This window comes from Sarcophilus harrisii, chromosome 4 (genome assembly GCF_902635505.1).
Source record: "Sarcophilus harrisii chromosome 4, mSarHar1.11, whole genome shotgun sequence".
Classification (NCBI taxonomy): domain Eukaryota; kingdom Metazoa; phylum Chordata; class Mammalia; order Dasyuromorphia; family Dasyuridae; genus Sarcophilus; species Sarcophilus harrisii.
This window is the reverse complement of record NC_045429.1, coordinates 438,957,504-439,242,946: the sequence shown is the minus strand read 5'-3', so window position 1 is coordinate 439,242,946 and position 285,443 is coordinate 438,957,504. Positions and strand designations below refer to the sequence as shown.

The window sequence follows — 285,443 nt, the reverse complement described above, 5'->3', positions numbered from 1 at the left end:
GTCTTTTTTTTTTTGAATGTAAATTTTTACCCTACTTATCATTTTGCTTCTATGTTGAGTTACTTCTGAATGTTGTGTGCCCAATTTATTTTACTGATGTTTTTATATTTTAAAAACTATAAAGAATTTTGATGATTACTGCTTTGCAGTAATATAGTTTTGCTCTCTGTTACTGCTGGACTGCTTTCTTCCTCACTTTTTTTTTTCATTATTTCTCTATTATATTCTTGACTTTTGTTTCCTCCAATTCAATTTTATTATTTTTTTCTATTTCTATAATGTAACTTTTTGGTATGCTAATTAGTATAGCACAGACTATGTAAATTAATTTAGGTAATATTGCCATGTTTGTTAGGTTAGCAAAACCCAAACCCAAAACAATTGATGTCTCTTCAATTTTTAAGTCTGTTGATTTCTATAGCATTTTGTAGCTGTATTCTTATAATTTTTATATGTCTTGGTAACTGGATTCCCAGATATTTTAGACAGTACATAGTTATTTTAAATATATATTTTTAAAAATCATCTTGTTGGATTTTCTTCATAATGTAAGCAAAGGTTGATGATTTTTGTGAATTTGTTTCATACCTTGCTATTCCTACTGGTTATTAATTTTTTTAGTTGACTCTGACACTCTTAAGTGTACAACTATCATGTTATCTGTTATTGATTATGTTTCTTCTTGACCTATGCTTATTCTTTCAGTTTTTTTTTTCTTTCTTTATTGCATAGGTAGGATATCTAAAACCATGTAAAAACAATAATATCAGTGAACATCCTTGCTTTACCCCCTTATCATTTTGGAAATATCTCTTTAATATTTCTCCATTACAGATAATCTTAGTTTTTGGTTGTAGGGAAATAAAAACTTAACATTAAAATTTTGCATGTTAAGAAAAGGTTTTTAATCTTTTAAACACAAAGTTGTTGCTTTTTTTTTTGCCTCTAATATGTTAACAGTTGGTTTAATGTTGATTCAAGTCTGTATTTCTGCTTTAAGTCCAACCAAGTCATCATTCATAATTTTTTTACATGTTGCTGGGACAACTTTATTAATATTTTGTTCAATTTTTTGTGTGTTGATATGCCTTAGGAATATTATTGAGCACTTTTGTTTCTCTGATTTCTCTCTCCTGATTTAGGAGAGGGGTTTTGTTTGTTTGTTTGTTTTACTATTGCTGTCTAATCTGAAAGTTGCCTCTTTTTTATCTTTCACATATGAGATCTGCAAATAGGCCATCAGTGTGATGGTGCAACTGATCAAGCAATGAGAGTCATAAGTTTGGGGGCAATATGGATTAAAGGAAAAGTATTTTTAAGTGTCAGCCAACTCCTACCAAAGGCACTATATCACTCCATCTTCCTTTCCAGATACCATGATGTTTTACAGCTCTCACTTTTCTACACCAGAATTGATTTAGATAGAGAAGGGGTAAAGTGATCACTCAAATTTCGTGTTGGCATTGATTTCATCTGTGAAATAGTTAAGAACTGCTTTAGGCTAAGTTGCTGGAAGAGCTTCAAAACAATACTTTGATTAAACAGATCTAGATATTTGACATAAACTCAATTTTTACATCAGCATGATTTTTCATTTTTAATCAGACTTGTTCTCTAGCACCAGTCATTTCCTTTGTGTTCTGGAAGCTTTGTGAGCATAGGTCCTTATAAGAGGTCTCTGCCTCTCCTTTATTCTCAGCTTCTTGGAATTTGTTTTATTCTTTGCATTTAGTTTGCAAAACCTTGGTAGACCTGCTTTGTGATTTTTAAGAAGCCATTAAAAAAGAGAGAGAGAAAATTACTCTGAATTGGAAGCCAGTGTTTCTTTGCTCTGCAGTATCTGCCATATCAAAGAATCTTTCTCTGATTCTGTCTGGCTCTAGCTATTGTCTCAGGTCATTTGCTTTTACTGTAGGACAGAGGTTCTCCTGAATTTTTGCACTGGAAGGCACTGGCTGCCCAACCTTTGCCTGCCTCTATCAGAAGGGACAGGAATATGTTTTATTTATCTGTATTATAACAGTAAAAACTTAATGGTGGCTTCTGGCTTTATATTACTTCTCCCACTATAAAGAACATCTAACCTGGTTTTGAAATCTAGCTTCAGCATGGAATTTGACTAGGAACTTGCCCTGTTTGCTGTGACTGAGGATCTGACAGTCTGTAAGTGGTCTCCCGATAGCCACCCTCTCCTACATTCCAGTTTTGTGAGGAAGCCAAGTTTCTCAAGAACTCTAATAAGTAGCTTTGGAGCTAAGTCCCATAGCTTGGCAGCATAATGTGCAGGTCAAATCCAGTCCCACAAACCCGAGGTGTTCATTTTAGTCCTTCCAGAATGAGATCGAGAGAGAGAGATCTCTGTGTCCTAGACCCTCTTCTGTAGGTTGTGACAGCTCCAGCCCTGCCTAACAGTCCTCTGCCCAGGATGGGGGGATGTGTCAGCAGGGGAATCAGGCGAGAGGCGCTGGGACGAGAACATCAAGCAGAGGGAATCCAGAGAAAGTCAAGGTGGAAGTGGCTGGCGTCTGTGTTTTGACTGATGCGTGTTTTCAGGAAATTTATGGGAATAACATTTTCCAAATATTGCCATTCCCTCTACAGATATTTCCTGAAAGAAAACTAAGCGATCAGTTAGAAATGTTATTGCTTTTCCCACTAAATGTGGAAAAGAGCTTGTCCTTCAGGTTGTGGGTGCCATCTGCCCTGCCCAAGTGGAACTGGTAATCCCCTACCTCCTCCTCCACCCTGGAAGCATGCCACACTTCTCCCTGCTGTACTAGGTGATAAACCTAGCCCGAGTAGAGAGAGAGACACCTGGGCTCATCTCACCACCTTTGGACCAGCTTCCAAGTTACAACTCTGTGTTATTCCTGCCCCATAGAAGGCGTCACAGTGACAAAGAGGTGCTGAGCTTGGGCTCCTGCCCCACAAGCTCTCCAGTCCGGCGTAGGGTGAGGGCCCGAGGCATGAAGTTGAGATAAACAGCGTGTTCTGGGAGGTAGCAGTGGAGGAAGGAGCTCAGGCAAGTATGTGGGGTGGCGGTCTGTCTTCCCACAGCCCTTGGCCCAGATTTGCTTTATGCAGGTGGGCTTTGTCAGCGGGCATCTCATCCTTGAAGGCCAAGACGTACTTTATCGTGACTTCCTCTGCCCTTCAGCGCTTAGCACGTGTTCTGTTCATATGTGGACACTCCCCACTCTTGCTAAGGGTTCCGGATGTGAGGGGTGCGACTTAGTTTCTGGCCCTCCAAAGCTTTCTTATTGAAGAGGGAGGACATGACCTGGTTAGTTACTTTTTATTATGTAGAAGTTAGCTAAGTGTCAGTTGAACAGAAATGGCAGGGAGTAGATGCAAGGACTCTATCTTCTTTGGTCATGACTTCCCTTATGGAGTGAGTCTATGATGAGATGGCTCCTGGATGTTTTGGGGGGTTAGGAGGGGTCTGTGCAGGTTTAGAGGGAGGGAATCATTTGGGAATATGTAATTAATTTTTATACTTTCCCCAGTAAACCATCGACCCTTTTTATGATGTCATGAGGGATTCCTTAATTTTGCAGCTGCTTCCTGATTACGTCAGAGAAGAGCCTCTCGCCCTGCAGCCCGGAGCTGCACTCACACAAGGATTGGAAACAAATGAAGTGTTGAATATCTAATGGCTTCCACAGGGAGAGCCACTTCAGACTTCCCAGGCCTCCTCAGGCAAGGTCTTCCTCAAGCGTTTCTGACCTCCGGGAGTGCCTTTGTTCAGGAAAGACAGGGCCCCATCCCAGAGCTTCAGTCAGAAGGGGTCTGTAGATCCTCTTGGTGTGTACCTCCCTCCAGGTGCACCCTTTCCCTGTTTTCTTGCCCCTTTCCTGGCCCTCACTTCATTGTGCTTTTGGTTCCCCTCCACATCTCAATGTCTCCCGGAGCCCTCAGGGAGTACCAGTCAGTGCCAGAAGTATTTTCCCCTTCCCCATATTGCAATCATTTGCCAAAATCTGTCATTTCTACCTTCACAATGGCTCTCACATCCGTCCTCTCTTTTCTTTTTCCATTGCCGTGATCGTAGCCCAGGCCTCCTTTACCCTTTAACTGGAATGTCCCATAGCCTTCTAACTTGCCTTCCTACCTTCCTGCCTCACTTGGCCACAAAAATCTGGCATTTTATTTCCAGCAAGCATTAAATGGCTCCTTAAGAAGGGGGCTTAGGCTGGCTCCTCAGGAGGCAGCCTGTTCTGACCTGGCTCCCCAGCTTTGTTCATTTCCCACCAACCTCCGTACCTTTCCACCCCCTCTCCTCAGCCTGTGCTGCCCCTTCACCTTTGACAACTTTCCTTTCCCCAATCCCTTCCTGTTCAGTCTTGGTCATAGAATAGTGCAGTACCGGAGTTCAAATCCTCTGTGCTCTCTTTGTGACCTTGCACCTCTGGACATCATTCCTCTTCTCTGTAAAACGAGAGAGTTGGAGTAGAGACTTTCCCAGTCTCCTAAGCTCTGTCTTTTATCCTGTGTGCCTTAGGATCCCTGGTTTCCTTTTAAAAAGTCCATTTTGCACTCTAGACATGAGTGTAGAATCCTCCAGGCAGATTCAAAGGCTTCTGCTTTCCCAAAACCTTGACGAGCCCCCCCCCCCCCCAAGCTAGAAAGCATTTCTCCTTTTTATGAACTCCCATAGCACCGTGTAATTTTTTATATCGCTTGTCACAGCCCACCATATTTTAGAATTGTCTGTGTATTACCTACTAGCTTAATTGCTTGTGGTGTTCCACACATAATCAGGTACCCAGGATATATTTGTAGCAGGGAGGGAGGCCAGATTCTTCACTGTGTCTTCCCATGTCTGTGTCTTGTTAAGAGAAGCCTAGACTGGAGGTCAAAGTTATCTAATTCTGGAGACTCTGAAAGAATTAGTAGGCATACCAAGAGGAATCTTTGGGAGGAAATGCCATTTCCCACGTGTCTCCTTTCTCCCTGGATACTGCATTGCCCTTACAGGGACGTAATCCAGAAGTTCCCTCATGGCCTCTCACATAGAAAGATGCCCCTGGGGCATTCTGCACTGATGCTCTGCCTGGTTATACTCATGACTGATTGAATAGTGGGGGGGGGGGGGGGGGGGGGAAGGGGGAGGGAGCTGGAGGGGGGCTGCAAAAGGGGGGGGAGGGAGGGGAGACACGCATGCGCACATGCATATTCTGTAAGCAGCAAAATGATGCCCTAGGGTCGGGAGTGACTGCTTTCCCCAGAATTTCTAGCTCTTTTCTGGTTTGTGTGCAGCCACTGCTTCTGCTGTTGCCTCCTCCTCCTCCTCCATGTCCTTCAGCCAGCTGCTGCCTGAGGGAGCCCTGGGGATTGGGCAGCATCTGGATGAGGCTCTCGTTGCCCACTTCCTGTAGCCAGGGAAGTTTGGGTGGGTTGCTCGGCAGCTCTGCCAGCCCTTTGTCTGACTGGTGGCTGACTCATAAGGAAAGCACTCTTGTGTCTGAGAGATAAGAGCTAGTAAATCACCTCCAGGTGGTGTTAGTTGGAGGGTAACTGACCACTATCCCCTCCCTTTGGGAGGTAAGGGCTGGGGAGGGACTCAGTGACTAAGTTTTGTTGTCTGCATTTTTCTCCAGTTGTTAATAGAGTAGCCGAGCCATCCCTGCCTTCCCTTCATCAGATGCTCAGGTCATTCCCAGTGTTCTCCGAGCCCCCTTTCATCCTTTCAACATGAGATCTGTGCTAGCCTTTCCTTTACCTGTATCTCATTCTCCATTGAGGAAGCCACTGCTGCAGGATAGGAAGGTGGAGGGAGGACTGTTTAATTGGTTATTGGTGTTGGAATTTTTAAAAAGCAAACAGCCCACTATTGCTTGGAGCTGTAATTTTTTCATTGGTAGAGGGAACTTCTGGTAAGAAACTCCCTCTGTTTTCAGATGAGCAGCTGTTGTACAACTTGCAGCCTTTGAGGAGCGGGGAGGGAGGAGCACTGGGACATTGAAGGACGTACCCAGAGTTGCTGAGTGTCAGAAGTGAGCCCAGAGCTCAGGCCTTCCTGACTTTGAAGGCTCTCTGTTCATTGTGCCCCTGATCGAGGGCTGCCCTTCCCTAGAATCATCTTGGCCAAGTCCCCTGACCCTTCCATTCCTCCCTCAAGCTCTTACCCTGCTATAGAGCAACATACCTGCCCCAGGAGAGCTGGAGAGGCCCCTCTGCTATGGGGCACTCGGGGCACGTTTCTTATTGGCCCTGCTGAATTTCCCTCTTCCTGTTTCCTGCAGGGAGGTCTTGCCAGCCTGGAGCTGTCAGGCCCAGCTTTGCTTTGGCAGCACCGTTGTGCACACACTGGTGGGAGAGGGGATGTGTTTATCACTTTTCCTGGAGATTATCTGTTTAAGCACTTCTCTGACAGTTACAATAACAAGGGCAGTGTGCTGTGTTTCCCAGCAGAAGGACACTCACTGTTGAAAGATGTATAGCACTAATTAGAAATACATAACATCCGGCCACATGGCAGCCTTCTCCCGGCCCCTCCATTTCCTGATTTCATACAACTTTGACGACAGTTGGTTTATGTTTTCCATGAATATAATGTTCTCAGAAAAATGAGTCTCCTTGTTCCACAAGAGTGAGAGACTCATCCCCTTTGCAGGTAACATGTTAGCTACAGGGAGCCATGGAGTGATAATCACCTGCCCTTCTCAAAGTATGTGGGAAGAAACAGAACTGAGTTGATATCTCAGGTGACTTCCTTCTAGGAAGGGAGTGTTTCCGTCTCTTCTCTATAGCCAAGTCCATCCCCTCAGACTCTGGAAAAGACTAGTTTTGGAAATAAGGGGAAAGGCCACTTAGCAGTGTTAATGAGTTGCTCAGCTCTAGGACAAACTGCTACTACCTGAAATAACACCAAAGGAACTCTGGCAAATACCAAGGCAAACAGTGCCTCCTCCTCCATCCCCTGCAGGAGGCTCCCTTTCCCTGGAGGCCAGTCCAGTTCTCATTCAGTCAGAAGGCTAGACTAGGTCCTTAGTATGATGTTAGCTTTCAATGCCTTCTATGGGCCTGGGAATAAGGTACTACTTGCATAGGTGGCTGTTCAGATGACTTCCTGTGGGGGGCTTCCTGTAGCCCCTGCCCCTTGCCTGCCACAGAGTGATTCATAGTAGAATAATATTGTTGTCTTTTCAGTTGAATTCTCATACCTTCTGTAAGGTTAGATAGGACCAAACCCTACACAGTTCTGTCTGTCCAGCATCGTAGGACACACGAGCCCTTTGCACTTTGCGATGCTCCCCCGTTAGCCTTCTTTCTGTTTCTCACACATGACACCCTGTCCCCTCTCCGCTCTGTTTTTGCACTGCTCCTCCACCATGCCTGAAATGCACTCTGCTAAACCACCTCCTCCTCTTTCTTTTCCTCCTCATGGAAGACAGCTCCTCTTTTTCTTCAGGATGAAGTTTTAACACCTGATGTCTTTCCTCATCTCCTCAATTGTCAGTGTCATCTCATTCTTTGTTTTTGTCTTTCTTTGGGTTTATTTTCTTTGCATTTATCAGAGATGTGCTTAGCTCTCACTCTCTTATCCTCTTTCTTTATAATGTAGAAATGACAGCCAGGATTATTTCATTTTTTGTATCTTCAGCACTTTATCACAGTATATACGCATACACACATATGATATGTAACATGCACTTAATAAATACTACCTGATTGATTAGGCAACTGAAGCTTCCTGTATGTTTGCTTAGGAGAATGCTAGATCTTTGAAAACAGGGATTGTCTTTTCGCTTTGTTTCCCCAATACTTCATATAGTGCTTTGCTCATTGTAAGTGCTTATTAAATGTCTTTTTCATTCATTCATTCATCCATTCATACTTGCATTCATTTTGAAACAAAGGCACTCTAAGTCACATATCCAATTAAGGGAAAAGCTAGAACTAGAAATTGTATTCTTAGTGAATGAAGTCACCTGACTTTGATCAAAACAGTTTTCTGATGGGTACTAGGCTCAAAGCAGAGAGGTGTGAGGGGCTTTAGCTCCCTTCTCTATGCACGTGGAAAGACCCAGACATAAGAAGGAGGGAGTGAGTTGCTGTTAAGGGTACAGTAAACATAAAGCACCTTAAGCTATCTTTGGCCCAAGACAGAATTGCTCTCTTACTCCTGCTCTGCATTTCTTGTTGGGAAAGACAAATAAGGAAGGTCTACTGAAATGGCCGCCACATTGGGAAACTGTGAGTCCCATCGTTGCCCCTTTGCTATCAAGTGGTGACAACCCCTGTTCATTCTCCTGCTTTGAGCCACAGCATCAGCTTAAAGTAGGAATTTGTTGGGTCTGGCTTCCAGGCCCAGAGCTGCCATTTGTCATGAAACAGAAGTGGGCCTGGTGACAAGTAAACTCCCATTGCCACCACATTTCTTCACCCCAGCAGATCAAAGGGTCCGCTCAAGGAACTGCACTGTGGTCCTCTGAGCTTTAGCCACTCCCTGCAGCCCAGGCACCTTCCTCCTTTTTACATCCCCTCACACTGGGTATCACCTGCCCAGCCAGTCCAAACATCACCTGCCTTACTGGGGAGAGCTGGTTCTGGTCAGTCTCTATTTGTCCTTCAGGCCTCGGGGCCTGCCTGAGGAAGGCCAGCTGCCCGGCTGGCAGTCCTCGGCCAAATGTGGCAACCCACAGGAAGGGGCGGAGGACTGAAGCGGGCCCCGCACCCCAGCTCCTCCCCAGTTGTCTTTGGATGTCAGTAGTGTGTGTCTGTTGGAGCAGCTGGGGGCGCCATAGTGCACAGAGCGCCGAGTCTGCTGAGTTCAAATCCCACCTCAGACACTTAGCTGGGTAACCCTGGGAGGGCACTTCACCTTGTTTCAACCTCAGTTCTTTCATTTGTAAAGTGAAATGGAGAAGGAAGTGGCCAACCACGCCTGTATCTTTGTCAAGAATAATAAGTGGGGTCGCAGAGAGTCAGAACCAAAATGACTGGATGCAGCAGCCTTCTGTCTCTGTGCACAGTGGCTCAGTGGGATAACCCCCGCCAATAGGGCATTGGGGTTCTGCTGGGGACAAGTGGAGCACACGCTGAGAACTTTCTTGCTGCCTACCTCATTGAGTCCTTCCACCTCCCATTTGAATTGGGCAGACCCTGGGAGCGTCAGGAAACCAGGGGGGTGTCTCCAGGGGCAGATTTTTAGGTGCTAAGGTATAACAGAAGAATGCTGCCATTCCTTCTCCATAGATAGCTATTCAAACCAGCAGAAATATCAGGAAGGCTGGGTCTATCGGAGGAGGAAAAGACTTTTCTGCTGCAAGAGATATCCAGTGCAGCCAAATGAATGTGATCTTATTATGAAGCTATAAAGAGTTTACAAAGGACCACAGTGTAAGACCCAGCACTTTCTGGCTTTCCAAAATTTGGGAGAAATGGAAACTAGGGATTCCCAGATGAACCTCTGCATTTTCCTTTCTTTGGGAATTTTTACCAGAATTCCTGATCCTCAAAAGCAAGAAAAGGGGTCTAGGATGTCCCCAATACTTCAGATAGCTGTCATTTTGGATTTGCTTACTTAGGATACCTATAAGCATGCCCATCATGAGGTTCGGTTGTAGTTATTCTTAGAGGTCTTAGGCAATAGGTTTTGTAAAGAGAGAAATGGGAGAAAAAGAATGAAGTATTAGGAATTCCTTTCATTTCCTCACAGCCTCAGGATTCAATCCTTTTATTAGTCAGCTCCCAGTTGCTGCACCTATGTGGCCAAAAGGGCTGTATTCTCTGGCTTGGAATATTTGGGTAGCTGCAATGAATGGTTATATCCTAGTTGTGACCTCAGGAGAGCTATGCCCACATTAAAAACCTTACTGTTGGGAGGATTCTGGGAAGATGGCAGAATAGGTTGGTAAATTTAAAGCTCTCCAGATTTCCCCCACAAATAGAACAAATTTGTGCCTTAGGGTGAACAGAGACTGGTGAAAAATCAAGAACAAGGGTCCTCCTGATAAAAAAGAGATCTAAAAGACTCGGGGTCTGGTACTAACCTGTGTGAATTGCAAACCCCTCTGAGCTAACTCAGCAGAAAAAACAAGTGGGGACCCCTTGGGCTAGCTGGGTATGGCTGGAGCCTCAGCAGGAACCACAGAGACCTTCACCTCATGAAGTAAGGAGTCTTAGCCCCAGAGACTAAGTTAGCTTTGGCTGATAAGGAATGCCAGGCCCAACTGTGCTGCAGGACACAGGCCCTGGGCAAGAAGGAACCAGCACACTGGGAGCACAGAGCAGGAACGCTACTGGCTGGATAGGGGAGTTCTTGATTTGGCATTCCTGGTCTGAGGGGAGAGCCAAAGGCACTATTCCCCCCCCCCCCCCCCCCCCAGGATTAGAGGTGCTTACACTAATTCTTTTTATTTAAAAAAAAAAGAAGAAGAAGAACTGGCAAAGAAGAAAGAACTCCACTATAGAAGCTTTCTATGAGAACAAGGTAGACACTTCAGAGGAGGACTCTGAAGTAAAAAAAAAAAAAAAAAAAAAAAGTCTCTTCTACACCAAAGAGTAAAGTGAAATGATTCCCTGCCCAGAGAGAATTCTTAGAGGAACTCCAAAAAGAATTTAAAAATCAAATGAAAAACACTGAGGAAATACTAAAAACTGAAACAAACAAGCTTATCCAAGAAAAACAAGATTATTATTAAAAAAAATAACCAACTAGAAAAGGAGATACATAGTCTCAAAGATGGAAAATAACATTATGAAAATTAGAATTGGGCAAGGGGAAGCCAGAGAAGCTATGAGAGATCAAGAAGTAACAAGACAGATTCTAAAGATTGAAAAAATAGAACAGAATGTGAAACATAAGACAAATGACAGATCTGGAGAACAGATCAAGAAGAGAAAATATAAGAATAATTGGACTACCTGAAAATTATGACCAAAAAAAAAAAAAAAAACCTTGACAAAATAAGGCAAGAAATAATCCAAGAAAATTGTCCTGAAGTGATAGAACATGAGAGAAGTAGAAATTAAAAAAAAAAAAAAAAAAATCCACTGATCACCACCTCAACAAAATCCTTTGTAGAAAACACATAGGAATATCATTGCCAAATTTCAAAACCCCCAGACCAAAGAGAAAATTTTGCAAGAAACAAGAAAAAAAAATTTAGATACACTGGAACTACAATTAGATTGTACAGGACTTATCAGCAGCTGATTAAAAGACCACAGGTCCTAGAATCATATCTACTGACAATCAAAAGAACTGGGCCTGTGGCCTAAAATATCTTGTTCGTCAAAATTATCTTATGATATTGAATGAGAAAAAATGGACATTCAACAAACTTGCAGATTTTCAGGACTATCTATCAACCAAGCCCGAACTTGATAGAAAATTTAACATATAAGAACCAATATCAAAGATCAATTTCAAGGAACATGGACAAATTGTTTATGTTTTTTTAATATGGGAAATGTATAGCATATGTTTAAGGTTGACATCAACAGTAGGGCAGCTCAAAAGAAAGATTGGAGCAGAGTTAAGGTAAAAAATAGTAATTGTGTCATACAAATAGGTGCAGAAGAATAGTATAGAGGCATTAAAGGGGAAAGAAGGGCTCATAGTTCTGAAAACCTACTCACATTGGGAATGGGTTAAATAGGCAATACTACATATATACTGAGAAAGGTATAACACCCTCCAAAATCTATAAAGAAATAAGGGGGGGAGGGATGGGCAGATCACGAAGCAAAGGGTGAGGGAAGGGAGGGATCCATGGATGGGGGGAGGTTAAGTAATAGCAAGACAAGTTAGGAGCAGAATTAAAACAAAGAGTGATCAGGGATAGGAAAGGTGTGTGTGTGTGTCTACAAATGTCTACATAAATACATTCTTTTTAATTATACCCTGCTTGGGAATAGTGGAAATGGGGAATGAAAAGGGAGAAAAGAATAAAGTAAAAGAGATGCACAGCAGAGAACAAAAGAACAAATTTTTAAATTATAAAATACTTTCTTGTAGAAAGTAAAGATGGATACTCATGAATATCATTTCTTCTACATATACATAGAATATATATATATAGAGAGAGAGAGAGAGAGAGAGAGAATACATGTATTTTTCATATATATACATATACTTCCTTGATCTGCTAATTTGTTCTAATTTTGAATCCTCTGATATTCTGCTGGGCACATCACAATGTTCTTTTTTTGTTTTGTTTTGCATTCTTTTACTGATTTCCTTTTTTCTTCTGTTTTTTTTTTTAAATAAAATAAATTAAAAAGAAAAAAAAAACTGTTGGGCATTAGCTAAGCAGAGCTCTATGCTTCCTTCTTTGCTAAAATGAAGACCACTACCCTCAGCAGGGGCTCTATCATCATCACCTTGCTTTCTTGCCTAGGCTATCTTTGTATCTCTTCCTGTTTCCCAAGTCTGGAATCCAGATGGTCACTGTCTTCTAAGCTAGGTTAATGATGGAGATGGAAGCCCAAATTGGGTGGAGGAAATTGTTGATGTCTACTCAGACTTAGCGGTGTGCAGCTGAGCTCCCAAAGCTTATTCTATTGAGGTCTAGCAGGAGTTACACCTTTCCCAGGAATCCTAGTTAACAGAACCTTTCCCTTTTTCCAGAGAGTGTCACCCAACTCCTCAGAAAGAGCACTAGAAAACTCCACCAGTGAGTCTCGGGAAGCTCCTTCCCTTTACCTCTCCTACAGCCTGCTGCCTGACACTACCAAAGCCCTCAGAAGTGGTTTGGGATTGGCTGGGGATGCTCTGATCAAATCTGTTTCCATAGGGAGGAGAGAGGAGGGCTTTCAGAAGGATTGCCTTGGCTGTATGCTCTCTCTCTTTGAATAACTGCTTCAATTAAGCTCCATCTATGAGCTGTTGGGTGACTGATGAGCAGAGAAAAATGTCTCCCCTTGGCCATTTAGGTTGAAATGCCAGCAGGAATGGAGTTTGAATCTGCAGCTAATTTTCCTTTGAATACTTGGGAGATTTTAGAGATTTGCTCCCATAGCAGATAAGAGTTGGGTCAGCTGCTGCCAGGTTACAGGTCTGGCCACCAGGCTCATTCTCTAAGTGTTGTGTGGCCCCTTCCCGATTAAGAAAATTGAGAACTCTTTTCATTAATCCCTTTTCCCTAGGGACACAGAGGGATTTAGTTGAGTTGGAATAGGAGCTAAATATTGTAAAGTGTTTGGGGGTCAAATTTATCGTTAACTTCCTCATCCCCAACAAAATGAGTGGTCAGACAGGCCTGCCTCCTTTCACTGACCTGTTGTTAGAATTGAGGTTTGGAAAAGAGAAGAGGGACTCTAATCAGAAACCAGCTTTGTATGTTTGGTGTTAGAAGAAATTAAAAAAACCCAAGTTACTGTGAGAATCTGTCATCTGTGCCTTGAGGAGCAGCACTCTGTAATGAAAGTACAGTGAGAGAAGGAAGGGATGACCTAGGAAGGAGATCTCTCTCCCCTACCCCACGTCTCAGGCTTTGAACACCTTTACAATAGAGAAATTGAGTCCTCCATGCTCCTTGATTACTTGTTGCTTTGGCCTCTCAGTGGAGGAGCCAGCCTGTGGATCTTGCAGGCCCAGGCCCAGCCTGAGCTGCTGAGTGAGGGGATTCACAGTCCCCAGATCTCTATTCTTTCATCTCCTTCCTGAGCCAGGGAGGTGGGCACAGCCTGATTGGCCCTTGTCAGGGGAGGGGGGTACCTAGAGTGGCAGGACCCAAGACACTGATGGCGAGCCATTTGTCTTTCCTTAGATTGCTTCTCGGAGGAATGTCGCTCCGTGATCCAGGAACAAGCCACAGCTCTGGGGCTGGCTATGTTCTCCCTGCTGGTGCGGCGCTGCACCTACTTGCTAAAGGAATCTGCTAAAGGTATGCAGATGGGGGCCCCCTAACTGGTGGGATTTCTGGTTGGCCAAGCCCTTGTCTCAACAAGCCCAAGGAGCCTCCTTCCCTTTAGTCTTAGTATTAACTTCCTCCTTACAGATTCCTCCAACTATCTCATATCTTCACCCTGTCATTTTCACTTTTTTTTTAACCACCTTTACATATCCCCTTTCCTAAAGGTACTGTCTCTTTCCTTTCTCAGCCCTTTAGGAATTATGATTTGGGCTTTACCTATGGGATATTAAGCAGGTAACCTAGAATTCTTTGAATGCTGAAATGTGTTCCCTTTTTGCCCACAGCTGATATTGATTTCCATATGTTCATTTATTCACTTTAGGTATTGAAAGTAACCTCTCAGGCTTTCACTTCTTGTTCAGCACCTTGTGAGTGCTCTAAGTGCCTTTGGCCCAGGAGTCTTGGGATTGACTGGGCAAGGCTACAGTAGGTAGATCTGTCTCTGGGGAGAGGGAAAGTGCCACTTCCTTTTAAGTTAAACCTAGGACCATGCTAGACCGTACTGGTCTGCTGCAGGAGTATTTAAAGGATGAATGGAGGTAACTGATTTACTTCCATTCTGGATCAGGTTGGTAAGTAGGATCCCTCCAGGTCAGCTTCCCAAATGCCACCAGTTTGTACCTCGGCCCTCAAGAGAGGAGCAGACATTTGGGGTCAGAAACTATCCTCAGTCACAAGGAGGCAGGGAGAGCTTTCAGCAACAGGGGGCGGGGGGGGGCGCCTGGTGCACTGGTTTCTCTCTCTGTCCTGCTTTTCAGAATCCTCTTAGGTGCTGGTGGTTTTCCATCGCCTGCGGGCCCAGCTGCCCTGTGGACTTGGTCTACCTCCCCTAAGAACTTGCTGCCGTCCCATCGCCCCAAGCCCCACCTGGGGCCACAGCAACATAGGCCAAGCTCTCACCCTTTGCCTCTGCAGCTCACCCGTCCTCCCATGAGGATGAGGCAGACCAGGACGATATCAAGGTGTCAGCCTTCCTCCCAGACCTGAAGGAGCTACTGCCCAGCGTGAAAGTTTGGTCAGACTGGATGCTTGGTTATCCGGATACCTGGAACCCTCCACCCACATCCCTTGATCTGCCCACACAGTGAGTACATCTGCCCCCTCCCCTAGCAGTGCTGCCCCTTGTCCCATTTCTCTACGCTCTCACCTTGGATCCAGTCTTGCCTTTCCCTTCATGCCCTCTTTGTTTTTCTGTGTTAATGGTTGTGTTTCTGCCTCAGTGTAGCTCCCACTCTGCTTTCCTTTATTCCCCAGAAGCCTGACTCACTTTCCCTTCTGAGCTGTGCTCTGTTGGTAATGTCCCTTGACCTTTTGGCCACGCTTCTGGAGCCCACTGGCCAGATGCCTGGGCCCCTATCTGGGGTGACACAGATTATCTGCCGTCTCCTTGGCGGGCCACACAGGGACTTCAGGCTGCTGCTGGGGGCCATTCTGCTGGCCTCTTGGTTTCTGGCTGGAGCTCTGGGGCTGGCCACTTTCTCACAGGCTTGTGAAGGGACCCACATCAAGAGAGTCTCCAGTAGACATTCCTGCCCAGTAGAACTTGATCTGTCTGCATGGAATTCCTGGCCTGAAAAGTCCCCGTGAACCTTGCCCCTCACGAGCTGTGCCCCCTCTTACCCCTGCATAGCTGCAAGAGTGGGCTTCTCCCCTCCCCCTCCCAGTTCCGTGTCTGTGTGGGTGGTGGCCACAGCCATGAGCAGCTCTCACATCCCTCCTGCAAGTTCCCCGCAGGCTGCCAGAATACGTTCCAGGCTCAGACTCAGTGAGCCAAGGCTCAGTCTTGAGCAGGGCAGCTGGGCCTGCAACAAAGAGACTGACAGGTCTCCTGGCTGGGGAGCAGCTCGTGTCCCAGCGGCGCTCCCCAAAGGGTTAATGGTTTTTGTCTCAGTCTCTTCAGGCCGTTAATCTATAATGTGGACTAGGCAATTTGCTCAGTTTTGGAAAGAAAAGGACAAGGAAGGGCCAAGATCTCCAAGTGTCTGAAGCGGATGCAGAGCATGCGCTGTTCTCTGTCCCTCCCCTCTGGGGCCTGTAGCCTCTCCTGGGCTGCCAGGAGGTCAGGCCTATAAGTACTGTTCCCCCAGGCACAGTCCGCACATCCACATCCCCGTCTCCCAGGCCTGGGGGCTGTCAGGCCGTTTCCCTCCTTTTACTGCCTTCCTCGTCCCTCCCTCCAGTTGGCTTTTGTTTGGCTGAGGAAATGGAAAGCTCACACAGGAAGTGCTGGGCCTCATTGGCTTGGGGTGCAGAGTCTGTTTTCTGTTTGGATGCTGCAGTCCGTGGCCCACTGCCGGCTTGTGTGAGCTGCTGCCCATCTTTGGGCAATGGCTCAAACTGCAGCCAGGCACGTGGTCCTGGCCATAGCCATCCCCAGCCCTGCTGGCTTCCTGGGCCGCCGAGAAGTGAGGTGGGGCGGGGCTCGGCGCTCTGGCTGAGTCTGCCCAGCCCTCTTTCCCCCACTGGGAGAGCAGATCCGATCAGGCAGCTGCTTGGACCTCTGTGGCCCAAGAGACGAGCCCCTGTAACCCTGGGCATCCTATCTCTCTCCTGTGGGCAGACCAGGCTCGGGAGAGGTCATTGGGTTATGGGAAACTCAAGTCCCTCTTTGCACTTAAAACATCTTTTTGCCTCTTTCCTGTTAGTAAGTCCAGCTGGCAGAGGCTCAGGGGTGCCAGAGCAGGGTGAAGGGATAGCTCTGCTGTCCCAGCGCCTCTTCAGAAGGCCACTAAGCTGCCTTATCTGAGTTAGTCTGAGCCAGGCAAGAGTAGCCCACAGAATGGCCCCAGGTTGGATGTTCTAGTCATCACACTTGGCTTGTCCCCACTCCAAGTTCTGGCCCATCCCTACCCAAGCAAGGACTGAGCAGCTCAAAAACAGGAAAGGATGGTAAAGGTTTCACAGTTACCCCTTCTACCCAGCAAACCTAGCTGCTGTGTATACCCTTTTCTCCTGAGTTACAGGAGTCCTATCATCAAACATCTCTTTAGGCAGCTAAACTGAAGTCTTGACTCCCTAATTTTCAACTACATTGGCATTATGGGAACAGGAAATGACTCTCTGTCATCTTTCTTTTACATAAATTTAATTATTTTCTTTTGGGACATACCGCCTTCCTCCCATCCTTGAGATGTTCTGCATTATGGCTTCTTTTACCTCCTGATTGTATATTTCCTAAAGCATCCCTCAACGATATGCTGTCCTTCACCAAATCCCATTTTTTCCCTTTTTTTCTGTATTTAGGTCTTGCTGTCTCATCTTCAACAGGCATCAAAACGACAAAAACACAACCTCGATTTTTGTTTTATTTTTACTTTCAGAGAAATTACATACGTGATTCCATTTATCTCTGGATTCCTCTTCAACCACTTTATATTCCCATCAGGTTGCGCTTGCTAGTCCTGGGTAGGAGAACTCTAGCTGGATCATGCCTTTGGACCTACTGAGAGGCACGAGTGAAATCTGGCTACTTTTTCCTAAGACCACTTGGGGGTCAGTAGGTAGAATCTTGGGAGGTTTTTGTTTTTGTTGTTGTTTTTAAACAACTCCCATTCAGCTGCCATGCCTCCTTCTCACTTGCCCTCCTAGAGGTACTGACTCCTAAGTACTGAGTCCTTTTAGTTGTTTGCAGCATGATCTTACATAGAGTTGGAGATGTGGGTCTCTCGGTACTTCTTTGTACAGAATGATTGCTGCCCATGGGAAACTCTGTTCTTCAGTATGAAGGCCGTCAGCTATTTCAGAGCAGCGCCCCCACATGCTCCTTCCTCTGGCCCTCCCTGCCAGGTCTTCTGGTAGGAAGAAAAGGCTGGCACCCCCCCTCTGCCAAGTGAGCAAATGGAAAGTTGTGAGAGGCAGCCCTGAGTAATGGCAGAGCAGAGTTAAAGGCTTCCAAGATCCCAGGCAGGGGGACCCGTTCCATCCCAGAACCTCTGAAGAAGTTAGAGCAGGGGGACAGCTCACCTCCCCCTGTGGCCTTGAGGGCGGCCAGACCCTCTTCATCTTGATCTCTGGTTCTCAGTAAGTGAAAGAGTCAGGGGACTTTGAGAACGTCCAAACTCGGCCCAGCTGTGGCAGTTGGTTTATTGCTTTCAGCTGGTACTTGAACCCAGGTCCTGGTCTTGGAGTCTTTCCCAGGTTTAATCCCCAGAGCTTTCTCTGCAGCTGTATGACACTGCGCTGACCCCGAATGAGGATAGGAAAATAGAACCGGTGCCAAGCCAGAGTCTCTTTTTCATTTGGAGTCTGGCTGTCTGCCCATGACCAGGGTTACATAATGGGAAACATAGCTGGGGCTCTGGAGAGCCCGCGTTTCACCAGGCTGCCCAGACCTTCGCGTTCTGATGCTATATATCTTCCTAATTGTAACTCAGATACATTTATCACACTGTTGGATTCGAGTCCCCTTAAATTTAAAAAAAAAAAAAAAAAAAAAATTCCTGGCCTTGCTGCTTTTCCATGGCTTGCAGATAAAGTTGCAAAGCATTCTGGGAGAAGGTATATGAGGAGGCCAGTAGCTGGGAGACTGTCATGCTGGGCCAGGGTAGAGAGAGGAGGGAAAGGAGGGAGATTTCAGGGGGAGCCCTTGCTCTAGGAAATGCCTTGGAACATTGACTTCCTGGGACCTAGTGGATGACAAGGAAACTAAGTCACATGGGGTATGCCTGCTTACAAGCTGAGGTACACATTGTACACCCCCATGTCAGAGTGCACGCAGACACACATGTGCACACATCCAGGGAAGTCCTTACCTAAGAGAGCACCCAGTGAGGATGTGATGACCTGAGAAGGCATTTGGGGAGGTCATCAAGTAACCACCCATCAGCACTTCCTCAAGGAAGTCTTGGTGACTGTGGGAAGCCCCTGGGCTGCCCTGGCTCCCCACCCAGTCTCCGTGGCTCCACATTGGGGCGTCAGTAGAGCAGCCTGGCACCGGGGGTTCCTCTTCCTCAGTATATTAAGTAAGGAGTCATGGGAGGAAACCCCCCCATTCCCCCAATTCTCCCCAAGAACTTCTTGGGAGGGGAGGGGGGCATTGGCCTCTGTCTTGAATCTGACCTCAGGGGAAGGAGTTCTCAGCTCTAAGATCAGGTTATTTGGGTCTAACATGTTCTTAATCACAAAGATGTGTCAGTGATTCCAATCACTGAGAGCTGGGAGAGGTAAGAATCAGGAGAAGAGCCCCTGGGGTGGGGATGGCCACAGGCTTGGTTCCTGTATTTGAGAAGTTGGGGTCCCAGGAGGGACGGCTTTTTTCCAAAATGTTCAGCACTGATGGGTTTAACACACTAGAGGGATGTGACAGATACTGAAGAGATTGTGTTTCAAGGAAGCCAGAGCCCAGGACTCCCTCACCTGTAGATTTAGGGTCTCAGAAACAAGGGGATCTGAGGACTTGTGATCGGGCCTAGTGCCCTGGGAGCTCCTCAGTCCCTACTCTGCCGAGAGCTGGTAGAAGCTCTATTTTTAGAGCAGCACCGTTTGGCTGGTGAACACTTGGGGTGGGGGTGGCAATTTGACAGGGTCCTTATCAAGTTCAAAATGGATATGTTTTTGTAAATTGAAATAGACCACTCGTTTCTTGCCATTAAAAAAAAAAATAAAGAAAAATACTCTTGGCCCAGATGGACGTTAGTCTGTCTTCCCCCTCTCTTTAACTTAAGTCAGGGTGTTTCCTTTTCACATCCTTGTGGCACCTAGGTGACATGCTTAAAAGAGATGCCAGCCCAGGCAAGTGCAGGGAGGTTCTGCCCACTTGGACCAGGAGCCGGCAAGGTGTCTCCATTCTGAAGTTGTTCTTTTGGCCTCTCTGCTTCACTCTGCCCTTGCCGTCCCTGCTCCCCTCCTGGGGCTCCTTCTGCAGCCGGGGGTTTAGGGGCCTGGGGAGGGTTCAGGCACAGGGATCTCAGCCTTTCCCATGCCTCGGGCCTGGTGCCTCTCTTCCAGGTCTTTAGCCTAGGAGGGTTCCCCCCCCCCTCCAGGCTTCTGTCTGCCTGGGTCCTGTGCTGGCTCAGCCATATTTCCAGCTCTCCTCACCCCAGGAACCAAAAGACCCAACTCGTTTCCCATCTGTATTACTTCTCTGATCTTCTATGGCTCTGAACACAATGCAGGGCTTCTTCTCACTCAGCTCTTTCCGGGTTTGTTCTGCAGCTGTGGAGTTTGAATGTTAGTGTTTAAACAAGCTGGTATTACACAGGAAATGGCCACCTCCACAGGCCCCTGCAGGCTTGTAACATGGGGTCATTGTGCTTGATATTAATCACCAGTCAAAATGGTGGCGTGTGAGAGTGCTCAGAGCCCGCTACCTTGGGCTTTCCAGAGAGGTGACCGCGTCCCGGCAGGGCCACGATTCCTTGGGGTACTCCCTTCCCCCGCGGAATGCCCTGTCCATCGTGGAGGTTTGAGTTAGGTCCTGCCTGACCTCTCACCTACAAAACTGCAGAACTTTCTCCCTCTGTTCCAGGTAAGAAGGGACTGTTATTAGCTAACACCTCCTACCTTGTTCTTACAAAGAATTGTGTACAAGATAACTTAGTTTAGAACGCTACCCCCCCCCCCCAACATAAAAGTCCCCCAGAGTCCACGGCCTCTCAGTGCCTCCGACTAAAGCTGCTTTTCTGATTACTGTTTGCAGAGCTCACCTCAGCCCAAAGGGTTAATCTGGTCCCTGAGTCAATATCCCCCAAACAAGCCAAGACTATATGTTGGTCCATTTGTGTGAAATGTGTTTCCCCAATCACCTGGGCTGGGCTGGGCTGCATTGTATCGGCCGGCAGCTGCTCTGCACTCAAACTGACAGCTACATTAAACCCTGGAATTCTGAGGCAATAAAAAGTAAATTAACTCTTATTTTTTTCCTGTCCTGGTGGAGTAAATGAATGTGTGTCTGTGGGGAGGTGATCAAGCCCTGGTTCTACGTGTATGCTTACAGCTCCCAGCCCTCGGCCTCTTCCTCCCGAGCTGGGGCCTAGTGTTCTGGCTCCATGGAGGAGCCCACTTTCTTGCTCCGTCCTGTGTGCCCCACAGGTGGGCTGCTGGACTGCTCTTGGAATCCTGGACCAGAGTGAATAGCCATGTCAAGGACTGGGGTGGAAATGAGGGGTGGGCTGCCTGCTATGAAGCCCCTGATCTGCACAGCATCCTGGGAGTTCTCCTCCCATTTAGAAGGTGCTGGAGGAGGAGGTCATTCTTTGTGACAGCCCCAAGGGTTCAGCTGAAATCTGCCCCTGAAACTTATGCCTACCATGACACTGCTTCCTGGTGTGAAGCAGCACATCAGGTCCTGCTTCCACCTGAAGGCAGTTGTCCTGTTGCCCCTAAAGCCTTTTTCTTCTCTGAGCCAAATGTCACTGTTTCCTTCTGATGGCATGGTTTGACTATTCCACCATCTTGACCTCCCTCCTCCAAATGCCCTCAAGTTGGTCATCTTTTCTAGTCTTAATGCCCAGAAGTGAGCTCTTTATTTCAGTGTGGTCCGGCCAGAGCATGGGACAAGTTTCTCTTCACAGTGATGCAATGCAACCTACTTTCACATTCACTCTTTTTGGCTACATGTGATTTATATTGAGCTTGTATTTGGACCCCTAAGACTTTCAGGGTTTTTTGACACAAAATGTTCCTGAGTCCAAGCACAGTTTGTTTTTTTCCCTTTTGTTCCTGTTCAATTCTATTTTCTCAGATTCAACCCATCTTTTCAGTGTTAGGTTCTTTTTTGGATCTTGATTCTCTCACCTGCAAATTTCCGAAGGATTTCATCTATCTCTTCATCTAACTAAAAGTTAAACACAGCAAGGCAAAGGGCAGAACCCTGGGACACTCCACCAAAAACCTCCTTCCAGATTCGTCTGCCTAGTCCAGTAATCCTTTTAAAATAAGATGATCCTGCCAGAAATGAATTTCATGAACTCATCTGGTTCTTAGATATCTCCATTTTCCTGCCTCAGTGCCTAGTTTAATTTACTGGACATTACTGGAGTATACCTGCTCTCTGCAAGGCCCTATGCTGATGTTCACAGACTGTCAGTGGAATAATGTAGTCTAGAATTTGGCCAGGAAGGGAAGTTAGGAATCCCAGTCTATAGGAGGACAAATCCCCTTTAGAGAAATAGTCCAGAGGGCGGCCCTTCTTCCCATGTCTGTTACTTCATCTCTTTCTCGGTACTGAAGCCCCTCATTCTTTTGTGTAGTTTCTCAGTCTTAAGACTGTTGGTCAAAAATATGGAAGAGGTATGGAAATGGGTAGTTAGTTTGGTGGGAATTCTCTGCTTGTTGAGATAGCTGAGCTGCCCATGGGTTACCCTGGCTACCTGAATAATTTGTATGGAGTGGTTTCTTTTTGTGTATTAGCTACTAGCCTTCAACTGTAGATGTCAAGAGAGATCTCGATCTAGGATCTCCTTAGGGATTTCCCTTGGGACCAGAGCAAAAACAGAGGGACTTCTTGCAGCCCATTGCTATCCTAAAGGAGTCCATTGGAACTGGAGTTAGTTGAGAAAATCAAGAGGGCCTCTGGGAGAATAAGTGATTTCCAGGGTCCAGAAGGTGTCACCCAGAACTTTTCAGATACTATTTTCAAGCCCTGGAGACTTAGGAGCTACTTTGGAAATGTCATGTAGGGAAAAGCTGCTTTATAAAGAAATGAGTGCCCCATTCCCAAAACAGAACCAAGGAGAGATGAGGTGGTAGGATCTGGGTCCCAGGGTTCATCTTAAACTTGAATCTTCCTGGAGGTTATCTCACCTTTCTCTTCAAAATACATCTTTCCCCATTTTCACATCCACTTCCTACCAACTAATCAAGTGCTACTGGCCAGCAGATTGGCCCCAGTGGCCCCAGTGATACTAGGGTGAGGATCAGAGCTGGGGAATTCATTTGGGGAATACACAAGTATTCCCTCAGCACCCACCCATCGTTGGCTTGTTGCTCTGGGGAGGCAAACAGCAGTAGGACTTTGGGTGTGGGGGGTGATGTTGGAGAAGCAACATGCAGAGAGAAAATGGCAGCCGTGAAGTGGGCACTGAATCATCTCTGGAGGCTCAGGAGAGGGCCTCAGGGCAGAATTCTGGGGGAAGGTGGAGGGTCTGACAGTTGGTAAGAAGGGAATGGATGCCCAACCCGGAGCGAGGGGGCCTTATGTCAGAGTGGCCCAGATCAGACAGGACAAAAGATATAAGAAAAGGAGCCCGGGACAAGAGGCTGGCACTAGGCCCTGAAGGACGTAGTCGCTCCGCTTCCATCCTGTGGCAAGGGGGACATGGCGAGCCCCTGGTGTGGGAGCCCTGTGGACAGTGGGGAGAACAGAGAAGCAGGGAGATCACCAGGTCGTCTCATTAGTGTTGGCTGAGAGAAAGGGGTGCCAGAAGCAAGTGCCCTTGGAGGGCCCAGCCCCTGCCCTCCGTGTAGGGAAAGGCCCTCTTGCCTCGGTGGGCCTTGGGCTCCAGGTTGGGCTCGTCTCACCAGGACATTGGTGAGCAAGCTCTACCCACTCCATCTCAGGAGGGAGCTTGAAGGTTCTGGCACGGGGTGGGCGGTAATGGGTGAAAGGCATGGGCACGGGTCCCAGGCGGGGGCCAGTAATCCCTGGGAGGAGTCCGTTTTGGTTTATCTGAGCCCCGGGCAGGAGAACATGGTAATGAGAAGCAGATGGTACCGCAGATTTCTGCGTCTTGGGTCTAAGATGGTGGGGCTTAGAGCATAAGAGGGGAATGTGGGCCTCCCACCAGGCCAGCTCCCGGCGCTGGTTCTCGGTTGCCTCCTCCTGGCTGGGGCTGACGCCTCATGCCCCGCGTCCATCTCCCTGTGGGCCCGTACACACCCAGCACAGCCCCAGGCCTGGAGTTCAGCGAGGAGACTTTTCACCTCCTTTCTTCCCTCTTGTCTTTCCTGTTTCTTCCCCCAGTGCTGCTCTGACTGCGGCCCCTGGGGTTGTGTTGCTGGTCTGGGGCAGGGGGCTCAAGTGCTCGGTGGGGTACTGGGGGGTAGGGAGTGGGGGGCTCCCCTGGGCAACACTGAGCTCCAAGGCGGCCCCGATCAGCCCTATCACATCCGGTGCTTGTCTCTGCAGCCAGGACCAGAGGATAAACTATCAGAGCTGTGGGCAGTGCATCATTCCTCTTATTATTTTCTTCTCTGCAGATAGGGGTCGTGGAAAGTTCAGTTCCTTTTAACCCTCACAGCTCTGTTTATTCTACAGCTGGTAGCCCAAACGCCGTGTTTCCCATTACATCACAAAGGAGCTCGGACAGATCTCTGCACAGAAACGTGTTGCAACTGTTTATTTTTTTCCATATTTAAACATTTCTGACAGCCCAACCCAGCTGAGCCAAAAGATGGAGCTTTGTGAATGAGTCTGGTGCTCGGTGTCTACAGAGAGAAACCTTTGCGAGCCCGGGGCTTCTCCCCGAGCCTCTTCCCCCATGTGCGCTTCTGCCCCGGCACAGTCTGGCGGCCGCTTACCTCTGCGGGACGGGAGGGGAGAGCGGGGGCCGTTGGGTGATGGATGGGGCTGTGTCCGCCCTGGCTCCCAGGGCGCTCTTGAAAACAAGATGTTTCATTTCACTGCATTTTCCTAGGACAGCGATTCCAGTAAATAAACTAGCATTGGTCCTGTCCACCTGGAGCCACTCGGGATATTCCACGCCCACCCTCTGTGGTCTCCCCCTTCTCGGGTCCTGCCCGCTGTGGTGGAGGCTCGCAGCTTGTCCTCTGCACGCCCTTTCTCTTGCCCTCTCTGAGGCTCCAGACTTGGGGTGTTGCTCAGGGTGGAGGCCCCCACACCGAGCAGAGCCGGGGTTGGGGGGCAGGGCCGGTGGGAGCATGGCTTCCTGGGGAAAACCGGCGTTGGCAGCTTGTGCGGTCCCTCTCTCTGCACTCTGCCACGCACCTCTTGGGCCGGCCACATTGTCCTTTGTTGGAGAGACATTCGGGCTCACTGCTCTGCTCCTCAGTGTCCCTCTGGGCGGTCCTGGCCGTCCCGAGGAGGTCCGAGTCTCTCCCATAGCTGGGCCTCTGGCAGGCGAGGCAGTGAACTCTGGTCTAGGCCATTGTTGTTGGTTGTCCTTCGTTCTGGAAGACCAGGATGTAGAAGGAGAAGTCATTGGACTGAAGCGAGGTGGGGGCTGGGCAAAATGGTCGGTCAGCCTCACTCTCTCCTCCGGGCCATCTGATTCCAGGGGCCTGCTAGAGATCAGGATGCCCGGGCTGCAATACAGGCCACAATTGCCAGGGGATTGGATGGGTGAGAGAGAAGAGAGTCCCTCCCCTCATCACGGTTACCCCGGAGCTAGACCTGGGAACCTGAAGCCTATTGCCAGAACTCTTTGGGTCTAGCTGGTGTCCATCATGAGAACAATCCGGGGGGGATGAGATTTAACACTGCATAAGGTTTCATGAGGTTCTAAGTGCCATGTACATCATCAGTTTAATCCTTACAGACCTTATTTAATTATGGAGTTAAGTAGGCCAGCCGTATTTCATAATTATCCCCCAAGAAAGGATGGATCAGAGTGACAAAGTGATAGGGAGGGAGGAAGAGAAGGAAAGAAGGAACATTGGTGCAGCACCTGTAGTGTGCCAGGCACACTGTTAAGTACTTTTTATAAGTATTATCTCTTGTGATCCTCACCAAAAAAAAAAAAAAAATGGGAGGGAGGTGCTGTTACTATCCCCATTTTATAGTTGAAAAAACTGAGGCAAACAGGTTCAATGACATGGCCAGGGTCACAAGGCTGCACTGGCTCTTCCTGATGCCGGGCTCGCTGCCCCCCAACCCCTCAGACAGCCTCACGTTGATTGGAAAAGAGATGAGACCCAGACGTCTTTTCTAGGGGTGATCTGGTGGGACGATTCTGTGGCCTGGAAAGAGGGAAGAAACTGCAGAACTATAAAGGACTCCCGTGACTCTTTACATTCTCTGCCTGAGCCCTCCATGTTCAGGGAGGGGGGGGCTAAGCCAGGCGCCACGGTGACGTGTCCATGTGGCATGTACTCGGCTGGGCCCGGGCGGGGGAATTGTGGGAGCTGCCTCAGGCACTGGGTCTCAAGTGTCTGAGTGAGTGTCCCAGGCGCACTGTCTGCAGAGGCGACGGGGCCTGCAGGAGACAGCTGATCTGCATTCCTTCTCCTCTCTGGTGGGGATTTAAGATACCCCTCACCGATTTTATCCTGGGAACACCCCTCGATGGCAGCCGGGGGCTCAGCTTGGGATCCTGGCTTGCCTCGCAAGGTTTCCTGGCAAATGCCCGTGCTCACAGAAGTCCCCTCCCTAGCCGTGGGTGCGAAGAATGCTCCAGCTCATCCCACCTCCAAGCCCCTCATTCCTCTTTCCTCCTCTTTCACAGGGTCGCCATGGACGTGTGGGCGACGCTCGCTGATTTTTGTAACATACTGACAGCGGTGAATCAGTCGGAGGTACCGTTGTACAAGGACCCGGACGATGACCTCACCCTTCTCATCCTGGAAGAGGATCGACTGCTCTCGGGCTTCGTCCCCCTGCTGGCTGCCCCCCAAGACCCCTGCTACGTGGAGAAAACCTCGGACAAGGTCAGCTTGAGGCCAAACATCCCCCCCACTCCCACCCTCTCCTTAATTCTCCAGACTTTTTTATTCTTGGGAAGTTTTCTGTGCAAACGGAACATGATTAAGTCATTGAGAAGGGTGTTAAGGGAAAATATCGACCTTTTAGCCGCTGACATCCAACTCTGTGTCATGAAAAAAAACCCTCTCGACTTCCTTTGGTGTGTGTGTGTGCTCGCTGGCATGTTGTATATACGATCATTTCCTCACTTGTTTAAATAGTGCAGCTTGTGTTGGCAGTGCTCTCACTCAGCTCCAAATGGTTTGCATCATGCTTAAAGCACCCTCCTCCCTCCTCCTCCTCCCTCCTCCCAGCCACAAAACTCGGCCCTAGGAAAGGAGCCAGGGCTTTCTTCCCTGCTCTAAAGAGGGGAGTGATAAATAGGTGACTAGAGAGAAGCAGACACCATGTGTTAACTTACAAAAGGCTTTTAGGAATATGAAGCGTTCCCCACTGCCTGGTTTCTATTTTCCTTCCTTTAAGAATTACATTTTAACCTGAATTTTTTTTCTTGTCTGTCTGTTTATAGAAAAACAAACCCCATTCCCTGTTGACACGGTGGGGACTATGGGACTCATGGCCTTGGTTCATCAGGGGAGTCCTTGGCCAGGTGGATAGTGGGGCAGTGCTTCTAGCTTCCTGTTCCCCACATAACTTAATAGTCTAAAAAAGAGGCATCCTGATTTCCTGCCCCCCGGGAATAAAGAATTCTCTTTGGTGGGGGTTGGGTGAATCGCCAATTTTCCTAATTTGTCAACATTGTGTCCCCCAGGGGAGAGACCTTTTAGCAGGAGCCTGTAAGTGGCTTCTTAGGAGAATGCTTTCTATACTTTAGAAATTCCTGATGTGGTGAGACGGAACCATGGATGTGTTGTGGCTACAGGAAAATGTAGAGTGAAGGCAAAGGAATTTAAAAAAAAATTAGGAGACAAAAATTTAAACTCCAAACTCTTAAACTGCATACAGGGGAGCCTTTAATTCACTGTTCAATGATGAGAACTCCAAACTAAAGAAACTTAGAGTTGAAGGATATTGGTGTAATGGAAAATGGGACGTGGAAAGTTAATGGATGGCCATTTGGCCATCCAAAATCATGTTTAGTGTCAAGTTTAAAGGCCCCAGATGTGAACGTATTGGCCTCCATCCAATTAAAGATGAGACAGGCAAAATGCATTCTACTGGTGGGAGATTGAAAGTGGGAAAACTTACCTTGTGTCTTACAAGAGAAAGAAACTTAGATTGCGATTCCTTTTAAAGACAATATAATCTGACTTCTGCTTTCCTGAACCAGCTTGTTGTATCAGGGGATAGTGGGAAAGGTTTTAGTGTGAGAGAGTAAGAGTATTTGACTAACCGTGGACGTACAACATTTAGAGAAGAGGTTAAATCAGAACAAAAATAGCATAATCACCGTCTGGATTAGTGAAAGCCTACATCGCTTTTTCTTGATCAGGAAGTGACCTTAACTGTGGAAGATGCTTTTGAGGCATTGTTCATTGTGGTCATTGTTGTTTCTGAATTGGGAGGTGGAGAAACTGACCAACCATAGCCTTCCCCTTTGAACAAACTGAACTAGGGTTTCTTCAGCAGCCTTCCCGGCTTCAGCACCAATCGAGGGTCATAGCTGAGGTTCATATCCATGGCCTTGTTTCTGAAGACCTCTGGAATTCAAAGGCTGCACAGAAAGGAGATCCAGCAAAAGACCAAGAAAGTACCTAGAATTCCCCCTTTGAAGCCAAAATGGCAGAAAAGAAAACTATCTGAGACAGAAGAGGGGAAGAGGACTTTTATACCAGGAAATAGACAGACTTTTGAAAAAACGAAGTGTGTGTATGCTGTGTGTACACATGCATGCATATACACAAGAACCTAAATATGGAGACCTGAAGCAAATCTGTGAAAAATAGGGAGGGAAAAAAAAAAATTTCTGCAGAACCAACATCTTAATCACAGGATCACAATTGTAGAGCTGGAAGAGAACCCCTCATTTTCCAAGGTGGGAAACGGAGATCCCAGGGGATTAAGTGACTTAACCAAGCTTATACAGGAAGCATTGGAGGCAGAATTTGAACCCAGGTCCTGTGATCATGTTCTGATAGTATGTACAAACTTCCCATTATTTCTAATCTTTCACCTTCCTCCCTGAAAAGAGGGTAAGGAAGTGCCTTTTTTCTACTCTTCTGTAGGGCCAAGCTTGGTCATTAAAATTACACTGTTCAGTTTTGTTTTGTTCTTTCCATAAACATTATCATATGTGTGTATATACATACTCACATGGTAGGTGGATGGGGTGGATGGGTGGATGGATGGACGGACGGACAGATACACAGACAAGATTAGATTGTTTTCCTGATTTGTTTGCTTTGTTTTGTATCAGTTCTTCCAGACAATTTGTGTAGTCATTTCTCAATATGTGTACATCAATTTGCTTCCATTTCTTTTGTTACTGTAGTTTTTAACCAAGAATTTCCTTTGCTTGTAATTTATTTTTTAGATCCTCAGAAATCCACTTTTTCTTCCTTCTACCTCAATTTAGAGTTAAAGAAAATCAAAAGTGTTACAAACATGTATTTAAGCACAACAGATTTCCATGTTTTTCGTGTCCAAAACCAAAATATGCATGTTTTATCATGGGTCCTCTGGAATTGTGGTTGATTGTGCTGATAAGAGTTCCTAGTTCTTTATATTGTCATTATATAGATTTTTCCACACGTCACTTTGTATCTGTTCATAGAAGTCTTCCAAGTTCTTTTGAAACTATCCCCTTCATCAGCATAATAGTAATAGTATTCTATCAACATTCATATACTGAACTTGTCCAACTGGTCTCTGATTGATGGACATCCTTACAGATTCCTCTTCCTTTCCACTTCAAAAAAATCAAAAATATTTTTATACTTTGATAATTAAAATTTGTTTTGCTTAGGATTAATTCTTCCCTTAGTTTGCCCTTTGCCCTTCTTCTAATTATCCCCTAGTGAGTAAAATGTATTTCTGTACTCAGATAGCTGGGAGTGTGTGTGATATGGGAGATAGAAACAGAAAATGAATTCTTCCATCCTCTGTTTCAGATGAGAATAAGACTCGTGTCAGTCATTCCCACTTTCTTGTATAAATATCAACATAGCCTGATTGTAAGACAAATTTCCCTAAGCTTCCTTTTCCTGCCTTCCCAGTATATGTTCCTTTCCCCTTCTCTTTTTATTCTTTTCCTAAGATCATTAGAATATAACCACTACATTTGGGGTTATACCCCAATGATGATAGTGTTGTGAGAGAGGACATATGTATCATCTCCCTACAGAAAAAGGCTAACAGATTATCCTTGTTTAGTTCCATATTTTTCTTTGATCTGGAAGCTTTGGATTTTGGCTGTAATTTTCCTTAGAATTTTTATTTTGGAATTTCTTTCAGGTGGATTTTTGCTAGTGGATTTTTTTTTTTTACTTTGCCCTCTTGTCCAAGATGTCGGGGCAGATTTCTTGAAATAGATTATCTAAACTCTTTTTGTCCTAGTATTCACAAAATCTGATGATTTAAAAAATTTTTTTCTGTTATTTTTATTATAAGATATCATTCATTTCTCCTATTTTTTCAGTCTTTTAACTTTGTTTTTATATTATTGTCTCATGAAGCCAAAGACATTGGTCCATTCTAATTTTCAATAAATTTGTTGCTTGGGCAAGGTTGATTCCATTTCTAATTCTTTTTTCCATAGCTCTTGTTTCTTTTCCAAATTTTTTTTTTCCTCTAGCCCTCCCATTTAATTTATAAAGATATTTAAAACTTATTTTTTGGCTTCTTTTAGCTCTTCCAGGAATTCTAGTTGAATGCAAGGTATGTTATACTTTGAGTTTGCCTGTAGATGTTCTATAGATTTTGTTTTCTCCGGGGTTAATGTTTTGAGCATCCTTGTCACCCTAAGAACTTTTTATGGTAGAATTCTACTTTTGATTGCTCATCCTCCCAGCCTTCTTCCTGTCTTTGGACTTGATATTAGGGCTGAGCTCTGTGCACTTCTAGAGGGAAGATTTGGCCTAGTATTACTGCTTTCTTGGGATATTAAGTGATATGTTACTCTAGACCATGAAGAACAGCTCAGGCTGGGAACATGTAAGTTTTCAGTGCTCCCAGAATGGTTTGGTCCTGGGCAGAGTATTAATTCAAACCTCTGGTCTGAATTCTGCAGGATTCTAATCTGAGTCTGGGTCTGATCAATAATGATGCTGTTAAACTCATCATTCTCAACTAGCTGCAAAGTTGTGCTGAATCAGCACATCCCAGATGCTGATTCAGAGTAACAGAACCACAAGCTCCCTTTTGGCCTGAGAACCCTGCCCTGATTGTTCCTTGAAAGGATTTATATAGGGCTAGAAGCTCAAACTTTGACCCCAGTCCATTCCTGGGTTCAAGCTACACCACTGCTGTTTTTTCCTATACTTACTCCTCTCTTGGTATATTGCCTAGGGGCCTGCTCCTTACTCCTTCTCCCCAGTCTCCTCCTTAGTGTGTCGTGGATCTAGGACCTGGAACCAAATCATGAGCAACAGAGATGCCAGTTGGCAGATGTTCCCCTTGTGGGTCTGGGATCATCTCCTGCCCCAATGCACAACCTTTCCTACCCTGTGGTGCTTTTCCATGTGCTCCTGGGCAGGCCTTATCTCTGTGGTCCACAGACCCTTTTTCCTTGTGCTAACCTGGTGCTGGAAGAACCCTTCACTGGAATTTTGTCTGGGGTAGCCCTGTCGGATTTTTCTTCATGTGTTTTCTAGGTTTGTTTGGAGGGGAGAGCTGGGTTATACCTCCTCCTTCTGCTCTGCTGTCCTACCTCTACTTCCTTCAGGTCCTTTTTACCACAAAGTATAGGCTTGGCGTAAGATTTCTGAGTTAAAGGATATAGGCATTTTGGCTCCATTGTAAGCACCACTCCAAATTGCTTGTTAGAATTGTTAGACCAATTCAGTTTCCCCAAATAATATATTGTTGTGCCCATCTTTTGGAAACTCCAGAGACATTAAATGTTTCCATCTTTTGTCATCTCTGCCAGCTTGCTCTATGTGAGGTGAAAACTCAAGAGTTGGTTTGAATGCTTTCTATTTTCAAAACATATGCATAGATAGCTTTCAACATTCACCCTGCAAAACTTTGTGTTCCAAATTTTTTTCTTCCTCCTTTCCCCTCTACCCTTCCCCTAGATGGCAAGTAATACAATAGAGGTTAAACATGCACAGTTCTTCTATACATATTTCCACATTTAACATGCTTCACAAGAAAAATCAGATCAAAAATGGGAAAAAATGAGAAAGAAAACAAAAAGCAAGCAAACAGCAACAAAAAAGGTAAAATGCTTGTAAAACACAATCCTCATACTGCTCTCTCTTGATGCACATGCCTCTCTCCATCACAAGTTTATTGGAATTGGCCTGAATCACCTCATCGCTGAAAAGAGCCATGTCCGAAAGAGAAACATAATCTTGTTGCTGTGTACAGTGTTCTCTTAGTTCTACTCACCTCACTCAGCATCAGTTCATGTCAATTTCTCCAGGGCTCTTTGAAATCATCCTGCTGGTCATTTTCTATAGAACAATAATATTCCATAACATTCATATACCGTAATTTATTCAGTCATTCCCCAATTGATGGGCATCCACTCAATTTCCAGTGAAGTGAGCAGAACCAAGAGATCATTATACAGGGTAACAGCAAGAGTATACAATGATCAATTCTGATGGATGTGACTCTTCTCAACAGTGAGATTATTTAAGCCAGTTCCAATGATCTTATGCTGAAGAGAGCCATCTATACTCAGGGGTCTGTGGGAACCAAATGTGGATCACAACATAGCATTTTCACTTTTTTGTGGTTGGTTGAATTTTATTTTCTTTCTCATTTTTCTTCCTTTTTGATCAGATTTTTCTTGTGCAGCAAGATAATTATATAAATATCTATGACTATATTTGATTTACATATATTTTTTACCATGTTTAACATATATTGAATTATTAGGGGAAGGGGTGAGGGGAATGGAGAGAAAACACAAGGTTTTGCAAGGCCCAATATTGAAAAATTATCCTTGCACATGTTTTGAAAATAAAAAGCTTCAATTGAGAAAAAAAAAAAAAAGACTCTCTTCTCCCAACCGGGGGTGGGGGGGTGGGGGGAGAATAATGAGACAGGGGCTCCCCAGTCATCTTGACTCCCTGACTAGAAATATTGGTGTGAGCATTTTATTGAGAAAATTGGCATGTGCATTTAGCCTTCAACAATTTATGCTCTTTGAATTTGGAATTTTAAGAAGACACGAAGAGAAGGAGAAGGGTCCATGATCATTACCATGGAGTAATGGGATTGCTGTGCAACCTTTCTCCTCAGGTGCCTAGGATTTGGCCCTGGGATGGCTTGCTTTGCTTCTAACATTATTCCTAATATTAGCCTTTACTGGATTTAGAGCACTAGGAGAGTAATAAAGATATAGGAAATATGATCCCTGCCCTCAAAGAAGATGCTAGGAAGACAGATAGAAAACCCATGGAAACCTAAAGTGCATGAAACAATCTATGATTATGTTTATGAATAGGAGATGTTCAAAATAGGTAAAAATCTCTCTCAGTTAAAGAATAGACAGAAGACTTCATGGGAATGATCTGGGCCTCAATGATGGATAAGTTTTGGACAGGCAAAGAGAAAGGGCATCCCATGTTCAGGCTATCATATGAACAAAAGTATGGAGGGAAGGAATTCTCAAGATGTGTTTGTGAAGTGAGTAAATAAGGCTGCAGAGAGCAAAGGGGAATGTTAAGGTCATATTGGAAATGTAATTTTAGGCCATTCTTCGAAGCGCCTTTAAGGACAGTCTTGAAGAACTTTTATTCTTAGGCAGGAAGGTGTCAGCAAGGTTTTGAGCAAATAAGTGATAGAGGAAAAGGTGTGTTTAGTGAAAAGAATACAGCTGGGAGTCAGGAGGTTGGATTGAATTCAAGCCAGAACTCTGGCATACTGTGACTCACTATACGATCTTAAATCAGTCACTTCCCTTATTTCTCATCTGCAAAAGGAAGGGATTGAATGAGATGGTCTCTAAAAGCCTTTGCACTTCAAGTGTTCTGCGATTTGTAGTTCTTGAATGAAGGCAGTCTTCTAGAAAAGTAAATTTGACTTTGAGATGAAAGGTGAGTAAAAGATAGGAGGTTATTGTCCTTATCTTAGAATAATGATTCAGTTTTAGAGAAATGGAGAAGAGGAGCCTTCTGTCCATATATAGTTCACATAGGTCTCAGATGATTTTGGAATACCGTTTTATCTTTACTTACTCTCCCATTTCTGGAATTCAGTGTGTTTGAGATCTAGAGTAACATGGAGCTTGATTATAGACCAATAGAGAAATTTATAAATATATCCCTACTTAGGATGATCGAGAGACAAGAAGATAAAGACCCAGGCCTTAACAGTCCAAGTACCCAGGCTCTGCGGGCTTCCCAAGCTTATTTCTACTCTGTTTGGCTGGTCTGATCCATGATGTTCCAGCCCCCTACACATTACCTGTCTCCATTAAATAATGTGGAAGAACAAAGTCAGTCAACATGTGATATGTTAACTTCGGCTCCTGTGTGCTGCTCTCTTTTCTGCTTCTGGGCCTCGGAATATCTCATTCTCTTCTATTGACAAGACTGTGAAACACTGGAAAGAAACATTGGCTGAGGACATGGTTATTTGTTATGGTAAGGGAAAGAGGAAGTCAGCGATTACTGAGGCTACTGGCTTTTCAGTTCTTGATATCAGTGGATATAAGACTACTTCTAACTGATGATACTAGAATGAATGGAAAGTTGTTTTTTTCTAAAGCAGGAAGAAGTAGGGTTTTTGCTTTCTTTAGAAGCCAGTGAGAGCATATTTCCTACTGTACTGCCTTGCTATCAATGAACTTCTTCCCCTGATTCTTCTTTAGGTCTATTCCTTCCTTGAAATCAATCAGTCTTTTTCTGGGTTGTTTGTTCTTAGTCCATGTGGGTACAACCTGAACCACGTGTTCAGAATCTCCTTTTCCTTTTTTTGTTTTTCCTGGTGAATTTTCGAACTAATGACATGATTATGAGGCATTGGGTAACTATCCACTTAAAGAGGCAAAGAACAATATAACTCTCTATTGTAAAAGATGACAAGAAAACTTCTTTTGGCCTGGCAACACACTTCTCTTGTTCCTGCACCTGCTATCCTCCACAACTCCTGTTCCTCAGAAATTACAATCTCTAAACATTTTTATGTATATACTTTTTTTTTTAAGTGATGAAAGCTCATCTTTTTACTCCTTCTAGATGTTCAGCTAATTAAAAATTGTTGTCTCTTTGCTTAGGACAGAGCAATCAGTGACCAAAGAGGCCATCTAGTACAATCCCCTCATTTTACAGCTGAGTCAAATGCACTACCCATGGATGTTAAGTGATGTGTTTAAGATAGGAAGAAAGCGGCAGAGGTGGGATTTAAACTCTGGTCCTGTGACTTCAAAGCCTGTGTTCTTTCTCCTATACTTGAGATTCTATGAGAAATATTGCTATAACACATCTTAGCTGATAGGTTAAATTTTATTCAAACTAAAGATGTAAAATCAGGTAGTACCTAGTTTTTCTCATTCTGTCTCTTTTAATTTACCTGCTCAAAGTCTCTATCTCCCACTTGTCAAGGACTCTATACATCATACATATATTTAATTGTGCTACCTATTGAGCAGAGACCCCCAGCTCCTCTACAATCTCTTTGAAGTTTTCTTGGGACCTTTGATCTTGTTTTAGAAGGAAGATCTTTGAGAATGCTGATCTCAGAATGAAAGGAGAATTTGAGAGTCTACCTGCTAAGGCCCATATAGGAACTCTTATCATTATATCTATACAACTCTTGATATAAAAATTATTAATTGCTTGTGCTTGGGTTATGCCACATTAATAAAAGTGACAATACTATCTAAGGTTATTCATCTGGAATTACCTTATTACCACATGAATCTAACAATTTATCTGGAAGAATCAAAGATCAAAAATCTCAAGGAAAATTATGAAAAAAAAAAGAGAGGAAGTTGGTCTAGTAATTCCAGATCACAAACTAAACTACAAAGCAGTAATCATCAAAACTATTTGGTAGTAGTTAAACGTAGAAAATTTCATCAGTGAAACAAACTAAATCCATAATATACAGAAGCAAACAAACATAAGAGCCACATAAAACCCAACAACCCCAACATTTGGGGCAGGGTCTTAACTTTTTTTCTTTTTCAATAGTATTTTATTTTTCTAAATAGATATCAGGAATAGTTTTCAACATTTATTTTTGTCAAACTTTTTGTTCTAAAATTTTCCTCCCTCCCTCCCTTACCGTTCCATCCTTTCTCAAGATAGCAAGCACTTTTGTCAATATGTGCAATTGTTTTAAACCTATTTCCATATTTGTCATATTGTTCAAGGAAAATCAGACCAAAGTGGAACAAAAACCACAAGGAAGAAAAAAACAAAAAGGTGAAAATACTATGCTTTGATTCACATTCAGTATCTATAGTTCTCTCTCTGGATGTCATTGGCATTTTCCAAGTCTATTAGAATTGCCTTGAATCACTTTATTTTGTTGAGAAGAGCCAAGTCCATCACAGTTGATTATCACACAATCTTGTTGTTACTGTGATAAAATTTTCCTGGTTCTGCTCACTCTACTCAGCATCAGTTCATGTAAGTCTTTATAGACTTTTCTGAAATCACTCTGATCATCATTTCTTATAGAACAATAATATTCCATTGCCTTCATATACCACAAGTTGTTCAGCCATTTCCCAACTGATGGACATCCAAACAAAAAGAGCTGCTGCAAAAATTTTACACATGCAGTTCCTTTTCCCTTCTTTATGATTTCCTTGGGATACAAACCCAGTAATGGTACTGTTAGGTCAAAGAATATGTACAGTTTTATAGCTCCTTTGGGGATAGTTCCAAATTACTCTCCAGAATGGTTAGATCATTTCACAACGTCACCAACAATGAATTAGCATCCCAGTTTTCCCACATCCTCTCCAACATTTATCATCCTATTTTCCTGTCATTTTAGCCAATCTGAGAGGTATGAGATGGTATCTCAGAGTTGTTTTAATTTGCATTTCTCTAATCCTAGTGATTTAGAGCATTTTTTATATGATTAGAAATGGCTTTAATTTCTTTATCTGAAAATTGACCTTATATGCTTTGACCATTTTTCAATTGAAGAATGACTTGTTATAAATTGGAATCAGTTCTATATATGTATTTTAGAAATGAGATCTTTATCAGAAACACTTACTGTAAAAATTTTTTTTTGCAGCTTTCTCTTTTCCTTCTAATCTTGGCTGCATTGAATTTGTAATCAAATTTAATGTAATCAAAATTATCCATTTTGCATTTCATAATGTTCTCTAGTTCTTCTTTGGCCGTGAATTCCTTCCTTCTCCACATATCTGAGAGGTAGACTATCCCTTGCTTTACTAATTTGCTTAATATCATCCTTTATGTCTAAATCATGAACCCATTTCAACTTTATCTTGTTATAGAGGGTTAGATGTTAGTCAGTGCCTAGCATACTATTTTCTAATTTTCCTAGCTATTTTTGTCAAATACTGAGTTCTTAATCCAGAAGCTGGAATCTTTGGATTTATCAAACCCTAGGGTATTGTAATTATTGACTATTTTGTCTTGTGTATCTAATCTATTGCACTGATCCTGTCTTGTGTATTTAACCTATTCCACTGATCCCCTACTCTATTTCTTAGCCATTTCCAAATGGTTTTGATTGCTGCCATTTTATAATCTGGTACTGCTAGTCTGTCTTCTTTGCATTTTTTCCCCAATAATTCCCTTGAAATTCTTGGCCTTTTGTTCTTCCAGATGAATTTTGTTATTATTTTTTTCTGGCTCTGTAAAGTAACTTTTTGGCAGTTTGATATGTATGGCACTGAATAAGCAGATTAATTTAGGTAGAATTATCATTTTTATTATTTTAGCTCAGCCTTCCCATGAGCAATTGATATTTTTCTAGTTGTTTAGACTTAACTTTATTTGTGTGAAAAATGTTTTGTAATTGTGTTCGTATAGTTCCTGGTTTTGTCTTGGCAGGTAAACTCCCAAATATTTTATAGTGTCTACAATTATTTTAAATGGGATTTCTGTCTGTTGCTATGTGGCTTTCTTGGTAATACATAGAAATGCTGATGATTTGTGTGGATTTATTTTATATCCTGCCGCTTTGCTAAAGTTTGTTAATTTTTTTCTAGTAGTTTTTTAGTTAATTCTTTAGTATTTTTCTAAATATAGCGTCATATCTGCAGAGGGTGATAATTTTGTTTCTATGTTACCTACACTAACTCCTTCAATTTCTTTTTTTCTTTTCTTATTGCTAAAGCTAACATTTCTAATATAATGTTGACTAATAGTGGTGAAAATGGACAACCTTGTTTCATCCTGATTTTACTGGAAATGTTTCTAGCTTACTCCCATTACATTTAATGCTTGTTGATGATCAACTATGAAAGACTTGGTTCTTCTCAGTAATTCATGATTCAAGTGGAACTGGTTTGAATCATCTCATTGTTGAAGAGAACCACATCATCAGAATTGATCATTGTATAATCTTGTTGTCATGTATAATGATCTCCTGGTTCTGCTCATTTCACTTAGAATCAGGTTCATGTAGATCTCTCCAGGCCTCTCTGAAATCATCCTACTGGTCATTTCTTACAAAACAATAGTATTCCACAACATTCATACACCATAATTCATTCAGCCATTCTCCAACTGATGGGCATCCACTCAGTTTCCAGTCTCTTGCCACTATAAAGAGGGCTGCCACAAACATTTTTGTACATGTGGGTCCCTTTCCCTCCTTTAAGATCACTTTGAGATATAAGCTCAGTAGTAACACTGCTGGATCAAAGGGTATGCACAGTTTGATACCTTTTTGAGCATAGTTCCAAATTGCTCTCTGGAAAGGCTGGATCCGTTCACAGGTCCACCAACAATGTATCAGTGTCCCAGTTTTCCCACATCCCCTCCAACATTGGTCATTATCATTTCTTGTCATCTCAGCCAATCTCATAGGTGTGTCTCAGTATTGTCCTAATTTGCATATTCTCTGATCTGTAGTGATTTGGAGCACCTTTTCATGTGACTACTAGTTTCAATTTCTTCATCTGAAAATTGTCTATTCTTATCCTTTGACTCTTTATCAATTGGAGAATGGCTTGAACTGAACTATTATAAATTTGAATCAGTTCTCTATATATTTTAGATACAAGGCCTTTATCAGATCTTTTGGATATAAAGATGTTTTCCCAGTTTATTGTTTCCCTTCTAATCTTGTCTGCATTAGTTTTGTTTGTACAAAAACTTTTTAATTTAATATAATCAAAATTATCTATTTTGTGATCAGTAATGATCTCTAGTTCTTCTTTGGTCACAAATTCCTTCCTTCTCCACAAATCTGAGAGGTAAACTATCCTACATTCTTCTAATTTGTTTATAATATCATTCCTTATGTCTAGATCATGAACCCATTTCGACCTGATCTTGGTGTATGGTGTTAGGTATGGGTCTATGCCTACTTTCTGCCATACTAGTTTCCAATTTTCCCAGCAGTTTTTGTCAGATAGTGAATTCTTATCTCAAAAACTAGGGTCTTTGGGTTTGTCAAACACTAGATTACTATAGTCATTGACTGTTTTGTTCTGTGAACCTAACCTATTCCACTGATCAACTTAGCCAGTACCAAATGGTTTTGATGACTGCTGCTTTATAATATAGTTTTAGATCTGGTATAGCTAGATCACCTTCATTTGCTTTTCTCTTCATTAATTCCTTTGAAATTCTTGACCTTTTGTTCTTCCAGATTTTTTGTTATTTTTTTCTAAGTACTAAAATAGTTTCCTGGGAGTTTGGTATAACACTAAATAAATAGATTAGTTTAGGTAGTATTGTCATCTTTATTATATTCGCTCAACCTATTCAAAAATACTTGATATTTTTCCAATTGCTTAGATCTGACTTTATGTGGAAAGTGTTTTTTTAGTTTTGCTTATATAGTTCCTAACTTTCCCTTGACAGAGAGATTCCCAAATATTTTATAGTATTGACAGTTATTTTAAATGGAATTTCTCTTTGTATTTCTTGCTGTTTCTTTTTAGTGATGTATAAGAATATTGATGATTTATGTGGATTTATTTTGTAACCTGCAACTTTGCTAAAGTTGTGGATTACTTCTAATAGTTTTTTAGTTGATTCTCTAGGGTTCTCTAAGTAAACCATCATATCATCTGCAAAGAGTGATAATTTGGTTTCCTCATTACTTACTCAAATTCCTTTAATCTCTTTTTCTTCTCTTATTTATTGATTATTTCTATGATTTGTTGTTTGACCCACTCATTTTTTAGGATTAGATTATTTGGTTCCAATTAATTTTTTATCTATTTATCCCTGGCTCTTTATTACACATAATTTTTATTTCATCATGATCTAAAAAGGAGGCTTTTAATATTTCTAGGATCTCACTTTTTGAGAGAAACTTCTGGAAAAGCTGGAAAAGAGTGGCAGAAATTAGGGTTAGAACAATGCTGTACACCAACCAGATAAATTCAAAATAAATGCATGACTTCGATACATACACAAATTAGAGGAGCAAAAAGGGAATTATTTATCATAGGTATGGATAATAAAAGAGTTCATGAACAAAAAAAGGAATAGATGGGATACAGAAGATAAAATAGACAATTTTCATTAAATAAAATTGAAATATTTTTGCACAACAAAATTAGTTAAAATTAGATCCCAGTGGACTGACAAAGGATGCTTTCTACCTCCTGACAGAGAAGTGATGGACTCAGAGAAAATTATTTACAGAGAAAGACAGAGACACATGGCAAATATATGTATTTGTTTTGTTTGAGTAATCTTAAATTTTGCAAGAATTATATTTCCTTATTGGGGTCAGAGAAGAGGAGCACTTGTGAGGGAAGATGAGAACTTGTGATAAGAAAGAAGGGAAAGTAAAGGAAAAAGGAAAGGAAGTCATTGAAACATTGTTTAAAATGCACACGAGACCTAAAGGAAGTTCAAAGGGAAACACAGACCATCAGGAAAGCTTTGAAAGTAACATGTTGAACTTACTACTTTTCTAACAAGCAAGCTATTTGTGATAGAGATTTAAATCTATAAGGAATCATTTTTTCTATTCTAAAAATATTGAGATATTCTTTTTTATATGAATTAAATTATAAGAATAAAACTACAAATTAAAGAGGAAACACATATGGGGGAGGGGAGGAGAAGCCATTGTAGCAAATTTTACTGATAAAGATCTGACATTCAGTATATCTAGGAACACATTCAGATATATGTGAATGAAAACCCATCCCCATTGATAAATAGGCAAAGAGTATTGTATTTTCTCAAGGGAAGAAGTCCAAGCTATCAATAGTCATATGAAAAATGTTCCAAATCACTAATAATTAGAGAGAAGCAAACTAAAATTCTGAGACTAGTTTTTGCTCATCAGATATGACAAAAAAGAAAAATTATAAATTGTTGGAGGGGCTGAGGAAAAACAGGCATAAGTAATGCAGTGTTGGTGGAGTTGCAAATTGGTCTAGCCATTAAGAAAAACATTTTGGAATTTTACTCAAAAATTACAAAATTCTTCACAGTCTTTGACCCGTCAGTTCCACCAGTAGGCCTAGGCCCCCCCCCAAAATAAAGATAGATGTAAAAGTTCTACATGTACAAAAATATAGCAGCTCTTTTCGTAATGACAAAATAACTGGAAATTAAGGTATTCAGTCAGGGAATGAACAAATTATGGTGTATGTCTGTAATGAAATATATTAACATTCCTTAAGAAATAATGAGATGTATTGTTTCAGCAAACCTGCAGGACTTAAATAAGCTGATGCAGAATGAAATTAGTAGAATTTTGAGAATAACTTATACATTGTTATCATCATAAAGAAAAACTTAAAAAAAAATTTTTCCTCAATACAATAACATACCACTCTTCCGGAGGACTAATTAAAAAAAAAAAAAAAAAAAAGGCACTTTACTTCATCTTTACCTCAAAGTGCAGAATGAGATGTATTTTCAGCTATGGTCTTGACAGAGCTAGTTTTGCTTTTGCTTTGCATATTTGAAAGTGCTTTTTTCGGTGAGGAAAGGATTGATAGGGTTACCAAAATGGGGATTGCAGACGTTTTCAAAATTCACAGAAGGAGACCAAAGTAAAGTCAGTAGGAAAGAGAAGCAGAATAGCTTTGAAAATAACGTTGCATATGTTGTATACTTAGAGAAGCAATTTAGAGGTGGTACAGATTTGCAGCTGCATATGTAACCAGTCCTTTTTTTCTGTTCTGTTTTGTATGTGGATGTGCTTGTCTTATTTGTTATTTAAGTTAAGAATCTTTAAAAAATGAGAAAGAATGGGAGAACAAATCAAGATATGAGAGACTGTACATAAGAGAAATATATCTGGGTTTCATTATCTGCTCCTCCTTTCTCTCTAGATTCCAGAATATTCTAGATTCAAAGAATGATGAATACTTCATTTAAAAGTTCTCTACTATCCTTTCTGCAGTAATGTTTCTAGGGAATATTCTTATGAAACTTAATGAGCACTTGAGGACCTTGTCTCTGTGTGCCCAGAATGAATATATTCATGATAAAGTTACCTCTAAGGTAAAATGAGTAAAATCACTTGTCCTGGACTTAAGGGATGTGTTTTGACAGTAACTCAGGGATGAGGTCCTTGGGGAAGAAGAGGTAGCTATATGAAAACTCAAACCTCAAAAGGGTCACCCCCAAGACACCATATTAACTGCTCTTATCACGTATGCCCTAGAGTTTGCATGATGCTTATTTTAACCTTGTTTCAACCAATTATTAAAAAGGGGAAGAGGGGTCACAGAATCTTATTTGCCCTGGGTCATGATCCCTTCTTCCCCAACCCTCCCCCACCATGTCCCAAACCATGCGGCTCTCAAATTTGTTCCCAAATGCAATGTTAGAAATGAAAATCGTATGGACTAGATGGTAGTGCAAAGCTGAATTGTCATGGAGAGTTTGGACAGTGTCCTATGTCATTACAATTGGTGTAAGGGAATATATGCTCCTGGGAATCAATTAGCCTCTGTACCACTGATTCAGGGGTGTCCAGACACAGGCCTTCAGACTTCACTAATAGTAAATGCTGACCAAGCAGAACATCCTGGTAAGTGTTTTGGTGTTTTTCCCCCCAACACATACAAAACAACCTCTTAATTCCAGAGTGGTAACACAGTGAAAAACGTGGTTTGCATATGTGCAGCAGAAACTCCACGACAGGCTGAAGTTGTGCAATTAGTGAGGGTTGAGCAACTCAATGGCTCAGCCTAAGCCTTCCATGTTAGGCTCATCGGGGTACTCAGAGTTGCACAACGCGGGAGCCCCAGAGTGGCCAATACAGGGACTTTCCTTTTTTTCAGGAGCTCACTTTTCTTCTGGACTAGACTCTCTTTCTTTTTTCCTTTTGCATTTGTGTTCTCAAATAGAGAAAGACAGTGTCCAGACCTAGTCATTCATGGCCTGGCAGCTCTCTGAGGGGGCAGGTTCCTCCCCTAAAGTGGGGGAGGGAGCTTAGGGGATTTTCATCCAGTGATTTGCTTTGTTTCCTTTTGTTTTTGCAGAGAAACTGCACCCCTATGTATATAGACTGGGCACATTTGACCAGACTCTATTCCCTGAGCTCCAGGTCCTAGTTGGCAAACTTATTAATGTGTGGAGTTTGTTTCCATGTGTTTGGGTTGGATTTTTGCTTGATTAGGGTGGGTTTTTTTTAAATGTGTTTTTCTTTTTTTTCGGTTAATGGTAACTAAAATGGTTATGGGAATCAGTTTTTGTGAACCTAACAAGCTGGCCCAGAGGACAGACAACAGGCTGCTGATAATTGTCCTCTTCTCAGAAAGTCACTTAATTGATAAGTGGGCTTCTGAGCCTTTGTCCTCCTGGTATCTGTCCATCCCCTTCCTTGCTCTGCCCGTTGGGACCAGGCACCCGAAGAGCAAAAGTGAAGTGTGTGCATTTCGTGGCTCTGTGTGTGTTTGTGGAGCAGGGAAGCTTCTAATGGAAAACACTTGTGTCTTACTGAGAGCAGTGCGAGGCCTGGTGAGAGTCTGTCTGCTCTGTCTGTCAGTCTGTTCCCCCCGCACCAGTCATTGTTCTCCTGGGAGTCTCAAGCACATTGTGGTTTCTTCTGCTCTTGCCAGTTTTTGTGTCATGGGTGGCCCCATGCTCAGTATGGAATCAAGTTGTGAGGGTGGTGACTGGTAGCTATGAAGGCTCCCAAGTCAACAGAATGGCAGAGAGAGGGAGGAGGGAGAAGGTTTCTGGGATAGACTTGGGGAGCGACATGTTTCGACACATAAGGACGCTTCAGTCTCTCCTTTTCTTGCTAACACAGCACAAATAAGAAGCTCAGAGGCTAGAAACAAGGATTTAGTGCTCCATTCAGCCAGTCGTTTCATTTCTTACTATTCTGGGAGAGTTCTACCCGGGTTCCCCAGCTTGTAGCTGATGGGCTCGTGTCTGTCAGCTCCTGCTTATTGGGGCTCCAGAGGCTCATCTCCCTCAGGACGCTGTCACGTCATCTCTGAGGCTCCTGGAACTTGAGCCTCTTTCATTCTCTCCAACTCTCTGAAATTCACATTTGTTCCGTCTTTTTTAGAAACAACCAACAGCCAACGTCAAGGTAATAGCCGAGAGTTCTCTGGGTCCCTGAGAAGGCACTGCACCAATGTGGTTTTCACATTTTCAGGGTTTTGGCTGGTGAATAAGATGGAGGAGAAACGCTCCTTCCCCTGATAACCATCCATTCAGATGCAGGGTCAGGATCACATGGATTGAAACCAGACGGTGGATGATTAATACTTTTGCTTATAGGGCTGGACACCACAGCTTCCTCCATTTAAATGAAAAGGCCCTTTCTCTATACAAGTATGTGTGCATGCATCTGTCCCGTTGGAAGGTGCAGGTTTTCATAAGGCTGCTTCGGTGCTAGCCTTTTTCTTTGCTTTTTAAAAACTCTTTGGGAGCTGCTTCATGAGGAGGCATTGGTGCACCCCAGGAGAATCATACTGTGGAGTTGCGATATTTGCAGGTAAACCTGAAGTAGAAGAGGGAATTTGTTAATTCTGCTAAGCTGGTTGCTAGCACATTGCCTGAAACATAGTAAGCACTTAATAAATGTTTGTTGCCTTGACAACTCACCAAGTTCTAGCTCTAACATATGTCAGGCCACCTCTCCTCAGCCTGCCCCCAGGCCATCTCCTGCACTGGCTCCCTGGTCTGTACTCTAGACCCTCGAGCAAAGGGGAAACTTCACTTGGCCTAATTGTAAAAGGTGTCACTTTTTCCTTTAAAGAACGAGGTTTTCTTGAAGGTTATTGAATCATTGTCGTAAGGAACAGTGCTCAAAAGTTCCCATTATTAGAATCAGTTCAGAAGCTTGGTCCATGTACCTTGAGTTCACTTAGTAATTCTCAGACAATGATTGTGCTAGGGCCAAAGTCTGTTATGATCCTACCTTTTGCAAATGGCCTTTCCCATCCCTCAGCTTCCACTGCCTCCCATTTCTTCTGTATCTCCCTTGTGTGGACCTCATCACTACCTTGTGAGTACCCCCTTTTCAGATGGGAAATTCAGATGCCCTCCTTGAGGGCAGGGACCGTGTTTTTTGCCATTCTTTGTTTCTCTGGTGCTTAGCACAAGCCCTGACATACAGTAAGTGTGAAATAAATGCTTCTTGATTAGACTTGTGACCTACCTGGGTTTTCACAGACAAATTGTAGAAAGTGGCCAATCTTGACTCCTCAAAGTGAAATCAGAGCAAGCAGGAACTCCATCTTCATTTCAGCATAATTTGTGTTTCCATGACAAAGTTTCCTTTTTCCTCAGCTCAGACCCTAGTCTTGGTTTGATCTCTGGGATGGCAAGTTAAAGCTAGGACAGATCTGGGATCTATTCCTGGCCTTTGTTTCAGTAAAGCTATGTTATCTGTGACTGCTCTGAGCTCCTTTCTCCCTGATGCTCGAGCTATTCCAGGGCTACCATACTGCAGACGCTCACCCCTAAGGAATGCAGGCTTAGAGAACGAGGAACAGCATGGAGAAGTGCTGAGAACTGGTGGGTTGTGCAGTCTTAGTGGACCCCAAGCAGGAGGTTTCAAACTCAGTCAGCAGAAAGATTGGAGAGGCTTACTCTGGTCAAAGTTAAACGTTTTTTTTTTTTTCCTTCTCTTATTAAAAAAAGATTATTTTCTTTTGGAGGGGGCAAATGGAAAAAAATAATGCACATAGCACTATTTCAGCTGTTTCCCTCCTCGATCTACTACATGTATTCTGCTCCCCCTCTTGTGGGCATTCTGACTTTTGCCCTCCCTGAGAACTCCCAGATCCTGGTTCTCCAGTGGGTTACCTAGGAAGACAAAAAAGGCTTCCCACCTTAATTTTGATCCATGTACAAGAAGGATTTGAAAAGTAATCAGTCCCTCAAAGTAGTAGAGGCCAAGAAGTTACCCTCTTTGAAGAACTCTTTTCATCTCTGGCTGGGTTGCTCTCCAAACAAGCATTGGCAGAGCCCAGCAAGAGCCCTGTCACACAGTGCCCCTGGCATGAGAAGCAGCTTGGCAGCCAGAGGCCTACCCCCACCCCCCAGCAATGGAATTCAAAAATGTTTGGCTCTCAGGACATGAATTAAAATGTGTGTGTAATATTTATTTATTAAATGGTCCCTTTCATGTCATATGGAATTCCTTCCTCAAGGTGGCCTGGTTAAGGCATGGAGAGGAAAATGCATCCTGCCTCACTGGGAAATTATTTTATAAAAGGTAATATGTGGAGTCTTGTCGTTTTTGAATTTATTTTTCTTGAGCACCTTCTGCATTGCTTTTCTAAATACAGCAAAGTTTCTCTGGCATCACTGGCCCTGTTTGCTTATGATATAAGAAAAGATCACTTGGGATCTGGAATTCTCTGTTGCTCTTGATTTGTGAAGGAAGATCAAGGATTCTGACTTTTGATCTTAGTAAGCTTGATGTGATATAGGAGACTTTTTGATCTTCCACTTAATACAATTTTCAATGGCCTTAATGAAATAAAACCATATCTTGGGCATTAAAATTTCTTTCTTTCATTGTTAATAAAGGCACAGCCAGTTCAGCCCAACGATTTCCCTTTACTAAGAGTAAGTAAATCCAGTGGAAGATAAAGCTGTAACATGGAATAATAGTTCAGTCCTTAAAACAGAAGGAGGGGGGTTAAAGAAAAGTTCTGCAATAAATCTGCAAGTGTGGAATCTGGGGGAAATGATCCCATCTGGAAAACTCTAGCAACGATGCCATGGCCGGTTTGAGGAGCAACACAGATCTCAGTGAAGAGAAAACCCTGCAGTCTTGGAAGATGACAAGCTCCGTAATTGATGTCCATTTCAGCTGGTGCGGTGCCAGCTTTCGTTGGCCCTCATCCAGCGTTCCTGTAATTTGGGAGCCAGGTGTGAAGCATTTCTGTTCTGTCTTGTTCCCCAGCACTTACAGAAGCCTCACGGATCTCACTGGAGGCAGCAGCGGGAGCCCTGTAGGAAACAGATGTACAGGTAGAGGTGGAAGGAAGTGTCACACACAGCTGGGTTGAGGATATTAAAAAAAAATCCTCTCCCTATTCTCAAGTGAGATCTGGGTTTGGGGGTGATGGTAAAGGCATTTCCCAACATGAGGTGTGACTACAAAGTGCTCTAATGAGACTGGTTTTCCTATGTGACTTGTGCAATCAGCCTCATTGCTTTATGGTTAAACCTCATGTTGTCAAGGGGCCCCTCTCATTGTTTCCCTTGTCTGCCACTGGGCAGAGCCAGAGTTGCTGGCGAGTGTTTGCATGGGGCAGAGCATGATGAAAAGCGGATTTGTGAAGAGAGAAACTGGGTTCGAATCTCGGCTCTGCTTGTTATGGCCTCTGGGACCCGAGACCAGCCACTTAACTTTTCTAGCTCTTAGTTTACTCATTGTGAAAATAAATAATTCTAAGGGTCCCTTCCAGTGTTGAGTGCTGTGCTCTTAGATGGCTCAGGGCATTTTTAATTGCTGCCCAAGATATCTCTGACACATCTGGGGCCATGCATCTGAGATGTCGGGTCAGACCAGTCACTACTGGGATATTTCTTTCTCCCCAGGTTATAGAATTGCAGCTCTTGGCTTCTTGTTTCCTTTGTGACTTTGTCTAAAGACCCTTCCTGCTCTAAGTCTATAGAACCCTAGTGATTGGAGATTAGCTGCCACCAGCAGGAGGGAAACCTTAGAGTCCCTTTTCTGGATAAACCTAACTTTATGCTTCCTGACACAGAGAAGAATATAAATGCTAACTTGTCTGTCCCTCTTTGCCAAACACTAAATGATAGGATATTGAATTGTGTTATATTATAATCTTACATTCTAAGTTTCCCATAGATAGGTTTTCTCACAGGGAAGTTCCATAGGTAGAACTAAATGAACTATTCTGTAGTCTTCTGAATTTTACTCTTTGGAACGCAGGGCTATTGTCAGTGCTTTGCCACAGACTCACTCAGTATGTGACCAAGGGCACAAACTTCAGCTACTCAGGACTAGGAATCCTTTCCTGTCAACTCTGTATCCTGGAGGGCACATCCTGTCATCTGACAAATACAGGAACCTCTTGTTATCTTGACAGTCAAAGTCTGAACCCCTGAAGACAAAACTGGGGGAAATCCCCTTACCCTATGAACCAGGCCACAGTACCAAGGGCTACTGGCCCTCAGCATCACAGTCCCGTTGACTTTGCTAACTTAGTGTCGTCTGGGATGATAGTGCAGCTATCCAGGAGGTGACATTTTAGTGACTGCTTAGATTCCTTGCTTGGTGAGCAAGTGCAAGTGATAGCCCTTTTTTAATATCCTCCTCTTAATGTCATCAGACTCGGCTGACCGGGGAAGTCCCTGTGCCAAATAGTTTGAGAAATCAGGGAAAGGGAAAGGGTGGGTATTATTTTCTGCAGTTCTCAAAAATGAGACTGTCCAACGCTTGCTTAATGATTTGCACAAATCAAATTCATGTGAAAGTGTTCTCTCACAGACTGGCAGGGGTGGGTGCTGTGCTGGTTCGGCTCTTGCCTCATTCCTAGCATTCCCTGGGTGCTATCTGCCTCCTACCTGGAGACTTGCTGTGGTCCACATCTAGCAGTTGATTGTGTCTGAAGGTTTAGTTTGTAGTCACTACGATTTTCTTGGAATGCTCATTTTGGAGCATCTTTGACCCTCATTCTAGCTCTCCTCTTACTTGACCGTGAGCCTCCTGACAAGTCTCATTGCCTCCCTCAGGCTCAGTTCGCCCACGTGTTGTGGGTGATAGCGTCCTGCAGTGGGAAGTATGCCAAGCAAGGGCCAGGTTTTGGATTAATTGCGATTTTGAGAAAATGACTAGGTCTTAATTTCTTCTTTCATATGAAGAGCCTGGCCTGGGTGGTCTCTCCAGTCCCTTGCAGCTCTGGAAGTCTGGGAAGCTGTGGTTTCCCCAGTTGGAGATACCTAGATCATAAACTACTCCATGTGAAATGTAGGTGATCGAGCTTTGACGAGTCTAAGAGCTGTGTATATAATATAAGATGGTGTTTTTCTAGGATGGACCCTGGGTGCAGCTGTTCCTGAAATTTATAGGGAACATCAGAAGTTGCCGACAGATTACCCCTTCGTCTGAAGGGAAGGTCATTCCCTTTGGGTGATAGTAAGGGGACTGAGAATGGCAATGAAAGGGACTAACTCCCATCTCGGCCATCTCAGTGTTCCTACCATCTCCCTTGAGCTCAGACTAGCCTTGTCAGTGTCCAGTGTCCAGATTGAGGAGGAGGCTATTGATAACCTGTATGAAAAGGCAGGGAGACTGGCCACACGGTGGGATTTTCCCTGTCCCCCCACAACTGTGTCCACTACAGTAACTTGTCTTGTGTGATAGTGTTCCCAGGTGTCAGCCGTGGGTCAGTCCAGAGCCACAGGCAGACGGCTCTTCAGAAGGGTTTGAGGTGGGGCGCCGTTCTCTGAAGCAGCACATTGATCTGAGCTGTTCCTCAGCTTTCCATCCAGTCCCTTTTCTAGAGCAAAGGAAAAAAAACTTGAGGATAAGGGCATGTAGTTCATGTAGACCTGCACAGTTCATTGGAAGAGGATTTAGGCATCATCCATGTCCTCAAGAGAAGGAAGAACTAGATGATTGCCGGGGCAGGAAGAGAGCACGTCGGCCCAGTATCGGGGGCCTTTCCTTGGATTGTGCCCCTGGAACTCTCCAGTTACTTTGCGTGTCCCATGACTGAGCTCCAAATGGGCCAGCGGGGATGGCTTTTCCTTCCCGTGGCTGCTGCTCCTGACCTGTGGGCCGTGCATTTCCTGTGTAACCAGGGGGAGGTTTGGCAGCCGTCATTTGCTCTGAAACAGGCTTTGGCTTTTGTTTGTGGGGCTGCAGCAGAAGCCTGTCTCTGGATGTCCCCCGAGGACTCAGCAGCCTCGGTACCCCTAGCACATATGTCAGACTATAAGCATAGAAAGAGCCAGGCCCAAGAAGCTTGAACTGGAAACTCAGAGACCCTCTGACTAAAGGGATCACCCAACTTTCTCTTTGCTTTCTGAGTTCTGTGGCTTTGGTAAGATAAGGGAGTTAATCTCTAGAGTCCTGTAAAGATCCTCCTGCCCTGCTTGTCTCCTTCCTGTGCTCTGTTCTCACCAGCTTCACCTCTGCTTGGAGTGGGATTCAAGAGTCTTGGATGCAGATAAGGCCCTTCTGATTCTTTAGAATACAGGCAGCCTCGCAAGCAGGGCTCCTTATCTCAAGGAGGATAAGTTAAAGAGACAAAAGTTTGAGAGCTAGAAAAAGAGAGCACAGGCATTTATTTTATCCCCTCTCTTTTGATCCAGGCCAGAGGACTTAGATGACTTCTCCAGAATTCACAGAGCTAACTGGGAGCAAGATTCGATCCCAGCCCAGGTCCCCTCCCTTGTCATCCCACCACGCCCCACGTTCCCTCATGAGGGCTTTCCCAGGTGCCAGTGTGAGCCTGACTTGGCTGTTGCCCAGAGGGGAGGATTGGCACTACCTTCCTCGCCTGCCCCTCATGCCCTGGTGCTCCTGGGCTGGTGGCCCTCCATGGTCTCACTCCACACCTAGGAAACCTTGCCTTTTAGGGCTTACCAGCTTCACCTTTGTTTCCCCTTTTTGAAAATGCGAATACGCGTTTGGCCTTTTCTACTTGAAACAAGGAGAGGAGCTGGCTTGTTTCTGTCGCTGGCTCTGGGCCAGATGTCATAACTTCAGGCAGTGCCACGCTACACATCTCCAGCAGTTTGAAATGGAGAGACAGAGGGAGAGATAAGATCAGCAGCTTTAGGTGATGGCATTGTTTCAAATAAACCATGCATGACCCAAAGCTTCCACTTCAAATGGGGAATGAAATTGCTTCATCCTTTGACAGCTTGCTCCATGAAAGAAATTTATCTTCACTTAATTGCTTTAGATCCCAAGAGGCTACATACAGTAATTTCTAGGAGATAATTATATCAAATTAAAAAAATATGTGACTCTGTGAATGTGAATATTTGACTGAAAATGGCCAGGGAGAGAGAGAGGAGAGGGCCGGACACCCTCACAGACGTGCTCATCAGTTTCGGATCGGGTCCTTCAGATTCCCGCCAAGGCTGTTGATCCAAATCTGACACTTCCAGAGCTCTGTTCAGACCGTGGCTTCTCGGGTAGAGGGTGTGAATCATCTCACCTCTTTGGGAAACGAACACATCCGTGCCTGAGACTGGATGGGGAGAGATGGCGTGCTGGGCTCCTCTCCACATGCTTCCATTCGGTCAGTGTGGGCACAGTCACCAGATTTAGAGGTCACAGCCCCTGGAGGTAGTTGCATTTCAAGGGCTGCTCAGAACCTGCAAACCCGCAAACTGGTGATTTTTTTAAAAAGGGCTTAAAGAGTTGTTGAATGTGAACTTCCTGTAGATTCTGGGGCATGAGCAAGTTTGATTTCTACTTTTCATTTCCCTTGACTCCATATTGAACTAACCCTAGTCCTTACTTGCCTTAATCCACATTTTCCTTTCATTTCTTGAATTTCTATCCTGGAATCTTTGCCTTAGTGATTCAGAAACTCCTGGAAAGAACTTGGCCATTTTAGGACCTACTTCTTCTGTGTCCTATTCTTTTTAATAATGTTAAAAGGGCAGTTAGGTGGCACAATGGATAGACCATCAGCTCTAGAGTTAGGAGGGCCTGAATTCAAATCTCACCTCAGACACTCGCTAGCTGTGTGATCTTGGGCAAATCACTTAAGAAACCTATATCCTGAAAATTTTCTTTTAGCATCCTTAAGGGTTTTTTCTCTAATTAGCACTCCCAGGTACCTGGTACGTGGCGCTCAATAAATGCTTTCTTACTCTTAAGGAAGAGCCTATCTAGCTTATCCAAACAGCATTACTTAGATGTAGGCCTGTCCAGAAACAGCTAGAAATGGGAAAAGTTCTTGGATTTGTTCTAGCTTAAGTAAGTGGCTTAAAGTGTCACAGGAAAGTGAAACCACAGCAATAATTATATCCCAGAATTCCCCTTATAATAATTATATAATTAATAATATCCCCCCTTCTGCCTCTCTTCTCCCCTAAAAAAGCCTGGTAGTTTTAACCAAAAAGTAGATTTGTATTTGAGAAAAATCTAGGTGGTGTGCCTTCGGTATCGCAAATACGATGATACTCTCCTCTTTTAAAAGAATCGCATCAAATCTTGGCTGCTAGCACCTAAGTGGGCTCAAAGGGGATAATGAGGGTTAGAATAGAAGGTTAGAAGGCCAGGTAAGGAGCATGGGGGGGCACAGAGTTCATTTTGGCTACAAATTTAGATCTTTGGTCTGAAACAAACAAAAAACCCAATTTTGAGTATTTTTTTAAAAATACTCAAAAAAAATTTAAAAATCATTATTTTTAATAACTCTGTCTCTAGGGACTATTCCGTGTAACCAGAACTCTGAAGGAATGACCCAGGCAGACCCAGGAAGGACCCACTGACAGACCCTTGCAATAGGCTGGTGGACTAAAAAGTGCCTCTCCATCCTCCATGGAAGTGGCCTGAGCGTGGGGACCTCTGACCTTTTCACGAGAATTCAGAGTTCCTGCTCTGTCCTCTGAACACTTCACCTGAGGACTTCTCAGTGACTGCCCCATGACCTCCTTGGTCAGAGATGACTCCTCAGTGGCCTCCTAAATGAGCTCTGCCTCTCCTGCCGAGATGGGTGGTTACTGCTCACCTGCACCAGCCTGCTAGCCCTTGTCTTCTCTGTAGACTTAGCAGGGAAGGGGCTGCCCTGATTGCTACATTGGATGTCATCTCTGATTGCGGGACTCGGATTTGCCCGAGGCAACGAGGCTGCACGGGGGGGGGGGGGGGGGGGGGGGGGGGGGGGGGGGGGGGGGGGGGGGGGGGGGGGTTGCCTGGAAGCCTGTGGTTGGATCGGAGCTTTGAGGAGTAGGAGAGAAGTTGTGGAGGGAGGGCCATCTTTTGTCCAGAGAAGCTGTGAGCTGTTTCTGTCTCTGTCTTTTCCTCTGGCTGGAAGGCAGATGCTGTAGTTGGCATATAAAGACCAACTGGCATGGCAGGAGAGGTTAGGCAAGGAGCTGAAGTAGCTGGGCAGAGGTGTTGAGCAGACCTGAGGAAGCTTACGGGGTGTGAGGAAATGAGAACAGAAACTTCCCTTGTGATTTCTTGTGATGACAAGAAATTTGATGAGAATTTTAGGGAGTAGGGTGGTGAGCATGAATTAGAACTGAAGGGGGTGTATTAGCCTACGTGGCAGATGCCAAGCTGGGGATATTCTGAGACTAAAAGCAGGGAAATGCAGAGTAGACTGCACCAGGTCTGCCAAACAAGAATTAAATTAATAATGTGTTTAGCAGAGAATTGTATTCTTGTGGTAATATGCACATTTTAATTCCTTTCACTTAGAAATTTTCTATCTTCAAAATAAATTTTATCTTACATCCTCTTTTTTTTATCCTTTTATTAGTCTTCATCTCTTTCACACCTCCATTTTCTCAGGACTTTTTTTCGAATTAAGTCAGCATTTTTGAGTATATATTACTAGACTACAATAGGCTCAAAAAGGATATACAGTACCTGAATGTTAAAGGTCATTCCATAGCAAAATTAGAAGAGGTCCAAATCAGGTACCTGTCACAACTTTGACTAGTAGGAGAATTGTATCCAGTCAAGGCAGAGATGCCCTATTAAAAGATAAAATAGATGAAATTGAAAAGCTTTTGCATAAGCACAGATGCAGTAATGTCCCAATTAGTGCAAATAATGAATCCTCTAAACTGGGTACTTGTATTTGAATTCACATTATTTGAAGTTATAATTATAGAATTTATGTAACTGGTTGCAGCCCAATGGAAATAATGTAGTACAAATCCCATTAATGCAAATGGATTACTTATTCGCACTAATGGGAATCTGGCTATAGAGGGAGAAAAAGAGAACAGTTAATTGGGGGTAGGGGAATCTTTATTATAAAATATCTCTAATGAGAGTTTTATAATCTGAGATAATATGGGAAACTAATAAATATATAAGACCAAAACCCATCCCTATTGGATAAATAGCCAGTGGTTTTGAACAAAGTATCCCCCCAAAAAAAGAATTATAAAGAACTATCAAAGGAAAGTTTTCCAGTTCACCAGTAATTAGAGAAATATAAATCAAAGTAACTCTGGAGTTTCACATTACACCCTAGCAATTTGTCTGAAATAACAAAAGCAGGGAATAGTCAAGAATATAAAGGTGATAAAAAGAAAGGCAAACATACACTAATGAAACTGTGGCTTCACTCATTTTGGAGAAAAAAACAGAATTATGCTAAGGAAGTCAATAAAATGCATATACATGCCCTCTGACCTAGAGATGCCCCTGGCTTCTTGTAGCCCATAGACCTCAAGGCAGATCAGTCTCAAATTCATCAAAATACTGATGGTGTACTGATGGAATACTTTTTGAAGTAGTGAAGAACTGACATCAAAATAAATGTTTGCCAGTTGAAGAATGTCTAAACAAGTCGGTTGGGGCACATGGATGCCACAAAGTATTACTGTGCTTTAAGAAATGATGCCCATCAATTCCAATAGACTTGTGATGGAAAGAACCATTCACATCCAGAGTAGAGACTGAATGTGGATCGAAGTAGAGCATATTCACCTTTTTGTTGTTGTTATTGTTTGCTTAAATCGTTCGTCCGTCCCCCAACCCCAACCCCCCCACACCCCACCCCACCCCGCTTTGGATCTGATTTTTCTTGTGCATCAAGGAGACTTGCATATGTTTTAACCTGTGTTGGATTTCTTGCTATTTAGGGGAAGGGGGAGGAAAAGAAGGAGAGAGAAAAATTTGAAACACAAGGTTTTGCGAAGGTGAATGTTGAAAACTATCTTTGCATATGTTTGGAAAAAATTAAAAAGCTGTTGTAAAAAAAAAAAAAAAAAGAAAGAAAGAAAGAAATGATGCCTGTGATGAATGAGCAAATCCTGGGATAGCTTGTATAAAGTGAAATAAGTAGGACCAGTCAATACAGAATATAAAAATAAAGACAAGAATACAATAAAACCATAACCTCAACCTATGTAGGTGGAAAGAACAAGAACCAGCACTTGAAGCTGAATTCTCTGAAATGATAATAACCAAATTTGGTCCCAAAGAAGAGAGAAGGAAATCCACCTCCTTTCCTTCTTTGTAGAGATGAGGGATACTAGAACATTTTATAAAAGGTTGGACTTGGTTGATGATATTGGCTTTGCTGAATGTTTCTCCCCTGTTTTAATGATTTGTTATAAGGGGTGATTCTTTACGACATGGAGATGAGGGTGGGGATAATTATTTTGGGAAGTGCATGTGATGTAAAGACAAAAGATGTCCTCCCTCCCCAATTTTTTTTTTTTAAAGAAATAGTTATCTTTGTGACCTAAAAGATCATTCCCCAGGAATGACAGTGCTACAAACTGGGTAGAGCTGGCCAGAAGCATGTGAAAGAAACCCACCAAAAAAGAGTCAGGGTCGTTCACAAGTCTGAATACTTGTTTCTTTGTCTTTCCCCTTCCTAATTTGTCTCCTACATTAGAGGCTGTGGAAAGAAATTCAGGAAAGTTTAAGATTTTGGAAAATTAATCTTCTGAAATTGTGCTGTAACTTGTATGAATAGATTTTGCCTAATAATAATTAGTTGTCCCACACAGAGCCCAAAGATTCAGTAATTTTATTTTTTTCTTATTATAGGAAAAAAGATTCTTTAAATAATATTTATGTTCTCTCTGTCCTCCTTTGGTGTCTCACTGTAATCAGGGTCAATAAGAGCAAACCTCATCATTGTGCAGTTCAGCCCCTCTACTCATGGTCACCTTGGGCAAGTCATTTAACATCTTTGGGCCTCAGTTTCTTCATCTGTAAAATGAGATTGGACTATTTAGGTTCTTTCCAGTTTTGAATCCTGTGATCCTATAACCTCATCAAGGCTGGAGTTTGAACCCACCTGACCTCAATTCCTGGAACTGTCTAAATCTCTCCCTGCCAGATTCTGGCATCATGGGCTCCTGCTGTGTGACCAGCTGCTCTTACTTAGGGAACACCCACTACCAGGGGAGTAGTTCCTGCCTTTCTCCCTCCCCAAAGATTCTGGTTCTACCCCCAGCTGGGGGACTAAAGGTCAAAAGGTGAGCCTCAGGCAGGGCCCGCTGGTAGAGGGTTCCAGCAAGCCTCATGGGCTACCCCTGCTCACTGAGCGTGGACAGGAAGACAGTGGGAATTCCTTGCCCTGTAACTCATGCCTAGAACCCACAGCAATGTGTCCTGGTTTCTACCGTCTATAAAGCAGAAAGGCAGTAACCATGATGATAAATGTTTTGCTCTCATCCTGACAAACTGTCCAGTTGGAAGTAGATGAACTGTGGATGCCTTTGCAGACTTGGAAAGCTGTTGTGGTGGTGCTTGTTATGCTTGCTCTTGTTTTAGAAAAGGAGAGGGGCTATAACTTTCTCACTTGTTATATTAGGAAGCTACACTAGGTGAGCTCTGGCTCCCTTTAGCTCTCAAATTCTGTGATCCTTGATGGGAAACTCCTCCGACAATCCTCCCTCTCTTAGTCTCTACCTGATCCTACTGCCACACATGGCCTCCACCCCCATGCCACTTGCCCAGGACCAGAGGTTGATGGTTGTGCTTTATTATTCATTCATGTCTTGACTTAATGATTGCTGCTTCTGCCTCTAAAGGCCAATCAAAAAGTGTTGTTGAATGTATGTTATTTGCAAAGTCCCAAGCTGGGGTACTCAAGAGATTTGGCCTCCATTCAGGACCTTAAAAGTCTGGTTGAGAAGACAAAATATAAAACTTGAAGCCAGTGGTACAAGACAAGACAAGATGTATTAAGTGTTATACTGAGCCACCCCGTTAAACATGATGGTGGTTATGAGAAAAAGTGATCACTAAGTTGGTAGTAGAAGGGCTCTGAAGTAAATGAGATTTAAGTTGGATCCTCAAGAATAAAGGTAGGTTTGATTAGGCACAAAAAACTTGGAAAAGATAGTGAATGTATGGATAGGTTTGAAAGAGCCAAAATGCCTCTGATCAGTCATTAATGGCTTGAGGACAAGTCAAGTCTCCAGCACAGTGCTAGGGATCTGTTCTTGGCCTTATGCTAGTTTGCATTTTCACAGTGACTTGGATTAAGGCATAAATGGCAACTTCATCATATTTACACAACATTAGACAATCTGTATGATGAAAGTTAAGGGTGGGGGGTAATGTCAAATATTTTTTGTGTTAAAAAAAAATAAATTTCACAAGAAAAAGATGGTGTGACAGGATTAGACAAAAGTGGTCTGAAAATAATTTGAAGATACTTTATTTAGCAAGCTCAATATAAGGCACCTGAACAATAATCTAAGCTGAGCTTATACTTTATTAAGCCAGGTTTCTGCCCTGGTCAGACCACATACAGGTTTAGGGAGTACTTTCTGGCTCTACATTGGAAATCCAGGAAATGACAAAAAGAAAATGGACAGCCAGGAGAGCAAAAGACTTTGATCTCTGTCATGGGAGCATCTGTTGAAGGAATCAGGCAAACAGCTCATTTGTTGGTGGGCAAAAGAGGCAAATTGACGCTTAATGTCAGGAAAACTTTACTACCTGTCTGTCCCAAATCTAAGGAGTGGCCAGTTTCCCCTCAGTAGAGGTCTTCAGACAGAGGCTTGATGGGGAGCATGGCATAGGTTGGATGAGGTGGATACTAAGGTCTCTTCTAATTAAAGTTTGCTGTTTCAGTGAAAATAATGTCATTCCAAGTATATTGAAGGGGGAAGAGAAAGGAACAAATATTTATTAAGTGCTTACCATGTACACATTATACTCAGTGCTTTTACAAGTAGTATCTCAAGTGTTCCTGAAGGCAACTCTATAAGGTAGATGCTCTTGTTATCCCCATTTTATAGTTGAGGAAACTGAGGCAGGCAGAAGTGAAGTGACTTGTCCAGGTGAGACTGGATTTGAACTCAGGTCTTCCTGATGCCAGGCCCAGTACTCTACAAACAGGTTACCCCTCTCTGTTCCAGGGAATGGAGGTAATAAGAATGAGGCGGGGGGGGGGGGGGGGGGGGGGAATGCATCACAAAGGAACTTGGTGACTACCTGAGATACAGAAGCTATGAATGCGAAGGTTAAAACATGACTTCAAAATTTCAAGACTGGCTGACTAAAAAAAATGGTGGTGCCCCTAACAAACAAAGCTGGGTGAAAGTGGGGACCTCGTCTGGCTGAGTTATAAGGACCAAGCAGCTGAGGTTTCAGTTGCTAAGAAACCTTATCAAAATTATTGGGATGTCGAGGCAATAATTTAACAATCAGGGCCAGGAAGGTAGGGAACATTTCAGAGGGAGACCAGGAAGATTGAGTATCTACTCGGGGATGGGAGGAGAGAAATAGCTTCAGTGACAGCAGCAGTATTGTCCTGCCCATCCATGTGTCAGGCAGATAACAAAACCCACTTGTGAGGGGCTTCTTGTCTTCCTCTTACGTGTTAACTGGCATGCCAACTGTGGCACTCTTTCTAGTGGACAAAAGAGTGATATGCTTGCCGTCAGTCCTGAAGCCGAGTTCTCCTCTCCCATTAGAAGTGAATTTGCTGAGAGCAGGCTGCTTCATTTTCCCATTTTTGCTCCCAGTCCCTAGTAAAAGAGCTTAATAAATGTTTTTCCATTCATTGTTCATTTGGTCAGTCTGGAGCCCTCCCATAAATGGAGGCTTGTTTCATTGTGTATTTGGTAGATCATAAACTTCACACAGATGAGTAGCAGTGAGAAATGGCCTCCATCTGCGAGGGCCTGGCTCCGAGGAGGAGGACCAGGGCTCAGAGATCTTGACTTGGCTACTGATGGCATTAGCCACGCCACTGACTCTCTTTGGGTCCATTTCATCATCTGTTCTTAAGAACCCTTCCTGCTCCAAAAACTCTGGTCTCATTAGAAGAGGGGTCGCTCTCTCTTGTAGCAACCTCAGGCTCTTAAAGTGCGAACACTCAGTCCTCTCTCCCCCCCACTTGGAAATGTTTGGTTTTTCCCAGAGCCAAAGAGAACCTATTATTGCCTTCACTGAAATCAGCAAGAGTCCAACTCTGCTTCTGGCCACTGCTTCTATTCCTGTTTCCATGGAAACAGAGGTCATGGTGCCCAAAATGGGGTAAGTGCTTTAAAAAAAAATCCCCTCTCTATCTGAAGATGATGCTTATTTTAAAGCATTTAGACTGTGCTCGTCAATCTAAAGCTTGTTCCCATGGGAACAAAAACTCTTCTAGGTTTCAGTGATTGCTGAACTCCCTTGATTCTATTTTCTAAACAATCCAGAGGGTCTGGGGTCCAAGAGAGCTTCCAGTATCAGAGGCAACAAGTTTAATGGAAGAAAGAAAAACCTAAGATCACAGAGAAATCTCTGTGTTCTCACATGCTGTCCCCTTTTCAACCTCCCTAATGAACAGGGATGTTAAGATATCTGAAAGAGGACAGACTTGTCATCTTAGCCCTGTGTGCCATCCCTAAACAGTCTTCCCAACTCTTGCCTTAGGGCTCCCTAAGGAGATCAGTTAGAATAACCTGGAAATTGTAGAGATCCTTGGTGCGTTGTGTGTTAATGCCCTTCACTGGGCAGGAGAAAGGGTCTTATGAGCTTGGAAGAATAAGAACCACACGGTCTTGTGTATAAAATGTTACCACTCCCTGTCCAGTGGTGCCCTCCAGACTTCTTCCATACAAGAAATAATTGAAGAAGTCCCTGCCTGCCCCATTTCCACTATGAAGATGGCAACATTCCTCATAAATTGGAGGACAGCTGGCATTTCCCTCATAATCAGAGTTTGACTGGCAGTGAAAGACCAGTTCACCAAGAGGCCTTTCCTTAACATGGCTCTGTGAGCACTCCTCACCCCCCAGGTGCAGAGGATACTGGGGGTACCCCTTTCGGCAGTGACCTGAGGATTGGGATTTTCCGACCCTGGAGCCGCTCCAGCACCACTCTGCCAAAAGGGTCATTCACCATCTGTGTTGGCAGGATACCTCCCCACACCACCACTTGGGTGTTCCATTGTCAAGAATCAAAAGTATGTCCACTGGCCCATCCAGCCTGTCTCCTGGGCCCATTATGCCGGAGTGATGCTCCTCTTGGGTTTCAGTCTGTGCAGCCTTGTTTGGGTGGAGCCCTGCTCTGTTCACAGCAGTGCTGGTAATGTCTGGCCCTCAGAGCTGCCAAAGGCAAGGAGCTGGCTGCTTCTCAGTTTAAAGCACATAGTTAGATTGCTGGGACACTGTTCCATGGAGGGTGGGGTGTGAGTGAATACCACTCTCTTCCTACTGTGTTTTCAGGAAATGTCTATAGAACAGCTGTAAGTGTGAATGAAGTCAAAAGAATGGCTCAATACCCTCCCTGCCCCACCCCCTTTCTCTCTGGGACCCCGTCTGACATTCACACCCCTATTGTTCTCTTTGGACTTCACTTAGGTACCACTTCATAGTGGAGACCCTGCTGCTGGACTCCTGGAAGGAGGCCATAGCCAAAAAGTGGGCCTCAGGTCCCAATCTTGTGCCTTCTCTCCCTGCCTAACTCCTAACCCTTAAAGAGAGCTGGGGAGTATCTGGGGGGAAGATATCGATGGGTGTGGAAGTGGGTGTGGGAGGGATGTTACGAGTCTCTGCACATGTGCGGGGATGGGGAGGTACAAGGAGAATGAACCAGTACCAGGATGGCTGCTTTCCTTTCCCAGCCAGAGGGATGGGACAGTTGGTGGAAGGAGTGTCAAAGGTGTTTTCTGGTGGAATCAATCAGGGCTGAGATGGTCATACAGAAGCGTACCCCCCTCATTCTTCCCTCCCCCCTCAACCTCCATGGCTTTTTGAGCCCCTGCTAAACCCTTATTTCTTGGAAACCACAGGTTTTAAGCTGTGAGGGCTTCAGAAATCACAGCCAGCCTCCCCCAAGTGGCAACATTTAGACGTGACGCATCATCGAGCCCAAAGTCTGTCCCTCTCCACACTCCCCACTGACCAAGGTGACAGCTGAGCCTTTGTGTGTGGCCTAAGCCAGGGAGGAACCTCCCACCCGAGCCCTGGGGAAACCCTCAGAGTGTGGTTCCTGTGGCAGCCAAATTTGCCAGCCCTGCTCATACCTTCAGAGCTATGGCCTAACAGCCTGCCCTAGTGGGATGGCATTGTTTAGTGAGAGTCAGATTGCCTTCTCTGTCCCCACCCTCTCTGTTTAAGTGAACTTGGCGGCCCCCCAGGAGTCAAAGAACTGGCACTTGGAGAAAGTATGGCTTCCTGCCGACTCAGCCGTGCTAAGAGCCAAGCCCACCTCCCATCTCTGCCCACCTCCCTGCATGGCTGAGGCACTTAAGCCCCTCTGCCCTCTGCCTCCTGTTGTGAGGTTTCGGATTGCATCAGCCTGGGACGCAGCTATCCTCCAGGTTATCTGCCCAGATAAACATTTATTGTTTATAGGGAAGTGTTTCAGCTGCTCTGACTGATCCCAGTGGTAAGAGCTACTAATTTCTTGAGGTTTTAAGCCAGTTTGTGGGGCTAATGTCCAGGCCCAAAGCTGCTGTATTTAGGGGGCTGTCAGGGATGGGCAGGGCGTGTCTGAGCACAGCCTGAAGGATTGATTTTGCTGATACTCCTTCCAGCCCGCGTCTGAGAAGGTCCCTGTCAGCAAGGCTCAGGCCTCCAGCATGGAGGCGGTAAAGCCACATAAATATTTCTTATTTCCTAAATGGAGTCTCAATACGAGACACTCCTGTATAACAGCCATGTGTCACAAGCACTGGGTTACCTCAGAGCAGAAGTTCAGGGGTACCTCTGCTTTCCCGTAGGGGATTCTGCTTTCTTGCCATGGTCCCTAAAAATGAGCTCTAAAGTCATTATGACTGGTCCTTTCAAAAAGAAATTTATAAAGCTCAATGAGGATTGTTCTCTACAAAATAGTCACCTTGGGAAGCCATAAGCTTACTCCAGAAATGCAACTGTCGTTCCAGACATTTTCAGAAATTCTCTTTTAGAATGGCTTTTAGCTCTGAAGCCCAGTTTGTTGAGCCTTCTGTCTGCACCCTCAGTCAGGAGCAAGGGAGAGAATGTATGTCAGTTGGCTTGCGAACCTTCGAAAAGTTGTGGGGTAGATGCTGCTGGCAGGCTCTCCCTCTTCACCTCTGCCCAGCTCCCAGCTTCCCTGGTTTCCTTCAAGACCCTTCCAGAGGAATTCAGCCCTCTTCATTCCAGTGCCTTCCCTCTATTATTTCCCTTTTCTCGTGTACACAGCTTGTTAGGTACATGTTTGTTTGCATGTTGTCTCCTCCATCAGATTGGGGGCTTAGTACAGTGCCTGGTTCTTAGTGGTGCTTAATAAGTGCTTGTTGACTGTTTTGAGGGGAAAGACCTTTCTCCTAAGATGGAACAAAGGACCCCAAGGAGGCAGGTCATGCCTCCTGATGGTGCCCTGCTCTGCCCGTGAAGGAGGAGGGCCATGCCTGCTCTGGGACCATCCTTGATTTCTCAGCTCCCCACAACTCAGCTTGCTGGGAGGGATCTTGTTATTTACAGTCTCATGAGTTATATTTTGGTTTTGGTCCCGCTTCCTTCCTCTTGTGCTGGGTTTATGCAGCTTTTCCTCTGTTTCTCAGCTCCCTCGTAGTGGCTCTTTTTTATTGCATGGTCATATTTCACCGTCTTCCCACCCACTGTATTCACAGGGAGGCAGCTGGAAGGTTCAGGGTTGGCCTAAGCCAATTCCGCCGGGTGTACTTCCTCACCCTGGTGACCCTGGACAAGTCATTGAAACTCATTGTGCTTCATTTTTCTTGTCTGATTGTAAAATGAGCGGATTATAATACCACTTATTTCATAGGCTCAAATGAGGTCATCTATGAAAAACTTTGCAAACTTTAGAAGTTATTCATGTATACTATAATGGCATTTTTTTTTTCCTCAGCTATTTCTCCTTCTGAAATAGAAACTCCTTTGTTTTCAGTTCTTTGTTATCACAAAGATTACTGCTATGAATATTGTGTGTGTATGTGTGTGTGACCAACCCTTTTTTCTATCTTTGATTTTCTCAGTCTACCTGTCTTTGGAGTAGCATCAGTGGTTTCTGTTTTTCATTCATTGAGGTTGGATCTGATTTTTGACAGAAGCCAAAAGTCAATTCATGAATACTCATGATTAAGGAGAATGTTGATGCTGAGTAGTACAGTTTGAGATAATTTTTAAAGTGTGGTTTGATAAAGAATGAAGTTGATTTTCTTGTGTAGTTAAATTCCTCTAGCAGCTTTAAAAGACAGGCTCTAAGACTAAGGTCCACATCACTAGGGGAATAATAAAGCTTTCTTATGGGACTAATATGTTGGGGGGGGGGGGGGGGAACCTGTTGCTTTTTTTTTTTTTTTTTGTTAGCCTTGATACTGTCCTAAGAAGCTCCCATCTCTACAGCTCTCGGTTCACCTTTGTAGCCCCAGGGCCCTCGTTAGACTTGACTGGCTCACTGGCTCGGCACCCCCGTCAGGCCTTCCCAAACTGAAGGCAGTTCTGGAAGCTGCTAGTATCTGTCATTGTTTTGTAGTGGTAATGCATATCCCCATTTCATGGTTGAGTTTATCCACTTGATGTAATTAGTCAGCAGATTTATGACTGGAGTCTGGTTGGACCCAAGAAGAATGTCATTGGTATTTTCAGTTCAGGGTTCACAGAGAGCTTGGGCAGTGGTGGGGTGGAGGGGGAGAGGCACAGGGGGGAAGGGTCCGTAGGAACTTTTAAGACAAAAAGAGCAGCTGTGCTAGAATTGGTGGCACCTTAAATGTGTTGGAGCTTCCTAACCTTAGATTTGTTTCAAGGAGCTAAAATCAATCCAGTGTGTTGATAGGACTTTTAAATTTCTTATCCTTTTTTTTTTCCCTAAAACTTTTTATTTTCAAAATATATGCACGGATAATTTGACAACATTGACCCTTGCATAGCCTTGTGTTTCAGATTTCCTCCTCCTTCCCCCCACCCCCTCCTCTAGATGGTAAGCAATTCCATATATGTTAAACATGTTAAAATATATGTTAAATCCAATATGTATAAATACTTATACAATTCTCCTGCTGCACAAGAGAAATCAGATAAAAAAAAAAGGAAGTAAAATGAGTAAGAAAACAAAATGCAAGCAAATAACAACAAAAAGAGTGAGAGTAGTATGTTGTGATACACATTCAGTTCCTAGAGTCCTCTCTCTGAATGTAGATGTTTCTTATCCTTCTTGACAAAAGGGGATGGGAAGTTATCGGGCCTCTGATTAGGATCCTAATGTTATCCTAGTGTTATTTAGGAAACAAATCTGTAGAGCTTGGAGCAGACTCTACAATGCATTTGGGAGACAAGGAAACTCAATAAGGAATAGAACTTGAGGCAGTGAGATGGCATTGTGGATCGAGCACCAGCTAGAGTCAGGAGGACCTGAGTTCAAACCTGGCCTCAGACACTTAATGCTTTCTAGCTGTGAGACCTTGGGCAAATCACTTAACCACAATTGCATCTTACCCACCCAGAAAAAGACTAGGACTATGAAGAACCTAAATTTGCCTCATAAGACTATCCCAACCCCCATGAGTCTGCCCCATATCTAGGCCTCGGGGCCATCCACACGAATATTGAGGTGAGGGAGGGAATCCCAGCTCCATAGTAGGGCTCAGTGTGCTTTGAAGGCTTTGGCACCCCTGGAAGAGATTTAAATGACAGGCATGATGTATAGAGATTTGTAAATATGTGCTCAGTGCCAACTAAGCCACAGAGAAGATGCTGCATTTGTGGTCCAGGGAAGTTTAAATATTTGTGGTCAAACTTAAAATTCAACATAAAACTCTCATCTGTGATGGAAACTTTCCAGAAACTGCATGGAAGGACGCACAAGCTGTGTAAACTCTTAAAGGCCTCTCCTTCCACAGCAGTTCTACCAAGTGGAGCCAGAATGGTGTCAGTCTTGTCCTTTTTTCTCCTTCACCTTGTTTAAACGACCGGTCCATCTGTAAAGGAAAAGGCTCCCCAGGTCTTTGTTTATCCCTCCAAAATCCTACCTTGGGAAGAACACAGTTTAGGGTTATTAATCCTTTGGAGCACCACCCCTCTGAGACTTAGAAAGCTGCTCTGGGGAAAGTTCCAGAGAAAATGAGGTAGGTAGGAATCTATTGTAGCTCATTCCTTGGAAGATAAATGAGATAGAACTTCAGACTTTGAGATCAGCCCAACACATCTTAAATATCTCATTTTCTGTTCTAGCTTGTTAGCTGGTTGTGTCCCCGATTAAGGAGATGGTAACTTAGAGAAAGTAAAAAAGCTTCAGCGCTATAAAATAGTTTAGGCCGCAGCATCTGGGACCACATAGAAATGGAACTTTCTCTTAATTAACACAATAAAAATATTCTAATTTAAAGATTACTGTATCCCTTTTATCTCCTATAGCTGTCCTCCCATTTATGGTTAAACTCCTCAGAAGACCATTGACAACATGTGCCTCCACTTCCTCTCCTCTCTTTTAAAATCTTTTCAGTCTAGTCTGGCTTCCAAATTTATCATTAAAATAAATTTACTCTCTCCAAATTCCTCTTCTCCATCTAGAGATTGTTGGGGTGTGCTGAGCACGTTCACTCCCATGGTCTCTGCAGAGGCTCCGATCTCTTTGTCAGCCCTCCCCGCCTCCAGGCTCACGTCTCCCACTTTGTCCCTCCCTCAGACTGAAGGTCTTGTGTGCACCTTCGGCTCATCTCTCTTTCATTCTCCCTAGTTCCCCCATTGCTCTCAAGACCATCAGACTCCTCCCAGTCACCCAGATTCCCAACAGGGCCCCTTATCCAACCAGTGGTTAAGTCTTATCATTTCTACCCTTGTTGCATCTCTCATGGAGGCCCCCTCCTGTCCTCTTGACACCATGGCCATCCCCAGGGCAGGCCCTCAGCAGCTCCCTCTCGACTTCTGCAATACCCTGCTTGGGGGGAAGGGAGGGAAGGGTCTCTGCCTCAAGTTTCTTCCCAGTCCAGTCCTTCCTCTGCTCAGTGATCAAAATAGTTCCACAAAAGCCCAGGTCTGTCTGTCTCTGTCTCTCTCTTTCTTTGTCTCTGTGTCTCTCTTTCTTTCTCACTGACACACACTCTCTCACACACACTCACACATACACACACACACACACTCACACTCACACACACACACACACACACACACACACACTCTCTCACATACTCACACACCCCCACCCCGCCCTGGCGCTCAGTTGCCTCCAGGATCAAATCCCAAATCTTTTGGCTTTCCGATCCCTTCATTCTTCATTACCTGGCTCCTGTCTACCTTTCTGCTGAGTCTTTTTTCCCTCCCTCCCCTCCCCATCCTCTGTGACCCAGTCACTCTGGCCCCCTTAGTGTCCCTTACATACCACACCCCATCTCCCTCCTCTGAGCACTTTCCCTGGCTGCCCCTTCATGCCCTGGATACTCATCCTCCCTCCTCATCTCCCCCTACTTGCTTACCTGACTTCTTTCAAGTCCCAGTTAAAACCCCACCTTGTACAAAAAGCGTCTCCCTGCCCTCCTCAGTCTTAGTGCCTTCCCTCTGAGATGACCCCCAATTTATCCTGTGTAGATCTCGTTTGTAGCTGGTTATTTCCGTGTTGCCTTTTCCATTACACTGGGAGATCCTTAAGAGCAGGGTTTCTTTTTTGGGTTAGGGAGAGGTCTTTGTATTCCCACAGTTTAGCATAGAGCCTGGTATATAGTAGGTGCTTATTAAAGATTATTTGATTAAATGACTTCTGATAATAGGTATTAGCTTTCTGAGTAGCTCTCTTTGGCAGATGCTCCAATTCTTTCTACAGCCACACACACTGTGTACGTCCTCTTTGTGTAACCTGTTGCAGTCTGAATCTTGACTTTGCTCCTGCTGGTGATGGTATACCGGGCACTCGTGCCAGCCCTCCTCACCCAGGGCAGCAGCCTGCTTGCTGGTGGGCTGTAGTGCCGTCCCACTTGAGCTCGCTGTCCCACTGGCCTCTGGAACTCTCCCCAGCACCTGTCCCTTTTCCTGCCCAGCCATGCCGTGGCCCTCAAGGAGCGCTTTGCTGACTTCTCTCTTGGCACACCCTTTTTCTTCAGTCTGTCATGTACCGACACTAATTTTTTCTCCAGGTCATTGATTCCCTTACCCTATGACACTCCTTAAAGGCAGAGAAGCCGTTTTTTTTTTTTTTTTTTTTTGTTGTTGTTTTTGTTTTTTTGTTTTTTTGTCTTTTATTACTCAGTTTTCCTTACCTGTTCTGCTTTGTCTGATGGGAATGAGAGAAAAGGGACATTGAGAGATCACTGGTGTAAAAAACAACAACCCCCAACCAGAAAGCACTCGTTCAGTTTTACAAAGAAATGGAATTCACCCAGATGTGAAGGTTTAGGAACTAGCCCTACTTGGTGGACCTTCAGCTTGGTACCAAATCCTGTGGGTGTACTTCCTGAGTGCAGAAATCAAGGTACCTTCTAGAACTTTATCCTCAGCAGTGAGAAATCCTTAATCCTGGGCAGGCATTCCTGGTACAGACTGGCATATGGCTTGGAGCACAGTATATTTGCACTGCAAAGTGGTTCGTGATCATTTGTGTGCAAAAGCCCTGCTTATGTCATCAGTATACAATATACAAGCTTCTTGGATTACTGTCTTCAAATATAGCCTGTCAACATTGAATTAGATAATCCCAGATGACCAGCAATATTCTTAGAGCAACTTTCCCATCTCTTTCCTAATCCTATCATGAGGCTATGCACAAAGTATCATGGTTAGACACAGAATCTTACATCGCTCTGTGGGTGATAGGAAATGAATCAAACAGGAGGGCATTATCAGCTCTGATACAGCCATGCCAGAATTGCCATCTCTCCTCTCCCCCCCCCCCCCCCCCCCCCCCCCCGCAATATCATGCCCTTGAGGTATCGTGAATGGTCTTCTTTATCTAGATTGAGCACTTGTCAGTGAAGCTAGGCTGCAGACATCCAGTGAGACATTTTCTTTGGTAGGTTTCTGATGGCCGGACCAATGGATATAATTGGGAAGTTTCCTTGTTTTCTCTTTCTACGAGTGTTCTTTCATGTCCTTCATCAGACCTGTCTATGACTTCCAGCTCTCTTCCTTATTCTGAGAAAAGGGAAATTTTTCTTCAAATTTTTATTTTTTACTTGGTTTCAAGCTTAGCGAGAAAATAGGTCAGGTAGCTGTTTAAAGGCCCCTTGTCCTTACAGATGTGTCATCCCCTATTCTCCTTCAAATGGGATGGTTGGCCCCTTTACGGGCACAGAAGGGCAATTCTCTGTTAAGAAACGTTGCTCCTTAAACTTGGCAAAAATAAAAAACTATTAAGTGGAGAAAAGAAAGGAAGGAAGGGAGGGAGGAAAAAAGAAAGAAAGAAACCAACCAATGCTGTCTTTGTGGTCATCCCTGCCTTCCCTGACACAAGACTTGCATTTTTGGGGTACAGTGCCGCTCTGGGGTCCCACGCCACCTGACTCTTTCTCTGTGGGCCCTACCTTGTCCGTTTGGTTTATTTTCTCCATTTCCTTGCACACCTCCTTTTCCCTCTGTTTCCACATTTAGTAACTTTCATAGTTGGCTTGTTCTCTACAAGTTAAGACCCACCCACAAAGGACAGGTCTCCAAAGCCGCCTGAGGCCCCAGAAAACCTTTGTTGGCAGCTCCCCCAGAGGCTGTAGCCTTTAGGCAGAAAGTCTGGCGGTTGGGAGTTAGCCTGTGCCCTTCTCAGCACACCTGAGCCCTCCTCAACAAGCCGGAACCTGGAGTCTGCTCCCTGGCCCTCTCCACCAAAGGGAGCCCTCCACGGTTGGCATGCCTCCCCCTTCTTTCCAGCCAGAGATCTGGCAGAAAAGGGCAGGCCCCTGTGCTCTGGATGCTGGTTCGAGTTCTTACCAAACCTCTTTTTGAACTCCTGCAAAGGCCGAGGCCTCAACCCTACCTGACCTGAAGGACAGCATTCCCAGCTGTCAGCACATCCTGGGAAGGGGGTGAACTTCAGGTCCCTGTTATAAATCCTGCAGATGAGAGAGAACCCAGAGACTCCCTCTTTCTTTCCTGTCAGCAGGGACGTGTCAAGTTTCCTGTCTCCCCTGTCATCAGCCTCGGGACACTGTTGTCTGTACCTCCCAACCTTGTTCAACAGGTCTATGAGCGCCTACCCCTCTCATTATCCCGCCTGGGCCCTGTGGGCTCCTTTTCCTTTTCCTAATTAAGTAACTGTGGAAAAGACCAAGCAGCTCCCTCCTTGGTTTGGGGAGCTGTGTCTTTGCAGCTTGAAACAAACAGCAAGCTCGTGCATCTTCCATCTCAGTGATCCATCTCCTGGCTGTTTTACTCCCTCTCGGATCATAGCAGCAGGGAAGGAAATCTGGCCTGACTGCTACTGGAGCAATGAGTCCCCTTCCCTTAGTAAACAGAGCTCCTTTGGGGGAGACTCCCTTCCTCCACCAGAGCACTCTGACCACTGGCTTATTTGTTGGAACTTCAGTACCTGCCGTGTGCAAAGAGCCAAGCCAGACGCCGGGGGGCCTCTCTCAGCCAGGCAAGGACGGGAGCTAACAAAAGAGGGACGGGGCATTGTCCTCAGGTGAGGAAGGACCTCCAAAAATGCCCTGGACTTTAGGTCACTTCTTACCTCCTTTACAGTGCAGCCCTTTCTAGATAGCTGCACTGTCGCAAATAAGGGACAAAATGAAAAGACTGGCCAGGGCTTTTGTAGACAGAGGGAAATGCTACACATCTGAAATGCTACCATCTTAACGTGAGTTTTCTGGCGTTTTCAGGAGATTGTGTTTTCCGGCCTGGAATAATTCCTTTGTTCTCTGGGGATGTTTTTCATGCTGGAGAGTCAGCTGCCTTGGGGAGAGGATAGCAGTGCTCTCTTTGTAAAGGGGGGGAAACAAGGACCTGTGTGTGAATTCTCTTCCCTTCTAAGCCGGTCCTTCACCTCTGTGAGCTTCAGGATCCTCGTCCCAGGGGGTTTTTTTGCTACCCCAAAAGGTGCTGCGGATAACATTTTGTGGCAGCAGAAGCCTGGGAATGAAGTGAATGTCCAGTGATTGGGGTATGTTAAACACATGGTTATGTTTGAATTGCCACCAATAGAGGAGACAACTGGGGGGAGGTGCACACATGGCCCATGCAAACTTGAAGTGTAACTGGAAGACTGGCAACCTCACTGGTCCACCTTGGCTGCTCAAAATCACATGGAATATATTACCCAGAAGTTATCCTTCCCTACTTATTTTGCAGTTACTGTCATCTAGGGCTATCAGCCAGAAATAAGATTACAGGAATTTATGATTTCAGCAGTCAAAAGTGTGTACACGGTATCTTGTCACTGTCGTCCAACAGTCTTCAATATCTGATAGTATCCATTTTGGCTTCAGATCTCTGGGACCTGAGTGATAGGCAAGGCTTATAACCATGCAGTGGCCTGGAGGCAGAGAAAGATGAACTGGAATTGATGACCTGGCAACAAAAAAAGAAACAAATCTATCCTAGCAACAAGGTAGGAACCAGAGCCAGCAACTCTGTTCCTCAATCCCCTCTCCTTGTTGGAAACAAGCTGGGCAGGGAAGCCGACAAGATTCTTCAGAACACTAAACAGGTGATTAAAACATCAGTACAAGTCTTTCCAAGCCGCTCAGAAAGCCAAAAACTCAGTTTGGACACCATCAAAAATTTTCCTCTCTGGAGCTGTATAACCTGGTCCACTGCTTCTGTCTCCTGCTTCTGTGGCCAGATGGGGAGCTCTGTGCTAATGATTCCATAAAACCCTCCAAGTTATCCTGAGTGTATTATCATATGAAGGGGACCTATACTGTATTTTTCCATCAGGGTTTGTCTCCCAGTCCCTCACTAGATCAAATGCTGAGTCTTCAACCAACAAAAAAATGACAGGGCTGACTAACTCCTGGCCAGCCCTGTTTCTCCTGGAGGGACTTTGTTGCGGCATCTAGCCAAGTGTCGATGCTTTTTGTTCATTCTCTCATTTCCAAAATGGCTTCCCAGAGTCTGTTATGAAACACAGAAGATCTGGTAGGCAGTTGGTCAGTAATGGTGAGGTACTTAGCAGGCTTTGAAAGCATGATCAGACAGGGTTAGCAATTTTCCCTAGTAATATTTGCTGATCCTGTGGGTAAAGCTTTATGAGAGAGTGAATCAAGTTGAAACCACCCTTTCTGAGGCTCCAAACTTTCAAAAACAACCAAAACCGTATCTACTGTAGTTGGTATTTTATAAGGGGTTACCTTTTTGTTAATCTTGAGGCATGGGTGATAGAATGTATGATTTAAGGATCTTAAGCCTTTACAATTCAGCATTTACTTTGAGCTCCAGGACATTTCTGCACGTCTCCTGTGGAGACACAATTTTGCTTTCTCTCCTAAATATTTTTCTCATCTTTGATGCTTCAAAGTACAGCACACCATCTTTTTCCATTTTCCACCAGCAATTCCTGGGAAGTCCTTAAATATTTCATCTGGACAACTACACAGAGGAATTTTTTCCCAAGGAGAATTATCAGATATGTCCAGAGATAGGCTCCCATACACACTTGTTCCTAAGCCATAAACATTGCAGCTCTCCAATGAACCAAAGAAGGGGACACACTCACCTCACACCTCTCTTGTTGATTAAGATGGCAGGAAAAGAATGATAAATGTTGGAGGGGATGTGGGAAAACAGGTTGCATTGTTGGTGGAGTTGTGAAATGATCCATCCATTCTGGAGAGCAGTTTGGAACTATTCCCAAAAGGGCTGTAAAACTGTGCCTACCTTTTAATTCAGCAGTGATACTACTGGGTCTGTATCTCCAGGAAATCATAAAGGAGGGAAAAGGACCCACACGTACAAAAATGTTTGTAGCAGCTTTTTTTGTGTGGTAGCAAATAATTGGAAATATGAGTAGATGCCCATCAGTTGGGGAATGGCTGAACAAGTTGTGGTATACAAAGGTAATGGAATATTATTGTTCTATAAACATGATGAGCAAACTGATTAGAGAAAGACCTGGAAAGATTTATATGAACTGATGCTGAGAGAAACAAGCAGAACCAGGAATACAATGTACAATAACAGCAAGAATGTGCAATGATCAGCTATGGATAATTGGTTCTTCTCAGTGGTTCAGTGATCTAAAGCAATCCCAGTAGACTTTGAATAGAAAATGCCATCTGCATCCAGAAAAAAGAACTAAGGAGACTGAATGTAAATCAATACATGCTATGATGTATTTTTCTTTTTTCTTTTTTTTTTTTTTTAATCTCTCCCATGGTTTTTCCCTTTTGCTCTGATTTTTCTCTCCCAGTATGATTCATAAAGCAATGTGTATTAAAAATAAACTTGCTACAATTAAAAAAGGGGGGGTGGGTACTCACTGTTAACCGGTACTGCAGTGCTGGGCATTTTGGCAGAGCAAAGCACAAAACTGAGAGCAACATCTTTCAAATAGGATGTTAGATGTTTTTAATTAGTTTTTATTGATACCTTTGGTTTTGATATCAATGTATTCTTCCTCTTCCCTCTCCAAGAAAGCCATGTGCTATCCTTTATAACAAAGAACTTGGAAGAGGATAAAAATATTTTAAAAGGACTAACCAATACAGGAACCTAGTTCAGTTTTATAATGGCAGTGTTCCACAGCCACAGTGCCTGCCTCTTTAAAGAAAGCAAGCTAGCAGCTTTCCTATACCTTAGTTTGGGATCAAGCTAGGTCATTGTTATTTCATATCATCCAGTTTCAGTTGTTTTGTTGTCATTGTTATTTGGTTGTGATTATTTTATATGTTGTTTTCCAGGTTCTGATTGCTTTAATTCATATACATCTTCCCATACTGTTTATCATTTATCATATTTATCATTTTCACTACTTCTTGTGGGGAAGTAATATTTCATCATACTCATGGTACTACAATTTATTCAGTTATTCCCTAATTGATGGGCATCTTACCGCTGTAAGTGTTTTGATATATATATATATATGAGATATTTTAAATCATTGGCCTTTTTAGGAAAGCCCAGCAATGAAATCCCTTAGTCAAAGGATGTGGATGTTTAATAAGTCACTTCCTCAGCATAATTCCAAATTCTTTCCATAAAAGTTGAATCAGTTTGCAATTCCACTAAAAGTGTATTAATAGGACTGTTTTTCTGCCACTTTTACATCGACTATCTTTTCTTTATCCTTATGACAGCTTGCCAGATTGGAAGCAAACCAAGTTGTTTTAATTTTCATTTCTCTGATTTTGAATATTTTTGAGTACTATTTCATATAGTACTTGCCATTTCACATGAGAAGAATTTGCTATTTTTTTTATAACTGTCCACTCAAACCCTTGACCACTTAATCATTCGGCAGTGGATTTCGGCCCCATTTGTTAGTTCCTTATTCGTCTCACATATCGTCCTTTGTCAGAAATATTTGAGACAGTGAATTTTTCTCTAGTTCACAGTCTCTTCCTCTTAATCCATTTGTATTGTATTCATGGAAGTGCTTTTTAGTTTAATGTAATCAAAGTGAAAGGTGCTTTTCTAATTCTTTTAATTTTGTTATGGTATCACCTTTAACATTTACACTCCATAACTAAATACTAATAAATACTAAATACTTAATTCTGTGATCAGTCAGCCACATTTTTAAGAACCCACTCTTTGTAAGACAAAGCAAAAGTAATTTTAAAATTAAGCTCCCTGCCCTTGAGAAACTGGAGGTAACAAAGGAAGAGCTCATTAAAGTGCTATTTTTAAGTACAAATGAATAAATAAATGCAAATTAGTTATCAAAAATTAATAAAGAATAATAAAAGTAAGAAGAAAAATTTCTTAACACTTACACATATGTGTGAGTATTGATGTGGGGTGTATATACACATACACATCTATATACATACAAAAATATATTGTCTACCATCATGCAGTATTTTATGCCCTTCATTCCCCATCCCCACCCCCCATCTTTGCCAAGAAGTAATGGAACATTATCATTCTGCCACATCCATTTTATCACTACGGATTATAGTTGAGATGATTGTATGTATTGTTTTCCTCTTCTCCCTCAGCCCAACTTTATCTAATACTCGTCACACTTGCCATAATCCGTAACATTCATGTAACACGTTTGTTGAGCCCCTTTCCCCAACTGAGTTTTTGAAAACTTTGTCTCCAATTCTTTGCTGTCCCAGAAAGTATTGCTATACATGGGCCTCTTTTGTTTTTGTCGTTCTTCAGGTATTCAGTAGAATATCCAGCTTAAGGAATAAGGGCATCTAAGCTACTTACTCTCTTTGTAAAATTACAGGTCCAGGTACCCTCTTTCATTAATATTAATTTAGCCAGTATTTATTAAGTGCCTGCTCTGTACAGAACACTATTAAGGATTGGAGAAGATATCAAATTTAGATAAGACCTATCCATATTATCTTATTTGATCCATTTGTATAACAATATAGGCCACATGAATTCAGAAGAGGTTAATATAGAGCCAGTAGTGTAGTAAAAATGAAAGGGAGGTGCAGAATAATTAAAGGAGGTCAAGATAAATTAAGGACGAGTTCTTGACCGTAGTGTATTTGATTTTTTTTTTTTAATTTTGCTTTCTTCAATTAATGAGAATCCACTTTCTTGGACCTCCTTCAACAAATTGCTAGGGATGGTAGTACACACTTGAAATTCCTACTGACCTAAAGTCTGACTCCCACCGTGGTAAACATGGTCTGACACCAGACCCTCAGGTTATTGCCCATGTTTCTCTTTAACTGTTCTTTACTGTTTTGTGGCCATTTGGGAGGAGAGCCTCCTCCCAACCCCACCCTCGTGCTGTGGACCACAAACGTGGTGATTGTCGCCATTCTGCCTGATCCAGCCAGATCAGCCCTACTCGTGGCCACTGCATTTCAGCCTGGAGGAGATAACCCAGTCTTAACAAAAATTCAAGCAAAACAAATTCCTGAATCTGCCATGTCCAGAAAAATCAGTCTCCCCATCCTGAGCCCATCACCTTGAGCAGAGTTGGTGTGCGTGGATTAGCTGATCGGGGTGGTCACTCTCAGCCAAGCTGCTTCACCTCGGGATCACGGCCCCATATGGGGTCATGTAACTGAAAGGGTTTCTGAGTCAAAAATTGACTCAGAATCCAACTTGTGATGAGTCTGAGAGGTTCCTGGCAATGCTCGCCTGCTTGTGTTAGGGACTTCCCTGCAGCCGCAGTTCTGAGCACACGACCTGTGCCCTTGGCGCTGTGGGTGCACGATGCTGCACCTGGGTCAGATGTGAGGTGGCCTTGGGCAAAGCTTTCTCGGGGTGGGGGAAAGGGTCACCAGTGAAGAAAGATCAGGCAGCCGCGGTCCAGACTGGGCAGCCGTCTCCTCGTGGGTGTCGTAGCCCTCTCTGGGCAGCAGTTGTGATGACCAGCCTGAGGGTGCACCGACTCAGAATAAGGTTTTTTAATCTATAGAATAAAACAGGATTAGAAAGGAGGTCATTATGTTGAAATTGTTATTTGAAAAAATAATATTGTAAGTTCACAGCCTGCAAGTTATGAGCCCCTCCTCTAGGTGGCACAGCAGTAGAAGTGAACAAGGGGGTGCCGAGGAGGCTGTGCCAGGCTGGCTGCCCCCCCTACTGGGGAAGAGCAGGAAGGGAGGGGACTCTTCAGGAGGAAGCTCTGGCCACAGGCTCCTCAACGCCCTGAGAGTTTTACCTACTGACCAGCAGAAACCTGCGCTGGAGACTTGGTCCCCATGGGATTTGTGGCAGAGGTCTTTGCATTAGTCTGTCTGCCAGGTCACTCTCTGATGTGTCCCTCTCAGCACCAGGCGCCCCGAGCCCAGGGAGGCTCTTCCCTTCTCTCCCTGAGGCTTTGAGCCTGCTGTGCAGAGAAGTGTCTGAGGTCTGAGGTCTGCCCCTAGAAAGGTGGCCCCTTGGTAAGGCCCTGTAGCACACCCCAGTGTACTCCATCCCTGTGATTTTCATCATGGTTGTGGCCCAGCACAGGAAGGAACGTGCCAGGGAGAAAGCTCTCCCACCACACGGCCACAACCAGGAGAGTTTTCATTTAAAAAGAAACCTGGACCATAGCCTAAGGGTCTCTGGAGAACAGAAGCCATGTGACTTGTGATTGTTAGAGCCCCCGGGATTCTCAGTACCTGCTAGTAGTGTAGTAGTACACAGCCTCTGTGTGGGAATCTGCAGATTAAGGCAGATTCAGGGTGTTTCATCCCCAGGGGCTGAGCTTGTAGCCTCCCCTGCTGGTTTAGTTAGTGAGAGACCTAGCTGCTATGTCCCAAGTCTCAGTCAAGCTAGACCTGAATGTTTTGTGGTGGCAGTGCCATCTGGATGCCCCTCCCAGAGCGCCAGAGCAAGCATTCCTGCCAGTGTGGGTAGCAACGTTTACAGCTCTGTAGGGGCAGCACTGCTGGCCTGTAGCCCGAGCTGTGTATAGCCTATCGTCCGTGGCACGCTGGCTGCTGGGAGGGCATCTTGGTGGCAGAGGCTGACAGAGCTCACAGCTTTCCAGGAGGCCTGGTTTCCATTTGTGGGCAAATGAGAGGAGCCAGTTAAAACCCACAACCACTGCCCTGGGAGGCACCAGTCTCCTGTCTGGCTTTATTTAGAATTTTCAAGACCAGGAATTTCAGGTGGGTGGAAAATTCAGTGTTAGAGATTTGCTCATCCTTAGTGAAAGTATATTACAGATTCTTTTTTGAGGATACATGTGGTACAGCTCCCCCATTTTTAGGGAACCAGAGAGGTGGGGATATTTAGGCACAAGATTTCATCTCTGTCTTGGTTTTTAATAGCAGTTCTGTTCTGCAGTTAATATCCTACAAAACTTGTACAAAACTCACCAGGATGTGTACCCATCACTTGGCCAGAGAGTTAGTGGAGCTCAGAATGGTAACTTTTTAGTGAGTGAGGTGAAGGAAGAGCTGGCAAGTGGCCTCCAGCTCACTGTCTGATGCCCACTTAGCACGACGCCTCGAGTGCCAGAGGCTGAACCGAATGCTGCGGCAGCTGTGGCAGCCAGATGAGCTGCTTGGCTCCCCCGCTCTGCCTCTCTGACTGGCTGTGCCGCAGCAGTCCGAGGAGCCCCAGAGCGGAACGGTGAGAGTAGAGGCGGACGGTGGCCTCCCGGGCACTCCTAGCTCCACTGGAGCCCTGGCGGCCATGCATTCCACTGTAGCTCCCTTCCCTGTAACCCCTCGCAGGTGCCTCTCCTCAGTAGCCTTCAGTGAATCTCCGAATCAAGCCTTGGGCCACCCAACCACTTTCCTTTTCTCCTGTCTTCTGAGAGACCTGGAGGCACATGAAAGGGTTTAGGAGGCAAAGGGCCTGCAGTGGTCACTCCAGAAATGTGGCTCCAGAAACGTTGGGGCCTTGATCGAGCCCGAGAGCTGCCCCATTCAGAGTCGGCTGCGCCACCAGCGTGGGAGTGCTGAGGGCAAGAGCCAACCCAAGGGCTGGTGGCTGGGAGCAGGCTCAGCCTCCAGTGCCAGAGGCCAGCACCAGTTGGGATGTGGTGCATCTCCCTCAGCTTGCCTGCTGGACCCTGGGCCTGAAACGTCACCTCTTACTCATGCTGCTGTTCTTAGTGGGCCTGGCCTGTGTTTGGGGTACTGGGCTTTTCCTCCAAACTCTCCCCCTGGTTGGTCTTGTACAGTTTCCAAGGAGGCCCCGCAGCCAGCCCTGCGCTAGGTTCCGTCTCCAATCTCTAGCCAGGGCTTCTACCGGTTCCGTGGCCTTGCGTCCCCTGCATCTCCTCCTCCTGCCCCCAGATGTCTACTCCTTGTTGGGAAGCCTCTTCCCCAGGAATGTGAATCCACACGGAGGAGTAGCCCATTTCCTTCATCCTCCCAACCCCAGAGGATTCCCTGCCTTTTGGAGGCTAACATTTCATCTGCAGACTCTTGTTCCAGCCGACCCACCCATGACCAGCAAGGGCGGTGCCTTCTGCTCTCATCTGCAGAGCGTGAGGCTTACAAACCTAGTGGCTCCCAGTTTAAGAAAACACATTAATCTGAGTCGGATTCTTGTAGCCAGTCCTGTGGGCTTGGCTTGTTAAAGATGATAATTAACCCATTGCTAATTGGTGTTTTAGAAGTCGGGCCAAGTGGCCCTCTATTTTACCAGCCTTGGCGCGGTGGGTTTGTGAGCTGTTCTGAGGTTGCTTAATAGCTACAACAAGACTTCACTTTCCTGTGTGCCTCTTATTTGCTCTGAGGATATTCTGTAAAATTAACAAGCAGTAAATTTTGATTGAAGGTTTCAACAAATGTGAGGGTAATTGGCTCTCCTGGTAACAAGAAACAAGAATGGCAACCTGGAACTTTTTTGTTTGTGGGGGAAACCGTACTGGGACTGTGCCCTCAGCCAGAGGAGCAAAAGAAGGCAGGCCTCGAAGGGGTGGAGGGGACGATGCTGGTCAGCCCTCTGGCTTTGTTGCTTCCACAAGAACAGGTTGTGGAGCGGAGCCGCGTGGCCCCGAGAGGCAAATGGGGCCCAGCTGCCGGGGTGCCCCTTCCCCCAGAAGTCAGCCAGTTAAATGTGAAGAGGCCGCTCAAGGCCTGTGGCCACTTCTTCACAGAGGGACCAAGTCCCAGGGCTTGTGGGATGCTATGGGATTCCTGCATGGACAGGGGAGGTACCAGCAGAGTGTGGTCCTCTGCTTTGTCCGGAATTGAGCCCTTTCTAGTGCTTGAGTGTTTCCATTCACACCAGGAAGGGGAAGGCACATATATAGTACCTTCTGTGTGCTAAGTGCTCTCCACAAACATGTTCCCATTTTGTCCCCACAGCCACCATAGAGCATAGGGCTACTATTATCCCCATTTTACAGTTGAGGGAACTGAGACAAACAGAAGTGACATGACTTGCTTATTAGGGTTACACAGCCAGAGTGTGAGACTGGATTTGAACTCAGGTTGTTCTGATTCCAGGCTCGGCGCTGCCTCTACTGTACCTCCTACATTCTAAGGACATTCTAAGGATTTCTAAGGACAGTGTTATTCCTCCTTTCCCAGCTGTCCCCCTTCCCTGCCTGCCCAGCTCTCGCTTCTCCCTGGGAAGGTGCCCTGGCTCAGTGCCGGCTGCTCCACTCACCACTTCTCACTTTCAGTTTTTCTTTCTGATTGGCTGCTTGCGTGTGTACCTGGTCTGGTTGATTAAAGAGCCCCAGAGACCAGAGTTTCACTTCCATTGATGGATGAACTCTGCCCCCGACATGTGCAGGGAAAAGATTGCTCTTTCTCTGACCTCCTCTGGGTAATCCCTCACCCCCAGCCTGCTTTTCCTCTCAGCAAAGACTGCATGATGGGTTGGGGGGGGGGGTTAATATGGGGCCACTCTTGGCGCAGAGAGGAGGGGCAGCCATGGAGCAGCTTTCCTCTTGTCGAGCTGGCCTGGTCCCTGGTGCCACCAGGCCCAGACACCCACCAGGCCCACTCCTCCCTTCTGCAGAGCCCGCTTGGGATCTGAGCATCCCAGGGCGAATGGGTGCCACAAAGCACTAAAAAGCTTGCTGAGTTTTTCCCTTGGGGTCCCCAGCAGACATTTCAGAAGGTCCTGGGGCATTTCCTCTTGTCTAGAAAGGCTTGGGCTGGATGATGGCTGAGTTTTGTCAGCCAGACCAGGCCCACCTCTCTGATGAGCATGCTCTCGCCTCTTCCGCGCTCTCCTGTTGGGCCTTCGGAGCCCTTCACCCCCCTCGAGCCCACATTCGGCTCACCCGACCGAGCCCCTTACTGTTCCCCCACCTCTCTCCGTCTGCCCAGACTGCGGCTCCTGCCTCAGCCTCCTTCCTTCGCTGTCCTCGTTGTTGGAATTGTTTTGAAAATACCTGTTTTCTCCCCAAGTCCAAAACGTATTCCCTGAGGGTGACTCGAAGGCAGGTTTGCCCAGAGCCTGATAACCCAGTGGTGACTCTATGGAGCCCGTGAAAGGGCTGCTCCCCCACCTACACAGGACGGGACCTTGTCCAGTCTGGCTTGTTCCAAGGGAATGCCCATACTTATGCAAAAGGCTGTTTCCCAGCAAATAGAACCTTCCAGGACACAGCTGAACCCAAAAGTAAACGGAGATAGCTCCTTGGTGGCTGAATTAGTTGGCACAGAAGTCATGTACTTTGTGGGGAAAGCACCCCAGCAACATGATATGAAGGATGGAACAGGCCAGGAGTTGGCAATATCTGTGAATACATTCTGCCTGATACTAGTTGTACAACCATGTGACACCAGTCACTTGCTTTCTGGAAGCCTCACTTTACCCAACTGTAAAATGGGTCTGGCTCCAAGGGCAGCTGTGAAGCTAAAATGACTCAGTTTGTGTAACATACTTCTCAGGCTGTATGGTGCTCCATAAGTGTCACCCTGGGAGAAGGACGGCCAGGGAGCGTCTGGATTTTCTCTTTGGATTCCTGATATTTAGCCCTCGGCTTAGGACACAGGAAGTGCTTAATCAATGCTTTTTTGTCCCTTCTGTTCATTTCTCCACTCCGTCCACCTTTGTCAGCTCCCCTAGCTATACAGTTCTCTGCTCTGAGTCCCTCCTTCACAGCTCCCTTGTCCTGGAGTTTAAAGCTGCCTGGGGCTTCGCTGTGCACACCACTTGCCGATCTCTCTGTTTTTCATTGATAGAGGATGGAAAAAATGTGCTCATGAACAGAGTGATTGTGGGGATTATGTCATAGGCTTCATCTGGACTCCTTCCTCCCCAGCAGGCAGGCTGGCTTTAACCCCTCCGTTGCTGGGAGGTCTTTCCCGAAAGGGAACCTCCAGGAATCTGCTTTTTTGTTCGTCTGGCTTAGAGAGTCCTCGCCGTCCTGCTGCTGAGTGTTCTCTCTGAGGTGGCTGACAGAGCTTTTTTGCTGACCTGGAAGTTCTGTCCATGGATAGACAATCTCTACATGTCCCAGCCCCCATGGGCTCCCTGTAACAAGGAACTCAAGGCTCTGCCCGGCTTGGGCCATATCAGGATAGTACAAGTAGGGCAGAAGGCCCCAGAGGCCCGAGGGTCCCTGAGAGGGCTTAAGTCATCTTCCGCCAGAGAGAGACAGACACAGTGACAGACGGACAGAAAGTGAGGGGCGCGGAGAGCGGGAAAAAGGGAGTGAGACAGAAACAGAGATACACACTAGAGGGACAGCGGGAGAGGGACAGAGACAGAGAGGAGAGATGACAGCCCGGACGCTGACAGCCCATAAATGCCTCCAGACTGACCAAAGCACTTTCTGAGCAGCAACTCCTGGGAGGTGGGGGATGTCCCCGAGAGTGAGTGAGGACCAGTTTAGGGGTGTGGCTTGTTCACAGTCACTATAACTCCTAGGAGTCGATCCCGGGGCTCCTCACCCTCCCAGATGCTCCTTTCTGTCCCTTTCTCAGGGTGCTCCAGGAGGGCAGAGCCACCCGGGGTCATTAAATCCAGACCAGTCTCACAGAGTTGCCTGCCGGTAACTAAGAACTGATGTCACTTTTCCCCAGGATCACATGGCCAGGAGAGGTTGGGGCTGGGCTCGAACCCAGCTCCTCTGGTCCCAAAGCCAGCTCTCGCTCTCTGTCGCGAGCGTCTCTGTTGGCTTTCTGGGCCAGGCAGGCAGCTTCTCCTTCCAGCTTGCCTTGGTCCTTCCCTCCTGGAGCTGGGTGTCCCAGGGTGTCTGTGCCCTTCACACCAGCTGCCCCTGAAGGAGCCACGGCTGCTGCTCTTGATGTTTACCTGCTAGTGATGGGGAGTACCTGTGGGCCTCGCCCCAAGGGCGGTGCCCAACTTTGGCCTGGCTGTGATGCAGAGTAGAGTCAGGTATCCATGCCGAGGACCCCCCTCCCCCTGCCGCTGCCCAGGCTGCCCCCGCCTGCCCATTACATAATCCTCCTCTGTAGTGGGAGCGGGGGCAGAAGGTCAGAGGTCACGGTGGGGTCAGGAGGCTGACACACACTGTAACGACAAGGTGGTTAAAATTAGACCACAGAGAGGAAACTGGCAATCTTGGGGAAACGCAGAAGTTTCCTCTGCGAGTGAGCGGCCGGGGGTGCAGGGAGGCCGCTGTGCGTGCTGCTGCCAGGCGATTACTCATTTCAGCTCTGGTCTGGAGTGCTGTGAGCCCCTGCTTCTGTATTTCTGGCCTCCCTTGTCACACGCCTGGGTACACGCAGCAGGACCTGCCGCGGCCCGGCCTGGCTCTGGGAGAACTTCCCTCCCCACCAGGGTGAGCCCGAGGGCAGCCGGGCAGCCCCCAGGCCCATCCGAGGCAGGGACCCACATGGGAGGAGGGAGGAAAATGAGCCTGGCTAACAGGGCCCAGGGTCCCAGCCTCCTCCCCGCCCGCCATCAATCACCGGGGGTATTATCCTCCCACTGAGGACCAGACCACCATCCCCTGATTCAGCATCGGAAACTAACGTGATTGATAGTGGGAACGGCACGAAAAAAGTGTGTGCTCTGTCACCTTCCCAGTGCGAGCTCTCAGAGGGCACCAGCTGCCTCTTCGGTTCGCGTCCCCAGCTCTCTGGCCTGGCCTGGCTTCTCCTGGCCCAGACTTCTCTGCCAGCTGGTTCTAGCTGACCCCAGGGGGACAGAGACTAAAACCACTGAGTCCCTGCCCTCAGAGAGCTCCCCTTCTGTTCATCATAACCACATGGGCACTCGGCTCAAGTCAGAGGTGATTGGTTCCTTTTTGACATGGGATTTTATTTAATTTATGCCTCAGTCTGTGCGGCATCAATCAGATTGGAAACTCCTAGAGAGCACAGGCCCTGACTGTCTTCTGTGTCCCCCTTGATAACACTGGGGACCCCCAGGCTCTGTCCTGCTCCTCTTCTCCATTTAGAGACTGTTGGGGTGTGCTTAGCACGTTCGCTCCCATGGTCTCTGCAGAGGCTCCGATCTCTTTGTCAGCCCTCCCCTCCCTCCCCGCCTCCAGGCTCACGTCTCCCACTTTGTCCCTCCCTCAGACTAAAGGTCTTGTTCACATCTTCGGCTCATCTCTCCTTCCCTCTCCCTAGTTCCCCCATTGCTGTCAAGACCATCAGACTACTCCCAGTCACCCAGATTCCCAACAGGGACCCTTATCCAACCAGTGGTTAAGTCCTATCGTTTCTACCCTTGTTGCATCTCTCATGGAAGCCCCGTCCTGTCCTCGTGACACCATGGCCATCCCCAGGGCAGGCCCTCAGCATCTGGATTTCTGAGAAAACCTGTTGGAGGGGGAGGGGTCTCTGCTTCAGTTCTGTCTCTGTCCGTCACACACACTCACAATCACACTCTCACACTCACACATACTCTCATTCACACACACACTCACATACTCTCACTCATACTCTCTCACACTCACACACACACACATACACACACATACTCTTACTCTCACACACACACACTCACACACACACACACTCACATACTCACACACCTCCACCCCCATTGGCGCTCAGTTGGCTTCAGGATCAAATCCCAAATCTTTTGGCTTTCCAATCCCTTCATCACCTGGTTCCTGTCTACCTTTCTGCTGAGTCTTTTTTCCCTCCCTCCCCACCCCATCCTCTGTGACCCAGTCACTCTGGCCCCCTTAGTGTCCCTTACACACCACACCCCATTTCCCTCTCTGAGCACTTTCCCTGGCTGCCCCTTCATACCCTGGATACTCATCCTCCCTCCTCATCTCCCCCTCCTTGCTTGTCTGACTTCCTTCAAGTCCCAGCTAAAACCCTATCTTGTGCAAGAAGCCTCTCCCTGCCCTCCTCAGTCTTAGTGCCTTCCCTCTGAGATGACCCCCAATCTATCCTGTGTAGATCTCGTTTGTAGGTGGTTATTTACTGTGTTGCCTTTCTCATTACACTGGGAGATCTTTAAGATCAGGGTTTCTTTTCTTCCTTCCTTTTTTTTTTAAATAGTATTTTTCCAAATACATGTAGATAATTTTCTTTATTTTTTAGTGGTTAAATTAAATTATTTTTATAGATTTTTTCATTTAAATAGTTTTTTTAATTTTCCAAATACATGCAAAGATAGTTTTCAATATTCACTTTTGTAAAGCTTTGTATTCCACATTTTTCTTTCTCCTTCCCTTATATCTCCCCTCCCCAAGACAGTAAGCGATCTGATATACTTCCTTCCTTCCTTCCTTCTTCCATTCTTGCCTCCCTCCCTCTCTTCTTTCTTCCTACCTTCTTTCCCCTTTCTTGCTCGCTTGCTGCTTACTTTCTTGCTTTCTCTTTCCCTCTCCTCTCCTTCTAGCATGGTGTCTCACACATGGCGAGTTCTTAATAAATGTGAGTTGACCAGCCACTTGACGGGGTCTCCAGCCCAGGTCCCTGTCCAAATGGGCCCGGCGCCTGCTTTTTGGAGCTCAGTGTTAAGCACATTATGAGAAAGATAAGAAAGAGTCTTCCTTATTGAGGATTCATCTCATGTCCTCTTATGTAGCCTTGGCTCTGTGACCTAGTGTTGGATTGTGCGAGACGGTCTTGTCGGTGCTGTAAGCATTCAGAAAAGGGAGGGCGAGATTAGTGAGGAGGGCCGGAAATGACTATTCCAAGGGGAAGGAGTCTGTTTACTTGGGGACGTCACATTTAACCTCCTCACTGATGAGCTTAGGATTCTCTGTGTGAGACAGCAGGATGATGAGGTCACCAAAGGCCAGAGAAGAGATAGATACTCCAGCCCCCTCCCCCCCCAAAAAAAAAAAAAAAAAAGATGGACTTGGAAGTTGAGGTGTGTTTGTATGTGTTTATGTGTAGGCATAATGGGAAAGGATTCCAGATTCTGCCTATGGAAATTCCATCTGAAAGTCTCATAAATGTGATGATTACTGGAGATATTGAATTTCATTTAAACTAAATCAGCCCCAGCTTCCCTAAAGCACTCACTTGTGTTCAGATATAGTCATGTGGGAGAGGAATAGTGTGAGCTCGTGAGGGGCAGAACTTTGGAGAAACCCCACGGCCTCCTTCAGTCACCACCTGGCTTGCCTTCCCTTTCCTGGTGTCTGCCCACCTGAGCCTGGGGGGCCCCTTGGGTCCCCTGAAAGCTTGTCCAGAGAAGTTCACTGTGATTTACAGCCAAGAAGGGGAACGTAAAGGTCATGGTGGGGGGAGGAGGGGTGCAGGAAGAGGTGCTCCATTGAGATTGATGATATTGTTGCCCTTCCCCCTAACAAGGGGTTATAGCTGCTTGGGCTCCCCCCAGTATAGTTCTCCAATATACTCCCTTATCCTCAGATGAGATTTTTAAAAGTTGGAAGACTCAAGGACACACAAAATACGGTCTGCCGAAGGTCCTTTTCACTAAAGAGAAAGCCTGTGGCCATTTCTCAGAGCATCTCCTCCGCACTTCTGAGAACTCTTGTCCAGCCTGGTCTCCAAGACTCCCATACCCAGCAGCCTCCCTAACTCAGTCACTTGGATATGTTTTTCATGAGCCCCTCGGTCAACGGCCGGTCCCTCCCACCATCTTCTCTTTCGGCAAATGTTTTTTTCTTTCTTTCCCTTCACTGTAGGTTATTGCAGCCGACTGCAAGAGGGTCACAGTGCTGAAGTATTTCCTGGAAGCCCTTTGTGGACAAGAAGAGCCTCTGCTGGCATTCAAGGGTGGAAAATATGTGTCAGTGGCGCCCGTCCCAGACACCATGGGAAAGGAAATGGGAAGCCAACAGGGAAAACAACTGCAAGATCAGGTAGTGTGCGGGAAGCGCGGGCCACGGCCACGGGAAAGCTCCCCGGGGACCAGCCTCTGCCCGGGGCTCCAGCTCCCTCTTGAAGCTATTTATAGCCACTCCAAGCTGGGCCTGGGGAGAAGCCTCAGCCGCCCCACAGCGGCTTCTCACGAGTGCACTCTGCTGGTGCCCCTGCCTCGGTCTCTCCTACGAGTTCCAGATGCTGCTTTTTAATACTGCAGGGGGGGGGGGGGGGGGGGGGGGAAGATTTAATAATGTACAGCTCTGGAGGCTTAGGAAAGGGGCTGGGGTGAGGGGGGTGTCAGGGTTCAGGGTGAGGATCAAGTTTATAGACATGGAGCTGAGGGCTGCACAAGGCTGAACTCCAGCCTCCAACACACGTCCAGGAAGAGCTGACACTGCTGGCCCCCTCCCCCCACCTCGGCCGCCCTCCCTCCCTCCCTCCCTCCCTGAACATCCTGATGTGATTAAGGAATTCTCCTCTTGTTTGTTTGCCCTTGCTTGTTCCTGTAACCCTTATTTTACTCCAGGTCCTGAGAGAGAGAGACAGAGACAGAGAGACAGAGGGAGACAGACACTGTATGCCTGTGTACATGCAAAACATGACTGCTGCCAGCTTCCCTGCCTTGGGCGCGCGCGTGCGTGTGTGTGTATGTGTGCGTGTGTATGACAGACAGAGAGACAGAGACAGAGTGTCTGCCTGTGTATGATAGTGATACTGGCTCCCATGTATCTCTGTAAGTACGTGTATGTGAGAGACAGACAGATAGAGAGGAGACGGACAGAAAAGAGACAGAGACAAAGAATAGAGACAGAGAGAGACTGACACAGACAAATAGAGACAGAGAAAAGAGACAGAGACAAAGAATGGAGACAGGGAGAGAGACAGACAGAGAAACAGAGAAAAGAGACAGAGACAGACAGAGAGGAGACAGAGACAGAAAGAAAAGAGACAGAGACAAAGAACAGAGACAGAGAGAGAGACAGAGAAAAGAGACAGAGACAGAGAGAGATGAGAAATAGACACAGAGAGAAGAGGCAGTATCTGCCTGTGTATGATAGTAATGCTGGCTCCCATATATCTGTGTATAAGTACGTGTGTGTGAGAGACAGACAGACAGAAAAGAGACAGAGACAGAGAAGAGAGACAGAGAGAAAAGAGATAGAGACAGAATATTTGCCTGTGTATGATAGTGATACTGGCTCCCACATATCTGTGTGTGCATGTGCATGCATATGCATATGTGCTTGTCAGTGTGTGAACATGAAAGCCTCCTGTCTCCAGGCTTCCTGCTTGTTGTGTGTGTGTGCCCATCATGTGCCTGAGTGTGTCTGGGTTCTCAGGGCTTTTGTTTTCCTTCTTGCCCCTACAGGTTGAGTCTCATTCTCCAAAGTTAAAGACATAAAAGAGGGCTTGTAAGGGAAGTGGTGGATAATTATGGAAATTGCCCAAAGAGCTTAAAGTCAGGGCAGCTCGTCCTCAGGCCAGCCACTGTTGGGTCTGTGACGGTGCCCAGTACTCAGTGGGGCAGGGGGTGAAACCAGGATCAGCTGAGAGAGCAAGGGCCCAGTAACTGGCCTTTGGCCCATCTCCAAGTGAATGGGAGTCTTAGGGAAGCCAGCTCCATGTGGTTGGGCCCAGTGCAGGTGGGAAGACTGATTCCAGGCAGAGTAAAAGGCGTCATGGTAATCACTTGTATCCATAACATCCTTTTAGTGGTACAGAGCACTTACCCCAGATGACATCTCACAGGAACAGGGAGGTGAGGCCTGAGCTCAAAGCCCATGTGCCCTGATCCCTTTTTCTGTCTGTCAGACAGAGGGGTTGTACCTTAGACCCTTCCAAGGGCCCTTCCAGCTCCAGCTTGGTGAGCTCTCTTAGAGATGAAACTGAGGCTGTGATTTATCCTAGATCACCACTCAGCTCCAAGGCTTCCCATGCTTAAGCTCAGTATTGGGGCCTACAGAACAAGTCTCTTGTTGTAGTACCCACATTCTCCTCTTCCCGTCTCAGCCCACTGACCAAAACAGAGGTCATGACCCACATGAGGCTGCCTACTTCTTCCCTTTCCCACGAGTCTCCTGGGTTCCCTTCTGTGAATGGTTCCTGGGAAACCCTCCGTCGCCCAGCCTGTGTCATTTCATAACCTAGCACTTCCTCATCTCTGGGAGAGCTCAGCCAGTGAGCCTTACTAACTACCTCTTGACCATGGGCCAGCTCTCCCTAAACTCAGCCACGGCCTTGGTGATGGCTGAACATGTGGGCTCTGTTCCCCAGAGACTAGCCAGGTGTCCTGCCTCACTTCATCTAAGTGTCAGCAAGTGAGGAAATGATTTGGGGGACGAATCTTCCTCCTTCCTGGGCACAATCTGAACCTCTAGGGAGAAGGCCCTTAGACCAGGGTGACAAGAACCGCTGACAGTTCGGGTCAGTCGCTGTGTGACGCTACACAGAACTAGCTCCCCGCAGACCCATGTCCCTGGCGAATGGGCCAAAGGCCACGGTCGCTCTCTCTCTTGTGGTCTGGAATCTCCCCTCTCCTCCAGATAACGACCTGAGATCTCCATATCTCGTCCGTACTGTCGGCATGAGGCAGGGCAGGGCAATTAGTGCTCCATGTCGGTGGCTCACACGCAGACCCTCAGAAATGCTCCTAGAGCACCCATCCCCACCTCTCCCTAGCTCAGGTGTTTCAAGGCCCTGCTTTTAAGTCATGACTTTCCCTTCTTTGCAGCCAAGCCCACAAACCTCATCAGAATCTGATCTTCTGATGAGCAGTTGAAGTGCAGAGCAGAGTCTGGACATTGCCTGGGAAGGGTTATCAAAACTTACTCAGCCAGGACTGGTAGGACTGCCCGGGTCCAGCCTTAGACGTGCAGCTGGGTCACGGGAGCAGAGAGCAGGCACCCTCAGCGCCTGGGTTTCTCTTTCACCGGGCGCCTGCCCCTAGACAAAGGAGTGTGGCCTGGGCTTCTCCTGTTGGAGCCGCCAGCAGGAAGCCTAGGAGGCAGTGTCTTGGAGCCCAGTGTGAGGCCCACACCCTCCCCGGCCCTCTCCATCTCCCCCTGCTAACCCTGTCCCTCCAAGGAAGCTTTCCCGAGCTCTGTCGGGCAGCTGCATTTTCTCTGCTGACCAGGGCCAGAAAGAGAGAGGAGCAGGATCTGGGACCACCCGGAGAGCGGCCTCTGAGAGCAGAGGCTGCGGTAGGGGAGGTGACGACCCTCGGGTGGAGTTCTATCAGGCTGGCAGCAAGTTTTCCTGAGCTGGATCCCCTTGGCCCTGGCTGCAAGGAAAACAGCTCGGAGGCCTTCGGTCGAGCACTGCTGGAAGTGGGGGAAACGGGACGTTTCCACCCCCACGCTCTGGTCCTGAGACGGGCCGTCACAGACTCTTCTGGGCCGCAGCCTCTGAACAGTGCTCCCTGGCTCAAGGGAAGTGGAGTGCCCGACCTCCAGCTGTGGGCCGGCCTGGATTCCTGTCTCATATACCAAGCGTGCATTAGGTTTTGCTTTGAGCAGTGCCATTTTCTTCCTTGTTTTTTCATGTAATTGTTTCAGAAGGATACTAGTCAGTCCACCATAGAGGATATTTGGGGGAATGATTGACTGTGAACATGCAAGAACCTTTAGGTTATACAGGAGGATCTGGCTGGGAAGGATGTGTGTCAGTGACTGCAAGGGAACAACTCGGGGCCTGCTGGAGGGCACACTCTGGGCCCAGCGACCCAGCCCAGGGACCGTTCTTCAGGGCACATTTTGAGCATCCAGGGTCGGGTTGAGCTTGGGGAGGGGGAGGAGTGGAAGGCAGAGCCTCAAGTAAGGTCTCTGGGTTTACTGTCTCTTCTCCTGCCTTTCTCTTCTTGGCCTGCTCCTGCTGCTCAAAGGAGGACGATGTGGTCATTGAAGATTTTGAGGAAGATTCCGAGGCTGAAGGCAGTGGGGGCGAATATGACATCAAGGAGCTGCGCGCCAGGAAGCTCGCCCTGGCCAGAAAGATAGCAGAGCAGCAGCGGCGCCAAGAAAAGATCCAGGTGTGTCTGGGAGGGCGGGGGGAGGCTGGGGGGGACAGAGAGCACCCTGCACGTGGCTTGTGGGGAGACACCCTGGCTTTGCCAAGATGCGTCTGCGAGTGGCCCTGCCACTTGCCAGGGGCTTCCCTGGCTGGGACCGTCCTTCCTGTTAGGTCTGTGGGGTTAAGGATCAAGAGATGAGCCCTCATGGAGTTAGGGTGTTCTGTCTAAACCAGGGGTTTTCACCTCTGTGGCGCCCCTGTGGGCTCTGCTGAAGCCTTGCATGCCTCTTCTCGGGATCATGTTTTTAATTGCATCAGAATCCATAGGATCACCACCCTCCCCCACCCCCCCCCAAGAAAAAAAACCCTCCAAAACTAATGACATTAAAATGCAGCTACAGAAATATATATTTTTAAAAGTCAAAAACTAGTTTTGGATCCCAGGCCCAGAAGCGCTATTCTAAACCTTCCCAGAAACTCCTTCAGATAAGGTGCTTTTCCTCCCTCCCATCCCCAGCTCCACATTAAGCCTCCTCGCTCCCTCACTTCACATGTCTGAAGGGCCAGCAGAGCCCCCTTACAAGTCTTAGAGAACCTATTTCCCATTCCTTTACCCTTTTTTTCATCATTTTTGTGATTCCCCATCTCTGTGCATGATAGAAAAATGCTTTTAGTTGCCTGGCACAGAAGTTCCATCCTCTCAACCCCAGTAGACTCTCCAGAGTTTTAATGGTGGAGCTTGGATCACCGGGGAAGCCCCTCTAGCCATACCGACTGGCCCCTTTAAGAGAAGGCCCCACATTCACCATTACTGGCTGCCCTGCCTCCTGTCAGCCTCCTTCCTCCGGCCTCACAGCCACAGGAGGATTTCTCAGCAGAGGAAAAATTCCCCCCCAACACCCCCCTCTTCCCCCTTTAATGCCCAGGGCCCTTCACTTCCATAATTCTTCATTTTCCAGCCTTGAACGTAAGCCAGACACATCTGTCTGGCCATATGCGTGAACCCTGCAGTCTGTGCCGAGGTGGCTGTAAAACAGGACCGGTGAAGGCCCTTCTGGGAGAATGCACACATGTGTGTACCCTCGGGCCTTTGGCTCCCTGCCCAGAACCACTGGGCTTCGTCTCTCCAAACCCACGTTAACCTTTTCTTATTTTTCCTCTTTTTGTTTAATTTAGGGTAAAAAAATCCCAAGGAAAAGGTATAAATTGTCCTGGGAGTGGGGGAGAGGCTCCCAGTTACAGGGGCCATTATTGTTGGCAGGTACCTGGGTTGCACTAATACAATAAGGAAGAATGGAGCATCAAGTGAATTAAGATTGGGGAGATGGGCCGTAAATTAAACTGCTCTGAACTCCACCAGCCTCCGAGGGGTGTTAACTGAGAGGTGTAAGTCAAGTCCCTGGCTCTCAGGGCCTTTTACAGATGCAGCAAAACAGGAACCACACATGTTTGGGGAAAGGGATGTGAAGATGGGGTTCAAAAGCCTCCCCCTCCCCCCTTCCTTACTCGCAGACCGGACCCCCGGGCCTAAGCTCATCATCCATTGCCGGGGGTGGAAGGAGGGGAAGCTCTGGGCTCTCTCCACGGTGTACTCCTCCCTCCTTCCGGAGCTGCCGAGGGGCTGTGGAGTGGGGCCGAATGGAGGTCAGAGCAGGGGTGTGGGCAGTTCCTTGGGTCTGTGCAGCTGGAGCTGAAGTATAATCAAGACCCTCCAAGTTCAGGGCAGCCAAATACTGCTTTTCCCCTCCACCCCTGCCTTTTTTGTGGTTAGTCTGGCCCCCGTTTCCTCGGTCATCCCTAATGCCCCAAGCCTGCGTGCCCGCTTTGCCCCTCTGCCTGAGGACTCTCCACCAGCCACATCTAGCGTCGGGTGGTGGGAGCTCTGGGATGGACATCCTCCCCGAGGCGAGGCTTCTTGGCACCTTGCCCCCTCGCTGGCACTGCTGCCCTGACCCCAGGAGGTTCCTCTGGGCTTCAGGCTGCCACCAGCTGGGAGCGGCCAGGCTTCCTGAGCAGTCGCAAACATCCCACCTGAAGCACAACAGTCTCTTCCTCTGACCATGGCTATTGTTCTGCTCTGCATTACAGCAGCAGCCCCGCTCGCCAGCCAGCTATGACATGTGCTCTGAAAATAGCTCTCCTCCCCTGTCCCCTGCCCGCCCGCCTCCTGGACAGGCAGTCGCTCCTTTGTGGCAGCCTGAGGAGTCAGGATCTAAATATAGCTGGGGAGTGTGGGGGGCTGAACAATGACCCCCCTACACCTGTATGAGAGCGGCTCAGCTTGCCCGCAGCGGAAGGCAGACACCCAGGCCCGGCTCCCGCCTGGCGGGAGGGCCAGTGCACTACCAGCTGAGGAACACGTTCACACCAGGGCAGGAAGGGGTAGCCATAGGAGCCGCCCTCCCAGGTTGTACCCTCCCCAAAACCCCTCTTTTCACAGAGTGGGAAACAGGCCCAGAAAGAGCCTTGCTTGAAGGTTGTGCCATCCTCGGCCTTCCCTTGTACCATTTCCCTTTCTCATTCAAGCCAGAGGCTTTTCTGCAGCATTTATCATGTGCCCGCCCTGGACTAGAAACTGTGAGGGAAACCAGATAAGAAGAAAATGCGTCCCTGGCCTCAGGAGGCTGCCGTTCCGTCCGGGGAGACAAGCTGAACCCCCAAGCAACTGGTTATCAGTGTTTGGTCCCCAGGGATTGAGAGACAAGAGGGCTGGGGGCAGCTTCCTCTCCCAGGGTCCCCATGAGCATTAGGTACCCCTTGAGTTCAGGGGAGTTGGGAGGGCTCTACAGGACCAGGGTGCAATGTAGGAGCCTGCTGGCCTCCCACCTGGGCACTTCCATACCTTCCTAGAGGCTCAGCACAGGCAGAAGGTGGGGATAACAACGTGCTGGGCTGTGCCCGGGCTCTTTCTGGAGGGTGGGTGGCTTTGGAAGCCCTGTAGGCCTGACGACGAGCCAGCTTGGGCAGGAGGGAGGAGAGCAGCTCTGCGAGCCCTGGCCTTCTTAGGAAGCCGTGTCTTCTGGCCCAGGGAGGCCCGGGCTCAGTTCAGAGAACTCGGGTGCCTGAAGCCGTGGGAGAGGGAGCAGGCTGGCCTCTGGCTGGCGTGCTGCTGCCCAGTCTCTGCTTGGCTCCCCAACACCTCCACGGGCAAGCTGAGCCGGGGTTTTCTCTCTCGCCCACTTAGTCATGTCAGCCTTCAGAGTGCCCCCTCTTTAGAGGAGGAGGAGATGGAAGAGGGTTTTTTCAGGGTACCCAACCCATTTGCCACCTCCTAGCAAAGACAGAGGGTCCTTAAGAAACCGGCTTTGTGGCAGAGTGAAGCTCATTGCCATTGTCAGATCTGCTCTCTGGGAAGGGCCAGGGATACCCGGTGCCCTCTCCTGCTCTGGGCCCTCCCTGCCCAGCTCCCCTTTACACCTGGTCTGAGACCACATGAGCCTCAGCAGGGCGACATCCCCTTCCGGGGCAGCGCGCTTGGCTGAGGGCCAGGCAGAATTTGTATGAATCACCAAGCCCTCACCCCTCACGAGCCCTCGGCAGAGACTTCTGCAGCTTTTTATTCATACAAACAAAAATAAATCCTGCTACCGGCCTCTGAACTCCACTGCAGAGCCCCCTCCCCCCCACTCCCCAAGCATCCCCGGGCTGGGAGCGGGGACTTGGCTCTCTCCCCGCCGACCTCACTTTTTTACACTCCCCGCGCATCCTGTGTCCTTCTCTCACCGTGCGGCCGAGGGATCAGAATGGGACGTGACGGCCGGCACAGGCGCCATGCTCAGCTGCCAGGAATCTGACGGGTAAAATCTGGAAAAGTTGGGAGGGCAAATGCACCACACGCGTGCTCGAGCACACACACACACACACACACACACACACACACACACACTCTGAGTGCGCTGCAGAGACATCCGCAGAGGGAGCAGGCCTTGAGAGGGGCACCCAGAGGCTTCGCCTTTTCTTCTCTGCCCCGTCAGGGAGGCCGTGCCGGGCCGAGGGCCTAGAGCAGACCATCTCTGGAGGCCCAGCTGGCACCTGGGGAAAGGGGAGCAGCTCCTCTGAACCCTGATGACACTCGGTGAGGGCATGGGGGGGACAGGAAACAGTTTTTTGGTGACTCACTGGGCAGAGCTGGGGCAGGGGAAGTTCGCTACAGGAGGCACCAGATGAAGGGGCCACGGCTTGACGTCTCACTACCTCTGGAAACCAGGAGGATTGTTGCTATCACAGGCCCCACTGACTGTAAAACTTTGATCCTCCAGATTCTTCCCTGGCTCTGAGCCAAAACGCAGAGAGCGTAGACCTTTTTAACTTGCTTCTTCCCATCCCACCCTCAGAGCTAACCCTGGGGAAAGGCCTGCTTGCCTCTTCCCTTTTGCCTCGGCTTCCATGGGGGCCTGGCATCTCTAAGTCCGGCCTGCCATCAGCTCAGGTCCAGAAGGTGGAAGAGGACCTTAGGGCTGGACAGCCTGAGCAAGGTAAAGATGGCGTCCGTACTCAGTCCCAGAAGGCCAGTAGTATTGGCGTCCTTGATAGAGGGGACGGACGTGCCCTGGCGGATCTCGGCCCGGTGGATGACAAGGCTGGAGCAGAGGCTCCGGGCAGGGAAAGGGCGAGAAGGCCAGCGCCCCAGGAGGGAAGGTGGTGAACAGGGCAGATGCCGCCTTTGGGTGGAGCAGACAGGACAGGAAGAGGTTCTCGAGCTGTGGGGTTGTGGTACTTGGGAAGGGGCGTGACCTGACTGGTGCGTTCTCACGCCCCGAGCTCCCTGTGGGCACGCCTCAGCAGAGGTGTGAGGCGGGCTTGTCGGCAGCCCCCGGGATCACGGGGGCAGCATTCCCTTAGTCAGAAAGAGAGGTCCCCGAAGGTCACGGGGAGGCCACCTTCTCCTGCCTCTAGAAACCCTGGGCTTTCAGTTTTACTGTCATCACCAGGGAAACTGGAGCAGCACTTCTCTTTTCTGTGGGTGGCGGAGGCTGGGCTCCCCAGAACCTGGCCCTTGTCAGTGCCCTTGCCCCAGCCATGACCTGAGCAGTCACGCCACGGTAGACCCGAGGCTGGGAGTACGGGTGCTGCACTGTGCCCCTCAGTGGGAAAAGCGGGCTGGGCCTGTGCTGTCACCCCTCACCCAACAGGGATGAGAGGACCCAAAGCCCTGGAAATATTAACACTCAGCCTGATTAAAAAGCCAAACAGGATCTCCCACTGGCTTCTATAGCAACTGAGTGGAAGCTCATGCCATAGAAGAGTGGGCTGCTCTTGAGACCTGGGCCCTGCACTTCTGGGGCCCCTCAGAGGCGCACCAAGGCAGGAGGGCTGGGTCTTCGTAGTCTTGATTTAGATTTGTTATCACAGTCTGGGCTCCCTGTAAGTGGTAGGACAGACCAGGGACCTAGAGTGATTTCATGAAGCCCATAAAACCTTGACCAGTGACCAGGAGAACTCAGCTTCCCAGGTAACCCGCCTGGACCTTAACAGGATTCTGGCTTTCTGCTGGTGGTGTCATTGTTGTTCCTCTGCCTTGAGCCTGGGGGAAGGGGGGGGGGGGGGCTCCCTTCTCCTCCACTCCCACAGGGCGGGATATGGACCCAACTTCCAGGTAACCCATCAGCCTGCCTGTGTCTTGTAGGCCGTCCTGGAGGACCAGTCTCAGATGAGGCAGATGGAGCTAGAGATCAGACCCCTGTTTCTTGTCCCAGACACCAATGGCTTCATCGACCACCTGGCCAGCCTGGCACGGCTGCTGGAGAGCAGGAAGTACATCCTCGTGGTGCCCCTCATCGGTGAGTCACGCCAGAGAGGCGGCAGGGTCATGACCTTCCCTCCACAGCCCCGGCCACTTGTATAAGGCAGGATTCATTGGGAACCTGGGAAGGAGCGGGGCAAGGGACAGTTTTTGGACAAAGCAGGACAGATGATTGGGGCCGATGCATGGCTTCGACTGCTGAGCAAATGGACTCCTACATCCCAGCAACTAGGGCCTGCCCCAGCCCAGCCCTTGTTTTTATCCTTATAAAGCTTGCAGTAAAACAGCAGAGCTGGTTCCCGTTATTGGTAAACACTCAGCCCTGGCAGATAACGGCAGTACTGCTGGGTGGTCTGGCACAAAGTCTGGGAGGATTTGAGTGGTTAGATGCCTTTGGTCTGATTGTCTTAGAGCTTTTCACTCTGATTCTGTTGGTTGGAGGTAGCATTCCTCTGGCCAGTGTCACCCCAGACTGGATCGGGCTGGCAAGACATGTCTAAACCAGCCCAGGTTTGAGTGGTCGCCACTGTCCGGCTGCTGGCACTGGTTGGCCATCAGCATCTCGGAAGCTCAGCCCAGTCCTAGGAAGACAGAGACTCCTTGGGCTTCTGTTTTGAGAGATCGATCTGCCCTGTGTCCTGGCACCTTAGCACTCTTCCATCAGACAGGGTCTTGACAATGTGTCAGGTTGGCTGGGGGACTGTTGCTAAGGAGTCCCATTCCCTGGGAGCGTGGGGGAAATCTGCCCAGAACTCCACTTCTGCCACTGCTTCCCTGCCCTGAGCTGGGGAGAGGTACGAGGTCACTGCCCCAGAGAGATGATTAGCCCCCAGATTGTCACAGAAACTTCTGTTGGCCCCTCCCTGATGGGCCACAGACCCTGGCAGGGGGCGTAACAGCCGTATGCTAGGAAATTTTTAATAATCAGCTTTTGTGAGGAAAAAAAGATATACATACAGTACAGTTTGACATTTTGTCTGGATCATTCAGATTTTCTCATCACTTTCTAAAGTCTAGATGATCAACAAAACGAAAAATCAAACCTTGATTTTTTATCAGTTTGCTGATTTCTAAGGCATAAATGTTTTTTACTGAAAATTTAACAATTGGCTCTCAGGAGCTGGTAAGAGCTGGCTCCAGCATGCCCCTGCCATCCAGCCAGGAAAGGCAGAAGGCAGAAAGAGATAACAGAATCCTGAGTGAGATTCTGGAGGGAAGGCAGATAGTTTTTGAGCTGGCTCCAGCGTACCGTGGGCAAAAGCTTCCCTGAGACACAGCTACTCGTGTCCCCAAGGCATATCACCTGAGAGAGGCTGGTCTCCACTTCCTTCTCAGAACCACCCACCCTTTCCTGAGCCCTGGGGTGTGGAGCAGCCCCAGGGCCATATTCTGCCATGTCTGGCCTGGTCTGGGCACCCCAGGAAGCCAGAGAGATGGTGAGTGGAGGCAGACCAATTGTTAGCCCAGCAAGGGATGGGCTTGGGGGGCCCTTTGGGCCAGGTTGCATCCTCCAGGCTCCCCAAAGGCAGCTGGACCAGATGATGCAGGCACCTCAAAGGTGCTTCCATGTTTTACAGAATTGCCCTTCTCGGGGACAAGCTTGCAGTCTTAATTGGGGAAGCAAAGAGCATGTAGATGAGCAAGTTTGGATTATAAGTATGAGAAAACAATCTGAATTTATAGAGAAGACTCTGGTCCAGAGGACGCTGCAGCCCTAGCCACCCTCTCTCTGACCCGCTTCAGGCTCTCAGGGCCTGCAGGCCCAGGGACTCCAGGGACCAGCTCCTCTTCCATCCGGGCAGCAAGGGGTGAAGTCCACAGCTTTCCACTGGGCCTCTTTCTCTTGCCCTTTAACCCGCTCCTTCTCCTCAAGCCTGACCCCAGCATTGAGAAGTCCTGCCTGGTGCAGAAGCACAAACAAGCCTCCCTTTGAAGCCTGTTTGGTTTGGAGCAGGAAAGCGGATTTGGGGATGGGATACCAGCTTTTCCTGTTTGATGTTCCTCTGGCTGCTGTACCGCTCCCCTCCCCCTTCCTCCCCCCCCCCCAGAATCCCAGCTGAGCCTCAGCTTATGTGTGTGTGTGTGTGTGTATGTGTGTGTGTGTGTGTGTGCAAATGCTTACACATATGTGTGTGCGCACACACACACACACACACACACACACACACAGAGGCTGTGTGGGGCAGCTCCTCTAAATACCCAGACAGTGAGTGCCAGGCTTACCATGGAACAGCCTGCTCATGCCGACTCCCCAGGCTCTGAATCACTGTGCTTAGGAGAGGCCTCAGACCCCAAACTCTCCCCGAGCCCCCAAGGAGTGCATATTTCCCACTTGATCTCAGGCTTTTGGCTGGAATCTTGGAAAGAATCTTCACCAGAAATGGAGCTGTGTCTCAGACACACACACACACACACACACACACACACACACACACACACACACACATGTTCTTGCTGTGTCAGAGGTGACAGGGGCTTACTGAGGCAATGGATCCTGCTAATCTTTTAAAGCATTGGAGGTGCTGTCCCCCCCCTCCACTTGGCTTGTGGCCTCGCCCATTGTGCTAACGGGCATATCCAAAGCCTTGGTCTTGACAGCTCCTACACCCCCTTCTACTCCAAGTGTCCCCAAGATAGAGGAAGAGGAATTTCCCCTTGCTCTTATTACCTCCCTCATCCCTCCCTAGGCCACATGCACTCCCTGCCCTCCGCCTTCCCCTCCCCCTCTGGGGAAAGGCACACCATTTGGCAAGTAGGAACCTCGTGGTTCCAACACCAACCCCAGGAAATCCTTTTGAGATTCTGCAGGGAGGGAGAGAGGGAATGCCAAGGGGCAAGCTGGTCCAGCAGAGTCAGAAAGGAAAGGCAGCAAACCTGGAGCCGCTCATTGCAAAGAACCAGGGGACTGCACTGGATCTGGGGCACCGTGGCCCCCAGAAAGAAGGCAGAGCCAACCCTTGCCTTGCCTGCCTTTCCCTCCTCAGTGTGTGCCGTGAAGCTCAGCACCAGGTGGATGGTCCCTGTGGCCTTGGGAGGGAATTGACACACAAGTTTGAGTCTTGTAAATGAGCCGTGACAGAGATAGAGGGCCCAGAAATTGAAATGGCCCTTGGGCAAGTGACCCTCCCCTGAGTGGGCTGTGACCAGTCTGCACTGGCAGAAATTCTGTGAATACTGATCTGTGTGCTCTGGATCTCTTATCAGTGATTAACGAACTGGATGGTCTGGCCAAGGGGCAGGAGACAGACCATCGGGCCGGGGGCTATGCTCGAGTGGTACAAGAGAAGGCCCGAAAGTCCATTGAGTTCCTCGAGAGGCGTTTTGAGAGCCGGGATTCCTGTCTACGGGCCCTGACCAGCCGTGGCAACGAACTTGAATCCATTGCCTTTCGTAGTGAGGATATCACTGGCCAACAGGTGAGAAGACTGCTTACCTGGGGAGGTGAGAAGTGGGCACATATCCCAGAAGGCCAAGGAATTAGGAGAGAAACATAAAACCAGAGGAAAATGTTGGGGCTGGTTAGTCTGAGGCACAGTTGGCATGCAGGTAGCTCACCTTGGGCACCATCCGTTTGATGCCAGCCTTGTGTAGGGAGTGTGAGGGACTGAGCCAGCCAAAGGAGCAGCGGCACTCTTGGCATGGATGTGTAGCCAGAAGAGGGTTTGCCGACTCGCGTTTGCAGCAGGGCCACGTTCTGACATTTCCTCCTCCTCCTCCTCCAGGGAAATAACGATGACCTGATCCTCTCTTGCTGCCTTCATTACTGCAAAGACAAGGCCAAGGACTTCATGCCTCCCAACAAAGGTACCACTGCTTTGGGCCTGCCTTCCCCTCCCCCAGGGCCAATTCTCTGCTGGGTGGGGGTTCTCTGGAGAATGCCAGCCGGAGTGTGGGGGACTTAGGCATGGGCCCCTCTGAAAAGCAGCCCGTGTGTCCACCTTTGCCTTGATCTATATATCCCCCAAAAGATTGGAGCCTGCCTAGAGAGATCTAAAAGATCGACCGTGGACCAGTTCGCTACTAAGCCTGGACACAGGCTATACATGAAAATCTCCTACGTGGCTGATGTTGTGACCCAGGCATAGCCAGGACTGTTTTCCTCCACTATAGCCCAGTCCCACTGGTCTCTGCTTCTACTTTGGTTAATAGAAGATGGCACCGTGGACCATGAAGTCCTAAGGACAGAATCAGAGAGGGTGCTGCTCTCCATAGCAGCCCTTCTCCCTTCTCTGACCATGGTCCTCCACAGAATTCTCCCTGATTTCTAATAGGTCACATACATTGCTTTTTTGATAATTTCATTCCCCACAATCCTGGTTATCTAAGCCAAAGCCCCACCAGCCCCTGGGAATGAGGCAGGTCATGTTCAGATCACCTTTCTTAGCCAAGACATTTTCAGATTCTCACTTCCCGGCGCTCTCTCTCCACTTGTGTTAGCTCATGTCTGAATCCTTGCCATGTATCGGGCCGTGGGGGTAGCGGTCAAGATTGACACAGGGTCTGTGGTCTGGAAGACAACCTGCATTTTTACCACTTTTCATTTAGGGAAGGAGGAAAGCACCTGAAAATGTGGCCATTGTCAAAGGAATCGGCCAGCCATATTTGGCCGCAGGCTTCCCATCCTGGTCTATACTCATTCTCTGCTCTTTGCTAGAATAAGACTGGCCTTTTGTGCTTCCATCCCCCCATGCTTGGGCTCTCCCCAGAGGCCGTGCAAGCCTTCAGTACTTTCCCCACTTGTCCCAACCCACTGAATCACTGAGGTTCCAGAGAATTCTCTCCTCCTGAGATGACTTTCATCTTAGTGTTTTCTGCCCACGTTTTTGGCCTCCCCTGGTCCCTCTGTGTCATTTCTTCTATTTAATGGGAGTTCCCAGTACTTCCTAGCTTAGCATCATCTGCAGAATTCATTAGTGCTCTAAAAACTCCAGAGTTGTTCATTCTCACCAAGTTCCCATCTCCTTATATGTCAAGTCTCTGTCTTTTTGTCTCTCATTCTCTCTTGTTTATTTTCATAGCACTAATTTTGGGAATGATCTGGATTGGCCCTTCTCTCCCTCTCCTGCCCACCTGTCCTGGAGGCTTCACTCCGAACAGGCTGTCTCCCACCCCCATCTGTCACTTCTTCCCACTGGCTCCAGCTCCTCAGAGGTTTCCCAGCCTCTGTTAATGGGCAGACCCTCTGGGCCCTGTCCTTTCATGCCACTAGTGCAGGATGGGGAAAGAGAGCTGTTAGCCGAATAGGGCTGAAGGCCACCACCTCCATAGAACCTCGCACAGGTGGGCTCCCGGGGATGTTGGGAGAGGAAGCCAAGGAACCCTCTTTCTTCGGCCTTGGTCACTCCCCCACTTCCACTCCCCACTACCACCCTTTGGCTCCCCTTCTCAGAAGGCGGCCTCCGGACTTGGGCTGCCACCCTTGGGACCGCCCCTATTGCAATTACATCAGCAGCTGCTGGAGTAATCAAACCCCATTTGTCAGTGTGAATTCTTAGCAGATTAACTTGTCAGATTCACAGAGAAACCGTCACCAAATGTTTATGTGTAAACGATGTTGAATTTTAAAATCATGTGGATTATGGCGGATGGGGCCTGACAAGATGACAGTCTCTGGTTTCTAACAAAGTGCAGTTACCAGTGTCAAAACAGAGGATGTTTATTGTTAAAAATGTCTCAAAGTATCCGCAGAAACCCCTTCGGACCCCTGCCAGCAACACCGGGCCGGGCTGGCCGACCTGGGGCTTGGGCCGGGCTCCCAGCCACCGGCCCCACACTCCCGAGAGCTCCAGATCCGGACCATGAATTTGGTCTCTTTAAGAGCATCCTTCGTCCCTTTCCCTTTTGTACCCACTCTGGCCTCTCCCTCATTACATCCGTGGGCCATCCTCCCTTTCCCCACTCCTTTTTCTAGTCCATTACACCATCCAGCCACCATCCTCATCCTTTCCAAGGATGTGCAGTTGGCAGATCAGACGTGGAGTTTGCAGGACCCCCCCCCCCTTCCCTTCCTGCCTGTGCTGTAGACCCAGAACAGAGCATGCTGAGAAACAGGCATTTGGCCATGGAGATGGGGCTTCGGGGGGCTAGAGAAGCTGGAGCATGGCAGGGAGAAAGAGGTGGCACTGAGGAGGCACCGTCTGCCAGGGGTGGTCCGCCCAGCCTCCTCAGGGTGCAGAAGAGGCCCCATCCCTGGCTTGGAGATAGGTCTCCCCCAATACTGAGCCTTATGCCAGAAAGTGCCGAGGAATTCTCCCCCCACACATACTCCCCAATGACTTCTGCCCTCTAGATTCTGGAACAGGATCTCTCAGCCTTTTTCATGTCCAGGCTCCTTTGTCAGGCTAGTGAAGTTCTCTTTTCAGAACCAAGCTTTTAAGTCATAAAATACATTGGATTACAAAGGAAACCAATCCTATTGAAATAGTTTATACTTTTTAAAACTAAGTTCACAGACTTGTTGATCCAAAGCAAATAGAAAAGCCTACAGAGACCTTGCAGTCCCTCGATCTCCCAAGGTTTGACTTCAGATACCTGGGGAGACCTTGGGACAAGGTCCCAACCCTCCCTAATTGTTGCTCCTCCCCCCCTTTTTGGTCACAGATGAGCCGATCCGGCTTCTCCGAGAGGTGGTGCTGCTGACAGATGACAGAAACCTTCGGGTGAAGGCACTGACAAGAAACGTGCCAGTTCGAGACATCTCAGCCTTCCTCAAGTGGGCGCAGGTGGGGTGAGAAGGCCACACCGGGCACTGCCCCGATGGAACCGTTCTCTTGAGGCCGACAGGCGCCACGCGTGGCGTGGGAGGAGCCCAAGCGCCCTCGCCACCCACCCCACCCAGACAATAAACCATCCTCTTCCAACCCACCACCGTGGCCGTGCTGTGGGGAGCCACTCCCAAGGGTCATGCCCAAGCCAGGACCCTCCTCAGGCAGCAGAGATTTAGCAGGGAGGCTGGCCGGTGTCACCGAGCTAGGGCCCGCCCCTGGCCTTAGGCCTTCTCCCTTCTCTCCTCTCCCCTCCTCTCCCCCATCCATTGAAGAAGACAGGGGAAGGGCCTCACCCCCTACAGGAACTTGGGTGCTAATGTGTGCCAGGTTAAGATTTGAGTTGGATGCAGGTGAATGGGCACGAGGGCCATTGGGTCTGGTTTCTTGGCATTTCCCCATCCTTCCTTTGTGCCATGACGATGGAGCGGGCGCCTCCCCCTCCTCTGGGCCTTGGCTTCTGACCCGGGCTGTATTTGGGACGCCTGGTCCTAGCGGCAGCCTGGTGGTCGACCTTCCCCTGAGCTGGACAGACAGACTCAGCTCTTTGCTTCCCCTCCTCTGGGGAGGAGAGGATGGGGTCTAGACTGGAAGGAAGGTCGGTCGTCCCTGGCTCCTGGATGCCGGGTGCCCCTGGAAAGATGTCATCCAAAGCCTGCCCCAGCCCCTTTCTCTGTGCCCTCCCTGCCTTCTGCCTTTCAGCCTCCTCTGCCCTTCATTCCAGCCCTCTCCCCATGGACATTAGATCCTCCTACCCTAGTTGTTCCAGGTCAGGATCCCACTCCCTTTGTTCTTTCTCATCTCTGCCTTTGTTTTCCCTCTCCTGCTTCCCTTTTCCTCTTCTCTCACTACTGCAAACCTCCCTCCTTGGCAGTGAGATGTGAAACTAGTTTGTCCTCCGCTCCCGTGTTTCTGTGCTTTGAGGAAACCTGCTTGCCAGGGTATCAGGAGAGGGTGCCTGCCCGTTCCTGGAGGTGTCACCCAAGCAGAAGCTTTGTCTCCTGGCAGGGATGGAGTTACTGAGGGGGGTTGGGGGAAAGTGCAGCCATGTTTAAAGTAGGACTGGTCCCTGTGGGGGGAGGTGGGGTCTCAGCCTTCTGCAACTCTACAGCCACAGCCAGGACCACAGGGTTGGGGGGACAGAAGCCATCATGGTGGCCCAGCCTGCTCACCGGGAGACCACCTCAGTGGTAGTTTGGGGGAGAACCCAGAGCAAAGTACCGGTGCTGCTCCGAGCAGCAGAAGTGTTCCCGGTTACCACTGGTAGGGGAGGGGGGTGTGTTTTGGATATGTGGAACCCCCTGCCCCCACTCCCTGGGGCTGAAGCAGAGGCCTGGAAGGAGGGGAACTAGCCCTCTCCTTTCCAGCCTGGTTTGCAAGGCCGGTTTTGTTGTTTTCTTAATAAATTTTTAGTTATGAAACATACCTGAGTCCTAGTCTGGTCTGTTTGCAGCCGGGCTGGGGAGGGAAGGGTTGGGGGGGACCGTGCTGGTTTTTTGCTGCTTTAGGCTACCTCTGACCAAACTCCCCCCAGCCCCCGGTGCCGCGCCCCCCTCCCCCGCCCCAGGAGAAAATGGCCAGACGTCGGTTACTGCTTTATTGCTGTTGGTTCGAGTATAGAAAATGGAAGCGGCTCCAGGAGAGCCTGTGTACACGGTAAGAAATATACAAACTCGAGAGATGGGGAGAGGGGCGGAGGAGGTGGCCGCTCGGCCCGGGGCCGCCCGGGACGCATGCAATAAATATCGTCCCTGGCCCCGGGGGCAAAGGGGAGCTGAAAGGACTTGGGGGACGGGGGCTGGGGGCTCCTCCCTCCCATCTCGCCTCACAGGGGCTGCGGTCGGAAGGCAAAGTGGGCCCCGGGGGCTGGTGCCACTTGTGCAAAATGAGGAACTTCACATTATCGGTCCCAGGGCGGGGGCGGGGGCACCCCCGGGCCGGCTCAGTCCTCCCCCCGTCCCCCGATTTGCCCTGGCCCTGGCGCCGATTGATTCACAGTGAGAACGGGTGCAGACGCAGTGGCCGGAGGTAGGGCGGGGAGCGCCCCCACAGTGAACCCCAGCGCGGCGGCTGTAGCAGCTCAGGGGCCAGTCGGCTCCCGGGATCGGGAGCGGGGAGACGGGGCAGAGGAACCACAGGAAGAGGCGCGGCTGAGACCGCGGCGTGGGGGAGGGGCGGGGTCGGGGTCTCCTTTGGTCGAAGCTATTATCAAAAATAGAAATCTCCCTTTCCCACCCCCACCCCCACCCCCACTCCACTCCCGGGCCTCTCCCGACCGGGCCCTGGCGTTCCGCCCTGTGTGGCCTCGGGGCCGGCGGGGGGAGGGGAAGGGAATCAAGGAGGGAGGGCTGCCTCAGTGGCATTCCGTTGCTGTCCCTCCAGGGGGCCTTCTTCCCCCCCCATTTCACCCCACCCCTCCCCGGGAGGGAGGGGGGGGCGTGCCGTCCCGCTCCGGGGTGGGGAGGACTTCTAAAGTAGGGAGAAGCGGTCAATGGTCCGGCCCGGGGTCCCGGCTAGGTTCGCTCTGGCCCACACCTGGCCGCCTTTCGGGCTCACCCCAGCTCCCCCGTGAACGCCCAGGGGTGGGGCTCTCGGCCGGCTTTGGGGTCGTGCAGGAAGTGCGTGGTCTGGGCCAGCAGCTCGGCCGCCGCCGCCGCCTTGTCTTGCTGTTTGAGGCCCAGCTGCTCGGCCGTCCGCCAGCAAGCTCCGAAGCGGGCTTGGCCTTCCGTGGGGCCCCCGGGCGGCCCGCTTCCCGCCCAGCGCCCGGCCCCGCCCCCGCCCCAGGCTGCCTTTTGGGCTGATGAGGTTCGCTGCTGCAAAACACCCCCAGACCTACTGTAGGGCTTCTCCCAGTAAATCGCATTCTCCGTGAGCCCGGTACTGGCGGGTAAGCGCATCCCAGGCGTCGCAAGCAACGGCCCAGGTGGCTGCGCTTGGGATCATGGTCCCGCGCTCGTGAACTTCTTACCCCAGATGGTGCAGGGAGTAGTCGCGTCAGCCAGTCGTCTTCTCGTGCTGCGGGGTGGCGGGTCCCTTTGGCTCTTTCGCAGGGGGCGGTCGCCTCACAGCTCGCCCAGGCCCCAGGGGCCCAGCCCCTGTCCCCCCGCCCGCCCCCGCCCCCCCCCCGAAGGGGCCCCAAGCCCGCGGCCCGCCCCCGGCCGCCTCTGCCCTCCCGTACAGCGCCTCCTCCTCCTCCACGTGCGCCTCGACGTGCGCGTTGAGCTGCTCCGAGCTGGGGAAGCCCTTGTCGCACGGGATGCAGACGTAGCGGTTGTCGCCGAAGCTCTCGGGCTCTCGGTAGGTCAGGTGAGGGCAGTGGTAGCTGCCAAGGTGGCCCCCGCCCGGGCTCGGCTCCTCGCTGCTGCCCGTCTCCTCGCTGCTGCTCTTGTAGTCGTCCGCGTCGGGTCCGGGCCCGTCCAGACCCGGGTACCGGGGCGGCGGCGGCAGGGGCAGCGGAGGCCCCCCCGGCGAGTCCCCCTCGTCCGCAGGCTCTTCTCCCGCGCCGCGCTCCACGGGAGAGCCGCGGTCCCGCCCGAGCTCGTCCCCGTAGCTGCCCAAGCCCGGCTCGGCCTTCATCCAGCGGTAGATCAGCGCGGGCCCATCCGGTCGTCCCGGGGGCCCAGGCCCGGGGCTGGCTCCCGGCCGGAACGGGTCGAGGGGCGGCCCGGCCTCTTCCATCTTCTGGAAGGGCAGGGGCAGCGGCAGAGGCAAAGGCAGGGGCAACGAGAGCGGCGGCTCCTTGTAGGCGGCCCCGGGCGGGCTGCTATCGTGCCTCGAAGGCGCCTCGCGCTCGCGCTCCCCGGGATGCGGCCTCTCGGGCGCGGCCGCGGGGCCCGGGGGGCTCTTCTTGGACAGGTCCAGGCCGCAGAGCGGGGAGCAGCGGCGCTCGGGGGCGCAGAGCGACGGCGGCGGCGGCGGCGGCGGCTGAGGGGGCGCCGGGCCCGAGGCGTACAGCTCAGCACAGTGGGTATTGACCGGCGCCTCGGCCCCCGGGGGCAGCTCTGCGGCCGAGGCCGGCGGCGGCGGAGGCCCCGAGGGCGCGCCCCCCGGGTAGCAGGCCTGGATGACCGGCGTGGTGGCCCGCAGGCCCCGGCCGGGCCTGCCGTAAGGCGCGTAGCCGCCGCCGCCGCCGCCGCCGCGCAGGTGACAGTACTTGCCGTGGCGCTTGAGCCGCTTTTTGCAGAGGGACACGAGGTCCGGGATCTGCAGGTAGCTGGCGGCCGCCAGCACTGCGCCCAGGCTGGGCTCGGCCCCCGGCGCCGCCGCCGCCGCTCCCTCCGAGCCGTCGGCCAGGCGGCCGGTGTAGATGAAGTCCAAGACCAGGCGGAAGACGGCGGGGCTGACCATGTCATGGTCCAGGTTGAGCAGGTTGTCGTGGACCACCAGGGACTTGAGGTAGGCGCTGCTGGCCGCCAGCACGTTCTTGTGAGCCCGGAAGAGTGCGTTCTGCACCACGATGATCACGTCGCAAAGGAACCCTTTGGTGCGTTGGCTGTTGAGCTGCAGCAGCAGCTGTCTGGAGTGTCCCGGCGCCTCCATCGCGTCCAGCATCATCTGCCCTGTGCTCCCACCTGTGGGGACACACGCGACACGACAGGACACGACACGACATACGTACACACACACACACAGGCACACACAAGCACAGACAAGGTCAGAGCCGATGCTCAGGGGCCACTCTCTCCACCCCAGCCCGCTCGGGCAGCCCGAGGGAGTAGCCTCCCGCCACGCCGCCTGCCTCGGACGGGGGATGCGGGAGTTGCTTGCCCCTGCCCGGCTCCCCGCCTGATTGACCTCGGTCACCTGGGCCCGGGAGGCAGCATGTCCTGGAGCCCGGGAGGAGGAAGGGGGCCAGCGGGGCAGGGAAGGAGCTCGGCCCCTCTCTTCTCGGCTGCAGCCTTCTTGGTAAGAGAGCCCCAGTGGAGAAAGGGACGGAGTGCCCCAGGCCGAGGCCGGCGTACGCAAGTCGGGGACCGGGCGGGGATGGCAAAGCGGGGGGAACTTTCCAAAAATAAATCCGCTTAAGGGGGGGAAATTTCCGCCTCGGAAGAAGTTACCCGATTTCAGGGAAATATCCGCTTCAGAAAAAAGTCATTCGGCCAGAGGGGAGTGTCCCAGTGGGGAGAAAAATTATCCCGATCGAGAGAAAATTCGTTCTTTCGCAAAAGTCCCGGTTCGGGGGAAGAAAAAAAGTTATCGGGTTAGTGGGGAAATGTTGTGCGGATCGGCGTCGGCATCGGCATCGGGGCCGGCTGCAGCCCGTGGGTCGGGGGCCGGGCTCGGGCCGAGGCGGTAGAGGCTCCTCCGCGCCGAGCCGAGCCGGGCCGGGCCGGGGATGGGGGCCGAGGGGGGAGCGGCTGCCGCTGCCGCCGCCGCCGGGGCCGGGGCCGAAGAGGAGCCGCTGCCGCGGGCCACGGGCAGAGCGCGAAGGGCCCGGGCCGCCAGCAGGGAGGGCGTTATATCGGGGCAGGAGGCTGCAGCAGGAAGCAGGTGGGGGGGAGGGGGGAGCCACGCAGCTCCCGGGGGAGGGAGGGGGCAGCGCCCCGGGCACGGCGCGGACCCAGCGGCCCTGACCCCGCGCCGATCGCTTCGGCGCCCCGCCCGCCGGCCGGCCAGCTCCCTCCCGGGAGGCCCCCGAGCTCGTTCGCGGAGCCCCTCGGCTGCTCCGCCCGGCCAGCCCAGCCGAGGCACTCAAACTTGGGGGGGGGGGGGGGGAGAAAGTTTCTCAACTTGGGATGGGCCGGGAGCGGGAGGCGAGCTAGCGGGCCCCTGCCGCGCCCCTCCCGGCGCGCCTCGTCCCCTCCGCATCCCCTGCGCTGTCTTTCCCAGCCCGTCCCGTCCCGTCCCGGACTCCGATGGCGGCGCCGCCCTCCCCGAGCCGCCCCGGCCCGTTACCTGCGACCCCAGCTCCCGCCGGCCGGCCGGCCGGACTCCGCGCTCGCTCGCTCGCTCGCTCGCTCCGGGCCGCCCCGCCCTCCCTCCGGCCGCCCCTCTGCCAGGCGCCGGGCCGTGCCAGGCCAGCGGCCGGCTGCCAGTTCCGCCCGTCCCCCCCCCCGCCCATGTGCGGGCAGAGCCCGGGCCCCGAGCCGCTGACCCCCCGGTGAACCCGGCGCCGCGGGCGGGCGGGCGGGAAGAGGATGCGCTGCGCTCCCCCCCCGGGGCGCCCCGAGGCAGCGCCGCGGCGCGAGGCTGTCCCGGCCCGGGCTCCCTCCGCCCCGGCCCCGGCCCCGGCTCCGGCCCCGACCCGGAGTCTGCAGTTCCCATCTCCGCGCCCGGTCCCGGGACCCACCTGGGGGGCATGTCGGAAGCCCCAAGACCGGCTGCCGGCGGATCCAGGTGGAGAGGTGGCCGCGCTCCGCTCCGCCTGCCGGTCCCCCGGCCGGTCCGTCCTCCCGCCCGTCCGTCCTCCCCGCGTCCCGGCCGCGTCTCAGCCCCGCCGCCCGCTCCGCACACTCTTATCTGGAGTGGCCCGGGCAGGGCCGGGCTCCTGGGAGATGGCGCCACCTGGCGGCCGCGGGAGAACACTGCAGCCTCGGAGCCGGGAGGCCCCGCGCGCACCTGGGCCCTGGGGCGCGCAGGTGCGCCCCCTCGTTTCCCCACGCCCTTCGCAGCTGTGTCTCTGAGGACTCCACCCCCCCCCCACCGACCCCGCCTCGCGGGACAGTTGCCGCCCCGGGCCCCGCGTAGCGTGAGGAGTCAGGGGTGGGGGAAAGGTTGGGATGTGCTGCCCTTACGCGCGCACTCACACTCACACTCTCTCAGTCTGTTGACACACCCTCGCCTCACTTCCCAGGGGGAGTTCTCCCGTAGAACTGGAGGGAGAGCCGAGCCTTCCAGAGACCCCCACCCCCACATCCAAGCGGGGCCTGGACGGCCGATGTGGAGGTTGAGCCCTCCAGAGGCGCTCCCAGACCTCACTGGCTTCACTTGCACACTCCGCGACTAATTGTGTGACCCGGGCAAGACCCGGCCTCTCGCGGCCCTAGTGTAGAAGCTTCTCTGTAAAATGCGGGAAAGGCCTCAACGGCCTTTGCCGGCTCAGCTTTTGCATTTCACTCAACTCCCAGCCGAAGTCACAGACGCTAAGACCGTCACACCGTGTGGGACGTGCAGCAGCATCCCCACCTGGGGGGCAGACCAGCGTGAGCGCGTCTCAGCGCCCATCGGCAGTGCTCCCTCACACCCGCACAATGCTGTTTCTCTCACGCAACACCTCCTCCTCCTCCTCCTCCTCCCTCCTCCTCCTCCTCTTCTTCTTCTGAAATCCTCATCTTTCTTTCCAACCTATCCCACAACCTCAACAGGTCCTCCTCTTCTGGAGAAGAGTGATAGAAATCCACTATCGCAGAGACACCAGCCAGCCATCCCAGCGCCTCAGACCGAGCCTCTCTTCTATCCCTTCCGCGGGATGGATTTTGGGGGGAGGTGGGGAATGGGCAATGTTTCTACTAAGGGTTCAGAGACCGGTGTGTGTGTGTGTGTGTGTGTGTGTGTGTGTGTGTGCATAACAGGCACGCTTTCAAACGTATGCTTTACTTGAGAGCATCTCCCCCCCTTTATTCTAGAGGTACACTTGACTCCCTTGGGACACTCCCCCTGCCCTTCCCCTCCTGCAGCGGCCCCAGTTTCTCCCAGTCGGGAGATGATTCTGTCCCACGCACGATTCTTTCTTCCTGTGGGGGCGAGGGCACTTCGGGAAGCCAGCAGCCCAGGATCGGAGGGTCTGTTAGGCAGAGACAAGCAGGCGATCGGAAAATCTTCCTGGGTGTCCCCCCTGAGTAGCCCGGTCACCCCTAACCTAATGCCGGCCCCTCCCTTCGGCCGCTAGGCCCGGAGCACAACAGGCTGCAGCGAAGCCTCCTGGAGTGCTCGGTGGGGAGGACTGTGCTCGCTTCGGCTATGCTGGCTAACGGGGGTCTCCCCACGTTGGGCATTCAACAGCCAGAGCCTCTGATCCACTCCACCTTCCCCCACCTTCCCCTCCCTAACGGGGGCGGGGATGGTGGCGGCGGCGGCGGCGCGCGAAACGTTGCCATGGTAACCGATGAGGTTTGTACAGATCTCTTTTCTCCAAGGCCTTGGGGAACCTGGCAACCGGGCCGGGGGGGCTGCGGTGGACAGGATGGGGGGGGGCGCCCTTCCTATTCTCCCGCCCCCGGCTCTGTCCTCAGCCTGCGGCCCCGCGGGGAGGTCGGGGCTGAGTCACCCTGCCATGGGTATAGCGGTTAGCATGAAGTTAGTCCTCGAGCGTCAGGGCAAGCTCCCCTGGAACCTCGGGAGCTCGGGGCCCCGAGCAGCCGACTTTGCCCTAAGCTTTCCTCCCAGCCCGGGGTGGGCGTGGGGGGCGCGGAGGGTCTGGGACTCAGTGACGCGGAGGGACTTCCTAGCAGCTTCAAGGAAGCCTGGTTCGCTAGAAGGCCCAGAACTTTTTCATCGGTCGCCAATTTTCCGAGCTCCGAGGGCCACCGCCCCTCGTCCCCCCAGAGCAGACACCAAGGTCTTCGGCGCCCTCCAGAGGCGCTTCCAGACCTCAGCGGGTTACCTCCAGACTGGCTTTGGACGCCTCCCAGCCCGCCCCGTGCTGCCCCAGCCCGAGCGTGGAAACGCCCTCCTGGCGTCCCCATTCAGTGCCGGGGCTCTGGGCTCCCCTTCCCAGATTTTTGCCCCAGCCGTCGAAGAATTCCATTTTAATATCCAAGGCTTGTCTTTCCCTTCTCTCTCCTCCCCCGTCTCTCCTCCGCCTCTCTCTTCCCAGGCCCTTCGATCCCTCCCTCCCCCTTCCCTTCCCTCTCTATCCTGACTCTGTGGCCCCTGCCTCCACCTTTTTTTTCTTTTTCTATCCAGTTCCTATTCCACTCCTTATCACCACTCCTTTCTTCAGTTATCATCCACTCTTTTCCTCCTTTCCCTCCCCTTCTTTTTCATCTCCATCTTCTCTTGGTCCACTAAGTTCCTGTCCCCCTTGTCTCATTCCCATTTCCTGGCCCTCAATATTTCCATCCCCATCCATTGTCCCCATCTTCCCTCCTATAGCCAGTCCCTCACATTCTCTGTTCCTCTATTTCCACCTCTCCCCATCCCATAAGCTCTTCCTCCCTCACTCTCCTCCTTCCCTACTCCCCGCACCCAAAATCCCAGTCTTAGAGATCCAGGACGTCTCAAGTTTGCTCCTTCCTGACACTGCAAACACTCTTTCATGCTGCCTGCTTTCCCCTCCCCAGCCCCAGGGCTCATCTTCCCAGTATCTCCTATTTTCTGACATCTACCACTTCAGAACTAAGAATTCCTTTGCCTGCCACTCCCAATTCTATGCTTGGGATCAATTCATTCCCTTCTTGATTCTTTCTCTTATCCCTCTCCCGAAAGGCATCCTCTCTGCTCTTTCAAATTTCTCTTCCATTTGAGGGACAGAGGTGCAGAGCAAAGGAGTTAGCCAGCCTAACTCGCTCCATCAAACTTCTTGTCCACATCAGAACCATCAGCCCTTCCTCCCCAACCCCTGTCCTCTTCTTCACTGGTCATTTTCCCTTTCAGTTCTTATCCAGCCTTCCCGATTCTGACTCTTCCTCATCCTTCCTCATTTGGCCACATTAGCCAAAGGACTAAACTCATAATTCTGCTCTCAATCAAAGGTCATTTTTCAATCTTTCTCCATCCCCTTCCCCAGTTTCTCCTTTCTCTCTGTTTGAACTGATCCCACGCATGGCAATGGCTCCATTTCACCCATGAGACTTCTCCAACTGGATGAGCATAGGAGCCTTCTCCTCCTCTCTTTACCCTTACCCTGCATCCCTACCCATGCCTATGGGCTAAGCACAGGCGTGGGTCTGTATTCACATAATTCTCTTGCGCTCCTAGGCAGTGAATGGCACGGAACAACGTGCTGGTCCCCCACGTCAGCCACAACCCCGTTATCACTTATCTTTCACTCTTCACTTCACCTAATTCTAGCTAGTTAGTGGCTCGACCAAAGAGGGACAGGGCTTCCTCCCCTTTCTCTGCTAGCAAGGGAGGGAATTATAGACCTTGTCTTGTTTATAGAGCTAGAACTGATGGGGACACCTCCCAAGCCATGCAGCCGGCCCTTCCCTTTACAAAGGCTCCAGAGATGAAATAAGAGACTTGCTTAAACTCAGAGAGGCTCTGATCCTCTGCTCTGTAGCCAGCACTTTTTTCTATTTTCATTCCCAAAGTTGTTAGGTCTCTATTCCAAACTTTCCTACCTCTCCCCTATTTTTCTACTGGTTAAGGTAAAGCTTTTCAGGACCAGAGATCATTGGGTTTAGAGCTAAAAAGAACCTTAGGCTTTCTAATGCAACACCCCTCATTTTGACCTGCCTAGATCTGGCACTGTTTCCACTGCCCCATGCTGACCTCCACCCTCCCAGACTAATAGAGCTGCTCCCCCCATTTATTCTCTGCTCTCTATTCGTCCTATGCCTGGCTGCTTCATCCCCAGAACCCTCTCAGTGTACTGTTCAAGCTCTCCTTTTGACCTCCAGGGTCCTTCCAACCAGGCACAGCACAAGCTGTTGCATCTGCTTGTGTCCCTCACTTCCCTGAACACGGTCTTGCTTCCTCTGTCCCTTTCTTTCTTCCCCCTTTTCTCCCTTCTTTCCTCCTCTCCTTTTTCTTCACCCTTTCCTCCCTCTCTCCTTCCCCCTTTTCTCCCTTCTTTCCTCCCTCTCTCTTTTTTTTTCTTTCCCTTTTCTTCTGCCTGCCTTTTCTCTCCTCTTCCCCCTCCTGCCGCATCCCTAGGTAGTGACGTCCCTCACCTTGTCGTGGTAGTTATGACGCTACTCTGGGAGGACTCTGTGACATTAGGGCGCCACAGAGAAGCGAAATGTGTTGGACCTTTGAAGCGGCTAAGGTCCAATTCCCCAAGCTTAAGAGCTAAGAACTGGCTAAGGGCAGCAGGCAGGAACCCCCTCTTTGCCTGGAGAGAATCTTCCTGTTCATAATACCACTAGTTGACATGATTACTTGGCTCTTTACCTCTGACAAATTACTTCACAAGCTCTCATCGGAGCTTCACAAAAGGCTGTGGTCCTGGAAAGATCCTCCCTGTTTCACAGATAAGGAAACTGAGGCCCTGAGGGATCATGGGATTTGCCCGAGTTCACCCAGCTAGGAAGGGCCAGAATCGAACTGGAGCCCAGGTCCTCTGTATCCGATTCCAGATCCGATGCTTTCCACCAGCCCACAGCTGAATCAAAGCAGAACCGGAGTTTTGAATCAAACCAGAACCGGAGTCTTGGTCTCCGTGGACATTTCCCTTCTCGCTGAGCCCTAGACCGCCAGTCACTGCTGCCTCCCCAATCCAAGGCAGCGCTCTAGTAGAATGCCCCTAGAGTGGGGAGACGCCCTCCTTTGGGCCCCAATGAGTGAATGGAAACGTGTGAAATTAGCTGTGGTCCCAGGCTGCTCCCCCACCCCTATCCCGTCTTTCTATCCGTTGTCTCCAGGCGGGACCCCTCAGAGCACCAGCTTTGGGGCTGCCGGGGAATTTACCACCTTCCTGTCTCGGGATCCTGAGCTAATGAGGACTCCTTTCAGAACCAGTTGCCCCCCCTCCCACGGCCCCCCAAAAGCTCACTACATGTTCGGCCCTTCCTCCCCGGCTCCCCCTCCCTCGGCCACCGGCGCTATAAATAGCCCCTCTTCCCGTTTCCTAAATTCCCTGCTGACGTCGGAGCTACGTCAGTGTGTAGGAGCCGCGGCCGCATGAATGAGGAGCCGGCCGGAGTACTATCCCAGCTATAAAAGCTGCGGCGCGGTGGCGAACTGCTGCGGGAGCGAGCTGCGGGGGGCTGGGACGCCAGGGCAGCCGGCCGTCCAGCGGACGTCTGGCTGGCTGCCTCCGCCAGGTAAGAGGGAGCCGGGAGCGGGCGAGGGAGGTGGAGGTGAAGGAGGCGGGGGAGGGTCTGAGCGGTGGCAAGAGCGTTGCGAGACCAGCGGGGGCCGGCCCGGCACGTGCTGCTTCCTAGCTGCCCTTCCCGTCCCTCGGTCGGAGACCGCCCCCGCTCGGCCTCCGGAGGGATCCCTTGAACCTCAAGGAGTGCGGAGGGCTTGCCGTGGTCCTGTCAAGAGTCCCTTCCACCTGGGGAGCCCCTGGCTAGGTTGGGTAGGTGGGAACGCACAGCTGTTGTATTCTCTCTCTCTCTCTCTCTCTCTCTCTCTCTCTCTCTCTCTCTCTCTCTCTCTCTCTCTCTCTCTCCTCTTCCTCCCTCCCTTTCTCTTGTGTTGAACCCATCCACCCTCTCCTAAGACCGCGGGACAAGGCTGCAGCAAAGCCACTCCGTCTAGGTCCCTGCACGCCCCAGCTTCTGTCCCAGAGGGAGAGTGGAAGAGCCAGACGCCAAGAGCTAGCTCTTTTGGTTCCTCGGCTTCCTGCGCCATCCTAGGCAGGGAGGGGGGAGGGGGGACGGGAATCCGCCCCCTTTCCACACTCCCCTGCCCCGAGTCCGGCTCCACCTGCCTACCTCGACTTCCCCGGGAGGGCCCATTCCCGTGGACTCCTGCCCCCCCAGTTCGGTAGCTACATGCACCCCCGCCCCTTCTCTGCAGCGGTGGTGGTTTGGTGACTCAGCCTCGGCGGCCAGAGCTGGGAGTGGGGGTGCGGGAGAGGGAAGGACGTGCTTCCCACCACCGCCCTGCCCCCTCGTGGAATCACTCCGTTTCCCCTGGCTTCACTGGACTTCGAGTCTTTCCAGGAACCCCTTCCTCGCATTTCTCTCATCACCCAGAGATCCAGCTCATCTTCTACCTCTCCGGATCCCTCGCTCCAAGCCGCCTTCTCTCTTAGAATCATCTCCCTCCCTCCACTCTCATCCCCCACCCCCCCACTCCCTTCCCTGAGGAGGGTTCCCAAGGCTCGGAGCTGTCCTCTCAGCACCAAGAGTAAGCGAGGCCGGCCGCTGCCCGAGCTCCACTCAGCGTCCCGCCTCTCTGATCCTTCCCCACCCCCAACATCTCCTCTCGCAGACCCCCTTCCCCCCCCCCGTCAGCCACCGGAACTGCCCCCTCCTTCTCCCCTCCCCCGCTGCAGCCTCCCACGTCACACTGGTCCTGACGTCAAGGGCCGCGTGCTGAGCCCCCATGTTCTGGCACTTTGGGGGGGAGGGGGGAGAAAGGGGAGCCTTTAATCCTGGGGATGCGTCTGTCTCTCCTGGCAGCTCAGGCTCCAGCCGCTTGCCCCAGCCCCTGTCCAGAGCCGCAGCAGAGGCGGCGGGAGGAGGAGGAGGAGGAGGATTCATTCAGGTCCGGCCCGGGCAGCGCGCCGGCACCTTGGCTCTAGACTGCTTACTGCCCGGGCCACCCTCAGTAACAGTCTCCAGTCACGGCCACCGACGCCTGGCCCCCGCCCCTGGACACCCGGACGCTCCTGGAAGCCCCGCAGATTCTCGTCGCCCCCTTCAACGTCTTTGCCCCAGAATCTCGTCTGGGCTCCCTCCCCAACCCCCTCCTGCAAACTGTACTCCTTCCGGCGTTCCTGAATGTAGCCCCCAAACCCTAGACCCGACAAGCTAGAGGAGCCCTAAGGAGTGAGGGTGGGGAGCGCCGCGAATGGGAAAGTTCTGCCTCCCCAGCGGGCCCTAGGCTCTGGGCAGCCCTCCAGCCGGAGGACCCATCTTTGGAGCTATCCGTGGTGCTGATCCCAACGGACTGCTTTCCGGCCCGAGCCTCTTTCGCCCCCTGCACCCCAGGGCTGCTGGGCTGCGTCTGAGCCCGGAGCCGAAGCTCGAGGCGGGGGGCACGTAGACCCTCGGGAAATGCCGCAGTCCACTTCCAGCCTGCGGCCCCGTACATCCGGGACTCCAGGACCCCCGCCTGGAGAATGTCAGGGAGGAAAGCTCAGAGCTAGACATCTACAGCCTTAAGCCCCTCTGGGACCCGAGGCTGTTCCTCCTGAGTGCCATTCCCCAGCACTGCGTCGCCCCTCTCCTCCTCTCTAATTACCCCCCCCCCTCCACCCACAGCCTAGCCTTAGCCCCCGCTGCAGGCTCTGACGTCAAGAGACTACGGAGATGCCGTCACTCGCGCGCCCGCCCCCTTCCCCCTCCCCCTCTCCCCCTCCCGCCCCGCGTCTCCAGGGCAACCGTGGCTTTCGATTGTTACTGTGGGAACCGGGGGTAACAGTCTACAGCCATGGTCGCCCCGCAGCACGCCCACGCGGCCGTTCCTCCCCCACCCCCACCCCCTCCTCTCGCGCGCGCGCTCATTCGCCCGCCCCGTCTGAGGGAGGGAGGGAAGGAGGGGAGGGGTAAGGGGGTGGGACACAGTAGGCGGGGCGCAGGCTGAGGGGGCGGGGCCAGAAACTCCCGGACCCCCACCACTCCCTTGATGAGCGGCAGGAATTAGACACCGCTGGAGGCAAAGCTTTCCATCTTCCTGCCACCCTTCGGAACCATTTGAGTCTAGGGGACACCGCATTCCTGGGTCTACAACAGCCAAACACGGCTCGAAGGGCCGTCCCACCGCCGCCCCCTTCGCAAAAGGAGAGCAGCACAGACAAAAGCTACCCAAGACCGCGGCCATCTGTCACAGTGAGTCTGTATCTATGTCTGTCGCCATGAGTCTGCATAGTGCCCCTTCTCTCAGGCACACGTTCTTCCCGGTTGTCTTTTCTCACCCCTAGAGACACAGCCTTCCCATCACATCAATCCCTCCCTTTTTTTCCTTGAAAAACTCCCGGGCCCAAAATGAGAAAGGGGGCAATCTTTGAAGGTAAATCTAATTGTTTATGTCCGGATGACAGCTTTAGCACCTGCATCGGACTCTTGAGTTGGTCAGATCTTCCAAGGATGAATTTGAGACTAGAATTGTGCCAGGGTCTTTCTCCCACCCCCCAATATCCACACCCAAAGGAAAAAAGCTGCTGGTGAGAATAATCAGGCTGAGAATAGGAGACAGAGACACAGAACAGAGGGAGGGAGGGAGAAAATACGAATGGCTTAATCTATGATCAGCAGAGTCCCTCCTCTCCTCCACTACTAGCATTCTTTGCCCAATAGTAAGGCAATGGCAAATCAGAGAAATCATGCTCTCCTAGGCTACCTGAGGAGTTCTACCAGGTAAAGCAGTTTCTAAGTTCATGTCTCCAGAAGGTCTTAAGTAAATTTCAGCTATGGTGTGGCAGGTATTCTGCTTTTCTGAAGCTTCACTGCCCAAACTATAACAGGGCCCAATTTGCAGATGGGTAAGCCCAAAGATAATGGAACATCCTAGGTATTAGTTCCTACCTTGTAAGGCAACAAGCTATGGGTTGAAATTTTCCTATTCCATTTCTATAGGGAGAGTGAACTTTGCTTTTCTATATAATTACATCCAGGGAAAATGTGTTGGGCTTAGAATCTACAAGCTAGAATGCAAGGTTTAGGAGAGATCTGAGAATTAGTCCAACTCCTTCCTTTTATTGATAAGGAAAAGGAGACTATCTAGTAGTGGAAGTGACTTCCTTAAAGTGATAATTTGTTGCCTTTTTGCGTCACCTCTCAGCTAATCCAGGTTTTCTGGCTCCTTCCTAACCCTAGTTCTTTTCATTCAATCAGTGTCCCACAGACAGCTGGGAAGTTTGGTTCTGAGAACTGTTATGGTAGGTGCTTTGTATGTCAGTCTGTGGAGAAAGAAGGTAGGAAAGGAAGACCAAGAATCAAGCAGAAAGAGAAAGTTGTGTCTAAAATGGAGAAAGGTGGTACATTCTTGGCAGAAGGGGTGAGATTGCAGAACCACTTTAGACATTGTTCATTTTTTCATTTTACAAATGAGGAAGCCAAAGCCCAGAAGACAAGTAACTTATTCAGGAACCACATAACTTATAAGCAGGGGAGCTAGAAGTTCTGAGGCAAATGAGGAGTCGGTTTCTTTGGGTTTCCTTACAAGGCAGCATTAGAGCAAGGAAAATTGCTGGATTAGGAGTCAGGACCTGAATTTTACTACTCCCAGCTCTGATACATATCTAGCTGTGATACCAAGCAATTCAGATCACTTCTGGGCTTCAGTTTCCTCCCCTGAAAAATGAGATCTTTGGTCCTTCTCAATTAATTTAAGTGTTACTCTACTCTGCCCATCTTCATCACCATCATCACCATCAGTATCTTTATCATTATAAGTGTTTTGATTGGTTGGTTTCTCTTCTCTCCCTCTCCCCTCCCACTATCCAAAGTAGCATCAAAACATTTTTTCATTCTTACAACTCTGAGAGGCAAGCACAGCAAGCATTTTCTAGATCAAGAGATGGAGGAGGGGAATCTCACACCTACTAATCTCATACCCTTTCCGCATTTCCCTCAAAGTCCTCATTTCACTTTCTCACAGATTCTTCAAAGTTAGAATCTTATCTAACAAACACTCTTGTATCTCATGATTGTGCACATGGCTGCCTGGATTCCAGTGCCTGGAGTCTGGAGATTGGGAGTGAGGGGAGAAAATGGGTGTTTAGTGGAGGGGGGGAGAGGAAACAACAGCTCAAAATCCCAGAAGCCTTTAGGAAAGAGGCTAAGAGGACAAAATGAGATATCTTAAGAGTATAAGTGATGAACATGGGAGGGGTTATTGGCTTATGTGTGAAGACAAGAAAGAAGCTTGAATGTATTTCACTCCCCACAATACTGTTTTGATCCTCTGTCCCATTTCACTGTCCTAATCTTTTTACTACAGACTTACTAACTTACTCAGATGTATATTCAAATCTAGGATCAATAGCCAAAGAAAGTAAAAGGATTCAAATCTACAATCTGGATTCCTAGAATACCCCTAGGTCATAGTTCCCTGCCATGTCAAAAAAAATGTTTTTAAAGACCCTTTAAAAGACTTCAGACTATGCTTTGCACCTTATGATGTGGAGTTATATCTTTAAATGGAGGCTCAATACTAGATTGACACTGGGAGTAAAGTTGGGTGAAGTTTCCAATCAATAAATATTTATAAAGTACCTATTATGTTCCAGAAACTGTGCTAAAGTTCTGGGGATACAAAAAGAGGCAAAAGACAAAGGCAAGGAGTTTACATTCTAACGGGGAAACAAATATATAAAATGCAAGCTATCTATGGGATAAATAGGAAAACTAATGGGGAAGGCACTAAAATTATGAGAGACTGGGGAAAGCTTCCTGTAGAAAATGGGATTTTAGTAAAAGAAGCCAGGGAGGCCAGTAGATGGAACAGAAGAGTAAGCACCTTCCATGCATGGGGGACAGACAACCTGAGAAAATGCCCAGACCAGAGAGAGGATCTTGTTCATGGTACAGTCAGAGGGAAGGTGAGGCGGATAAGGTGTAAGAAACTAGAAAGGTAAGAGGGGGATGGATTATGAAGTACTTCAACGGCAGAGTATTTTGTACTTGATTCTGAAGGCAATAGGAAACTGCTGGAGTTTATTAAGGGGATGAAATGGTAAAACTGGTTACTTTAGGAAAATCATGTGAGTGGTTGACTGGAGGACAGATCCAAGTGGGATGTGGGAAGAGGCTTTTGGCAGGCAGACCCCACAGCAGGGGACTGCAGTTATCCAGGGGTGAGGTGACAAGGGTCCTGCACAGGTGGCAGTGCCCAAAGTGGGAATATATTCCAGAGAGATATTGCAAAGGTGAAATCGACAGGCGTGGACATGGGAGGTACATGGCAATGAGGAATCCTCCTAGGTTGTTAAGTCTGAAGGACTGGGAGCCTGCTAATAGAAGGAAGGTAAAAGGGCTGAGAGGATGGTGATGACTTCTGTCTGGCCATGTTGAGTTTAAGATGTCTGTTGGACATAAAACTGGCGATATATGAAAGGCAGTTGGAAGATGCAAGATTGGGAGTCAGCAGAGTGTGGGGCAGGAGAAAGGTAGATCTGAATATCATCAGAATGGATTCTCAAGCTGTTAAAGTCTAAGTATGCCCTCCCTTGTCCCCATTCCTACCACCCTGCCAGGAGAGGAAACTGAATTACTGCCCTCCATTCGAGAGGCTGAGGCAACACACAACCCCCAGGCCTTGAATCCCTGAAATCAAATACTAAACACTTCAGAAGATGGGGCCACCCCCCAAAATGAAAGGAGTATATACACTCTTTTCTGAATTAGTGTGAAACAGGTTTTCCCAGGTCTGAGTCAATCAGGACAATATCCCATGTTCATATGGCAGAGGGTAAGGACTGTCACTGAGTGGAACATGAGGAGGAAAGCAGTGGGGGAGAAGAGTGGAGGGACAGGGCAGTGACTGGGAAGCCACTAACTCTGCAACCCAAAGCTAAGGTTGTTGGGCTCAGCTCTAGCAGTTATACAGGATGTCAGATGCTGTTCTGTGACTCAATTCTACAACTAGATATTCACCTTTCTCTTCCCTGGGCCTTTGGAGGATCTCAGCAGACACTTGGGCATAAAGCCCAAGTCCATCCTTGGAAGCGTAAGAGCACAGGATAGTTACACAGGAAACCCTGGGAAGAAGCTGTAAGTAGGATGAGGTTCAGAGCGAAACAATTGGAAGGGAATGCATACTAAGTGCATATTAAGGAGAGCCAATTAGCCCCAAATCCAGCAGAGTAAGCAGAGCTACACTGGGCACCAATGGCCGGCTGAGCAAGAGAGAAGAGAGCTTTTTCCTCTTCATCCATGGACAAAGCACCTTCAGGAGATCAAGAATGGAAAATTCAAAACAAAAAAAACCCTTATGTGTGTGTGTGTGTGTGTGTTTTTTTCTGCACTTGTCCTGGTACACATGGTTGACACACTCAGGTAGGTACTACCCAAGGCACCAAATTTACACTGATTCATTCAAAAAGTGGTTATAAACATCAATTATGAAACAAAGACACAAGAGAGTTTCCATTTATGACACACAAACACGAAATCATTTCCAGAAAGGAAGAACATTAGCGACTGAAAGTGGCGGGGGTCATGAAGGATTTCTTCAGTAGGAAATGGCCCTTGAATCAAGCTTTAAAGATAGGGATCAACAAAGCACAATCAGGATTGCACCCAAAGGACACCCTATACAAAGATGGGGATAATAGATGTATGGGGAATGACTGCTCATTTCATTAGAAAAGAAGATATAGTATGCAAAAGGAAGTGAGAATTGTACAGTAGTAAATCTGGAAAGAGAAGCTGGAAGCCAGATTATTAAGGGCTTTCTAAACCAAACAAGTTAATGTTTTATCCCTATAATCTTAATAGGGAGTCATTGGAGCTGATGTGAACAGGAGAGGAACAAGACCCAACCTGGCTTTAAGAATATGACATAACTGTGTGGGAGGGATAATAGGGAAAATAAGAGGCAGGGCATCCAATTCAGGCAAGAGATGAAGAATTTGAAGTATAGTGGTGAATGTTTGAGTGGAGAGAATGGGGACAGGCAAGTGAACAGACAAGATTACAACCAAGAGGGAATGTGAGGGAAGAATGACTCCAAGACTGCAAAGTGTAGGGGCTCACAAGGGTGGTGTAGCAACACAAACAGGAAAGTTAGGAAGAAAGTTTGGACCTAACAATTATGCCTGATTTTGATATGCTTATCAAACATTTAATAGGCAGTCTGGCAAAGCCAAAACTAGATCGAGTTTTATTTCAATATAGATGTTCATTAATGAAAAAAGATCACTTGCAGGATAGAGTAGAATGCCCTGTGGTGATTGATGATCCACTGGGAAAGAATGGTAGGATAAAGAGAACCAAGGGAGAATAATGTCAAAAGAACAACACACACAGGTGGTTGTCAAGAGGCAAGCACTTCAATGTTCAAAAGTGTGCTCAGCCAAAACTACTTACTTTGGTTTTTGGGGTTGGCCAGAGACTCCCACCATAAAATCTAGTACATATGTATACCAGGGAAAGACACATCAAATGTCAAAACATATGCTTTATTGGATGGTAATTAACACCATATGTTTTAACACTTCTCCAAATCCATCCTGTTTCCTGCCTACTATTATCCCAATACACCTGCCTTAAACTCTCTATGAATCAGCCCGCCCATTTCATGGTGCCTCTTGTGTCCGGCTGCTTGCTCTCTTCTCTGGGGAATCTCCCTTGGCTTGATGAGAGTTCACCGCGCTGCTCCTCTCTGGAGGACGTGCATAGTCTGAGCCCCAGGGTACCAACATTTCCCTTGGTTGGTTGATGATGGCCAGGAGCTGCAGCCATGACAAGGAAGGTGGCTGGTAAGAGCGGCTGGCGAGAGCTTCAAGGGTCCTCAATGCTCTGCTGAAGGGACAGAGCATCAAGGGAATCCAGAAATCTCACTTTGTAAACTGGTCCAGGAACTTGAGATAGGCCTGGCGCTGGGGAGCAGCAGCTGGAATGAAGTGGCCCCCCGGGTGGGAGAGAGTGACTGCCCCGGGGAAGCAGCCCGCTAGCTCAAGACTCTCCTGAGCAGGGATGACGCGATCAGTCTCTCCCACCACATGCAGTGAAGGTAGCGACAGGGGCGCCTGCAGCAAAGGTGGGGAGAGTCTGGGGCCTCGTGGGCGGAAGCCAGAAATCAAGATGACAAATCGAGGGAGGGGGAAGCGGGAGTCACCAGCCTGTCCCAAGGCGCACACTAAGGCTGCTAACGCTGCCCCTTGACTAAAACCAAGGAGTCCGTCCAAGGGCCCGTGCTTGGCCATGGCTCGCTCCACCGCCCCTAAGGCTTCCTCCAGGCCCCGGCATTCTGCGGGCTCTTCTAGGGCAGAGAACACGGCCGCCTCAGGCTCTGAAAACCACCATCCTCGAGATTCTTCCTCCGGGGAATCGGGTCCTAGGGGAGCACGACAAAACGGTGAGCCAGAGCTGCAAGGGGGGAGGGAGGTGGTCTCTGGAAAAGAGTCGAGGCGGGGCCGAGACCAAGCCTCAGCCAAGGATTGGACGTGGGGGGAGGGGAGGAATTGTGAAACACGCGGTGGGTCCGAGTCCTACCCAAGAAAAGGCAGGGGCAAGGGGGGAGGGGTCGTAAGAGGTGGAGGCGGGTCAAGCATGAGCCAGGACGGGAAGGAGCTGAGGGAGGCAAAACAGACGCAGGTAGAAGGAGCAGGGGGCGGGAGGGGGAGCACGAATGAGCCCCGGAGGAAGATCCGAGGAAGGACCCCAGGGGCGAGGGCTGCGGACCTGTTTAAGACTCCAGGAGCCACAGAAGAGGGCGGAGCCCCACGTGATTGGCGGGGGCGAGACCAGACTCCTTACTCACCACGTGCGGGGGCGGGCTCTGGGATGGGGTGCGGGCCGCTGAGGCAAAGAAGCTCCGCGCGGCCTCGCAGCGCCTTCCTCAGAGACCCGGTTTTCTCGCGGAAGCCCCGCTCGCTCTGTCTAAAGCCGGCCAGGCACAGAATTCGCAGCAGAGGTCGTGGCTCCGACATGGCGACGCCGGCTCGGAGAACAGGAAGCCGCTTAGCCAAACGGAACCGGAAGTGACTGGGGCCGAGCCGAGCCCAAGGGGCGTGCCCAGCGCCGGCGCTCATTTCGTAGGCGGGGAAGGGGGAGGGGCCGTGACGGAACCCAAAAATGGGCCTTCGGCCAAGAGATACTCTTTCAGGGGGCGGGCGAAGGCGCTGTCTCCTCGAGGCAGGCGCAATCATTGCAACCGACGGTCGTCTCGGGAGCCACGGGCGGCCCCTTCACCTGGCGGAGCAAGAGCTCTGGTTAGGGGAGGCCGCTCGAAGGCCCGCCCCGCCCCGCCCCGCCCCGCCCCAGCAGGTGACAGTCCTTCTCTACCGCCGCTGGGCGGCAGTGTTGGCTCGCAGCAGTCAGCTGAGCGGGGAAAACTGCGCCTGCGCTTCTCTCCGCCCGCTCGCGGACCCTCCCAGGCCCTCTCCCCGCGCGCACGCGCAGCACGCCCAGCCTGCCCCACCTGCTGGCCGGCGCCCGAGGACGGTGGGCGTGGCCGCGGGCGCTGCCCAGGGCTCGCGTAGTTCGGGGTCCACGGTCCCAGGGAGTTGCTCGCGTAGAAGTCCATGGGGTAGGGCTGCTGCCAGGAGACGTCCCTGAGGGCCACGGCAGCCTGGAGGGGGCGGGCGCCTTAGGGCAGGGCCCGCCCCCTGGCCCCGCCCCCCCCCGCCCCCGGCCTCCCAAGGACCTTACCTCGTACGGGGTGAGCAGCGGTTTGGGGAAGGCGGTGCCCCAGTCAATGGAAAGCCGCGGACAGGCCACCTGCACCCACCTGCGGCAGAGAAACGCAGCTTCCTGCCTCCCTCTCTTCCCCGGTGCTCTGTGCCCCAGACTGGCCCGTGAGCTCCCGGAGGCGGGCGCCCGCCCAGCGAGTGAGAGCAAATATCGTGTCCGAGACCACCCGTGGTGAGGCTGGGGCTGGGCCCGAACGGGGGCTCGGGGGCGACTTACGCGTCCACTTGGGGGAAGAGGCCGAGCTTGCTGGGGAAGATCTCGGAGAGCAGCAGGCGGAAGAAGGAGCGCCCCAAGGGCCGGAGGCGGGACTCCAGGTGCTGCGGAAGTCACCGCGTTAGCCGCGCACGGCCCAGCCAGGCAGGCCACATCCCGCCCAGCCCAGGGGCGCTCACCTCGAGGATCTTGGGGCTGCCCTGGCGGCCCAAGGTGCCCAGGATGAGCCCCCAGGACCGGGCAGAACGCGCGGCGCTGATGGCCTCCTGGCGGGCCGCCTGCATGAGCTCGTGCCCATAGTGCTCCCGGGACAAGACCTTGCTGTAGGGGTCATACCTGCCGAGAAGGGCGGGCTCAGCGCCCAGACAGAAAGGCTCCCCGCCCGCCCGGGGGCTTACAGCAGCCGCGCCCACCACCAGCCTCAGCCAATTGGGAGGGGGAGGGGAGAAAGCAGGCAGTGCCGGGCAGCCCGAGCCTGGGCCCCCCCCCCCCCAGTCCCCAGGATCCTCTGAGCTAAGGGGCTGCCAAAGCCCTTAAAAGGGATGAAACAGCCCAGTTCAAACGGAGTCAGGGCAAAGAGGGCCCCTGCCACACCTCCAGCTGGTGGAGGATCGCTCCCGCATCCCAGTACCTGTAGGCAGAAATGCCAGGGTTGGCAATCATGATAGACTCAAGATGGAACCGGCCATCACCAAGATACCTGTGAGTGGCAGAAGAATGCTTAGTGCCCCGGGAAAGTGGCCAGCTTTTCCCAGATGGAATGGTGGGGGAGGGGGTCCGCACCTCAACTCTGATGCTGAAAGGGCCTCCCGGGGCTGCCCCCCTTCCCCTTCGATAATCCAACACTGCCTTCCTCATCTTTAAAAGGACCAAGGTGTGGGAGAGGGGCTTCACCCCCGCTCCAGCCCCTTCCCCGAACACCCAAGGGGACTGATCCAATTTTAATGAGCAGCTGCCCTCCGTGCTGCCTCTCCCCCTCCCCCACCTAGGCTCAGAGGCCCCTAAGTGCAGGTACTTATCAGGGAAAGAGAGATCAACTGACCACAGGCGTCAGAGAAATGGCCCAAGGAGGGGGTGGAGGGGCAGGGCCGGACTGGGAAGGCTCAGGGCAGTGGCCTGGCGGTAAAACTGCAAATCTATCCTCTAGGAGCAGTTTTCCTAAGGTGAAAACAGCCTTCACCTTTGAGGCAAGAGGCCAGCCACAGATGCCAGCTTCAGGCCAGCCTGGGGGGCTGAGGGGCAGAAAGCACTTCTCTCTCTTATTAGGGTGAAGGGGGGCCCTTCCCAAGGCTGGGGGAAGTTTGCTCCAAGGCAGTCTGCATTCACACAACATTAAGCATTTCCATTACCTAAAATAATTAGGCAGCAGGAGATGGTGCGCTCCTGCTCGTTAGCTGTCCTGATGCTAAATTAATGGGGCTGTGGTTTGGGCCCAGCCATTCGTCTTCTCCAATTACATCCCCACCACTTCGATCCCACCTTCTCCCACACCCATTCCAATTCATATCAAGATATGCACAGCTTGAAAAGATCATTGGCCAGAGAGCCACCATATGACCTTGGTCAAGTCACTGGTGAAATCTGGGTCCCTTCAGCCTCCGGGGTTACAGTGCACACGTCCCTGCCTCCAGAACTCACACAATAGCTTCCACTTCCTCGGGGAGCCGAGGGGATGTGCAGCCCAGGATCTCTCCAGGGGACAGGGGCTTGCACTGAGGGACACACACTTTGTACTCGGTCTTCAGCTCTTGGGCAGCTATCTGTGGGGAGGAAGAGGAGAGGCTGGGTGGGAGGAGGGACAGACACAGCTGGAAGGCAAGGGGGTTTCTGGGACTTTGCTCGGTCTCACTCACCTGCAAAGTTGAGACAAACTGGATGGTGCTGACCAGGGCCAAGGAAGTCGCTGGGGGGAAGGTGAGTCGGACCGAATCCACTAAGTGGGCAGTGTCTATCCGGATATCGACAAAGACATAGAGCATGCGAAGACCCTGGGCCGAGATGTCGATGGGCACTGGGGCAGGAGGAAGGCCATCAGTCGGGGAGGGACCCCAGAGGATGTGGCTCCTGGGCACACAATCTGTCCCAGAAGCCAGCAGGGGAGAATGGGGGGAGACTGTGACCTTGGACACAGAGGCTCCTCCAACCTGGTCCTTCCAAACCCTGCTCAGGACCCCTGCTGTGCAAGCCAAGCTTGAGTACGCCCACATCTGGGACAGCGACTGTTTCTATGGCAACCACATCCAAAGGATAGTTCTACCTGGGGATGGGGAGGCCTTGGCCTTCCCAGCAACAAAGACAGACTAAGAGACCGAAGTCTGGGGGAAAAGAATGAGCGAGACTGCAGAGGGGAGGGAGAAGCAGAGAGAGCCGTGAACAGAGGTCCCCCGGGGCCCCTCCAGGTACCCAGGCAGCTGTGGCCGTAGTGCACCAGGAAGTCAACTCCCAGGGCTCGGGCAGTGAAGTCATCCACACAGCAGGCACCATACGTCACATCTCCCATCACAATGGCCTCAGCTTCGGTGAACCTGCGGGGGGAGTGGGGCGGTGGGAATGAAGAAAATGGCATCAGCTCCAAAAGTCTGGAAGAAACCCCCCTGGGACCATCCCTTCTAGGTTCCCTCTTCCACACCAGGGAGCCTCTCCCGCTTTCCCTGCACACAGTGGGCTGGGCCCAGCTACCCACACTCTCCATCTAGGTGCTGGGAGTACTTGGATGGTTCCTACAGGATCCTGTCCCCATCCACTCCATTCCTGCCCCACTCCCAGATACACACACACACACGCACACTCACACCTTTTCCCCACCTAGCCCATGCAGAGGAGACTGTCCACAGCTCAGTTTACCCATGACTACATTCCAATATACGAGGCACAAACCCGGATCCCTTCAGATCTCACATTCATACACACCCCTGAGGACCCACCTGTGTATGTAACACAAGCAAAGCTAAGTCAGGTATGAAGAGGCAGACATTGTGCCTGGCATGTGCACTCCCCCACAGGGATCTGTTCCCCTTCCCATGGGACTACTTGCAACATCTACCAATCCAATCTAACCAAATCCAATCCAACCCACCCCTCCCCAGAACTTCGGATATGGGGGAAGGGCCTGTGCCCATCACCCCATTCCATGTCGAGCCTCACGATACAAAGAGGAGGATCTAGGCAGCACGTTGCTGTGGGCACCAGTGCCAGGGCCGGATTATTGAGGAGAGGGGGAATAGTCACTGTCCCATCTCCCACTGCCAGTGGAAGGTGGGAGGCAGAAAAACCCGGCCAAAAACACATCCAGTCCTCAGCCTGCACGAGAGTCTGGGCTGGCCAATCCAGGGAGAGCCAGAGACTGCAAGGTACCCACCCCACCCTTCCCAGGACCCAAATCGGGCCCAGCACAGCAGCATATTATCCAGCTCCTTAAAATGCAGCCTGGGCGTCTGAGTCAGCCGTAGCACTTAATTTTTTATAGATTAAAATGTATGCAAATTGGCCCGAGCCCCAGAGAGCATCCCCAAGGGGGTGGGGGAGAGACTGGAGAAGTAGATCTGTAGCAGCAGGATGGAGGAGTTGGGAGGGGAGCAGCAGCAGGGGAGTGGGAGGTTCCCATCACGAGGTGACCTCCCCTCTCCCCCCCACCTCACCCTTCTACCTCCCCCCTTAATGTTCTTGTGGTATGTTCCAGACAGCTCAGCACACCAGGCTCCCCACTGTGGCTAATTGTGTTGAGAAATCATGCAGTGGGGGGCAGAGAAAACCTTACAAATACACACCCACTGCCCGAACCAAGCGGCCTCTGATGTTGAACTGTTTTATGCTTGGGGGGGAGGAGGAGAAGACTCCCTCAGAGACTTAAGCCTGAATCAATCCAGCACCTAATTGTCCATTAACCTGCCATCCCTGGAGGCCCTGGGCCTTCATACTGGGTCCCAACTGCTCAGGAGAGGGCATTCTGACTGTTCCTGGCAAATGGGACAGAGAGCTCAAGTGGGGCTAGAAGTCAGCTGGAGGCAGCTCCCCCTAAGGAAAGGGAGAGTCCAGATACACTCAGCCACACCCATGGCCCCAAACCTGACGGGTTGCCTCACCTTTCCAGAATGTCAACAATGGTACAAGCAAACATGAGAAGGCCTTCTGGCATCTGCAGGGCAACTGTGGGGCAGAGTGGGAGAAGACGGGGAGTCAGGCTGGTTGTGGCCACCTCCGCTAGGCTAGACCCACAGCCCGGGGCCGCCCCAGGCCCATCCTGGGCTCCAGGATCAGGGAGGAACCTTCCCTCCATCCCCTACTTACCCTTCTTGGCCTGTGCTTGCCGAATTCTCCAGATGGTCTTGGGGATCTCAAAGTTGTAGTTTGAAGGCAAGGCCTGGACAGCCTCCTGCAGCTGTGGGTCAGTCAGGATCTCAGGAGGGATCTGATTGGCCAGACGGCCTCGACCTGATGGCACACACCCCACAATAAGTGTCCCCTAATCCTGCCTCACTGGCCAGAAATTCTGGAAGTCAACGCCCAAAGCCAGCCCTGGGAGAAGAGACCTTCCTTTTTCCAGATTCCCACTAATATTAAGCTAAGAAGAAATCTACAGAATTAACTGCCATAAGACTCAGTGCCCTAGAACCAAATGAACTGAATGTAATGAGTGTTATAAAGTGTGTATGAAAGATATGATTCCAGGGAACCAAGAGGCAGAAAGAACCACTTTCAATTTGGGAAAGTGACAAGTCAAAATGGGGTGACCCAAAGAGGGGAGCTAGGATGATGAATGGATCAGCTCATGTTTGGTCTGGAGATGACTTGATAGGAGAGGGACAACGCCATCTTCAAGGACCTTAAGGATCATCACCTTCGGGAGCAATTAGGAGGCAGTACCAGGGGCACCTAATGAGACCAGGGTTGCCGAGAAGGAAATTTCAGACAGAGTGAAAAAAGGACTAATTAGAGCTGGATGGGGCTGCCCAGGAAGGTTGTGGATATGCTCACAAGACTTCTAGCTGGACTCCCTGAGCAACAAGAGAACTGTTCGGTTCTGCACACATATATTGTATCTAAGATCTACTGTAACCTATTTAACATGTATAGGACTGCTTGCCGTCTTGGGGGGGGGGGGTAAGAGGGAGGGCGGGGAAAAATCGGAACAGAAGTGAGTGCAAGGGATAATGTTGTAAAAAATTACCCTGGCATGGGTTCTGTCAATAAAAAGTTATTTAAAAAAAAAAAAAAAAAAAAAAAAGACTTCTAGCTGGAGGTTGTTTGGAAGGGCTTTGGGAGGCCTGGACTCCATGACCTTGGAGAAACCCACAACCCTCAAATACTGTGATCCCCCAGCCTCACAGAGAGATGTCACCCTGGTATAGGGCTAGTAGGCTTCTATAGCACTCACTGGGGAAAATCCCATACCACCAGGAGGGAGTCACTACCACCAGTGGCTGGCAAAGTGGAAATGGCCCAAACCATCCCTGTTCGTGTACCAAGAAAACTCCAAATTGGGTCACAGAGTCAGCCACGACTTGAAAATGACTGAGCAGGACATATGAGCAAGAGCATGGTGACACACAGATAGGAAGCCTTCACTTCCCCCACTTCAATTTTTCCACGGGTAAAAAGCAGCCCACAGCCCACTCCCACGGGCTAGGCCCGAATCCTGACGGTAGGTGGTCAGAGACAGCGTCCCCCAGTCAGAAGCCGGCTCTGGTTGGTGAGCATAGTATACAACTGTTAGGGGAAGTGCTACAGAGAAATCTTCCCCATGACTTTGTCTGATCCCTGGCCTGGGAGTGATGCCTGGGAGTCACATCAAGTCCCAAAGAGACGGGACCCGGAGAGGAAGGGCTGGGATGTCAAACCAGCGTTAGCAGTGGCTAAGGCCGGGCCGAAGTAGGAAACCCCGGGAAGCAGGGGGCCGCCCCCCCCCCCCCAAATACAAGGTCAAAAGGCATCTGAACCCAGCTCCTCCCGTCTCCACTTCGTCGTGGCCACGGTGGTCTGAGAACTAGCCCTCTCACTGCGCCCGGACTCTGCCCCCAAACGGGGGAGGGGGCGTTCTGTCCCTCTCCCCCTAAAACTGAAACTTCTCAATCTAATGTTCCGGAGACCCTGGAAGAAAACTCCGGGGAGCCCAAAGACCCGGGACCTCAGTTAGGGGGCGCCAAGGCCACGTGGAGTGAGCTATGGGCCCGGGGTCTCAGCCCCTGCTCCCAAACAAGTGGTCTCTCTGGGTATCTGGGGATTGGTGGCCCCTCCTTTGGGGGGAAGGGGAAATAAGCCTATTATGTACTAAATGCACTTTATGTCCGGGGGCTAGGATGAATCCCATTTTGCGGATGAGGTCCGGGAAGTGTCGCATTTGAACTCGGGCCTTTCTGACCCCAGACGAGAACGGAGCCGGGAAGGGTCGTGACTCGGGCCCCGCGAGATCCGGGTTCCAGGCCCCTCCCGGCCCCTGCCCGGCCCCGCGGGCGCCTCGGACCCGCCGCGAGCGTCCGCTCTTCCCAGGGAACCGGAGCGGCTCCGGAGCATCTGGCGGGCGGCCGGACACGGAGGGGGAGCCCGGGGAAGGAGGAGGAAGGCCGCGCCGGGCCCGCGCACCTACCTTTGCCGGGGCCGCCCCGGCTCCCCGGGCCGCGGGCCTCCGGTTCCGCCAAGGCCGCCATCGTCAGCTCTCCCACGTGGGGACCGAAAAGGCAGCGCTCGACGAACCGGAGCGACCGAGCCCACAGGCATCGCCAATAGATCACCGAGCGACTCGCGGGAGAGGGCGGGGCGGAGAGTCGGGAGGTGGGGACTGGAAATGCGGGGGCGTGTCTTCCCTCGGATCGCCGCCCCTGACCCCGGACCTCTCCCTCGGGGCCAAGTCCTGATTCCTTCTCGAGTCCCTGGGGGGAGGAGGAGGCCGGGGAGTCTTTCCTGGCCCCCTCCCCACCCGTATCATCTACCTTCCCAATTCCCCGCCCCCTCCCCGTGACTCTGGGCTCCAGGTGGGCAGGGGCGGTTCCATTTCAACGAGCCGGTACCGCCACTGGCCCAGCACAGGGTCCAACTTCCTCATCAGCTGAACTGGGCCGATCCCCGAGCTAATACAGTCTAGCCCCGGAGGGGGTCACACCGCGTCACCCCGTGTGTAGCGCCTTGGACCCAGCTTAGTGTCAGGTGGGAAGCCGGGGCAAAAAGAGTCTTCCCGCCCTCGGGCTTCACGGGGAGCTCGAAGACCCCTTGGGCGCGAGCCTCTTCATTCTCCACGACTTTCCTGAATGGAGGGGCCAATGGGTCTGGGGTGTCTGAGAGCCCAAGGCCCCCGGGAGCGGCCGACGTTTGAATCGGAGGGCCCGCAGCGGCGGCCACCCAGCCCTCGTCTCTGGCTCTGGCCAGGTTATTTTGTGCCCGGCCTGGCCTGAGCCTGGGGGACAGCAGCGCGGAAGGCTGGGTCAGCCGGGAGAATCGGCCCCAGCCAACCCAACCGTTGGCGGCTGCTCCCAGCACAGCCCGCAGTAGAAAGCCGCCCGTTTCCATGCCCTGGCTTTCTGGGCTGCTTTGTTCTACCAACCTCCCAGCCAGGCCTCCCCTGGCTCCTCCCCCTCCCTAAACTAATCCAGGCCTCTGGCCCTTTAAGCGGAACTCCCCTAAGCCAAGCGGCCTCAGGCTCCCCCGGAGGCCCTCTCTGCTTAGAAACCCCTAATTAAGGTGCGGGAGAGAAGGGAAAACAAGAAGCTGGGTCTAGGCCCTGCCCGGGAGGCAGCGAAAGAAAGAACAAGATTGAGAGGATTGGGAGCAAGCTGGCCACCCGCCCAGCCCTCCTCAGCCCAGCCTGGCTCAGTCACCCTTCCATGAATCCGTTGTGATAGCGACTCCCTCCAAAAGGGAGGACCGCGCTCTTCCATGCCCTCTAAGCCCTCATATCCTCCTCCAAAGGGTTCTTCTCAAGGACCTGGGCAAGTTCCCCAATAATCAACCAACCAGCAGCACTTATTCAATGCTTACTGTGTGTCTCCCCTGTGCTAAACGCCGGAGATGGGAAAAAACAAAAAGCGCCTCTCCTCAAGAAGCTTACCTTTTATTGGGGCAGGGGAGGGGAGGGTGGGCTACGTGAGGACACACGGAATATACATTAGTACCAAGGAGAGAGTGATAGCGCTCAGGGACGTTATCTGTTGGTGCTGGGAGATGGGAGGTGGACATTACAAGGCATCATTCATTCCATTTTTTCATATGAAGAAATATAGAGGCGCCCGGAAAATTCGATATCTGGCCTTGGGTCACACAAGTGCGGGTGTCCCGAGCAGGATTTGAAACCAAGGCTTCCTTGGAACCAAAGATCCCTGTCCTGTGGGCCATTGTCCCTCCCTCTAGATTTCTCCTCAGTGCGTGGAGTCCGTGACACCTGGGCGGGCCGTTCGCTGGGTCCCTCTCCCTCCCACTGGCGTGATCCTCTCCCTCCCACTGGCGTGATCCTCTCCCTCCCACTGGCGTGCTCCTCTCCCCTGTTTTTTCAGTCGGGTTAATCTCTCGAACCAGGTTCTCTGCACCGTCACAGGTGGCAAAGCGCCTCCCGACCCCCGGGCAGGAGTTAAACCTTGGTCCCTTTCGCTGCCTTTAGACCCGAGTCTATTTGTCTGCGTCTTCCCCCTCCCCTCGCTCCGAGGGCGCCCCGTTCCCAGCCTGAGCTCCTGCGGATGGTGCCGCCCTAAGAGCGAAATCCTGCTGGAAGTTCGTCTCTGGACCTGGCTTGTGTCTCAAAGCCGAGGCCTGTCCCTGGCATCAGAGGCAGATTTCAAGGCTTTTCATCAGCGGAGCGGACCCCGGCCTGGGAATTGGAGCTCTCTGGGAAACTTCCCGGTGCGCTTTGCCCAGCCACCCCCTTTCCTTATTTCTAATGAATGGCCCGGTGGTCTCAGAGCCGCTGGCCGGGACAGGGCGGGGATGGTTAGGGCTCCTGAACGTCACTTTGGGTTCTTACTTGATTCTACAACTGCTCAGAAGCACCTGAGAACCCTGGCGAGACCGAGATCGGCTGGTCTCAGCTCAGGTCGAGAAGCGGTGATGGGACCCCAGGATCTTTTTCAGCTCCAGCTTCCAGGGTGCTTCTCCACCCTCCAGACTCGGCCGCCAGCAGATCACATGGATTGCCTCCCACCTCTTTCCGCCTCCCCCCACTTACACTCAACCCATCTCCCCGCGGGGGCTTCTTGGGCCGAATTACTCACTGACCTGAGTAATCGCAGCACTTCGGGGAGGGCTCCGCTAGCTCCCCTCAATCTTGTACCACAACGCCCGCCTCCGAGCCACCCCCAGCCCTGCCCGGGCCCGGACTCCACAGCCGCTCCCAGCCCTCGTGGGGACTAAAATAACTCGGTCCCCCACGCTCTCCAACAAAAGCTACAGTGAGGACCCAGTGGCTGGCTCCCTTTGCCAGAGAAGAGTTTTGTGTACTCCCTGACGTACCCCCTCCACTAGCTGTGGGGAGACTGTAGGGAGCTGTCCAAATCAGACTAGTTCTGAGCTGCCCCACAGAGAACTAGACCAATTGGTCCTAGTGTCCTCTTCTTTCTGGACCCGCCGAGTTCCGGGATCGGGATCTGAGGCGACCTAATCTCGTCACCGGGCTTCGAACTGGGGAGGGGGGGTTTCCTTACCCCTAAATTTCACCGTTTTATTCCACCGCATACGGAGAATCTGAAACCCCGGGCTGACTAGGGAATGGATTGGAGAAGGGTTGAGGGACGTGGGAGACTAAGCCCACTTAGAAAGTCCCTCAGTAGTCCGGCCCCGAGCCCCCCACCCCCACCCCCTCCCTAGCCATGCCCAAGCTCTTAGCTCTCCTCCCCACATCCTCCAATGGAAGGGAGCAGTTTCTCAGCGCGATACTCTAGAACCGTAGACTATCAGAGCTGGGAAGGCAGTTTATAGGTCACCGAATCCAAACCCCTCATTTTACAGAGGAATACACTGAAGACGGCTAATGGGGTGGGAGGGGGACAGATGACTTGGCCAAGGTCACACATGGGAAGGCTGGAAGAAGCTGTCTCCGAGGACTCCCAGGCTCCTTCACCCACGGGCTTCACCACACATCCCAGCGTGCGCCCGCTTACTCAGCCCACACCCCTTCTGTGCCTCTCTCCAGTCCCTCCTCTAGGCTTTAGGGAGAAAGCCTGGCTCTCCGTAGAGAAGTCCCCGGGTGCGGGTAACCGCGGAGTGGTCTTCTGACCGCACCCAGCCCCGAAGAGGAGCGCCCCTCCCCCAGGCACAAAGGGGGCTGGTGGGGGAGGGGGTGGACCCGGGCTCCTTACGCACGCTCCTCCCCAGGACACTAGCTGCAGGTTGGGGTTGGATCTCCCCCGATGCCTCTATTGGACTGCAAAGGTTGCTCTGCTCGACGATAGCAACCACTTCTCCATTTAGGAGACGCGGGGCTGGGACTTGAATGTGTCGGTGTGTGTGGGAGGAGGGGCGATAGTGGTCCTGGGGAGAGACTTACACCTGCTGGGGCCCACCTCAGACCCCCCTCAGAGACAAGCCGCCACCCTCCCCCCAAGAAGAGAAAGGGGGAATAGAGGAAGTAGGGCCCCCGGCGGGTTGGCTTGAGGGCTAAGCTTCCTGGAGGGCGCAGGACTTGGATGGACTTTGCTGGGGGGGAGGGGGGAGCAGGAGGAGGGGCTGGGTTCTCCTCCCCCTCTTTCCCCCATCCCCCACTGCCTTCGGAACCTGCCAGTCCCTGTTCGCAGCCCCCTTTCTCCCCGTGACCTCCAAAACCGGGGGACCAGCCAGTCGAGGCTGTGCTCTCCTGCTGCCTTTGAAGTCCCTGGGGAGGAGGGGCGAAGAGTCAGAGAGGGGCCAGAGCGGGGAGGGGGTACAGTCAGGGTCAAGGCCAATGGGGGAGGGCACGGAGGGGCCGGCTGGCAAGGTGGCCCCGAGCCCCCAGGGCACGGCGGGGCCACCGGAGCGGGCGGAGCAGAAACACCTTGGGAGGCGCCGAGCGGCTGAGCGCAGCTGCCCAGGGAATAGGACGGCGCTTGGGCACCGCGAGCAGAGCGCACTTTCATAAATTTTGTATGGGAGGCGCTCCGTGAGCGGGGGCGGGGAGCGGAGAGGAGAAGGCGGGAGGGGAGGGAGGGAGAAAAGGGAGGGGAGTGAAGGAGAGGTGGGGGAGGCGGGGGGAGAAAGGGAGGCGCCCCGTTCCGCGGCTCCTCCGTGTCCTGCAAACGCTCGGCGGGCGCTTTCCTGCGAGCAGCGCGCTCCGGGGCAAGCGCCCATTTGCAGCAGCAGCCCGAGGGGGCGGGGAGGGAGGGGGCCGTGGCCCACCGGCCAGGGGGGCGGCTTCTCCCCTCAAAACCGCCGCCAAAGTGCTCCAGCCGGCAGAGGCGCGGGAGAAGCGAGCGGGCGAGCAAGCGAGAGAAAGAGAGAGAGACCGCCGCTGCCGCCGCCGCCGCCGCCGCCGCCGCTTCCAGGGCAGGAGCAGCTCCCAGCCCGGCCCGAGGCACCTCCGGCGGACTCGCCCGGGCCGAGCGCGAGCGGCCGCCCCTCCTCCGGGCCGGGGCAGGGCAGGGCAGGGCAGGGCAGGGCCGTGCTGCCGCAGCACTTGGCCGCCGGGCGGCTCTCCCCTGGGCAGCAGAAGCGGCAGCGGCAGCGGCGGCGGCGGCGGCGGCGCGGGGCTGGGACTCAGGATGCCCCTGCGGAGCCGGGGCGCTGGGCAGGAGCAGGTCGCCGGGGCGCCCCCGGCTCCGCGCCCTCGGATTAGCTGCAGCTCACACCCAGGGATTTGAAGCTGGACCCCGCGTGGGACCGCCCCATCTCCGGCCTCTGACAGAGCGGCGGCCCCGCGGCCAAGATGCTCCCGAAAGGTGAGTTTGAGCCGCAGGGGGAACTTGGGCACCGGCGCCGCCGCCGCGCCGGAATGGATCTGCTGCGGGCGGACGCCGGCAAGGGGCAGTCAGGGGACCCGGGGAGATGGAGGTAGCGTTGGATGTGGGAGGCGCTGGCGCTGGCTCTTGGGGGAGAATAGCCCCCGGACTAGCCGGGGTTTGTGCCCAGGGAGGCCGATCTTCCGAGCTGCCGATCGCGGACTCTGGGGGTTCCTGAGGGCTAGCTGACCGAAGCGGGGCGGGAACCAGCCATTCGGGGATCTGCATGCCCGCAAAGTTCTGTCCTTCGAGCCTAGGTCTTCTCGCACCGCGAGCTGCAGCGGCTTAGCCCAAGCGGCAGTGCTCGAACCCTGGCTCGGGTGCGGTAGCTGCTGCCCCCTTGGAGCTGAGCCTCTGAAGGTCTCCCGGGATTCCGCCCGGCCCTCCCAGCCCACTCTGCCCCCCGCCGTTTGCCTGGTCTTTGGCCTCCTCTCCCCATCCCCATGCCGCTTTATTCCCCGGGGGAGGCGAGCAGAGTCGGGGCCGAGCTAAGGGGCGAAGGGGTAGTGACTGCGCTGTCCCTCTTGCTCCTCAAACTTTGCTGCGGCCCCGGGCCGGGGGCCGGCAGGACCGAGCCGAGGGTGTGTGCCTCGACGCGAGGCCGGGGAAGGGCTGGGGTGTGGCGACTGATGGAACGGACAGCGCGCAGGCTAGCTGGGGAAGAGGGCCGGGAGCCGGCCCGCAGGTCTCCCCCCTGCAGGAGGCGGCCGCAGCTCCGGGCCGCCTCTCTGGCTCCCGGGCAGCCCGGTTCGGGAGCCGGGAGAGGCGCGGCAAAGTTGGCGCCGCTTCTGGGGAAGTCCCACCGCGCCCCCACGTGGCTCTGGCGCTCCTGGGCGGCCGTCACGCGGGAGCGGGGCGCTGTCCCCCGGGCCCCGGGGAAGAGAGGCTGCCCCTCCGGAGCCGGGAGCCGGCCACCAGCCGCGTGGGCTGGCGATCCGGGCCGCCCTGCTGCGCTCTCCGGGTGCGGATGAGCTCTGCCGGGACCAGCCCCGAGCCAGCCCCGGCTCCCCTGTGCTCAGCGCCCTCCCTGCAGCCCGCTGCCCCGGCCCTTCCAGCAAGCCGGCAGGCCCAGGCGCCCGCCGGATCCGGCCCAGGTCCTCTGGGACAAAGGCTGAGTCGGGAGGCTCAGGTAGCGAGAGAGGGGCCTGATCCCTGAGCTCGCAGGATCCTGCCTTAATCCGCCCTTGTTTCCATGGCAACAGACTGTGATGTCGTAAGCATAGGATTGTGACCTCACAGCAGGATCAGGAAGGAGAACTCTGGTTGGGAGAAGAGGCCCTGGGATGCGGGGAGAGAAGCAGGGGTTTGGTGTTTGCTTTTGTTTTTTTTTTTTGGGGGGCGGGGAGGAGGGAGAGGCTGATCCTATTCAAGAGGGACCAGGGACATTGGGGGTGGGGGGGAATCAAGGCCAGTTTGAGAAACTTGAAGGCGCTTTTTGCCTGTCTCTGAGCCACTAGGGGGTTCAATGAAATTGTCTTGGCTTTCCAGAAAAGGAACCAAACTTCTGTGACTTTTTCTAGATCCCTGCTTATTGTCTTCCACGTGGGTCAGTGATGAAAAGCCCAGGAGACACTGGTGAAGTGTTGGGGTTTGAATTGTCTCAGCTCCTAGGCCCAGGTTCTGTCCCGGATCCCAGGGTTCTCTTCTGTTCTCTCCATTCTATGAGATGGATCCTGGTCCTGGATCCCAGATCAGGGGTTGTAACAGAAGGTTTCAGGGTAACCAAGTCTCGAATTTATGCAGCCCTTTGAGGTTTGTTTTGGAATTTCTCTCCTGGCCCGTGAGGTTGGGAGTGCAAATATCATTGGTCCCATTTTGCAGATGTGGCTTGGAGAGGCCGAGTATCTAAGATCACACACATAGCAGAGTCAGAACTTTGGTCCCAGGTCCTTTGATTTCAGACATTGTTTCTAATAGACTATGTAGAACGACAAGCTCATGACCTAGAAGTCTGGGCCTGTAGCAGACAGAATAAAAGAGATCCTCTTGGTTTCCCTTCCCAGAGACTTCCATGGCTGTAGGTTTCGAGTGGTAGCAGTAGTCGAGATGAACTGACGGATATCACTTTCTTTTCGGTTATGGGTCTTTTGACAGCTCACAGTTAAAAATGAACCATTGAAAGCAGTCCACATGCTATATTTATATGATTTAGGTGCATAAAGATAAATCAAGCACTCCCTCGTATTGTATTTTTCTCTTCTCCTCCGCGGGAAAGATAGTGCTCTGGCTCCTGAGTGGGAACCAAGCCTTCTGGGAGACTTTCCTTGGGGAAGGACACACCTACCCTTCTCAAGAACTGGTTGTTCTTGGGACTGCCTATTTTCCTTCTTTGCATAGCTAGATTTGGAGTCTGACCCATCGATGCCCACGGTCATTAGAGAGCTTTCCATTTTGGCTCACCCATGAGAATATCAATAGTCAAACTATGACTACAACTACTACTAAATTTATGTTATATGTCACTTTAAAGGTCATAGATGACACTTACCAACTGTGGATGGTGAGTAATCTCAGGATAAATATCCCCATTCTACAAATGAGGGACCAGTTCGGAGAAGGCGGGGCATTTGAGCACAGTCATGGGATTTGGGATTTGAACTCAAAGCTTCGGATGCCAAAGTTAACTCTCTTCTGAAAATAGAAAAGCCCATGAACTAGAAAAATTAGGTTGTCCTTGATGCCATGGGAGGGGTGTGGTCTTGAAAGATAGCATTTTTGCCAGCACTGCTCTTCTCTTTTAAGTAGAGGACTTGGCCCTGCTGTGGAGATCACTTGGGCCAGATCACCTGGGTAGCTTCTAGCCACCTCTTCCCCCCCTCCCCCAACTATAGTAACTATGGAGAGTCAAAATAAATTAGAAAGTCCTGCTTCCAGATATGGGTGGATGTTTTAGCAGAAACCAAACCAAAAGGGCCCAGGCAGATAGCATCAACAATGACAGGTGCTCTGCTGATTCTTAACAGGTTGTCTGTACCAGGTCTCTAGAAAGCAAAAAAATACACACACAAAACCTCCCCCAAAACTGGTGTTAGGGAAAGCACCGCACTCTTCGAGTGAAAAGATCTGCCTTAAGTCCTGGCTTCTTCCATCTACTAGCCATGTTAGGCAGAAAGCCTTGTTGTATCAAATTTGAAATTGTAGCCCAAATCCTTTGCAGCTGTATATAAAGAACCTATGATTTACCCAGAGAGCCCCAGGCTCTCTATAATGTTGTCGTCATTGTTTTGGGAGGTAGGGTGATCAGGATTTGTCATTTTATCTTTGTGGGGGAACCCAGGGAAATTCCTTCTAAGGATACCAAATAGGTGAGTTTTCCATAACTTTTTTTTTTTAGATAATTTGAGTTATGACTTGTCCAAGATCCCACAGCTAGGGAGTATTAAGTATATGGGTCTAGATTTGAACTCAGATCCTCCTGACTCCAAAGCTGGTACTCTATCCATTACATCATCTAGTCACCCCCTTTTCTGTAACTCTTAGAGACTTAATTGCCTAGGGCAACTAGAAATGACTCATCCAAGAACATCTAGCCAGTATATTTAGAAACAGGGTTCCACCTAAGTCTGCAAAGCCTAGAAGCTACAGCAAATGGAAGCCACTTTGTAAGCTAGCACCTGATACATTGAAATTAGTGAATTTAAAATAGATAGCTACAATGTTGGATATCTAACCAAAAAAAGAAGAAGAAGAAGAAGATTGCCCTAGGCCTGGAGTGATCAAGTGTTTTGCCCATGGTCAGCCAATTAGTAAGTATCAGAGCAGGATTCCAGCCGAGATCTTTCTGAGTCTAGCACATAGCTATTCATTACACTACACTGCCTCTCCTTGTAATCATGGAGAACTGTACCGATGGGAGATGCCGTTATTATTAACCTAGCCAAAGCTGGGACTTGAGGAATATGCCGGAGAAGGGTTTGGGGAGCGTTGGGGGCAGGGAGGACAGTGTAGACAGCCTTGAAAGCCAATGGAGAATCCCGCATCCTTCCCAGAATGGAAGGGGTCCCACTGAGGAAGCTTGCTCCGGTTGGGGCGCGGCCTGCTTTCAGCCTGAAGGAAAATGGAAGGACATGTGCTCCGGTGGTTATTTGGGGAAGGTGGCTGCCAGGGGGGCCTTGGGCTGACAGTCTTATCTCTTTGATCTCCACAGCGCTCAAGCCCAGCTTAAGAGTCCAAATAAGGCTGCGATGCCAGGGGCTTAGCATTCCCAATCAGGGGGAAGGAGAGACTCCCCCACCCCCACCCCTGCCTAGGTTGGAGCAGGCCCCAAACCAGCCCCCACCGTCAGCAGGCAGAAGCAGCCCAGCATCCCAGGCGGGTTAGAGCTGCTGACAATGCTCAGGCTGCACACAGCCGCAGCTGCCCTGGTTTCCATCCCCTGCCTCAGCCTAGCAGTGCTGGGGATATAAAAAGCAATGATCTGGTCAAAGATGAGAAAGAGGCAGAGGCGAAGGCAGGGAAGTCGCTCGGCAACCTTCAGGAAGGAGGAAGGCCGGGATGTTTCACCAAAGGGAGCTTGTTTCAAGTCAGAATCTATGGATTTCATTTTTAGAGCTCTGGAAAACAGGATGCAAATCAACAGCCTCTAGGCTCGTTTAGAGCCTTTCCCTAAAGTTTTTTGTCTTGTTAAGCAAGGAAATAGAGTGCCAAATAGGCTTTGTTAAGTGGTAGCCTAATTAATAATTTAAAATCTTGTAGCTGTCTTTCATTAGGATTTATCTGTCCACCAACCACAAAATCAGTCAAACACACTCATTTATAAGTTAATGCCATCTCTGAATAATTCAGTGAGCAGCTAGATTAAGGCCTGCCATCCTGCAAGATGCCTTGGTTTCCACGGCCAGATGGTCTGACATGGCAGCACAAATGGACCCCCATCCTTGGGGGACCAGGGAACCGGTGAGCCTTGGGACTGTCAAACAGTTGGTGTGGTCCCAGTCTCCAGGGTCTCTCTAGGCAGGCCACCGGGGAGCGTGCACTATCAATCAAGCGTCAATTAAGCACCTAGTTGTGCCGGGAGCTTTCCTGGACTCTCCTTGGCTTGACCAAGAGTGGACACTCTTAATAAAAAGTGAAAAACTTAACCCGGAGAGAAGAGGGAAAAGGCTGGGAGGAGAGCTGCCATGAGCCTCAAAAGAACTTTTCTATTTGGTGCAGTGATACTGGGCTTATAAGACTCTAGCTGTAGAGCTGAACACTCCTCAGATGGGAAAGAGATGAAGATTCTCCAGGGAATCAGCTGGCTTCCTTTCAGGGACAGAGCACCTGAAGATTTTCAACCCAATCTCAGTTGGAGGGGAAAGACTTAATTCAATCCCTTTCCCCAATCCAGGAATTATTCGGTAATGGAGTCTTGGCAGCTCCTGGTAAAGCCTTCAGTCCTTCAGCCGGAGTGTGATGTTCTGGGTCATTCTGGGGGTCTCTGCAGGGAAACCACACCGAGAAGGGGGACTGGAGAGAGAGCCACAGAAATCCTGCCAGAGAGGGAAGAAAGAAGGGTGCTGGATAGGGGGAAGCATATGCTGCATGAATGTTCTCTCCTGTGGCCTGAATAAAAGAAAGTATGGTTGTGAAGGCTTGCAGAGAAGTGTTCCCTTTGTGGGTTGTGTGTGTGTGCATACGTGCGTGCAAAAGCTGATATATAACATGCACATCTATATAGATACATGGCATTTATACATATATACACATACCTATATATCTATTCACATATTTTATCTGTATATCTTTTTATCCACCCATATATCTAGTTAGCTATTTGTCTATCCATCTTTATATCCATCTACTTATTTATCCATTTTTCTATCCATCCATTCATTTATCTGTCTATCCATCTATCCATCTATTTATCTCCAAACATCCATCATCTATCTATATCTACCTATCTCCTTTAGAATTGAAAGGGACCTTGGAGACCATTTAATCTAACCTCTCATTTTTACAGATGAGGAAACTGAGGGCCAGGAAGCTGAAATGACCCAGGATCATAGATCTAGATTTGAAGGGGACCTCAGTGGTGACCTAGTCCAGTCTCCTTATTATGTAAAGAAACTGACACTCAGAGGTGTTAAGTGATCTGCCCACTGCTTCTTCACACAATATGAAAGGGAAGTATTTGTATAATAATGGTAGCTACATTTTTATAGCATGTTAAGGCTTGCGAAACACTTTTACACATAGTATCTCATTTGGTCTTCACAACAACCGTGGGAAGTAGGCAATTTTATTATCCCCATTTTACAGTTCAGGAAACTGAGGCTGAGAAAGGCTAAGTGCCCAAGGTGATAGCAATAGGAAGCATCTGAGGGAGTATTTGAACTCAGGTCTTGAGTGCAGTCTCTATCTACTGCACCACTTGACTGCCTTACCCAAGGCTTCTTGGCTGCAGGCCCAGTAACTCCCCACCACACCACGTGCCTCTGGACTTTGAAATCTTATACATCTGCTTACACAGGGCCGTTTCCCAGAGGCTGGATTTTCAGAATTTCTCCATAGGGTTTTCCTTTAAAATTCTCCTCCAAGATCTAAAAGCGGTATCCTGGCTTTTGGAAGGCAATAGTCAATGGGTAATGGCCTAAGTTTATCCTTCTAAGCTCACCACTAGGACCTGACCTTCTTTTCTAAGTCATAGCAAGTCACAGAGACCACTTAGTAAGAGCCGGGGGTCCATGATCTACCCTAAGTGAGAAGGTGCTCTGGGCTCTAACACCCCAAGTCTTGGGAACGCTGAGGAAGCCCAAGGCCTTGCCCGCGTGGGAGAACAAGCCTTCTGCCCAGTGTTCCTGTGACAGTAGAAGTCTCTGTCTCAGATTTTACATACCAGCCCAGATCAGATTTCATCAAGCAAAGGAACCCTGGCCGTCCAGCCAGAGTGAGAGAGCAAAATCAGACACAGAAATGAAGTGAAAATGTAGGCGATTGCCAAGAGAGGCTTTCAGTGGTTTCAGGGGGTGAGCTCACCGTCCAGATCTGGCTGTTGCTATAGGATAGGGAAGGGGCGGGGAGCCAGGGATGAAAGACCTTGCAGTGGAGCTCTTCCATGGGTGGGTAATGGACCCTGAGGCTCAAAATGGAGGGGGCCACACCTGCTGTGTAGATGAAGGCAGAAGCTTCCTTGATGAAGTCAGAAAGGGGCAGGAATGGGAAGGTGCTCAGGGTGTTGGGATCAGTGTCCATCCCTGCTGCAGTCCCTGGTGGGTTAAAGCAGTGAGAGGGAACACAGGCTCCTGGGAGGCCAGGCCAGGCCTTGATGAGGAGGAACCAGAAATATCCATGTCCTAGGAGGAGCTCGATTGTTCAACAAGGACTTACATGGCCTGGGAAGGGGCAGAGGGAGGGACGATGAGGGAGGGGTGGGTCACACAGTGCCATGCCAAGAGCTCCCCTGAGGTAGGAGAAGGGAAAAAAGGCAAAAGAAGCTTCTGCCAGGGCAAGGGACCAGCTGGAAGGGTTTCCAGAATCATGATGCAGATGGGCAGACGATTCACTTAGTGTCCATGGTGCCCAAGGGATTGCCAGTCTTGCCCCAACCACCCTGAGGAGACTGTAGGGTGGCTCTGGATCCCTTGGGCACAGAAAGTCAGGGAGGATGACAAGTGTCTGTTCTATTCCACTGCTGGGGGCGGGTACGGAGAGATGAGGGGGGATTGGGCAAGAACTCCAGGCAGTATCTATGAACTGGAACCTCCATGGCAACCGTGGCCAGGTCACTGTTCTCCATTTTAGCCCAGTCACAGGTCCACACTTTCCGTCAACATCTCCCAATCTCAGTGTTGGCATTCCCTGTTTTCTAAAGGAGACAGATACCCAGGAAAGAATTATCAGGGATAATAAAGCAATCAAGACAAGGTGGGAGGAGCAGAACCGTTCTCTGCTCGATTGCTAAGAGCTAGTGATGTTTCCCTGCATCTACCTCTCCCCTCCTGCCAATCTGTCTTGTTAAAATGACATTTGACAGTTAGAGCCCTGAATTGTTTGTATCTTTCCTCTCTCCTTTCCTTCCCTCCCTCCCTCTCTCTCTTCCTTCCTTCTTTCCCTCTTTCTTTCCTTCCTTCCCTCTTTTCTTTCCTTTGTCCCTCTCTCCTCTTCCTTTCTCCCTTCCTTCCTTCCTTCCTTCCTTTCTTCTTTCCTCTCTGCTATTGCAGGGCAGTTACCCACAGTGCTGCCCTGGTGTTGGTTGCCATCTTTCAGGCCTTCCTCTATTGCTGCCATATTTGTCTCTGGGTGTCCACCCTCCCGGTCCCTCTGCCTTCTCTCCATATGGGTCTGCTGTGGTTTTGGAGAAGCAGAAAGGCCTCTGCCAGCTCCTGCAGAAGCACTGATCTCAGAGGCCTCAAAGGGCAGCGACGGTGCGTTAGTGCCCCCTGCCTATGTTTACTCTGCTGTCCTTGACTAAAGTGGATTTTCTGCTAATGAGCACTTGGCTGCCCAGAGGCCAGTGACCTACCTGTGCTTGGCTTTGTGCTTGGTTGTACCAGGGACAGAGAGAGGAAGCCCTGTTTTTTCTCTTCACTCTCTCCTGAACCTCTTGTCCCAAATCGTTCCTCCCTGATGTGTCTCGGGGCTTCCGGTAGGATGGAAGCTTTGGGGAGAGAAGTCAGTGACCTTTACCATTTACCATATAAACCTGAGCAGTTTTACAGTGACTCCGGGTCACCATGGTCCTGAGCCAGATGGGATTCAGAGCACAGCAGAAAGGGCACTGGCTCTCCAGGGACAGAGGACTGGGTTCAAATCCCACGTACTCTTTGTGTGACCTTAAGCAAATCTTTTCTAGGTCTCCTTCATAAAATAAGAGGGTTCAGTGAGATGGCCTCTGAAGCTCCTTCTAGCTCTAGTTCTGGGCTCCTTCGCTCTCCCATCCCATCCCAAGGACTTGACCCTCCCATATAAATTGGTTACAGACCGACCACAGCTTTATCTACTCTCCAGCCTGGTAAAGTGCTTTATAAAAATTATCGCATTTGATTGTCACACCCTGGAAGGTAGGTGCTTTTATTGTCCTCGAAGGGGGATTGAGTGACTCGCCTAGGGTCACCCAGAAAAAAAAGTAAATATATCCCAGAAAGTCCAGAGGGAAAGGATAGAGCCACATGGAAAAGGCTCTTTTTGCCTCCGAAGAATTTTCTTTGTCTCTTGTTTAGGTTAAAATGTTTCTGATATAACAGATAAAATTTGGCTGGAGATGAGCCTGTGATTACTGTCTAATCACTCTGAGTGGTTTGGATAATAAACGGCAAACAGCCCCTGCTAAGCTTATTCAGGAAAGTAGCTGTGGAGTCTCTTGTGCTGGCATAGCAGCCAGTTGGCACAGACTGTGTGCTTGCAGGCAGAAACCCACCTGTGCCAGCAACAGGGCGATGGGAAGGGGGATCCCAGGGGCACGCCGGCCACCCAGGCTGCCTGCGCAGGATCGCCCCCTTTGTTGGCAAGAGCGGGCCCCCGAGCACCAGGAGTCCATTGGCGCGAGAGGAGATGTTTTTGCCGTGGGTGTGCTGGTGAGACACGCTGTGAGTGGGCACTGGGAGTGGGTGCATTGGTGTGATCCACGCCACGTGTCTCAAGAAAGCCCTGCGGGGATGGGGTAGAGATTGCCCACACGGCGGGTGGGTTGGCGAGATCCGTTGGCGAGGGGGCTCCTAGGACGAAACCACTCGGCCCTGACCCATGCCACCCAAACGGATGGTAACCAACCCAGGGAAAGAGGAACGTGCAGACTGTTGGCAGAAGTCTCCTGGGAACTTGGATGAGGAGAGGATTATACCAGCTCCCTTCTTTGAACTGGGGGGTAGAAGCTTCTTTCTCTTACCAAAATCATTGCAACAGCTTTCTCAGTCTCTTCCTGTGTCCCGTCTCGATTGTGAGAGGGCCCTTATCTATGGTTATACGGAAAGAGATCCATGGGGCCCTGGGGGGCAAAGTTGGCAGTGTTCTGCCCATCACTTATTCATGGGGATATTGGATGAGGAGGGGTGAGGGAGCTGAGGGGCTTCCATTAGTGAGAAGTGGACCAGGCGGGAAGCCTTGCTCTGCATTTGACATTTCCTGGGCTCGGTTCTACTAGGAAGCTGCCTTTTCTTTTATAAGGTTTTTGCCTTTAATGTTCTATTCATGGGCTTGTCTGTGCAGTCCATGCAGAGGAGCCAAGACGAGGCTGGGCCGACTGAAGGTTGAGCTGGGCTCCCCCCCGGGTGGGGGGAGGTGGCTGAAGGGGTCAGAGAGCTCAGCTGGGTAATTGGGTGGCAGATGTGGCAGAAGCCCGGGCAGGGAGAGCTGGTAGAAGGAGCTAACTCTGCTTGGTGGACTGGGAGACCATTTGTCACGGGCTCTAAACCCACCTGCCCATTTGTGTTGGCTTCCTCCTTTCCGTCTGCCCCGGGGAATGCTGCCAGCCAGGCTCAGGGAGCGGCAACTCTGCAATGACTCTCCGGGTTGGGACCCCCAGAGTGCAAGGGGCACTGCACCCAGATGTGAAGAGGAGACTCTCTGGCCTCTCCTGGGCTCCCACACTTGTGCAGGGAGTGTGGCAAGCAGGAGGAAACAGGCTGGGTGTCGGAACGCCTGAATTCTGGGACCATAATACCTCCTTGGGCCCTAGAGCTGGGAAGCCCGTGGAGGCCATCCAGTTGAACCTCTTCATTTGGTAAGTGGGAGGACGCAGACCCTAATCCCAGATTTTGCAGCTGCTGTCAGTGTGACCTTAGAAAGTCCTTTACTTCTCTAGCCACGTTTCCTCATCTGTAAAATGGGGTCGAGTGGCCTTTGGACTGGATGACTTACAAAGCCCCTTCAAGCTTGGATTTAAGATCCCGTGACATAGATATTAACAGCCTCGAATAGTTATGACAGCCTGAGAATCAATCACCTGTCTACTCCAGCTGGTAGGGTGCTCTGCACACAATCGGTTCTCAAATTGCTGTATCTCATCTATGAAGATGAACTGTCAGGGAAGAGCTTTGAGATGTTTCCCCAGTCGTCAAGATGGATTTCACAGAGCCAGCCCAACCCATCCCTCAATCCCGTGATCGATCGCCTCCATAGGCGAGATGCTCGGCCAATGATTGCGTTTTATACCTGTGACCCTCATGGTGAGAGCAGCAGTGGAGGGGGAGAGCCAGCTTTTAAGTCTGGGGGAACCTGGATTCAGATCTCGACTCTGAAGCTTTTTCTGGGCTTCTACGTGGTTGAGTCCTTGTTCCCTCAGAAGGGGGTTTTGTCATTTAGTCCTGTCTGACTCTTTGTGGTCCCATTTGGGTTTTTTGGGCAAAGATAATGGTTTGCATGTTTAACATATATTAGATTACTTGCCATCTAAGGGAGGTGGCGGGAAGGGAAATTGGGAACACAAGGTTTTGCAAGGGTCAGGGTGAAAAATTATCCTTGCATATGTTTTGAAAATAAAAAGCTTCAATTAAAAAAATAAATTTAAGAATATTTGCCATTTCCTTCTCCATATCCCAGATGGGAACCTGAGGTGGAGTTGAGCAATTTGACCAGGTCACACAGCAAGTAAGCATCTGAGGTCGGATTTGAACTCAGGAAGATGAATCTTCCTAGTTCCAAGCCCAACACTCTGTCCTCTGAGACAGCTAGCTGCCCCCCAAACAGTAAGTAGCACAGGGCTTTGGTCAGACATGCCGTTGGCGTGAGCTATGCTTCCTATCTCTCCAGCCATCTCGTGGGTCCATCTGGCCAAGGGCAGGGGCGCCCACCTAGGATGCCAAAAATGGCGGCCGCATTCAGTTTGGGCTGGGGAGCCCAGCAGGGCAGCTCCAAGCTGGGAACAGAAGCAGGGGCCTCCTTCAGAGCGAGGTTAGTGTTTTACTTGGCAGAATTTTATGGAACAGAATTCACACTATTGATTCCATGGCAAATAAAAACCTCCTTCTAGACATTTTGGGCCTAGGAGAGCTGGGATTTTTCAACAAGGCCCGACCTAACACTAGGAGATAAACTGCAGGGCAATGCTAGCTCAGGCAGAACCTGGCACAAGCAAGAGTCTCCCGTCTTGTCTCCTTCCTGACCAGTTGCTTTGAGCTGCTGCCTCCCTTCCCTTGGAGGGATCGGGCTATTACCTAATTCTGTGGTTTAACCTGCATCCCCAGCAGCGGGAGAGGAGCTTCATGCAGGGGCTTTGGAGGCCTTCTGCGCCAGCCCTGCCTCATTTTATAGATGAGGGAACAGAGACTGAGGGAAATTAGAGGCAGTTTGCCCAGCTCACACTGAGGAGCAAGTGGCAGAGCTGGGATCTGAAGCTGTGGCCCTCCTTTTCCCGATCCAGCATTCTCTCTCCTATTTGAGTGACTTTGGATCGGCCATCGGACTCAGATATCAGTTTTCTTATTTGTGAAATGGGAGGATGATAGTTGTCATAGGTAGCTCACATCAGGCTGTTTTGAGGTTGGGGTTTCACCAGCTTCACAGCACTGAAGGCGTGGAGGTATTACTTTGGATCCCTGCCCCGTGGGAGACACCTGGGAGCTGAAGAGGCAGATCAAGCTCTGATTTTCCCCTAGCTGGCAGGTAGTCCAATACATGTTAGATATGTTAAAATATATGTTAAATCCAATATATGTATACATGTTTATATAGTTATCTTGCTGCACAAGAAAAATCGGATCTAGAAAGAAGGTAAGAATAACCTGGGAAGAAAAACAAAAATGCAAGCAAACAATAACAGAAAGAGTGGAAATGCCATGTTGTGGTCCACACTCAGTTCCCACAATCTTCTCTCTGACTCTTCATCACAAGAGCATTGGCCTGAATCATCTCATTGTTGAAGAGAGCCATGTCCATCAGAATTGATCATTATATAATCTTGTTGTTGCCATGTACAATGATCTCCTGGTTCTGCTCATTTCCCTCAGCATCAGTTCGTGTAAGTCTCTCCAAGCCTCTCTGTATTCATCCTGCTGGTCATTTCTAACAGAACAATAATATTCCATAATATTCATATACCACAATTTATTCAGCCATTCTCCAATTGATGGGCATCCACTCAGTTTCCAGTTTCTGGCCACTACAAAAAGGGCGGCCACAAACATTTTTGTATGTGTGGGTCCCTTTCGCTTCTTTAGTATCTCCTTGGGATATAAGCCCAGTAGAAACACTGCTGGATCAAAGGGTGTGCACAATTTGATAACTTTTTGAGCATAATTCCAAAGTGCTCTCCAGAATGTTTGGATTTGTTCACAGCTCCACCAACAATGTATCAGTGTCCCAGTTTTCCCTCATCCCCTCCAACATTCATCATTATCTTTTCCTGTCATCTTAGCCAATCGGAGAGGTGTGTAGCAGTATCTCAGTTGTCTTAATTTGCATTTCTCAGATCAATAGTGATTTAGAACACATTTTCATATGAGTGGAAATAGTTTCAATTTCTTCATCTGAAAATTGTCTGTTCATATCCTTTGACCATTTATCAATTGGAGAATGGCTTGAATTCTTATAAATTTGAGTTAATTCTCTCTATATTTTAAAAATGAGGCCTCTATCAGAAGCTTTGAATGTAAAAATGTTTTGGGACAGATTTTTTTCTCAGCCAACTGAGGCAGGCTCTAACTCAGACAATGTTGGACTTGGGACAGAACCTTAGAAACTGTCCAGTCCAACCTGCACCAGAACAAGAACCTTCTCAAATGGCCACCTGGTTTCTCCTTGAGAATTGCCAGTTAACTTGCTGCCTTCCAGGGCAAATCATTTCTCTGAAGGAAATGCTTTCATTGTTAACAAGTTTTTCCTTCCCTGCAGGTGAGTCTGTCTTTGTTAGCGCTTCACAATCTGGATCCAATTTGCTTTTCCAGATTTATCAGCCATGCATTTTATTGGCCAAACTTGCTCCTTTTCACGTGCGATACTTGATATCCAGTCTCTAACTTCGCGTAGGTTGTTCCCTCCTCATTTACCCCTCTTAGAATCTGCGATCTCTTCAGCTCAAACTTCCCTTCCTGAAGAAGACACCGTAGTTGATTCCCCCCGCTGCTGGTGCTTTCCCTCTGAAATAACATTGCTTTTATTTTTGAATCTATGTATATGTTTACACTTGTTTAGTCCTGTCTGACTCCTGCTGACCTGATTGGGAATTTTCTTGACAAAGATACTTAAGCAGATTTCTATTTCCTTCGCCAGCTCATTTTACAGATGAGGACACTGAGGTGAACAAGAATAAGTGACTTGCAAGATCACAGCTAATAAATATCCCAGGTCATATTTTAACTCGGGTCTTCCTGACCCCAGGTCCAGCACTCCGTCCATTAGCCGTGAGAGGGTTTAGGGAGGACGAGCACCTCTGGTGGGAGAGCTTTTCAGGGCTGCTGGTTCACCTTTGGTGTCCACCTCTCACCCACCTCTCAATTGTGATTCCAAGCAGTGGTTGCGAGAGCAGAGGTGATGCCCTGATCAAACCATCTCAGCAAATGAGCTTTGGGAAACAAGTCTCAAACCCATCAGTGAGTCCGGGGGTGGGGGTGGGGGTGGCCAGCCAGTCATGTTGACTTCTGTCTTGTTACCGCACTTGGATAACTTTAGCAGAACCAGGCTTTGTAACCCTGGCCCCCTTGAATCCAATTCACAATCAAGACTCGTTTAAATTACAATGTCATTAGTCTTCAAAAAAATGAAGGATAAACAATACATACATATATACAAAGATATACATACATACATACATATATGCACACACACACACACACACACACACACACTGTCCCCTTTAAGGAATATGGCCTCCTTGAAGGCAGGAATGATTTCATTTTTGTCTTTGCATCTTCCTCACCAAGCATAAGGCCTGGAACCCTGAAAGCACCTAATAAATGCCTATCAATTGTTTGATTAGTCCCAGTTCCCTCCTCCAGAATTAACCAAAACAACTCTAGTCATCCCGTTCCCAGAGCAACACTTCACGTGCCCAAAGACAGCTATTATGTCTTTTGTCCCCACCAAGTGATCTCTTGCCCGTCAAACATTCTGCCCATTTCACTGCTTGACCTTCACATGATGGAGTTTCGAATCCCAAGCCTCCCTGGTCCCCTGCCTCTGGACACGCACCAGTTTGTCAGTGTTGCTCCTACTGACCAGGGTAGGACATCAGGGAACTGTCTCATTCCTCGTCCTGAACGCCGTCAACCCATCTTCAGATCACGTGAACGTTGCTGGGTAGTATACCGTCCTATCATACCGAGATTCTACCTGGAGCCTGTCATCATCACCAGCCCTAAGTTCCCTTGAACATGAGCCGTTAGCCCTGGTCCTGGATGATGGGATTGAGGCTGAGATCACTGGTAATTGGTTTCTCCAAGGTTTGGGTTTTCTAAGAATTGGGTCGCATTACCAGGAAAACCTTTATGTTAGAGACGTGGGTCCCTATCCTAGGGAGTAGCATGGGATGATCTGGAAACTGTTCAGTTTCCCAAAGGTTCTCTGGCCTCTCTTGCTCATCTCTTGGTAGTCCAGCTGTGGTACCTTCCCCAGATGGATGAACAATTCACTGGACAGTATCTATACACCCAGTCCATCTTACTCTTGAGTCCCATTCCTGCATCATTATATCTATAAATAAATAAATAATGAAAAAATCTATCTATAGATTTTTTCATTATTTATTTATTTATTTATCTTTTAGACATAGCAGATTAATTGCCTTTTAAGCATCTTAAAATTCAACATGTCCAAAAGAGATCTCATTGCTTTCCTCCCAAATTTTTCTCTTACTGTGGAGAGCAACGCCCTCCTTCTGTTTGCCCAGGTTAAAAACTTGATGTCATCTCTCATTCATTCCCCAGATTCAACCTGTTGCCAAATCTCGTCACTTTTATTGTCACAATTATCTCTTGTATGTGTCCCCTTCTCTCCACTAATAGATACTAACCACCCGCATCTAAAAGCTCATTACTTCTTCCTGTCTGCATTATAGCAGTAATTGGCCCTCCTGCCTCAAGTCTCTCCCCATTCCAACCCATCCTCCACAAGCTGTCAAAGTCATTGACCTAAAAATGAGGATCTGACCATGTCACCCTCTCCCTCCTCCTCCCCACCCTCCCTAAGAAACTCCACTCCCTTTCCTCTGCCTCCAGAATCGAAGATGAAATCCTGTTTGGCATCTAAAGCTTGCCCCTTCCTACCTTTCCATTCTTCCTACATGATATTCCCCTCTGCAATATGCAGGCACACTGACCTAGTAACAGTCCCTCACATAGAAATCCCATTTCTCAGTTATGTACCTTTGTACGGCTGTCCCTCACCTCCTTCTCTTCAGGACTCCGCCCAAATCCTACTTTCTGAAGCAGACCTTTCCTAATTGGCCACCAGTCAGTCCCTTCCCTCAAAGATTGCCTTTCATTTACACTGGATATATTTTCCATGAACTGTTATTTGCATGTTGTCTTTTCTTTTAGAATGAAAGTTCCTTGCAGACAGAGGCTTTATTTTTGCCTTCTTCTGATGCTTCTGCTTCTTGCCTTTCTTTTCTTCTTCTTCCTCTTCGCTGAGGCAATTGGGGTTAAGTGACTTGCCCAGGATCACACAGCCACAGGAAGTGTTAAGTGTCTGAGACCAGATTTGAACCCAGGTCCTCCTGATTTCAGGGCTGGTGCTCTATCCACTGCACCACCCAGCTGCCCCTATTTTTGCCTTCTTTCCATCCTGAGATGCATAGCACCAGGCACATTATAAATACATACTAAATACTCATTGACTAATTGACTTGAACAAACCACTTAGTTGTATGTCTGGACACGTAACATTTTTCATCCATTTCACTGTCCCCATGTAGATTGTGAAATCAATCTCTTGAATAATATGGATGTCATTGAAGGAAATGTTAATGTTTTCTTGCTCGTTGCAACGCCTTCTACAAACAAAAGCACCTCAACATCTATAGGGAATCCTGATTCTACTGAGACCATGCACAAGACATCTTCCGTGACTTTGGCAAGCGTACAATTCTCTGTTCTCTGCCTACTTGACATTGATAATTAGAGGAATGGTTACTTTTGTGATCAAATTCATTAAGATATCCTGGATGATTTTTTGCTGAGGCAAAATTGGGGTTAAATGATTTGCCCAGGTTCACACAGCCAGGAAGTGTTAAGTGTCTGAGACCAGATTTGAACCCAGGTCCTCCTGATTTCAGGGCTGGTGCTCTATCCACTGCGCCACCCAGCTGCCCCAACCTGGATGATTTTAATATGCATAAGAAAATTCTTATAGAAGGAGAGCCCCAAGGCCACATTTTATCCCATGGCATCAAGGATTTTTGGTGATTAATAAACAATAAAATGGTGAGACCTGGTATTCTCGGCACCATTGGTCATTTGGGGAATTGAGATGTCGTCCACTTTAAGGGATTCTTTACAGAGGCCCATCTGTTCTCTTAAATTTTCATTCTAGATAAATAATTATAATATTTATATCATATGCAATGTCCTTCAAGAAAAATAATAATAAAGAAGTGATAAATTATTTTTGATTGAGACAAGATACCTGCAGTCCATATGTGCAAATTTAGAGACCTCTCCACTTCAAATGTTCATATGGACTATTTATACCCGACCTGTGATAGAGCCTTCTAAGGTTGTATTGGTCTGATTAGGTACAGGTAGGTACACTGTACCTTCACCCCAACATAGTGATATCACTTTGGTCCTCTTCAAGCAGGAAAGACAACAACCAATCAGCCAGCTCATCTTATCTCCTCTCTCTCTCTCTCTCTCTCTCTCTCTCTCTCTCTCTCTCTTATCTCTCTTACCTCCCTCTGTCTTTCTCCTTTGCTCTGTCTGTCTTCCTGTCTCTCTGTTTTTCTCCTTTTCTCGGTCTCTCTCCCCTCACTGTCTCTGTCTCTCTCTTCTCTTCCTTCATTACTGTCTACCATTTTTCTTTTTTACTTTATAATTTGTCACTACATTCTGGGTTTGATACAACCACACAACCCCCCCTACAAAGTACATTGCCTGAAAACATTTACACACACCAAAACCATCTAAGAGTGTGATTGCCGCTGCTAGTACATGCCATTTTTTGTAGTTTGCACGTAGATCATTCTCATAAAGATTTTATAAAGATGAGAAAGTTGACATATATATGGGCAGATAGTTATTGATGTTCTCTCAATTGTCTTCTTTGGATAATGATATCATTTGATTTTTTTTTTTAGTAACTTCATTTCCCTTTTCCCTGTGCTCCTCCTTCCCTCAAGACATCCCTTAATTCTCTCAAGATCATGGCTCCTTCAGCATGGATTTTTCCACTTTGGGACTGGTTTGTTCTTCCAGATTTTATTTTCTATGGACCATTTTGGTTACCCTGTAAAGCCCAGTAGGGACTGAGAGGTCAGAGTCCACATACTGTACATCCTCTAGCACCTAGGTTGAAGATAAATCGCTCCATCATATTCGATTGGTTCATTATTCTACTTGTGGAGGATGTTATGGGTGCTGATTCTGTTGTCCAATCTGCTAGCCAATCCTTCCTAATCTTTTGTCATTTGCATATTTGATGAGCAGGCCATTTGTGTCCTTTTCCAAGTCATTGATGCAAACATTGGCTATGATGTAACAGGGTTGGACTTGAGTCTTCTTTTCAGATTGTTGCATTTCATTTCCAAGTCACATGTCTCCAACTTGTCTGCCATAATAGAGATAGAGAGAGAAAGCATTTATTGAGCCTTTAAAACGTACTGGACAAAGTATTAAGCCCTAGGAATCCAAATACAGTCTAGGAAGTGGAGGTGAGGAGACCCTTCAGGGAGGTTTCATTCTAATGAGGGTAAATGGATAAAGAGTAAATGGTAAAATGAATAAAGCCCTGGGCCTGGAGTCAGAATGATCTGAGTTCAAATCATTTTTGGACCTATTATGTCATTTAACCTCTGTTTGTCTCAGTTTCCTAGTATGTAAAATGGGGATAATAATGCCACCTACTTCCCAGGTTGTTGTGAAAATCAAGTGAGATAATATTTGTAAAAATGCTTAGCATGGTGCTTAATAAATGTTTGCTTCTTTTTCCTCCTAAATGGGATATGAAAGGGGGGCGGGGGGAGAGTAAGGCAAAAAAGTCTGGGGAAGTCAGGAGCAGACATTGGAAAGACTTGACCATGGATGGCCTGAGCCTTTTCTGAAATGATAGTTCTAGGCAGACATTCTCCAAAGGAAGAAGGGATAGCATCCAATCCAATAAGCATTTAGTAAGCACCAAGTATATTTATGAAGTGGGGGGGGGGAGTATGATATAGTTAATAGAGAGTCTGTCAGTCTTGGAGTTAGGAAGAAGTTGAAGTCTAGTGTCTGACATATTGTCTGTGTGACTTTCATCATCATTTAATTTCTGGGTGCCTCAGGCAGCTCCCTCAAAGGCTAAGTTCTTGATGATCTGAATTGGTGGAGGGAATTTCCTTATAGGGTGTTATTCTTTGTTCCCTTCCCCCCCCCCAAAAAAAATGTGCAAAGCACTGAGAATACAAAGTCTAAAATTAAAACCAAAAACCAAAAGGGCCAGCAATCCTACCCTCGGGGAGCTTACATTTGGCTGAGGAAAAAGAGCTCAAAAACAGGTAGGGGAGGGTGAGTGTGTGAGTTGGGGACATTTGGACAGACTTCTTTCTCCGGGGTCTTGTCCTGTGCGATCTTTAGAAATCAGCTGGTATTGTTGGTGGAGTTGTGAATGAATCCAACCATTTTGGAGAGTAGTTTGGAACTATGCTCAAAAAGTTATCAAACTGTGTATCAAACAAGCAGTGTTACTACTGGGCTTATATCCCAAAGAGATTATAAAGAAGGGAAAGGGACCTGTATGTGCACGAATGTTTGTGGCAGCCCTTTTTGTAGTGGCTAGAAACTGGAAACTGAATGGATGTCCATCAGTTGGGGAATGGCTGAATAAATTGTGGTATATGAATATTATGGAATATTACTGTTCTGTAAGAAATGACCAACAGGATGATTTCAGAAAGGCCTGGAGAGACTGACACGAACTGATGCTGAGTGAAATGAGCAGGACCAGGAGATCATTATATACTTCAACAACAATACTATATGATGATCAATTCTGATGGACCAGGCCATCCTCAGCAACGAGATCAACCAAATCATTTCTAATGGAGCAGTAATGAACTGAACTAGCTATGCCCAGAAAAAGAACTCTGGGAGATGACTAAAAACCATTACATTGAATTCCCAATCCCTATATTTATGCACACCTGCATTTTTGATTTCCTTCACAAGCTAATTGTACAATATTTCAGAGTCTGATTCTTTTTGTACAGCAATAACGTTTTGGTCATGTATACTTATTGTGTATCTAATTTATATTTTAATGTATTTAACATCTACTGGTCATCCTGCCGTCTAGGGGAGGGGGTGGGGGTAAGAGGTAAAAAATTGGAACAAGAGGTTTGGCAATTGTTAATGCTGTAAAGTTACCCATGCATATATCCTGTAAATAAAAGGTTATTAAATAAAAAAAGAAAAAAAATTAAAATAAAAATATTTCTTTTAAGAAGAAAAAAAAGAAAGAAAGAAATCAGCTGGTTTTGGAGTTGGGGGACCTGAGATGAAATATCTGCTCTCTACTCCCTGGAGAGCTTGGACAAGTCCCTCAAGTTCCCTAAATTCCTGTAAAATAAAGGGAGACTGGACTAGATGATCCCAGTTCTAGGTCTAGGACATGATTCCTTGTTGACATCCAGGAAACCCCTCATTTAGGGAAAGTTAGGATGTACCTCTCTTCCCCCAGCTCTCTTCATGGGTCCACACGGAGGACCCCAGGTTTGTGCAGCACTGCTGCCTCTTGCTTCAAATATAAACTTCTCAGTCTGGCATCCAAAATCCTTCACAGACTCCAGCCAATCACTCTATTTTCCTTCCAAAGTGTCCTTCTTTTTGTTCTAGGTATATAATATTCAATTTCCTACCTCCCTATCTTTGCATAGGCCGTGCCTCATGCCTAGAATGCTCTCACCTCATTGCCTTCCACTCTTTGAATAGGGATTCACTTTCTTCACTTTCTTCAAAATTCACTTCAAGGGCTGTCTTCTACATGAAACTTTTCCTGATACCCCCCATTACTTTGTATTTACTCTGTATATTTTGTGTATATATATATATATATATATATATATATATATATATATAATTTCCCTCCCCAACCCACCGATGTCAGTCCCTTGAACGAACACTCATTTGTTTTTGGTCTGTGAAACCCTAATACTATTCCTTGCACAGTGTCTGGTATATAGTAGAAACTTAATAAACACTTATTGCTTGATTGAACAGTCTTTCAGTCCTTCTTGGCACATAATAGGTGCTTAATAAATGCTTCCTTCATTCATTCAATACTTGCTGACTGACTGACTGATCCCTGACCATGCTCTCCTTAGGAGCCATGCTTTCCTAATTGGGTTCTGACTTTTGAACTCTAAAAGCTGTTGAGAAGCTAAGCTTTTAGTTCATTTCCTGACCATTCACTCTAATGATTTATCTCTTTACTCTGGGCATCTGCACTCAGTGAAGTTTGGCCTTTTGCCAATCCTGAATCCACTCACCCTTCCCCCTCCCCTTTCAGGGAGATGGAGGAAGGAATAGAGATAATAATAACTGACATGTTTATGACTCTTTAAGGGTTATGAATCTCTGGACCTACATTAGCTCATTTGATCTTCACAACAGTCCTATGAGATCAGGTGCTATAATTTCCATTTTGCAGACAAGAAAATTGAGGCTCAGAGGAAATGACTTATCCAGGGGTATACTACTAGTAAATCTTGGGCAGGATTTGAACGTTGCCATTTCTAGCACTCTATCCACTATATAGTACTGCATTCCAAGAGGGTGAGGGAAGTACTATCATCACCATTTTGACAATTGAAGAAACATCGATCTCTCTTAGATAAGAGACTTATCCAAAGTCTCTCAGCTAGTACCAGAATCTGCATCCACATCTGGGTACTCTTGTTGATGTATCTATCATAAGGTCCAAGAAAGGGTTCAGATGAGCATCCACTGCTCCCTGCCCACCTTGCTTAATCCCTGGTAACTCTTCCATCTTCTCATCCCCTAGCAGAGACCTGGAGTTTGGACTGCGGCCTCCAAATGTATTCCTTTCCCTCCTCTTTGTGCTTCTACTCCCATAAACCTTCAGGCACTGTATGCACAAACAGGTGATTTGTACAAACAGGGTTTGCTGTTTGGAGCAGGGCTCTGACAGACAAGTCAATTGTTAAATTTTCAGAGGGAGCCTTTACACCTTGAAAACCCATAAAAGCTACAAATCTCCCCTTGATTTGTTGATTATTTCCAGTTAAGAAAGTGATAGAGAAAATGTTAATAATGAAATTTTAAGTTAACATGAATTTTTTTTTTCTCAGAGAGCAGATTGTTAAACATTTACCAAGCACTGCCCTGCCTCCACTGCTTTATTGAAGCCTGCTTAAAAATGCTAGAAAGCACTTTCTCCTTCCCTCTCCTCTTAGGTTTCCTCTTTTCCTTTAAGGAACACCTCAAGCACCATCTTCTGCATGAAATCCTCAGGGATCCCTCAGTTACTAATGCTCTCTCTCAAACTCCCTCCCTTATAAGTACTTTCTGGGTATAGGTAGGGAGGGATGCATTATATGCTGTATATATTTTCCCTTAGTCTTGTCTTGTCAATTAGAATGTGAGACTGTTGTGCAGTCAGATTGTTTCATCCGTCGTTACCAATAACATAACAATAATTTGGTGTTGCCGATAACCAAGGCTCATAGTGGGGGCTCAATTTTCCTGACTACCAGCTAGCATTTATAAAGCTCTTTAAGGTTTGCAAAGCTTTATATATTTTTTCTTTGAAGTCTTGCAGTACTTCTTGGGAGGTAAGTGCTATGATTATTCCCATTGCACACATAAGAAAACTGAGGCTGAGAGAGGTAAATAGCCAAGGGAGTGTTTAAGGGGAGGATTTATACTCAGATTTTAATGCCTCCGGGTCTAAAGTTCTATTTGCTGTCCACCAGCTAGCTGGTGCTGATCTGTGGAAGTAGGAAACGGGGCCACTCAGCCAGGGTTCTTATTTCTGTCTGAGCTATTCCCAGAGTCCTCCCATCCTCACTTCTACAACCCCTCCCATCCCACCTCCAGAGAGGTTGGTGTGGTATTATCTCCTCAATAACTTGCTCTCTGATCTGGCTTCCTCTGAGACTCAGTTTCCCCTTCTGTAAAAAAGGGGTTTGGATTAGATAATTTCTTAAATTCTCTGGCTTTCCACATTAATCATTTAGGATTAGAGGTCCCTGTAGTAAAGCAGAAAGAAATACTTGCTCTGAAGGCAGAGAACCCAGCTTCAAATTCTGCAAAGCAAGAAGCATTTATTAAGGACCTTCTGTATGCCAAACACTATTTTCCGGGGTGGGTCTGGGAAGACACAAAGTCTGCTCTCAAAGAGTTCCACAGAGAGAGGACAAGTCATTTCCCTTCCTTGACCTCAGTTTCCTCATTTGTAAAATGAGGTGGGGGGGGGACAAGGGGGGAGCCATGCTGTACATGAGGCTTTTCTGGCAAGGCTAATGGAGTGATCTGCAATTTCCTTCTCCAGTGGACTAAAGCAGAGATTAAGTGACTTGGGGGGGGGGGAATGAGGAGGTGGGGGGTATCACACATTTATAAAGGTCACATTTGAACTCGGGTCTTAATATGCTTTATCCCCTGAACCACTTAGCTGGCTCCTAGGCAAACAGGTTAGGTGACTTCCCCGGGAGTGGGGATGGGGGATGGGGAGCGGATGTGGGTGGTCACATTTGAACCCAGGTCTTCGGGGCTCCCGGAATCGGGCTGCCCTTGTAAAATGGGGGAGTTGGGCGGCCCCTTCTGCTCCAAAGGTAGGAGGAGCCTGGGAATCCCAAACCCTGCTCAGGCTTAACCCACAGACAAGTCCTCTCTCTCTGGGGCCCGCCCTTCCCTGTTCCTGGGCTTTCCCAGTCCAGCCTCTGGACCCCTTCCTTTCCCTGCTTCCAACGTCGGCTGCCTTCTCCCAAGGCAGAAGGAGAGGGGAGAGCCACGGTCAGCCCTTCCCTCCCCCCGGGTCGCGAGGCGGAGGACTCGTGCCCTTTTAGAGATTATTTAAGTCGGGCTCAGTCCATCTGCAACCTGACCACAAGCTTCTATTAACCTTACTTCCGAGGCGCCCCGTAACTGCAGCCCCGGGAGGAAGAGGGAGGGAGGCGGGCCGCGCTCCCCGTCCGTAAGGGCCGTTAGTGCAGTCCCGAAGGGCCGCTGGGAGGCCGCCCCGCCGCCCCCGCCACCCAGGCTCTCCGGCTGAGGAGTCTGCTGGAATTGATTTCTCCTTTCAGCCTTCCTTGAAAGGAGCAGCAACACGTGGGGACGGCCTGCTATTGGCTGGGGCTTCGACCCAGGAGAACACTGAGGGTGTGATAAAGGAATAGAGCGCAGCACGTGCCGGAGGGCAGGGGCTTTGCAGCAGAGCCATGAACACATCAAACGGGTGGCTCTTTGGGCCCTCGGCTGGGGGGGAACCGTCCTCCCTCTGCTGGGGGTCGTCCTCCCTCTGCCCTTCCTCCCTCGGCTGGGGGGCCCTCCTCCCTCTGCTGGGGGCCGTCCTCCTTCTGCCCTTCCTCCCTCCCTCTGCTGGGGGCCGTCCTCCCTCTGCCCCTCCTCCCTCTGCTGGGGGCCTTCCTCCCTCTGCCCTTCCTCCCTCTGCTGGGGGCCTTCCTCCCTCTGCTGGGGGCCTTCCTCCCTCTGCCCTTCCTCCCTCTGCTGGGGTCCCTCCTCCCTGGGGCTCTTTAAGTTTGGAGCATCCCAAGCTAGGTCCAGCTCAGCCACCCCCTCCCGTCAGGTCCGACTCAGCTGACCTTTAGAGAGGGTCCCGACTTGCTGCCTCCCTCGGCTCCGTTCCGGACGCAGCCTTGTCCTCCCCTGGGGACTTATTGGGGGGTGTTTTTGCTAACAAGCTGGGCACATTATAATTTCAATGGAATTAAGGCAGGAAAACCAACAAAATAGTCCTCACACGGATGGCTTTACTTATGTCTCTGCCAGGACCTAAGATCTGGCGCTATCTATTTTTTAATAATTGAGGGTAATAAATATGTATTTCTTTCTCCCTTCCCCCCCATCCTCCGCAGCTTGTCAGCTCCCTGCGTCTCTCCTCTGATCAGACCTCATCTTCGCTGAGCAAAAAAAATAAAAAAGAAAAAAATCCTTTAAGCAAAAAAGGATTAAAGCCGAGAAAGTAGGTCTGCCTGAGCATCCCCCCCCACCCCCCTCCGGCAGAATGAGGCTCTCCCCCACCCAATGATCCTCTGCCAGGTCTAGGGAGGGGCCCCTTGGGACTGTCAGGGACCTGGGGGAAATGCAGCTGCCGGGGGGAGGCTGAGGCCGGGAGGGAGTGGGAGGGGAGGGGCCGGGAGGAGAGGGCCGGACAGCCTGAGCGGGGGGAGGGGAGGGGAGGGGAGGAGAGGGGAGGGGAGGGGAGGGGACGGGAGGAGTGTTTCTCCTGGGGACCCTCTCCACCAGCCCTGTTTAGTGCCGGGTTTGCCGGGAGCCTGTTCAAGGCTGCTTTGGGGTGGGCAGGCTTCCTCATGCACAAGCTCAGCCCCTTCCCTGCTCGGGGCTTCCTGGGTCCCCGGACTAATTAGGGGCTGGAAAGGGGTTTCCCCAAAGCATGAGCTCTGGGCGCCACGGGCTCCCTAAGCCTCCATCAGACCTCAGACGACGCAGGGACACGAATGGTGGCCCTGGCAGAGGGCAGTCCGAGGTTGCACCTTTGCTTCTTGTAATTCCTGGCTAAGTCATGTGCTTCTGCCTCAGTTTTCTGTTCTGCAGTGTGGGAGGGACGCTTGTGCTACTCGGGAAAGCACCAAGCAAGAGTTCTCTTCTCTTCCCTACCCCCACCCCCTCAGCGGCCAAAGGGCTTTAAGTAGGGTCAGTCTCTGAGAAACAGTAACGCGATTTCACAGCCCATCTTCAATTTATAGGCCTGAGGAGGCTGAAGGGGGCTAAGAAATTGCCCTCAGTCTCGGAGCTAGTAAATGGCAGAGGGAGGATGTGAAGGCGAGGCTTCCTGACTCCATCGGGCTCTAAGGGTCCTTCCCATCCCGGGAGACTGGGGTTCGGCCCGGGGCCCAGCCCACGTTGATCCGGGCCTGCCCATCCTCCTGGAAGAAGGCAGTTTAGAAACCCCCCCGGGAACAGTGCCTGGGGTGTGTTGGCCTGGGTCCCGCCATACCCCGGATTGGGGGAGGGGTGTGGTTTTCCCAACTGAGCGGTGAGCCCGGGTTTAACCCCAGCTCCAGCTTTCAGCTAGTGGGCCCCCCCGGCTTTCTATCTTGGGTGTTTAAAACCCCAATTCCTTTTGGGGGAAGGGACTTTTGCCAACGGAAAAATCCGCAGCCCCGGGGAGGCACGGCTTAAGGGAGAGCAAAGGGCCCGCGCCCCCCGGGAGGCCTGGGGGCCAAAAGAGGGGCCCCCGGGCCCCCCCCCTCCCCCATTCCTGCCCCAAAGGCCCCTGGGGGGGGGGCCCCCCAAAGGGGGGAGGGGTGGCCCAAGGGGGCCCAGCCCCCAGGGAAGCCCCCGGGAGGCAAAAGCGCGGGAAGGCGGAGGGAGGGCGAGAGGGGGAGGAAATTTTGCCGGCCCCTTTGTTGCTTTTTCCAGCAAAGCCTCTTTAAAAGGAGAGGGCTGCTGCTATTCCCCAAACCCTCCCTTCCCAGGTTCAAACCGCCCTGCCGGGCGTGTGTGCGGGCCAAGGTCCCGCGGACACCAGGCAGGGGGAGGGGCCGGGCCGAGGCACCTCCCCACCCGGGGGTTCGCCCACGGAGGGAGGGCCACGCGTGGTCCGCTACCCATCCATAGCAACCCGGCTGAGCCAGGGGAGGTCGGGGAGGCCGGGGGCAGGGCCCTTTTGCCAGGAGCCTGGCAGGGCACCCTAGGAGGCGAGCTGGCCCTGGGGGACGGGGCCTGAGCTCCAGGCCGGATCCCTGCGCCACCCCCGGGGCGAGGCCTGCCGCCCGGAGGGATTGGTTTAAGAGCAGGCCAACCAATTTTCCGGGTTTTGGTGGGAGGAAAGGGAGGGAGGGGGGTCCCAACATCCCTTCCTCCCAGGTGCTGCCCTCCGGGGCCCGGCTCGGACCCCTTCCTCGCCTCCCTGCCCGGCCCAGCCGGGCGTGTTCGCGGCCCTCCCCGCCCCTCCTCTCAGTCCCAGGTGGAAACTTGCCCCAGCTTCTGCTCAACAGCTCCCTGATCAATAAGACAGGCCAAAGTAGGGGGGAGGGGAGGGGAAGGAGGCAAAACAAAACATGGTAAATATTTAATCCGGGCCAGGGAGCCAAGGAGCCCGCCCTCCCCCGCCCCGCCCCCCCTTCCCGGGCCGTCTGGCTCCCGAGCCAGCAGAGCGAGCTCCTCGCTAGGAAGGGGCCGTGGGCAGCAGGAGCAATCGATTCGGGCATCGTAGCCCAGGGGGTCTGGGCTGCCCGGGCCTTGAGAGTGCCCTTTTGCTCGTAGGCCGCTTGGTAAATGGGGAGGGGGGCTTTCCATTTTCCTCTCGCTGCCTTTCCCAGGCTGTCCCTCACTGACTGCCTCCTGCCTCCTTCCCCACATCCTTCCCCCTCCACGGCCTTCCCAAGCTGCCCTGACCCTAATGCCCCACTGACGCCCCTCTCCTCCTGAAATGGGCAGAAGGCCCCTCAGAATCTGGAGGACCTTTGGAGAAAGATTACAGAGAGGAAGGTACTCCCTCCCCCCCCAACACACTCCCCCCCTCCCCTAACAAGTGGCCTGGCCTGGTTGGGTAGGAGGGACCACTGTTCTGAAGGAAAACAAGCCTGGACCCTTGGGTGGCTGCCCATAGAGCTCTCTGAAGCCCTGTACTGGTTGGCCACCATCTTGGCTCTGTTTTTACCAGGGATCCTATGGAGAGAAAGGAAGACAACAGAGACAGAGACAGAGGGGGGAAGAGAGAGAGGGATGGAGGGAGAGAAGAAGGAGGAGAGAGATACAGAGACAGTGCGAGAAGGAGGAAGAGAGAGAGACACAGAGACAGAGAGAGGAGGAGAGAGAGACACAGAGACAGAGAGAGAGGGAGGAGGAGAGAGACACAGAAACAGAGAGAGGGAGGAGGAGAGAGAGACACAGAGACAGAGAGAGAGGAAGAGAGAGAGAGGGAGGAGGAGAGAGAGACACAGAGACAGAGGGAGAGGAAGAGAGAGAGACACAGAGAGAGAGGGAGGAGGAGAGAGAGACACAGAGACAGAGAGGGAGGAGGAGAGAGACACAGAAACAGAGAGAGAGAGAAGGAGAGAGAGACACAGAGACAGAGAGAAGGGGGAGGAGGGAGGAGGAGGGGAAAGAGAGAGAAGAAGGAGGGAGACAGAGACCTCCAGTCAGGGCCCTGCCCAGCCCCTTCGCTCTTCTCTCCATCCTCAGCCCCCCCTCCTCTCTTCTCAGAGAGAACACGTGAGCTGTGGTCCCAGGAGAGAAAGGGGGGGAAGGGGAGGGGAGGGAAACAAGGGGGTTTTCGGGACTTGGTTGTAGCCAATTGGGCCTCCAGTGACCATTTCCTCCAAACTGCAACACATCCCCACCCTGCAGCAAGCAAGCTGCCTTTTGGGAGGCCATGGCGGCCCAGGAGCTTTAATTTGGCCCAAGGATGATCCCACGTTTTGGAAAGACCAAGTTAAAGGGGTTGGCCAAATCTTTTTCTTCCCCTTCCAGAGCTGAAATGCTGCTCCCCATTATCTGTGGGGGAAAACGATGGGGCCTCCCCTTCCCACGCCCCCATTTCGGAAATCCCTTCCAGGGATTGGGGAGTACCAGTGGGAGGGAGCACGGCTTGGGTTTTCAGGAATTTGGGCAACCCTTGTTACTTGCTGCCTGTGTGACCTTTCAACATGACCCGTTTTTATCTGTAAATAGCCGGGGGACCCTGCTGAAAGACCCTATAATTTCCATGCAAAAGACCCTGAGTGTCCTGAGATGGTCTAAGAGCTCACAGTCCAGCCCTGGGTCCTGTCACTGTCAGGATGTCCTCACCAGAGAGAAGCAGAGGGGCAGGACTCTGGTACTTCTGGCAAATTCAGCCCCCAGGAAGCCCGGGACGAACCGGGAGGCCACAGTCCGGCCCGGGCCCCCTGGCTAGCAGCCCAGGAAGTTTTGCAGGAGCATTAGAAAATGTTGACATGTTTTTTGAAACAATTTCAGATCTGATATCTCCGCCAGATTGAGTTTGTAACCAGCTTTATTGTTTAAGCCTGCTGGGATTTCATCAAAGGCGTCTGCTGTTTACCCAGAACCATTTCATTGGAGAAAACAGCAAACAGACCTGCATTTCTATCTGATTTCACTTTTTCCTTTTTCTCATGAATTTAAGTGCTTGTGAAAAGCAAGTCTGATAAGGCAAAGCAGTCCAGACTCCAGTTCTGAGGAGGAGGAGGAAGAGGAAAAGGTTTCGAGAAGGGCTCAGCCAGTGACGTGGCTGTTTGGGGGCTTATGTTCTGGAGGGAAGTTGGGGCTCCTCAGGCAGCAAGGAGGCCCAGTCATTCAGGGAGTCACCCAGAGAGAGGTACCGAGCTCTTTGCCCACAGGGAGTCGAAGATCAGGACTCAGGAGCTGCCTGGCCCCTGATCCAGCCCAGGATTTTTAAGCTATCTCCTGGTATCTGGTGTCTTTTTTTTTTTTTAAACCAATTTCCAGACCATTTCAGACTCTCACAACAAATAAAAAGGGAAACTTCAACTCCTGCAAGGAACACAGCAGCGATCTGGCCTTCAAGACAGGTTCAGTGAATATGGACACAAGTTTTCCTGGTGGAAAGGCAGCCTGAGGAAATAGAGCAAGGTGAAGGCAGATACCAGCCATGGAGAGTGCACAGGGAAATCCTAGCTCTTCCCTGCCCTTTCTCTCCTTCCCCCTCCCTTTCCTCCTCCCCTTCTTTCCCTACATCCTCCCTTCCCTCTTCATTTTCTTCCTTCTTTCTTTTCCTCCTTCCTTCCCCCTTCCTTTTCTTCCTTTTCCTTTTTTCCTTCCCTTCTCTTCTTCCTTTTCCTCCTCTTCCTTTTCCTTCTTCCCTTTCACCCTCTTTTCTTTTTCTTTTTTCCTTTTATTCTTTTCTTCTCTTCCTCCTTTCTTCCTCCTATTCCTTTGTCTCCTCACCTTTCTCCTCTAACCCAGCACTCTGGGGCCTGACTCTATGCCATCAGCCTGGTCTAAGATCAGGGATCAGGCACTCTACCTGAGACCTCACAAAATTCTTGCCTGGGATTCCTCCAGCTTGAATGCCACAAATGTAATGGGGTACAGGTTCCTTTAAGTGGGATAGCTGATCCAGCAAATGTTTTCACTGAATGGGAATGTTGCTTCTCAGTGGGAAATGTTCTGAAATTTGGATTCATGTGTCTTTTTTCAGCTTCTTGAAGAATGGATGGATAGCGTGCTGTGGTTTGCTCAATGGGCAGGAAGGTTTTGGCCAATCGTGCACTCGGTCCCCTGCTAATGATGGCAATTGTTTTATCTTTAACCAATTGGAGGTCTAGTTGCAGACTCATCAGGGCTCAGCTCCTCTATGACAGTTTGTAAATGGCAGCCTACTTCCGAGGTGTACTACCTGCGTGGTCTTTGTCCAGTAACTTAACCTTCCTCTACCTCAGTTTCCTCCTCTGTAAAATGAAAAGGTTTCATTCCCTTCGGGTTCTGTCTGTAATACTATGATCTTATGCGTTAGTCGGAAGTCAGTTCCACAAGCCAGTTACAAACTAAAGGATGATGAAAACACAACAGTCCCTGCCTTCACAACACTTACGTTCTGTGGATCAAAGGAAAGATCTGTTTGTCTCCATATTGGCCTTGGGAGGATTGATAGCCAGCTCAGAAGATCCTCGCTCTGTAGAGATGTCCCTTACTGGATTGACGCAGCAAAGAAATTGCTCACTGCCCTTTCCCTGCCCATTGGGCATTTGGGACTTCTGATGAAGTCCGTTAGGCATCCAGGCCATTTCTTTCCTGCTCATGTCTCTAAAGGCAGCATGACATAATGAGAGGTAGCTTGGGAAAACAGACAGAGTCCTAGACCTAGAACGGGAAAGCCCTGAGCTTGTGTCCACCTATGACACCTGCTAGCTGTGGAACCCCGTACAGGTCGTGTAACCTTTTCGTGAATTCAGTTCTCCATCTGTAATTGTAGAATTTGAGTCTGGATCAATGATCCCCAGAGCAGGGGTTGCAGGGCCAGGGAGCAACCTTGAAGCCCCAGTTGAGGTGTTCTGGACTTGGGGAAACAGTCACACACATCAGAGGTATTGGTCCTTAAAAGAGCATTTTCCTGTCCTACTAAGGGATAGAAAGGTGGTGTTAGAGTGTGCTTGTACATTTGGGGGGGGGGGATGGTCTTCTAAATCACTGACAGTCTACACCATGGCTATGCAACCCAGCTAAGACCGGTGATATTTGAGGCAACAGGATTCAATTCAATTCCGCAAACACATATTAGGCACTTACTATGTGGGAGACGATGGAGGGAGAGCACTGACTTTGGAGTCTGAAGACCTAGGTTCAGATTCTACCTCTGATGCTTACTGTGTATGTGACCTGGAGCCCATCAATTAACTTCCTCAGGCCTCAGTTTCCTTATCCATAAAATGACAGGATTGGACTAGGACCTTGGATCACTATACCAAATAAACATTGGGAATACTGGGATAAAAGCAGATCAGCCCCTGTCCTCAAGGAATTCACATTCTATCATAGAAGAAAGTTATGAAAGGAGATACTTTTTAAGTGAATATGTGGCAATTTGAGAAAGAAGCAGGTATTAACTGCTAGGAGATTAGGGAAGGCTTCCCAGAACTGCAGCTGAACATTGAATCAGGAAGATAAGGTATCTTCGGTGGCAGAGACAGGGAGGAGCGAGATCATTCCAGTCAGCCTGCCCAGACACTTAGAGGCGACAGATAGCAGGTCAATTAGATAGATTACAGTTTGGCTGGGATTTAGATTGTGTAAAGGGGACTAATGCAAGATAATGTTAGAAAGGTAGATTAGGGACAGATCTGAGAAACTTTTAAATGACACATAAAAGATTTTGTCTTTTCTCTGAAAGGGAATAGAGCCCAGGAAAGGTTTTTGGTCAATAGAACAATATGGTTTGTGCCTTCGAAAGGCTATTTTGGTAGCTTTTTGGAGGATAGATTAGAGAGAGGAGAAAATGGAAACAGAAGGATGAGTCAGGAAGCTATTATATTATGGAAAGAAGGGGGCTGGATGGATGGATAGATGGATGGGAGAGCGTGGATATTGAATTGAAAGTACTTGATGAGGGGTTACTTCTGGTGGGATAGGGGAAGAGAAAAAGTCTTTGGAGGGACACCAGCCCTTCCAAGAGAAGGCCATTATTTTGTTTCCTATCTTCAGACTAGAAGGGCTCGCTGGAAGATAGGAATGGGTTAGCATCTGTCCCAAGAGTTCTCCCATCTCTTTAAGAGCCAATTTAATGTGTTTCAAACCTAGTCAGGTGTTGTTTCATCATCAATTACCTGCTTCCCCATTTTCCTTCCCACACAACAACAAAGTTAAGCAAAACCTTCCCATACACTGATTTTAAGTGACCGCTGTATATAACGGACAAAGCCATTGTACCACTTGGCGCAGCACCTCTCGACAAAAGGAAGTGTTTTTCTCAGGCATCTGAAACAAATATTGAGCATTCAATCATAACGCTCTACCTTTTTTGGGTTGTCTTAATTTATAAGACTGTAGGCCTTGTGTATACTGTTTCCTGGTTCTAGTTTCTTTGCTATGCATAAATTTAAAGGTCTTCCTTTAAATTACACTCAGAGGGGCAGCGAGGTGGTGCAGTAGATAGAGCCCCAGCCCTGAAGTCAGGAGGACCTGAGTCCAAATCTGGTCTCAGACACTTAGCACTTCCTAGCTGGGTGACCCTGGGTAAGTCACTCTACCCTAATTGCCTCGGCATAAATAAATAGAAGATTACTCTCAGAACTCCTCATCTTTTGGCCTTTTTATCACCATCTCCACCCAAAGACTGGGCTGCCTCCCACAGAGTGCAGGTTTGGTATTTCTTCTTCATTCCCCCTAGCATGGTTCTTTCTTCCAGCACCCTATCTTTGGTTGTGGTACTAGTCAAGGAGACATTATGAGATGTGGTACAAACCCTATCCTGTCTACAGATGGTGAGAGAGTTTGGGAATGTGAGAGATGAGGTGTAACTGCTAAGTAACAAAACTGACTTTTCCTTTGGAGCAAAACAACCGGAAGGTACCCACCCCAGTGAGGATCCTTCCCCTCCCAGCTTTCCCTTCTCTAATTGCTTAATCCAAAGATACTGCTCTTGCTTGAAACCCAGGCTCATGACACATGCTTCCTCACTGGAGGGAGCAACTCTGTCCTAATCTAACCCTCAATATCTCCATCTTGTAAAGGTGAGAGTGACCTTCAGAAACAGCCGGAAAGGCCAGCCTGACAAATAAGGCAAAGAGATGAGCCCATCTCCCTAATGTAGCTTCCAAACCCCAAGTCGTTCAGGGAGCTCGTTCCTGGCCAGCTCCAGCTGGGGGTTCTTAGAATTTAGAGCAAGGAGGGACCTTAGAGATCAGTTAGTCCCAGGGTTCTTACATTTAAAAAAAATTTTTTTAATTTACAAAACATCTGCCTGGGTAATTTTTCAGCATTGACCCTTGCAAAACTTTCTGTTCCAAATTTTCTCCTTCTTCCCCCCACCCTCCCCTAGATGGCAGGTAGTCCCATACATGTTAAATAGATTAAAATATATGTTAAATCTAATATATGTATATGTCTTTATACAGTTCTCTTGCTGCAGTTAAAAATCATTTTAATAACCACGTTTCATCGTAGCTAGTTTCCTTTGTAACTCTGTGCTTTTTATTTTATATTTAACATTACGTTCATCAGACAGACTAGATAAAGCCATCCCTGGCACCAAACAGATTAATGCCTGCTCTCTCTCTTATACCCGATTCCTCAAGCTCCTTATGCCCTGGGGTTGATTTCCTATAGATGCTGCATATTTTTACTTAGATAGCTACTATCTCCCTCAACCAAATATAAGCTTCTTGAGGGCAGATATTTTGCCCTCCTGCAATGCCTGTTGATTGGTTGATTGCCCAAGGTCACACAGAGGGTACAGAGATAAAACAGTACATAAAGATATTTTTTAAAAGCAAGATCATTTTGGGGAGGAAAGTGCTAAAGCCAGTAGGATTCATGTGAATCTTGCCTCTGAAGCTCGTTAGTTACAATAGATAAATCATCTCTTTTAGGCTCAGTTTACTCCTCTACGAAATGGGGACAATAATACCCTACATTGCTACTTTACAGACCCCCAAAGAGATGACGTTCATCCAGAGTTTTCAAAGCTTTTGAAACAACAACTACTTTTATCACAACAATAACATCAGAAGAAAATAGAGATTGAGCTGGAAGAGATCCCAGAGGCCGTCTAGTCTGAGAAAACAGAAGCTCAGAGAGATCCATAAATCACAAATCTAGAACTCCTCATTTTATAGATGAGGAGACTAAGTCCTTTGTCCAAGGACAGTATTAAAGGTAGGATTGGAACCCAGTTCCTCTGATTTTAGGAGCAACTCGGTAGTGCCCAGGGTGTACCGGTATCTGGTGTCAGGTAAGATATCTCCCCGAGTTCAAATCTGGCCCCAGAAACTTACCAGCTGTGTAACCCTGTACAAGTCACTTAACCTTGTCTGCCTCCATTTCCTCATTTGTAAATATGGCAAACCACTCCAGTATCTTTGCCAAGAAAACCCCAAATGGGGGCCCAAAGAGTTGGAAATGACTGAACATAAGCTCTAATTCCATATCTTGGTTTGTCTTGTTTTTGTAGTCTTGGCGGGTGAGAAATGTGAGAGCCACTCAATCAGTCTGTTCCTTGCCTCCCCTTTGCCCCCTTTTCTTCCCTTCCCCAACCTGGGCTCGTCTCCTTCCCAAGCCTCCCATCATTCCTGGGCTGCTCCCACTCTGCCTCATGTGACACAATTCCATTTTCTTATCATTACTTTAAAATTGACATCTTTATTCTCCACTCTTAAAAAAATCAGCGCGCATTTATTAGGCATCAACTATGTCCAAGGCTCTGTACTAAGCCCTGGGGATATAGGAATGAAAAATGATGCAGCACCTTCCTCTCAAGGAGTTAACAAGATAATGGAGAGCGTAGCCTGGACACCCCGAAGTACAATACACGACAGAATGTGATGGGGCACAGAGGAGGGCCAGACAAAGCGCCTTTCAAGTGATTTCTTGCTCACTGTAATATATTTCCCTTGAGATATAATATTTAATAATAATCCTAGCAGCTGACATTTACAAGGTTTACAAGGTACTTTACAAATATATTATCTCATTTGATACTCGCAGACACCCTGAGAGGTGGATGATCTTATTATCCCTATTTTACAGTCGAGGAAACTGAGGCAAGAAATGGTTGAAGTGACTCTCCTAGAATCACAGCTGGCAAATAAATGTCTGAGGCTAATTGAACTCAGATTTCTTGACTTCTGTGTATCAAGCCGTCTAGCTGCCTCTTATGCCTGAATATAATGGAAGAATGGTAGATCTAGATCTAGAAGTCTGGGTTCAAATCCTGCCCTGCCCTCTTAAGCAGCTGTGTGACCCTGGTGAGTGACTTCATCTTTTACTCTTATCCCTAAAATGAAGATAATCATACCTGCAGGACTTCCCTCCCAGTCTTGTTCTGGTCCTCCTTTGAGATAACATATGTAAATAACTCTTTAAGACAGGGGGTCTTTGGGGATGGAAAATGCCATCCACATCTAGAGACAGAATTATGGAGATAGAATATGGATGGAAGGATAGTATTTTCACCTGCTTGTTTCTCATGTTTTTTTCCCCTTTTGGCCTGGTTTTTCTTGCACAACATGACAAATATGGAAATATGTTTAAAAGGATTGCACATATTTAACCTATATCAGATTGCCGGCTGTCTCGGGGAGGAGGGAGGTAAGAGAGGGAAAAAAATCTGGAACACAAAAGTCTTACAAAAATGAATGTTGTCTACTGGTCATCCTGCCATCTAGGGGAGGGGGTGGGGGGGGGGGTAAGAGGTGAAAAATTGGAACAAGAGGTTTGGCAATTGTTAATGCTGTAAAGTTACCCATGTATATATCCTGTAAATAAAAGGCTATTAAATTAAAAAAAAAATGAATGTTGAAAACTCTCTTTACATGCATTTGGAAAATAAAATACTATTGAAAATAAAAAGCCAGGGGCTCTTAACTTGGGTCTCTGGAAAGATTTCAGGATGTTGGTGTTATCTTCCCTCATTCTAACTGGAACAACAGTATTTCATTCAATTATTTAAAACTAATTTTCTGAGGAGGGGTCTACAGGCTTCCCCAGATAAAGGGCCTGAGATACACAAAAGAGATAATGATCCCAGATTTAAAATCTTAAAATCTGCTAGGTGAAAACCAGATTTTATTTTCTTTTTTCCTCCAGTCTAATAATCCCCATTTCTTTGTTAGATCCTCAAATGACAGGGTTTCAAGACCATTAACCATCCTGGATAGGTCTTAGCTTGTCAATTTTCCTCTTGAAATCTGTGGCTGTGAAAATTGATCCCAGCACTTTAGATGTGGTATAGCCAACAGAATGCAACCAGATCCTCCCTCTCTCCAAACCTCCCTCTTTTTTTGGATGTTGATCTTAGGAGGAGACAATTATAGGGAAGTAAGTGTCCAAGGAAGGGAATTTTGGTCTTGAGGGGCCCGAGGATGGTGGCCAGTGATGGACATGGCTTTTCCAAAAGCAGTGGTAGTGTTGATCTGATTACTGTGCCCGGAGCATGAGGGGGAAGAGGGAGAAGGGTAATGAATGGCAAGATAGCTGGATGGACAGATGGCCTGGCGAGATAGGATGGGCAAAGTGCTCTTTCACTGGCTCACCAGTCAAGATAACTCACCCCCAAGACGAGCCTTCCAGAGAATTAGAATTGCCCTGTGTGAGCAGGGGAAGCATGAGTGGAAAAGTCTGCTGTCCGTGGTGCTGCTCCAGGGGGGAAGAAGTAGGGCATGGGTGGAGCACGTGGCTGGAAGGGATGAGATGGAGGGGCCCTTACCCTGGAGGTCTTCTCATTTTACAGAGCAAGAAAATCAGGGAAGGTAGAGGGTTAAAGATGCCAGTCAGTGGCCCCAAAGGAAGCAAGTTTCAGAGCTGGGATCCCAGAATTTTAGAAGCCAGCTCTTCTGACCTTGGTGGCCACAGTCCTTCATCTCGAGGAGGAACCAAGGTCCCCCTGAGAAGCAAAAGGAAGTGGCTGAGTTGAAATTTGAACCTGGGCCCTCACACTTCATATCCAGGACACTTCCCCCTCTCCAAAGCTGCCTGGAAATTTTATATGAATTTCTGGGTCAAGGATCTGGAGGCTTTAGCAGGCTGCTTAATAGGAGTTAACAGTGTGATATGACAGCAAGGCAACCTCTTATGATTTTAGGCTTTTTTAGGAGAGGGATGGTGCTCAGGATTGAGGAGATGGCAGACACTTTGTTCTCAACCTTGGACAGACCCCATCTGGAGCATCAGATTCATTTCTGGTGGTAATAGAGATACTGAAAAGCTCCAAATGTCCACAGGAGAAAGCTGGGGGTGGGGCTTAAAACTGCCCTGTTTGAGGAACAGTGGAAGACCCCCAGAGGGTGTTTTTACGGGAGAAGAGAAGACTGGGGGAGGGGAGAGAGGAGTGTCTTAGCTGATTTTAAATTTTCAAAGGCTGTCATTGGAAGAGGGATTAGACCTCTTCTGCTTAGCCCTCGAGGGTAAAACTGAGTCTAATTGGTACAAGCTGCAAGGAGTTAGAATTCTGGCTTGAAGTCAGGAAAAAAAATCCTAACAATTAGAGTTCTGCATGCTAGAGGAAGTAGTGAGTTCCTCCTCTCTGGAAGTCAGCAAGCAGAGGCTGGATGGCTGCTTGGTTGGACGGCCTCTGTCCTCCCTTTGAATTCTGAGGTCTCTGATTCTCTACTGGTGAGATATGCTTTTCATTCTTATAGGATCATATTATCAATCATCAAGAGCTAGAAGAGACCCCATCTACAATCCCACTCCCCCTTTTACAGATAAAGAAACTGAGGCCCAGAGAAGTCTGACCAAGGTCAAACAGGCAATAAGGACTGATGTAGGATCATTGGTCTTGAGACCATTTTCACCAGTCCTCTTCAAGAATGAAGGATGGGGAAAAAAACTTTTTTTAAGAGAATGAAGGGTGAGCAATCAACCAACAAACAAAAAAGTCCAATGATTTTACAGATGGAGAAACTGAGGCCTAGAGAGGTTCCACCAAACAGGCAATACGTATTGATGTAGGATCATCAGTCCCAAGCTGGAAGGGCCAGCCATATTCCAACCTCCTCACTTTACAGATGGGGAAACAAACACCAAAAAGGAGTAGGGAACATAGATACTGGCCCAGTCAGAGTCCCCATCCAAATTCTGTGATTCTAAACCTAGGGCTCTTTTGACTGCTTCCTTCCTGTGCCTTACAGATTGATTTTTTGGAATCTAAATGAAGGCCTTTGGTTTATTGTTTTTTTAAGCCAACATTTTTACATAATACATAAATAACTCCAATCTAAGGAGGAGAGAAGAGATGCCTCATCATAGGAAAGAGACAAGAATCATCAAAACAAGTTGGTTGGAGGATGGTTTGGGTTGGCCAAGGCACAAATGTTCAGTTCTCACATAAGCCAATTTTTTAATTCCAAGGAAACATTTCACAAGAACTTGAGAGTCAATAGGCCCCTTTTGGCTCTTGAATCTGCTAATCATGAGTTTTTGACCCTATACAAGTTACCACATCTCTCTGAATTTCAATAGCCTCAAATATAAAGCAGGGACAAAAAATAGGGGGTGAATCATTGCAGGAAAGTGCTTGCTAAACAATCAACGAGGATTTTTTTTAATGGCTTTTTATTTTTCAAAATCCATGCAAAGATAGTTTTCAACATTCATTCCTGCAAAACCTTTAACGAGCATTTTTATAGCATCCACTATGCACAGGATACTGGAAACAGGAGGTCAAACAGTCCTTGCCTTCACAGTGTTTCTATTCTAACAAGAGAATGGAATGGAAGAGCTTTTATTACTCCCTTGTTGTAAGCTAAATGATGGGAATCCAGATAGAAAAGAGAGTCCTGCTCTCAAAGAACTCCCATTCTAATTAGGAGAGAGAAAGCATAGAGGGAGAGCCATCAGCAGGACACATGGAAAGATCCACTGCTCCTACTGCAGCAGGGCAATGGCAAGGTCTAGGAGGTCTTTAGGTTTCCGTTGTAGGAAAGGGGAGAACATTTTGGTGATCCAGGTGTGCGCCATTGGGAAGGGACAAACCAGGAGATGGAGAGGAGTTCTGGTGTCTGGGGCTTGTGTTATACAGCACAAATGAAGCATACAAAACATGGGGCCTTCCAAAAGTTCTGTTGAAATGGGAATTATTGTTGTTGTTCCATTTAGGGACAGTGTGATACCCTGTGAGTAAGCCCCAAGTTGCTGAGTTTGAGTTCAAAACTCTGAAACTAAGATGTGTCACTGGTTACAGGAAGGGTGTGTGTGTGTGTGTGTGTGTGTGTGTGTGTGTGAGAGAGAGAGAGAGAGAGAGAGAGAGAGAGAGAGAGAGACAGAGACAGAGAGGTCCACAGAAACAGCACGCCATCTGTACTACTGAAGGTCCAGTATAGTGGGAGAAGGGTGGGGAGGTTCTCAGATCAGCACAGCATATGAAGATCTGGGAGGCCTCTGTTTAATCTTGTCCCTTCTCCTTATTTGTTGCAGGGACTTTACCAAGTCACTCTCTGAACCCTAGTTTCTTCCTCCCCAAAATGAAAGTGACGACCCTTTCCATCCCTGGATGCTGCCTTCCCTCTCTCCCATCCTCCCTCCCAGGGCTGTTGTGTGCCTCCAAGGAGACAATGCCTGTAGAGCGCTCGGTAACCAGGAAGCCTATTTCAGTGTGAGCTCCTCATCTGACAATTGTATGATCATCCTGACAGTGAGTCACCAGCCTTCTCTTTGTGGATGAAGCCGGGACAGTCTGAGAAACTGCAGACAGATATGCAGAGAATTGGTGAGAGCAGGGCTCTCTTACAGGCACCAGTTAGGGCTTTCCAAGGAGACAAGGAGACAGAGACAGAGAGAGACAGAAAGAGAGAGAGAGAGAGAGAGAGAGAGAGAGAGAGAGAGAGAGAGAGAGAGATGAAAAGAGGGAGAGGAAGGGATAGAAACAGAGATGGGAAGAGGGGAGGGAGAGAGAGTCAGAGAAATTGGGAGACAGAAAAAGCCAAGAGACAGGGATGAGGAGGGAGAGGAGAGACAGGGGAAGGAGAAGGAGAGGAGGGAGACAGAACAGAAAGTCATAGAGAGAAGAGATACAGAGACAGAGAGGAAAGAGAGAGACAGAGAGAAAAGACAGACAGAAACCAACATGGGAGGGAGAAAGAAGATAGGGGAGAGGGGAGAGAAAAGAGAGGAGAGAGCTCTCTGCCCCCACCCCAGCCCCTTCCTTCTGAGATGAGCTCCCATTTGTACTAGATAGCCCTGTACATGCACGGCTGTCTGGCTGTCGTTTCCCCCATTCGAATGTCAGCTTGGACTGTGTTTTTGTCTTTGTGGTTCTAACACTCAGCACACTGGCTGGTGCGTAGGATGCGTTCAATAAGTGCTTGTTGGATGATTGACCTTAATCTCTCTATGTTTCTATTTTCTTCATTTGTAAAATGGGATTGGACTCCGTGGCTTCTATGTCTCTTTGAATCCTAGGTCTAGATTCTGTGACTCTCCTTGCCTCCCTGGGCATCAGTTTCCCCATCTATAAAATGAGAGGAAGAACTAGATGATCTCTAAGGTTTTCCAGCTCTATAATCCTGCTTCTAAAAAGATTTTGGTAGCTGGTGAAGATTAGATTGAAGATGAAGAGAGAAGATAGGGGATTATTACAACAATAACAGGAGAAGTTAAAGGCTTAAAATATGAAAAATGGTATATAAATTCAGGTGACTACATAAAATTAAGATAATCAGAAATACACTCTATAAGAATACTGCCCTGGGACAAACCTGACAGCTCCTACGCCTCCTGAGCCAGCTCAGCTGACCAAAGTGTGCCATCTTTATTCCTTAAGTCCATTGGCCCCTAGGTTCCCACAAGAGAGACCACCTCTCATTTCCCCAGCACAAGTACTTTCTGGTCCTTCTCTCCCCTCTCTCCCTACTCTCCAATTGGGGATTAGCGCAATCAGGAAATTTATTGGTCTCTTCTTCATTCCCAGACTCACGCTCAACCAATCAGGGAGCCTCCTGGTTAACGATGAGCTTCTGGGTCACCATCTAAACATTTCTATGAAATCATTGGGTTAAATGCAAACTATTTTCTCTTTGTCCAAGGTATAGTAGAGGAAGAATGGAGAGCTTCCTCACTATGTTATTGACTGACCGACATTTTTAGAGATCTTTAAGATACACAAAGCCTTTTACTTATTTGAGCTTCACAACAACACAATGGATTTAGTACTGCAGGCATTTCACACCTCCATTGTACAGGTGAGGAGACAGGCATAAAAGGAATTTTGTCCACGCTCCCAATTCATGTTGGCGGCAGGATTTGAACCCACAATCCTGCTGCTTCCAAATCCAACACTTTTCCATCATAGTTCCTTGCTTTTCCTATCGCTCAGAAAAACAATATTTCAATCCAGTGGCTGCTTCTCCCCCAAGATTCCTAAGAAGCCACCATTTTCCTTATACTGATTTGCTGAGAAATCGAATCAAGTTGAACTGAATCCGGTAAACTTTTATTATGAGGAGATGGCCAGCCTCAAATGCAGAAAAGACCTGGATTTAGGCCCCACTTCTGTGCCACTTGGAGTAAATCCCTTAACTTTTCAATACCCTCCCAACCCCATAAGATTATAAATTGCTGAGATGATGTCATCTGCCCAGGTCGAGGGATTTCCTCACAGGAACTCCCTACCTGCATATAATTATGGGTCCAGTCAAAACAAGGAGAACAGAAGAAAGCAGCATTAGGTAATAAGCGTCAACCACAGTTGAGGCTTCTGGGCTGAGCGTTGAAGGGAGTTAGGGATTCCAGTGGATGAAGAAGAAGGGTCAGAGGCGTTTTGGACTTGGGGACCACCTGTGCCTTGTACCCTTTGACTAGTTCTGACTATATGGCAAACTGGGCCACAACCGTGCAGCTCACGCCCCAGGCTCCTAGTTCTGGAAGAGTTAGAACATCCTCTCGGAGGATGTACGGCCTGTGACCCAGCTGGACTTTGGTTTGGGGAGACCCAAAAGGCCCTGAGCACGACCAAGATTTTCTTCTATAGCTTCTCTTGCTTCCTAGTGGGCATCAAGGTATTCCACAGAGCCCCTTCCTGGGAGGTCAAGACCCTGGACCAAATTTCCAAGGACCTAGCTATAAATGGTATTTCTTACTCCAAAGGAGGGCACCTTTTTACCTCTGGGAAAGGGCCATCAGCCACCTTCTCTCCTGACAGAATGACTTCAGCTTCAGGAACAGCTCTGTTCAAATCAGAAATGTAGATGAGAATACCCAGGGGATTTTGTAATCATGGAAAGTATACAGTCTCTCTCTCTCACACACACACACACACACACTCACACACACACACACACAGGCAACCCAAGGCTTGGGAGTGGAGTTTTTAATCTCTGCTGACACTGATATACTCTACCTTTTTTTCCTTCTGGTCCATCGGCAAGGCTGGTGGCTCACAGCTGGTGGAAAAGTCCCATGAACACATCCTCTTGGGCATCTTGGTGGAGGGAGCCATCGGAGCCATCCTCTTCTCCCAGTCCCCATGTCACAGCCATCTTTCCGGTGGCCCCTACAGTCCACCCCACTGCTCCCAGAAAGCCAGAGCCTCCGGTGCCCAGTGCCTGGCAACGTGGGGGATGGCATCCCTGCCAATCACCACTTTGCCTCGGCTTGGAGGAGGCAGGCAGAGGAGCCCTGTGATTTAGAGTGATGAAATATAAAATGCCAAGTTCCTGCAGCCCCAGCCCGACCCGCTCCCATCAGCATCTCATTCCTGTTACCCGGGGCCCTTCCAGGTCTCATTTAGTGGATTCTGGCAGCTGAGTACCTCCTCAGCGACTGCAATGACTTGCTTCTTACATCTATCACACCTGCACTGTGACAATGTAATTTTTATCTCTGGTTGTTTATTTCTCAGATGGAACTACTTGTAAATTCCGAGAAGAAAATATATCCCTGCATGTGACAGAGGCAACACAAGGCGATTAATCTGGGCCCTTACGTCTGGAATGCAAAGCTGGGAAGTGGTACTTTTTGAATTGGGACCGAAAGTCATCAGGCTGGGCCAGCGATTGCTCCCCGGGGGCTTGTGCAGGGCTTGGAGAGATTCAAGTTCGAGCCGTCTGGGGGGGTGGGAGGGAAGAGGTTGGCAAAGACACAGACTCTAGGCTGGGCTCCATCTGCCAGGAGGCTCAGAGGGTAGGAGATGGGCTACTTAGGAGAACAGCATGATGGGTCTGGATCCCTTTGTCAATTTTAGGGAATTGGTCCCTTCCCATGCAGTGCCATTCAGTACTCGGCTTGTTTGTTTGTTCATATACTGGCTCTACCAAGAGGCTCAGAGGGTAGAAGATGGGGTACTTAGGAGAACAACACAATGGATCTGGGTCTCAGTTTCCCCCTTTTGGCAATTTTAGAGAATTGGTCCCTTCCCATGCAATACCATTGTGGTTTATATACTGAATCTACCAGGAGGCTCAGAGGGTAGAAGATGGGGTACTTAGGAGAACCATATGATGTATCTGGGTCTCAGTTTCCCCCTTTTGTCAACTTTAGGGAATTGATCCCTTCTCATGCAATACTATTCAGTACTCAGCTTGTTTGTTAGTTTATACACTGGATCTATGATTTTGTTGGAGTACTCAATGGAGTGAGTTCTTGTAGAGCAGATCTGTCTTAATTCTATAGCTTCCCAGAGCCAATGACTTGATCAGAATCACATAGCCAAGGTGTGAAGAGACAGTTAAATGCAGGTCCTTCTGACTCCCAAGTCCAACTCTCTACCCCACCATGCCACCCTGCCCGCCTCTGACTCAGCAACATTTAAACATCAAGCCTGAGAATACCAGGACCCCAAGCGAAGCCTCCCTTAAACCCAAAGAGCTCCTAAGCTGGCCGACACAGACAGATAAATACAAAATAAAGACATGGTGCTTTCGGAATGGGGAGGGAGGCACTAACAGCTGGGAAAATCGGGAAAGGTTTTGGGGGGAATTCAGGAAATGAAGGGAGCTCAGTGTTTCAAGAAATATAAGGGAAGGAAAGCATTCCAAACATGAGGAACATACTGTGCAAAGGTATGGAGGTTGGAGATGGGTTATCTTGTACAGGGAAGAGCAAATAAGTCAGTTTGGTTGAAAGATGGAATATATAAAGGATTGTATTATGCGATCAATCAAATAAACAAGCATTTATTAAGTGCAAACATTCTGGATATACAGAGAAAAGCCAAAAAAAAAAAAAAAAAAAAAAGAAACAGTTTCTGATCTCAAGGAGTTTACAATCTAATCTGGGAGGCAATAGCCTAACATTTATGTAGAGGATGAAGTAGTTTGAGATTTGGATCTGGAGTCAGGAAGATCTGAGTTCAAAATCTGGCCCCAGATACTAGCTGTGTGATCCTGACCGAGTCATTTGTCCTCTGTTTGTCTCAGTTTCCTGCACTATAAAATGGAGATAATGATAGCACCCATTTCCCAGAGTTAAAGGATAGTTTGTGAAGGTCTTTAAATATCAAACTGACAAGCTTTATCCTAAAGGTAGTAGGGAACCATGCAAATTTCTTCAGCTGAGGAGTGACATAATCAGATCTGTGCTTGAGAAATAATTCTTTGACGTGTAAAAATGCAGTTTTTTGTGGTAGCAAAGAATTAGAAAATGAGTGGATGCCCATCAATTGAGGAATGGCTGAATAGGTCATGGTATATGAAAGTAATGGAATATTATTGTTTTATAATAAAATGATGAGCAGGATGACTTCAGAAAAACCTGGAAAGATTTACAGGAATTGATGCTGAGTGAAGCAAGCAGCATCAGGAAAACATTGAACACAGCAACAAGATTGTGGGATGGTCTACCTTGATAGACTCGGCTTTTCTCAGCGATTCAGTGATCCAAGGCAATTCTGATAACCTTTGAATGGAAAATGCCATCTGCATCCCCCCAAAACAAAACATCATAATTCTCTGACAGCTTTGCAGAAGGGGGATCAGTACTAGGAGGCACTGGATGCAGGGAGTCCAATTAAGAAGCTCTTGATATATAAAGCTAAAAAGCACCTGAACTAGGGCGATGGCTGTGTGAGTAGAGAGAAAGGAGTCGTCCATAAGAAACGTTTCTTTAATTTTTTTTCCCATTTACAAGTAAAAAAAAAATTTAATGTTCTTTAAAAAATGTTTGAGTTCCAAATTCTCTTACTCCTCCCCAGACACTAAACAATTTGATGTAGGCTACACGTGTGCAATCAAGCAACATATTTCCATATTAGAAATTTTGTAAAAGAAAATACAAACCAATTTAAAACATACATACATGCACATGTACACACACGTACCCATACACACATGCAAGCACATGCATAAAGCAAAAAATATGCTTTAATCTGCAATCAGATACCATCAGTTCTTTTTTTTTGTGTGTGTGGGGGGAAGCAATTGGAGTTAAGTAACTTGTCAAGAGTCACTCAGTTAGTAAATGTCAAGCATCTGAGGTCACATTTGAACTCGGGTCCTTCTGAGCTGCCCCCACCACCACAATTTATTTCTCTGGAAGTAGATGGCATTTTTCATCATGAGTCCTTTGGAATTGTCTTGAGTCACTGTTTTGCTGAAAATAGCTAAGTCATTCACAGTTGGTCATTGTCACGATGTTGCTGTTACCATGTATAATGTTGCTCTGGTTCTGCTTACTTCACTTTAGATCAGTTCATATATGTCTTTTCAGGTTTTTCGAAAGCATCCTGCTTGTCATTTCTCGTGCCACAATAGTATTCCATTACAATCATATACCACAACCGGTTCAGTTACTCCCCCAATTGATGAGCATCTCCCCCCCCAAAATTTTCCAATTCTTTGCCACCACCCAAAGAGCTGCTGCGCGTATGTTTGTACAATTTTAAAAATATTTTTGAAATAGAGAATTAGTAGTGGTATTACTGGGGCCGGGGGCATGCAGTTTTATAGCCCTTTGGGCATCGTTCCAAATTGCTTTGCAGAAAAGTGTCAATTTTCCCATATCCCCTCCAACATTTGCCATTTTTCTTTTCTCTCATATTCTATAATCTGATAAGTGTGAAGTATTAATTTACATTTCTCTACTCAGTAGTGATTTAAAGCATTTTTTTTCATATGACTATAAATAGCTTTGATTTCTTCATTTAAAAACTACCAGTTCATATCCTTTGACCATTTACCAATTGGGAAATGGTTTGTATTTTTGATAAATTTGACTCAGTTCTCCATTATCTAAGAAATGAGACCTTTATCAGATACATTTACTGTAAATAATCCAAATATTTCCCAATTTTCTGCTTTTCTTCTAATCTTGACTGCATTGATTTTTTTTTTTGTGCAAAATCTTTTAAATTTAATATAATCAAAATCACCCATTTCACATCTCATAATGCTTTCTACCTCTTGTTTCATCATAAATTCTTCCCTTATCCATAGATCTGACAGGTACACTCTTCTATGGTCTCCCGATTTACTTAGCTTCTATGTTTAAATCATGTGCCCATTTTGACTTTATCTTGGTATACCATGTGAAATGTTGGTCTATACCTAATTTCTCCCAAATTGTTTTCCAGTTTTCCCAGCAGTTTTTATCAAATAGTGAGTTCTTGTCCCCCCCAAAATCTTTGGGTTTATCAAATATCAGATTACTATAGTTTTATATAATTTATAACCACATACTACTGTGGGTTTTTTTTGTTCCTAATCTATTGCACTGATCCACCGCTCTATTTCTCAGCCAGAATCAGATTGTTTTAATGAGTACCACTTTATAATACATTTTGAGATCTGGTACTACTAGACCATCTTTTTCACATTTTCCCCTATTAATTTCCCTGATAGGTTTAATTAATTTTCCCCGAACGTTTGTTCTAATTGAATTTTTGTTGTTTATTTTTTTTAGCTCTATAAAATTATTTAGGTAGTTTGATTGGTATGACACTGAATAAGTAAATTAATTTAGGTAGAATTGTCATTTTTGTTACATTGCTTCGGCTTACCCACCAGCAATGAATATTTTCTCCGGTTGTTCAGATCTGATTTTATTTGTGTGAAAAGTGGCTTGTAATTGTGTTTATATAGTTCTTGGGTTTGTCTTTGCAAGTAGACTCCCAAGGATTTGATATTGTCTGCAATTATTTTAAATGGAATTTCTATCTCTTGCTGCTAGACTTTGTTGGTAATATACAGAAACGCTGATGATTTACATGGGTTTATTTTATATCCCGCAACCTTGCTAAAGTTAATTATTTCAACTAGGTTTTTAGGTGATTCTTTAGGATTCTCTAAGTAGACCATCATATCATCTGCAAAAAGCGATAGTTTTGTTTCCTTGTTGCCTATTCTAATTCCTTCCATTTTCTTTTCTTTTATTGCTACAGCTAGCATTTCTGTACATTATTGAATAGTAGTGGGCATCCTTCCTTCAACTCCTGATCTTATTGAAAAGGCTTCCAGCTTATCCGCATTATAGATAATACTTGCTGGTGGTTTTAGTTAGATATTATTTATTATTTTAAGGAAAGCTCCATTTATTCCCATGCTCTCAAGTGTTTGTAAAAAGAACGAATGTTGTATTTTGTCAAAAGCTTTTTTCTGTATCAAGAAAATCATGTGATTTCTGTTTGTTTTGTTATTGATAGAGTCAATTATGCTGACAGTTTTCCTAATATTGAACTAGCCCTGCATTCCTGGTATAAATCCCAGCCCTGACGTTCCCTGTTCTAAGACCCCTCCCAACTCTCATATTCTTTCCTTTTGTGACTCTTTTGTGAATCTGAAATAGTAGGAAGGACAAATATATGAACTGTTTTGACTCCTTCAGCCTTCTTTTTTTCTTTTCTCTCTCATCTTGTTTCTTATTTTTCTAGGTTTTCCCTTTCTCCCTTTGCCCTTTTCTCCTTTCCTCCTCCTTTCCCCTCCTCCCCTTCTTCCCTCTTCAGTCAATAGACAAAGTTTAAGTCCCAGTTATTGTGGTCAAGGTTCTGGTTGTTTGTCCTTTATTTTCCGAGAGGCCCATGATATCAGGAACATGATGTCACCACTGTGAAATGCAAGTGAATTAGGTTCCAGGAAGGGAGGACTGTGCAAAGTTACAGTAACTCTCTCCTCTGGAACCATTAAAAAAAAAAAAAATGGGGAAAAAATGGCACTTCCTGCCCTCAGAACACTTAGAATCTACCAGTCACTTTGGAGGCCTTGAGTCTGAGGCCTTTGGGGTAAAAGCGACAGGCAAACTGTGGTCCCATCTATTTTATGTGATTAGATTACCGGGTTCCACTGAACTCTGGCATTACTCCAAGTGTTTGTTTGTTTGTTTTTGGCCCAGAACTGATATCATCAGGAAAGGGAATTCCCGTTCAGGAAATCCTTTTATAGAAACTGGCAATGTAAAGTTACAGAGACAAAATAGCAGTCCCATTCTACTCAGTTCTTCCAGGCCTGTCAATGATAGGACAGCCTTCCACATCCTCTCATCCTATATCACAGATAGGGAAGGGGGGGGCGGGGGGGGGAGCCCAGGAAAGTTTGAATAACTTAGGATCCCAGATCTCAGTGGAAAGGGGATTTTAACTTAATCCTCTCATTTTATGAAAAACCTCATAGATCTCAGGAGTTAAATGACTGTTCCAAGCTCACACAGATACCAGAACAAAGAAGGCAATATTTGAACGAGTGTTTTTGTTTTTCTGTTGGCTTGTTTGTTTTGTTGTACCAAGCTATCTCCAACTCCTGCCCCAATTCCAGGTCCTTTGTTGTTGTTGAGTTGTACCTGACTCTTTGTGATCTCATTTGAGGTTTGCCATTTTCTTCTCCAACTCATTTGACAGATGAGAAAATTGAGACAAACAGGGTGAAGTGACTTATCTAGGGTCACATAATTATTAAGTGTATGAAGTGGGACTTGAAAAGTCTCCCTGATCCTAAATCAAGTCAATAGGCATTTATTAAGCACTTACTGTATCCCAGGCACTTCCCAACTATAAGTAAAAAGAAAAGTGCCTGCCCTCAAGGAGCCTACATTCTAATGGGGAAAGACAGTACGTAAAAGGAAGCTTAAAATCGGGGTGGGAAGGGCAATGGGAAGACTTGCTGAGACACTGGAGATAAAGTCTAGAAAATCAGAAGTGGAGCCAGAAGAAGACTGAAGACATGGCTGACCCAAACACTTTCCTTAAAATGGAGATTTGTTCTGATTGGTTCTGAGGAAGGGGATGCAGGGGTCGAAGTGAACTAGCTTGTTCTTTCTTTTCCTTTTTTTTTTTTTAATTTTAGGCAGGAGGCTGGTGTCCTACAAAGAAACCTGCCTAGTTGTTCCATCTGTCCTCTCTCTTCAAGCAGCACTTGGAGACCACATGGCACCCCCTTCACATCCCAAGGTCCTGGCAAGCCCAGATTTCAGCTCCTGTAGAAGTTGACTGGGGTAGTTGGGCTGTGGGAGCCATTGGACTCAGTCCCACCTTATACATGCAGACATAGAATGGTACTGAGGTCCACCCATCCTTTCTTTAAGGATCTTTTGATCCTAACATGAACTAGAGGCTAGAAAGCATGGGTTAAGAAGACAGTGGTATAACAGCACAGAAGAAGGGAGATTCTCTCCCCATTCTCCTAAAAGTTAGACTGAGGCTGGACAGAGAGGAAGCTACAGTCTTAGGAGCTGGGGGCCAGGCAGAGGAGAATGGAGGTCAGCAGAAGAGACCCTCAGACACCCTAGAGAGGGATTAAGCAGCTTGCTAGCAAGAGAGCTGTCTCTCTTGGCTGTCCCCAGTGGCCTTCTCCCCAAGCAGACTTGTCTATCTTTTTTAAAGCACATATTCAACAAGACCCTCATGTCCTTTCTATCACTTTTCCCTTCTAAGCATTTTCTCTCACTTATTTGCTTCTGCTCCTGGGGTGCCCACTTCTGGGCAGAAATTAGAGAAACAAATGAGAAAGAAAATCCCTCCTGGTATGCGGGAGCTACAGGTTTTTGTTTTACACAAGAGTTTCTTAATTATTAATAATAATGTCGTTGAGTCATTTCAGTCATGCCTGCTTCTTTGAGGTCCCATTTGGGGTTTTCTTGGCAAAGATACTGAAGTGATTTTTCCTTTCCTTCTCCAGCTCATTTTCAGTTGAGAAACTGAAATAAACAGGGTTAGGGGACTTACCCAGGGTCACACAGCTAGTAAGTGACTGAAGCTGGATTTGAACTCAGGAAGATGAGTATTGCTGATTCTAAACCCAGTGTTCTAACCATTGCCTCACCTAGTTGCCCATTAATAATAAAAGGTAGCATATATATATATATATATATATATATATATATATATATATATATTTAATAGCTTTTTATTTACAAGTTCTATGCATGGGTAATTTTTCAGCACTGACAATTGCCAAACCTTTTGTTCCAATTTTTCCCCTCCTTCCCCCACCTCCTCCCCCCGATGGCAGGTTGACCAATACATATTAAGTGTTAAAGTATAAATTAAACACAATATATGTATACATGTCCAAACAGTTATTTTGCTGTACAAAAAGAGTCGGACTCTGAAATATTGTACAATTAGCCTGTGAAGGAAATCAAAAATGCAGGTGGACAAAAATATGGGGATTGGGAATTCTATGTAGTGGTTCATAGTCATCTCCCAGAGTTCTTTCCCTGGGTGTAGCTGGTTCAATTCATTATGAGATAGCATTTCTATTGTGAGTCCAGGGTTATAAAACCTTTACAAATATTATCTTTTGTGATATTCACAACAGTCCTGGGAGACAGGTACTATTATTATTCTTATTTTACAGATGAGAGACTGAGGTAAGAAGAGGTTGAGTGACTTGTTTAAGATCCCATAGCAAGTATCCGAGACTAAATTTTAGTTCTTCCTGTCTCCAGGCCCAGCATTATCCCCCGTACCACCTAGCTGTCCAGGAAAGGGAAAAAAAATCTAGGGGCATATATAAAATAAGACAGATCCTTAGAAATTGTTGTAAACTTGGCCCAAACAGAGCCCTGAACTGGGATCTCTGCCCCTCTCCCCTCTTCCTCTTATCAGTATGGATTGACCAGATCTATGCTTGAAATCCAGATACTTCTGGTCTGGGAAGTCTGAGTTCTGGTTCGATCTGGTGCTGCCATCTTGGAAATAGTAATCTTCCCAAATGGGAGTTTGCAGAATCCAACTAAAGTTTTGAAATGTGAAGTTTTGGGTGAATAAGATCTAGAGAGGAACCAGTTTCTGTCCTGTCTTAACCTGGGCAATACTAATGGTAACTCACTTCCATTAGAATACTGCCCACTGCCCGCCACTGGGTGTGGCCAGGGAAAGCTATAACGTATGTACCCTAACTAAATTACCCAATTCCACTCCAAGTCACATACGTAGTTCTAGAAGAAACCCATTCTCAGGAATCTAAAAAAGACTTATTTTCGAGAAGCTTTTCAGGTTATCTGTATCTTGATACTCCTTGAGCAGAAATGAGCCAGTTTGGAAGCATCCTGACTCAGTGTCTCAATTTCTTCCCCTTCTAATAGCATTTCCATTTTCTGTTCTTGTCTAATATGGTGTCTGGCACATAGTAGGTGCTTGATAAATGTGGTTGATTGTTTCCCAAAGGCCTGGTGGCAGGGAAGGAGATCTGGATTGTTAAAGACATGGCTCTGAACCCTCCTCCACCCCTCTGCCCTGTAATCCTACAATCCAAATGTGAAATCCCCATAAGCCTTTGATAAGGATTTAAATGGCAAACCAGATTGCAGAGTAGACCCACTAATTAATCTCTCTTTTTTTAAACCGTGTCTGATCCAACTGGGCTTATTTAACAGGTTTTTAGCTAAAAGGGATTCACGGGTGTACCCCAACAGGCCCTGGGCTTCCAGAGACGAAACAGCTGGATGTGCATGCCGGCCACTGGCAGCTTGCTCGCCCATACGCTGCTGCCAGCACATCTCTGTCCCGGATTCCCTCAAGCTTCCCCTAAAGGGCTGGATGGCTGTTTGCCTGAACTGCACAGATTTTTTCCCATCTCTGTGTATTTCCCCTGAATGAGACTTTCACACCTCCCGTGCAGAGTGAGGAAAGTGAAATGAATGAATGAATGAATGAACCCACAAGAGAGCCAGCCCTATCCCCCCCGCCCTTCCTCCAGAGAGAGGTCCTATGTGACCATAAAATCACATCAAATCCAGGTTCCTTGAGTCACTTCTCCTTGGGAGGCCGGAGCAGAGAGGTGGAAAACTGGCGGGGGCCTGTGGCCCTGTGCTTCCAGGAGCTCTCCCTTGGAGGACCCCTCTGTTCCACTCGGTGCAGGGGCAGAGCAATTCAACCCTGAACTCCATGAATTACGGCTGCTCCGGTGGGGAGGTAGAGGGCCGTTCTCCCTGGGACAGCATTAACACAAGGGGCCTCACTGAGGCACAAGGACTAAAAGAAGAACCTTCAAATGCTGCCGTGACTCTCGCTCACACCCCGGCCCCCCCTCCAGTCCCGCTTTAGTAGGAATTGCTGTAAATGTCACTGCCTTTTAGTGAGCGTGGCCAGGAAGGAAGGAGGACAGCAAACAAAGGCATCGCCTCTCCAGCAGAGCTATTCCTGGCCTGCCCACCACTAGCGGGAGAGCAAGGCGGGCTTTGGGGACCCACAGCCCTCGGGGAGGGGAGAGCCAGGAACGGACTTTTGGAACTCAAAGGCAGCTTGCCATTGTCCACCCCCCTCCCCGGTCCTTTCATTTCTGGGATCCTGATCTGAAAAGAGTGAGCTTGGCTAGCATCCTGGAGCTGAAGCCATGAACTTGCCACATGGTGGATTGGGCCTGAACTTCTAAGGAAAAAAGAAGCAGGGGAAGGGGCGGGGGGGAATCATTCTGGCTTGTGATCATGGCAAGCCTCGCTCTCTGAACCAGCTGAGCTTCTGCACCTCCCACCTCCCCCCAGGAAAGCAACTCGCTAGGATCCAGCCTAAAAGAGACCCCCTCCTGCTGGTTGGTGCCCAGGCTGGGAACCTCTGGCCCACACTAATCTTCTTTTCTGATGGACTTTGTACCAAGCAAGACATCAGGAAGTCAGATTAAAGGCTGTTCCTGCCCGCTTCCCCGTCTCCCCCTCCGCAAAAGATGCTCAGCCCTGAAGAATGTTGGCCACAGAGCTAAGCCCTGCCCACCACACCTGCTTCTGCTCCTCGGAGGCCAGAAGCCCAAGTTTGCTGATGAAATCTCCGCTCTTCGAATATTACTGTCTTATTAGCACCTTCCCTGGGAACATAAGGAAGTTTATTTACAACTCCTGGGCTCTGGCAGCTACCGGGTGGCACCGAGGGAGCCTCAGCTCCCAGAGGGCAGTGCCAAACGCCGCCCTTCTCAGGCTGCATCCACGTGACGGAGGTTCTCCCTGAGCACCGCTAATGGGCCTGGTGTGGGGGGGGGGGACTCAGAGGGGGACTGACAGCCGACAGCTCCTCCAGTCTTCAGTGTTGTTGGTCACTGATTTCACAGCAGGTCAACATATAGGCAGTTGGCAAGGGGGAGGAGGGCGGGGGGGGGACAAAGTGTGACAGTGAGATTAAGCTCTTTTCGGTGGGAAGCCAGAAAGACTTAGATCAAGCAGCTTGACAAAGCCCAGGAAGACTGGTCCCCTGCCGGGGGAGAAAGGAGGATGGAGGGGGGGGGCAGGGTAGCTGGGAAACCGAGGGATGCAGGAGACAGGCCAGGTTGGTCCCCAGCATCAGGCTTCCACCTGGAACAGACCTCTCTAGCTCTGGTTGGCTCGCTGGGGCTGCCTCTTGCCCTATCACATACCTGCATGGTTGCCAGGCAACTGGGACCAAGTTGTAACACCTATGCAAAAAGCCTGATGGTGTTTTCCTTCCTCAGTGATTGTTGAGGATTCGCCTTCAAAGTTGTGGAGGAAGGATTTATTTTTTTTTTAAATCGTTAGTAGGGAGGACTCTCCCTAGCTGTGCTTGGGCAGACCTTCCTCCTGTCCAGGGACGACCCATCAGGAGAGAGCAGGGGGCCCAGGGGGCACTGGGGCCGGGCAGAGGCTGGCAGCCGTACCAGCCTCTGCGCCTGCTTGTTAAGGCTCCAAGCAGCATTAGCTGGGGGACTTTACTCGCTCATTTTGGGAAAGCCGTCGCCATGGGAGGCGGGGATTTCCACCGGAGACAAAATGGTGGGCCCAGGGAGAAGCCCACAGGAACGGGGCTTGCCTTCCCCAGGGCTGAGATGGGCTTTCCATCACAGTCTCGGTCCTCCACATCGGCCTTCTGGAGGAATCACTGATGGAAGGGAAATCAGCTCCCAGCGGGCCAGGCAGAGGCAGCACCAAGGAGATTCATTCCCTCATCTGCCATTTTTGTTGTTGTTATTCAGCCCTTCCTGCCTCTTCCTGCCCTCATGGGGAGCTTGGCCATCTCCTTTTCCGGCTCATTTGAGATGGAGAAACTGAGGCAAACAGGATTAAAAGATTTGCCCAAGGTAACATACCTAATAAGGGCTGGATTTGAACTCAGGAGTTCTAGCTACCCCATGAGTCTGGCATGTGGCTGAGTCCACTCTTAATCATCTTCTACATAGCTGCTGTAATGATTTTCCTAAAGTGCAGATCTCACCATGTCTCTCCCCTCCTCAATAAACTCCTGTGGCTCCCTCTTGCCTCAGTACCAAATATAAAGTTCTCTGTTGGGCAATTAAAGCTCATTATATCCCGGCCTTTTTCTACTTTTCCAACCTCCATTATACTTTAATTGCTTCCCACCCCATCAGGGCCTTTTTGTTGCTTTTCACATATAATCTTTCACCTTCTGTTTCTGGGTCTTCACACTGGCCATCTCTTCTTCCCACCCCCTTGCCCAGAATGCCCTCCCTCCTTAACTTCTATCTGTTGGAACCTCTTTGTTCCTTTAAGACTCAGCTGGGGGCCCACCTTTGCCTCGCACCCATCTGCTTCTGCTCTGCCTTGCCTAAATCCTTGCATTTGTTTTGTTTATAGTCTGCATATATTATATGTTGTCTCCCTAATTGGGACGCAAGCTTTCCCAGGGCAGGGACCGTGTCACTTTTGTCAGTATCCCCAGTGCCTGGAATATAGTTACTTAAGGAAAGGATCTTTCAGTGCAGGGCTGGGGCACGGGCTGTTGTAGGGCTGTGGTGGAGGGGAGAAAATGTTGGATTTAGGGTCAAAAGATATTGGTGTGAATCTATGGGAGGCGACATCAGGGGGCAGGTAATAGTGAGCCATACCTGGAAAAGGCAGCTAGATGTCACAGTAGAAATGGAATGCTAGGTCTAGAGTCAGGAAGACCTGAATTCAAATTCTGTCTCAGACATTTACCAGCTGTGTGACCCTGGACAAATCATCTCAGTCCACTCCGGTATCTCTACCAAGAAAACCCCAAACGAAGTCAAGAAGAATCAGATGTAACTGAAAATGACTGAAAAAAAGTAGCCGGGAGATCTAAATTTAAATCCTTTCTTAGCTGTGTGAACTGGAGACGTCATTTGAATTTTCTCATCTGTAAAATGGGGATAATAATACCCAGAGCCCTGAAATCCTTCGGTAATTGTGAGGATCAAAAGAGCTAATGTATTTGAACCGTAATGTCCAACATAAATTAATTTTTTAAAATGCAACCTTTGGTTTCAGTACAGAAGGAGCTGCAGATGAGGAAACTCCCTTTATCAATGCAGATCCTCTGCTGAATGAATGAATGTGGACTATGTTCATTGTCCAGAAATCTCCTCGGACCCCAGTTTCCTTCTCTAGATGGTTACTCAGTGGTCCCTTGGTCCCTTCCAGCTCCTGATCCAGGAACCTACTCTTCTTGAGCGAGTTGTTCTAGATCTTTTCAGTTCCAATGGATTCAAATGAATCCTTTCTCAGAGGGGCAGGGAGAGGGAGCTGGGACTTTGTCCAGGCCAGTGCCCATGATCTGGTCTCAGGGAAGGTGAGCCAACCCGACAAGCAGTACCCCTGGCACGCCCCTCCTCCTCCCCTCCCCCCCAGCCTCTTCCCTCTCCATTGCTCAGCCGGAGCCTCGTTTGGGAAGAAGAACCCAGTGTTCTCGTAAGCATCTTGCAAACATTCAATACCAGCTGCTCCCACCTCCCCCTTCCTCCCTGCCCCCAATTCCAAGTTGCGACTTGAAATCTCCCGTCCCCACTTTCTCCTGGCAGAGAGGCCATCCCCAGGCAGGACGGCTTCCTCAGAGGCGGTCCCCCTCCATCCCACTCCCAGAAGCCCCCTGGGGCCTTTCTGGCTCAGGGGAGAGCCCCATTAGGCATGCAGCGCCCCCAGGGGCCGGCTCAGCGCCTCCCCGCAGCTCCCCCCTCCTCCAGGAGCAAACCTCCCCGCTCCCATCGGGCTCATTTGAAAGAGGTGTTTGTTCAGCCCTATTGTTTCTCCTCCTGGCAGGGCAGTCCATCATCTCCTATCAGAATGAGTGACTACATTTCTCACTCCGGAGCTGGCTGCCTCACTCCTACCTAGAAGCGAAAGAACAAGGGCGCCTTTGGAGAGGGAAGAAAATCATATGTTATTTTTAAAAGGCATTTTGAGTGAGAGCTGAATAGAGTTCAAGGAAATTGCCTTAAAGACCCGCTCTCCACGGGGATGACTTTTTTCAGGGCCCACAAGTATTTGGGAACTTAATTGCACATTTGTACGGGCTACTGTTTTTATTTCTCTCCGGGCTCCGAGGTGGTCTTTGAAGATTGCTGTCTCCCGGTAATGGGTTTCTTTATCTCAAATAAATTTCGCACACCTGCGAGGTGGAAATGCTGGCAGGAGAATGGGCCCGCGATTTAATCAGCCGGCAAATGGAGCGGGGGTGCGGGGAGAAGGGGAGAGACGCGGGCTTTGGGTGGCCGGCCCGCCCTCCCTTCCCTCCGGGAGGCCAGTCCCTGCCCCCGCCCCGGCTTTAGTCCTCAGCCCCAAGCTCGTACCGCTCCCCCTTTCTTTAGCCCATCCCGACACTTGCCCCTCTTTCCCACTTTCCGTCTAGTCCTCAACCCGGGTCCCACCCCAACCCCGAACCCCGCCTCCTTTCCCAACGCCCAACTTCTGCTCCAGCTCCCCCTCCATCCCAGACCTCCCCATCTTTCCCTATCATCCCCCTGCCCAGCTCTCCCCCTTCCTTTTTCCCTGCTCTTGCTCCAATCTCGCTCGATCTGGGAGCGGGGTGTCCACAAGCATTTACTAAGATCCTACTATGCACTCAAGCAATGGCCGGGGATGCAGAAGAAAGCCAGTTCCAACCCAGCACTTGACCTCTCCCCATCCATCCCCTTCTTCCAGCCCCTGCAATCCCGGAGGATTCACAATTTAATCCCTCCTCTTGAAAGCAAGCCGCCTAGCTGCCCTCCTGCCCAAACTTCCCTTCCTCCTCTGCCTCTTTTCTTTTGTCTCCTTTTCCTAACCGTCTGCAAGAAGCCACCCCCCTCGGTGCAGCCTTTCCCAATCCTGCCAGCGATTAATTAGTGCCTTCCCAAGAAATTACTGGTTATATGCTTTGTCTATAATATGTATCTACTTACAATCACACATAAGATTTCCCCTGATGGACTCTAAGCCCCTTGAGGGTAGGAACTGGGTTGTATTGGGGGGGGGTTGTCCATATATCCCATAATACCTGTCACAAGCCCTGTAATCTTATCAGAGTAGGGAGATCCAGTGAGAAACTCCACCAAAACAGACTTGATTTTTCCACCATGTGTAGTCCTCAGGAGTTGTGTGGGAGAGCTTTCAGTGGATCATCCAGTATCAAACGGCCACTGTGTTCTCCAGGAAGGACTCATCTTCCTGACTCCAAGGCCTGTGGAGCAATCAATCAAGCAACCTAAAGATGCTAGAGAAACACTTGTAGATGGACAGATTGGTGAGGGTCATTATAGGACTAAGGGAATAAGGTGACCTCTGCCTTTGGAACAGAGTTTATATTCTGGGCTTCAGATCTCTGGCTAATTGCAAAGTAGTCAGGTCTCCAGTGGAAAGGTAGCCCTTCTTCCCCCCACTTCTTTTTTCCCAAGAGCTGTGATCTTTGGACTGAGGTTGAAACAAAAAATGATTAGTAGAGAATATACCCAATGGAGTATGAATGCCCAAATGGAAAGAGTTCTGATGGAAATCAGAGGGTCGGGAGTCAAATTCCGGCTCTGTTACTTATTACCTATGGAATCTTGTCCATCTCTCTTCTCTATGGTTTAGGGCAGTGGTTCTCAAACTTTTGTTTCCAGTATCTTTATCCTATTCAAAATGATTGAGGATCTCTCCAAAGCGTTTTGGTTTATCTGAGTTATATTTATAGGCATTTACCATATTGGAAATAAAAACTATTTTTGAATTTGTAGACCCTCTAAAAGGGTTTCAGAGATCCCCAGGATTCTCTAGACCATACTTGGAGAACCACTGGTTTATGGCTTCAGTTTTCTCAACTGTAAAATGTGAAAAGAGACTTTAAGGTTTTTATAACTCAAAATCTAGAATTCCCCTTTCAGGAAGCCCCAATCATTTTTGAAGTCTGTTTCAATATTCTGGTCCTTGAGCTTAGAATTATCAGGTCTAATCTAAGGGATGTGTCCTTAGGAATTCTGGGGAGAGAGGTATGACAAAAGGTCTTGGTCTGTTTAGAGAAGTTGGAGGGGGTGGTGAGATGGCACAGTGAATAGGGCACCAGCCTTAAGAGTCAGGAGGATCTGATTTCAAATCTGACCTCAGATACTTAACACTTACTAGTGTGTGACTCTGGGCAAGTCACTGCCTTGCAAAAAAAAAAAATAGTGAGAAGCTGGACCCAGAATCTCTGGGCCTCTGAAAGTATGACCTTGGAATAATGATGGTGAGAAATTAATTCTGCTTTGGCATTATCCTTCCCCTTTCCTCCACTCCCTATCCTATTGCCAAGGAAATCACCTAGAAATCTAAACATGGGATGATTAGGACTTAAAAGGCCAGTAAAAATGGCCACAGTGGGGAAAGGCTTTCCTAAAATCATGGTCTAGAACTCTAAAGGATCCTAAAGTCCAGCGAGTCCAATGCATTCATTTGATAAATGAGGAAATTGATATTCTGAAATGATGCACTTGCCTAAGGTCACACTAGTAATAAATACGAGGCAGATTTTTCAAATGATAAATGATCAAAAGATATGAACAGACAATTTTCAGATGAAGAAATTGAAACTATTTCTAGTCCTTTGAAAAGGTGCTCCAAATAACTATTAATCAGAAAAATGCAAGTTAAAACAACTCTGAGATACCACTACATACCTGTTAGCTTGGCTAGAATGACAGGAAAAGATAATGCAGAATGTTGGAGGAGATGTAAGAGAACTGGGACACTGATACATTGTGGGTGGAGTTGTGAACTGATTCAACCATTCTGGAGAGCGATTTGCAATTATGCCCAAAGGGCTACCAAACTGTACACCCTTTAATCCAGCAGTGTTTCTACTGGGCTTATATCCCAAAGTGATCTTAAAGGAGGGAAAGGGACCCACATGAACAAAAGTGTTTGTGGCAGCCCTTGTAGTGGTGAGGGACTGGAAAGTGAGTAGGTACCCCATCATCAGTTGGGGAATGGCTGACTAAGTTATGGTCTATGAATATTATGGATTATTATTGTTATCAGAAGGATGATTTTGAAAAGGTCTGGGAGGACTTATATGAACTGATGCTAAATGAAGTGAGCAGAACCAGGAGATCATTGTACATGGAAATACCAAGATGATCTATTCTGATAAACGTGGCTCTTTTCAACAAAGAGATGATTCAGACCAGTTCCAATGGTCTTGTGATGAAGAGAGCCATCTGTACTCAGAGAGAAACTGTGGGAACTGAATGTGGATCACAACATAGCATCCTCACTCTTTCTGTTGTTAGTTTGCATTTGGTTTTCTTTCTAATTTTTTTCCCTTTTTGATATGATTTTTCGTGGGCAGCATGATATTTTTGGAAATGTATAGATACAGTGGTCCTCAAACCTTGGTTCTCAATATCTTTATCCTATTGAAAATGATTGAGGATCTGTCCAAAGAGTTTTTGTTTATGTGGTTTATAGTTATAGATATTGATCACATTAAAAATAAAAACTAATTATGAATTTGTAGACTCTCTGAAAGGATTTCAGAGATTCCCAGGATGCTCTGGACCAGACTTTGAGAACCACTGGTATAGAAGAATTGCACTTATTTAACATATTGCCATCTAAGGGAGGGGATGCAGGGAAGGAGGGGAAAATTTGGAACACGAGGTTTTGCAAGGGTCAATGTTGAAAACTTAGACATGCATATGTTTTGAAAATAACAAGCTTTAATAAAAAAAATAAATATGAGACAGGATTCAAACTCACACCCTCTGACTCCAGAGCTAGTGTTCCATCCTACCTCCCTTTCCACCTTTGGGCCGATTCCATTGAAAAGTCCTCTGCTTCCCTGACTGATGGATAAATGGATCATTAACCTGAGAAACTTGCCTCAGATGAGAGGGGAGTCGATTCATTAGCATGTGTACCATCCTCCTTTCAAAGACTATTTGCTTCAGCCCGACCTGACAGGAAAGCCACGGATGTATATTCTCTTGTGGTTTTGTTTGTTCCAGTCTTCCATTGGGAAAGCGGCCAATAGCAATTATCCTAAAACTTGGTCCTTCCTAAGGATTGGGCCAAAGGAAATGGAAGAGGCCAAACTACCTCCGGTGGGCTTGACAAACAAGGGGACGCCTCCTAGAAGTGGGTTATCAAAACAAACCGAATCTCTTTCCACCCACTAAAGGATGAGCCTCCCAACCTGTCCTCTTCCACACTGTTGTCCAGCAGCCGTTCCGCGGCCATCTGGACCAGGGACAGATTCTTGGGCCTCGTTCCACATTTTAATCTGTGAGTCTCGGTACCAAGAGGATGGCAGCACGGTAAATATGGAGAGAGAGAGAGAGAGAGAGAGAGAGAGAGAGAGAGAGAGAGAGAGAGAGAGAGAGATCAACAAGTAGTCATTGAGTGACTGACAAATGCTCGACGCGCCTTAATGACAATTTCATTCTTTAAAAGATGGAAAAACAGCAAAGGAAACCTCTAACCTAGACCTGACTCTGACCAATAAATAAGAATCAACTGCTAAAGTAAAAATGATAGCAACCTTGGGAGGAAATAAACACTCCATCTTGAGTCTGTAATAATAGATAAGGAGGAGGATCCACCTGGCAAAGTCTGGGGCAAACCCTCGATTTTGGGAGAGTGCATTTTAAAGAGTTCCATCCATCAGCAAGCATAAGTACTTATTCTATGCCAGACACTGAACCAACCACTGGGAATGCAAAGAAAAAACAAGATAAGTGGCACACTGGCCCCGCAGTGAGGAGAAGTCGAGTTCAAATCCAGCCTCAGACACTTACTAGCTGTATGACTTTAGGCAAGTCATTTGACTCCGATTGCCTCCACACACAAAAAAAGAAAGAAAAAGCAAAAACAATCCTTGTAGAAGCCATTATAAAACAGGGTAGTTGGAAAGTAAAGTAATCCCAGAGGGAGAAGAATAAGTGGCCTAATTTTTTGGTTTCTTTTGGTTTTGCTTTAAAAAATATTTGTTTTTAATTTTCAAAATATATGCAAAGATAGGTTGTTGTTTTTTTAACATTCATCCTTGTTAAACCCTGTACAACCTCTTTTCCTTTCCCTACCCCTTTCCCCCTCCCCAAGACAGCAAACAATTGAATGCGCAATTCTCCTATACACATTTATCATGTTGTGCAAGAAAAACCAGATTAAAAGGGAGAGAAATGAGGGGGAAAAGCAAGTAAACAACAATAGAAAAGGTGAAAACATAATGTTGTCCACATTCAGTCCCCACAGTCCTCCCTCTGGATGTAGTTGGTTCTCTCCATCATAAGTCAACTGGAATTGGCCTGGATGAATGGCCTAAAATTTTAAAGAGAAATTGGATCAAGAAGGATGAGACGCTCAAAAACACAAATACAAATGGTTCTCATATCTAATAATAATAGCTAATTTTAAGACAGCATTTTCACAGTTTACAATGGGGAACTGTCCATAGAAAGAGAATGGTAGAACTTCAAAGGAGGGCAGATGCCTTCTAGACACAGATCTATGAGTGAAGGAGCGGAGCCTGCTGATGTTTGCTCATGGGAGGACCAAAAGGCTTTGTTATTTGGGGTAAGAGGAAGAGCAAAGAAAGAATAGAACTGATATTCAGTGTGGATAGGGCAATGGGAAAAGGTAGCAGCTATTTAATATTAATTTTGCTTCTGTTTTCTTTATCAAAGAGAAGGGTTGTCAGGCTATAAATACTGAGCAGAATTGGTTAACAGGGACTTGAAGACCAAGATAAGGGAAAAAGAATGGTCGAGTTGATAATGTGCTCGGTGAGTAGTCAGGAAAACCTGGATTCATATACTGCCTTTAACCACAACCAAGTCACTTAGTTTCTCTGGATCCTCTCTGTAAAAAGAGAAGTTGGATTCTAGTACCCCTAGGGACTTTTCCAGAGCTAAATCTATGGTCCTGTGAGCTGATATCACCAGAATCCCTTCAATGAGTTCAAGTTACGGAGCCTGGCTAGTTTACTGCAAGTACTGAGAGAACTGACAAAATTGATTGCTGGGGGGTGCTCATGACCTTTGAAATACATAGATAAAAGAAAGGTCTTAGAGAGGAAACCCCAAATGACTGGAAATAGGCAGCATTGCCCTGATTTTCGAAAGAACTGGAAGAGGCTGAAGACTTCAAGCTAAAGGTTGATGAATTTGATTTCAATTCTTGAAAAAATTCGAGGAAGTATTTTTTAAAATTTACATTGACATAATTTGTTTTTATATTAACTGTTTCCTACACTATCCCTCACTCCTCCCAGAGAATCATCCCTTATAATAAAAAAAATTCATAAAAAAAGTCAAAATATTAAAAAAACCTGAAATTATATGCAGTATTCCATATCCACAGGCCCCCACTTCTTCATAGAAGTGGGGCCTTTTCATATCTCTTCTCTGGGGCAAAACTTAGTGTAATTTTGCAGCATTCCATTTTTATTATTTTATTCTTATTCTTTCCATTTCCATTGCTGTAGTTATTGGATATCTCATTTTCTTGGCTCTGCTTCTCTTTGTATCAGTTCATCTAAGTTTTCCCTTGCTTCTCTGCATTCATCATATTTGCAGTAATGTTCCATTGTGCTCATGTACCACAATTTGTTTAGCCATTCCCAATCTATGGGCATTTATTATCATTCTTTGTTGTTTCAAAAAAAAATGCTGCTCTGAATATGTGAGTGTACATGAGATCTCCCTTTCTATCACTGAACTATCTAGAAAGTGTTTTTGTTTCTTTGTTTTTTGAGGCAGTCAGGGTTAAGTGACTTGTCCACGGTCATGTAGCTAGTAAGTATCAAGTGGCTGAGAATCAAATTTGAACTCAGTTTTCCTGACTCCTGGGCTGATGCGCTATCCATTGCACCACCTAGCTGTCCCTAGAAAATGTTTTTAAAGAGATCATTTTCAAGAGAACTAAATACTCAAAAGAGTATTTAGAAACAGTAACCCTGAGAGACAACATGGGTTTTATTATGCCAGAAAGCCTAATTTTTTTTGACAAGAGTTATTAGACTTTGTTAATAATAAGATTGTGTTCACTTTAAAACATATTTTTCATTTTTGGTCTATTGTCTATACTGAAGGCATTAAGACAATATAGAGGAATGATTAAAAACATAGTATATCTTTTAAAAAGGGATGTGACAAAGTCTGTCACGATTACCATTATGGGCAAAATGGAAAAAATGGATTAGGTAGGGGGATGTGGAACTGGTTAAATGCCTGGACTTAAAAGATGGATCAATGTCAACCTGGAGGGTTGTCTCTAGTGGAGTATTCCGGGATCTGTCCTCGGCTGTAGACCAAGCAACAATTTTATTAGGGATCTGCATGAAGTCTTATCAATTTTTTAGATGACCCAGAGCTATGAGGGATATCAACACTGTCGGACAAGAGAGTCAGAATATAGAAAAGCTCACAATCTACAAGAACATTTGGCTGGATTTCATTTGTAAAGCCATTTACTCGGGTTCAAAACATAAACTGCATAAATACAAGATGTAGGAGGATTGGCTAGCCAGCAATTTGTGTCCTGGGAGATCGAAGTTGGACGTCTTCGCGCCACTCTACTATTTATCACAGGCTTTAGAGATCAATCAATCAATCAATAAGCACTTATTAAGTCCCTACAATGTGCCAGGCCCAGGTGAACTAGATCCCTTTGTTCTCATCAAATTGATTTGCCTATAAAATGTTCTACTTGCTGTCTTCCTGCCTTTGTTCATGTGGTTTCCCTTCTCTGTAAGGCAATCCCTTCTTATTGCCACCTTGGAGAATGCTTAGTTAGTTTTCTTCGAGACTGCAAATCAAGTGCCTCCTTCTAATGGGAGTTCTTTCTTGATCCTTCTCCATTTTTAATTTTTTCTCCCTCTTGAAATTATTTTATATTATTTCACATATAATTTAATACAAAATATTACGGGTGCATTTGCGTACTCTCTTGCTTCATTTTTGTCTTCATGCCCCCAATCCTGAGCACAGAATAGCAACATAATAAGTGTTTACTGAATTTAAATGAATTTTGTCAAAATGATACGGAGGTTTTAGTCGATTGCAAGTTCATTAGATCTCAATAATGTGACCAGGCAGCCGAAAAAGCTTATGGCATATTAGGGTACATTAAGAGAGACATTATGTTCAGAACTAGGGAAGTAATGGCCTCCTATTTTGTGGTGCTCCAGACTACATCTGGAGTGTTGTGTTCCATCTCGAGTGCCAAACTTCAGGCAAGACTCTAACTTACTGGAGTGTTCCCAAAGGAAGGTGAACCAGGATGTTGAGAAGATTGGTAGGAAGCTTTGCACCTGAAGTCATTTAACAAGAAGAGGTGAGGATGTGGCAGGGGAAGACGACGGTTCCCTTCAGGAGTATGAAGGACCGCCTCATGGAACAGAGACCGGCTTTGTTGTGCTTGGTCTCGGCAGGCAGAACAAGGAATAATAGACAGTTAGAAAGTGGCCCGTTTCTGTTCAGTATTAAGAAACCTTTCTAATTGTTAGAGCAATTCCAAAGTAGAATAGACTGCCTGAGGAGGTGGGAGATTCACCATAATTCAAGCTCTTTGAGCAGAGGCCAGACAACTGTTCTTTAGGATGTCATAGTGGGAGATCCTTTCCTGGTTCATCTCCCAGTTATTAATTCCTTTTCCAACCAAGATTACCAGTTATGTATTGACTCCCTCAGTAGAATGTAAGTTGAATGAAGGCGGTAGCTGTTTGTTTTTAATCTATATATCTTTAGTGCGTAGCACAGTGCCTGGCACATTGTCAGAGTTTAATATTGATTGGTTGATTGATTGATTATTGAGGCCCAAGTTGATCTTTATTCCTTGAAGTTCCTTCCAAATGCAATTCTGCAATGTCCTGGGCTGACAAGAAGAAATAGAAGATGTGATCCCTGTCCTAAGGAAGCTTGTTGGAAATTTAAATTTAAAACTCCTCATCAATGGAACAACTGGATTTAGTTAGCGATGCAGACAGTCTCTAAAGGCTCCCAGAAGATGGGTTGGTCAGTGCAAGCTTTATGGAGCCTGAGCTGGAGATTGAAAGAGAAGGAGGGACCTCATGGCAAGGGCAATAAGTAGAAAAGTGGCAGGAAATAAGGTTAGACAACCTCATTATTCATAGTGGAAGATACTGGACTTGCTGTTTACCAAATCAAATACTGTATCATGGTAATTTCCTATTGCCATGGAAATAAAGAAATATTAAAGAGTTTGGAGCAGGAAAGAAACATGACCAAACAATGTTTAATGAAGGTTAGATCGGCAGTCTCGATTCAATTCAACAAACATTTTTTCCCGTTTAGAAAAATGCCCAGACCTATGATTTTATCTCTGTGGGGAACTCTCGGGAAGAAAACTCCTTTTACTCCTCCCCCTTAATGGTTGTTCCTTCCCTCTGTGATTATCTCTAATTTATCCTTTCTATAATTTGTTTGTACATACTTGTAGGCATGTTGTCCTCCTCCATTGGACATATGAGCTCCTTGAGAACAAGGACTGTTTTTGCCTTTCTATGTTCCTGGCACATAGTAGGTGCTTAAGTGCTTGTTGACAAGCTTATTGATTTGACTAATTCAAATTGGTTGCAATTTATGGCATTAGAGAACTGTCCAGGGTCCTAAATGGTTAAGGATTTTGTCTGGGGTCACAGATGCTACATGCAAGGCTTTTGAGGGTAAAAAGACTCAAAAAGACTCTATCCCTGGAAATAGCCCTTGTTTTTTAGGGAGTTCACATTTTGCTCAGTATTCCTTGGAGTTGAGGGAGCCTAGGAAGACCAGCAGTCTTTTTTTTTTTTAATTAAAGGTTTTTATTTTTCAAAATATATGCATAGATAATTCTGCAACGTTAGCCCTTGCAAAACTTTGTGTTCCAGTTTCCCCCTCCTTCTCCCACCCTCCTCCCCTAAATGGCAAGTAGTTTAATATATGTTAAACATGGTATACATTAAATCCAATATATGCATACATATTTATACCATTATTTTACTTTACAAGAAAAATCAAAACAAACCAGAAAAGAAAATGATGAAAAATATAAAATGCAAGCAAAAAACAACAATAACAAAAAGAGTGAGAATGCTATGTTGTGAACCTCACTCAGTTCCCACAGTCTTCTCTGTGGTGTGGATGGCTCTTTTGATCACAAGACCATTGGAACTAAGATCAGCAGTCTTGTTTGACTTTGGCAGTCAATAGATCCAGCAAGTATCTAGTTAGTGCCCAGTAGGTGTCCCTAATGGGGCAGCTAGGGGGCACAGTGAGTAGAGTACCATGCCTGAGTTCAAATTTGGCCTTAGACACATACTAGCTATGTGACCCTGGGCAAGTCACTTAACCTAGTTTGGCTAAGTTCTTCATCTCTAAAATAAGCTGGAGAAGGAAATGGTTCTTTGCCAAGAAAATCCCAAATGGGATCACAGAGCGTCAGGGATACAACAACAACAACAAAGTGTCCTAACTGGAGATAAAAACAAAAAATGGGTCAAGTACTGCTCTGAAGCAACTTCCATTCCATTGGTGGAGACCAACATGTCCATATTTAGACAAATACAAAGTATACACAGAGCATCGTGTGGTGGGTAGTCCTTGAGTCTTGAAAAAATAGGATTCTATGAGTAATTAGTGGTTCTTGGGGCATAACAAGCATCATTGATGGAAACTAGATGTTGACTTGGGAAGCAGCACAGTATGGTGGGAAAAGCATTGGCTATGGAGCTGACTTCAAATCTTAATTCTGCCACTTAATGTCTATATGACCTTGGATAAATCACTTCATTGCTAAGATTTAGGGTTTATGTGTAAAAATGAAGGAATTGGACAAGATGGCCTATAAGTTTCTTCCTAGCACCAAATCCATTAAGAGCAGTGAGCTCTGCCCAGCAAACAGAGGGAATGGGACATGGCTCTCTACCCAGTTGTCACCCCCTCCTATTTCATTCTCAACTTTGATTAATTATTGCTGTCACCATCTAAGACTTTGGAATATCACTCTCCATAAGAGAGGTATAGTTGATGGAGCATTGAAGACCCAGGATCAGATCCAATTTCAGACCCTTATGAGCTGTCTGACTCTGGGCAAATCACTTAAGCCCTCAGTTTCCTTCACTGTAAAATGGGGATAATAATAATATCTACCACATAGACTGTTGTGAGAACCAGATGAAAGGATTTAAAGTGCTATATTAATAATAGATATCATTATTATCTCAGGAAACATACCACATCGCTTTTCTCTTCCAGAGGATTCCTTCTAGTCACAGGATATACATTAGGATGTAGGTGCCTAACCAACCCACATAGAGGGGGGGAGCAGTTATAAGGAAATTGTATAGATCACCAAAAAAGAAAAGATCGATGGTTCACAGAATTGATCTGGGTTCTGAGTTCACAGAAAACCCAGTCTTGGGTCCTGGATCAGACACTTCCCAGCCATGATCAAGTCATTTGGACCTTAGTTTTCTCATCTGTAAAGTGGGAATAATGATTCTTACACAACCTACCTCATAAAGTTGTTTTTAAGATAGAGCTCTGAAAACTTAAAATGATGCATGAATAAGAGGTATTTTCTAGGCCCCTAAATATTATAATATGTGGGGCAGCTAAGTGACACAATGGATAGAGTACCAGACCAGGAAACAGGAAGACCTGATTTCAAAATTGGCCTTAGACACTTACTAGCTGGGTGTCCCTGGACAAGCCACTTAATCCTGTTTGCCTCAGTTTCCTCAGCTGTAAAATGAGTTGGAGAAGGAAACGGCAAAGCACTTCAGTGTCTTTGCCAAGAAAACCCTAAACGAGGTCACAAAGAATCAGATGTGATTGAAAAATAACTGAACAACAACAAAATATATAATTATACCAGCTATTCATAACTGCAGAAAAGTAACTAGGATGGGGCAGCTGGTGCTCTGGCCTAGAATGGGAAATTTAAAGGGCACTGACAGCTCATTTTTCCCTACCTTTCTTGTTCCCAAATTGGAAGGAATAGGGGTGTTTCACCTAGAGGCAGGGCCTACCTCTTCAGCACCACGGAGAGCTCCTTTCCCAAGCTGCAATTCAGCAACTCCAACTGCCTGCTGAATAATTTCCCTTTGGATGTCCCATGGACACCTTGAACCCAGCACATCCTGAACTGAACTGGTCATCTCCTTGTTTCTAATGCTGCTCCCATCATCCAGTCTACCCAGGCCTAAAACCCAGAGGCCTCTCTGATTTTTACCTCTCCTTTACCTGACACATCCAATCAGTCGCCAGTGCTTCCTGCCCCTGTGTCCACAGCATCTTTTTCATTGGTTCCCAGTCTTATCTTCTCCCTATTCATTCCTCTCCTCCTCTGCCTCAGGTGAGTCCCTCTTGTTCCCAGCCACTGCCACTCTGGCTCAAAGAAAGAAAGAAAGAAATGATTATTTATGGCCTTGAATTCCTCACCCACTCTATTCCATGGCTCATCCCCATGGACTCCTTCAAGCTCTGCTTTTTTTAGCCTCCGTTGTGTCTCAGACCAAAGACCACCGTCTAGATGAACCTCCTTTTCTGATCACCCCTGAAATTATAGTTTTTACCTGTATTCTCTGTCCTTTCTTCCTCATAGTATGTAAGCTCCCTGATGGCAGGGACTGTCTCATTTTTCTCTTTGCATCTTCATGCTTGGTACATAGCAGTACTTAATAAATGCATGTTGGTGGATTGATTCATATGCCAGTTCCTAGTTCTAAATAAAGATTTATTACCCAGATTGAGTGAATGAGGCATCTTTTCTGTTTCAATGGTTCATCATCTCTCCTGTTCAGAGCCATTTTGACCTGATTCAAACTATTTAAACAATCAATCAGTCAATAAACCTTTATCCAGCACTATTATTCGGCAAGCCCCGTACCCATCCAAAGAAAACAAAGACTGAAACAGTTGCCACCATCGAGGAGCTTGGATTCCTGAACAAGCATAATTAAGCACCTGTTATATACGAGGCATCGTCCTGGATGCCAGACATATGCAGAGTTCTGACCATCCTGCCCTTGACTACGAGATCTGTCCTTGGCCCTGTCTCTCATAGCAACTACACGATCCATTTTCTGTAACAAAGTGATGCTTTCTCTTATTGTTGGTTGGAATTGCTATTGTTGGAAAATGGAATTGTTCTCTGTCATGTATGAGTTGGATTACAGAACTATTAGGGGTTGGAACGGTTGCTGAGAGGTGGGGGGAGGATGAGTCACGCTAGTTAACATTGGCCAGGCTGGGCCACCGTCGACGCAGCCTCATCCCCCATCTCCCAGATGCTCTTTCTTCCTTGGGTTTTTGTGACACTTCTTGTTTCCCACCTACTTGTTCAATATTCCTTTTCATTTTCCTTTCCTTAATAACATCATAGACTTAGAGCTGAAAGGGAGCTCTGGCCCCGTGTTTTGTAGTTATGGAAACTGAGACCCAGAGAGATCCAATAACTTATTGGAGACCACATAGATAATAAGGGACAGAAGTGAGAATTGTCCTCTCACTTTAAGTCCAGTACTTATCATCTATATTTCCAGTCCCTCTCTGTGGGCATCCCTCATGACTCTGTCCTCTTCCCTCTGTTATACTTTCTTCTTTAGGCATCAGAGTACTGGACCTAGAGTAAGGAAGAAAAGTTCAAATCCAAATCCAGATACTTATTAGCTGAATGACCCTTGGCATGTCACTTCATCCTGCTTGCCTCAGTTTCTTCACTTGTAAAATGGGGATGATTTGGGGATAAAATGGGATGATAATTGTAAAGGGCTTAGCATTTATTTAATAAGCACTATAGAACTGTTAGAATTGCCACTATCATTACCACTTTTCCTCAGGCAATTCCCAAATCTTATCTGTAGCCCAGACCCCTTCCCAAGTTCCAATTCAGCAACTCCAACTGCCTGCTGAATATTTCCCTTTGGATGTCCCATGAGCACCTTGAACCCAGCACTTCCCAAACTGAACTGAGAAGGGGCTGGGCTACAGATAAGACTCCTTGTTTCTAATACTGCTCCGTCATCCAGTCTGCCCAGGCCTAAAACCCAGAGGCCTCTCTGATTTTTATCTCTCCTCTACCTGGCACATCCAATCCGTCACCAATGCTCCCTGCTCCTGCAGCCACAAGCTCTTTTTCATTGGTTCCCATTTCTCCATCCACACGGCTTCTCCTCTTAGCCCGGATCCTGAGCTCTTCTTGTCAGGGCTGGTGTGTAATAACCTCCCTCTTGGGCTCTCTCCTCTCCAGTGCATTCTTTGAACAATGGCAAAAATAATCTTCCTAATGCACAGAGTTAACCGTGTCATTCTCCTGTTCGGACACTTTCAGTTGTCTCTGACTATGGAATAACATGTGAAGTCTGCAGTTTGGCATTTAGGGCCCTCCATTAGGGCTCCTGACTTCCTTTTCAGCTTCATTTCACTCTCCCCTCCCCATACACTTGACATTCCAGCCAAGCTGGCCTCCTGGCTCTCCCCCAATCTTGTTAGAGCTTTGCTGCCTTCGTGTCTTCACTCAGGCCATCCCCCACACTTGGGAAGTACTCCCTTCCCCCACATGGCTTCCTGTTGGAATCCTTCTCTGTCTTTCAGAACCAGCCTGGTTAGGATGCCACGTTCATGGTACATGATAGCTGCTTAGTCAGTGCTCGATGACTGAATGATTCCTGATCAACTGACTGGCAAAAAAATCATCTGTGCTCTTCAGATTTCTTAAAGTCTTCTGTCTGGATCTCTCCTTTACCCTCATCACACGGCATGGGGCTAGTTAGGTAGATACAGTGAGTGCTTGGTTTGGAGTCTGGAAAACATGTGTTCAAATCCAATCTCAAATACTTGCTAGCCATGTGATCCTGGGCAAGTCATTTATCTTCTATTTGCCTCATGTTCCTCATCTCTAAAATGGGGAGGAGGGTTAATAATAGCATCTATCTCCCAAAATATTGAGAGTTATTGATCAAATGAGATCAAATTTATGAAGTGCTTAACGTGGTGTAGCACATGGCAGACATTAAATAAGTGTTCATAATAATTATTATTATTACCTCATATCCTATCCTTTTGCATAATTCCCCCATTAGATTATTAATTTAATTTAATTTTTAAAATATGCATTTCTTTGTGAATCACTTTGGGAGAGAAAAAGCAGAACAAAAGGGAAAAACTACAGGAGAGGAAAAAAAAACTGAGAAAAGAAAGGAACATAGCATGTGTTGATTTACATTCAGTCTCCTTAGTTCTTTTTCTGGATGCAGATGGCGTTTTTTATCCAAAGTTTATTGGGAGTGCCTTGGATCATTGAACCACTGAGAACAACCAAGTCTTTCATAGTTGATCATAGCACGTTCTTACTGTTCTTACTGTTACTGTTAGGAATACTGTACAAAGTATTCCTAGTTCTGCTTCTTTTACTCGGCATCAGTCATGTAAATCTTTCCAGGCCTTTCTAAATCAACTTATTCATTATTTTTATAGAATAATAATATTCCATTACCTCCCCCATTAGATTCTCTCTCTCTCTTTTTTGCTGAGGTAATTGGGGTTACGTGACTTGCCCAGGATCACACAGCTAGGAAATGTTAAGTGTCTTGAGGCCAGATTTGAGCTCAGATCCTTCTGATTTCAGGGTTGGTGCTCTATCCACTGCACCACCTAGCTGCCTCCCTCCATCAGATTATAATAATAATATTAATAGCTAGCATTTATAGAATGCTTTAATTTTTTTCAGAGCACTTTCAACTGATCATCAAACATGTATTAAATGCTTATGATATACCGTGTAAGTGGCATCTGGTTTGGATGTTTGGTATCACCCTTTATGTACCCATTTTGACCTTATTTTGGTTTGGTGAATCTGAGTTGGATCTTGAAGAAAGAGGTCACCTGGATCTAAGCCTCGGGTATGACTGTCTCCCTCCTTGTTCCCTTCTAAAAATTTCTATCCTGCTCCAGGAGGAAATGCTTCTCCTGCTTTTATTGGGAATTACACAAATGTAGATTTCATGCTTGTTTTAAAACAACAGGCAAGGGAGGGATGTAATTAGGGGGCTTTGGGGAAGATTCCCTTCTGCCTTTCCTGGGGAAAACCTGAATGATGAGTCATCAAAGAAAATCTGGGTAAGTGGGCCCGGCTGATTACCTTAGCTAGTGGTGGGATGTAGCATTCATTGAATTCAAGACATGTCAAGTTATCTGCAACGGAGATGAGGGCTGGAGATGTTCCTAAGACAGGAAAGAGGAACTTAGTGGGTGGGCCTAAAGGGAATTGGAACTTTAAAACAGGAGCAGCAAGGGGAGTCTATTTCTGGCTGGGTGTCCAACTTGGTAGCAGTAGTAACTTAAGTTTTCAGAGCATGTATAAAATGTATATTGGACGTTAGAAAGGGAGGAGGACCCTGGAATAGCATATGTTCATTCAAAAAAGTACCTACTATGCAGAAGGCACACATTATATGCTAAAGGTAATAAAATGAGAAAATAAAAACCTGTTCCTAATTACAAAATTGTTCTAAGAATTCTACTCATAGGATTTGAAACTAGAAGAACCCTGAGAGTTCAACTATTCTATTTTCTCCATTTAATACAACAAACATCTCTTATGTCTCTACTCTATAGTAGGCACTGTGCAAGGTGTTAGGGACTTTTTTAAAGAGTCCTGCCCTCAAGGAGTTTACATTCTAGTTGGGGTCATGGTGGTGACTGTAACTCATACAAAAATAAATAAATATGACTTCTATTCAGAGTAAATTTTTAAATAGGATGAGAGAAGGTGGAGAAGAGTATCCAAGTAAATAAACCCTTACTATATACTAGGTACTGGGTTCCAAAAAGAAAAGTAAGACAATTCCTTTTCCTATGGAATTGATGTTTTAATGGAAAGGTCTTGTAATACTAAGAGTACAGGTTCAGGGGAAAACATGGAGCCTAAAGGGGTTATCAGGAGTTCAGAAAGCAATGCATGATAGGCCAGAGGGTGCAGTGACTGAGAAAATGGTAAGTGGTTCTCCATCTTACTATAAGAAGTGGCTATGTATGGGGAGAAGGGGAGGTAGCTCCATCATTATTGGGAAGGGAGAGTGAACCCAATCATTGGAGTAGACACTGCCCCCCTCCTGTAAGGGTGGAAAAGATCAATGTGAAGAGAAGATTGATAGAAAAATTGGGGGAAAAGGCTCCCTGAGAGTATTCTGGTACCCTGGGTGGAATCTGGAATGGAATCCCCCAAAGTGATCAGCTTCTGAAGGGAAAGGAGTACTTTCTAACTGTAGTTGTTTAGTCATTTCAGTCACTTCCAATTCTTTATGACCTTGTTTAGGATTTTCTTGGCAGAAAAAACTTAAAAGAGTGGTTTGCCATTTCCTTTTCCATCTTATTTTACAGATGAAGAAACTGAGGCAAATAGGATTAAATGACTTGCGTAGAGTCACGTGGCTTTAGTAGTAAGTTGGTTAAGGAAAATTAGTCTTCCTGACTGCAGGCTGGTACTCTACCCACTGCACCACCTAGCTGCCCCAACATAGACTAAAAAGTGGCTAAATTTATCAACCTGGGGCATCAACTTGGTTTCCATTTCTCCAGCTCCGGTACCATACTTGGTACCCTCTTTTAGGCAAATAATAAAATACACACACCCTCTCTCTTATGTGTGGGTGGGTGGGGGTGGATTAAATATGTGTATATTCCTATTATCAGTGTATCATGGTCTAATTTGGTTTAAGGGAATATATCCCCAAGTAGGGGCATGATGGGATAAAATTTGAGAAGCTAGAAATCAGCCGATCAATCACAAGACATTTATTAATCACTTTCTATGTTCTGGGTACTGTGCCAGGCTTTGGAAATACAAAGGGAGAAATGAAAGAGTACTAACCCTCAAGAGTTTTATTTCTATTGGAGAAGAAAGCGTTCCCACAGAGAAGCAGATAGAAAATATATATAAAAAGTAAGTACAAGATAATTCTGGAGGGAAGGAGGGGCCCCTACGTTGAGCCTTGAAAGGATCGAGGGATTCCTAGAGGCTTCCTAGATGAGAGAGTATGAGTATGAGAGAGTATAAGTATGAGAGAGCATTCCAGGCATGGAGGATAGTCTGTAAATCACCACTGAATGGGCTGAGACTTAACTCTTCAGGAAAAAAGAAACCCCAAGGAGAAGATTGTCACAGGAAAGAGAAATTATGCTCAGGACTAGGGAGAAGGAGGTTTTTCTGTTTTCCACCCTGGTGAGACCGGCCCTGGAATATTGTGTTCAATTCTAGGTACCCTATTTTAGGAAGGATGTTCAGGGGAGGGAAACTACAAAGCTGAAAGGGATCAAGACCAGGTCATATGAAAATCAATTAAAGAAACACAGAAAGCCAGAGTCAGAGAAGTCACGGGAGAAGTCAGTAGCAAAGAAGGGTTTAGTCCTAATGTAGGGATCATCTCCTTTGTGCTTCACATACTGTCTGACTATACTCTCCAGCTAGGACCTTGCCATCCACCCTGCTTCGCCTCCTTCCTGTGATCATGTCTCAGCTGACCTCACCTCTGTAGAGAGGGCCAAGTTTTCCTTCTGATGGATGGAGGAGTAAATCAACCCATGTGGGGGCTCCCAGACAAGTATATCTGGTTTGTTTCAGTCCCATCCGACACCCCTCCCATCTCCTTGCCATCTGCCCTGCTGCACTCATGTACCCCATTATCACCCCTGCCTTGTTTGTATTATTTCCTTCCTACTGACATACAGCTCTTTGAAGGCAGGGACCACCTTGTCTTTCACTTTATGTAACCCTTAGCATATGGTAAGCACTTAATCAATGTTTTTTTTTTCATTATTCATAATTAACTCCCTTATTTTAGAGAGGAGAAAGGCTAGAGAAGGGAGGTGACCCATCTTAGATGTGGGGGAGAGCCAGCTCTAACTAGCTAAAAAGAGCTGATTGTTAAATTTTTATTCTGGTCATTTACACCTTGGAAATAGGCAGACTCTGCAAATCGTTGTTTTGTTGACTTTCTTGACTTAAGACTGTGGTGGAAGAAATGTTAATATTGCAAATTAAACTTAAAAGTGTGTCCAGAATATATTCCCTCCCCCCACCTTCAGCTAGCTGTTATAACATCCTTGCCTTGGAGCTTTCTCTTCTAAAGTTACCCAACCCTGGACAAGCCACTTAATTTCTATTTGCCTCAGTTTCCTCAGTTGAAAAATGGAAACAACAGCATTTATCTTAAAAACCAAATGAGATAACATTTGTAAAGCACTTGGCACAGTGCCTGGCACATAGTAGGTGCTTAATAAATGCTTATTCCCTTCTCTTTCCTGCCCCCTTCATCTATTCTGTATGTGCTCATTTATCTAGACCTGTTAACCCCAGATTGGGCATGGAAGGAACTGGCCATAGAGAAAGGAAGGAGGGAAGATAGAAGAGAACGAGAATCTATTAAATGCCTTTTGATTGAGAGAGGTTAGAAACAGGCTCTTTGTGAGGAGACGACTTTAATTAAAAGCGATAGAATGGATGGAGGAATCATGGGGGTAATGCGTTTGTCCATGGGAAGGCTTTCAGGTGGAGTCTTGCTAACAAGATTATATTTTGTCCGGGGCCAGAAGCCTTAAAAACATCATAAGATCAGAAGTTTTAGAAATGCAAGGGACCTTAAAAAGCTCCAATCTGTGCCTCAGTTTCTTTATTTATAAAATGACAAAGAGTTGTGATTTGTCCAGGTTCATAATCTGCTAAGTGTCTGAGACAGGATCCTAATGCAGGCTTTCCTGACTCCAGGGCCACTGCACCGAGCCATGTCTGACCCTCAGGCAGGGCTTAATGACAAGTACAATTGATGGGAAGGCAACATGATAAAGAGGATTTGGATTCAGAGGACTTGGGTTTGCTTCTCGGCTCAGTCACTTACTGGCTGGGTGTTCTTGGGAGGTCTTTTCACTTCCCTGAGGTTTCCTCTATGAGATGAGAGTTAGACTTGACCACTGAGACCCTTTCCAATTCTAAGTCATATGACCCTATGAAAATCAGTAGCTTTCCCTGAAAAACCCAAACGGGAGCTGAATACTAAGTAAGCTGGGCCACAGAAGCCTGCATGTTGGGCCATAAGCTAGCTCAGAGTGGAGGCCCGGCCAGATGTCAGCGGATAGGAGTGAGCTGACCTAACAGCTGTTCTAAGGGTTGGTGAGGGGGATTTGAGGCCCAGATCCCATGCTCTGTAAGCCAGCAGGGTGAGGGGGTGCTCTGAGTTCCCTCCCATAAGAGTGGGAATGGAGGGAGATCAGTGTGAAGGAACTTCTATACTCTTTGTAAGTTTGCTTTATTTAATTTCTTTGTTGGTTTGAATTCTCTCTTTTCCTACGTTTCTGGTGAAAGTCTTTTCAATAAATAAATGAATGAATGAATAAACAAACAAACAAATAGATAAATAAATAGATAGATGAAAGAAAGGAAGAAAGGAAGGAAGGAAGGAAGGAAGGAAGGAAGGAAGCAAGGAAGGAAGGAAGGAAGGAAGGAAGGAAAGGAGGAAAGAAGGAAGGAAGGAAGGAAAGAAAGAAAGGAAGAAAGAAAGAAAGAAAGGAAGGAAGGAAGGAAAGAAAAAAAGAAAGACAGACAGACAGACTTCAATTCTGGCTCAGGTTTACCCAGAAAGGCAGGAAGGGTCCATGAAGGCCGAGTGAGGTCTGGAGACCATCAAGAGAACCCAGAAAGAGGGAGGCCACATCCTTTGGGGGCTGCTGGCTGCCAAGGGCGGATGGTGGGATCACAGAGGAGCAGAATTAAAATAGGAACAAATGGGGTAACGCAACGCCTCAGGCAGGATTGATCACATCTTCTCTGCTGGCAGCTCCAGTTTTTACACCCACCAGGCCTGGAATCTGTGCCAGCCCCAATCCACCTTGTACTAGAGTAACTGTATTTAACATCCAGACCAATTGAGAAAGTGATACTCCATGGTTTTCTGTGTCTCCTTTACCTTAGTTCTTAGTAAATTATCCTTTTAAGACTCCAAGTAGCTTGTGAATTTATCAAGCAAAGGAGCCAAGGGTGTTTCCATGCCTCCAGTAGTCCAGAAAAGGAAGTGGGAACAGTGGGTCCCTATGGATAAGGCAGGGTGATGGCAGGGATCGTTTCAGCTTTGGAATGGAGATGGAGGAAGAAAGGTAGAGAGCGAAGGGAATAAACATTTATTAAACATCTACTGTGTGCCAGACACTTTACTAAATACAGATATCTCTTTGGAGCTTTACAACTACTCTTTACTACTTTACAACCTATTTACAGAGGAAACTGAGGCAAACAGGGGGGTCAAGTGACTTGCCCAGGGTCTTATAGCTAGCAAGTGTTGGAATGAATCTGAACTCAAAGGAGGGAGCCAAAAAAGGTAGAATCGGGATTAGTTGAGCCTATTGTCCCCCTTCCCCTTGGTGTAATTCTGTTATAACCTCCTGATTCATTTCCCCCTGTTCTCTGAACTTGGGGGAACCTCTGGTCCCAAGGACAGTATCTTCTGTATCTTTCACAATTATGTTCAACCCTATTGATGGTCTAGGGTTGACAGGTTCTTGCCCAACTCTGCCTATTCTCCTAGTTATAAACCAGGACCTCATCAGCCATTTTCTCTTCACTTTTGAGACATCCTCTACATGTATTCTACTCATTTCCTTTTCTGCTCTTTCCTTTTACTTCTCTATTAGCAAATTATATTCTCTCTCTCTATCCTCCACCCTCATTTAACAAGAAAAACAAAGCTCTTGTAACAAATATGCAAAATTAAACAAAACCAAATCCCATATCGGCTGGTCCAAAATTGTGGGTTTCATTCTGAGTCCTGAATCTATCTCCCACCTGTCAGGAGGTGAGCAACGTGTTTTCTCAGTTGTTCCCTGGGATTGTGGCCGGTGGTCTTAAGTTTGGAAGTCTTTCAAAATCGTGCATCTCTGCAATGTTTTCATTAATACATACCATGCTCCTGGTTCTTCTCCATTCACTCTGTATTGGTTTATACAAATCTTCCCAGGGTTCTCTGATTCCAGCCCTCTCATCCTTTCTTACAGCTCAATAGTGTTCTGTCACATTCTAATTGTTCCTCAGTGCACGGGTACCCCCTCGGTTTCCAGTTCTTTGCCCCAACAAACAGAACTGCCACCGCTGTTTTTATGTCTTCAGGTCTTTCTCTTCTTCCATGATCTCTCTGAGGTCTTGGCCAAGTGGGGGTAATTACCTCTCTGGGTCCCAGTTTCTCCCTCTGTAAAATGGATTCCATATTTCTGAGGGGTCTTTCAACTCTAGATCTGTGATCCTATGATCCTAAGCCACTTAATGTCTCTGGGCCTCAGTTTCCCCATTTGTAAAATTAGAGGTTGGACTCAGTAGCCTTTTTGGTTCTTTCTAACTCCCTAGTCTGTAAATGAATTTGGAGAAATCATTGAATATCACTAAATAAAACAGGAGTTGTGCTTGCTGCCTTATGAGGTTCCCTGCTTACTGGGTGTACCACTGAGATGGTGTCCAAATTGCCGACAATAGGCCCCTTCCTCTTCTCTGTTTCTTTCTCCCTCCTCCTCCTCCTCCTCCTCTCTCCCCCTTAGATCCTTTTCTTTCTTTCTTTTCAGTCCTCCCTCTCCCTTTCTCCATTACTCCACCCTCTGCCCAGGCTTTGGGTCCATGTCCTGCTCCCTCACGTACCCCAACTCTTGCTCAGGCCCCCCAGGGGATCTCAGAGCCTCGGTGGGGCCCTGGCTGGGTGATCTTTGCAAACAGCGAGACTCATCCCAAATTTGCCATGCACGAGAGGCAGTATCACATCTGTCTTAAAATGGAAGCCCCTTCTTCCTGTTCCTCACCAGGGAAGGCTCAAAGGTCAAATCTGTTAACCCGTCAATGTTTCAGAGCATCCTCATGAGCCGAGAGCTGGGAAACTCGGACGCCCCCCTCCTCTCCTCCCTTCCCTGTCCCCGTCTCTCACACACAGACACACACACTTAAAGAGACTGTTTCCGCCTGTGCCTGGGTAATTCACCCCCAGTAAGTGTGAAGTTATTATGATATTGTTTTCTTTCTCAGCTTTAAATCTTCTTTGATCTGAGAGATGGAAGGTAGAGCCACGGGGAGCGAGCACGGAGCGGGAGAGAATCTCGCGGCCCATCTGTCGGCTTTTTGCTCACAGGATTCTGGTGGCTCCTCAAGTGGTCAGGCCTGTGGCGATCCAGGGGAGGGGGGGGGGGGTTGGGCCATGGTGACGTCCTCTGCGACCTGGCTCCCATCCCGGCCAGTCCCAAGGCTGGGGGCTGCCCGTCAGGATCAGAGCCTCCCATATTTAGAGCTGGAAGAAACCAGGCTCACTCCCTCATTTTAATGATAAGGAAACTGAGACCCAGGCAGGCTGATTCAACTCCAAGCCTTCCTCTCTGAGGTTACCTTTCCTACTTTCTCTGGATATCTTTTACGAACTCTGTATGTTTTCTCCCTTATGAAATGCAAGCTCATGGAGGCAGAGAGTTTCTGCCCTTTCCCTAGCACTTGGCACAGTACCTGGCACGTGGGGTTTCATAAATGCTTGTGGATCGCCCGTGGCAGAGACGAGCACCTGAAGCCAGGAGGCACTGAGTTCAAATCCAGACTCAGACACTTATGAGCTGTGTGACCCTGGGCAAGTCACCTCACCCTGATTTCCTCAAAAAAAAAAAAAAAAAAAGAGTTTTATCCGTGGTCATATGGCTAATGGGACTTGAACCCAGTTCTTCCTGATTCCAGAGGCAGCATTCTATTTCGTGTACCACACTGTTTCTTTGAGATAAATGGACTCCCCCGAGGGGAATTAGGGGACGACTAGGAGCCAGGAGGGCAAGGGTCCATCCCCGGTGGGGCGCCTGCTCTAGCAGGGGCGCCACGATCCCTGCTGACAAAGCAGAGAGAATGATGGGAAGGCCCCTGCAGGACACAGACAGGTTAATGACAGCCCGGCTGGACAATTGGATTTAGTCTCCTTTTACCTCGTTGCTTTGGGGACACTTTCCCTCATCTTGGGGAGCCTGGCACAGCTTGTTGTGCCTACAGAGGAGACCTGGCTCTGGAGCCTTTGATTCAATTAGGAAAAAGACAAAGGGAGAAGCCAGGACCTCAGATGCTCCTGAGCAAGAGAGGGAGAGCAGGGAGGCGGAGGCGGGAAGGGAAAGGACCTAGGAGGCGGGAGGGCCAGGAGAGAGGGTCCCCATGGGGGGGGGGGGCTTTCTCAGGCTGGAGCAGTGGGCGTGGGTCTCAGCCTGGGATCTGCAAACCTCCTGCGAGGGTGGCGCAGAAGTCTCCAAACAGAACTCATTCTCATTCACTTCATTAAAAAAAATCAATATAGTTACGTTAAGGAGGAATTACAATCAAACAGGATGAAAGGAAGAAGCAGTCATAGAGCTGGAAGGAACCTCAGAAACTACTGAGTCCACCACTCCTCCATTTTACAGATGAGGAAACTAAGACCCAGATGAGCCAGATGATTTTTCCAAGGTCACACAGCCAGTAAGGACAAAAGGCAGGATTTGAACCCAGGTCATATAGGATAATAGATTGAGAGCTGGACCAGAGATTAGAGACTATCTAGATGGATGTTACGGATAGTGACACAGGCAGAATTTGAACCCAGACCCTCTGGCTTCTGTTCATCAATTACCTCGCAGCCATAAATGGAAGAACCATCTACATCTAGACTGAGAATTCCCTGACCTCAAGCTCTGCTGGTTCTGCTGTAGCTGCCACCTCCCCGCTGGGCGCCCTCCCCTGTTGGATGGAAAGGGGAACAGAGGGAAGGACTGTACCCCCAGCCTGCTCCCAATTTATCAAGGCGACTTCCATCTCCGATTGGGGGGTTACCCTCCCCCTCCTTCCTCCTCACCCCCAATTAGAATGGAAATTCCCTGAAATCGTACCCTCTCACTCTTAGTTTTGTAAACCCAGGGCCTGCCCTGCAAAGCTCAGCACACAGTAGGTGCTGCATAAATGCCTGTAGATTGATGGAGCGATTACTCCTAATCCAAGGTCTGCGAATCAGAGACACCCAGAGGACAAGAGAAAGGCGGGAACCTGTCCTCGCTTTGCTGGGAAGATGAGGCATCTCAGGGTGGCCGTCAGCTCCCTCTGTCCCCAGCTGAGGTTTCTGTCTTTGTCCCGTCCTCCTCCCCTCAGGCTCTCCCTCCGCCAAGGCTAATCTCGCCACCCTGACACCTCCCTCTCCTGCCTCTCTCGGGGCTCGGGTCAGTCAATTATCCTCCTCATCTCGGCCAACGTGACCTCCCCGCTGCAGCTGACAGCCTCGCTCACCCCATCTGGGATGCTCTCTGCTCCCGCTGCCCGGCCTTTTCCCGGCTCACCTTCTGTCTGCTGCCTCCTTCTCTCTGGCTTGCATTGGCCATTGTTTTTTTTTTTTAGGGAGGGGGGGAGGCAGTATGATTATAGCTAAAAGGGACTTCAGAAGCCAGATAGTCCAATTCCCTCGTTTTACAGATGAGGAAACTGAGGCTGATGAAGGTCAAGGTCAAACAGGCAGTAAGTAAGCATCAGGGGTGCTTGGAACTCAGGTCTTCTGACTCTAGAGACAATGTCTAGGTCTCCATAGATCTAAAAAGGCCTCAGAGACCATCCAGTCCAAGCTCCTATTATTTTTACATTTGGGGAAACTGAGACTAATGAAGGTCAAAGTCAAACGGGCAGTAAGTAACAATGTCTAGGTCTCCATAGATCTAGAAAGGGTCTCAGAGACCATCCAGTCTAAGCTCCTATTATTTTTACACTCGGGGAAACTGAGGCTCCGCTGAATGGCATGTGGCAGGAGTGGATTTCAAGCCTAATCTTCCTCCCTCTTCGGCTGAGCTCTCCAGGCATGGCGCCTGAATGATGTCATCATCTCATAGCAGAGGATTATCCTGTTCCATTCATGGACTGCAGTTTGCAGAGCTTTTCTCAAGGGACAATCAAGATGTCAAGGGACATCTGCTTAATCCACTATTCCCTGTTCATTAAATGTTGTCTCCCCATTCAATCGTAAGCTCCTTGGGTTCTAGACTGGCATTTAGAGAACCCAGGTTCAAGTTCCACATTAATACTGATGGAACCTCTCTGGGCTCAGTTTCCTCATTTGTAAAATGAGAAGGTAGGCCCAGAAGGCCTCTAAGGTCCCTCCCTCTAGATCCCTATTTCCATCCTTAATCTCTTATTCCTGGAGAGGCAATGCCATGCAGTGGCAAAAACACTAGAACAAGAATCAGGGTCCTGAGTTCAAACCCCCCACCTGCTGCTCACTCCTGTGTGTTTTCAGGCAGATCGCTTGTCCTTTCAGTTCCTCTTCTATAAGATCAAAGAGCTAAACTAGGAGATTTCTACCAAGATTTCCAACTCTAAACCTAGGCTGATAACCTTAGTCAGAAGAGGGCTCACTCTTTGAGCTCTTACAGACTTAGCTGTTATTATTATTATTATTGCTGAAGCAACTGGGGTTGAGTGACTTGCCAAGGGTCACACAGCTAGGAAGTGTTAAGTGTCTGAGGCTGGATTTGAACTCAGGTCCTCCTGACTTCAGGGCTGATACTCCATCCACTGCACCACCTAGCTGCCCCAGATTTAGTTTATATCCTTCTTATACACTTTTCACAATTCACCTTGTCTTAAGATTACTTGTGTACTACCTTTCTCCCTTATTCAGCTTTGCAGGCCCTGGAATCCCCAACCCGAAGCTTTGCACACAGTAGACCCTCAATAGATTTTTTTTTTTTTTTTGCAAGGCATTTGGGGTTAAATGACTTGCTCAGGGCCACACAGCTAGGAAGTGTCAAGTGCCTGAAGCCAGATTTGAACTCAGGTCCTCCTGATCCCAGGGCCGGTGCTCTATCTCATATACAACCTGGCCACTCCACCTTAATAAACACTGAGTGAATCATGTTTGTTAAAACTCTAGGCTGTCTGGTGCTGCCAGTGAATTTTATAGGATTCATCAAACCGGAAATTCCATTTCAAGAACAAAAGGCAAGAGATTGAGAGAGGTGCAGGGGGCCTGAACATGGCGGCAATACAGGAAAAAGAAGCAAGGATGAGCACTGGGAAAGCGCAATCAAGCACAAATTAATAAATTCAAGTTGAAAGGAGCCTCAGAGCTTACTTGGTCATTTTACAGTTGGGGAAACTGAGGCCTGGAAAGACTAAGCTACTAAGTGGCAGAAGGAAGATAAGAATAATAGCCAGAGCAATTTACAAATGTAATCTCATTTGATTCTCACAACAATCCTGGACATTAATATTATCTTTCTAATGGGGCATGTGAAAAATAACAGTCACATAGCTAATAAGTGTCTGAATCCATATTTGAGCTCAGGTCTTCCTGACCTCACGTCTGGTGCTCTGTCCGATGCCGTCCGGAGCACGTCCCGACCCCGGCCCTGCCAGCATCAGGCCCTCCCTCCCTTCGGCATTTTGCAGGGCTGCTTTCGGGGCGCCCTTGTTCTGGTTCATTTTCTGCATTTGTTTTTTTTTCCCTTTACTTAGCTTCTTCTGAGCTGATTCATATTTCAATAAATTCCAGCTGAAAAGTGATCAGATTTTGAGCGGGTGGCACATCAGCACATTGAAATGTGATATATTTTGACTAATGCCGTTTTGAAATTTGAAAACTGCCGACAATTTTATTCAATCTCCATTTTTATACCAACTCATTATTTGGGGAGGGGAGAAGGGGAGCAGAGGAACAGCTTGTTTGCGGGTTCCTGCGGCAGTCACTGGGAATTCTTGGCCCATCGGCATCCCCGAGCCTGGCGGCCAAGTGGTCCCGACATTATCCTTTAGGCCTCAGCTCCCCCGCCTGCTCCGCTCTCTTCCATCCGGAAACTGTCTTTCAGCAGCTTCATACAAGTTTCCCCCTGTGGCTTCTAGTCCAATTTAATCTGACCTTCAGCCCCACCTCTGCCGAACAAACTTTAGCAAATCCCCCGGGCGGGCACTTAAGACACGTTTTGTGATACGGAAGACGGTATTACACAGAATTTCCACTTCCTCCTGGGTTTGTCTCCTCCGTTTCCCTGACTGCCGCCTGAGCATTAAGCACTGAGAAGGAAAATATAAGAACAAGGCTAAGAGAGGAAAAAAATTAGAAGTAAGGGAGGAAAAGCATGCTGGGACGGCAATTATAACAATTCCCTCCGCGAATATCCTCATGGTGCCATGTCGCTGACCATGTCTGTGGAAGGCCATGCTAATGGAGGGCAATTTGGGATTTTGGAAAGGTTTCAATCAAGCCCTCAATCACCAAGCATTTATTAAATACTAAGCCCTCTGTTAGATAATATCATATAAGGACAAAACCCCCTAAATAATACTGCCCTCAAAAGGTTATATTCTATCAGGGGAGATAATATGTGTGTGTGGGTGTGTATTTTTGTGTAAATGAATATATATATATATATATATATATATATATATATATTTATCTATCTACCTACCTGTCCATCTATCTATCCATCCATCCATGCATCCATCCATCTATCTATCTATCTATCCATCCAACCATCCATCTATCTATCTATCTATCTATCCATCTACCCATCCATCCATCCATCCATCTATGTATGTATCCATAGCAGGGGCTCAGTGATAAACTGTGGGGTCTGTTGCCTGAGAACCAATTTAGCTAAGCCCAGAGACTCATCATGAAGCTGAACATAAGAGATGAATTTTCAACCACAACACCTCTTATAGTCTATCTATCATGTCAGTCAGTCAATCAATCCATCAATGAGCATTTTTTTTTGGCTTTTATCTTGTTAATTTTATTTATTTTTAACATTCAGTTTTAAAGTTTTTAGTTCTCAAGTCTCTCCCTCCCGCCAGCTCCTTCCCCACTTTTTGAGAAGGCGAATAATATGATGCCCATTATACATGTGAAGTCACGCGAAACAGATTTCCATATTAGCCTCAACAAGCATTTATTAAGTGCCAGGCACTGTGCTCAGCACTGGGAATAAAAAGACAAAGTGATAGTCTCTGACTTGAATTCCAATATACATTCAATCAGGGAGACAAAATGTATATAAGAAACTGTTCAAGACCCAGTCGCAAACATTTATTGCAAGTCATAACCTCTCAGTGCCCCTGGCAACAATCTGGGAAAGTAGAGACCTATTTCTTTATCAGATAGCTCCTTGCATCAGGGAAATCATAGGGATAGTCTCCATCCCATTAGCATATAGAAAATATTGGTGGGGAGAAGGGCTAGTTGCTAGAGAGATAAGGAAAGAAGTCGGGCAGACCTAAAACTATATTCTAAAGCAGTGTCTTCAAAACGATTTGGTACAGGCTAAAAAATAGAGTGGTGGATCAGTAGAAGAGACACCCACGAGGAAAGAAATCATGAGATAGAAATGAGAAGGGAGGGCATTTCAAGCATGGGCAAAAGTTCAGTGACAGGACATGGAATGCTGGGTGAGAAAGGCAGCAAGAAGGGACAATTTAATTTCAAGTAGAAGATGGCAAGACCTTGCGACCTTTGTTGGAAGAAGGTATTGCTCACTTTGTGAATGTTTTTCACATTTGTAATCCCAAGACATGCCCTGGGATGAAACTTTGTGTTCTTGGCGTTTCCAAGTATTCCATAATAATCATCTGTCTGCAGAGTTTCCATATTTGGGATATCTCATTCACCCTCAAAAATTTGCAGAAATTGAGCACAAAGGCAGTATGACACAGCGAACAGCCTTGGGTCAAAAGGACCCGAGTTCAAATCTTACCTTTTTACTCACCAGCCATTTGACCTTGGACAGGTCATGTAACTGCATATTTAACCTTCTATGTTACCTGGGACTTGTGATGGAGAGAAAATAATAGCTAGCATTTTCTAGAGTGCTTTAAAGTTTTGTAAATCCCGTTTCAGACAGGATTTTGCTGGCTCCCCATGACGACTCTGGGAGGGAGATGCTATTATTATCCCTGTTGTACAGATCTGCCCGAGTTATAACTTTTGTTCCATTTCCCCACCTAGCTACCGTAAGAGAAGCTCTCCAGACAGGTGATTATTACTCCCAAATTTCAAGAACCCAGGTTTCATTCCCATGAACAACACCCTCTACCAACAAAGATCGCAGGACCTTGCCATCCTGCACTTGAAATTTAAACTTTCCATTATGCTTTCCTCACATCGTGAGTCAGAGCTCAGGAGGTAAGGGATAGACTAAAATCGGTCCTCCCCAGGAGAGTGACATCCTGACTGGGGAGAGTTCTTTCAATTCTACAGGCATTTATTATGTGCCAACTATATGTAAGGCCATATATGCTAAGTGCCAGTGAAAGAAAAATATAATGAAAATAGCCCTGCCTTCAAGGAGCTTCCAATCTACACAGATATAAAATAAATATATATGTATGTATATTATAATAATATACAGAATAATATATATTTTTATATCTGTAAATATTACATATAATATATAAAATATGAAGATAATCAAAAATATAAGATATGGCAACCTATTGAATGCCACTAATAGTATACACAGCTTACATCTCACATAGATCTTCAAGGTTTTATAAAAATAAATACATTCCTCACAGCATGCCCTGAGGTAAATCAAGGATTCTTAGGCCCATTTTAAAGAAAAGAATACTATGTCTCAGATAGGTGAAGTGACTAAGTCAGGGTCACTTAGCTAGAGAGTGTCAAAATATGCAGTAGTACAGGGAAATATCACCAGAGCCCTGGGATAGACTAATCACTAACACCTACTATATGCTAAGTGCTCTGCTAGGTGATATCATATATGGACAAAAACCCTAAATAATGTTGCCCTCGAGAGTCTTGGGGGTTGGGAGCTGAGAGGAAGGAAGACCAATCTGGAGGTTTTGCAGTTTGTGAGAAAGCAGGTCTGGAATGAAAAGAAAGGAAGTTGGAACTGGACCTTTAAGAACGAGTGAACGTGTGTAACCTATATCAGATTGCTTGCTTCTTGGGAAGGGGGGAAGGTAAGGGAGGGAGGGAGGGAGGGAGGGAGGGAGGGAGAAAAAAAATTTGGAACTCAAAATGAATGTTGAAAACTCTCTTTCCATGTAATTGGAAAAATAAAATACTATCAAATTTTTAAAAAGAATAATTGAATGAATGAAATAAATGAATCCACAAGAAAAGGATTATAATTCATATTTATTAAGCATAGAGCCTGGGACATAATAATAGCTAGAGAGAATCTAGCCTTGGACAATTACTTTATTAGTTGTGTGACTCTGGCCAAGTCACAACCCTGATGGCACACCTACCCCCAAGAAGAGCAGCATCCATTAGCATGGGTGCCGTAGCTGAGTAGAAATAGCACCGGGTTTGGAAGCTTAGACCACTGGGTTGGATTCCTTGACTTTGTTCCTTCCCAAATACTGGGGGGAGAGGGTTCAGCTTTGTTCTGCTTGGTTCCAAAGGCAGAACAGAGAACAGTGGATGGAAGTTAGAAGGAGACAGGAAAAACTTTGTACCCATGAGAACTATCAAAAATTGGAGCAAGCCGTCCTGGTAATGACTTCTCCCTTGTTGACGATTTTAAAAGTAGAAGCCGAATAAACATAAATTGGGGGATTAGTGGGGAACAGGTTGGCTAGATGGCTACTGAAGTTCCTTCTAACTCTAAAAGTCTGTGATTCTGTGATAACAAAGTGACCTTGGGCAAAGGGCACTGTCTCCCTCAAGATCAGTTTCCCCATCTGTAAAATGAAGGGATTGAACTAAGTGACCTCTACAGGTCCTTTCCTGCACTGGATCTGTGCTAATAATAATAGCCAACATTTACATGGTGCTTTGAGGTTTGCCAAAATACTTTACATATATTATCTCGTTGGATCCTAATCTATGATCCTAACAAGGCAAGGGAGAGGATTTGGACAAAGGCATGGGCTGGAATTGGACGCTGGCTTTGCGGAACATTTTTCCTCCAGTAAAAGAATCTTGTGAGACTGGAGAGAGAGAGTGTGGGGCCAGATGAGAGAGAGCCTTAAATGCTAAGTTAAGGAGTCCCTGATCTCATGCTGAGGAGCTTTAGAAGGTTCTAGAGATGAGAAAAGTTTGACATGATAGTGTTTAAGAAAGATCAATCTATTGAAGGTGTGCATTGTTGGGGGTCGGGAGTTAAGGGGAATAACTGAGGGGAAGAAAGACCAGTTTGGAGGTTTTGCAGTAGCTGTGAGGAAGGAGGTCTGGAATGAAAAGACAGAAAAGGAAAGGATGGATAAAAGGCACATTATGAAGGTAGAAGTGGTAGGACTGTTGACCAGCTGGATGAGAGTTAAGAAGGGGAAGGAAAAAGGAAGAAGGAAAGAAACAAGAATGATCCGTATACTGGAGGGGGTTTGTTTAATGTTAAAGCAATGGGCAGTTGGGCCCAAGAGTGGGATGATCTTTTTGGCACCTTCCATCAGCTTCCTACTGATCCAGAGAAGGGCAGCTCACAAGATGCTATAGAAAATGTCAGATTTAAGGACAGAAGACCTTGACTAATTCTTTCTGACTCTGCCATTTGCTCTATCTCTGTGACTTTGGGCAAGATATTTGGTCCAGTTATCCTTGGACCTCAGTTTCCTCATTTGTAAATGAGTGGTTTGGACTGGGTTTCAGCTAATGATCACACACACACACACACACACACACACACCTTGTGATCCTCACAACCATCCTGAACTAAGTATACTTATTACCCGCATTTTACAGATTAAGGAAACTGAGGTTATGAAGAATCAAATGACTTATTCAGCTTTAGAAAATTCTGAATTAGAATTCAGACGAGGGCTCTGGCTGAGAATGAGGCAAAGGTCACCTTGCCAACAATTGTCTCTGCCCAGACAATTCTGCTTGACCCAATCTTTTAGTCAATAAAGCATTTACTAAGAGCCTACTATGTGCCAGTCATACAAGGGCAAAAGTAAAACAGCCTCTTTGCCCTTCTATTCTTCTGGATGTTTGAAACATAAAACTGTTCTCTCTGGGTGATTTTGGATTTAGTAGAGGGAACAGCAAGTATGGATTTCACCAAGAGAAAAGGATTATAATTCATATTTATTAAGCATAGTGCCTGGGACATAATAACAGCTAGAGAGCATACAGGTCTTTAGGTACGCAAAGAACTTCAATTACATTGCCTCATTGGATCCTCACAACTGCTCTGTAAGGTAGATATTATTATTATATATATTACAGATAAGGAAACCATAACAGGCTGAGGTAAAGTTATTTTCTGAGAGTCATGCAGCTAGGAAGTTTCTGAGATAGGATTTGAACTAACTTCTTCCTGACTACAACTTTGGCTGCCTCTAAGGTTAGAGTAACAGTAGGCACTTAATAAATGCTTATTAATTGGTTGGTTGATTTTTATAGTACTTTAAGGTTTTTACAAAGCACTTTACTCAGTATCCCTATAAATCAGGTGTTATCCCCATTTTATAGAGGAGAAAACAGAGGTTCTGAGAGGTTGTACCTCTTTTGGTACTAGTAAGCATCTGTGGTATGGATCAGCTTTTAGATGACTTTTAGATTAAGCAGCAATGGAGGAATGGCTTTGAATACTCTTCAGTTAAAGAGTAGAGAATTTAACTTGAAGAGTTATCGAAGGTTTCTAAGCCAAAGATGTTTTTTTTTTGTCCCTGAGCCAGGAATACCCAGGTATGACCTCCATTCATTCATCCACTCAACAAACATTTCTTTATTTACTTTTACTTTATCACTTTCATTTCTTTTTTATTATTATAGCTTTTTATTGACAGAACACAGGCATGGGTAATTTTTCAGCACTGACCCTTGCAAACACTTCTGATCCAACTTTTCCCTTCCTTCCCTCCACCCCCTCCCCAGATGGCAGGCAGTCTCATACATGTTAAACATGTTATATACAGTATATGTATTGCTTCATTTCTGAATATTTCTCTCCCTCACCCATCCCCATCAACTCATTCCTTATAATAGATTTAAAAAAGAGAAAAAGGAATTCAGCAAAACCAACCAAAGCATCAAATGAATTTGACAGTGGATGCAGCATTCTGTTCCCTCAGTCTCCCCACCTCAGCAAAAACAACAGGGAGGTATATTTTGTCCTCTCTTCTTCAAGGACAAGTTTAGTCATTGCAGTCACCAGAGTGTCCCGTCCCTCTATTTTGTTCTTTCCACTTATATTGCTATAGTCATTGAATATATCATTTTCTGGGCTACGCTTATTTCGTCACTTTGCATCAGTCCAGCCAAGTCTTCCTATACTTCTCTAAATTCTTCATGTTCATCATTTCTTGTAGCATAGTTATATCCCTTTACATTCTTGTAAATGTATTTAGCCATTCCCCCAATCAATAAGCACCAACTTTGTTTCCAGTTCTTTGCTATTCTGTGACTTTGCAAAAAGCCACAGCATCAAGTGAAATGAGCAGAACCAAGACATCATTCTACAGGGCAACAACAAGATTATACGATGGTCAATTCTGATGGCCGTGACTCTCTTCAACAATGAGATAATTCAAACCAGTTCCAATGGTCTTGTCATAAGGAGAGCCATCTGCACCCAGAGAGAGGACTGTAGGAACTAAGTGTGGATCACAACATAGCATTTTCACTCTTTCTATTGTTGTTTGCTTGCATTTTGTTTTCTTGCTCATTTTTTCCCTTTTTGATCTGATTTTTCTTGTGCAGCACGAATTGTGGAAATATGTGTAAAAGAATTGAACATGTTTAACATATATTGGGTTACTTGCAATCTAAGGAAGGAGGTGAAGGGAAGGGAAGGAGAAAAAATTTGGAAAACAAGGTTTTGCAAGAGTGAAACTATCTATGCATATGTTTTGAAAATAAAAGGCTTTGTAGATCACAACATAGCATTTTCACTTCTTCAGTTGTTGTTTTCTTGAATTTTATTTTTTTTCTCATTTTTTCCTTTCTGATTCTTCTTGTGTTGTAAGATAATTGTATAACTACACATGCCTGTATTGGATTTACATATATTTTTGCCATGTTTAACATATTATCAGATCACTTGCCACATAGGAGAGGGGGTGGGGAGAAAGGGAGGAAAATTAGAACACAAGGTTTTGCAAGGGTCAATGGTGAAAAATTATCCTTGCATATCTTTTGAAAATAAAAAGCTTCAATAAAAAAATGATTTTTTTCAATAAAAAGTCACAGCATCTTGTTTTATTTTAACATTTATTAAGCACCTATTATATATCTAATGAAGTCCCACTCCAATCTGTCAGTGATCTTCCTAAAATGTGGCATCCACAATGGAACCCACCGTGCCAGTTGGGCTGCAATTAGAGCAGAATACAGTAAGAAAATGTTATTTCTTCTCCCAAAGCCTCTGCAGTCCAGTGTGACTGGACTTCCTTCTGTTTCTCAAACATGGAACCAACCTCTGTGCCCGCTTGCCCTTCATTAATTCTGATTCAGAATTCCTCTAGTCCTTTAAGAAGCACCTCAGGCACCATCTAAGATCCCTTGACTTCTAGTGCTCTTCCTCCCAAACAACTTTGAATCAATTCACTTTATGTTAGTACTATATATATATAAATTATTAATTGGTTGGTTGATTTTTATAGTACTTTAAGTACTAAAATATATATATATATATATATATTATACTTAGATCATATCTCACCAATTAAAATGTAAACTCTTTGAGGGCGGGTTCTGCTTTTTTTCTATTTCTTTGTATCCCCCGTGTCTAGCACAAGTTTTGAGGACTCGGAGCTACCTGACAGATTCTTGTTAATTGGTCAAATGATTGATTAGTATCTCTCTCATTCTAGTTTGCTTTGAGAATTCCCCAAGGAGAAAATCCTCCCTTGGCCTCCATAAAAGCCTCCTCCATGCCCCAGATTGCAAGCTCTGGCAGGTTCTCCCAAGTTGGAGAAGCTTCAAGTGAGGGCCTGGCAGCAGATCACATCTGCTGTCCGAGGACCAGCGGGGTTACGTTTCAAGAGGCTCATTACTGGCTCGGCTACAGGGTGATTAATTTTTTAACTATTGCTACTCTCCAAGATTGCCTACTAAGTAGTAAATGGGTTTTGATCTATGTTGAGAGACGGAGGTCCCAAACAGATCCGTAAAATATTGATGCAGCTGCAGTGGGAGGGGGATGGGTTCTCTGTGTGTGGTTAGGGCACGGGGGCTGGCTGCCTGTTCTCAGTTCACCGAATCAATGAATCTCAGCACCGGATGGGGCCTCTAGGCCGAGCCCTGCCTAAACTAGAGTCTCCTCCGTGAAGGGGATGGAGTGCTAGATTTGGAACAGGGAAGCCCGGAATGCTAATCGGGACTCAGACATCAGTTGTGGGACCTTGGATTAACATTTCTCAGCCTCAGTTTCCTTATCTGTAAGATGAAGATAATAAAAGCATCTACCTCCCGGGGTTATTGTGTGAGAATCCAGGGGATAATATATGCAGAAAGCACCTTGCAATCCATAAAATGCTATATAAATGCTAATTATTATAAATGTTACAGGGTACCCAGCAATGAGTTTTCTAATAATGCTTGAGGACTTCCAGTAATGGGGAGGTCCCTTCTTTCCTGAGTCTGCTCATTCCATTTTAGGATGGGTCTAATCATAGATCGGCACAGAGCTAGAGTAGCAAAGGACCTTGGAGGCATGGAGCTCAATCCCTTCATCATATAGATGAATCCCAGAGAAGTTAAATGACATCACCATATGTGGGTCTTGCTTTTCTCTGTGTATCCCAAATGCTTATCACAGCACTTGGTACATTGTAAGTGCTTAATCTTTTTTTTGTCATTCATTCACTCATTGCCCAAAGTCACACAGCTAGTAAGTGGCCCAGCTGAGCTTTGAATCTGAGTTCTCCGACTCCAAATCTGCTGCTTCCTCACTATACCTTTTCCCATCCCCAACCAGGCCACTTTCTTCTTGTTGTTATTCAGTTATAACTGGTCACATCTAATTCTTGGTAACTTTTCTTGACGGAGATACTGGAGTGGTTGGCCATTTCCTTCTCCAGCCCATTTTACAAATGAGGAAACTGAGACAAGTGGGGTAAAGTGACTTCCTCAGGATCCCTCAGCTATTAAGTGTCTGTGACTGCATTTGAACTCAGGACTTTCTGACTCTAGGCTGCCCCAAACCTCTTCCTTACATGGAACCAACATCTGGCTCTTTGGAACTTCTACCCTTTGCTCTAGTTCATCCCTCTGGAGCCAAGTGGAACAAATCTACTCCCTCTTCCGTCCCCCAGCCTTTCAGATACTTGAAGACAGCTGTCAGGTGCCCCTTAGTCTTCTCCGGCTCCTTCCTGGATCTTTATAGGGCATGATCTTGAGGGCCTCTGGCAGCCATGCCGGGGCTTCCTGGACCTTCTCCAGCTTGACACTGTCCTTCCTAAAATGGTCATCTAGATCTGAACCCAAGACTCCATGTCTTTCCTAGGCTGAGATCTGAAAGGGAGCCCTGTGGCCATGCTCCAGACACGGTGCCTCTGTCTCCCCGGGCCCGGACATGACTTTTTAAAATGCAGCTCAACTTGGCATTTTGCCTGCAACAGTGCTCTGTTGATTTATAGTGAGCTTGCAGCCCCAGATCTTTTTCAAATGAATAGCTACTAGCTCTGCCTCTCCAACCTTGGATTTCTTATTCAAAGATTATTATTATCATCATCAGATGATTAATAATAATAGCTAACAATTAAAACCCGGAGCTTATCCTAATAGAGCTTGAGGTCTAGAAGGAGAGATAAGAGACATCCACAAAAAACGCTACTGCCCAGTGAAATATTGTGAATGCAGAAGAGAATTGTAAAAAGTATTCTCAGGCTTCAGAGGTGGGGGAGGCTGGAGGGGATCAGGGAAACCTTTGTGGGGAGAGAGACACCTGAGTTGGGACCTTGGGGCATAGGAGGGTTGGGAGGGGCTCAGATGGGGAGCGATCCTCTCAGGCAGAAAGCAGTTTAAGGCTGGTTTAAGAACAGTCTCCCTGGATCATTCTGAATAAAGATTGAATGGCAGGCTTAGAGACTGGACTTGGTTTTGTAGCCATTGGGCAACTATGGAAGAGTTCTGAGCTGGAAAGGGATGTGATCAGAACTAAGAGCTGAAAGCTGGAGCACTTTTCAAAATATAATAACTAAATTCATGAAATAAGGAAACCTTGCCCTGCTCCAAATCCTTCACTCCTCAATTGGCACGTGGACTATTGCAATTGCTTCCCAATTGTTTTCTTACTATTCTTAAATTATTTTCATTTCCAGGCTCTCTCTTTTCGATCCCAACCTTCCACATAGCTTCCAAAATAGTATTTTCTTTTTTTTCCCCCTGAGGCAATTGGGTTAAGTGACTTGCCTAGGTCACACATTGGAAGTATTAAGTGTTGGAGACCAGATTTGAACTCATGTCCTCCTGACTTTAGGGCTGGTGCTCTATCTACCAAAATAGTATCTCCTAAAGCACAGTTCTGACAGTCTCAGTTCAAGAATCTTCAGTGGCTCCCTATTCCCTCTAGGAGCTCCTTCAGTGTCTGTGGAGTCTTCAATGTCAATCTTCTCCTCAAATTATATTGTACCTGCCCGTTAAGCGTTCAGGTCACTCCTGGGTCCGACTGAAGCTCCTTGAAGGCAGGAAAAGCTCCCGTTTGCTTTCTGTTCCATATCCCCAGTGCCTAGGGGATATGTATGTACCACATAGGAGGTACTCCATAAATGATGAGGCAAATTGAATCTGTCACTGCTCCATGAATGATTGATGCTTTGAGGTGAATTGAATCTGTCACCGACGACTCTCAATGACTCAGAGAGGCAGTTGAGCTGAAAAAAGGCAGTTAAGTGATACAGTGGATAGAGCATCAGGGCCTGATTCAAATACAACCTCAGGTACTTATTAGCTGTGTGATCCTGGAAATTCACTTAACCGTGATCTGCCTCAGTTTCCTAAACCGTAAAATGGATTTAGTTATAGTACCTACCTCCCTGAGTGGTGAATTTCAAAGTAAGTGTTTGTAAAACACTCAGTCCAGATGCTATAGAAATGCTGGCCATTATTATTAATTATGCAGACTCTGACCTTTGCCCCCATGGTCCTCCTGGTCAGTATCCTCTACCTTTTCCCTCTACTCTCGAGGTGACCGCCTATCATAAATGACCCTGATGGATCCCTGAAGAAGCGAAGAGGTGCCTTCTGGATCTCGTCTCAGACCTACCTCTCCTGACATCACTAGATCAGTGGCCCATAGGTTTAAAACTGGAAAGGCCCTTAGGGACAATCCTAAACTCAACAAATATTTATCTTTTAAGTATTTTATTGATGTCTTTTGTTTTTCTCTGTTGTTATATATTTCTTTCATGAAAACAAATTTTATTGATAGCTTGTGTTTTTACATCACCTATATTTCCCAGTATATCCCCCTAGAGAGCCATCCCTTATTACAAAGAATAAAAAAGGAAGGGAAAACACAGTTTCATAAAACTACCAACACATCAACCAAATCCATTGTAATATTGCCAACTCATACCCCCTCCCCTCACCCCTAACTAAGGAAGGACAGGAGGTGCTTTCTCATATTTTCTCTGGGGCCAAACAGTCATAATTTCAGTCTTCAGTTTTATTCCTTTTATTGTTATTTCCGTGTACGTTGTAGTCATTAAGTATATTGTTTTGGTTCAATTAGTGGAGAGAGAGCTGGCCTGAGCTCGCCTTCTAATATCTCGATGCTCTAGAGTTGCAATCAATTGCAGAGAAGATGTTGACCCATAGCTCTGAGGGAGTTTCCTTATTTCGGGATTCATCTTAAGAAAAACTAAGTAAAATGGAAATCGCAAATATTAAAAATAATAACCAGCCTTTATGTAGTGCTTTTAGGTTTGCAAAGCATGTGTTGTCTCATTTAATCCCCATGACCGTACTGGGAGGTGGATGCTATCATTATTCCTGTTTTACAGATGAGGTTAAGGGAGTTAAAATGTTCAGGGTCACACGACTGACAAGTATCTGAGGCAATATTTGAATCTCAAGTCTTCTTGACTTCAAGTACCCAGGAGAACAGAAAATGAGAATTGTACATGAACTGGATATGAGTCTCCATTCTGAACAACTTGCTCTTTTATTTAAGAAGATAATATGATAAGCCCATAGCTTTCAAAGCTGGCCGGAGTCTCTGGAGTCCTTTCGAGCCTTTCTTCTATTCTCTTCCTGATGCTTTTTTAAAAAGATGCCTAAAGGTCCTCTTTCTGTTCTCTCATTTTCTTCTGTTCTATCCCTATCCCTCATCTTCTTTCCCTTCATTAGAAAAAGAAGAAAGAAAAGCCTTTGAAACAAATATATGTAGGCAAGCAAAGCACATTCCCACATTGCATCCAAAAACCATATTTCTTCATTTGCAACTTGAATCCATCACTTCCCTGTCAAGAGGTAGGTAGAAGGCTTCATCATCGGTTGTCTAGGATTGGAGCATGCCATTATAACCCTGGGCCATGAATTATTTAGCCATTCCCCAATAGCTTTTCGTTTTAGATCACCTAAATCTCTTTATAAAAAAAAGCAAAACTTTTTTTTTGATGAATAAAAATGCAAAAATCTATTTTTTTTCCCCTTCTATCTTTTCTTACTGGGAAAAGAAAAAAGAAAAAGAAAATGAAATACTTGTAACGAATATAAATAGTCAAGAAAAACGAATTCCCACATTGGCCATGTCCAAAAATTGCATATCTGTACTCTGCAGTCCTCTGTTAGCCGGTGAGTAGCACATTTCCTCTGAGATGCTCTGAACTCCTGATCAGTCATTGCATTGATCAAAGTTCTTAAGTCTTTGGAAATTTTTGATCCTACTATATTGTTATTATTGTGTACATTGTTTTTCTGCTCTAATTTCATCCCAGTTTTCTTTGAAACCAGTCTCTTAATTCTCTTTTTTTTTTTTTTTTTGACAAGGCAATTGAACTTAAATGACTTCTCCAAGGTCACACAGCTAGTAAGTGTCTGAAGTTGGATTTGAACTCACATAAATGAATTTTCCTAAATCTAAGCCTGAAGCTCTGTGCATCATGGTGCCACCTAGCGGTCGCAGTTGTAATACAAGATATAATGGCCATCCCCAAGCTTGAAACATCCTTCCTCATCTCTACCCATCCCCACCCCTTCTTTGGCTTCCTTCAAATCTCAGCTAAATTTCTACTTAAATTTTTTTTTTTTAATGATCGCTCATCTTCAAACCATATGTGTAGTTTTCAACATTCACCCTTGTGAAATCTTGTGTTCCAAATTTTTCCCTCCCTTCCCCCCACTCGCTCCCCTAGATGGCAAGTAATCCAATATATGTTAAACATGTGCAGTTCTTCTAAACATATTCCACACTTATCTTGCTGCAGAAGAAAAATCAGATCAAAAGGGGAAAAATGAGAAAGAAAACAAGATACAAACTACAACAAAAAGAGTGAGAACGTTATGTTGTGGTCCACACTCAGTCCCCACAGTCTCTCTCTGGGTGCAGATGGCTCTCTCTCCATCCCAAGACCATTGGAACTGGCCTGAATCCTCTCAGTGTGGAAGAGAGCCACGTCCCTCAGAATTGATCATCATGTGATCATGTATTGTGTAATCTTGTTGCTGCCGTGCACAATGTTCTCCTGGTCCTGCTCATTTCCCTCAGCATCAGTTCGTGTAAGTCTCTCCAGGCCTCCCTAAAATCATCCTACTGGTCGTTTCTTACAGAACAATAATATTCCATAACATTCATATATCACAATTTATTCAGCCATTCCCCAGCTGATGGGCATCCACTCAGTTTCCAGTTCCTTGCCACTACAAAAAGGGCCGCCACAAACATTTTTGCACATGTGGGTCCCTTTCTCTCCTTTAAGATTTCTTTGGGATATAAGCCCAGTAGTTACACTACTGAGATATACACAGTTTGCTAGCCTTTGGGGCATAGTTCTAAATCGCTTGGATCAACTCACAACTCCCCCAACAATGTATCTGTGTCCCAGTTTTCCCACATTCCCTCCAACATTCATCATTATCTTTTCCTGTCAGCTTAGCCAATCTGAGGGGTGTGTAGTGGAACTTCAAAGCTGTCTTAATTTGCATTTCTCTGATCAATAGTGATTTAGAGTATCTTTTTATGTGACTAGAAATGGCTTTAATTTCTTCATCTGAAAATTGTCTGTTCATATCCTTTAACCATTTATCAATTGGAGAATGGCTTGTACTCATAAATTTGAGATAATTCCCTATATATTTTAGAAATGAGGCCTTTCTCAGAACGTTTGGATGTAAAAATTTCCCCCCAATTTTCTGCTTCCCTTCTAATCCTGTCTGCATTGGTTCTGTTTGTGCAAAGACTTTTAAACTTAATATATAAACGTCCACTTTTTAGAAGAAGTTTTTCCCAGCCCTCTTTTATTTTACTGCTTTCCCATATAGCGTTTTGTACCCTTAGTCCCTTCCCTCTGCAAAGAAGAGAATGGTACATGTTCTCATCTGTTGCTGGTGTTGATCTTGATTAATATAATTAAATTGTGATCAGGGTTTGTTTTTGTTGTTGTTGTTGCTATTGTTCTTCCCATTGTGTATATGTCAATAAATATTTACTAGTAGAATACTGTGTTAGAGAACACAGTGCTAGGGATTATGGGGGATAAAAAAAATGTCAGTGAGATTTGCGCCCTGCCTGCCTGCTGGAGAACCATTTTCAATAAAGGGCACAGGACATCTTAACCAGGCCACAGGGCATCTGGGGATGAATTCCTCAGCCTTGGCAACACATGAAACAAAGAAAACCGAAAAATGGCCCCTTTCGGGGGCTTCTGTGGTAGTAGCAGAGGGGACAAGTGTACTGAGGGGCCAGAGGGAAGACTGTGTTGGTACTGCTTAATGCATGTGACTCAGTAGAAAGAGATTTGGAGTCAGAGGTCCTGGGTTCCAATTCTGACTCTGTCACTATCTGTGTGACGAGGCAAATAATTTCCCCTCTCTTGATCTGATGTTAAACCCAGGGCTTGATCTAGATGACTTCTCAAGTGTTTTCAACTCTGAATCTCTGATCCTTGCATGATAGTCTTTCTACTTATGGAGGTTAGCAGCCCATTCTACTGTTGTTGGAAAACTCTAGTTTTTCCTTCTTTGTATAAAACCCCTGTAATTCCAAACACAATGGCTAATTCTTTCCTCTAAAGCAACACAGAATAGGGAACAAAAGCATAAAAAGGAGAAAAGAAAAGAGGAGAAGAAAAAAGAAAGGGACAAAGGAAGGAAAGAAGGAAGAAAGAGACAAAGGAAGGAAAGAATGAAGAAGAAATGAAGGAAGGAAGGAAGGAAGAGACAAAGGAAAGAAAGAAGGAAGAAAGGGATGAAGGAAGGAAAGAAGGAAGAAAGAGACAAAGGAAGGAAAGAAGGAAGAAAGAGACAAAGGAAAGAAAGAATGAAGAAGAAATGAAGGAAGGAAAGAAGGAAGAAAGAGACAAAGGAAAGAAAGAAGGAAGAAAGGGATGAAGGAAGGAAAGAAGAAAGACAAAGGAAGGAAACAAGGAAGAAAGAGACAAAGGAAGGAAGAAAGGGATGAAGGAAAGAAGGAAGAAAGGGACAAAGGAAGGAAAGAAGGAAGAAAGAGACAAAGGAAGGAAAGAAGGAAGAAAGAGATGAAGGAAGAGAAGAAGGAAGAAAGGAAAGAAGAAAGGAAGAAAGGGAGAAAAAAAGGGAAGGACAAAGCATTCATTAAGTGCTTACAATGTGCCAAAGACTGTGCTGAATGTTTAGGATATAAATAGAAAGCCAAGACAGTCCGTGCTCCGGAGGAGCTCCTATTCTAATACAGGCAGGTTCAGCTGCAAGGAAGATGGAAAGTCCCAGTGGTGGGAAATGGGAGGTTGTGTGTGAGAATCAGAAAGTAGGTCAGTTCGGTGAGATAGTGGCAATCGAGAAGGGAAGTAATGTGTTAGAAGCCTGGAAGGGCAGGCAGAAGCCAGCTGGTGAAGGACTTTAAATGATAAATAGAGATATTTGTATTTGATGCTAGAGGTGAGAGGGAGCCACTGGAACTTCTTGAGCAGGGGAGTGATATCCTCAGACCTTGGTTATACCAAGAACACCCTGTCCACAGCTGGGTGGGAGATAATTGTGGGGACTGTGGGTCTGAAAGGGGCAAATGCTACCCTGTAACCAGGAGGGGAAAGCAGGAGTTTTCTGGTTGAACTAGCTCTGCATCCTGGTCCCTGCCCACAGAACCCAGCTGATTGTCTCCTTCCTCCATCCTTCGCAGAGAGAATCCCACCCTGCAGAAGCCGGGTCCCCAGCCCGGCTCTTCTGTGAAAGCTGCCTAGATCATCTTTATTCTGCTCTCCCAGCCTGCCTCGCTCCCTAGCTTTCTGCCAAAGTACTCTTCAATTCTCCACTAGCCCACCTCCGGGCATCTTCCGCCCACCTGGCCCAGTCAAAGCTCCTTCTCTCCTCCCTCCTTCCTCCTGGGTCTCATCTCTTTTTACTCTTTCCCATTCAGAGATTCACAATACCTCCATTTTCTTGTTAAAGGTATAGCCAGCCCTGCCCAGGACAGTCCCCAAGGAGTTCCATTGACAAGGCTTCAATATCTTCAAGACCCCACATTTCCATTTCAACCCAGAAACCTTGAAAGGGGTGAGATTTCCAGTTGCTTTAGGGGAAGGGACATCTCACTACAAGGGCTTAAAACAGCAAATTCTCCCTGTGTCATACATAGTCTCACTAGCTCCTCCAGAACCACGGCGTTCCCCCTCCCACCCCCAACCCCAGGAAAAAGCGGATTCCTCTCTGATCCCAGCTCTCCAAGGTCTGTCTCAGCCTCAGTTTGCTCCTCTGTGAAATGAGTGGGTGAGCTGATGCTTTCGAAGGTTTCCTCCAGCTCTGACATTCTGTAGTTTGGTGACTACTCACAGCTGCCATTAGGAACTATTCATCATCTTTGAGGGGTGCCCCGGGGCTTTTTATCAAGAGAGATGGACAGCCCCGCCTCCCACCCCCAAGACATCTCCTCCCTCCACTGTTCTGCTTCCTGTTAGATTCCTTCCAGGGGAAGAGACGAGCCCACTGGCTCCAGAAATCCTGCTTTTACACAGCCCGGGTCCCTTTGGGGAGGCTACTCCCATGGGTACATTAGCCCAGACTGATTCACCAATTGGCTCTAAGAGCCCTGGAAGAAGCCGAGAGAAAGGGATGTGGAAGGCCAGTCAGCAGTGAAATAGGAGTGGGAAAAGATTAAGAGTGCTGTCTCCCCATCAGCCTCAGCAGCAGCTTTTAAACCTCCACTAGATGCCCGGCTTGTGCCCCACAAAAGCAATAGGTCCTCCCCTCAAGGAGTCCTCATTCTGCAGGAAGAGATAACATGTTACTGAATATATTATATTCTCTGTCCCTCTGTCTCTCTGTGTGTCTCTCTGTCTCTCTTTTTCTTTCTTTTCTCTCTCCTTCCCTTTCTTTCTCATTCTTCTATTTCTCTCTGTTTCTATATCTCTTTGTCTCTGTCTCTCTTTCTGTCTCTTTTTATTTCTTTTCTTTTCCCTCTTCCCCTTTCTCTCTAATTCTTTTCTTCTTTCTGTCTCTGTTTCTCTGTCTCTGTCTCTTTGTCTCTGTCTCTCTCTTTTTCTTTCTTTTCCTTTCTCTCTCCTTCCCTTTCTTTCTCATTCTTTTCTTCTTTCTTTTTCTCTTTCTCTGTATCCCTCTTTGTCTCTGTCTCTCAGTCTGTCTATCTTTCATTCTCTCTGTGTGTCTCTGTCTCGGTTTCTTTTTTTCTATCTCTCCCTCTTTCCTCTTCCTCCCTCTCTTCTTCTTTCTTCCCCTCCCCTCTCTCCTTCCCCGTCTCTCTCTTTTTTTTTTTTTCTCTCTCTCTCCCCTCAAACTCACAATATATTTAGATAAGGGAGAAATATCCTAGGAGGGGGAATCAGCAGAGCTTCATATAGAAGGTGGCATTTGGGAAAAAATGAGGGGTGCAGACAGAGGGGGTGTTACTTCAGGCATTGAGAAAAATCTGTGCAAAGAAGCAAAGGCAAGAGACAGAGTCTTGACTTTGACCAAGAAGGCCCAGTGTGGGAAGGAGAGTTAAGTATTATAGACTGGAGCCTTTATGTAGCTTAAAGGAAGAGCAGAAGGGTTTCCATTTGATCCTAAGGGCATTGGGGAGCTATTGAAGTTTATTGAATAGGGAACTGACATAGTTAGACAATCTTTAGGAAGATCGCTTTGGCAGCCATGCAGAGGATGGATTGGAGTGAGGGAGAGACTTGAGACAAAGAAATCTCGTTCAGAAGCAATTGCTATAACCCAGTTTGGGGGCGAACTAGGGGTGACTATGTGAATAGAGAAAAGAGAGGGGAAATGGGGAGGTGAGAGCAGGACAAGGAAGGGAGGCACTGATTTGCCAGGAGAGTGCAGGAAAGGACACGGTAAGAAAAAAATGCATTGAAATCTCTGGATCATCTCCATTTTGTGCCCTATTCTTCTTCTTTCCCTCCCAACTTGTTCTTTATTCATTGCAGTTCTGTTTCTATTCATGACTCCATTTGGGATTCTCTTGGCTGAGATACTGCAGTATTTTGCCATTTCCTTCCCCAATGTATTTGACAGATACGAAAACTGAGGCAAACAGGGTGAAGTGACTTGTCCAGGTGAGACAGTTAATAAGAATTTGGATTTGAACTCGGCTCCCTGACCCAAACCCAGTTGCCCCCCCCCCCAAAAAAAAAAGTTAAGCAAAATAAATCATCACATTGAAAAGGTCCAATAGTGTATCCAATATTTTCTTTTTAGAGCCACACTTGGAAAGGGACACTTTATAATGTACCTCTAATCTTCATGAGTTCAAATCCAGCCTCAGATACATGATAGCTGTGTGACCCTGGACAAGTCCCCTAATCCTGTTTCCTCATCTGTCAAATGAGCTTGAAGAAGGAAATGGCAAACCATTCTATTATCTTTGCCAAGAAAACCCCAAAAGGGCTCACAAAAAATTAGACTGAAAAATGACTGAACAACAACAATTTCCCTTCCCTGTGGTAAGGAGGTACTTACCCAGTGATAATTCACAGCAGTCACAGGAAAGACTCCGAGCCTCCTGCAGACAGAGCCCAAGGACACAGAATTTTCAGACTGTTTTCTTGACTAAATGATTTGTCCTGGCTCCCCCTACCCCCCCCCCCCCCCCTTTCCCTTACTCAGGTGAGTATGGAATCAGAAGGGGAGAGATCACGGGCCTCTCCCTTTCTGCTTCCTGATGTTTCAGGCTTCTGCCATGTAGTCCAGTTGTATGCTGTAGGGGGGGGGGCTCTGGCCAAGGGCTTGTGCTCTTCAATGTGAAAAAGAACTCCTCCAGGAGTCTGAAGATCTGAGTTCAAATCCCATCACCCCTGGTACTTACCACCTGTTCAACCTTGATCAAGGTGGTCTAGGTCCCATTTTTCTTATCTGTAAAAGAAGGGGTTGGATGAGACACTTTCTGAAGTGTTTTCCAGGCTAAGATCTGTGATCCTGGGAAACTTCAAAGAAGCAGTAGAGACCCAGGGGATAGGCTCCATCGTACCAGACATTATAGGCCCAGGACAGGGGATGGGTCCCATTGTATCAGACATTATAGGCCCAGGGCAGGAGATGGGTCCCATTGTACCAGACATTATAGGCCCAGGGTAAGAGATGGGTCCCATTGTATCAGACATTATAGGCCCAGGACAGGGGATGGGTCCCATTGTATCAGATATTATAGGCCCAGGGCAGGAGATGGGTTCTATTGTACCAGACATTATAGGCCCAGGGTAAGAGATGGGTCCCATTGTATCAGATATTATAGGCCCAGGGCAGGGGATGGGTCCCATTGTATCAGATATTATAGGCCCAGGGCAGGAGATGGGTTCTATTGTACCAGACATTATAGACCCAGGGTAAGAGATGGGTCCCATTGTATCAGACATTATAGGCCCAGGGTAAGAGATGGGTCCCATTGTATCAGACATTATAGGCCCAGGACAGGGGATGGGTCCCATTGTATCAGATATTATAGGCCCAGGGCAGGAGATGGGTTCTATTGTACCAGACATTATAGGCCCAGGGTAAGAGATGGGTCCCATTGTATCAGACATTATAGGCCCAGGGTAAGAGATGGGTCCCATTGTATCAGACATTATAGGCCCAGGACAGGGGATGGACTCCATTGGAATGGACATTACAGACCCAAAGCACGGGATGGGCTCCTGCTCGGGTCCACTCCAGCAGCTTAAGTGGCACAATTAGTAAAGTGTCTCTGCTGGGGAGTGCTTCATAGAGCGAGGGATGTTCTAAATGAAATCCAAAAGGTTATTGTACTAAGAGGCCACCGCTCTTCCAGCTAAGAGCTGTTCTCAGGCAGTGCTGGAGGAGCCTGGAGTGGATCCATAATTCAGCGTGTCGGAAGGCGTGGGGGGGAGTCAGAGCGAGGCCGCAGATGAGGAGGGGGCCGACATCCCAGATGCTGGAAATATCGCAGCTGCTGCCGATCCATGTGTTTACCCAGAAGAAGGGGTTCTCCTTCACCCGCCTCAGAAAGCAGCAGAGGCCCAGGGAGACGTTTCAGGATGCCGCCCTAGGAATCAAAGTCAGGGAAGGATGAGAAAGGAGAGCCGCCCCCCTTCTTCCTTAACCACACCTGCCAGGGCTGAGAGTGAGGTAGGGCTGGAGGAGGCCCCTGAAATGAACAAGGAAGGGGACCTCCTGATCCCGTCTGTGCCCGGGGTTGCCTTCAGGAAGGACAGATGCTTCCTGAGATAACTGAGCTCCCCCTTCCCCTCACCCCCCTATGCTTGTGCTGCTTCCTGTAGCGACCCCTCCTGAAAAGGGATGTCCAGGGGGGGAGTCTGAGCTCATGAAATGAACTTCATGGTATTAGAGGAATATTTTAAGTCCATTTGCAAGACATCCCAGTAAAACCTCCCACCCTTCTATTATTTATTTGCTGTGTACAAGGCTTAGGATCTCTCTCCCCTCCTCTGCCCACAGCCGGGGAATAATAAGCGTTCTTGACATTTCTATAGCCTCTAAAAGTGTGGGGTGTTTTAGAATACATCTTCTTTCTTTATTTTTAATTTTTATTGACATCTTTTGTTTTGACATTACCTTCTTTTCTGAATGCATCCTCACTCCCTCCCATAACCAGTGAGTCTTCTCTTGTAATAAAGACTGAAAAAAGAAAGGCAGTGAGGGCTTGGGAGTCGGGTGGGACTGGATTCGGATCCTGCCATGGGCACCCATTGGTCTTCACGTGTCCAAGAGGCTCAGGAAACACTCCAAGACCAGGGTTCTTAACCTTTACTTGTATGTCACGGACCCCTGTGGCAATCCGCCGAGACCTATGGCCTCTTCTCAGCATGGTCTGAAATGCTTAAAATCCATGGTGTCACCAAAGAAATCATAGGGAATTATGTTATTATATGGAAATGCAGTTAATAAAATATGTTTTTAAAACTTCGTGGGTCCCAGGCTAAGAATCTCTTTTCTAACTTTTAACAAGTGACAGCTGATGGCCCTGTAGATAATCTGGAGTGGGGAAGACCTGAGTTCAAATCCAGCCTAACTGTGTGACCCTCACTGAGCTTCTGTTTGCCTTATTTCCTCAAATATAAAATGAGAATAATAATAGCATCTCCCTGCCAGACTTAAGGGAAATGATATTTATAAAACCCTCCGCACAGAGCTTGGGATATAGTAGGTGCTTAGTTGTTATTTGGCCTTCGTTCTGAAAGAGGATGATGATGATGTGTGTGTATGGGGGGAGAGGGGTGTGTGTGATGCTGTGACATGCAAGTGAATTGGATTTAAGTGAGGGAGTCTGGGCAAGGTCATCAGCCTCACTTTCCCCTCCAGAACCATCTGGGTCCAGTGGCCAGATACAGATCAGAACAGCTGGGCCTGGATGCAGACCTCAACCTTTTTTAGCTAAGATCTTCAACAGGACTAAGGCAACCCCCATTCAGTGATTAAGGCGAGGTAGCAATTGAGGTAAAGAGTCTCTTTCGCAGAGGTTGTTGTTTGTCCTTCTTCTTGAAGAGGACCAAGACATCAAATTATTCCTTTCCCTTTTGCTTGACAGAGGGAATACCTCCACACTTCCTACACGGAGAAACTCACTGATAGAGGGAACTCCCCACACTGAGAAACTCCAAATTTTATTTTATTTTTTAAAGCTTTTTCTTTTCAAAACATATGCACGGATAATTTTTCAACATTGACCCTTGCATAACCTTGTGTTTCAGATTTTCCCCTCCTTTCCCCACCCCCTCCCCTAGCTGGCAAGCAATTCCATATATGTTATACATGTTAAAATATATGTTAAAACCAATAAGTGTAAACGTATTTATACAATTCTCTTGTTGCACAAGAAAAATCAGATCAAAAAGGAAAGAAAATGAAACTCAAAATTTTAGTTAAAAAATGACAAAGAATAAAAAGAAGGAAAGAGAAGGAAAAGGCAGTTCAGTTCAGCAAAAGTAACCATTACCCTAGCCAAATCAGACTGTATGCAGTGTTACATCCCCATAGCTCCCCACCTCCACATAAAAAACAGGAAAGTACTTTCTCTCTCTCTTCTCTGTTAGCCCTTTAAAAGTTTACAAAGTGCTTTGCAGACTTTAACCTCCTTAGGGCCTCCCAATGACCTTGTGAGGCAGGAGCTACAGGTATTATCTCCATTTGACAAAGACCTGAGAAGTTACTTGTGAGCAATTATTATACGTTGATCAATTCTGATGGACGTGGCTTTTTCCAACAATGAGATGATTCAGGCCAAGTTCAATGATCTTGTGATGAAGAGAGCCAGCTACACCCAGAGAGGACTGTGGGAACTGAGTGTGGATCACAACATAGCATTTGCACTTTTTTGTTGTTGTTTGCTCGCTTTTTGTTTTCTTATTTTTTCCCTTTTTGGTCTGATTTTTCTTGTGCAGCAAGAGAATTGTATAAATACATTTACATATATTGGATTTAACATATATTTTAACATATACAACATATATTGGAGTACCTGCCACTAGGGGAGGGGTTGGAGAGAAGGAGGGGAAATTTTGGAACAGAAGGTTTTTGCAAAGGTCAATGTTAAAAAATTATCCTTGCATATGTTTTGAAAATTAAAAGCTTTAATAAAAAAAAAAAAAAGTTGCTTGTGAGATTCTACAGCTAAAAAAGGTCAGAAGCAGAATTCAAAGCAAAGTCTTCCTGCTTCTAAAACGGGAAGATGGAATTCTCCATGCAGGGAGGGCTCCTACAAATCAACTCACCCTCCCCATATTTTATATAAGCAGAGAGCAGTAGTTGCTTTCCAAAGATCACAAGCCAACCTCTAGATTCCTTAACCCTGGGGCTGATCTCTTACTACTTGAGGAAGTAGATTTCAAGGGCCTCCCTTTGGGAGTAAGGGGTGGGTAGAGGACAGCCAGAGGCATCAGAAACAAAGCTAGAAAATTCTCCTTCCCTGCCCTCTGCACTCCCCCACCCTCTCTATCTCCCAGCCAGGCTCCAAGACATTGCAGATAGAGAGATCTAGAGCTTTTTTAGGGAGACTTAATGTGGGGGGGGGGACTTCAGGAGGGATGGGACCATTGTCCCTGGAGTAGGAAGCACCAAGTGGGCTTGGGCGCCAGCCTTTCTCTGCGGGTAGCTGGGAAGCTCTGGCCAGGTCCTGATCCGATTAGCAGAGAGCATTTCACCACTGAGATCTATTCTATTAGCATCGATTGGCTTAGAAAAAAGCTTGCGTTAACCCAGTGGGTCAGCCCAGTCCCAGCTGAGGGGGAAGGGGTGGGACTAAGGGAGGCCCAAGGTTCGCCACAGCAGCTGCCCAGTCAAACAAAGGCCTTGACGTATAAAAGCAGCGGCTAAAGAGAGGAAAGAAAGGGGGTCCACCGATGGAAACCCTCATTTCCATAAGTCTACTTGGACCCCCTTTCTTTCCAGCCACCTATCCTGAGTCCCTTATCTTTGCTCCTTTTCTATTTTTTCTTATCTCTATCTTTTATTTTTACATCAGCTTTATTGCTAAATGCACCCCTTCTTCCTCCCCTCCTTACTGAGCTTATAGCAAAGAATAAAAAAGAAAGAAAACTAATCAACACATCAATGTAATATGATGGTGTATGCAGCATTCCTAATCCATAGATCCCCCACTTCTGCAAAAAGGGGAGGTACATTTATTCCTCTCTTCTGCAGCCTTGTTTTTTGATTGAATTTAATAAATAAATTTAATAAAAGCTTTCTGCATGCCGAGTACTGGGCTAAGCCCAAAATAAAATGAAGGAAATGGTCCCTACCCTCAGGAAAGGTACATTCTCCTGGTCTCACTTTAGGTATAACCTGGTCACGGCGTTAGACACACCGATCCAAAATGTGTTCGCCCCCTGCCAAGTCTCACCCAGTTGAATGTAAGCTCCTTGAGGGTAGGCGAGGACCATTTTATTTTGCAGGACACTTAGCAGGTGTTTGTCAAATCTTGAAAGAGGTCAAGGCTGCTCGTCTGGGTGGGAAACAGGATTGGGACCCTCTGGAGAGGGTTCTGGTAGGAAGTGCTTCTTGGCTGAGAATCTGAGAGGTGGAGATAAGGGCATGTGCTGTATGCAAAGTCCTAGCGATGAGTGATGGTGTCTCGTGGTGGTGATGATGATGGAGCCGTGGGTGGGCCCAAACGTAGGTGATGGAGAGGGGGTGCTGCTGGGGGTCACGGACAGTGAATAAGTGACACGTGGACCCCATGCTGAGGAGCCAGCAGTAGGCTACTGATCAGCAAAGTTCCAGCCACTGAGTCAGAGGAAGGTGGAGATCAGCAGAAGGCAGGGGGCTGCTGACAATTGGCTGTTCTCTTGTTATAAAGAGGCTACTCCTGACTCACCACCAGCAGCTGAGCTGCCTCAGCTCTGGTGGGGATGGGTCACGTGGATTCATCTACATCCCCCAGTGGGGGGGTAGTGCAAATACCAATGGTGTTGAGCAAAGCCTGGTTTTTAATCCCAGAACCCCACTCACTGCCCCCCTCCCCCGAGGTCTTGGCTAACTCCTTTCCAAACTAGGTCTCCATTTTCACCCCCTGTAAGACAAGTGTTAAGAATAGAAGACCACAACCCTTGCCCCACTTCCCTTTGACCACAGGCAGAAGTAGACTCCATGGGGTCCAGACTGAATTAGCAGCCTGCTCTCAGGGCCTTGGACTTAGTGGAGTGCCTAGCATGGCCTGAGCTGAGACAGTTGAGTTTGGATGACAGCCTCAATTTTCACATCTGAATAATTAGGGTCTCTAAGTTCCCCTCCAGCATCTCTCCTATCTCTAGGAGGTGGGGAATCAATGGACAAGCATCCACTAATTGACAGCTATGTACTGGCAGGGGAGAGCACTGTGAAAGTAGGGGCTAGACCCATCCTCAGTCTGGGAGGGGGCCTTTGGGAAAGACAGGGCCTGGGGGCTCCAGAAGGAAAGTGGGCCAGAAGGTCCTCAAAATTTCAGAGCCAGCAGGGATGTCAGGGACCAGCCAGACTGACTCATAGCCAAAGGAGGCATGTCGACACATCTGACAAGGGGTCATGTAGTCTCTGCTTAGAGACTCATGGTGATGGGGAGCTCACTACCTCCCCTTGGCAGAGTCTGAATCCATGAACATTTATTAAGTGCCTACAATGTGCCAGGCACTGTGTTAAACACTAAAGCATAAAATAGTCTCCGCCTTCAGGGAGCTCACAGACTAAAGAGGGAAGAGAATATCTAGGTGAAGAGGGAAGAAGAGGAAAGTTGCCCCCATCCTGAAGGAGGGAAACACTCAGAGAAGGTGAGAGTTTCTAAAGTGGCTTCATCTTGCAGAAGGATGAGTTTCTGGAGATGAGGAAGTCCAGGAAAAGTATAGTTTGGATGGGAAATGATGAGGAGACGCCTTCAAAGATGGAAGATCCGGGAGAAGAGAGAGGAAGGAAAGGGGTCCAGGGGTAGCAGGGGGCTGAAGAGGGCTGAGCTGCAGAGTTGATTTCATCTTGCAACTCAGGTAGGAACGACGGCGGCTCCAAGGCAGATGCTAAGCCTCCATATGGAACAGCTTTCGGAACTGGGGGTGGAGGGGGCTAGAATGTGGTAGAGCCCTAGGTAGAGCCCGGATGTTGGGGGGGAGAGTTAATTGGAGGATGCTGAAACAATTTCCCAGAGTAATTTATATTCTTAGAAAGTTGCTGGAGGACACCAGTTTACCCACGGTCACACAGTCAGAACTATCTCACCTGGGACTTAATCATCCCATCTCCATCTTTGTTTCACTTCTCCAGCCCTTATTCCTTCTGTCTGTTCCCTTGTATCCCCCTCTCCCTTCGCTATACTTATCCTTCCTTCCTCTCTTCATGTTTCTCCTCCATCCTCCCTCATTCCCTTATACCCCAATTCCTTCTACTCCCATCATGTTCTGAATCTCCCCACCATCCCATCAGTCTTCTTTTCTCTCCCCTTTTATGTCCTACTTGTTCAGTCCTATTGGACAACATAAGTCCAAACCCTACCTGTTTGCCTCAGTTTCCCCATCTGTACAATTAGCATCTCTAAGTTCCCCTCCAGCATCTCTCCCATCTCTGGGAGGGTGGGGAATCAATGGACAAGCATCCACCAATTGGCAGCTATGGTACCAGCCCCTGCGCTAAGGGCTGGGGAGATAGAAACCAAGTTTCTTACATTCTGGGCATTCATGTAGCCAGAGGGGAGAAGGGAGTACTAGAGCTCCCTAGGAAGCTGGCGATTCTGTGAGGGAGAATGACGAGGAATTGTGTTCTAGGCATGGGGGACAGCTTGGGCAAAGGTGCCGAGATGGGAAATGGGATGTCGTGTTCGAGGAAAAGGAGAAGGACAGTTTGGCTGATCCAGACCCTAGAGAAGGCAATAATGTACAGCAAGTCTGCAAAAGTACGCTGGATCCAGGTTGCCAAGGGCTTTGCGTGCCAAACACAGGAGTTTGGATGAGATCCTAGAGGTAATAAGAGTCCCTGGAGATGCTGGAGGGAGTTTTGGAGAGCAGCTGCCGAGAAGAAATTAGCTAAATGCAGACAACTGGGTTTTTGGAGTCTTGAAAGGCTCAGAGTTAATGGCTGACTGGTCCACAAGGTCAGTTAATAAGTCATCTGTCGGTGTTCCCCCGGCACCCACCACTGGGCCAGGTACTTGGAGGCACAAGAGGAATATTGAATACAACACCCCCAGGATGTTCCAGCCTCCCCAACTTGACACTCAAGGGCCATCCTAATCTGTTCCCAGGAACCTTTCTAAATTGAATACACATTACTCCTAGTCAGACTGGTCTTCTTGCTCTTACTCATGACATTTCCATCTCCCCTTACCAGGCCCTTGCACAGGCCGAGCCCCATGCCAGGTATGCTATCCCTCCTTACCTCCTCTCTTAGAATTCCTGCTACAAAGCTCAAGCTCAAGTTTCACCTCTTTTTTTTCTCTCAATAGTATTTTATTTTTCCAAATACATGTAAAGATAGTTTTTTAGCATTAACTTTTATAATTTGTGTCCCTTCTTTCCCTTATCTCCTCCCTCCCCCAGACAGCAAATAATCTGATATAGGTTGCTATATATACAATCATTTTAAACATATTTCCATAAAAGTCATGTTTTGAAAAAAAAAATAGAGCAAAAGGAAAAACCACAAGAAAGAAAAACAAAACAAACAAACAAAAAAGGTGAAAATCCTATGTATATTTCCATCCGCATTCAGTCTCCCTAGTTCTCTCTCTCTGGGTGCGGATGGCATTTTCCATCCCAAGTCTGTTGGAATTGCTTTGAATCTCCAAATCGTTGAGCAGAGCCAAGTTCAAGGGTCATCTCTTACATGACCCTTTGCTGGATCTTCCTCCACTAAATTACTCTTTATTTTACTCTGTATTTATTTTATCTACTTACACATGTGCCCTGATAGAGTGTAAGCTTCGTGAGGGCAGGAGCAATGTCATTTCTGTCTTTGTGTCCCCCAGTGCATAGTATATAGTAGGTGCTTACTCAATGCTTCATTGTGAGTCTCCCACAGGAAAAGTGTAGAGAAAAGTAGGGGATGGGGGAAGCGAATCAGGAGACGCAGACTTTGAGAAAGTAGCAAGATGCCTCCTGGGAGAAAGCATTAACTGGGGATCTGCTGGGAAGAGGCCGGGAGCCCATAGTGCTGGATTCAAAAGATCTGCATTCAAATCCTTCCCTTACCAATTAGTACCTTGATGGCTTAGGGCCTCAGCTTCCTGACTGGGAAATGAGGATTTTGGACAATGGCTTTGAAGGTCTCTACTCTGGGACACTCATTTTTCTCATCCATAAAATGGGGCTAATAGTCTTAGAACATCCCTCCCTGGGTTGCCAAGAGGATCGAAGGAGATAATCATTGTCAAACACTTCCCAGACTTCAAAGTGCTGTATCAATATTTGCTCTAGTCGTATGTACATTTTGTTTCCCTCCAAGGGAAGAAAGCGGCAACCTGAGGGGGTGGGGGTGGGGGGCTGCTTGCTTTCTCTGTGTATCCAGGGCGTTAGCACATTAGCAAGGTGTCAGACAGAGAAAGTGCTAAATAAATGCTTACTAATTTCTTGCTAGCCAAGTCCAGCCTCCCCCGGCTGGGGAGGAGATTACGGGCTGGGAAACAGCCTTCCTTCTCCGGGAGGGGCTTCCCCAAAGACCAGCCCCCAGGCTGTTCCCCAACCTCCCAGGAACCATCGCTCCGCTCTGTGCTTCAAGAGCAAAAAGCTCTGTATATGAATCCCATTTTGCAGATGGGGATCAAGGTGGTCCAGCTCTCGGCAGAGGCAGGACCCAACTGTCTGATTCCGAGTCCAAGAATCACCTAAGATTTGGAACTCAAAACTCTTACCAAAAAGCGAATACTGAAAACTATCTAGTGTGCAACTGGAAAAATAAACTACTACTGGATTCTAAAAGAAGAGGAAAACAGGTTACCTGGCTAGTCCACGAGTCTAGGTGTTTTTCAAGATAAGGTAACTGAGTCCCACGGAGGTTTAACGACAATCTCGGGCCCCACTGATCATAGGCTCTGGAGGCCGCCTTAGAACCCGGTTCTTTCTGTCTCCCCTTTGCCGGTTTGGTCCCGTATGGAGTCTGGAGCGTGTGGGGAATGCGAGGGGGACGGCCACGGCAGCTTCTTCAGGGACCCTCCCTTTCCCCTGGGACCCTGTAGCCTGTGAAGAGGCGGGGGCCCATCTTGGCAAAGGAAGATGCTTGCTGGGTAAGGGCTGAGGCTCCCTAAACCTGGAGCGGCAAGTGGGGGGCAAGGCAGGCTGTTGGCTCAAGGGTGAAAAATGGTGGACTCTGGACAAGTCATTAATGATCTGGGCAACTCTCTAAGGCTCCAGGTTGCCCAATTTAGTAGAGGGAGTTTCTGGGACTCTAATATGAATGAAATCTCAGGGCAAGACAGGCTAGCACATAGTGGACTCTGAAAATGCTGTTAAATTGAATTAAAGTCATGTGGCCAGCGAGGTGGCTCAATGGCTAGAGCATAGTAGGCTCTAAAAATGCTTATTAAATTGAATTAAAGACATGTGGAACAATAGATGACACAGTGGCTGGAGTACCAACCCTGGAGTCGGGAGACCTGAGTTGAAATATGACCTCACACACTTATTAGTTGTGTGACCCTACACTAGTCACTTATCCCTGATTGCCTCACCAAAAAAAGAAGTCATGTAGCCTCTTTTTTTCCCCTCTCTACAACATGACAGGATCATCTCACTCTTCCAGCTCTAGATTCTGTGCTCCATTCTCCCCAGGCCATTTTTATTTTTCAGGATGAAAAAGGGGCTGAAGGGAGGTCAGGCAGAAATCTGGGGAAGATGGATGCTAGTAGAGAAAGCGAAAGGTGATGGGCAGGCAATCGGTGTCCCTGCGGACTCCAGGGGTGGGCAGCTTGGGCAGCAGCTTTATCTGTCCTGGTGATTGATGCAAGAGTGGGAGAAGCCGAGCCTCAGCCCCGATTCTGTTGCAGGTCAGAGAGCTTTGATCAGTTACGTGACCCTAGATTGCAGCCATGACCCTGACTGTCTGTGGTCCCTAAGGGAACTGGACAAGAGGCGACCCCGGGCACACACACAGAGCTCAGAATCCCCCCTCAGAGCCAGCTTCTCCAGATGAGCTATACCAAGAACCCCTTCTGTGACCTCCCTGGATCCAAGGCCGCCCTCAAGTTTTGGTCATTGCTCTGATTGATGGGAGGAGCTTTCTTTATAATAAGCCAAAATCCGCGTGTGTCTCCAGCACCCATTGGGGCTATTTCTGCTCTTTGGGGCCAAACAGAACAAAGCTAATCCCTCTTCCATCTGACAGACCTTCAAATCCTGGAAAATCATTACCCTGGCTAAACATTCCTAAAGCATTCAACCAGTTCTCTTATGAACTAATCTTAGAGCTTGCCTTTCTCTGGATTCACTCCAGTTTTCTAAATCTTTCCTAAAATAATGCCTAGAACGGACCACAATGACTCTGGTCTAGCCCGGGGCCAGGTACAGAGGGACTATCCTACCTTGCCCTGGACATCAGGCCTTTTTAATCTTAGTCCTGTATAGTATTAGTATCCGGCATAATGTGTCATGATTTTGCTGTTACATTGGACTTGCAGCCCATCCACTCCCACAGATCTTCACATGAACTGGTCTCTCTTTGTGTCTCCTTCACTCTCATTGAGGTTTATTGCTTGAACCTAGCTCAGGGACTTTACATTTACTCCTATTACATACATGTCATCTGCCTACAATTGGGCGTCATTTTCAAGCCGATTGATGTTTCTAGATCCTGTTTCACCTGAAAATGTAGGGAGCCTTCCACCGAGAGGCACCGAGGGGACACACCATTGAGAGGCTGCTAACCAAACTCCTAACAAGGCTTGGCAGGAAGCAGTCTGTTGGACACATTCCCAGAACTGGGCCATTATCATTGGTCAGTCCCCCCAGTCTCATCCCTTCTGATACCTGGGACATTCCCCTATAGACAGACCTTCCTCCAAGCTGATTTTGAAACATTTTTCAATTAACTACCTTTGGCTCGAGAATCAACCAGAATTGAACCTGACCAATTGTTCTTCTAACCAACATCTTTCTATCTTGTCCACACAGATGATAGGATCACAGATTCGGGGTTGGCAGGGGCCTCTGAGCCTATCAAGTCTAGCCTCCCCATTTTACAGATGAAAGAAACTGGGCTCCAGAAAAATAGTGTAATTTGTTAATGTGAAGGGAGGGAGGAAGCGAAGAGAGGGAGATTGGGATTTGAACCCAGGTCTTCTGGGTTCAGCTTGAGGGAGCAGTGGATAGAGCCCCAGGTCTGGAGCCACAATGACTTGAGTTCAATGTTCCTTAAATTCAAATCTGGTCTCAGATACTTAATAACTGTGTGACCCTGACCAAGTCCCTTCCCCCTATTTGTAGAAAACCCCAAATAAGATCATGGAGATTTGGACACACCTGAAAAGTGTTTTGTCTCCTGAAGGCCGTTGTTCCAATGCACAGAGATCCAAAGATTTCCTGTCATTGACCTTTAGGATAAAGCTCCATCTCTACCTGTCTCTAACTATCCATAGCTCTATTTATAGATCTTCATTTCCATCTCTATCTGTCCTCTGTCTATCTATCTAGGTATCTGTCTGTTTCTGTTTCTCTAAGTATCTGTTTATCCGTCTGTCTGTCTCTGTATAGCTCTGTCTGTCTGTATCTAGGTATCTGGCTAGCTGTATTTCTCTCTGTGTCTGTCTTTGTCTCTGTCCATCTGGGTATCTGTCTGGCTAACTTCTGTATGTCTGTCTGTCTCTGGTATCTATATATCTCTGTCTATGCATCTATCTCTCTGTATCTCTCTGTATGTCTGTCTGTGTCTAGGTATCTGTATATCGCTTTCTAGATGTCTATCTCTGATTTTATGTCTGTCTGTCTAGGTATCTGTTGGTATATCTCTGTCTGTCTGGTCTCTCTATATCTCTCTGTCTATATGCCTGTTTCTGTTTATATGTTTGTCTCTATCTAGGTGTCAGTCTGTATATCTCTATCTGTCTGTCTGTCTATCACTGTTTATATCTCTATCTCTATCTAGGTATCTGTCTGTCTATCTCTCTTATATCTCTGTCCGTTGGTATCTTGTATGTCTCTGTCTGTCTGTACAGATATCCATCTATACACATGATATAGATCTTTGTCTCTGTCTATCTGTCTCTAGATATCTGTCTGTCTGTCTATCTCTGTTTATATCTGTCTGTCTCTATCTAGATATCTGCCTTCATATCTCTGTCTGTCTGTACAGATATACATCTATACGCATGATAGAGATATCTGTCTCTGTCTGTCTGTCTGTCTGTCGCTCTGTATCTCAGTAGCTCTCTATCTAATTCTGTTTGTCTGTGTCTGTCTGTCTGTCCATCTGTTGATCCGTCTCTCGCCATCTCGGTGCCAGCAATGCCTCAGAGGAGCCCGGCGGGCGGGCGGCGGGGGGGGTGGGGGGGTGGGCAGGGGCCCGGCCAAGATCCGGCCAGGAGGGGGGATGCCATGCTCCGAGGCGGGCGGGGGGAGCAGCATCCGAGAAACGGGGAGCCCACGTGTGCCTTTGCTTTGGGCAAGAGGGGAAGCATGAAAGCTCTCCTCTCCAAGGTTAGTGATTTAAAGCAGGTAAAATGTTTGCACACTAATCAGACGGGTCAACACAGCCACGGCGCGGCTGTTTATTGTGGGATTTAAAGCTGGCCGAGACCTTGGCGGCCTCGTGCTCCGGCCCTTTCACGTTCCGGATGAGGAGGCCCGAGCCGCACGTGGAAAAGCGGCTCCCCAAGGTCACTCGGCGGGAAGAGCAGAGTGGGAATCAGACCCGCCCCTCTGACTCCCGAGCCAGGCCCTGGCCGGCGCAGCCCATGTATTTCCACTGAAAGACGCGGCCGAGAGAGTGCTGCAAGGCGGGCCGGGTGAGCCCCTGGCGTTGCCCAGTTGAATTTGAGGTCGGCTGTGGCCCTCCATCCCAGCCTGTGACTTCCTGCAAGCTCTGGGCCTCAGTTTCCCGATCTGTAAGATGTACCCGATGCTCTCTCAGGGCCCTTCCTGCTCCAAATCCAGGATCCCACGTCCAGGTGGGCGTCACAGCCTCGGATTTCAGCCGGTGAGGACACTGGGATGCAGCTTAGCACAGGGACTTTGGAGCCAGAGAATCCGGTTTGAGCCTGGACTCTACCCTTCGCCTCCCAGACCCTGGGCAAGGGTCATTGCCTCTTTAGGTCTCAGTTTCCTCTCCTGTAAAGTGAGGGGGCGGGCCCTGAGCGCCCCCCCGTCCTATTTTTGGGATCCTTGATGCAGGGGCTGACAAAGGTACAGAATCCCAGGTTCGGGATTACGGTGAGCCAGGAATCGCCTCCGCAATATCCTTGATAGGACACGGCTATTTGCCATTCTCCTCATCTCCTGTCCTGGGACTTGACCCTCCTTCCGCCTAGAACATCCCCATTCTCTGTGTCCTTCAAGGTCTGTGTCAAATCCTCTGAGGACAGAGGGATGGACAATATGATACAAGCTTAGTGTTCAGGAAGGGAGGTAAGGGAGCCATCCTGATGATAAGCCAGCTGTCTGCCCTGGGGGGCCCAAGCTGCCCTGCTTGCATCAGTCCCCTGTCTCCCTGCCTCTGCCAGGTGATCCCCCACCGGGGGTGCTCTCCTTCCTCCCCTCCCACCTAGCTCCTTGTATAAGAGTCCCTTCCACGCAGCCATCCCAGCCCCCCAGCCGTCCCAAGGCAGAAGGGCTATCTCTGGCACCCCATCCCCGACTGGTGTCTCATTTGGGCTTCTCTTCTGGCTCTGGTCACCCTCTGCTTGCGACCCTTGTGGGGGGCGGGGGGAGAGAAGGAGACAGAGACAGAGGGGAATAGAGAGACTCTATAGAAAAGAGACAAACAGAGAAACAGAGACAGAGAGAGTGGATAGACAAAAGAGGCAGAGGAAGCTAGAGAGACAGAGAGGAGAGAGAAATACAGAGGGGGGAAAAGAGACAGAGAGAAGAGACAGGCAGAGAAAAGAAACAGAGACAAAGAGAGGAGATAGAAGAGAAAGAGACAGAGGTAGAAGAGACAGAGAGGGAGATAGAAACAGAGAGAGAGAAGAGAGACAGAGACACAGAAATAAAAGTCAAAAAGAGACAGAGGAAGATAGAGAAACAGAAAGAGAAGAGAGACAGACATACACAGAGAAATAAAAAGGAGACCGAAGACACAAAAAGACAGAGACAAAGAAAGGAGGGGCAGAGGCAGAGAGAAAGAAACAGAGACAAAGAGACAGAGGGAGATAGACACAGAAAGAAAAGAAAAAGAAGCAGAGACAGGAGATAGAAGCAGAGACACACAGAGAGAAATAGAGACAGAGAGGAGACAAAAAGAAAGACAGAAACAGAGAAGAGAGAGACAGAGACAGAGACTGAGAGACAGGCAGATACTTCCTCTCCCAGAGGGGTGGAGGTGACCCTGAGCCCTGGGAGGGAGATTGTGCCAGCAGAGTGTGAGCCCTGCTGCTTCCTAACAATAATTGGTGTTTGTAGAGAGCTAGAACGCCCGTCAAGCTCTCCACCTTGTCTCTTGGGAGTATAAATCATTAGACAGCAGTGTAGTGAGATCTGTCTCTGCAGTCTGAGGACCCCGGTTCGAATCTCAGCTGGGCTGCTCACTACCCACTGGGTCTGATCATTTGACCTTCCCCAACCTCAGTTTCTTTCACTGTAAAATGAGAGGGTTAGACCAGACCCCAAGTCTCCATCCATGAACCTATGACTCCCATTTTGAAGAATATTAAGAGGAAACTACAACTCAAAAAGCAAAGTGACGTATAAGAGGCAGATGGGGCCTGGATCTTGCGCATTTATTGAATGCTCTTATGTGCCTGGCATTGTGCTGGGCACTGATCCGGAGTCAGGAAGACCTGAGTTCAAATCTTAACTCAGACCCTCACTAACTGGCAGACTCAGGGCAAACCACTTAACTTTGATTTGCCTCAGTTTCCTCAGCCATAGAATGGGGATAATAATAGCATCTTTCTCTCAGGGTTTTATGTTTGTATAGTGCTTTGCAAACCTATATATATATATATATATAGTACATAAATACTAGTTATTATTATTATTATTCCTGCATTATTATAGGCCAGGCCTGAATGAAATGAGATACTTGACAGTTAATAAATTGACCAAATTTGGGTGGAGAGAGGTCTTTCTTGTCTCCACGAAGGTCAGGGTAGCTGGGCAGGGTGTGCGGCTGAGGGAGTCCTGACTCTTCTCTGGGGCTGGCCTTTGGTGTCCTTAGGGATGCTTCAATGATGAGCCCGTAGCTCAAGACCAATCACGTTTTCAGTTGGGCTTCCCTGCCTTTTAGGGGGGAAATAATAAACCCTTATCCAGCCTCCACACCAGAGACCCGCCCTAGAAGACATTGTTCCTACCACAGGGTGATTCAGCGGATTCCTGGGAAAGAAAACTGGCCATTTATACCAGAGAAATACAGTGATTTAGGGAGGGACATTTAACAGGGGGGATCAGGAATGACCTCCGGGAAGATGCGGCCTATGAGCCGAACTTAAATGGGAGCCGGAGGTTGGAAGAGGAACAAACTGCCACACAAGGGGCCCCAGCCTTGTACAAAGACGCTGAGACGGGAAGAGTGTTCTGTACAGGGAACAGTAGGTAGGCCCATTTGGCTGAAAATTTGAGTGTAGGAGGAAGAGTAATATGTAAATTCTCTTGGAAAGCTAGGTTGGAGCCAACTTGTGAAAGGCTTTAAATGCCAGACACAGGAGTTTGTATCTTATTCTTTAAAGGCAACAGGGAGCCATTGAAGCTGCTTGAGCAGATGAGCGACCCAGTCACATCAGCCCTTTAGGAGCATAGATTTGGTTGAATAAGGGTTAGGTAAACCTTGGACCTTGGGGAATTGTCCTGGACTGGAAGCTACAAACAAACGTGGTCCCAGCTGATCAGATGGGCAGATCATCCGCCTTTCTGAGTCTCGGTTCGTTATCACAGTCCATCTCATGAGGTTAGTGACTTTTTTTTTCTTTGAAAGCTTCCAAGGCCTGCAAAGCATTTTATAAGTTTTAATTGTTCACATTTGGAGTTTGTTTTTTTTTTTAGCAAAAATATCCAAGTGTTTTGCCATTTCCTTTCCCAGCTCACTTGACAGATGAGGAGTCGGAGGCAAACTGGGTTAAGGGACTTGCCCAAGGTCACACAGCAGTGTCTGAAACCGGGCTTGAATTCCCAGCACCCTCTGCAGCTGCGCCATTTAGGGCTGGGATTGCTGGGACCTTTCTCTCTATTTTCAGTGCTTAGCACAGTGTCTGCTAGATAGTAAACACTCAATAAATACTTGTTAATTGATTTATTGTTCTGGAAAAGGCGTTTCATTGGACAGATGGAGGAATGAATGAAAGAATGAAACGCATTTATTGCGTTCACACACACCAGCTCTCCACTAAGCAAACAGAAAAGCGAAGCCAACTCCTGCCCTCTGGGAGCTTACAATCTGGCGACCCGGGAAGGGAGCGGACGCTGGGTGAGGCGGGAGGGAAGCGGTGACGCGTCCCATTCAGGAACAAAGGCAGACTTAGGGGAGTAGCAAGGAGGCTTTTGTGGAAATGGCTGGAAAGGGGCAGCTGGATGGTGCAGTGGAGAGAACACCAGCCCTGAAGTCAGGAGGACCTGAGTTCAAATCTGGCCTCAGACACTAAACACTCCCTAGCTGTGTGACCCTGGGCAAGTCACTTAACCCCCTGTGGGGGGGGGGGGGAAGGAAATGCTTGGAAAGCAGGGCTGGACCACCTTCCGGGTCTTTCCAGCCCTTTATTAGACTGTGAAGTAGACGGTGAAGATCCCCTGGACTTGGGGGATCTTCTCTCTCCCAGCTCGGAGCTTGCGTAGCCGAGGTGGGCACTTATTCTTCCTCGGACTGAACTGACCGTGTCTGTGAAGGGGCCTCGAGCTCCGAGGACACTGCCTCAGTCTCTGCTCCGGCCCAGAGTGGAGCGATCGCCTCGAGGTCTAATTAGCTGCCAGTTACCGGAGGTCTCCCAGCAGAGACCGCGGGGGACGAGTCTTGGGGAGGTCTCGGAGAGGGGCCGTGGGGTTACGGGGTGCTCGGAATGGGTGACCTTGAAACGCACTTTCTGCTGCGTCCCAGGAGACAGCAACGTTGGATCTGGTGTCAGCTGGTGTGGATTCAAATGTGCCCTGGTGTGTCTGTGTGTGTGTGTGTGTGTGTGTCTGTGTGAGTGAGAATGTTAAGTGTGTGTGTGTGAGTGTGTTTGTGTGTGTATGTGTCTATGTGAGTGTGTGTGTGTATGTCTGTGTGAGTGTGAGTTTGTGTGTGTGTGAGTGTGTCTGTGTGTGTATGTGTCTGTGTGAGTGTGTGAGTGTGAGTTTGTGTGTGTGTGAGTGTGTCTGTCTGTGTGAGTGTGAGTGTGAGTTTGTGTGTGTGTGTGTCTGTGTGTATGTGTCTGTGTGTGAGTGTGAGTTTGTGTGTGTGTGTGTCTGTGTGTATGTGTCTGTGTGTGAGTGTGAGTTTGTGTGTGTGTGTGTGTCTGTGTGTATGTGTCTGTGTGTGAGTGTGAGTTTGTGTGTGTGTGTGTCTGTGTGTATGTGTCTGTGTGTGAGTGTGAGTTTGTGTGTGTGTGTGTGCGCGCTCGCCAATCCGGGCTCCGCCACTAAGAGCCTGGGAGTTTGGGTAGACTGCTGACCCTCAGTTTCTCCGGTTGTAAAACGAGGGCTTTGGAAGAAGTGATCTCCAAGGCCCCCCAGCTCCAAAGCAGTTGAGGGGCAGGGCGGGAGCAGCCCGGCTTGGTTCCCGTCCCCGGCCTGGCCGCCCCCAGAAAAGCCTGCATTGCACTGGGGCCCGGGGCCCAGGCGCGGGGCCCGCGCGCAGCCCCCCAGCTTCCCGAAGCTGCGAGTTGGCCGCCTTAACCCGATTATGCACAAAGCCAATGATCTGCGATGATTTTTATGGGCTGGAAACGTTCTGTTGGCGGGAGCGGGGGATGGCGGGCGGGGGGAGGGGGACGGGAAGCAGCTGTCACTCTCTGGGAGCCCATAACTCCCAACAGCTGGGAGCTGTCACTTATTTACGAGCCCGTTTGCAGCAAACGAGGGGGGCGGCAGCGGGAGCCGAGAGGCCCACGGCGGAGGGCAGGGCCTGCAGCTGGCGGGGCGAGCAGAGGAGGGAGGAGAGAGGGAGGGCGGCCGGGGAGGGAAGGACGGAGGACAGGATAAAAGGAGGGAAGAGCGGTGGGAGGGAAGGATGGAAGGAGGGAAGGAAGGAGGGAAGGAAGGAGGGAAGGAAGGAGGGAAGGAGGGAAGGAGGGAAGGATGGATCTAAGAAAGGAGGGAAGGAGGAAAAGATGGAGGCAGAGAGGGGAGAGGACAATAAGGTTCGGTCCCTCCCCCTCCCCCTGGCACCCCACACCTTCCCGTCTCCAGGGTGGGACCTCCCTGGGAAGGTCATTGTGCCGGGTGAGAGCTCCAAAGATCCCAGGAAGAGAAAAGAAGGTGGGGGTGGGGGTGGGGAGTGCCACTGGCCCATCCTTCCATCCAAGGAGAGAGGATGGACAGCTTCCAGAAGCGTGAGGGATTCCAGGGGGCTCAGATAGTCAAGTCCCCGGCTCCGTCTGTCCCATGGACAGCATGGGGGGGTGGGGAGGAACTGGGTGGCTTTTTGGCGTGTCTCTCCTCTCCCCCTCCCCTCGCTCAGCTGCCAGAGCGAGCCCTTGGAGAAGGCGGGGACCAGCAGAGACCCTTCTCAGCGGCTCCAGTTAGCCCCAACCCGGGCCTGATTCCGTGTGACCCCGAGTCCCATTAACTCGCCCCCCAGAAGCCGCCGACTTGCCCTGGGAGGGGAATCCCCTGGTTCAGTGAAGTTCCTTCCCATCCCCTTCTATAAATGCACATATTTCAAATGTCAAAACTTGGAGAGAAGCAGCGCCGGTAGATACAGAGAGTCGGCAGAACCTGTGCTCCAGGCAGTTCTTCATTCATTCATTCAACATTTATTAGACACCAAAGAATTGCCAGAAGTGCAGCAGGCACCGAGAGACGGGCAAAAACCAGTCCCCGGTGGAGTAACATACACGTATATAGGGAAAAGACACGTTCATTGAGGGAGAGACTCCTACGTAAGGAAACTCCCTTCAACACTGCGGGTCTGCGGCCCACTCTGACAACTAAGAGAAACTGAGGTTCCGCAGTCGGTGTGGCCGACCCTGGCCTGGAACAAAGTTTTTCCTCGCTCCAAGGCCACGCAAATACAAAATACAAAGCAGATAGAAATAAAGCCATTTCCGTAGAAGAGCAATAATTAGCATGAAGGGGGGGGCAGAGTTTGAGCAGAGCCTTGAAGGAGGAATAGGGATCCCAAAAGGGGGGGAGGGAGGGAGGGAGGGAGTGCAATCCAGGCTCGGGGGACCTGGAACCTCATCGACGCCGAGGAAAGCTCGGGTCTGGACCAAAGTTCCAGGCGTGGCGTTTGTCGGGGTAAGTGGCAAATAGAGCCACACGTCGGAGTCCGTCTGGGCAGAGTTTAGGGCCTGGCGACAAGAACTGAATAAATCCTGGGGTTTTTCATCATGAAATGGAGATGGAGAGACCCCAGTCCTTCCCACCCACCCCCACCCCCAGGCCGCTGACCCAAAGGCTTTTGCACCCTCTGAGCAGCCCTCGAAGCGCCAGCTGCTGTTATATTGGGGTGGGGGATGGAGAGTGAGACAAAGGTCCCGAAATCCAGCCCTTCCCCCTAACGAGGAAAGTCTGTGGAGAGAAAGAGCCCTCCCTCATTAATAATGCAATGGGAGGAGATCTCCACTTACAATGACCGCTGAGCCACCCGGCAAAGTAGCAGGTAATGATGAACATTTGTAATGAGGCTGGGCTAATAATGAGCGTGGGCTATTATCCGACCACAGGCTGGACACATCCGAAAATAAATTATTTTAAGGATCCATTAACGAATGCCTAATTAATGCCCAATTAGAGAAAGAGCTACAGAGGAAGTGCTCTGGACAGGGGCAAGTGCTCATCACAGCCAGGGCCAGCGAGGAGGCTGAGCATCAGGGGAAATGGAGCGCTGGGGCAGGGACCACGAGGGTCAGGGAGCAGGGGATGAGCGTGGGAAGGGAAAACAAAGGCTGAGATGGGGAGGGGGAGGGGGAGAGGCAGGGGAGGGTCAGGGACGCTGGGAGATCGCAGCTGTTTCTGAGGGTCAGCCCTCCTCCTCCCTGCTAGTGGCAAGCACCCTCCTCGTTAATCGTTCATCTGGGCTCCTCCATCTTTTTCTGGTCCTTTCACATTCTTCCCCTGAGATATTCGTGGCCAAGGAGGAGCCCTCGGGCTGGCAATGGGGCCAGGAGTCAGCTGGGGGGAGGGGGAGAAGTCCTGGGGACCAGCAGCTTCATCTCCATGGCTCTGGCCTAGTTCTCGCTCCCCAGGGGCCCTGTTCTCTCCAACCTCACCCTAGCGTTGGTATCGCTGAGACTATGGATGGCCTGCTTCTCCCCTCTCACAAAGGGACCCCCTGCAGAGGCTTTGGATGGGGACTGAGGGTGGAGGAAGAGGGGAATGATTAAAAGACAATTCTCTCCCAGGCCCTTCCCTCCCCACCCCAGCAGCTGAGGGGGACGTGGGGGATGGACTGGGATTCCATGATTATTAAGCTTCCTTCTCCATCTTAGCTTCTGCAGCCCCGTGACTCCCCGACAAGGCTAAAGGCTGGAGAACTGTTTACAAGGAGCCTGGGGCCTGGTGGAGAGGCCTGAGCCTTACCCATCTCACCGTGGGGTGGGCACATCTGGCCCGTGCCCATCTCTGAAAACCTGTATCTTCTCTCTCTCATGCTCCCTCCATCTTACCCGACCTCCCAGTTCCCGCCTAGCTCAAATCTCTGACCACCTCCCGCCCCATTCAGGGACTCTGGGCTCGAAGGCAAAGGAAGGATGGGCCCGATGACTTACATGTGGGCAAGTGTGCGCTAAGTAACTGAGCCAGTGGTGAAGGTTCTCAGGGGAGGGAGCTCCGTACCTCCCCGCCCCCACGCCCGCCCTCAGGTCCCTCTACTCTCCCTGCCCTCTCCTGCCCTCAGGCCCCCCACCTGCCCCACCCTCAGCCGCCCCCCCCCCACCCTCTCCCAAGCCCCCTGACCCGGCTCTCGTCTCTCGGCACAGGTCACTATGTGAAGTTGTTCCTGGTCCTTTGCGGTCTGGAGCTCCAGGCGGGCGTGGGCTGCCCGGTGGACTGCGTGTGCTACCCCGCGCCCATGACGGTCAGCTGCCAGGCGCACAACTTCGCCGCCATCCCCGAGGGCATCCCCGAGGACAGCGAGCGCATCTTCCTGCAGAATAACCAGATCGGCTTCCTGCTCCCCGGCCACTTCAGCCCCTCCATGGTCACCCTGTGGATCTACTCCAACAACATCACCTTCATCGACCCCGACACCTTCCGAGGCTTCGTGCACCTGGAGGAGCTGGACCTCGGGGACAACCGGCACCTGCGGACCTTGGCGCCGGAGACCTTCCAGGGCCTGGCCAAGCTGCACGCGCTCTACCTGTACAAGTGCGGCCTGGGCTCCCTGCCCGCCGGCATCTTCGGCGGCCTCCACAACCTCCAGTATCTCTACCTGCAGGACAATCACATCGAGTTCCTCCAGGACGACACCTTCGTGGACCTGGTCAACCTCAGTCACTTGTTCCTCCACGGCAATAAGCTCTGGAAGCTCACCCAGAATACCTTCCGGGGCCTGGTCAACCTGGACCGGCTGCTCCTGCACGAGAACCAGCTGCAGCTGGTGCAGCCGCGGGCCTTCCACGACCTGCAGAGGCTCACCACCCTGTTCCTCTTCAACAACAGCCTCTCCGAACTGCAGGGGGACTGCCTCACCTACCTGGGGGCCCTGGAGTTCCTGCGGCTCAACGGCAACCCCTGGGACTGCGGCTGCCGGGCCCGCTCCCTGTGGGAATGGCTGCGGAGGTTCCGGGGCTCCAGCTCCAGCGTGCTCTGCGCTTCCCCCGAGCCCATGCAGGGCCGGGACCTGAAGCTGCTCCAGGCCCAGGACTTCAGGAACTGTACGGGGGCTGAGTCTCTGCACCAGCTCAAATCCCACACCCTCAGCACCACGGACCGCGCGGCCCGCAAGGAGCACCACCCCGCCCACGGCGGCCCCAAGGAGAAGGGCCCCCAGCACGGCCTCCACGGCCACCAGCCCGGCTCGCGCCCGGGCTCCCGGAAGCCCGGAAAGAACTGTACCAGCTACAGAAATCGGAACCAGATCTCCAAGCCCGGGCCCGGGGGGGCCCGCAAAAACGGCCACGAGCTCCAGGACTACGTGCCCGACTACCACCACAAGTTCGGCTTCGACATGATGCCCACGGCCCGCCCCAAAAAGAAGGGCAAGTGCGCCCGGAGGACCCCCATCCTCTCGCCCAGCGGGGTGCAGCAGGCGTCCCGGGGCGGCGCTCTCAGGGCCTCCCTCCTGGCCTGGATCCTGGTGCTGGCGGTCACCCTGCGCTGAGAGCCGGGGAGGGCAGCTGGCGCGGGGCACTGCCACCTATCTACAAAGGAACAGCATTTCTTTTTTCTTTTTTTCTACACGGAGGATTTGCCGGTTCCGGGGAAAGCATGGCGGAGGCTTTGGTCGGTCTCCGTCCACAGCCCAGTGGATTATCCAGCCCAAACTGTACAGCACCCACGGTGGAAGGGGATTAGAGGCATTAGCAACCCAGCTGTCACAAATGGCCCTGTCCGAGCACCCACTGAAACTGCCAACCCAAGGGAAGAGATTAAAACAAACATTAAAAAAAAAAAAGACACAAGCTAATCCTTCATTAGCGACAACTGGACAAACACACAGACAGGAGCTGTGTTCTCTACAAAACCCTGTAATTTTAAAGGGGTCTGAAAGACCCCCACCCTTCTGGGACGGAGCAAGACATCGCCCCGAGAGAAATGAGCGGGACCCCGAAGTCCTGAGCGGGTCCGCACCTCCTGTGGGCCATCCTTGGACCCCCTTTGGCCCCGAGGGGTTCAGGCCTCGCACTTTTCCTGTGTCTCAGGCAACCCTGGCCTATTAGCTGGAACGCTGGGCTCCCGAGGAGCCGACTACCAAAGGAAAGATTGTGGGAGGCCGGGATTCAGAACTTCCCCGGGAGCACTGAGGCTCTTGCAGAAGGTGGGGCTTCCTAACTGTTCACTTATATATATACTCTCTCTCTTTCTATATATATAAATGCACAGGCCCTCCCCCTTCAGTTATCGAACTGTACATCTTATATCATGTTTATAAACTATATGGAAATGATACCTGCTGAAACTAAGGATTGTATTGGTGAATTTTTAGTGGGGGAAAAAGGTCTATGAAATTTTTTTTTTTTTTTTGGTCTAGAAAAACTTGGTAGCCATACTTATAAAACCTGACCCTGGCTCTGCCCAAGGTTTGGGGGGCGGGGGGGGGGGGATTGTGGAGGGACTGAAAGGTGGCTAGAGGCACTTCAGGGGACCAATGTTCTTAGTGGCTTAGGGCACTTTTTATATGCAATGAATTCCCATCTACCTCCCCTCCCCCCAACACCCCCTCACACCTCCTGGAGCAACTTCTGTGCCCGAGGAGGGGAAAGAAAATCCAACAGCTTGTGGGCTTCCTAATGAACCAGGCCCCTAGGGAATGAACAGAGTGAGGAGGGGGAAAGGAAAAGGCTTGTTTTGTTTATAAACTGAGGAGTGAAGCCGTTTTAAACAGTGTTAGTCCAACAGGTGTGGACAGTGTAGCTAGCCTAGAATTCACCGATGAGTGGAGCAAGAGAAGAGGAGCATAAAGACTCATCCCCAATCGTTAACTCTAACTCAACTGGTGACTCTCCTTAAGACTCGGGAAGGGAAAAGGATCCTACAGGAGGGCAGGGAAACCATCAGTGTCCTAAGACACATCATCATCCAGCATCACTGTGCTAAGTCCTGGGGAAGGGGCGGAGAAAGGCAAATATGGTCCCTGCCCTCAAGGAGCTTACTTTCTATTGGGGAGGAGAAAATGCAAGTAACTGTACATTTAAGATGAGTAAGTCCTGGGAGTCATCTTGGAGGGAAGGTTCTAGCAGTAGCAGGGACCTACCACTCAAGGGGTCCCTGCAGGATAGAGGGGGGGCCTTCACTCTTGCACTGCTTGAGAGCCATGTCTCCTGATTAACAGACTGAGGAGATTTTAGGATCAGGAACACAGAATGGAAAAACCTGCCATAGCTAAGAGATGGGGAAAGGAATAAAAGGTAGGATAACTAACCCTAAATTCAAGATGAGTAAGTCCTGGGAGTCATCTTGGAGGGAAGGTTCTAGCAGTAACAGGGACCTAGCACTCAAGGGGTCCCTGCAGGATAGAGGGGGGGCCTTCACTCTTGCCCTGCTTGAGGGCCATGTCTCCTGATTAACAGACTAAGGAGATTTAGGATCAGGAACACAGAATGGAAAAACCTGCCATAGCTAAGAGATGGGGAAAGGAGTAGAGCGAGGATGGAGCCTGAGGGTCCGTTTCTATCCTTGACCCCAGCACCCGGTGGCCGCATCTCCCTACCACCTTAGCACAGCCCCACCTCCCCATCATCACCCTGTCCCCGCAACATGAGGGTTGATATTTTTTCTGCATTTTGCACAAACAGCAAACACAAATTTCCCCATCAGAGAGGGTGTGAGAGGAAAGAAACACTGAATCCAATTAGGGAGAGAAAAACAATAAAAAAAAAATTTATCTTGGACAAGAAAGGTCTGTTTTTCATTTCCTAACCCAACATTCCTGAAGGAGTGACAGATCTCTGGGCTTATGTGGGGCCTGCAGAGCCTGGGCACAGCTCTGAAAAAAATGGCGCGTTTGCTGGTGGATCGGAGACGTGTGGAACAGGGGCACGTTGACTCACAGGGACAGCAAGGGAAGGAAGGGGAAAAAAAGAGAAAAACCACTTGTTCTCCAGATCTTCCCTCGCACAGAACATGATTCATTCCCCACTCGCTGCCTGAGCTGGGTCGGCACTGCTTCTGCTGAACAGGCTGGTCCTGATTCCTCTCTGGCCTGTTCCCAGAAGCCCCGGGACCAGCTGGCTGCGCTGCTGAGGCTCATGGACTCCAGAGGGTGTCCGTGGCTAGAAGGGGACAGCCATGTCCTGGGGCAGTGGGGGCTCTTTTAGGAGGCTCAGCAGGAAATCCTCTGCTTCTGCCATGGAAAAGCCAGGAGTAAACGGAACCTGGGGGGTGAGGGAGGGAGAGAGTCCTTATAGAGGGAGGGGGGACAAGGGAGCCCAATATCACGGAGAGCTGCTTCCAAGGCTAAAGAAAAGATACCCAAAGAGGAGGGCAGGAGGACCTAGTTTGCCTCAGATCTGGCTATAGAGCTTTAGACTTCCACTAAAGGGAGACCCAAAGAAGCCAGGACAAATAATCTCCAGTCTTTAATCACTCCCCCGAGGGTCCCCCGTGTTCTAACCGGTGGCAGTGCAACAGTCCCGGCCATCCCTTACAACCAGAGGATATTGTTACGTTCCTGATTTCATTTCCAACTTTGGACATCAAAGCCCTCTGTGGGAAAATGAAGGCTATAAGCACTTTATTAATTTTTTTTAAAAAGACTCGCTAAGTCCTGTAATATGAAAAGTGAAATGTCAGTACAAGGGATGCTAATGTTTTATAAATGACCCAGCTCCACCAAGGCCGGCCGACTCTCGTGGCCGAATGTTATTAGAGGTGAGGCAGTGGGGCCCAGAACCCGAGTTATATTTTTAGTAGCTTTTCCTCTAAAAGGTAGCGGAAATAAAGTCAACTCCTCTGTGTATTACATCACTTGTCAGTCAATAGCTTCCATTCTCCACAGTGAGAGGACTGCCAACAAGCCCAAGTAGGATGACAAAGTGGTTGAGAAGGGAGGGCCCGGCGCCCACCATTCTGGGGGGTTCTTGCTCCGGGCTGCCACTCCCTTCTGCTCTTCGCGTGGGCCCTAGCTTGGCTGCCGGGGGCAGGACTCTGAGGCGCTCGGGGTTCCCATTTCTGGGTCCATTAAGACCCCCCAAATTCTCCCAGCTGAGGTGTTCCAGCCCCCATCTCCCTCCCCTGGAAGCTCCCTCCTATTATCTGAAGCTTTGTCTCTCCCACCTTTTCTCTCATTAGTATAAAAGGGAGCTTGGATAGCGTGAGGAAGCTCTTGGCTGCCATCAGCCCCCTGGAGCCAGAGGTCAGGCCCTCTTTTAGGCAGCCCCATAGCTCTGCCCATTTTCTCCTTGGGGTCTAGCTCTGGGTTGTGGGACGCCCCTCACCTCGGTTCCATACGCACAAGAGCGCACACGCTCCACCCCTTCCCTTACCCTGGCACTGGCCAGCATTTCCCCATCAAAACTTGCAAGTTCTCCTTAGCCAGAGCCTTCCACTAGGCCAACAAATCGGGACCGTTCCCCAGAAACCCACGCGGGCCAGAGCCTATTCCCAGACACCTGCTGCTTCTCAAAGTGGAGCTCGCTAATGGCTCTCTCTTTGAGGAGTCGTCCGGCTCCCTTTGCTTCTCTGTCTGTACTAGCTTCCCCCAGGGTGACCACCCGGCAAAGGCACTTGTGTGTCTGCCAGCCTCCCTGCCCCCTTTATCAAGAATAGGATGAACATTAGTACCCAAAGCCCTTCCCAGGAGTACCCTGGGTTCCTCTTCTGCTCAGTGCTGTTCGCCACTTGGGAACCCCCAAACTGCCCCTGGATGATGTCTGACTCGACTGAGCATCTTCCACGGAGCAGCAGTGCCTTGTGGGAGATTCAAAGGGGTGAGATCTATGGCACCTGCAGTCTCCACGAGGTGAGAAGACCTGAGCAAAATGGGTAAGAATACAAAATTGCCTTGACAAATGCCCGAGGCGTTCGGGAGGGAGAATCCGGCTGGCAAGGAAGGATGAAGGAGGAGGTTCAACTTGGGCCGGACCCTCAAGATCACCTTGTGTTCCGGGCGAGAGAAAAGACAGAACAAAGACCCAGAGGGAGGAAAGTGTGTGCTAGGGGTGGGAAGCGGGGAGCGGGGACTCCTGGCTACAAGAAAAGGGTGAAACCGGGAAGGGCGTTGAACACTAGGCTGGCTCACCTATGTGGAGGAGCTGCATCCTGTCAGCCTACCATCAGCCCCCATCCGCGGTACTATGAAGTCACTGTCAAGAGCCTCCAACAGGAGTCCATCAACATGTTTGTTTGCTTTTTTAACTCAATTTTATTTTCTGTTCAAATTCTCTGAGGAGGCAGGAAAAATAAAAGCCATTATAAATATGGATGGACGTGACAAACAAATTTCATTAGTCATGTTTTGGAGACATGGTGTAGGAGAAGCCTGTTTGTGTGGGGAAGTGAAGAGAGAGCTGGATCTGGAGTCAGGAAGACCAAGATTCAAATCCTCTGGCACTAATAATCACAGTGAGCTGCGAGCTCTGATTATAATATATATTACATAAATGTGATCCTATAGTGCTTTAAGATTTGTAAACACTCTATAGAGATATTATTATTATTATTTGGTGAGGCAATTGGGATTAAGTGACTTGCCTAGGATCACACAGCTAGTAACTGAGGCTGGATTTTGAATTCAAGCCCTGACTTCAGAGATGGTTCTCTATCCGCTGCACCATCGAGCTGCCCCCTTCTCTCTATATATATTTGATCTTTACAACAATCACCTTATAAATACATGCACAAATTTGCTTTTAAAATTTTTTTTGATAATCGTGTTTTAATACAATGAATTTCCTTTGGAATTCCCTGCATTTAATTTTATGCATTTAAAAACATTATTCCCATAAGGGGTCCATCAGACCACCAAAGGGGTCCATTACACAGCACAAGTTGATTTAAAACCTCCTCTCTCTCTCTCCCTCTCGCTTTATTGAGCCCCTGAGAGGGCCTAAGCTGCAGCTGCAGCTGCTGAAGCCTATAGAGTGCCTCAAGAGGGAGGGGGCATTGATTTAGGAGGTGCACAGCCCTCGAGTGGTGATATAGAAAATGCCTTGAAATGGGAGCCATCTCCCTAAAGGGGGAGGGAGGAGACCCTGGCCTGTTTTTTGGTGCTCAGGCCTAAGGAGAAACAAACACTGAGAAAAAAAAAAAGTGGACCCTAAGCTGGAAAAGCACTAACTACATAGAGTGATCAGATAGAAGTCGCGTGGTCTGTACATTCATTTTGGACCATCGGCAATAAAACAACAGGGCGCTCTCCCCTTCTCCCCACTTCTCAGGGGTACAGCCGAGTTTGGAACTGGGGAGATTGTCTCCCTCTTCCCTAAAGGAGGCTTCTGGGCTTTAATGGGCTCAGTCATTCCCTGTGTTTATCTCCCTCCTGTCTGGTTTTTCCCCAACCCCAGCTCCAGCCCCATCTTTCCTCTCTTTGAAAAGTCAGCCTCTAAATAGCTGTTTAACCAATCAGCCATTACTCTATCCCATGTCACCAATTCCCTACCATCAGTTCGTAATGGGCCAATTTTCCCTTTTACCTTCTGTCTGCTCAGAGAATATCTCAAGAACCTTTGATTGTGCGTTAAAATATCCTCTGCAATTCCTTGTTCAATATCTCTTTCTGCTCCTCTAATTGTCCCTTTTAACTCCCTACTCCTTCTGTATAAATCTTCCCATCCTCCTCCCTTTCAGGCTGTTAATAAATACAAGTTCTAAAAAAATATACATAAACATCCATTGTTGGTTAAATAACTCACAGCGAATCTAAGCCACCATCCATTTAGAGTTATTGCTCTGCATAGAGAAATCTTCAGTGCGGCCCAGTGCCCACCTGCTTTCCCCGAGTCCTTGTCTGACTCTGGCGACGGGGCTGCTGGAAATAAGGGAAGTTAATGTTCCCAGAAAGGCCACCCGTGAAGGGGGACAAGGATGCCCCAGGGGCACCTCTCACAGCTGAGTGGACAAGGGCCAGGAAGTAGGTGTACCACCGCCAGGAAAGGCTCTGTGGGAGTGAGGGGCTTAAGCCCACAAGGGCCCTCGTTCAGGAGCAGTGGATGATTTGAGAGGTCTTCAAGTTTGCTGGTTAAAAAGCCTCTTACCTTAAAAAAAAAAATCACCACCTTCCCTCCATCCCCCCCAATTACTTATAAGACCCAGCTTGTAGCCTCTTGGTCAGTGTTCATTCCTCATTAGACCTAAGCACTAAATAGCCAGCAGGTCTCTCTTTTTAGGGAGGTTTTTGTTGTTGTTGTTATTTTAGGGAAATGGGCATCTATTCCAAGGGACTACTGCATGGGGCCATCTTGCCTCACCACTGAAGAGCTGTGCTAGGGTCACGGTACCTCCGAAATCAAGGCCCCCCCACAATGATCCCCCCGTCCCTCTCCAGAGGCACCCCACAGACCTTGCCAGCTGCAGCTGCAGCTTATGCCCTCTCAGAGTCTCAGTAAAGTGAGAGGGAGAGGGAGATATATTAAACTCTTCAATCTCTGTAAGTGTCTTTTCCCAAGAGACAGACACTAAGGAAGAAGGAAATGTGAATGCCCAAGTACAGCACAGGTACAGGAGTCATTTAGAGGCAGTCAGCCCTGGGTCACCTCTCCTGTGTGTGAGTGTGTGTGTGTGTGTGTGTGTGTGTGTGTGTGTGTTAAGGAGGAGGGGGGAGTCCAAAATGAAACTACCTTCTTCTTTCAAAGAGATATGCCCCCCCACACACACACCCCTTAGCTGCTCACTTCCACTAAAACTGGAGGTTCTTAACCTTTTCAGGGAGCACAAAAGCTCATTGCAGCCTATGGACCCTTTCTCAGAATCTTGTCTTTAAATGCATCCACAAAAATATAAAGGACATTAAATGTACTGAAATGAAGGTGTATTTTTTTTTCTGTTCAATCTCACAGACTTCCTGAAATCTACCTTCAGGCCTCTTAGAGGTACCTGAACCCCAAGTTAAGAATCTCTGTACTAGAGTCAAGCAGTCTGCAGAAAAATCCCATGTGACAAGCACTAAACAAGGCTTTTGGTTGTATAAAAAAAATTGTTCAAGCAATTGAACAAAAAGAGATACACAGTCAGTAAATAAGCATTTACTAAGTGCTACTAGATACGCTGTTAAATGCTGGGGTACAAAGGCAAGCAAAAATAGCTCTGTCCTCAAGAAGCCTAAATTCTAATGGAAGAGACAAGGTGGAAATAAGCAGGTGCATATGGGATATATATGAAGTAAAAGAACCAGAGACACTTCAGTCAACCAAAGGGAGAGAGAGAAAGGGACAGAGAAGAGAGAAAAAGGGAGACAGGAAGAGAAATAGAAGAGAAGGGGGAGGCAGACAGAGAAAGAGAGGAAGGAGAACAAAAAGACAGAGAAAGACAAAGAGGCAGGGGGTTAGAAAGACATGAAACAGGGACAGAGAGACAGAAAAAGAGGAAGGGAGACAAAAAGAAAGAGAGCGACAAAAAGGCAGGGGGTTAGAAAGACATGCTAGAGAGGGACAGAGACAAAGAAAAACGGGACAAAAGAAAGAGAATAACAGAGGCAGGGGGTTAGAAAGACATGATAGAGAGAGACAGAAAGAAAAAGGAAGGGAGACAAAAAGAGACAGAGATGGGGACAGAAAGACAAAGGGGAAGAGGGTTAGAAAGACATGATACAGAGGGACAGAGAGAAGTGGGGGACAGAGAAAGAGGCAGAAAGATAAGGGGGAGAGAGGAGGGGAGGAGGAAAATGAGGAGGAAGAGGAGAGAAACAGGTGAGAGAGAGGAGGGGAGGAATAAGAAGAGGAGAAAGAGGAGAAGAGGGAGACAGAAATTAGTCCTCACCCTCACCCATCACATATATGTCACCGAGGCAACATGTCTGCCAATCATTCCCTGAGCACTTCAGAGGGATTGTGGCAGAGTGTGTGTGTGTGTGTGTGTGTGTGTGTGTGTGTGTGTGTTCCAGGACTATGGGCCTTGATCTCCAGCCAGAGCAAAGGGGTCTCTCCGGAGGAGAGGCTGCAGCTGTGGAGTTCGGGGCTCCAGCGGGGTCCCCACCTCCCACAATCTTCCTGCTGCTGACAAGGGCAGCTCCGTGACCAGGGGAGGGGGCACCATTTTCTTGATCCTTTCCCTTTGCACCTGGTCCCGGAGCCTCAGCATCTCAGCCGCCACCTGGGTGCAGCCCCCAAGGGGATTCACCCTAATCCTGGAATAAAGGAAGCCTCTCCTGGAGGCCTGCCCATGTGACTGGGATCTCTGGAGCCATTAATTCCCCTCCCCCCTCCCCCCCAGTCAGCCTGCCCCCCTCCTTTTAAGCCTGCTCCGTGGCATTCTCCCCCAAGCTGGGGGCACGAGGTCTCGAGGTGCTTTTTATTCTTTACCCAAGCGCCTAACCCCCCAGGCTCCCAGGGTGTGAGCCCCTCTCTGCTGCCGCCTGCAGCCGCTCTCCATGCTCCTTCTGCGGGTATTTACAGCTCTCCCGGTGAGAAGCTCACACTTTTTCAGTCTAAGGCACAGGCTGTTCTCAGTGCCAGCGTCTCCCCCCTCCCAGGAGCGGGCCCTCGGATCTAACCAGAGTCCATGAAGAAGGGGGGCGGCCCCCCAGTCGGCTCACCCACAGTTCAGACTGCAGACAGATGCCGGGTCCGACGGGACGCTCCTGGCCATCGGCTCCCATTATTCCCCTGCCCCTGGCCCCCACGCTGCAGGCCCAAAGAGCCCCTTTTTCTCAGGAAGGCTGTGGCTCCCGCCTGCCTCCTTCCCGGCCCCTTTCAGTACGACACCTCTCCCGCAAATCGACTTTCGGGAGTCCCTGAGGGACGATGTAAACAGTGTGAAGCTTCAGCTGTAATCGCTCCTGTTACTTCAATGTCTCACTCTCCGGCCACAGGATTTCTCAGGCCAGACAGCACTCCAGTCAGGAGCCTCCCCGGGGCCTCCGGGACCCTCCAGAACTTTTCTCCCCTGGAGAGCCCCCCCCCCTCGGCCTTCCTTCTCCTGCTGGCCCTGCCTCCTGGTCCCTGCTGCAGCCCGCCTAACAAGACCTCCACCATGGCCCCCACTATCTCCCAGGCGCTCCAAGCCCCTCACCTGCATCCTCCCAAGGCAGGGACGTCCCCAGAGTGTAATGGGTTCCAAGAGTACCGGGATGCGGGACTCAGCAAACATCTGGTTCTGAGTTAGCCATGCTGACTGTGGGCCATCAGCAGCCAAGTAGAAAATATGTTCGTTAGAAGCTCCTGAGAGCTGCCTTCCCCCTGCCCCATCCCACTCCCAGAATCCCAGAATCATTGCCCCATTCTTTATAGGCCGGATGATCTAGGTGACGGGGGGGAGGAGGGGAGGGAAGAGGGGGATTAACCTGGCTTCTATGAACTTGCTTTTTAAAGAATATTTTGATGCTTCTATTTCAATATAATTTGTTATTCTATACATTTAAAAACATTATTCCAAGCAAGGGCCCATAGAAAGGAGGATCTTCCTCAGATTGCCACAGGGATCCATCACACAGAAAGGTTAAGAACCCTTTTGTTGTTATTCAGTCTTTCATGACTGACTCTTCATGACCCCATTTGGGTCTGACCCCAAGTGGCAGAAATGACAGCCATTTCTTGACAGAGATACTGGAGGAGTTAGCCATTTCCTTTTCCAGCTCATTTTTATAGATGAGGAAACTGAGGCAAACTGAGGGAAATGACTTACCCCAGCTGAGTGTCTGAGGCTGGATCTGACTATCCACTCTGTACCACCTTTTGTAATAACTAACCTAACTACTTCGCCCAACTCTTGGAATGGTTCAAAGAATAAATTCGTTTACATTGAGCTGCCCAACAAAAGACTAGGGTGTCTCCTTCAGGGATGCTGCCAGAGGGAGAATAAGGGCTGGAAGAGCTGGTCTCTTGGGTCTCTGGGAAACGCTGTGATTCCATCCCTGATGGGAAAGCACTCTGAAAGGTCTAAGTGATGATCCCAAGGTCAGGCCATATTCCCGATCTTCTCTAGCCAAAGCTTGATCAGCCCCAACCTCCGATCGACGTCCTAGAGCCTTTTCTTGCTCCCTCCAAACCAGATCAGGGAATGGAGATAGGAGGGATGTTGGAAGGCATTTAGTTCCCATCTCATTTTCTCAAAGCAGCTCAGGCCCAGAAGATATTAAATGACTTGTTCAAAGTCACACAGGTAATAAGTAGAGGGTCAAGGTTCAAATTTTTGTGGAATCTAAACCCAGCGTACGTCTTGTAATGCCTTGTTGTTGCCAAGGAGACTTGAAATGCTGCTCTCTGGGACATTCAGAGAGCCTTTAAATGGTGGCGAGTTCTCCAGTATCAGAGACCAGCCAGTGCAAACACCCAGACAAACCGGTAAGCGGGGGGTTCTGCCTGCTTTCCAGTTTTCTTCCCTAAAGCAATAAAGCGACAGACTGGCAAGCTGAGGAGGGCAGTTTGCTCCAGCTCGCTGGGTCAATCAGCAGGACCCTCGTTTCCAAGCACTCCAAGCAGAGTAAGAATTCTGAGAATAAAAACCTTGGCCACCCTCTATCCTTCGCTGAAAGGGCCTGAACCATGACACTTTCCCATCACTCTCCTCCTCCTCTGATTTGGCCCTGGAGGCCTGGAAGAAGCTGTCGACACCGTTTAACCAACAGGGACGCCACACACAGCGGGCACACAGACACACAAAATGGCCTTGGGGGCGCATGTGTTCTTAAGAGGGCAGAGGAGAAGGCAATGAATCACCGGCTATTTCTTCATCTCCTCACAAAACCAGGGACATGATTATCAACCAAGTCCCCTTCCCCTCATCTCCATTCTCAGCAGAATTCTCTAAATCTGGCTCCGAAGACCCCCCAATTCGAGTCCTAAACCAGCTGCTCTGGCCCAGATATTCCCAGTCACCTCCAAGTTCCAAAATTTTACAAGCTGATGGATGGAATTAATTGATTTTGGGGGAATAGCCCCAGCCCTTTCCATCAACTGAGCATCTATTAAGACAGGGATTCTTAACTCGGGGACCACCAATCCCTTGCTGGTCATGGACTTGGATGGGGGGAACATTACATCTTCATTTTCGCCAACTGAAATTTAGCATCTCCTTCAGTGATTTACAAATATTATTCTGAGAAGGGGCCTACGGGTTTCCCCAGACTGCAAAGGGGTCTGAGATGCCAAAAAAGATTGCAGTAAGCACTTACTGTGTGCCCGGTGCTGGGCTGAGCTTTGGGAATAAAACAGAGATGGGGAGTTCATCCACGTAGTGAGCTCCCGGCGAGAGAGCTTGCCACACCAGGACGGGACCCTCACTTTAGTCTGATTTAGCTGAGGATTTGCTCAGGGTCACAAAAGCAGCTATACTATGGGTGAGCAGGGGGATGTGAGCTCGGATATTCCAGGCCCCAGCCCTCCTTACTGAACCTCACTGCCAGGCTCTGTGCTAAGCCAAACAAAAAGACAAAACTACAGCTTTTTTTTGCACTTCTTTCTCTTACTTGCTTCTCCATTATTTGCAGACAATTATCTGCAATAATTAGACAATTACCCTTAAAGACGATTATCCTTTTCCAACAGCAAACACTGATGTGCTTTTCTTGTGTCTTTTAATGAAGCTGATATTAAGAAGTCTTTATTTACATAAAGTCACATTATTCCTTTTCAGGAGGGTCTCAGGGATTTTACAAATCTCACTTAGGTCTAGCCTTTTTTTTTTTAGGGGGGAGCAAAGTGGGGGTGGGGAAGATTCCACCGCTTCCCTAATTTCCTGACAATGCTTTAAAAGGAAGCCCTTGGGAGGAGGAGGGTAATTGAGGAATATTCCCTCAACTCCTCAAACCAGGGATTCTTCATCTTTTTTTTTTTTTTTTGTAAAATGATGTCATGGCAGTCTGGCAGGATCAAGGACCCCTTCTCAGAATACCCTTTTTAAATACATAAAATAAGTCATATTAGAAAGGAAATCCATTATGTGGAAATATAGTAGCATCAGCCTTAGGATCTGAGGTTTGCGAGGAAATAATTCTTAAAGGCTACACTGTTGATGTCGGCAAATTGATCACAATTAGGGGCTCTCCCCCTCACATCCCCCTCACCTTCTTGTTCCCATCAATGACGGGCCCGGGCTGGATGGTTGCAGGCCTTGATTCAGACAGGATCTGAATTCTGCAGAAGTAAACCCACTATGAGCATGATATTAAAAAGAAAAAAAAAGGGGGGGGGACGACAATTTTATTTCTCTGTAAGCATCCTCCTCTTTATGGCTCGGACAGCTACCAGGGGACTGTCTGTACTTGACTCCTTGTGGGCAAAAAACAGCAGCAAGAGTTGATTTCTTCAAAGTAAAAAAAAAAAAAAAATCAACTAAAGCCCATCCCCACTGTGTTTATAAAGAGCTATTTTCTTCCTGAGCTGTACAGCATGGCGGCTCTAATCTGAAATTTCTTTTTAATCATAGCAGGAGTCCCAATTAGCGTGTTGGGTAATCTTTCAAGTAGAGCTGGGAGTTGCCCAGGCAGAGTGCGCAGAGGGAGTGTATACATGTGCCCGTGTGTGTGCGTGAATGCCAGGGACCTGAGTGTCTATGCATCCTCTGCAACAAAAAGGGGGGAAGGGGGAGTGCACACGCCAGGAGGCTCTGCCGGGTCTGGAGCTAGCGTTCTGCAGTTCAACGTGTCAGAGGCAGATGTGTGCATGTGCCCAAACACACATGCCCGCAGAGATGGCCGGGCCAGGGGCATTAGGGCATCTCTGCCCGTGGCCTAGGAGCCAGGGCGCTTCCTCTGCAACATGCCCACGGAGACTGAGGTCCCACTATCTCATATCCCCAGTATTGAGGGTGCACATGTATGTGTGTACACACACGCACACGAGCGTGTTCGCTGAAAACCAGATCTTCCTACGGGCCGTGCTCCCTGGCACCAAACGCCAAGGACGGGTGCTCCCCTCCAGGAGGCAGCACCCCCGGCCCGGACGCTTCTTCTCCGCGCCAGGGGCAGAGCCGAGATGGAGGGGGACCCGCGACCTACTTTCCTTTGTTGTTTTTGGAAGTGCTGATGTCAGTGCAGAATTCAGCAGAGAGGTATCGAGGGGGAAAAAGAATGGAGAGAACAGTAGGAGAGAAGGAAGAGGAAAGGAGAGAGAGATTCTCACGGAGGGCAGGGTACCTGCAAAAAATCCCTGCTACTTTTATTGGACCCAAAGGACCTGCCTGACAGTATGATCAACACAGACTCTGGTGGTTTCAAGCAAAATAAACACAGAAGATCCCCCGCAGTTTCCTGTGGCTGTGAATAAATATACACACATGTATGCAAGAGGCCTTTGTCCATCAACAGGCTGGTCCCGGAGCCAAGCCGGGCTGCCCCACTATGCGTTGGGGGGGGGTGTTAGGGGGTGCACCCTGGGTACCCAGCCCTGCTTCTGCTGCAGCAGAGTGGCTGCTTTTGCATTCCTGCTCCTCCTCACGGCCCTTGGTTAGAATGCGGAGCTGCAGCTGCCCTGACATTTGGGAGTTGGAGGCTCTCCACACTCGCCAAGGCTGGAAGAAATTGGTCTTTAGGGATGCAGAAGTCAGTTTTCCTCTGCACACCGGCTCCTTGGTAACCCATTCAAGAGTTCTGCCGGCATCGCTCTCCTCTGCCGCCCTCCCAGGGAACCCCTGTGAAAGCTGCAGGCTTCGGTGGCAAAAGCACTCACTCTCTGGGCCCTGGGATCCTTCCCTGGTGGAGCTCACAGGCCAGGGGCAGGATTCCCAGGCTCCGGGGTCTGAAAGCAGCCCACTCTCACTTAACTCCTGGTCCCTTTCGTGGAGCAGCATAAGATCATCCGGACAAATCCTGCCTGACATTGGCTGTCTGTGACCTTGGCCAAAGTCACTTCAGCCTGAGGGCCTGCATCTTGCTCTCCGGAGGGAATCCAGCCCCGGTGACAGAGGAGGGACCTTTCAGAGCTCGAGGAGCCCGGACCCCCAGTGCCCAGCAAAGACCCCCATCTCGGGCAGAGAACCTGGCAAACCTTGGGGGCTAATCTCTGCCTGTGCTGCCGTTCCAGTCTCAGGCACCCCGAGGAGTTCCCAGGAAGCCCAGAGAACGCACCTGAGCCTTTCTGGGTGGAGCTGCTCTCCATCGATATGCAGTCTCAATGACAGAACGATTTCATATCCAGCCCTTCATTAAAACCCAAAGCCACGGACCTCCCGGTGAGGTCCATGTAATGAATTTCCCCTTTCAGGATTTTAACAGACACCCCTGGGGGACTTGATGGCGCTGGGGTGGGGGGGCAGGGGCAGGGGCATTCGCTCCAGCGTTCACGTGGACTGTGGCTCCTGCCAGGGGACCTCCTGGCCCCCAAACAAGCCTGGCATATGACTGGACTCATTCCCTCCTCCTTCTCCTCAACAGCCTCATCTGTTTCTCGGGGAGGAGGCGAGAAACATTCAGAGAAGCCAAATTTCTCATATTCTGAAATTAAACAACAACAAAAAATAGGTTACCTGACAGTTACTCGCTTTCTAAGTAGCGTCTAATCCAGCTGCTGGAATCTTGGACAGTCAGCTGGGCCTGCTGGCTTTCTGGGTTAAAAATGGGGGTAATGAGTCTCCCCACCCTCCTCCTCCTCCGTGGGGCATCCCGTGCCAGCTGCACTCCAGAGCTGCCCGGTACAGGGCGCTAGCGGACTGGGTACACAGAATCCCAAGCTCCCTCTTGAATCTACATGGAGCTGATTTATTTACCTACTGTGAAAGAAACAACAATCATCATATTTACACTCTTATGCTACAGCTGCCTGCATACCCCCCGCAGCATCCCCCCCTTTCCTAAGTACTCTATTAAAAATGCTGCTTTTTTTTTTTCCCCTCTTGAAAAAGAGACCTTCCCTTTCTGTGTCTCTCCTCCTGCCTTTGCTGATCTTAACCTTGTTTCCAAAATCGAAATTCATGGCCGTGAAACGTGCCAAGCTTTGCCACTGTAAACTTGGGGGTTATGGCTTCACTGCAGGCAAAGGAGAAAACCGCCTCTGTGGGCTAAAAACTAAAAAAAAAAAAAAAAATAATCATAATTTTAAATGCGCCTTTCTTGAAAGCTGAATGCTTCTAATAATTAGGGACCGTGTGACGAGGAGGCGCATGAAAGGTAAAATGGATGTTGTTTAAATGTGGCGTCATTTAAAGAGTACCCTGGTGTTTGAGTCCCTCATTACTATACAGGTACCCAAGCTCCGGAGGCAATTAAGCTGGCAAGGCCAGAGCTCGGCCCGCTGGGGGACCAGCGAAGGGGTCGTGAGCTTTCATTCAGCTGCTGCCACCGGGGGTAACATTCACCAGGTTCTTTTTAACTTTTGATGGCCTTCTTCACTTGAATTCTACTTAAATAAAAAGGATCAGGGGGAGGGGGCACAGAGAAGAAGGCTTGAAAGGCTCCTATTAGACCTAATGGCTCACCCAAGACTTAGGGAGAACTCACTGCCAGCCTTCATGGATGTTTGGGGCTGGGGAGAAGCCTCTGGGGAGGGCCGGAGCACTTAATAGCAACAGGGCCCGAGTCCTGGTCTCCATGGGCAGCGTGGACTGCTGGGAGACATGTGAGTCCTGCCCCATAGAATCCACTGATCCTCGGTGCTCTGGGCTGCTTCCCATCCAGGATCTGTGTCAAAGCGGTCAATGGGGAACCCTGAAGGGGCATTTCTCGCGTCACCCGGGACGCCACTCGGGTCCCCCTCCAAGAGACGCGGCAAGTGTGGCCTGGGGAGACAGAGCAGCCTGGAGCCTTGGGGACCAGCAGGGCGAAGAGGCTAGGCCAGGCCTGTCCCATTTGTTCCACTGATTTGGAGATCAAAGCCTCCAAATTTGTCAAAACTTTTGCTCAAGCAACTCGACACTAGGAGATGTTGTACATGGCTCAGACTCTCTCATTCAAGCATTTCCCAAGCAGGAAAACCCTGTGCCAGGACAATGGGCACTTGGCCACTGCCAGTCTGGAACGAGAGACAGAAGGGAAAGAAAAGAACCAGAACCAGGTCAAAAGGTGACATTTAAAGCCAGCCGATGGTGGCCAGTAGAAACTTCTTCCACGCTAACTGTCACTTTTCTTTGAACTTTTTATTTTCTAAGGCAATTTTTAAAAATTGTCATTTCTGTTGGAAATCTTGTCATGTCTATGAGGGAACATGGGGCCCGTGCCTCCTGCTGACGGCCCCAAGTCCCCTTGCATTAGGGTACAGATGTCATTAAGTCACAAACTCCAGTGGATGCAGCTCAATCGTGCACTTGATGAGACTTCAAAGAGGCATTTAGGAGCAGAAGTGGTGGAGCCTTGGGCTGCACAAATGAATAAAGAGATCCTGGTGCTCGCTCTTGCTAAGGTCTCCACCTCCCAGGCTCTGAGAAGGCCTGGGCCGAGAGATGCTCTGATGGCCGCTTCCAAAGGAGCTCAAGATGGCCGAAGCCAGGCTACAGCAGCACCAGGGCCCATCGAGGCGTCGGCAGCTTTGCCCCCTAATCACAGGATTTTTTTTTTGTGATTAGGGTCAAAGCTGCCAACGCCCTCGATGTTTGGCCAAGTCCTGGGGGCTGGCTCCCTTCCTCCAGTCACTTATCAGGGTCTTATCCACTTATCAGACATCTATTCAGGGTCCCCAAAGCTCCCTCATCAGTGGGATGCCATCTATAGTCACCACAGAATGAACAAATTAAGTTCCCACCATGAACAAAAATGTTGCTGACTCTGCATCCTCTGTTCTTCAAAAATAGCAAAGTAAAGAGAGAATGAGTGTTTACAAAAGGAAAAAGAAAAGAAAGGAGGCAGGGGAAACTCCTATCCTGCACCCGACCTGATTGGCCATTTTTTGTTTAAATTCATCTCGGTTTTTAGAAAGGATGGATAGAAGGAAGGAAGGAAGGAAGAAAGGAGAAGAGGAGTAGGGGGGGGAAAGAAGGAAAGAAGGAGGAAAGAAGGAAGGAATGGAAGGAAAAAGGAAAGGAGGAAAGGAAGAAATAGCACAACGGATTCTCCAAAAATTTCAAGTATTTTATCAGACATGTGCAGAATGATCCAACTGTTGAACATCTCTGTGCTAATAGACACAAACCTTCACCCAGAGAACCCTGGAGGTACCAAAAAGAGCAGATCATGTTCCTGGCCCAGTTATTTTTTCCAGAATCATCTCCTTTGTGCTTCCTAATTCTGGTTCACCCAGAAAGGAGAAAAGATGACAATGATAACAATCCCTTCCATTAGCACAGTGCTTCATAGCCTTCAAAAGGTTTTCACACACAACAATTCATCTGATTCTCTTGATAAGAGTAGGGCTCCCTGGGGTTGATCCACTTGGAGAATAAGTTAAGGCAAGGCAGAACAGGATTTATTATTGTCCCCATTTTTCAGATGAAGAAAATGTGAGATGGTCGGATTACTTCCTGAAATGGTTGTATAAGCAAGCTAAAGTGGGAACTAGGAGCAGAACCCATGTATTTTTTTAAATTAAATTTTATTTCAAAAAATTAACAAAAATCTATTTTCCTTCCCTTCAGCCCTACCTCCCAATTATAGAGGGGAAAAGAAAAAGAAAAGTTCGTAACAAATATGCATAATTAAGCAAAACAAATTCTCTTATTAGCCAGGTCCAAAAAATATATGGTTCATTCTTCAATTTGAGTCCATCATCAAGAGATGAGGAGCATTGTTCATCATTCTCCACCTAGAATCATGATTAACCACTGCACTGATCAGAATTATGAGGTCTTTCAAAGCTGGGTATTTGCTCTTTTTTTGGGTTGTTATTGTATAAATTGTTCTGATTCCACTCATCTCATAGGTCTTCCCAGATTTCTCGAAAACTCCTTTTGTTATTTCTCACAGCACAATAGGATCCCATCACATTCACATATCATGGGCAACTCCCAATTTTCATCACTGCAAGAAGAGCTGCCATGAATATTCTTTTGGACTCATGGCCCCTTTTCCTCTTTCTTTGTTCTCTCTGGGGTAATGGATTGCTAGGTTAAAGGATGTGGATAGTTTTAGTAGTTTTGGGGGCACAGTACAGGCCAAATCTTCTGATGTCTAGAGAGAGGGAGATGCAAGCCCTTATTAAGCATTCACTATGTTTCAGGTAATGTGCTAAATGCTGAGAATAACAAATACAAAAACAGGACATCCTTGCCCTCAAGAAGCTGACATTGACAGGAAGACAATGTGGGTATATGTGTACAAAGAGACAGGGATAAAGGAAAGAGAGAGAGAGAGAGAGAGAGAGAGAGAGAGAGAGAGAGAGAGAAAGAGAGAGAGAGAGAGAGAGAGAGAGAGAGAAGGAAGGCAGGAGAAGTAGGAAAGAGTAGGATTTTTATTAAGCACTCACCATATACCAGGCACCGTGGCAAGTAAGCATTAGGAAGACAAATTCAAATAAACAAGATAATCCCTGCTCTCAAGAAGTTTACATTCTAAAGAAGGGAGCTGGAAAGTGAAAATAGAACGGGAAGAAAGGAGCTTTTAGGGAAGAATCAGGAGTCCAGGGGATGAGTTATGCCAAAAGTAAAATGAGCATGGCAGGAACCCTTTCTTAAATGGAAATTGGGACCAGGGATTTTCACGGTGAGGAAACCAGCTCTGTCCACTAGATCACTCTTCTCCTAGCCTAGTGTCTCCAGATGATGGTGGGGTCATTGATGATCCTCTGCCAAAGCATGATGGGCTGGAGGAGAGGAGAGGGGGAGGAGAAAAAAGAGCCCAGGAGAGTTTCGGGGTAACTTATTCCATGGCAGAAGACTGACTGGTGTCCGGACGCCAGCTGCCCCTGGGAACCCCGAGAGCTCTTCCCTTGGCAGGCATGTCTTTCCCTGTGGCAAGGCCTTCTGCTAGGGTCTGGGAGCTTGCCCTTGGCAATGGTCACAGAAGCCCCTGAGTTCCAGTACCCGCTGGTGTGCCCGTGGTCAGAACGGAACAGACGTAGGCGCTCCTCTGAGGTCATTATCTGCTAATGAATTAAGGTAACAGCTAAACCATGAAAGAAAGGGCACCGGGCTCAACTCTGCTTCTCGCTTTGTAAGTAAATACTTCAGAGACTGCCTCCCTCATTAGTCAAATACCACCAGCAGCACCGAGCTACAAACTGGCAGCAGTCACCGCTCTTCAGAATAAACGAACAGGTCTGTCCTTCCTCATGAAAGACAGGCTGGCATTTGTCTTACACAGAGAACAAAACCCAAACGGCCCGGCTCATCGTCAACAACCCAGACCCCCAACCCTGCCATTTAAAAAAAAAATGTAGGCTGCAGAAGTGCTTGGAAACAGCGGGAGCAAGAGTCCACCTGACCCAAGGAGAAGCCGGGCTGGTAGTTTCAATGGCAAAGGGGATCAAAGGAGGCTCTTCCTCTCTTCCCTGAAGCCTGAGAAAGACCTGGATGTAAAATCATTCCCTGAACTCAAAATGTCTGGATTTTTTTTTTGGGGGGGGGGGGGGGGAAGGAAGGGAAAGAGAGGAATCATGTAACTCATATAAATGAAGAATCTGTGTTAATAAGCCAAAGTTGAGTTTGTTGTGGGTTTGTGTGTGTGTGTGTGTGTGTGTGTGTGTGTGTGTGTGTGTGTGTGTTGTCGTCATTACGGTAACGAGAGCTTTGAAGCCGCCACAAAAAGGAAGAAAGGCTTTTTTAAAAAAAGCTGAACCAAGTTATTATAGCAACTGAGTCCTAAAAGGAATTTTCAAGTAAAAATATAGTATCATGTTAAGTTGTTATGGCAACTGACATTTGAAAGTAACTGGATTTGAGCAAGTTTCTTCTTCCACCCTCTCTGCAAATCTTTGCAGAAACTTCAGGGCTAAAATTATGCTTTAATTTTAATTAGCCAAATAGGTCATAAATATAGCTTATCCCCAAATCCTTATGTATCTAAGCCCGTGCTGTCTGCACGCAGCTGATCCACTAATGAGAAAATATATCTACGAAGGCCCACTTACTATTAAAAAATCCCATCCAATATTTTTCTAATATAATTTATCAATTTAAACACATTGCATAATGTGATATTCTGTAGCATTCCATTAAGATGATAAATAGCAGCATGGAAAAACAAGAGATTTAATATATTGCAAGGCAATGTAAGTGTATTTAAATAACCCAGAACATTGTAGAGGGAGACAGACTGTATTCAAGCGCGGGAACGGTGTAAATTCAGCTGTATATCCCTGAATGGAAGGGTATTAATAGGACAGAAGAAAGGGGGCAATAAGAAATGACAGTCAACTTCAGAGGAAATAAAATTTCTATTAGGCTTTGTTATAAGATTACATCAAAGCACTTCATATGTTTTAATCTGGGGAGAGAGAAAGCAGCTACTTGGGGTTTGTGCCTGGGGGCTGCCTCTGTGTACTGAGCCAGAGAGTTTGCATAATGAACAATTTTCATTCAATCAGGATCTCTGCACAGATAGCTCCCACTCGAACGTCCTGGGCACAGGCCGGGGCTGCCAAAAGTTCCTATTCTTTTAGCTCCCCCTGCCGGACAAGCGCCATCAACACCCGGTCAACCCAGGGAGTCCATTTCAATAAAGTTACAGCCCAGCCTCGGAACTCCACTCCCAAGGCCCCGCGAGTGGCCAGGAAGGGCCGGACTCATTAATACTACTTACGACATTTCTCCGGAGGTCTCCGAGCCAGCGCTGGCCCCCAGATGCCTCGCTACTGTTTACTTAATTAAGACTATTTTTCACCGGGTATTTACTCTCTTGGAGGAACCTGAGGGAGGCCGATGTGGGGCCCTGACAGTCAGGGCTCTGTGCTGGTGGTCAGGGAGGGGAGATTTCTTTCCTTTTTCTTTCTTTCTTTTCTTTTTTTTTTTTTTTTTTTAGATACCCAGTGCAGTTCCTACCAACCTAAATCATCTGTCAAATTTCCCAGCTGTCAAACGCTAATAAAATAAAATTTAAAAAGCCACCTAAATGGAATGCATTTTCATGCACAATGTAAAATTTAAAAGCTGAACAAATCATTTGTGGCTCTGAGGAAGGTGAGCAGGCTGCAGCCTAATCTCCCCTTGTGCAGTCTCCACTGAAGCAGTCGGGGAGATAGGCTCTACCCAACTCCATCCAGGCCTGGGCCATGCAAGCTGCTTCACGGTGGAAAGAGCCAGGGAAGGAGAA

At 48.0% G+C, this 285,443-nt stretch overlaps 5 protein-coding genes and 1 pseudogene across 8 annotated transcripts in view; 2 read left to right on the top strand and 4 right to left on the bottom strand.

The window, feature by feature from the left end:
* The window catches only part of SMG6 (SMG6 nonsense mediated mRNA decay factor), a 179,600-nt gene extending 75,832 nt beyond the window's left edge, over nucleotides 1-103,768 (top strand). For 3 of the 4 annotated variants that reach the window (XM_031967800.1, XM_023503723.2, XM_003770120.4), the window contains exons 11-19: nucleotides 13,722-13,838; nucleotides 14,784-14,952; nucleotides 26,210-26,411; nucleotides 85,648-85,824; nucleotides 89,709-89,855; nucleotides 95,463-95,616; nucleotides 98,784-98,995; nucleotides 99,302-99,383; nucleotides 102,180-103,768. In XM_031967800.1, the coding sequence (XP_031823660.1) occupies nucleotides 13,722-13,838; nucleotides 14,784-14,952; nucleotides 26,210-26,411; nucleotides 85,648-85,824; nucleotides 89,709-89,855; nucleotides 95,463-95,616; nucleotides 98,784-98,995; nucleotides 99,302-99,383; nucleotides 102,180-102,310 (1,391 nt within the window). In that variant the 3' untranslated portion in view covers nucleotides 102,311-103,768. The other variant, XM_031967801.1, reaches the window with a different exon arrangement.
* A 1,569-nt stretch (nucleotides 103,769-105,337) lies between these two features.
* Nucleotides 105,338-108,763, bottom strand: HIC1 (HIC ZBTB transcriptional repressor 1). Its single transcript, XM_031968742.1, has 2 exons — nucleotides 108,633-108,763; nucleotides 105,338-106,914 (listed from the first exon to the last, which is right to left on the bottom strand). Exon 2 carries the CDS (start codon nucleotides 106,895-106,897, stop codon nucleotides 105,338-105,340), a length of 1,560 nt encoding a protein of 519 aa, XP_031824602.1. The 5' UTR covers nucleotides 106,898-106,914; nucleotides 108,633-108,763.
* Nucleotides 108,764-122,162: 13,399 nt separating this feature from the next.
* Nucleotides 122,163-123,891, bottom strand: OVCA2 (OVCA2 serine hydrolase domain containing). Its single transcript, XM_031967799.1, has 2 exons — nucleotides 123,488-123,891; nucleotides 122,163-123,061 (listed from the first exon to the last, which is right to left on the bottom strand). The coding sequence occupies exons 1-2, from the start codon at nucleotides 123,873-123,875 to the stop codon at nucleotides 122,562-122,564; spliced, it is 888 nt and encodes a 295-aa protein (XP_031823659.1). The 5' UTR covers nucleotides 123,876-123,891; the 3' UTR covers nucleotides 122,163-122,561.
* On the bottom strand, nucleotides 123,814-131,329 carry DPH1 (diphthamide biosynthesis 1). The gene is made up of 12 exons (XM_031967798.1): nucleotides 131,216-131,329; nucleotides 128,920-129,063; nucleotides 128,715-128,778; nucleotides 127,036-127,157; nucleotides 126,486-126,643; nucleotides 126,271-126,392; nucleotides 125,264-125,332; nucleotides 124,812-124,968; nucleotides 124,636-124,736; nucleotides 124,378-124,456; nucleotides 124,148-124,297; nucleotides 123,814-123,918 (listed from the first exon to the last, which is right to left on the bottom strand). Exons 1-12 carry the CDS (start codon nucleotides 131,274-131,276, stop codon nucleotides 123,829-123,831), a joined length of 1,317 nt encoding a protein of 438 aa, XP_031823658.1. The 5' UTR covers nucleotides 131,277-131,329; the 3' UTR covers nucleotides 123,814-123,828.
* Nucleotides 131,330-134,466: 3,137 nt separating this feature from the next.
* LOC116423463 lies at nucleotides 134,467-137,193 on the bottom strand (annotated as a pseudogene).
* Nucleotides 135,783-264,705, top strand: RTN4RL1 (reticulon 4 receptor like 1). The gene is made up of 2 exons (XM_031967797.1): nucleotides 135,783-136,457; nucleotides 262,561-264,705. The coding sequence occupies exons 1-2, from the start codon at nucleotides 136,445-136,447 to the stop codon at nucleotides 263,901-263,903; spliced, it is 1,356 nt and encodes a 451-aa protein (XP_031823657.1). The 5' UTR covers nucleotides 135,783-136,444; the 3' UTR covers nucleotides 263,904-264,705.
* The last annotated feature ends 20,738 nt before the right edge of the window (nucleotides 264,706-285,443 follow it).

Bases quoted from the DNA above. Each gene is read 5' to 3' on its own strand.
- HIC1 (XM_031968742.1), bottom strand. From the start codon at position 106,897: ATGATGCTGGACGCGATGGAGGCGCCGGGACACTCCAGACAGCTGCTG.
- OVCA2 (XM_031967799.1), bottom strand. From the start codon at position 123,875: ATGATTGCGCCTGCCTCGAGGAGACAGCGCCTTCGCCCGCCCCCTGAA. The intron at 123,062-123,487 runs GTGAGTAAGGAG...GTGCTCCCCTAG, and splicing joins AGAGCCCGCCCCCGCACGTG to GACCCGATTCCCCGGAGGAA.
- DPH1 (XM_031967798.1), bottom strand. From the start codon at position 131,276: ATGGCGGCCTTGGCGGAACCGGAGGCCCGCGGCCCGGGGAGCCGGGGC. The intron at 125,333-126,270 runs GTGAGTTCTGGA...TGCCACTCACAG, and splicing joins GAGGAAGTGGAAGCTATTGT to GTATCTTGGTGATGGCCGGT. The intron at 124,969-125,263 runs GTACTGGGATGC...CCTTCTCGGCAG, and splicing joins CCTGGCATTTCTGCCTACAG to GTATGACCCCTACAGCAAGG.